The 269,861-nt window shown below is 61.5% G+C and overlaps 13 protein-coding genes across 24 annotated transcripts in view; 7 read left to right on the plus strand and 6 right to left on the minus strand.

The window, feature by feature from the left end:
- The window catches only part of WDR87 (WD repeat domain 87), a 12,850-nt gene extending 6,509 nt beyond the window's left edge, over positions 1 to 6,341 (minus strand). The window contains exons 1-4 of the mRNA XM_029065177.2: positions 6,218 to 6,341; positions 5,594 to 5,699; positions 4,797 to 4,970; positions 231 to 3,196 (exon numbers count right to left, since the gene is read on the minus strand). Of these exons, the coding sequence (XP_028921010.1) occupies positions 231 to 3,196; positions 4,797 to 4,970; positions 5,594 to 5,671 (3,218 nt within the window). The 5' untranslated portion in view covers positions 5,672 to 5,699; positions 6,218 to 6,341. The remainder of the gene's footprint in view (positions 1 to 230; positions 3,197 to 4,796; positions 4,971 to 5,593; positions 5,700 to 6,217) is intronic.
- A 6,280-nt stretch (positions 6,342 to 12,621) lies between these two features.
- Positions 12,622 to 116,179, plus strand: SIPA1L3 (signal induced proliferation associated 1 like 3). Of its 4 annotated transcripts, none has more exons than XM_039912241.1 (22): positions 12,622 to 12,690; positions 58,304 to 58,374; positions 70,299 to 72,087; positions 73,880 to 74,010; positions 77,951 to 78,139; positions 78,984 to 79,158; positions 79,755 to 79,858; positions 81,659 to 81,816; positions 83,271 to 83,847; positions 86,277 to 86,551; positions 90,025 to 90,273; positions 90,371 to 90,529; positions 95,562 to 95,692; positions 96,136 to 96,254; positions 96,780 to 97,189; positions 99,614 to 99,835; positions 103,189 to 103,354; positions 104,131 to 104,338; positions 107,489 to 107,632; positions 112,145 to 112,280; positions 114,918 to 114,999; positions 115,130 to 116,179. In XM_039912241.1, the coding sequence occupies exons 3-22, from the start codon at positions 70,563 to 70,565 to the stop codon at positions 115,277 to 115,279; spliced, it is 5,310 nt and encodes a 1,769-aa protein (XP_039768175.1). In that variant the 5' UTR covers positions 12,622 to 12,690; positions 58,304 to 58,374; positions 70,299 to 70,562; the 3' UTR covers positions 115,280 to 116,179. The 4 variants fall into 4 exon arrangements, with proteins under 4 accessions (XP_039768175.1, XP_039768176.1, XP_028921020.1 ...); XM_039912242.1 differs by lacking the exon at positions 12,622 to 12,690 and adding an exon at positions 13,308 to 13,379; XM_029065187.2 differs by lacking the exon at positions 12,622 to 12,690 and adding an exon at positions 39,381 to 39,508.
- Positions 116,180 to 119,924: 3,745 nt separating this feature from the next.
- DPF1 (double PHD fingers 1) lies at positions 119,925 to 133,719 on the minus strand. 6 transcript variants are annotated; one of them, XM_029064455.2, is made up of 12 exons: positions 133,611 to 133,718; positions 128,719 to 128,879; positions 128,329 to 128,436; positions 127,411 to 127,538; positions 126,923 to 127,012; positions 126,382 to 126,460; positions 126,125 to 126,256; positions 124,219 to 124,269; positions 123,540 to 123,659; positions 121,535 to 121,647; positions 121,136 to 121,238; positions 119,925 to 120,559 (listed from the first exon to the last, which is right to left on the minus strand). In XM_029064455.2, exons 1-12 carry the CDS (start codon positions 133,640 to 133,642, stop codon positions 120,489 to 120,491), a joined length of 1,188 nt encoding a protein of 395 aa, XP_028920288.1. In that variant the 5' UTR covers positions 133,643 to 133,718; the 3' UTR covers positions 119,925 to 120,488. The 6 variants fall into 6 exon arrangements, with proteins under 6 accessions (XP_028920288.1, XP_028920292.1, XP_028920293.1 ...); XM_029064459.2 differs by having other exon boundaries at positions 121,136 to 121,217; positions 133,611 to 133,716; XM_029064456.2 differs by having other exon boundaries at positions 120,475 to 120,559; positions 121,136 to 121,321; positions 133,611 to 133,719.
- Positions 133,720 to 138,374: 4,655 nt separating this feature from the next.
- On the plus strand, positions 138,375 to 144,113 carry LOC100081199 (zinc finger FYVE domain-containing protein 1-like). The gene is made up of 11 exons (XM_039912243.1): positions 138,375 to 138,566; positions 138,756 to 139,269; positions 140,953 to 141,167; positions 141,307 to 141,410; positions 141,546 to 141,654; positions 141,751 to 141,848; positions 142,004 to 142,121; positions 142,253 to 142,423; positions 142,896 to 143,067; positions 143,231 to 143,356; positions 143,806 to 144,113. The coding sequence occupies exons 1-11, from the start codon at positions 138,375 to 138,377 to the stop codon at positions 144,036 to 144,038; spliced, it is 2,052 nt and encodes a 683-aa protein (XP_039768177.1). The 3' UTR covers positions 144,039 to 144,113.
- A 778-nt stretch (positions 144,114 to 144,891) lies between these two features.
- On the minus strand, positions 144,892 to 153,381 carry NUMBL (NUMB like endocytic adaptor protein). 2 transcript variants are annotated; one of them, XM_029066525.2, is made up of 10 exons: positions 153,298 to 153,381; positions 149,656 to 149,776; positions 149,340 to 149,479; positions 148,347 to 148,421; positions 148,167 to 148,241; positions 147,766 to 147,906; positions 147,116 to 147,323; positions 146,682 to 147,005; positions 145,985 to 146,095; positions 144,892 to 145,831 (listed from the first exon to the last, which is right to left on the minus strand). In XM_029066525.2, the coding sequence occupies exons 3-10, from the start codon at positions 149,463 to 149,465 to the stop codon at positions 145,167 to 145,169; spliced, it is 1,725 nt and encodes a 574-aa protein (XP_028922358.1). In that variant the 5' UTR covers positions 149,466 to 149,479; positions 149,656 to 149,776; positions 153,298 to 153,381; the 3' UTR covers positions 144,892 to 145,166. The 2 variants fall into 2 exon arrangements, with proteins under 2 accessions (XP_028922358.1, XP_028922360.1); XM_029066527.2 differs by having other exon boundaries at positions 146,682 to 147,008.
- A 2,603-nt stretch (positions 153,382 to 155,984) lies between these two features.
- On the minus strand, positions 155,985 to 164,266 carry COQ8B (coenzyme Q8B). Its single transcript, XM_029065431.2, has 15 exons — positions 164,057 to 164,266; positions 163,062 to 163,178; positions 162,137 to 162,319; positions 161,081 to 161,147; positions 160,870 to 160,947; positions 160,636 to 160,758; positions 159,791 to 159,876; positions 159,477 to 159,617; positions 159,240 to 159,321; positions 159,042 to 159,135; positions 158,801 to 158,942; positions 158,301 to 158,408; positions 157,737 to 157,802; positions 157,555 to 157,641; positions 155,985 to 156,593 (listed from the first exon to the last, which is right to left on the minus strand). Exons 2-15 carry the CDS (start codon positions 163,173 to 163,175, stop codon positions 156,279 to 156,281), a joined length of 1,686 nt encoding a protein of 561 aa, XP_028921264.1. The 5' UTR covers positions 163,176 to 163,178; positions 164,057 to 164,266; the 3' UTR covers positions 155,985 to 156,278.
- Positions 164,267 to 175,554: 11,288 nt separating this feature from the next.
- Positions 175,555 to 187,709, plus strand: ITPKC (inositol-trisphosphate 3-kinase C). Its single transcript, XM_029064995.1, has 9 exons — positions 175,555 to 175,560; positions 176,344 to 177,621; positions 180,192 to 180,296; positions 181,326 to 181,425; positions 182,704 to 182,917; positions 183,008 to 183,212; positions 183,330 to 183,431; positions 184,001 to 184,072; positions 186,343 to 187,709. Exons 1-9 carry the CDS (start codon positions 175,555 to 175,557, stop codon positions 186,544 to 186,546), a joined length of 2,286 nt encoding a protein of 761 aa, XP_028920828.1. The 3' UTR covers positions 186,547 to 187,709.
- C5H19orf54 (chromosome 5 C19orf54 homolog) lies at positions 187,611 to 193,097 on the minus strand. Of its 3 annotated transcripts, none has more exons than XM_029065432.2 (6): positions 192,676 to 193,097; positions 189,753 to 189,821; positions 188,772 to 188,896; positions 188,496 to 188,625; positions 188,343 to 188,413; positions 187,611 to 188,119 (listed from the first exon to the last, which is right to left on the minus strand). In XM_029065432.2, exons 1-6 carry the CDS (start codon positions 192,936 to 192,938, stop codon positions 187,779 to 187,781), a joined length of 999 nt encoding a protein of 332 aa, XP_028921265.1. In that variant the 5' UTR covers positions 192,939 to 193,097; the 3' UTR covers positions 187,611 to 187,778. The 3 variants fall into 3 exon arrangements, with proteins under 3 accessions (XP_028921265.1, XP_028921266.1, XP_039768178.1); XM_029065433.2 differs by lacking the exon at positions 192,676 to 193,097 and adding an exon at positions 189,912 to 190,632; XM_039912244.1 differs by lacking the exons at positions 189,753 to 189,821; positions 192,676 to 193,097 and adding an exon at positions 189,350 to 189,664.
- A 195-nt stretch (positions 193,098 to 193,292) lies between these two features.
- SNRPA (small nuclear ribonucleoprotein polypeptide A) lies at positions 193,293 to 201,839 on the plus strand. The gene is made up of 7 exons (XM_029064365.2): positions 193,293 to 193,399; positions 195,110 to 195,202; positions 199,423 to 199,595; positions 200,368 to 200,544; positions 200,850 to 201,023; positions 201,133 to 201,221; positions 201,365 to 201,839. The coding sequence occupies exons 2-7, from the start codon at positions 195,130 to 195,132 to the stop codon at positions 201,522 to 201,524; spliced, it is 846 nt and encodes a 281-aa protein (XP_028920198.1). The 5' UTR covers positions 193,293 to 193,399; positions 195,110 to 195,129; the 3' UTR covers positions 201,525 to 201,839.
- Positions 201,840 to 208,552: 6,713 nt separating this feature from the next.
- On the plus strand, positions 208,553 to 210,205 carry MIA (MIA SH3 domain containing). The gene is made up of 4 exons (XM_029066206.2): positions 208,553 to 208,725; positions 208,934 to 209,067; positions 209,665 to 209,775; positions 210,064 to 210,205. Exons 1-4 carry the CDS (start codon positions 208,602 to 208,604, stop codon positions 210,082 to 210,084), a joined length of 390 nt encoding a protein of 129 aa, XP_028922039.1. The 5' UTR covers positions 208,553 to 208,601; the 3' UTR covers positions 210,085 to 210,205.
- Positions 210,206 to 212,995: 2,790 nt separating this feature from the next.
- Positions 212,996 to 221,401, plus strand: RAB4B (RAB4B, member RAS oncogene family). Its single transcript, XM_029064520.2, has 8 exons — positions 212,996 to 213,051; positions 216,826 to 216,906; positions 218,522 to 218,636; positions 218,768 to 218,830; positions 219,046 to 219,200; positions 220,229 to 220,324; positions 220,477 to 220,603; positions 221,312 to 221,401. The coding sequence occupies exons 1-7, from the start codon at positions 213,036 to 213,038 to the stop codon at positions 220,590 to 220,592; spliced, it is 642 nt and encodes a 213-aa protein (XP_028920353.1). The 5' UTR covers positions 212,996 to 213,035; the 3' UTR covers positions 220,593 to 220,603; positions 221,312 to 221,401.
- A 5,971-nt stretch (positions 221,402 to 227,372) lies between these two features.
- On the plus strand, positions 227,373 to 248,339 carry EGLN2 (egl-9 family hypoxia inducible factor 2). Its single transcript, XM_029064371.2, has 6 exons — positions 227,373 to 227,425; positions 227,584 to 228,109; positions 244,476 to 244,595; positions 246,626 to 246,762; positions 247,587 to 247,654; positions 247,781 to 248,339. Exons 1-6 carry the CDS (start codon positions 227,373 to 227,375, stop codon positions 247,834 to 247,836), a joined length of 960 nt encoding a protein of 319 aa, XP_028920204.2. The 3' UTR covers positions 247,837 to 248,339.
- An 84-nt stretch (positions 248,340 to 248,423) lies between these two features.
- LOC114812084 (cytochrome P450 2F2-like) lies at positions 248,424 to 258,957 on the minus strand. The gene is made up of 9 exons (XM_029064996.2): positions 258,790 to 258,957; positions 257,575 to 257,737; positions 255,566 to 255,715; positions 255,110 to 255,270; positions 253,277 to 253,453; positions 251,597 to 251,738; positions 251,317 to 251,504; positions 249,755 to 249,896; positions 248,424 to 248,773 (listed from the first exon to the last, which is right to left on the minus strand). Exons 1-9 carry the CDS (start codon positions 258,955 to 258,957, stop codon positions 248,592 to 248,594), a joined length of 1,473 nt encoding a protein of 490 aa, XP_028920829.1. The 3' UTR covers positions 248,424 to 248,591.
- Positions 258,958 to 269,861: the final 10,904 nt, after the last annotated feature.

Here is a 269,861-nt window from a genome sequence, read left to right on the forward strand (position 1 = left end):
TTCTAAGCATTTAGTAGAGCGCTCTGCCCCAAATAGGCCCTCAGCCACTCTCATGGAGTGACAGATTGGTGGACCGATGGGAGGGATCCCCGGCGACCGGCTAGAGTCCGGCAGAGGGATGGAGCGGGAAGGCTGGGGCCCGGAGAGAGAGGGCAAGCACCGAGCCACGGGGGGGCGGTGGGACGGACGGAAGGGCGGAGGGACGGGGCCCGGGGCCTTGCAGGACTCACTGCATATCCCGGAAGGTTTCGCGCTTCTCCAGCAGCTGCTGCAGGGCCTGGCGGTTGCGGATGCCGGTGGTCGAGGCCATGATCTCCCGGGCCTTGAGGCGCACCTGCAGGTCGCCGTCCAGCAGCCCTCGGGTCAGCGGGACGGCAAAGAGGAGGCTCATGAGGCCCAGCCGCTCCAGCCCCTCCCAGGCAGCCACGCGGATGAGGGGCTTGGGGTGGCCCGTGTCCTCCAGCAGGCGACGGGCCGTCTCGGAGCGCAGCCGCGGCGGCACCTGGTGGACGGCGAAGATCTGGGCCAGCGTGCTGACGCACTGGACGTAGCGATCGTCGGAGCTCTGCCTCATGAGGCGGAGGAGCGTGGGCACCAGGCTGTCCAGGTTCACCTGGCCCAGCTTGGCCTCCAGCCAGCAGCTCCCCGCCCCGGCCAACTTCAGCAGGATGTCGCGGGCTGGGTCCTGGGGTACCTGGGGGGCGGCCCGCTCCTCGTCGCCGCTCGGGCCCCCCACAGCCTCCGCCAACGCGAATAACGCCCCCTCCTCCGCCTCGTCCATCTGGTCGGTGGCCTTGGCCGTGCCGTAGGGGAAGGGCCACTCGCCCACCTTCAAGTCGGGGTCCCTATGGGAGCAGTGCAGGCCACAGTGCAGGAAGACCGGGGTGCCCTCGGGCCAGAGCCGGGCCCGAATGACCGAGTTGGGGATGTAGCCGTCGGGGGCGATGAGCCAGGAGCGGCCCTGGCCGAAGAAGAGGCGGAGCTGCGGGCCCCGCTCCAGCTGGCCCTGCTCGAGCTGGGGCTGGGCCAGGGCCGGGCGCCGACGGCGGTCCGGAGGAGCATCGGCGGCCTGGGAGCCGAGGGCCTGGCTGGCCCGCCGGACCGACTGCGGGGACCTGAGCCGGGGCTTCAGCGTCCCCTGGAAGCCGCCCCCACCTTCCTCCTCCTCCTCCGCCCCCTCCTCCACGACGTAGGGCACGGCCTGGTCGAAGGCGATGGCCCGCCGGTTGGTCAGGGTCACCAGCCCCTGGTAGTGCTGCAGCTGGCGGGCCCGGTAGGCGTACTTGGGCACGAAGATGGTGTCGAAGGAGAGCAGGAAGCCGGGCAGGAAGGACCGCGGGGCCTCTTGTTCCTCATCCCAGAGTCCCAGGCTGGCCAGCCGCTCCAGAAAGGAGTCGGGGAGCAGCTGTAGGCAGGAGACCAGGTAGAGGCTCTGGTTGAAGGTGAGCAGCAGGTCGCCGCGGACGTTGGCGAAGCAGAGCGGCCCGAAGTGCATCTCCGAGTCCAGCTCGGCCAGCTGGGTGCCCTGGGCGTCCCAGAGGCGGATGATCCCGTCGGCCCCCCCCGTGGCCAGGATGCCCAGGGCCGGGCAGAAGTCGAAGGAGATGACGGGCCCGTCGTGCAGGGGCTCCGTCTCCAGGAAGCCCGAGCTCTGGCTCGGCTCCAAGGCCAACAGGAAGTCGCGGTAGCGCCAGAGGCGCAGGCGGCTGCTCTCGGTCACGGCCCCGACGGAGCCGGGCAGCAGGAGCAGGTGCTGCAGGTGGCAGCTGCTCAGGATGCTGGTGAGGGGCCGCAGGGCCAGGCTGCCCTCCAGGAGCACGGCCTCGGACAGGTGCACGTAGTCGTCGGCGCCGTAGGAGCAGAGCAGGGCGTCCTCGCGCGAGGGCTGCGGCTGGTTGCCCACCAGGGTCGACAGGGCCAGCACCGGCGCCGAGTGCATGTGCTTCTCCACGCGGGCGCAGCTGTGCTGGGACAGGACCTTGATCACCCCGCTCCAGTGGCCACAGTAGACCAGGCCGGTCAGCCCCCGGCCCAGCTCCGGCCGCCCGTAGGCCAGGCAGAGCACCCGGTCCTCCTGTTTGGCGGACGTCTGCAGCAGGTACTTGGCCGGGAAGGGGCAGCGGCCGGCGTCCAGCACCAGCACGTCGGTGGTGCCCGTGGCCACGAAGAGCTCCTCCCGGTCGGGGGCGTAGACCCAGTCGATGGCCCGGTCCAGGGCGGCGAAGGGCCAGCTGAGGGCCAGGAGCTCCCCGGTGACCGGGGACAGGAAGCGGAGCAGCCCGTTCTCAGTGGAGGCCAGGATGCGGGCCCGCCCGGCCCCGCAGGGCATCCGCCGCAGCCGCCGGGGGGCCGACCCGCAGACGCTGAACAGGTGATAGAAGCTGGGCAGAAGGCGCAGGGAGAAGCCGCAGCGCGTGTGGCAGAAGAAGGTGGAGGCGTCCAGGAAGGAGAGCTGCTTCAGCTCCTCGCCCAGGTCCAGCCGGCGCAGCAGTCGACTGGAGCTCAGGTTCCACTCCTTGACCGTGCCGTCGCTGCTGGCCGTCAGCAGGGTGTAGGCCTCGGGCCGGCTGCGCACGCACACCAAGGCCGCTCTGTGGGCCCGGAAGCGCTGCGGCCGCTGGCCGCGGCTCAGGGGCCAGGCCTGCACCAGCCCGGCCCGGTTGCCCGTGTACAGGTAGCCTCGGGCGGTGCAGGTGTAGCAGCAGGTCAGGGAGGCCCCGCAGGCCGGGTCGGCGAAACTCTGGACCTCCTCTAGCCGGCCCTGGCTCCGTCGGGCGAAGACCCGGGCCACGCTCTCACACAGGGCCACCAGGGCCCCCGGGGGCCCGTCCGAGCTCAGGCCCTGCACCGACTCCCGGCCGGACACGGGCACCGTGTGGGCCACGTGCAGGCCCCGGCCATCCGGCTCGATGGCCCAGCACACCAGCGCCCCGTGGATGCCCGACAGCAGCATGCCGCTCTGTGGGTCGTAGCACAGGCTGCTGATGGCGAAGGGGCAGGGCACGGTGCCCAGGGACTTGAGCGCCCGGGTGTGGTCCCCGAAGAGGCGCAGGCAGAAGTCGCCGCAGTAGGCGACCAGCAGACGGTGGGGGCCCGTGTGCACCAGGGTCTGGACCGGGGGCGGCCGCTCCGTCACGGGGAAAGTCTTCTCCTCCAACTGCCGCTTCTCTTCTTTGTTCTGCACCCACACCACCGCCTGGGAGGGGAGAGGAGGGCGGCGGAGGGAGCGGCGTGGGCGGCGGCCCTCGGTGAGGGCGAGAGCGGCGCCAACCTCCCAGGGCCCCCGTGCCCATCCGGCTCCTCCGGAGATGGGCCCACCGGGGTGTGTGGCCCGATCCCTGTCCGGGTGGGGCTCCCACCGCCCGCGGTAGTGGCCGACATGGAGATTTTTTCAGTTGGAATTATTGAGCGCTTACTGTGTGCGGAGCACTGTACTGAGCTCTTAGGAGCAGCATGGCCTAGTGGCAAGAGCACGGGCTTGGGAGTCAGAGGCTGTGGGTTCTAATCCCGGCTCCGCCACTTGTCTGCTGTGTGACCTTGGGCAAGTCACTTCACTTCTCTGGGCCTCAGTTCCCACGTCTCTAAAGTGGGGATTAGGAGTGTGAGTCTCACATGGGTCGGGGACCGTGTCCAACCTGATTACCTGGTTTATGCCCCAGTGCTTAGAACAGAGCTTGGGACATAGTATGTGTTTAACAAATACCATAATAATAATAATAATAGTAATTACAGCATAACAATAAACTGAAACATTCTTTGCCCACAAAGCGCTTACAGTCTAGAGATGGTCGTTCACCCACAGTGGAAGCTGGATGACTGCCACACGGGGCTGCCGGCTACTTTGGTGTCTTCTTCCCCTTTAGGCTGCAAGTTCCCCGAGGGCAGGCATCGAGTTGACTGCCTCTTTTTGTTTTCAAGGTATCTGTTAAGCACCTACTATGTTCCAGGCACTGTACTGAGTGCTGGGGTAGGTACAAATCAATCGGTGTGGGCACAGTCCACGTCCCGCTTTCGGCTCACAGTCTTAATCCCCACTTTACAGACGAGGTAACTGAGGCCCAGAGAAGGGAAATGACTTGCCCGAGGTCGCCTGGCCGATGAGTGGTGGAGCCGTCATCAGAACCCAGGTCCTTCTGATTCCCAGTCCCTCTTTCCTCTAGGTCACGCTGCTTCTCTGGATGGCGCTCGCCCGAGCGTTCGGTACGGAGTAAGCCCCCGGTAATACGTGGACACGTGTCCTGAGGGTGGTTAAGATAAGCCCATATGCCTTCTGGGGTGGCTGATGGATGGATACCACTCTGGGCGTTGGGAGCTAATCGGGGAAGACTTATTGGGGGAGGTGGGATGTGGGAGTCCGAGAGGGGCTAGGGCCTCCGGGGGCCGATGGGGAGTGGATGGGGGTGGGGGAGGGCTGGCACTCTCTTCGTATCTCAACAGCGGGGACGGGGTCCAGTTGGACGGGGAGAGCGCCAGGGCCGGAGGACTCGGTGGCTGGAGACGAGGGTGGAGCGGACCCCAGGGCCCTAATGGATCGGGCAATGGGGAGGGCACTCGCGCTTGGGTTTGTACCCCACGTTCACCCCACTCTCTGCCCCACAGCACTTAACATCCATATCCGTAATCGATTCTAACATCTGTCTCCCCCCCAGACTGTAACGTCCTTTTGGGCAGGGAACGTCGTCACCCAACTCTCCCAAGCGCTTAATACGGCACTCTGCACACCAGGAGTGCTCAGTAAACACCGTGGCGGGAAGAGGGGCAGGTGAGGGGCGGGCAGAGAAAGCGGGCCGCCGTACCTGGATTTCCCTGCGTCCTGGCCGCACCCACGAGACGCACACGACGTAGAAGGTGTCGGAGTAGTAGAAGCAGAGGGGGGGCATGGGCTGGGGGAAGCGGTTCTCCTGGAAGACCACTTGGGGCCGGTCATTCAGCACCACCTTACCGCTTTCCCGTCTCTCTCCTGGGATCACCTGTCGGTGGGGAGCGTGGGGCAGGGAGAGCCAGAGTCAGGGAAAAGGGGGTAGGGCAGGAACAGCCAGGGCCCGATCACAGCCCTCACCGGCTCCCGCACCCACCCCTGATCACGTCTGGGTCACGCACACCCCAGGGGCAGGCTCTCCCCCACCCCACACTTGCCAAAAGTCCACTCGTTAGCGCCGGTGCCGCTTAACGCCCGTCTTGCCGAGGGATAACAATAATAATGGTATTTGTTAAGTGCTTACTGTGTGCCCGGCACTCCCCAGGCCCAGGGATGATACAAGCAAATTGGTATGGAGAGAGTCCCTGTCCCACATCGGGCTCACAGTCTTAATCCCCATTATTTTACAGATGAGGGAACTGAGGCACAGAGAAGTGAAATGACTGGCACAGGATCGCACAGCAGTCAAGGGGAGGAGCAGGGATTAGAACCCATGACCTTCCGACTCCCAGCCCCGTGCTCTATCCACTACGTCAGGCTGCTTCCCCCTCACCCCCACGTATCCCTACATCCGGTTTCGGCCTCCCGCCCCCTCGCGCGGACCCTTTCGACACGTCCGTCGCGGGTCACCCCCGCCTCATCCGGGTCCCGTCCCACCCGCCCTCTCTCGTTTACCGTCCTCTGCTCCAGTTTCTCATGGATGAGGCGTTTCAGAGTCTTCCAGTCAGGAACAATATTGCTGGCCGTCGACATCTTGGTGGTCCCTCGGGGTCTGCAGGGCCTAAGGAAAGCGGGCCAGGAGGCAGGGATGACTCTGGGATGCAGGGATGACAGGGACCCCGTGCTCATTCCATCGGCGGGAGCTGGGGAGTGCTCTGAATCCCCGAGGCCTCCTCTCTCCCGGCCCTGACAACCTCGAAGTTCACTCTCATCTTTCTCCTCAAGCCCTCCTGTTGCCCCACAGAACAGTCAATCGAGCCATCAACCACATCGACTCCTTTCCTCTTGCCCTCCCCCCCAGTCGATCAATCAAGGAAGACTCCTTGAGCGCTTACTGTGTTCAGGACCCTTTGCTAAGCGCTTGGGAAAGTACGATAAAATAGACTTGGCAGACATGATCCCTGCCCAAGAGGAATTTACAGTCTCCGGTCAGGGTAGCAGAAGGATTATGGCTGTTCTGTCTCTGCCAACCACCGACTCACCAAGGCGACTCTTGCCCCTTCTGACCTTTCCTACCCGACTCCTCTCCTTCTCCCTAGTTCTGGGGGGGGTCTGCCTGGGAGAGGTGGGATTACTCACCCTGCCCCTGGGCCCGCCCTTTGGGGAACACGCTGTGGGAGCGGGGAAGAGGTGCCTCAGCGGGAGGGAGACTGGTGGCATCTGTGGGGTTGCTGGTCTCTTGGGAACTGTAACATCACAGTGCCTCAGCACGCAAGGCCTGGACATTCCGAGAGATCCCTTCACCAGGGCAAAGAGTCCCCTCCTCATCCTGTTCCTTTTTCTTCCCCCTTCCTTGCCCCCGTCCACCGCCTTTTGAGGAGCAGTGGGAGGATGGGAAGCAGGGGTTGGAGAGTTGGGGTGGGGGTGGGGTGATTCTAGTGTCCCTGGATGAGCCTAGAATCTGGGCCTGAAAAGTTCAGAGGTGAGGGCGGAGCGGGTGCTTGACAGTTGGGCTGGAGCCTATTGGGATGAAGGGGGGGCAGTGGGGTGGGGTCCTGTTCCCAGAGAATCTGCGCTGGTGGTAATAAGACCAGAAGGGGACAGTTTGGCTCCCATCATCATCAATCAGTGGTATTTATTGAGTGCTTACTGTGCGCAGAGCACTAAGTTCACTCATTTATTCATTGTCATATTTATTGAGCGCTCGCCGTGGGCAGAACACTGAACTAACCGCTCGGGAGAGTGCAAAATAACAATGAACAGACACACTCCCTGCCCACAACGAGCTTACAGTCTAGAAGGGGAGACAGACAATATAAATAGATTACAGATATGGGCATAAGTGCTGTGGGGCTGCTTGGGTGAGTAAAGGGAGCAAGTCAAGGTGACGCAGAAGGGAGTGGGAGAAGAGGAAAGGGGGGCTCAGTCAGGGAAGGCCTCTTGGAGGAGGTGGATCTTCAATAACGCTTTGAATAATTGTCGGATTTGAGGAGGGAGGGCGTTCCGGGACAGAGACAGAACATGGGCGCAGGGTCGGTGGTGACATAGAAGAGATGGAGGTCCAATGAGAAGGTGAGTATTGACAGATCAAGCAATCACCCACATTTATTGAGCACTTATTGTTTGCAGTGCACTGTACTAAGCACTTGGGAGAGCACAATATAACAGTTAATAGACAAGTTCCTTGCCTACAGTGAGAGGACAGTCTCCGACCTGTCCCCAGACCGGTGGTCCCCTGGCCTTCTGCTGGGTGGGCAGAGGAGGGCTTCCCCATCCATCTCTAGACCATAAGGTGGCTGTGGGCAGGAAATTTGTCTGTTCATTGTTATATTGTACTTTCCCCAGTGCTTTGCACAAAGTAAGTGCTCAGTAGATACAATTGAATGAACAAATGAATGAATAAATGAACCCGCCCGTCCCCACCCCGCCTCCTATTCGCAGCTAGAGGGATCCAAACCTTTGGGGTTTTTTTAAATTGTGTTTGCTAAGCGCTTACTATGTGCCAGGCACTATACTAAGCACTGAGGTGGATACAAGCTAATTAGGTTGGACACAGTCCCTGTCCCACATGGGGCTCGCTGTCTTAATCCCCATTTTACAGATGGGGGTGAGGCACAGGGAAGAGAAGTGATTTGTCCAAGGTCGCACAGCAGGCAGGTTGCGGAGCCGGGATTAGAACCCAGGTCCTTCTGCCTCCTAGGTCCCGGACTCTAGCCACTGGGTCACGCTGCTTCTCCAGCTTCTCAGGTGACTGTCCCAAGGCCACCCAGCAGCAGAGTTGGGGCTAGAACTTCTCTCTACAGTCAGTCCACTCTCTTCATTCATCCATTCAATCTCATTTATTAAGCATTTCCTGTGGGCAGAAGAAGTGCTTAGTACAATGTTCTACACTCAGTATGTGCTCAAGAAATATGATTTAGTGAATGCAGAGCACTGTACTAAGCACTTGGGAAAATGCCACTCTGGCTGTGGGCGGGGGAACTGATGGGATTTTTTGGCAAGAGAATTTACCCTAGCAAAGCCTGCTCCGATTAAGCACATCTCCTCCAAGAGGCCTTCCCAGATTTCCCCGATTTCCTCTTCTCCCACTCCCTCCTGCATCGTCCTTGCACTTGGATTTTTACCCTTTATTCACCCCTCCCTCAACCCCACGGCACTTGTATCCATATCTGTAATTTATATTAATGTCTGTCTCCCCCTCTAGACTGCAAGTTCATTGCGGGCAGGGAATGTGTTTACCAACTGGGTTATATTGTAATAATAATAATGATGTTGGTATTTGTTAAGCGCTTACTATGTGCAGAGCACTGTTCTAAGCGCTGGGGTAGACACAAGGGAATCAGGTTGTCCCACGTGGGGCTCACAGTCTTAATCCCCATTTTACAGATGAGGTAACTGAGGCCAGAGAAGTTAAGCGACTTGCCCAAAGTCACACAGCTGACAAGTGGCAGAGCCGGGATTCGAATCCATGATCTCTGACTCCAAAGCCCGTGCTCTTTCCACTGAGCCTCGATTGTACTCTCCCAAGTGCTTAGTTCGGGGTTCTGCACACAGTAAGTGCTCAGTAAATACAGATGATCGATCGATCGATTGACTCTCTCAGAGAAGGACACGGGGATCGGTTGTTCAGCTGGAAGAGCATGGGGAGGTTCTTGAGGAGTGTGGCCGAGGGGGCGTGTCCACCATGTAGTGGGATGAGTGGGATTAAGCGCTCAGTACAGTGCTCTGCCCACAGTAAGCGCTCGGTAAATACGATTGAATGAATGAATGAGGTAGGCAGGCCGGCTGCTGGCCTCCTTCCCGTCTTCCCCTACGAGGGACTAGAGGCAGGAGACGGACCTCCATCTGAAAATGATTTCGGTCCTGTCTCCGCCACCAGATGGAAGCTCCTTGAAGGCAGGAATCGTGTCTTCTACCAATCAATCTAATTGAGTGGTTACTGGGTGCAGAGCACTGTACTAAGCGCCTGGGAGAGTACAGTGGAACAGAGTTGGTAGACATGCTCCCTGCTCAGAAGGAGCTTACAGTCTTCAGGGAGGAGTTTAGAGTCTAGAGGGACCTAGTCTACAGTCTTTGACCTTTGTTATACACTCCCGTGTGCTAAGCCCAGTGCTCTGCACACCGTAGGGGCTCAGCTGCCACGATCCATCGATCGATCGATTGATCCAGTGTCCTGAACATCAGCAGAATTGGGATTTATCTGTTTTGATGGTATTGATGCCTGGCTACTTGTTTTGCGTTGTCTGTCTCCCCGCCTTCTAGACTGTGAGCCCGTGCTTGCGTAGGAATTGTCACCATCTGTTGCCGAGTGGTACTTTCCAAGCGCCTAGTACACAGTAAGCGCTCAATAAATACGCATGAGTGAATGAAAGTTGGGGAGATGTGCTGGGCGTCTTTGGGCAAGTGGTTTAACCTCTCTGGACCTCATTTTTCCCACCTGGAACATGGGTATAATTATTTCTGCTCCTCCCTGCCTTGCAGGGACCCTAGGGAAGATCAAATGAGATTGTAGATGAGGATGAGACAGAGGAGGAGGAAAACCCAAGTGCTCTTCGCACCACCGGGCCGTCCCGTCCCGGGGGGCGGGGGGGGCCCTCTCCTTGACCTGGGGAGATGGGGTCTGGGGTGGGGGGGATTCTCCTATTTGGGCAGAGGAGATGGACTCCGCTAGCGGGGCCCGTGGGATACACACCTCCTCTGCCAACCCGCCCATGCTGGGAAAGCTGGGAAAGCTGGGAAGACCTGTCATTATCAGCAACAACAACATGGGTAATGACAGCCCTGGGCACCCTCCCGGCCCCGTCTATCTCTTCATCTCTCTGCAGCCTGGCAAACTCTCACCACCACCACCCAGCTGCTGCTCCCCACCCCGCGGCCAGCCGTCACGCCCCTCCCACGCCCTGGAGGGGGGAAACTGAGGCAGCCTCCAGAAGCGGGTGCTGGGTCGAACCGAAGATCCTTCCTCACGGTGGCGGGGGGGAAGAGAGGAGCTGGACGAGGGGTTGTCGGAGGGGCAGGGCGGTCCGGGGGGGAACCTCAGGGCTGGGGGCCCGAATTCTCCGAATTAGGGGAGGTGTGGTCAAAGGTGGGCAGGGTGCGGAACACCTTGGACTGAAATAATAATTGTGGAATTTGTCAAGTGCTTACTATGTGACAGGTGCTGTACTAAGCGCTGGGGCGGATATAAGCAAGTAGGGTTGGACGCAGTCCCTGTCCCTCACGGGGCTCACAGTGACAGATGAGGTCACTGAGGCTCAGCGAACAATAATAATAATAATTGTGGTGTCTTGTAAGCACTTACTATACTAAGCGCTGGGGTGCAAACATGCAAATCGGGCCGGACACAGTCCCCGTCCCACGTGGAGCTCACAGTTTCAATTCCCATTCTACAGATGAGGTCACTGAGGCTCAGAGAAGTGAAGCGACTTGCCCCAGGCCACCCAGCAGCCAAGTGGCAGAGTCGGAATTAGAACACAGGTCCTTCTGACTCCCAGGCCAGGGCTCTAGCTACTAGATCTGGCTCTTAAAGCAGGGAGGGGCGCTTGCCTGTGGATTAGGAAGGGAGGGATTCCATCCTGGGTGATGGGATTATGCAGGGATAGTGCTATTTGGGGGGGAGGGGGCGGAATGTGTGTGTGTGTGTGTGTGTGTGTGTGTGTCCCCCTCCTTCCAGCCCCACAGCACTGAAGTCCATATTCAATAGTATTTATTTATTTATTCAATAGTATTTATTGAGCGCTTACTATGTGCAGAGCACTGTACTAAACGCTTGGAATGTACAAATCGGTAACAGATACAGTCCCTGCCCTTTGACGGGTTTACAGTCTAATCCGGGGAGACGGACAGACAAGAACAATAGCAACGATTTGTATTGATGTCTGTCTTCCCCCCTCTAGACTGAGCTCATCATGGGCAGGGAATGTCACTCTTTATGGTATTGATAATAATGATGGTATTTCTTAAGCGCTTACTATTTGCCAAGCACTGTTCTAAGCGCTGGGGTAGATACAGGGTCATCATGTTGTCCCATGTGCTACTCACAGTCTTCATCCCCATTTTACAGGTGAGGGAGCTGAGGCACGGAGACGTTAAGTGACTTCTCCAAAGTCACCCAGCTGACAAGTGGCGGAAGCAGGATTAGAGCCCACGACCTCTGAGTCCCAAGCCCGTGCTCTTTCCCCTAAGCCACGCTGCTTCCTACTTAGGAAAGTATTGTACTTTCCTGAGTGCTTAGTACAGTACTCTGCACACAGTAAGCGCTTAATAAATACAACTGAATGAATGATGAATGAATGGTGCAAAGCGGGGAGTCTCTACTGAAAGCTCACCTCCTCCAGGAGGCCTTCCCAGACTAAGCCCCCCTTTTCCTCAGCTCCCTCTCCTCTCTCCATCGCCCCAACTCGCTCCCTTTCCTCTACCCCTCCCCCCCACCAGCACTTGTGTATGTAGGGACATATTTATAATTCCATTTATTTACATTAATGATGTGTACGTAGCTACAATTCTATTTATTTATAATGATGCTACTGATGCCTGTTTACTTGTTTTGATGTCTGTCTCCTCCCTTCTAGACTGGGAGCCCATGGTGGGCAGGGATCGTCTCTTTTCGTTGCTGAATTGTGCTTCCCAAGAAGCAGCGTGGCTCAGTGGAAAGGGCCCGGGCTTGGGACTCAGAGGTCGTGGGTTCTAATCTCAGCTCCTCTACTTGTCAGGTGTGTGACCTTGGCCGAGTCACTTCACTTCTCTGTGCCTCAGTCACCTCATCTGTAAGAGCCCGGGCGTGGGTGTCAGAGATTGTGGGTTCTAATCCCGGATCCACCGCTGTGTCAGCTGTGTGACTTCGGGCACGTCACTTCTCTAAGCCTCAGTGACCTCATCCGTAAAATGGGGATGAAGATTGTGAGCCCCACGTGGGACAACCCGATCGCCTTGTATCCCCCCTCCCCACCCCCAGCACTTAGAACAGTGCTGTGCTCTTAGGAAGCGCTTAAGAAGGGGATTATCTCTATCTGTTGCTGAATTGTATATTCCAAGCGCCTAGTAGAGTGCTCTGAACATAGGAAGCGCTCAATAAATACTGTTGAATGAATCAAGTGACTGACCCACAGTCACCCAGCTGCCAAGAGCCGGGATTCGAACCCATGACCTCCAACTCCCAAGCCCGGGCTCTTTCCACTGAGCCAAGCTGCTCCTCTCCAGTGCTCTGCACACCGAAGCAGCGCTCAATAAATACGAGTGCGTGAATGAATGGAACGACTGTGGTAGCGATGAGGGTGCGGGGCGTCTGGCCCTTTAAGGCGGCGGCGGCCGGCTCCCCCTAGCGGCGGAGGGGAGGGAGGCGCGAGCCCGCGAGCGCGTGAGGGAGAGGAGCCCGCGCGCCGCCCCTCCCCCCCCAGCGCTCGCGCTGCCGGCGCGCGCCCGCCCGCCCCCTGGAGGAGCCTCCGCGCGGGTCCGCCCAAGTTGGCGGAGTTCGGTCCGCGCGCCCGGGCGCCCTCGCGGCTCCTCCGGCGCGCGCGCGCTCTCCCTCCTCCCTCTCTGGCTGCCCCCTCCCCCGCCGCCCGGCTCCTCTCGCGCTCAGCCTGCTCCGAGGCGCCTCGTCCTCGCGCCCGGGGGTAAGTGCCTCGCGCCCGCTTCCTGAGGCGGGAGGGAGGGGGGGGCTCTGCGAGGAGAGGGGGGCGCGCGCGGGGCTCCTCGCGCCGCGGCCGTTGCTGGGCAGAGGGGAGCCCCCCCCCCCCACTTTCCCCTCTTCCGCGCGGGTTCGAGTCCCCCCGGCGGGGCCGCTCCTGCCCACCCGGGACGGGGTTGGGGTGGTGGGGGACGACGCGAAGCTACCGCCGTGGCTTTGGGGTGCCCCGAGGCGACGAGGGAGCCCGCTCCTGGGAGCAGCCGCTGGGATTTCTGCCCCCCCTCGCCCGGCCCGCCGCCCTCGGGGGTGTGAGGCTGGAGGGGCGCCCGCCCGGGGCTCCCTCTTCCTCCTTCCTCACGGCGGACCCCCCCCCCCTTCTGCCCCCGAGGCTTCTGGGACTTGTAGTGTCCCCGCGCACCGTCCCCCTTCCCGGGTGGGCGACAGCTGGACTACAATTCCCAGGAGGCAGCGCGCCAGCGGTGGGAGAGACTACAGTTCCCGGCAGCACCCGCGCGCCCGCTGTCTTGCCTTCCACCCCCCCCCCCCCCCCAGGGAGCGAAACTTCAATTCCCAGAACACCCCGCGCGGGGCGCCCAGTGTTGGGGGGCAGCTGAGAACCCATCCTGCCCCCCGCCTCAGCCTTGGCCTCCTGGGCCTTGAGGCGTCGTTCTTCAGGTAATAATAATAATAATGAGTGTGGAACTTAATAATAATAATAATAATGTTGGTATTTGTTAAGCGCTTACTATGTGCAGAGCTCTGTGCTATGCCCTGGGGGAGATACAGGGACATCAGGTTGGCCCACGTGAGGCTCCCAGTCTTCATCCCCATTTTCCAGATGAGGTCACTGAGGCCCAGAGAAGTTGTAATAATGTTGGTATTTTGTTAAGCGCTTACTATGTGCAGAGCACTGTTCTAAGCGCTGGGGTAAACACAGGGGAATCAGGTTGTCCCACGTGGGGCTCCCAGTCTTAATCCCCATTTTCCAGATGAGGGAACTGAGGCACAGAGAAGTTAAGTGACTTGCCCACAGTCACCCAGCTGCCAAGTGGCAGAGCCGGGATTCGAACCCATGACCTCTGACTCCCAAGCCCGGGCTCTTTCCACCGAGCCACGCTCCTTCCCCATAATAATACCGTAATAATTATGGTATTTGTTAAGCACTTACTATGTGCTGAGCACTGTTCTAAGTGCTAAGGTAGGTACAGGGTCATGATATTGTCCCACGAGGGGCTCACATTTTTTAATCCTCATTTTTACAGATGAGGTCACTGAGGCCCAGAGATGTGAAGTGACTTGCCCAAGTTCACACCGCTGACAAGTGGCGGAGGCGGGATTTGTTATTTGGGATTTGTTAAGCACCTACCCTGTGCCAGGCACTGTGCTAAGCGTTGGGGTGGATGCAAGCAAATGGGGTTGGACACAGTCCCTGCCCCACGTGGGGCTCACAGTCTCAATCCCCATTTGACAGATGAGGCTACTGAGGCACGGAGAAGCGAAGTGACTTGCCCACGGTCACCCGGCAGAACGAGTGGGATTAGAACCCGTGACCTTCTGACACCCAGGCTCGGGGTCTATCGCTACACCCCGCTGCCTCTCTAGCATAGTAAGGCAGGAGTCCTGTGGGCATTGGCCTTTGTGGGTAGACCCCGGGTGCCCACTTGGGTATTGGTGGGAGAGGGTCGCAGCACTTCCTAGGAAATGGTGATTTTATAGAGCTTCCCCCCCCGCCAGAAGGGACCCCTAATGAGAGCCTTTTCAGAGAAACAGCATGGTGTAGTGGATAGAGCATGGGTCTGGGAGTCAGAAGGTCGTGGGTTCTCATCCTGGCTCCGCCACTCGTCTGCTGGGTGACTTTGAGCCAGTCACTTCACTTCTCTGTGCCTCAGTTCCCTCATCTGTAAAATGGGGATTGAAATTGTGGAACAGGGGCCGTGTCCCACCCGATCTGCTTTGTATCCACCCCGGCGCTGGGGATTGTGCACATAGTAGGCGCTTAGCAAATATCACATTTTTATTTTCCCATTGCGGCCGGCCCGTGGCGTAAGACTGGGCATCATATATGCTGCCGTGAGGTGTTTTGACCCCTGCTCCACGGGTGACAGTGGCTGTGCCCAAGGAGATGCTTCGAATGTTGGTGCTGGGTGGCTCCTGGCCGGCTGTTGGTGCCGCCTTTCATGACACACTGTAGTTGGCCTGGAGAGTAAGGTGGTGTTTTGTGCGGCGGGATGGGGGTGGTGCCAGCTTCCCTTCTTCCAACTGGGCATTGGCAGAGACCTATAATAATAATGCTAATTGTGGTATTAAGTTTTTGTTTACTAAGTGCTGGGCTAGGCGATCGGGTCCCACCTGGGGCTCACAGACTAAGGAGGAAGGAGAACAGTTAATGAATCCCCGTTTTGCCGACGAAGGGATCTGAGTCCCAGTGAAGTGACCGCGCGGCAGGTACGTGGCAGAGCTGGGATTAGAGCCCGTCTCCTCTGACTCCCAGGACTCTGCTCTGTCCACTGGGTCAAGCTGCTTTCCTGTCATAAGTGACATTTATCTTGGCCTCCGGTCACCCGAGCCCAGCTACTGCACCGAGTGGTGAGAGTGTATGTTTGTTACCGTTCGGATTTCGAAGGAACCTTCTGCAAAGAAATAATATGACTCATATTTTGGTCTTTGGAGACGGTCGTGTTGCCCCCGGAAGACTGGGTGAGAAGTCCCTTTAGCTTGCGGATTCGTTGTTTGGCCCCCGACTCTGAAGCGGCGACTGGTTATAAATGAGGTGATTATCGGCAGATCACATTTCTCGTCGGTCTTGGAGTCCTTGGCCCAGGCAGGTGGCCGTCTCTCTCCCAGGGCCGGATCGGTCTTTGGACTCCCAAAAGGCTAATTTATGTAAAATATTGCAGCACGGGGAGCAGGAGGAGCGAGGCAGTTGGCAACACCTACACGCTCTGCAAGCCTGTCATCGAGCCAGCGGGTCCAGGAGACCAAGCGCCGTGCTTCCGGAGGCCCGCAGACAACCGGGCTGAGCTCGTGGCTTTCAATCAATCAGTCGATCAGTCTGTCAGTGGTATTTATTGAGCGCTTACTCTGCGCGGAGCGCTGTACCGAGCACTTGGGAGAGTTCCTCTCAGAGTTCTCCGAGGCTGGGAACGTCAGAGGGTCTTGACTTGGACACGGTGCAGGCTTGGCGAGCGGGAGGGCTGAACGAAAGCCACATCCGCAGAACGATAGGGGCAGCGTGGTCTTATCAGTTAGTCGATGGTATTTATTGAGTGCTACTTTGCTCAGAGCTCCGTCCTAAACGCTTGGGAGAGTACCATACGGCAGAATTAGCAGACGTGTTCTCTGCCCATAACGAGCTGACAGACTAGAGGAAAGCGGAAAAAGAGGACCTGGATTCTAATCTTGGCTCCGCCAATGGCCCGCTGGGCGATCGTGGACAGGTCGCTTCGCTTCTCTGGGCCTCAGTTTCCTCATCTGAAAATAGGGGATTCAGTGCCTGCTCTCTCTCCTACTTAGGTTGAGAATCCCTTGTGGGACAGGGACCGTGTCCAACCTGAGGAGCTCGTAATGAGCCCAGCGCTCAGAACGGTGTCTGATCAGAAGTAAGCGCTGAACAGATATCGTCGTCATAATAGTAGTGATCGGGTCATGGTTTGCCCCAGTGACCGTGAAGTTTGTAGTCTCTTTGTGTGAGAAACCTGAGGCCTAAATGTAACCAGAGACAGGCTGCTGAATTTAGCAACTGGTGTATGTTTTGGTTTTTTGAATGGTATCTGTTAAGTGATTAATATGTGCCAAGCGTTGTTCTAAGGTCTGGGGTAATAATAATAATAATAATGTTGGTATTTGTTAAGCGCTTACTGTGTGCAGAGCACTGTTCTAAGCGCTGGGGTAGACACAGGGGAATCAGGATGTCCCACGTGGGGCTCACAGTCTTAATCCCCATTTTACAGATGAGGTCACTGAGGCACAGAGAAGTTAAGTGACTTGCCCACAGTCACACGACTGACTAGTGGCAGAGCTGGGATTCGAACTCATGACCTCTGACTCGGGTTGTCCCACACGGGCACTCGGTCTAAATCCCCATTTTACAGATGAGATAACTGAGGTACAGAGAAGTGAAATGACTTGCCCAAGGTCTCACAGCAGATCAGTGGCGGAGCTGGCATTAGAACCCAGGTCCTTCTGACTCCCAGACCCCGGGCTCTAACCACTACACCACCCGGCATCCGTCCCGGTGGTTCCCGACTTTGGCCGAAGTTTGCTGCGATAGTCCTGCGGGAATGCGTTTCCACGAGTCCAGTTTGGTTCTGCTCGACAAGCATTGCGGTTAAGTGGAAAATTGATGCTGACTGGTGACTTCTCCTTGCTGGGAAAACAAATTCGGCTTGTGGGCAGAGACTGTGTCTATCAACTCTGCTGTATTGTACTCTCCCAAGTGCTAAGTAAGGTGCTCTGCCCACAGTAAACGCTCAATAAATACGATCGATTGATTGTTTAAAAGAGTCCAGACCGAAGGAACCATAGATGGGCAGTTTATGGTACCAGGTTCCCCTCGTTCTGTGAACAACTTTAGAAGCCCAAATCAAATGGACCCGTATTCATCGTAGAAACCAGTAGCATTAACTTCGGATTCAGTGTCTTTATTTCAGCCTAGTAATAATAATAATAATTATAGTATTTCCTTAGCGCTTACTATGTGCCAGGCATCGTTCGAAGTGCTGGGGTAGCTATAAGGTGATCAAGTCGGACGCAGTCCCTATTCCACGTGGGGCTCACGGTCTTAATCCCCATTTTCCAGAAGAGGGAACTGGGATCCAGAGAAGTGAAGAGACTTACACAAGGTCACAGAGCACACCAGAGGCGGAGCCGGGATTAGAACCCACGTCCTCAGGCTCCCAAGCCCGTGGTCTATGCACTAGGCCGTGTTGGAAAAATCTCTCCGTCTCTTAGAGTGAGTTTTTGAAATAATAATAATTTTGGGATTTGTTAAGCGCTTACTAGGTGCCAGGTACTGTACTAAGCGCAGGGGTGAAGACAAGCAAATCGGGTTGGACACAATCCTTGTCCCACGTGGGGCTCACAGTCTCCATCCCTGTGTGACAGAGGAGGGAACCGAGACCCAGAGAAGTGAAGTGCCTTTTTTCTGGAGGGGGGCGGCTCTCCCTCTCACCTTCTGTATTTCGAGGAGGTCCACGGCCCCTCCCGGGGTAACTTCCCTGACGAGACCGAGTGTGGCAGAAATCAAACTTCGAGCTGATTCAGCGGAATGAGGGCAGAGCGGCCAACTAATGCGTTTAACGCACCACTTGTGCCCGGAGGCGTCGCCGGCCGGCTGGTCGGCCCGGCTGCTGGACGGCGGCGGCGGAGCAGCTGTGTCCTGATTAGATGCGACTGAGCAGCCTAAGCCAGCTGGGGGGTTTATGGGATTAGGGTAGGGGGGCTGTCAGTCGGAATCTCGACTCCCTTCCTCGTCCCCGGCCGGTCATTCATTCATTCGGTCGCATTTGTTGAGCGCGTACCGTGTGCAGGGCACTGGACTGAGCGCTTGGGAGAGACGCGGATAATTGCTCCCCCCCCCCCCCCCTTCAGAGTTTACTGAAGGCACATCTCATCCAAAAAGCCTCTCCTCTTCTCCCACTCCCTTCTCTGTCCTCCCTTCACTCATCCTCCCATCCCCACAGGGTGTGCGTTGTAGCGGATCGAACACGGGCCTGGGAGTCAGAAGGTCATGGGTTCTAATCCCAGCTCCGCCACTTGTCTGCCGCGCGTGACCTTGGACAAGTCTCTTGGCTTCTCTGTGCCTCGGTGACCTCATCTGTAAAATGGGGGTTGATATTGTGAGCCCCACGTAGGACGTAGATTGTGTCCAACCTGATCTGCTTATTTCCAGTACTGTGCCTGGCACATAGTAAGCGCTTAACAAACACCATAGTTATTATCCATTCATTCAAACGTATTTATGGAACGCTTACTGTGTGCAGGACACTGTACTAAGCGCTGGGGAGAGGACGATACAACAATAAACAGACACATTCCCAGCCCACAGCGAGCTTTCAGTCTAGAGGGGACTAGGCAGACATCAATACAAATAGATAAATTACAGATACGTACGTAAGTGCTGTTATGATTATTTACTGAGCGCTTACTTTGTGCAGATCACTGTACGAAGCGCTTGGGGGAGGACAGTAGAACAATAAACAGACACATCCCCTGCCCACAACGAGCAGGCTCCCGGCCTCTTTGATTGGCCCCCTTTGAGGGCCGCTGAGCTGGGCTGGCCTTCTTTCTTTTCTTTTTGGTTATTTTAAGTGGTGTTCGTTAAGCGCTTACTACGTGGCAGGCACTGCGCTAAGCGCTGGGGTACCTACAAGGTCAGACACTGTCCCTGTCCCACATGGGGTTCACAGTCTTAATCCCCGTTGTACAGATGAGGGAACTGAGGCTCAGAGAAGTGAATAAAAGCAATAATAACTGTGATATTTGTTGAGCGCTTACTATCTGCCAGGTATTGTATTGGGGCAGCTACAAGATGAGACACGGTCCCTGTCCCACGTGGGGCTCACCAACTTAACCCCCAGTGTATCGATGAGGTAACCGAGGCACAGGTGAATAATAGTAATTGTGGTATTTGTGAAGAGCTTACTATAGTCCGGGCACTGTACTGTGCGCTGGGGTGGCGGCAAGATTAGACACTGTCGCCGTCCCACGTCGGGTTTAGTCTTACAGATGAGGTGGCGGGGGCAGAGAAGTCAAGTGACTTGCCCAAGGTCACACAGCAGACAAGTGGCGGAGCCGGAATTAGAACCCAGGTCCTCCGACTTCCAGGCCAATGCTCTACCCACTAGATCGTGCTGCTTCTCTTTCCCAGCACTTAAAACAGTGCCTCGCACACCGGGGGCGCTCACTAAATACCGTCACTCCCTCTTGGACATTAGGGGGTATTCAGCCCACCCTCAGCCCCACAGCACTGTACGTGTTCGTAATTTATTTATATTAATGTCTGTCTAAACTATAAATTCGTTGTGGGCAGGAACCGTGTCTACAGCTCTGTTGCGTTGAACTCTCCCACATGCTTAGTACAGTGCTCTGCGCTCAGTAAGCACTTAATAAATATCACTGGTCCTAAAAGAAATGTAATGGTGATTCACCAAGTTTGCCCTGCGGAAGACCCCGGGGGGGTTGGTTCTGTGCTGTTTTTTCTGACCTCCTCCCCGCCACAAAAGATGGGTTTCCTCTGGGCTGATTTTGGTGTTACCCCCACCCCCGTCCAGTTCCTCAGAGGTGGCTCTCGTATCAAGCGTCCAAAACAGCCAGATTGAGTGGCAGCAGAACCCCTCCCCCGCCGACCGGGATGACCCCAGGTGGCCTTTGGATCTTTTCAATCTGCCTTATTTTAATTTTTTTAATTAACTTCGGATGGTATTTATTAAGCACTTACTACGTGCCGGGCTCGGTTCTGAGCAGTGGGGTAGGTAGATGCTAATCGGGTTGGACACAGTCCACGTCCCACCTGAGGTTCACACTCTTCATCCCCATTTTACAGAGGAGGGAACTGACGCACAGAGAAGTGAAGTGATACACCCTAGGACACACAGCAGACAAGGGGCGGAGCCGGAATTAGAACCCAGGCCCTTATGACTCCCACCGTTGGGCTCTGTCCAGTCAGTCACATTTATTGAGCTCGTACTGTGTGCAGAGCGTTGTACTGAACGCTTGGGAGAATACAACAGAACAACAGACACATTCCATGCCCACAACGAGCTCACAGTCTGGAAGATGAGCTTAGGCCGCTCCGCTTCTCCGCAATTTGGCCTTGTTTGACTGGAGGCCCCGTGGGGCAGGGCGAGGGCTCCCGATCCGGCCTCTCTTTCCAGGCCTCCGGCCTTTTGGAATGCCCATCTCCGGAGGCTGGAGGTTAGAGGGAGACGCCCTCCCGCCCCTATGAATGGCAGGGGTCAGGGAGCACGAAGATGGCAAAATAGGGGCATAGAGCTGCCCGGAAAAGTGTGGTCCAGCAGAGAGGGAGCGAGAAAGAGAAAAGCAGCGTGGCGTAGTGGTTAGAGCACAGGCCTGGGAGTCAGAACGTCATGGGTTCCGATCCCGGCTCCGCCACTTGTCTGCTTTGTGACCTTGGGCAAGTGACTTTACTTCTCTGGGCCTCAGTTCCCCCATCTGTAAAATGGGTATTGTTCCCACGTAGGAACGAGGACTGTGTCCAACCCGATTTGCTTGTATCCACCCCAGTGCTTGGTACAGTGCCCGGCGCATAGTAAGCGCTTAAAAAATACCAGCATTATTATTATTACTTTTATGTGTGCGTATATGAATGTGTTGTGTCTACATGTGTGTCTACTAGAGAAGCAGCGTGGCTCAGTGGAAAGAGCACGGGCTTTGGAGTCAGAGGTCATGGGTTCGAATCCCAGCTCGGTCACTTGTCAACTGTGTGACTTTGGGCAAGTCACTTCACTTCTCGGTGCCTCAGTGACCTCATCTGTAAAATGGGGATGCGGACTGTGAGCCCCACGTGGGACAGCCTGATTCCCCTGTGTCTACCCCAGCGCTTAGAACAGTGCTCGGCACATAGTAAGCGCTTATCAAATACCGACATTATTTATTATTATTTACGTGTGTCCACGTGTGTGTGGTGGGGGGGAAGCAGGTGCTGGCCCACGTTGACGGGGGCCAGAAAAGTGGCCCCCTCTGTATTATCTTGGGCAGACATGCGAGAGAGCCTCTCTGCAAAACTCCCCCTTCAAAACGAAGGCCAATGTCACAGTCAGTCGGGGAGATGGATGCGTGCCCGTCGCCTAAAGGAAATTGGGCAGCGGGGCTGAAAAGGGAAGCTCCGCCCAGCCTCCCCATCTCCAGCGCGGGAGGTTGGCGTGTGGGAGTGCGTGCCGGTGGCCGCGCAGATGCCTGTGTTCTCCGAGCCTGTTGATCCGGAGAGAAGCCGGAGGCGGCGGCAGGTGGCGGTGGCCCGGAGGGCTCTCTGGCAGGGGCGAGCGGGCCCGGGACCGGCCAGAATCCAGGTGGGGCCGGGAGCCCGCGAGTGGGCGTCGCTCCTCCGGCTCCCGGGGCCGGGGTGGGGGTTCGGAGCGGGGCACCCCCGGCGGAGACGGATCGCCGGGCACGGTGCCCGGCGGGTCCCCGGTCGGGGCCGGTGGTCCCTCCGCGGGCCGGGACGCGGGTTGGGGTGGGAGGCCGGCGGTCCGTGCCCGGAAACTTCGAGGGGGGTGGGTGGGTCAGGTCCAAAAGGCGGCGGGAGTAACGGGCGTCATGCAGCTGGAGAGGTCGTGTCCAGGGGCCCGTGGAAGACCCCCACCCTTCCGAGGGAGGCTCGGGCTTTTGGCCGCGGTCCCCCCGCTCCCAATCCCCCGCCGCTTTCGGACTGGGAGTCCCGGCATCCCGGCTGAGGCCGCTTCCGGCGGATCGGCTCCCTAAATCCAACCCCCTCCCGCCCCCACAGTGGCCTTCCGAGCACGGTCAACCCTCAGCGGAGCAGGCGAGCCGTCTCCGGCTGGCCGGACCCCCGGCCCGGGAGGCAGAGGACCAGGCTTCTGTCCCCGGCTCCGCTACTTGTGCGCCGTGTGACTTCGGGCAAGTCCCTTCGCTTCTCTGGGCCTCAATTACCTCATCTGTAAAATGGGGATCAAGACTCTGAGCCCCGTCTGGGACCCCGATTATCTCGGATCCAACTCAGCGCTTAGCAGGGTGCTTGGCACGAAGTAAGCGCTTAACAAATAGCACGATCATTAGGGAGACCAGTCACCGGGCTCCAACCGTCCCCGCTTCTGTCGGTCCCCCTCCGGTTTGCCCCCCGGTGCCGCCTCCCCACCCCGGTTGGCCGGGGGGGGGGGGCCCTTGGCTCCTCCCCCGCCCCCCACCCGGGTTTTGTTCCCCGGCTGCCACACTGGTAGGAAATGTCTGCTTTCTCTGGGAACTGTTTGTTCAGACACCAAATAGAACGGGCCCGCCCAATGCTCTCCTTAACTCCTTGGGCCCGGGCTGGGGTCGCCGAAAGGGAAAAGAATCCGCCCTCCGCCTCCTGAAAAGAGAGAGGAGGGGATTAATGATCGATCCGGACCTTAATTCCCTCTGTAGGGTTTAGCCGAAAAGGAGAAGAGGAAGAGCGTGGTTTGGGAGTTGGCAGGATGTGTAATGAAGTGGGAAATAATCCTCAGACCCAGCTTTTCTAAACATTGGGAATAATGAGAGTGGAATGTATCGAGCACCGCCTGGGGGCCAAGCGCTGTGCTGAGCGTTGGGGTGGGGGCCGGATAATCGTAATAATAATAATAACTGTGGTGTTTAAGGGCTTACTTGGTGCCAGTCACTGTGCTAAGCGCTGGAGTGGATTCAAGCAAATGAGGTCGGACACAGTCCCCGTCCCATGTGGCGCGCACGATCTCAATTCCCATTACACAGAAGTGGTAATTGAAGCACAGAGGAAGTGAAGTGACTTACCCGAGGCCGTACGGTAGATGAGTGGTGGTGCTGGGATTAGAACCCACGACCTTCTGACTCCCGGGCCCGGGGTCTATCCACAACACCGTGACGTAATCCCTGTCCCACCCAGCACTCCCGGTCTCAGTCAATCAATGGTATTTATTGAGCGCTTACTATATGCCGAGCACTGTACTGAGCACTTGGGGAGTACGGTACAACAGAGTTGGCAATCAGTGGCATTTACTGAGTGCTTCCTATATGTAGAACACCGTATTAAGGGCTGGGGAGAGTAGACTATGAGTCCCTGCCCATACCCACCTTCCAGTCTAGAGGGGGAGACGGACATTAATATAAATATTTTAGTATATTTTAATTAAAGAGATATACAGAAATGTAACGGCGCTGGGGGCGGATCGACTGTCAGACGTCAGAGGGAGAGCGGACTTCTTATCCCCATTTTACAGATGTGGAGCCTGAGGCCCAGACTGGTTAAACGACGGTCCCGAGGGTCACACCGCAGCCCAGACTCCTGGCTTCTCCAGTTCTGTGACATGGCGGCAGGAGTCCTCCTGGGATGTCCGAGCGTCACGAGGCCCCCATCCCCTCTCTGTTCCTGAAGCCCCTAAGCTCGTCGTGGGCAGGCAGTGCATCTCCACTCTGTTCTGTCGTCCTCTCCCAAGCACTCAGTACGGTGCTCCGCACACAGTAAGCTCAGTAAATACGACTGACTGACTATCTGTTCCCAGAGGGACGGGTGGCCGAAGCGGCCACCTCCTGCCCTCTCGGAGTCCGGCTCCTTCCGGGACGAGGCGGGATCCCGCTGGCTTGCTGGCGGCTCACCTGGGCCATCTTGTCTGTTCGATCTGAGAGGGAGGCGGCCCGTGCCCGCCCGACACCTGCGGGCCGCGCTATGCCCGGGGGCGGGAGCCCTGGCAGTGCCGCCTCCCCACCTGCACCTCCAGCCCTTGAGTTTCCCCCACATCCCGGGGGAGGGAGACACCCCCACCCCGAACGCCCCGGCCACCCCAAACCGGGCAGGGGTCGGCCGGGGGAATCTCGTGACCGAGATGGGCTCTCGCTCCTTCGCCGGTCACGTCATGAGTCTGCTTCACTTGCTCGGCGGGCGGAGGGGAGGGTGGGGGGCATGGGGTGGGGAGAGGGCTGCCCCTGGGGTTGGGGCGGTGCCGAGCACCGGCTCCTTACGGAAGCAGCGCTCGCCCGGGGACACGGCCTGGAATGCTGGAATGTTTGTTAATGGAATAAGCGCACCGCCCCGTCCTCGACTCCTGACTTCAGAAGAGGGGCGGCATTTTCCTGGTGCGCGCCGGATGCCCGGGGAGGAACCCGATCTCGGGGAGAGGCGTTCTGGTTTCATCCTGGATCCCAGGAGAGGCACGGAGGGATTCGTTCTGGGTCCCGGGAGAGGCGTTGGGGATTCTTTCAATCCGTTCATTCGTTCAGTCGTATTTATTGAGCACTTACTAAGCGCTTGGGAGAGTACAATGCAATAATGAACAGGCACATTCACACTGTCTGCCCACAGCGGGTTTACAGTCTAGAGGGCCATTCATCCCGGATCCCGGGAGAGGCACTGGGGATTCATTCAGGGTCCGGGGAGAGGTGTAGAGGGTTCATTCTGGATCTGTAGAGAGGTGTTGAAGATTCATTCAGGATCTGGTGAGAGGTGTTGGGGAATCATTCTGGAGCTGGCTAGAGGTGGTGGGGATTCTTCCTGGATCCCAGGAGAGGCGTTGGGGATTCATCCTGGATCTGGCAAGAGACACTGGGGATTCATTCTGGATCCGGCGAGAGGCACTGGAGATTCCTCCTGGATCCCCGGATCCCAGGGGAGGCACTGGGGATTCATCCTGGATCCGCGGAGAGGTGCTGAGGATTCATTCTGGGTCTGGCGAGAAGTGTTGAGGATTCATTTTGGATCTGTCAAGAGACTCTGGGAATTCATCCTGGATCCCAGGAGAGGCATTGGGGATTCATTCTGAATCTGGGGAGAGGTGCTGAGGATTCATTCTGGATCTGGCGAGAGGTGTTGGGGATTCATCTTGGATCTGGCTAAAGGCAATGGGGATTCTTCCTGGATCCCGGGAGAGGCATTGGGGATTCATTCCGGATCCCAGGAGAGGCACTGGATCTGGCGAGAGGTGTTGAGGATTCATCCTGGATCCGGCAAGAGGCACTAGGCACTCATTCTGGATCCTGGAGGAACTTGGCTTGAGGGGAGGGGTGCTTGGGGTTCATGTTGGAAAAGGAGTTGATCCCTAGGGAACACATTCCCGGGCCCTCAAGATTCTCTCCCAAGAAGCCGGCCACCGGGGCTGAGCCCACGGCTTTCTCCCGAATCTGCCTCAGTCTCCGCGGCGAGGACTCTCCCCGGCCCCAACCGATCAGTCTGTCCATCGGCAATGTTTATTGAGTGCTCACCAGCTACAGGGCACTGTACTAAACTGTTGGGAGAGTAGAAGGCGACGGAGTTGGCAGACGTGTTCCCAGCCCACAAGTAACTTCCTCCGAGATCTGGGCCCGGCCCCCTAAGAGAGCAGGGGTCACCACTGGGGGGTTGTTTTCAGCAGGGACGTCCTCTCCCGGAGAGCAGTTGGGGAGAGGGCTTTGTCCTGGGGGCCACGTCTGTCTGGCCGGAGCTATGGCCGAGCCCCAGATTCATGATTACGAGGAAAGCAGAGTGGCCTAGTGGGTAGAGCCCAGGCCCGGGGGTTAGAAGGACCCGAGTTCTAATCCCGGTTGTCTGCTGCCTGACTGTGGGTAAGTCACTTCACTTCTCTGGGGCCTCAGTTCCCTCATTCGTAAAATGGGGCTTGAGACTGTGAGACTGTCCCATGTGGGACAGGGACAGTCTCCTGCATGATAAGCTTGTACCTACCCCTACGCTTAGTATAGTGCCCAACACATAGGAAGTGCTTAACAAATACCATTTCAAAAAAAGAGAGAGAGGGAGGACTGGACTGAGACTCCTCCAACGGGGCAGGCTGACACAATTCCAGCCACGTGTTCACCTCTCTGTGCCTCAGTTCCCTCATCTGTAAAATGGGGATTGAGATTGTGAGCCCCACGTGGGACAACCTGATTCCCCTGTGTCTACCCCAGCGCTTAGAACAGTGCTCGGCACAGAGTAAGCGCTTAACGAATACCAAAATTATTATTATTATTAACCCTGGGGCCCCCTCAGCCTATCTGTCGATATCAGCAGTGTCATTCAGTCAATCAGTGGTATTTATTGAGCACTCACTGTGTGCAGAGCACCGTACTAAGTGCTTGGGAAAGTATAATGCAACAATAAACAGTGACATTCCCTGCCCACAACGAATTTACAGTCTGGGGGTCGTGGGGGGAGACATACATCAATACAAATAAATAAAATGACAGATTTGGACATGAGCGCTGTGGGGCTGGGGCGGGGAGAGCAAAGGGAGCGAGTCAGGACGACGCAGAGGGCAGTGGGAGATGAGGAAAAGTGGGGTTTAGTCTGGGAAGTCCTCTGGGAAGAGGCGGGCCTACAGTAAGGCTTTGAAGCCGGGGGGAGAGTCATTGTCAGATTTGAGAAACGAGAGCGTCCCAGGCCAGAGGTGGGACGTGGACCAGGGGAGACCGAGGCACGGTGAGAAGGTTCAGTCTCAATCAGTGGTATTTATTGAGCGCCTACTGTGTGCAGAGCACAGTTCTGAGCGTCCGGGAGAGTACAACACAGCAATAGAACAGACACATTCCCCGCCCACAGCAAGTGTCGGCAGTCAATCGGCAGTGTTTATCGAGCGCTTACTCTCTGCGGATCACCGTCTGAGGCACTTGGGAGAGTGCGGTCCAGTCAGTAGCCCCAATCCTTGTCCTCAAGGAGCTTAGCAGGGCATGTGGCTCCTCCCAGCCTCGTAGGCCTGTCTCCCAAGAGCTCAGCCAATACCGGCTCCACCGCTTGACTGCTGTGTGACCTTAGGCAAGTCACTTCCCTTCTCTGGGCCTCATCTGTAAAAAATGGGGATTAAGAGTGTGAGCCCAGCTTGGGACACTGACTGTGTCCAACTTGATTAACTTGTATCTACACCGGGACTTAAAACAGTGTGTGGCACATAGTAAGCGCTGAACAAGTACCGTAATTATTATCATTATGTGGCTCGGTGGAAAGAGCCTGGGCTTGGGAGTCAGAGGTCACGGGTTCGAATCCTGACTCTGCCACTTGTCAGCTGCGTGACTGTGGGCAAGTCACTTAACTTCTCTGTTCCTCAATTACCTCATCTGTAAAATGGGGATTAAGACTGTGACCCTCACGTGGGCCAACTTCATTACCCTGTATCTACCCCAGCGCTTAGAACAGTGCTCTGCACATAGTAAGCACTTAACAAATACCAACATTATTATTATTATTAGCAGCTCCACGTCTGTTTCCATCTCCCGGGGGGCTGGGGGCCCAGAAAGTGAGACTTTACCCCTCCTTATCGACTCCCCGGTGTCGCTATTCCAGGAATGTTGAGTGGAGGCCACAGCCTCTCCAGGTGAGAGGAGTCCCGGGAGAGTCCCCAGGCAGCCTGGCCTGAAGGGGACAGGATGGGGTGGGAGCCAGAAGACCCACATCCTGATCCCAGATGTAATAATGATGATGATGATGATGATGATATCTGTGTATAAACGCCGGGGTAGATGCAAGCTAATCAGGTTGGACACAGTCCCTCTTCCACGTGGGGCTCCCGGTCTTTATCCCCATTTTACAGATGAGGGAGCTGAAACCCAGAGAAGTGAAATGACTTGATCAAGGTCACACAAGAACAAGTGGCCGAGCCGGGATTAGAAGCCAGGTCCTTCTGACTCCCAGGCCTGGGCTCTAGCCACTAGGCCATGCTGCTTCCGTAGCCTTCGCTGACCGAGCCCTTGTTTTTCCTCCCTGCCCTCCCGTCTGCGTTGGGATCCGTCCCCTTTAAGCCATCGATATTCAGCCTACCCTCAGCCCCGCAGCACTTATGTCCGTGTCAAGCCCCCTCTAGACTGGAAGCTCGTTGTGGGCAGGGAATCGATATTTATTGAGCACTTGCTGAATTAGGGGGTTGGGTCTTGTCTTATGAAGTCGAGCCGTTTCCGACCCAGAGCGACGCCATGGGCGCATCTCTCTGCGATGGTTCTGGTAGTGTAGCCATAGAGTTTTCTTGGTAAAAATCTGGTCGAGGTTTACCATCGCCGCCTTCAGCGCAGTAAACTCGAGTCTCCGCCCTCGACTCTCTCCCATGCTGCTGCTGCCCAGCACGGGTGAGTTTTGACTTGGAGCAGATGGCCTGCCACTCGCTAACCGCTGCCCAAGCTAGGGTTGGAACGGGTAGACCTCCGCCTGACTCTCCCTCCCGTAGCCCAGACTGGTAGAGGACTGGAAACTCTCCAGTTGCGACCCTGAGAGGGGAAGGGGTTGGGAGAGTAAAAGAAAAGCAGAGTGGCTGATGGTTAGAGCGTGGGCCTGGGAGTCAGAAGGACTGTAATCCCAGCTCTGCCACTTGTCTGTTCTGTGACTCTCGTCGAGTCACTTCTCTGGGCCTCAGTTCCCTCATCTGTAAAATGAGATTGAGACTGTAACCTTTCTGTGGGACGGGGACTGTGCTCAACCCGATTAGCTTGTATCTACCCCAGTGTGTAGTACGGTGCCTGGAACATAGTAGGTGCTTCACCAATACCATAAAAAGATAACCGAGTTGGTAGGTATGTTCCCTACCCACAATGAGCTTACAGCCTAGAGGGGGAGATGGACATTAATGGAAATAAGTGATTTATTTGTCGCCGGGAGTTTGTCAGCCAACCCTGTCGTATTGTACTCTCCCAAGTGCTTAGTACAGTGCTCTGCACACAAGCGCTCAATAAGTACCGTTGTTTGAGTGATGCGAAGACTGTGAACTCTTATGTGGGAGAGGCGCTGATTTGATTGTATCCATGCCAGCACCAGTAGAGTGCCTGGCACAAAGTAAGCACCATCACCATTATCCTCGCATTCTGCCATTTCCCCTGCCTGTAATTGAGTTTAATTCCGTCTCCCCGTCTAGTCCGGAAGCTCGTTGCGGGCAGCGATCGTGTCTCCCAGCCCCGTCATTTTGGGCTTTCCCAAGCGCTCGGTACAGTGCCCTGCATATAGTAAGCACCCCATCGACGGTGAGGACTTAAATGTCCGGGCGTCAATCGATCCGCCGGCCTGCCTCCCCGAGGGTCCGGGGCCCCCCGCCAGCCATCGCTGCCGGGTCTGGAGCCCCCCCCGGGGCGGGGTGGGGGGGTGAGGGATGGAGCTGAACGAGTCACGTGGCCCACCGGGGCCATGACGACGACGTCCCCTCAGCCCAGCCAGGAAGCGCACGTTGGGGCCTGTGTTCCCGGGCTTGCCCGACGTCGCCCCAGTTCACCCGCTAATTGCTCAACTCTTCCGTTCGCTGCAACCCAAGAGTTGCTGCAGGGACCCCGGCCGACCTCTCCACTCCCCCTCCTCCCGGACCCCCGCCGCTCTGCCCACCTGAGTCGGGGCTGGATCTCCTGCAGCTGCTTCCCTGACACATTAGCACCTGACCGGAGCCGGAGGGAAAGAGCACTGTAGGGAGTGGGCAAGTCGCTTCACTTCTCTGGGGCCTCAGTCCCCTCATCTGTAAAATGGGGATTCATTCACCCAGCCATATTTATTGAGCGCTTTCCGTGTGCAGAGCACTGTACTAGGCGCTTGAGAGAGGACACTACAGCAATAAACACAGTCCCCGCACCTATGAGCGTTATGTGAGAGGAAGCTGATTAGCTTGCTTGGTACAGTGCCTGGCACAAGGTAAGCGCTCAGCAAACCTTAAACTCGAGCATCAATTTGAACCTGAGGGAGCATGGAGAGTTGGATACTCTCCCGGCTTTGAAGAGAGGAGATCCCCCCTTCACCTCCCCCATCCCCCCACCCCATGAATGCCTAGAGACAGGGAATGGGCCTCCGTGGCCAAATTATTTGGGGCCTGTTGCCCCTGTTCGACGGAAGCGCCTTCAGCGCAAGAAACCTGTGATGATGATGATAATTAATAATTGCAGTATTTGTTAAGCACTTACTATGTGCCAGGCACTGTACTGAGCGCTGGGGTGGATACAGTCCTCTAGACTGTGAGCTTGTTGTGGGCAGGGAAAGTGTCTGTTTATCGTTCTGTTATACTCTCCCAAGCACTTAGTACAGTGCTCTGCACTGTACTGTTGAGTTTATTGACTTTATATATTTGATTTGAGATACCGATTTTATATAAATATTGAGTTTGATTTATTGAGTAAGCACTCAATAAATACGATTGAATGGATGAATGAAGGCAAGCAAATGGGGTTGAACACAGTCCCCGTCCCCCACCGCCTCAATCCCCATTTTAAAGATGAGGTAACTGAGGGATGGAGAAGTGAAGTGATCTGCCCAGGGTCATACAGCCCACAAGTGGCAGAGCCGGGATTAGAACTCATCTCCTTCCGACTTCCAGACTCGGGTTCTTTCCACCAGGCCACGCCGCTTCTCACCGATTCCCCATCCAGAGCCCGATGCCCAGTTGGGTGTAGAGTAAATGTCTCTTCTCCCGTTTGACCCTTTCCCACGTGACCTCTCGGACCTCCTTCTGTCCCCCGATTAGACCGCGAGCCCGTCATTGGGCAGGGATTGTCTCTATGTGGCCGAATTGTACATTCCAAGCGCTCGGTACAGTGCTGTGCACATAGTAAGCGCTCAATAAGTACTATCGAATGAATCGAATGAATGAATACCACCCTGGACCACCCTCTCCCCGAACAAATTTGAGGCGGCCACAGGTTCGGTGCTCCGTCCTCCTCAACTCCGGCCGGGGAATGAGAGAGGATGGATCAGTCAGTAGTACTTATTGAGCACCTCCTGGGCACAGCACCGAACCAAACTCTTGGAAGAGTTCAGTAGGGTTAGTAGATGCTTTCCTTGCCTTCGGGGAGCTCGGAGTCTAGTCGAGGGAACGAATACTAAAGAAAATCTACACGTTGGAGGAAGCAAAAGGAGGGTAATATGTGTATTTAAATATGTGTATATAATATATATTAATATATAGGCTTATACAATGAAAAGGGGCCCCATTTGGGTCAGGGCCTACGTCCAGCCTGACTATCGTGTATCTTAGTAGAGCGCCTGGCACAGAGTAAGCGCTTGACGGGTACCGTAAAAAAATCACCATCATTTTCATCATCCTCATCTGAGTGATTTGGCCCATGTGAGTTTTGGGAAGTGATGAAGAGGTAGGTGGCGAGAGGAGAGGTGAATCCCTCTAGAACGTAAGCTCACCGTGGGCAGAGAGCGTGTCTACCACCTCCATTCTACTGTACTCCCCCAAGGGCCTAGTACAGTGCTCTGCACACGGGAAGCGCTCGAGAAGTACCTTTGATGGATTGATTCAATCAGGGAAGGGCTCGAAGAGGAGGTGGGCTTTCCGAAAGGTTTTGAAGGTAGTTCTCCCTCCCTCTCCCTTCCCCCTGTCACCGTCCCTGATAGAGGAGGTTACTCCCAGTGACAGGAATGCAGATTTAGCCATGGCAGTCCGAGCTTCTACTATCTGGAATCAGAGAAGCGGTTGGCAGAGGAGCTGGGGCGTAGGCACCGTTTTAGACTCCGTGGAGACCCTATCGTGGGGAGGTGAAATGGATCCCCCTTTCCCATTAAAGGCCCCTCCGGTTCTCTTCCCTCATATTTCTCTCTCCCTCTTTCTTTCTCTCCCACTTTCTCCCTCCCTCTTTCTCTCTCCCTCTTTCTTTCCTTTTCTCTTTTCCTCTCTTTCTCTCCCTTTTCCTCTCACTCTTTCTCTCCCTCCCATGGCTCAGTGGAAAGAGCCCGGGCTTGGGAATCGGAGGTCATGGGTTCTGATCCCGGCTCCGCTGCTTGTCAGGTGTGTGACCTTGGGCAAGTCCCTTAACTTCTCTGTGCCTTAGGTCCCTCATCTGTAAAATGGGGGTGAAGACTGTGAGCCCTACGTGGGACAACCTGATTCCCTTGTATCTACTCCAGCGCTTAGAACGGTGCTCGGCACATAGTAAGCGCTTAACAAAGACCAATATTATTATTGTTATTTCTCTCTCCCTCCGTCCTCTCTTTTTCTCTCCCTCCCTTCCTTTCTTTATCTCCCTCCTTTTTCTCTCCCTCCCTCCTCTCCCCGCCCCCCCTTCTCCCTCTTATGTGTCTCCTCCACAGTCGGGGGCCCTTTTGAATCCAAATACAGGTGTGTCATTCATTTGCTTTGTAAATGAGGTCAAAAGAAATATGCCCCCACCACCCGCCGCCGCACCCCTCGTTGGGTGCTTCTAGCTGTTTAAACTTGCGCAGGGATTATTGACCCAGGTCTTGGCCTTGGCCAGATGGGTCCCCAAGAGGCTTATCAGTTGGTCGTGTGAGGAAGAGAATGCCGAGTTGGTCAGAGGATTAGAAAATCATTCTCCCTTCCCAGCCGGGCAGGCCGGGCCGGGCGAGCCTAACGCATTCGCTTCCCTGTTCCCCGGGCACATCGGAGTGCAAACCTCTTCCCGCCGCCTGCATGGTGACCATTTGAGAACCCGGCTCCCCCAACCAGACGGTAAGCTCCCCGAGGGCAGGGGTGGCCTCTCCTGGCTCTAGTCTCTTTCCCAGCGCTCGCTTTGGTGCATTCTGTTGTAGCGTATTCACCCAAGCACTTAATGCAGTGCTCTGCACGTAGTGAGCGCTCCATGAATACCGTTGATTGATTGCGCCCAGGGTGTGTGGAGTAGAGAGGATGGATTGATTGATGGATGATTGATTGGGCCGTTCGGTAGCTGGGGAGGGACTGGCCTGACCTCTGAGGATCTCAGGGTCACAGGCCCCCCCAGGTCCTCAGATGCTTCCCCGGGGCCCCTGGAGAACGGGGGAAAGACGCGGAAAAGCGGATTCTGCAGGTCTGAGTGGACCCCCAGAGGGGCGCTGGGTTGGGCAGATCTGGCAGCTCAGTGCTGGGCGTGTGCGCACATGACTGTGTGTGTGCGTTTGTGTGTGTACACACGCGTCCGTGCGTGCTTGCAAGTGTGTGCCCGCTCCCCCTGCCTCCTGGCAGACCCCAAGGGAGGGAAAGGCCACCTGGAAGTAGTTTGTGAGGAAAGAGGTTTCGGGGGGAATCCATCTCTGGTGGCTTTGAAATCAGTCAATCGGTGGTATCCATTGAGCGCTTGCTGGGTGCGGAGCACTGTTCTAAGATCTGGGGAGAATACGGCACCCTAGAGTCCGTAGACTGGGAAGCAGCGTGGCCGAGGGGATAGAGCCCGGGCCCGGGAGTCAGAGGACCTGGGTTCTAATGCAGGCTCCGCCTCTCGTCTGCCGCGTGACTTCGGGCAAGTCACTCTATTCCTACTCCCTCCTGCTTAGACTGTGAGCTCCCCGTGGGACGGAGACTGTGTCCAACCCGATTGTCTTGTAACTACCCCAGCGCTTAGAATAGTGCTGGGCACATAGTAAGCGCTGAACAAATATCACAAGGAGCTGACGGGGGCTGAGCGTACCCTCCCCCGTTACCGTTAACCCAGCTCCTCTACCGAAGAGCGCGGAGGGCGGGCCTCGCCCCCGATCCGCGCCCTCTCGGAAGAATCGAGTGGCGAAAGTCAGGACACTTGTAAATCCCCGTCCTCGGTGGGGAGACGAGGCCTCCTCGGCCGTGATCTTTGAACTCCCGGTGCGCCGGGCCACTCCAGTCGGAGGCCAGCCCGTCCACCAAGTGGCTCCGGAGGCGAGGTTGTAGTGAGAGGCCCCCCTCACCCTCGTGATCAAGCCCGACTCCCCTCTCCCCCCATCCCGGGTCCGTCTACACTAGTGGGAGGGTGAGGAGTGCTGCTTCATAATACCACTGACATTTGTTAAGCGCTCACTATGTGCCAAGTACTGTTCTAAGCACTGGGGTAGCTACAAGGTAGGTCGGACGCAGTCCCTGTCCCACACAGTGCTCGCAGTCTCGTTTTCCCCGTTTTACAGACGAAGTAACCGAGGCCCAGAGAAGCGTAGTGACTTGCCCGAGGTCCCCAGCAGATGCGCGGCCGAACCGGGGTTAGAGCCCACGACCCGTGACTCCCAGGCCCGGGCTCTTTCCGCTAGGCCACGCTGCCTCAGGGACCGGAAAGGCCCCAGCCACCCACCCGGCCAGCTCAGCTGTCTCGTGCCGGGGGTCCGTGGGGCAGATCGGAGCTGCTGGCGGGTGGCCCAGAGGGTCATCCGTGGGAGCATCCCAGGCTGGCCGCCTACTGACCACACGTACATATATATATATGAAGCAGCGTGGCTCGGTGGAACGAGCCCGGGCTTGGGAGTCAGAGGTCACGGGTTCGAATCCCGGATCTGCCACTTGTCAGCTGCGTGACCGTAGGCAAGTCACTTAACTTCTCTGTGCCTCAGTTACCTCGTCTGTAAAATGGGGATGAAGACTGTGAGCCCCACGTGGGACAACCTGATTATCCTGTGTCTACCCCAGCGCTTAGAACAGTGCTTTGCACATAGTAAGCGCATAACAACTACCAACATTATTATTATTATATATATGTAGACTATAGATATCTGTAATTTATTTATCTGTTGCATTCATTCGTTCAATTGTATTTATTAAGCATTTACTATGTGCAGAAAACCATACTAAGCGCTGGGAAAAGTCCAACACAGCAATACAAGGTGACGTTCCTTGCCCACAACAAGTTCAGTCTAGAGAGGGAGAGACGGACATCAGTAGAAATAAATAAAATGACAGATAGGTAAAATAAGTGCTGTGGGGCTGGTGGGGCAGGGGGAGTGTAAAGGGAGCAAGTCAGGACGACTCAGAGAGGAATAATAATAATAATGATGGTATTTGTTAAGCGCTTACTGTGTGCCGAGCACTCTTCTAAGCACTAGGGTAGACACAAGGTTATCAGGGCGTCCCACGTGAGGCTCACGGTCTTAATCCCCATTTTACAGATGGGGTCACTGAGGCACAGAGAAGTTAAGGGGCTGGCCCAAGGTCACACAGCAGACAAGTGGCGGACCTGCGATCGGAACCCACGTCCTTCGACTCCCAAGCCCGGGCTCTTTCCATTGAGTCCCCCGCTTCCCGTAATATATTAATGTCTGCCTCCCTGTCTAGACTGTGAGCTCGTTGTGGGTGGGAATGAGTCTGTTGTTCTGTTGTAGTCTCCCAAGCGCTTAGTACGGTGCTCTGCAGGCAGTGAGCGCTCAGTAAAGACGATGGAAAGCATGAATGAATGATGCTGGAGGGTGGGGTTGTGCAGAGGCATTCCTACGCCCTTAGTTATTTCCCTCCAAAAAACCCCCACCGGAAGGAGGAGCCGGGCTGCCGCAGCCGGGCGGGAGAAGGGGGGAAGGGGCCGAGGGGAACCCGTCCCGGACCAGGGAGGTGGTGGGATGGGGGGCCGGGCGGGGGGCCGGCGGAGCCTGTCTCAGACGCCCGGGGCGGGCATGCTTGTGGATGCAGAGCTCCCCAGCCGGGCCCCTGCTTACAGTTCCCACTTGCCTGGCCCTTTCCATCAATTGTATTTATTGAGCGCTTACTCTGTGCAGAGCACTGGATTAAGCGCTTTGGATTTAGGAGAGCCTTGATTTTGCCTACAACCAACTTACAGTCTAGAGGACTTTCTCAGGCGCGGTCATCCACGCGTCCCTCCCTGTGTGGAGAGAACCCTGCCTTTTTTTTTTTTATGGTATTTGTAAAGAGCTTATTAGGTGCCAGGAGCTGTACTAAGCGCTGGGATAGATCCAAGGTAATCAGGTTGGACACAGTCCTTGCCCCAAGTGGGGCTCATAGTCTCAATCCCCATTTTCCAGACGAGGGAGCTGAAGCTCAGAGAAGTAGAGTGACTTGTCCAGGGTCACACGGCAGAGCCGGAATTAGAACCTGCGTCCTTCTGACTCCCGGGCCCCGGGCAGGAAGGGGAGGGGAAGGTTTGTCTTGGCCCCGGTGGTTTTCGCAGGGCTGAGAGTTTGTTTAACCAGCGGGTGACCTCCCCCACCCTCTGCCGTTCTGGAAGCAGTCCTTTCGCCGAAGCGACCAATCACTCCGGGGGAAGAGAGAGAAGCAGCGTGGCCTAGTGGATAGAGCCCGGGCCCGGGAGTCGGAAGGACCCGGGTTCTACTCCCGGCTCCTCCGCTTGCCCGCTGTGTGACCTCGGTCAGGTCACTTCACTTTTCTGGGCCTCAGTTACCTCATCTATAAAATGGTGGTTAAGACTGCGAGCCCTCCGTGGTTACAGACCGCGTCCAACCTGACTGACTTGTTTCTACACTACCGCTCAGTACGGTGCCTGGCACACGGTAAGTGCTCAAATGCCCTAAAAAACAAGAAACCCCAACAGACTATGAGGTTTTCTGCAGGAAGTTGGGGTGGTAAGGCCGGGGTCTGCTGTCCATCAATCAATCAGTGGTATTTAGTGAGCGCTGACTACGTGCGGAACACTGTACTAAGCACTTGGGAGAGTATAATAATAATGGTGATATTTGTTAAGCGCTTACTATGTGCCAAGCGCTGTTCTAAGCGCTGGGGTAGATAGAAGGTAATCAGGGTGTCCCACGTGAGGCTCACGGTCGTAATCCCCATTTTCTAGAAGAGGTGACCGAGGCACAGAGAAGTTGTGACTTGCCCAGATCACACAGCTGAAAAGTGTGGCATCTCCCTGCGAGGTGTCGGCCGGTTCTGCGCCGTGCCTCGGTTTGCCCTTGAAGTGCGGCCCCTGTCCTACGCCCCTCCCCACCCCACCCCCGGGTGCCGTGTTTGAGACCTCCTGGTTTGCCCCAGCCGCCCGGGAAGCCTTCCGTTCGGATGCTTGGAATTGGGAGTGGATGACTTCCATTGGATTGGCCTTGGTGGGTTGCGATCTTCCCCCCGCCCGGCTCCCCCCCCAACCCCTTTATGCCATCCTCCCAGGGTCGGGGGCCATTTCATTCATTCGATGGCATTAATTGAGCGCTTACCGCCTGCAGAGCATTCTACTGAGCGCTTGAGAGAGTAATTTCTCCCTTTGGCCCTCGGATGTCTCTGGCAGAAGGTGCCCAATGCGCCGCCCCGTTTCGACGGAGCCGTTGGGTACCCGCGGGGCGGAAGCGCTAATTAGGATTTCGATCCATTTGGAAGTAAATGCCACTGAGGCGGCTTCGGTAGTCCAGAAATTTGAGTCAGCTGGGAAATCTGTTGCCACAAGAGAAGCGGCGTGGTGTTGTGGATAGAGCATGGGCCTGGGAGTCAGAAGGTTATGGGTTCTAATCCTGGCACTGCCACTCGTCTGCTGTGACCTTGGGCAAGTCACTTCACTTCTCTCTGCCTCAGTTACCTCATCTGCAAAATGGGGATGGAGACTGAGAGCCCTATGTGGGGATAGGGACCGTGTCCATCCCGCTTCGCTTGTATCCACCCCAGTGCTTAGAACAGTGCCTGGCATTGTAATTAATTATTACAATTTAATTATTAATATTTAATCATATAATACAGTGTGTGCAATATGCAATATTAATATTATTAATATAGTAATGTAATAATAATGCTTCCTTCATTCTCTGCCTTCCCCCATCCCCATCAGAGAAGCGGTATGGCCAGGTGGAAGGAGCCTAGGCCTGGGAGTCAGAGGACCTGGCTTCTGTCACGTGTCTGCTATGTGACCTCAGGCAACTCACGTCACTTCTCTGGGCTTTGGTTTCCAAAGCTGTGAAATGGGGTTTCAATATCGGTTCTCCCTCCCCCTTAGATTGTGAGCCCCAAGTGGGACAGGGACTGCATCCGACCTGATTACCTTGCATTTACCCCAGCGCTTGGAACAGTGCTTTACATGTAACGATCGCTCAGCAAACACCATGATAATAATAGAGCAGAAGCTACTGTGGCAGGGAACGGGATTCAAGCATGGTGACTGTACTTCCTGTGCGTAACGTGTCCCGTTCTCCTTCACCGTAGACAGGGAACATGTCTACTAACTCCACTGCATTGTACTCTCCTGAGCGTTTAGTCCAGAGAAGCAGAGTGACCTAGTGGCTCGAACACAGGCCTGGGAGTCAGAAGGACTTGGGTTCTAATCCAGGGTCCGCCATTTGTCTGCTGTGTGACCTTGGGTAAGTCACTTCACTTCACTTCCCTCATCTGTAAAATAGGGATTAAGGCTGGGAGCCTCGTGGAGGTCAGGGACTGCGTCCAACCCGATTACCTCGTATCCATCTCAGCGCTTAGTACAATGCTCGGCGCATAATAAGCGCTAAACAAACGGCACCGTTATTACCATTAGTGTTCTGCGCACGGTACGGGCTCAGAAAATACCGTGGACCGATTGGTTGCTTCGGCCCGCTGCATTCAGGCGCCGCTCGGCCGTCGAGGAGGGAGCGGCTCTTTTTGAGCAAGAGCTCCGTCGGCCATCGGGGACGAGGAGGAAGAAGAGAAAATGGCAGCCCAATCCATCACGGGACCCGACCGAAACGGGGGCTGTACGGGGCTCGGGACTTGGGGGCCGCTCTGGCCTCTTCAGGCTCACGCGGGCATTTCAGCTTCAGGGGGCTGTGGGGGCGATGGGGAGGTCTCCGAATGCCGCTCCTTGGCCCGTCCCGGCCGGCTCTGTGGGACCACCCACCATGCTTCCATCTCGGGGGAGAGTCCGACCGCTCCTGGCAGTCAGTCACTCGTACTTATTGAGCACTTACCCTGTGCACAGCACTGTACTAAGCACTTGGGGGCCGGGACGGACACTAGAACGGGATCCACTGAGCTCGGCTCCGTCGGATTTGTCATCTGTCCCCCGAGAGGCCGGGGCCTCGTCCTCCTCGGACGGATCGGATTTATCGCACTTTATCGGGGAGGAGAGAGGCGATAGAGCTGGTTTCTGCCCTCCGGGAAATTCAGGTCAGGTGCCTTCCGGCCATTGGCTTAAGGGAGTTCCCAACTGGCAGGTTCCTTCTATTGTTTCCGAGGGGAGCAGTAAAGATGGATTCCTTGACCCAGGCCCCCTCCCCCTCCCGGTTCTCCACCTCCCCCCCCCCCCCACCCACCAGCCGGTTCTGCCACCTGCCGCGGTGGGAGATCGAGTCACGGGCCCAGCGACCGTTGGAGCGTTGAGGGCGCCCCGGGAGCCGTCAGGTGATCGAGCCTCCCCCCTCCGTCCAGCCCCCTCTCCGGCCCGGGCTGGGGCAGGCGTGTGCACCCGCCACCGAACCGCGCCCGGCCCTCGCGTGTCCGCCCGCCTCCGAGCTGTGGCACCGCGAGCCCGCCGGCCGGGAGGAAGGAGGGCGAGCGGCTCCCCCGACTCCATTTCGGGAGCTCGTGCCCGCGTGCGTCGGAGCATACGACGGCGGCGCCTTAGCCGCCCACCTGTTCCCCGCGGACTTTGAGATCGGATAACGCCCGGTACGAGGCCGGGAATGCGGCCCCGGCGGGGGATCGAGTGTGGGGTCCGGTCGGGGCGGGGAGCGGGCCGCCCGGGTGGACCCCCCGCAGGCCGCAAAGCCTAAGGTCGGGCGGGGCCGGGCTGCGCGGACGGGGAAGGTGACGGAACGGGGGGGGCACCGCCGTACCCGGCTGAGGGGGGCGGAGGGGGCGGCCTCCCCACCAGAAGGACCAGCGAGGGAAGAGAGGGATGCAGAAATGAGGCCACCTGTTTGTTCCGCCTCCTTTGAGCCGTGGCTGGGGCTCCCCCCGCTCCCACCGCTGCGCCGCCCCCTTGGAGAGCCAGCCTGGTCCCCACGGCCTGCAGACCCCAGCCGGAGCTGAGGGGCCGGCAGTGGGACCCTCCCCGTGCTCAGGAGCGGCTGCTCCGGAAGAGCCCCCGACCCAGGAGAACTTCAGCCTCCTTAATAATAATCGTATTTGTTAAGCTCTTACTATGTGCCAGGCACTGTACTAAGCGCTGGGATGGATACAGGCAAATCAGGTTGGACACAGTCCCTGTCCCGCTTAGGGCTCACAGTCTTAATCCCCATTTTACAGATGTGGTGACCGAGGCACAGAGAAGTGAAGTGCCTCGCCCAAGGTCACACAGCAGACAAGTGGCGGAGCCCTTGGGTCCCAACCCCATCCCGACACCAGCTTCGTTCTTCCCTAGTGTCACCGGCCCCGGGTCGCTTAGCCACTCCCTCCCCCGCTGCTGGCGTCAAGGAATGTGTCTGTTTATTGTTCTGTTGTACTCTCCCAAGCGCTTAGTACAGTGCTCTGCGCACAGTAAGCGCTCAATAAATACGATAGAATGAATGAATGGCAAGAGACCTGGGCTTCCAGCTCAGGGTGGGGACTCCCGCTCCCCACAGGTAAATAATAATAATAGTAATAATGGTATTTTTTAAGCGCTTACTATGTGTCCGAGCACTGTTTTAAGCACCGGGGAAGATACAAGCTAATCAGGTTGGACGCAGTCCGTGTCCCACGTAGGGCTCCCAGTCTTAATTCCCATTTTAGAGACGAGGGAGCTAAGGCCCAGAGAAGTGAATCGATCGATTAATGGTTTTTATTGAGCCTTAGTGTGTGCAGAGGACAGTGCAATCGAGTCGGTAGACACGTTTCCTGCCCGCAGCGATTTCCCCGGCTTAGAGGGGGAGACGGACGTTAATATAAATAAGCGACAGATACGTACCTAAGTGCTGTGGGGCTGAGAAGTGAAGTGACTTACCCAAGGTCACCTAGCAGACGGGGGGGGGGGGTGGGGGTTGGAGCTGGGATGTGAATGGGTTGGTGTGTGCCCTCGCTCTCTGTCTCACGCTGTCACACAAACACGCTCACTCTCTCGCACTCTCCCGCCGTCTCACACACTCACACAAACACACTCTCGCACTCTTGACCCCACACGTTCTCACACACACAAACACGCTCTGTCAGACACTCTCATTAACACACACATTCTGTCACACACCCATTTTCTCACACATAGTCTCTTTCACTCACCTCTCACACACACCCTGTCACGAGCACATGCTCGCTCACACACATACGTTCTCACACACATTCTCTCTCACACACATACTCTCACATACACAATCACACCTAGACTCCCTCTCTGTCTCTCTCTCACACACACACACACACACACAAAAGCATCCCGGAGGCCGAGCATAACAGTCAGTAAGTTGGCCGTAATTTCCATCGTTGAAAACGGGAAACGCAGCCTCCAGGCCGTATCTCTCCTCCACGGCGGCGTGACTGCTCACCCAAAGGAGCGCCTGCTTGGGTACAATGGGCGTATTGTGCCGTGGGAGACGGATGACTGGATCCGGGCCGGGCCGACCTGACGGGAAACCGACCCGCTGCGGCCGGACCTCCCGACTTGGCCGCTGACGCGCTTGGCCTTCTGGGACGGGGATGGATTTTTCCACCCAACGGGGACCCCAGACCCTATTTTTTTATGGTGTTGGATCAGCACTTACTTAGTGCCAGGCACTGTACTAAGCCCCGGGGTCCACGCGGGCTGGACCCGGTCCATGTCGCAAGTGGGCCTCACCGTCTTAACACCCATTTTACGGATGAGGGAACTGAGGCCCGGAGAAGTGAAGCGCCCAAGGTCACCCAGCAGACAAGGGGAGGAGCCAGGATTAGAACCCAGGTCCTTCTGACTTCCGGGCGCGGTCTCTACCCACCGGGCCACGCTGCTTCTCGTGGAGCCGAGAGCGGGTTGCAGGGGGCGGAGGTGGGGGCGGCGGCCCGCCCCCGGCCGATTCTTCTCTCTTCCTCCCAGCCGTTCCCCCGCTGCAGGCGTGGCGGGGCGGCCGGCGGGTCACGCGGGTGCGGTGCCGTCGCGTGAGGAGGCGAGGGGCGCCCCGTCTTCCGCCGTCATCCGGCCCCCATCCCCTCACTCCCACCCCACGGACCGGAGGCTTGGTCGGGAGTTCCCGCCGGCCGCTTGGGAGCAGGTGAGAGATTGGTAACGACAGGTCCAGGGAGATGTCTCCCTCTCCTCCGGGCCCCCAGCTTGGGCGGGACGCCCCTGTGCCTCGGGCACCCAGAGCGGGATCTCCCTGTGCCTCCGAGCCCTCGGTGCGGGCGGGAGCCCCCATCGCGAGACCTCCCCCGTGCCCCCAGCCCCTTAGCGCGGGAGGGACCACCTCCGCCTCTGGGCCCCCAGCGTAGGACCCCTGTGCCTCAAGGTCCCCGGTAAGGGCGGGATCCTCCCTCCCCCAAGCCTCTGAGCCCCCAGGGTGGGTCCCCCGTGCCCCCAGGGTGGGTCCCCAGACTGGGACCCCCTGTGTCTCTGGGTCTCCAGCGTGGGTCCCCCTCCAAGCCCGAAGTGCCCGCGGGCGGGACCCCGTGGTTCTGTGCCCCCAGCTCTGGCTGGAGCCCAAGGTCAGGAGAGGTTAATGATTAAGCACCTTTCCTCCTCAGCCAGCCTTCTGCACACAATGCTTTTCCTCCAGGGGAAGGTTTTGTGCTGTTCCAAAAGGAGGGGCCCGGTCCCTTGTTTTTCTGGCTACTGGTCCCTTCCCCTGGCAGGGCCCCTCTGGACCCCAGCCGCCTCGTGCCCTGGCCGGCCGGTGCCGGAGGAAGGGGCCGACGGGCGCTCTTGTGGGCAGAGGTGTTCTCTGGTCAGGGGACTTGACCGTCCCGTAGTAGAAACCCAGACTTGAGCGGGCCCTTGGGGTCGGAGCCGAGCCCGTGGAAGGGATCCGTGAGGGGAGAGGAAGGGGGGGCAATCTTGCCATCGGGGGTTGGGGTCCTCGAAAGCTGTCGGTATTATATGGGAATGTGTGAAAATGTCTTCCAACTTGGCACTCTTGGCTGTTCGTCTCCCTCCCCACCCTCGCCCCACCCATCCCACCTCCCTCCAGGCCAGAGAGGTTCCCGGGGTACCCAGCCTTGGCAGGGACTGGGGAGGGACTCTTTTATGGTATCGTTAAACCCTTATTATGTGTCAAACACTGTCCTGGGGTAGGTACAAGTTAATGAGGTTGAACACAGTACCCTTCCTGCATGAGGTTCACAGTCTAAGTGGGAGGGAGGAGGGAGGCGACTCGCCCGAGCTCACACAGCAAGCAGTTGGCAGGGCTGGGATTAGCACCCAGGGCCTCTGACTCCCAGGCCCGGGCTCCTTCCGCTACGTCACGCCGCTTCTGTAACGGCTGGGCCCTGGGCTGCCGGGGATAACGATAAAATTAATAATACTAATGGTGGTATATGTCAAGCACTTACTATGTGCCAGGCACTGTACTAAGCACTGGGGTGGATACAAGCGAATTGGGTTGGACACCGTCCCTGTCCCATTTGGGGCTCGCTGTCTCGATCCCCGTTTTTCAGCTGAGGTAACTGAGGCCCAGAAAATGAATTGACTTGCCCAAGGTCACACAGCAGACAAGCGGCAGAGCTGGGATTAGAACCCATGACCTTCTGATCTTCTGACTCCCAGGCCCGTTCTCTATCTACTACTCCAAGCCGCTTCTCGTGATGGTGGCGAGGTGGGCGCAGTGGCCAAGGGGAGGGTGAGGGGGCCGGGCGGAGGTGGAGCTCCTAGTAGTGTCTTTTCCGGGTTCTAGAGGAGGCTGCCGGGCTCTCATCCGGCCACCCCCCGTGGGTTCCCCGACCCCGTTGGACTTGCCGTCCTTCTGTAACGGCTCCGAGCGGACTCGGTCTTCTTGCCCCGGGGGGCACCTGTTGCCCATCCCGGGAGGACCTCTCCCGCCGACCCCAGGGGCAGCGCCTTGTGGCCCGGTCATTCCGCGCCCGGGCCGGGGTCAACGTTTCCGCCCACTGACCCTCTAGTTGCCGGGGGGGCCGGGATGACAGTTGTGTGGAACGGGGAACCACTGATTCTCTCTCGGGGGCGGAGAGGAGGCGGTGGAGGATCAGGGAGGGAGCCCAGTCCATCCCAGCGACCCTGGGGGCCTCACTGGGTGGAGGTGGCGACGATGGCCGTTCTCTCCTGCCGTTATTCAAAAGGGCTGCAACCCAGCCCTCACACCGACCTCCTCTAATGCCAACCGCCGTGCCTCCATCTGGTCTATCTCGCCGCCGCCGACCTCTAGCCCTTGTCCTGCCTCTGGCCCGGATCGTCCTCCCTCTGAGCTCTTCGTGGGCCGTGAGTGTGTCTGTGATAATGTGCTCTCCCAAAAGCTCTGTGCATCCCTCTCTGCACAGTAAGCGCTCAATAAATACCGTCGATTGGTATCCGGCGGACGGTTGCTCTCCCCCCCTTCAAAGCCTTATTGAAGATACATCCCTCTCCCAAGAGGCCTTCCCTGACTAAATCCCTCATTTCCTCTCCTCCTACTCCCTTTTGTGTCACCCTGATTAGCTCCCTTTATTGGCCACCCCCAGCCCCACACCACTTATGTCCCTATCCATAATTTCTTTATTCATAGTAATGTCTGTCTCCCCGTCTGGACCCTAAGCTCGCTGTGGGCTGGGGATGTGTCAGTTTACTGATTTATTGTCCTCTTCCAAGCGCTCAGTTCAGTCCTCTGCATACAATAAGCACTCGGTGAATCCCACTCCTGATGGATTGCTTGGTTTCCGTGGGCGGGGTTGGCTGGCTGCAGAACTAAGAAGCAGCCCTGCCTAGGGGGTAGAACACGGGCAAGGGAGTCAGAGGACCTGGGTTCTAATCCCGACTCCGCCACTTGTCTCCTGTGGGACCCTGGGCAAACCGCTGTACTTCTCTGGGCCTCCGTTACCTCATCTGTAAAACGGGGGTGAAGGCTGAACCCTATGCGGGACAGGGACTGTGTCCAACCCAGTTTGCTTGTATCCACCCCAGTGGTTAATACAGTGCCTGGCACATAGTAAGCGCTTAACAAATGCCATTATTGTTATTGTCATTATGTGGGATGTGAACTGTGTCCAACCTGATTAGCTTATGTCCACCCCCGCGCTTAGACGCCTAGTAAGCGCCTACCAAATATCATTATTACTATTATCATTATTCTCTGTGCCTCAGTTCCCTCATCTGAAAAATGGGGATTAAGACTGCGAACCCCGAGTGGAACCGGGACTGGGTCCAACCCGGTTGTCTTGCGCCTACCCCGGGGCTTAGTACAGTGCCCGGCACATAGTAAGCGCTTAACAAATGCCATGAAAAGGAAAAAAAATAAATAAAAGGCCGTTCGAAAAACCTCTCCTTCAGCCAGCCTGGAGGCGTAGAAGAGAAAGAGGAAGCTGGACAGCTGGCTATCGTCCATCCACTGGGTCCCCAGGTTCATTTCCCCCAACCTCAGACTTCCCTCCCAGGCGGTTCTTCAAGCAGGCTTCCTCCCTGGGTCCTAGCAGTTAGTCAATCAGTGTGTGCAGAACATTGTACTAAGCGCTTCGGGGAGTCCAGTACCGCAGAATTATCACCAAGCCACTCTGCTTCAATGATGATGAAGATGATGACAGTAAATGGTGGTTTTTTTAAGCGCTCATTGCGTGTCAGGCACCATTCAAAGGACCGGGGTAGATAGGATTAATCGTGTTGGACGCAGCCTCCCCCCGTCCCACGTGGGGCTTCCAGTCTAAGTAGGAAGGAGGACAGGTATTTACAGGTGAGCCGCACGGCCTCGTGGATAGAGCCCAAGCCCGGAAGTCAGAAGGACCTGCGTTCTAATCCCGACTCCGCCACTTGTCTGCCGTGTCACCTTGGACAAGTCACTCTGCTTCTCTGAGCCTCAGTCCCCTCATCTGGAAAATGGGGATTAAGACTGAGAGCCCGGTGAGGGAGAGATCGAGTCCAACTTGATTAGCCTGTATCTACCCCAGCGCTTAATCCAAAGCCCGTCACTGGGCGGGGATTGTCTCTATCTGTTGCCGAATTGTACATTCCAAGCGCTTAGTACAGTGCTCTGCACATGGTAAGCGCTCACTAAATACTATTGAATGAATACAATGCCTGGCACACAGTAAGCGCTTAGCAAAGACCGAAGGAAAAAGAGGAAGCCAAGGCAAGGAGAAGTTATGTGACTTGCCCCAGGTCACAAAGCAGGCAGGTAACAGAGGCCCGGCCCCAAGATCTTTCCACTAGGACAAGCTGCTTCGGTATCATGGCAGTAAACGCTCACTATGTGCCAGGCACTGTACTAAGCCCAGGGGTAGATACCAGATAATCAGGTTGGACATTGTCCCTGTCTCATGTAGAGTTCACAGTCTAAGTAGGAGGGAGTGGGATCGAATCCCCATTTGCCAGATAAGAAAACCAAGGCCGAGTGAAGTGAGTTTGCCCAAGGTGCCACAGCAGGCAAGTGGCAAAGGCAGGATTCGAACCTGGGTCCTCCTGAGGATTTTTTTTTTTTCCCAATAGGCCTTGCTGCTCTCTTTCCAGAAGTGTCCACTAGGCACTTAAGTTTGGGAGAGGTGGCTAGGTAGTAGACTCTTCCTGGTCAAAGCGTGTGTATGCACACACCCACCTCCACCCCCAAAGAGAAAAACAACAACTCCATGCTGGCTTTCAGCAGGAAAAAAGTATTCCTTGGGTCTGGCTTGGCTCCCAGAGGAGACCAAAGCCCAGAAGGCTTTGCTTTCCGAAACCGGCGATGCCCCAAGAGCTGACGAGGGCCTCCAGGCCAGCCGTGCCGGCGAGCCCGGACTCGCGCGGGGAAAGTTCGTTGGGCTGCCGAAAATTCCGGGCCGCCGCAGGGAGAATCCTCCTCCTCCCAGTCAGGCCCCCTCGGCGGGCCTCCGGCTACTGCCGGAAAGGCCGAGTCCAGCCGGCCAGGCGGGACCAGCTCTGGGCAGCGGCAGTTGCCAAGTTCAGCTTCCCGACTCCGGGTTTGGGGGTGGAGGAGGAGGAGGAGGAGAAGGAGGGGGCAGCGTCGGCGGATTCTCTCAGAGAGCTTTGCGCTACGTCACGTTACTTAGATCCGGGTAGAGGAGGCACCGAGCCTCTTAAAGAAGCAGCATGGCCTAGTGGATAGAGCAGGGGCCTGGGAGTGAGAAGGTCACGGGTTCTAATCCCGGCCCCGCTACTTGTCTGCTGTGTGACCTTGGGCAAGTCACTTGACTACTCTGGGCCTCAGTTCCCTCATCTGTAAAATGGGGATTGAGAGCCTGAGCCCCATATGGGGCAGGGACTGTGTCCAACCCGATTAACTCGTATCTACCCCAGCGCTTAGAACAGTGTTTGGCACATAATAAGCACTTAACAAGTACCATTATTATTAACGAAGAGCCCAGCTGGGCACGGCCCCTCCAGGGGATGGTTTCCGAGGGAGAATTTGGAGGGAGAAGGTGTGGGGGGCCTGGGTTTTTGGTGGATGTGGCTTTGGGAAGAGGGATGGTCCATCCCCCTCAACCCCAGTTCCTACTTCTCTTCGTTCAAGTGGCTAGTGGACTGGCCTCCGGCCACTCTGCCTGGGACAGCTTCGCCACCAGACAGCGTAACGACTGGCGCCCCTGCCGTGCGCCGCCTCCTCCGAGAAGCCTTCCCTGACTAAGCCCTCCTCTCCTCTCGGCCAGTTTCCTTCTGCGCAGCTCTTACTTGCTCCTTCAATCATCTTCCCTCCCATCCCCACAGCACATATGGACATAGCTGTCATTTATTTATTTATTTATATTAATGTCTGTCTCCCCCTCTAGACTGTGAGCTTGTTGTGGGCAGGAATGTATCGGTTGCTCTGCTGTACTCTCCCGAGTGCTTTGCACACGGTAAGCGCTCAATACATCCAATCGAAGTGCCCACCCCCCTCCACCGCTTGCAAGTGGCAGCCGGGTTCACGGGGGCCTGGTGGGGAGGTGGGCACGGGTCCGAGGGTCCCTCCCAGAACAACGCTCCAGGTACTCACTGTTGCCAAAAGGGGTGTATGATGTTGTTTTGTTGCCCTTGTGCGTGCCCGCCGCAACCCAAGTTATATCCCTTGTGGCCCCGGGGCTGGCATCCGCAACGGCCGCCCCAGCTGTTGCCCACCTGGCGTACTGGCGGGCAAGTTTCTCACTCTGCCACATTTCTGCCCGGAGACAAGGCAGAATCAATCAATCGGTCGTATTTATTGAACACTTATTGTGTGCAGAGCACTGAACTAGGCGCTTGGGAGGGTATAGTATAATAGATATTCCCTGCCCACAACTAGTTCACATCCAGCTATCAAGCGGCCTTGGCCTAGTAGAAAGAGCCTGGGCCTGGGAATCAGAGGACCTGGGTTCTAATCCCGGCTCTGCCATGTGTCTGCTGTGTGACTTTGGTCAAGTCATTTCTCTGGACCTCAGTTACCTCATCTGTAAAATGGGGATTAAGACTGTGAGGCCCATGTGGGAGAGGGACTGTGTCCAGCCTGATTAACTTGTATCCACCCCAGCGCTTAGGACAGTGCCTGGCACATAGTAAGCGCTTAACAAATACCATGATTATTGTTGCTGTTAGCTTCTCGATCATGCCTTCGCCCCCACGCAGCTCAGGGCTCCACACACAGTGCTTAATCAGTACCATCAATAAATCAGTCATATTCACTGAGCTCTTACTGTGTGCAGACCACTGTACTAAGCACTGGGGAGAGTAATGCAATAGAGTTGGAAGACGCGTTCCCTGCCCACAAGGAGCTCATGTTCTGGAGGAGAAACTTGCAGGAGGGAGTGGGAGAGAAGGAGAGGAGGGTTTAGTCAGGGAAGGCTTCTTGGAGGAGATATGCCTTAGCAGGGAGGTAGACACTCCAGTGACGTAGAGATGGGAGGAAGGGGGAAAGAAGGTTCTGGACGGGAGTTTGCCGTCCGGCCTGTTGGCGGGCAGGCCGCTTTTCGGCCCGTCCACTTGGAATCGAGAGTTGCGGGGCCAAGTTGTCGAACCCGAACCGCGGCGGGATTGAGCCGGAGCCTCAGCGCCCCTCAGTTCCGCAGGAGATTCCCCACACTTCAGTCGCCGTCGGAACCCCAGGTTGTCCGATTGCCCTTCTAGGACGGGAGGGGAGGCGGGGGGGACGGCCGGAGAGGGGGCCTCCAGAAGAGGTGGGCGCTCCACAGCCGGAACGCTCACCTGTGGTGGGGGCTGGAGGTGGGAGGCAGCGGGGAGGGCACGTTGGCGGCGGGTCGACGAAGGGGGAATTTTGAAGTCACGCTCCTCTCGGCTCTCTGGGGACTTTCTCTAACCCAAAGGGGAGGGGATCTCCTATCTTCCGATTTGAATTTTGGCCGGGAACCAGAGCCGTTCGGAGCAGGCCGGCGGGGGCCGGGGGGTGGGGCGGGAGGGGAAGCTTTACTTTCCTCTTGTTTGTTTCCCGACCACGGTGGGGCCAATGCAGGTGCGACTCAGGCCCAGTCATTGATTCGTTCGTTCATTTAATCGTATTGAGCGCTTACTCTGAGCAGAGCACTGTAGAGACAGCTTGGGAAAGTACGATACAACAATAAACTTGTTGTGGACAGGGATCGTGCCCGTTCTGTTGTTATACTGCACTCTCCCAAGCACTTAGTACAGTGCACTGCACACAGTAGGTGTTCAATAAATACGATGGATGGATTGATTGGAGGGCTCTGTGCGTGGAGCCCCCCCATCAGGAATTCGTTCATTCATTCAATGGTATTTATTGAGCGCTTATTATGTGCAGAGCACTGTACTGAGCCCTTGGAATGTACAGTTCGGCAACAGAGACAATCTCTGCTCATCCACGGGCTTACGATCTGATCTGGGATGAGTCTGGGGCCGGAGACTTCCGTCACCCGATCGTCAGTCCGTCCACGGTATTTACCGAGGCCACGTTGCCTTGTTTTTTCATGGAAAGGAACTCTTCCTCCAGTTGTCACTCGGGCTTAATCCCTTCTAGTCCGGAAGACCTGTTCCCCGTCTACAGACTCTTGTGGTCTTGAACTCCCCCGAGCACTTACTGCTCAGAGTAAGCGCCCAATGAATATCATCTAGGGATCATTTTCGACGGTCCGAGCGGGTGCTCGGTGTGGCCGGAGAGGTTGCTTGTGGGAGGGCCAGGGGCGGCGACAACGGGGAGAGGATGTTTGGTTGGGGGTGGGAGAGATCGGTGAAATGGGAATTCCAAAATCACGCCCCTTTCGGCTCCCTGGAAACTTTCTCCAACCCAAAGGGGAGGGAAGTGGGGTCGGAGAGTCATGGGAAGAGGGGACGGGGCACGCGCATCTTTCCCTCCCGGATCGAGGAGCGGAACTGGCTGGCCGTCTCGCCCGCCAAGGGGACCAGGCTTCAAGCGTCGGCCCCGTCCAGCTGCTTCCTGGGGGATGAACTCCCGAGACAGGCACGGCAGCCGTTCCTCCGGGCGGGGCGTGCTGGGCATCGCCGTCTGCCCCTCGGACCCTCCCGGGTGTCCGAGACCCTGGCCGCATCCAGCCGGCGCGGTGACCCCTGCGGTCCGGGCGGGAGGGCCGCGCCGAGGCCGAGCTGGGCCTCCAGACGCCGGTCAGCATGGAGGAATGCTGCCCCGGAGCCCCCCCCCGGGCCGGCTGTGTCCCCCGCCGATTTCCCCGCTCCCAAATCCCGGGCATCCTCCCTTTCTGGCCGGAAGCGCAGCCATCACGGGAATGGCCGAGGGACTTAGCCCTCGTCCTGTGAGTGTGGGGGGAGCTGGGGGAGGGGGAGCATTCACCATGAAGGGCATTCCTTGAGCCCGCTGGCTGGAGAGCACTGTCCCAGTGCCTGGGGAGCGTGCCAGAGAGGCCTGGCAGAATCAATCGACCGAGTGCCTACTTTGCTCAGAGCGGCACGCAGAGTCCCCAGGAGGGTAGCGGGCAGCAAGCAGACCCGATCTCCGCCGGTCCCCAGCTGATTGTCTTCGTCCGTCCCAAGCCAACCTTCTAACCACTGGGCCTCACGAGCCCGGGCCTGGGAGTCAGAAGGTCATGGGTTCTAATCCCGGCTCCACCGCTTGTCAGCTGAGTGACCTCGGGCAAGTCACTTCACTTCTCTGGGCCTCAGTTCCCTCATCTGGACAATGGGGATTGAGACTGGGAGCCCCACGTGGGACAACCTGATCACCCTGTATCTCCCCCAGCGCTTAGAACAGTGCTTGGCACATAGTAAGCGCTTAAACAAATACTATTATTATTATTGTTATTATTAATCGCGGCTCCGCCACTTGTCTGTTGTGTGACCTTGGGCAGATCACTTCACTCCTCCGTGCCTCAGCTACCTCAACTGTAAAATGGGGATTGAGACTGTGAACCCCATTTGAGGCGGGGACTGTGTCCATCCTAGAGAAGCAGCGTGGCACAGTGGAAAGAGCCCGGGCTTGGGAGTCAGAGTTCATGGGTTCGAATCCCGGCTCTGCCGCTTGCCAGCTGTGTGACTTTGGGCAAGTCACTTAACTTCTCTGTGCCTCAGTCACCTCATCTGTAAAATGGGGATTAAAACTGTGAGCCCCACGTGGGACAACCTGATCTCCTTGTATCCACCAGCGCTTAGAACAGTGCTTTGCACAGAGTAAGCGCTTGACGAATGCCGCCATTTTTTTTTATCCTGATTGGCTTGTATCCATCCACCCCAGCGCTTAGTACGGCGCTCGGCACATAGTAAGCCCTTAACGGATACCACAGTTCTGCTGCCTCCGGCCCCTCGCTCGTGCTGTGCCCCCGCTTCCGACCTTCCCCGCTCCCTAAATTCAGACGAAATGCAGCCTGGCCTCTCTGGAATGGAAGCTCGCTGTGGGCAGGGAAAGTGTCTGCCAACTCTGTTGTATTGGACTCTCCCAAGCGTTCAGTGCTCTGCACACAGTAAGCGATGAATAAATGCCCCTGATTGTTTAATAAGGAAAGAGCCCGAGTTCTCTAAGGAATCCAGAAGTTGAGGGTGGTGGGTGTGGGGCTTTATTCGGTGGGTGGCCGGTGGCGGCCGGGCCCGGAGAGGCTTTCTTTCCAAGGAACCTTGGAGAAATACTGATTGTGTAAATATCCTGTTGGGTTGGATCCCCTGGGCCCAATCTGTTGCTCTGTAATTACAGCCCGCCCTGCTCTGCGGGTGTTAAAAATCACTACCTGCCGCTTGGATTTAGGCGTGATTGGGGAGCCGGCTTCAGATCGGTCATTTCCTCGCCCTCCCCTTCCCCTGCCCCAACCAGCGTGGCCCCCTCTGCCCTGAAATTGAGTCAGTTCATTCGATTGTATTTATTGAGCGCTTTCTGTGTGCAGAGCTCTGTACTAAGTGCTTGGGAGAGCACCGTATAGCAGCAGACAGATTCCCTGCCCACAATAGGCTTACGGTCTAACGTAGGCCGCCCTCATCACCTGCGCCCCTACCCTCCTTTTTCCCTCCCTCCCCCCGTCCCTCCCACCCCCCCCCCTTCGTGCCAGGGCCTGGGCGGGGAACGACGACAACGCCGCCTCACTCTCCTCCCGCACCAGCTGCCGCGTGGGGAATGGCCCGCCGCTACCCGGCCCCGATCCCTGGCCCCGTTTGTTTCCGGCTCAGGAGAGGCAGTGAGGACTAGTGGGAAGAACCTGGGCCTTGGAGTCCGATGGCTTGGGTTCTAATCCTAACTCTGGTCGTTGCTGGCTTTGTGACCTGGGGTGGGTCGCTTGTCTTCTCTGCGCCTCGGTTTCCTCAGCTGTAAAGAGGGGATTACGTACCTGTTCTCCCTCCTACTTAATAATCATAATATCAATTATTATTGTTATGGTCATTAAGTGCTTACTCTGCCAGACACTGTACCAAGCAACAAGATACGAGCGGATACAAGCAACGTAAGTTGGACACGGTCCTTGTCCCACATGGGGATACAGTCTTAATCCCCATTTTACAGGTGAGGTGACTGAGGCACAGAGAAGTGAAATGACTCGCCCGAGGGCACGCAGCAGAAAAGCGGCAGAGCCGAGATTAGAACCCATGACCTTCTGACTCCCAGGTCCATGCTCTCTCCACTCTGCCGTGCCACTCTACTCAGTCTGTGAGCCCCACGTGGGACAGGGATTGTGTCCGACCCAAATGATCCAGGCCTACCCTCGTGCTTAGAACGGTGTCTGACCCTCCTGTTACCCTTGAGGGGATGCCCCTTCACGGAAGAGAGCGGGAGGGAGAGGTTTGGCTAATCAAGAGCATGAGAAATAGTGTGGCCTAGTGGGAAGAGCCCAGCTCTAGGAGCCAGATGACCTGGGTTCAAATCCCTGCTCCGCCACTTGTCTGCTGGATGACCTAGGGCAAGTCACTTCGCTTCTCTGGCGCTCAGTTCCCCCATCTGTAAATGGAGGATTAAGTTTCTGAGCCCCTTGCGAGACCAGGACTGTGTCCAACTTGTTTATCTCATATGTACCCCAGGGCTTAATACAGTGCCCGGCACATAGTAACCACTTAACAAACACCATAAATAGAAAATAGCATCGTCCTTACTCCTTGCGTCTTGGCTGCAGAGCCCGAAAGATCGGCTGGGTAATTTATGCCAGTATCTGCCTTGCCATCTGTTGCTCTCCTGTGAGCGGTGGTTTGAGTGACCCTTGTTCGGGATAATTATTTGGCTGTAAATCTTCCTCTCGGATCAAAGGCGAGGGCAGCCTCCTTCCCAACCCCTTCCTCCCGGGGATTCCTCTCCATCTCCGAATGGCGGAGAGGGGTCGTCCGGAGGAGGAGCTTCACCTTCTCGGTCGAACGAGGAGCTTCATCTTCTCGGCCGGCCCCGGGCGGGAAGGAGCACACCCTCCTCGTATGGGTTTTTGGTGTTTCCTGGGGTCGACGGGGTATTTTGGACCACGTCGGGGTGAGGCGTCAACCGCCGGGAGCCTCTTCCCTCAGGCTTTGAATCCGGCAAGCTGCCGGGCGGAACTTCCTGGTGCCGCCCATCCCGCCCGTTCCCGTCCCCGTTCTCGGGCCACCGAGGAAGATCCTTTGCCAGCCCTCTCGGCGTGAGCCCTCGGGCGCCTGAAGCAACTGCTGCCCCCGACGCTCTGCTCTGTAAAAGGCCGGTCGGCCCGGACCGTGGTCCAGGCGAGGCCCTGTGGTCACCTTGCCGGGAGCCGGCCCTTGGCCACCGAGAGGTCCCGCGGACACCTTACCCGCTTCCGGGCCACCAGTCCCTCCGGACCTCGGGAAGATTGAGTTCGGCCGGTGTGGTGTCGGGAGAGGAGACCTGACCTAATGAGGTCTCTGGCAATCAATTAATCAGTGGTCTTTGTTGATGGGCAGAGCACTGTACTAAGCACTTGGGAGAGTACATTATGGCAGTTGGCAGACACTGTGGCGGGCTGGGCCTCACCCCAGGGGTCTCTGGGAACGGACTCCAGGAGACCGGGCACAGGCCCGGTCTCCGTCCGGTAGGCGGGCCCGGTGATTGGGATCGGCGGGATGATGATGATTACGGTACGTGGGACAACCTGATTACCTTGTATCTACTCCGGCACTTAGAACAGCGCTCGGCACGTAGTAAGCGCTTAACAAATACCAATATTATTATTATCTGGTAAGCGCTTACTGTGTGCCGGCCACTGTACGAAGCACTGGGGTAGATCCGAGCTAATCAGGTTGGACACAGTCCGTATCCCGCATGGGGCTCCTGTCTTCCTCCCCATTTTACAGATGAGGGAACTGAGCGTGCTCGGTGCTCCTCCCCAAGCCCACGTCCGCCGCTGCTGCCGCGTCCTCTTCCTCCTCCTCCTCTTTCTTTTCTTGGTCCTCTTCCTTCACTTTCTTCTCTTTCTCTTCATCCTCTTTGTCCTGCCTCTTCCTCATCTTCCTCCTCTTCATCTTCCTTCTCTTTCTTTTGCTCCTCCTCGTGCTCTTCATCCTCTTCTTTCTCCCCCTTCTCCTCTTCTTTGTCCTCCTCTTCCTCCTCCTCTTCCTCCATGTTAATTCTCCTCCCTTAGCTCGATTTCCTTCTCCCAGCTTTCAAAGGCCATCTGGAGGAGGCCGAGAGGGCCAGACAGGAGGGCCCGCTGGGCCCAAAGCTTCGGCTCCCGCGGCAGCCGCCGCCGTGCCGGAGCATGAGAGGTGCACGCCCAGGGAGGTCGGCTTTGGCCTTGGGGAAAACGGTTGGGCCGGAGTGTGATTCAGCAGACTGCACACCCTGGCTCCCCCCCTCCCCCAGCCCGTCCCCGGCTCCCGGCTCAGCTAGAGGGTTACCCCGAGCGGGGTCAGGCCAGAGACCGGGACGGTCAGGCCCTCACGGCCTGCTCTCCGGGGCCACGGGGAGGCAGGCCGCCTTCCGACCGTCGGGGCGCCTACTACGGAGGAGCGCCCGGTCCTCAGAGGGCGGCACTAGGGTTCCGGCTCGGTTCCGGCGACGAGCCGGGGACGCCTGGCAGAGCCCTGAATAAGAAACCCGACCCGGAGGCTCTGGAGGCGAGAGGGGGGCCGGCGGCAATGAGACGGTAACGTCTTGGCGTGGGGACCACTGGGTGAGACCAGTCTAGCCGGAGGAGCGGGGTTTGCCGTACGTAGCCATCTTCATCCTCCCCCTCAGTTACCTCAGGATCTGCTCCCCACTCCACGGGAGCGGCTCAGAGGCCCAGAAGGGCGGGTGAGGGGCCGGGGGGTACCGTTCGGCTAGGTCTCCGGGGGCCTGGGGCCTCGCCGGTAGCCAGGGCCCGCACCCAGACAGGCCCCCGGAGGGAACCGGAAAGACCTGTTGGTCGAGAGTGGGCCGACCCGTAGCCAATCGACGGCGGGGGGGGGGCCCCGGTCGCGGCAGGGTGAGGGGGCGTTCTGTGCAGCTGGTGGGCCCGGCAGGGCGGGGCTTGGCACCCTGGGCAGAAACACCGGGCATCCGGCACCACCGTCCAAGCCAGGGAAGCGATCCGGGCTGCGGAAGTCGGCCTCCGGGGCCGGGTTCAACATGGCGCTAATCCTTCTGCCCGGCCGCTTCGGCTCTGCGTCGGCCTGGGGGTGAGGCGGGGCAGCGCGGCCTAGTGGAAGGAGCAAGGGTGTGGGAGTCAGAAGGTGTGGGTTCTAATCCCGGCTCCGCCACGTGTCCGCTTGTGTGACCTCGGACGAGTCACTTCACTTCTCGGGGCCTCCGTTCCCCCCTCTTTAAAATGGGGATCACGACTGCGAGCCCCATGTGGGACGGGGACTGTGTCCGACCCGGTTACCTTGCGTCTGCCCCTCACATGTCTGCTGCGTTACCCTGGGCAAGTCTCTTGAAGTCTCTGGGCCTCAGTTACCTCATCTGGGAAATGGGGATTCAACCTGTGAGCGCTCTGTGTGACCGTATGTGTTAGTGAAAAGGCACTGTGGGGAACAGGTGGGCCGGGAAGAGGAGGGCACACTCTTCTCTGAGCTGGAAGAAGAGGTTTTCACTTTTCGTCCCCTTTTCCTTTAGGACATGTGGTAAGCGTTTAGTGGGTGCTAAGGATTTGAGCCCCGTACGGGACCTGATTACCTTGTAATATTAATAATTGTGGTATTTGTTAAGCACTTACTCTGTACCGTTTTAAGTGCTGGAGTGGAAACAAGCAAATAGGGTTGGACACAGTCCCTGCCCGACATGGGGCCGCCAGTCTCAATCCCCATTTGACAGATGAGGGGGCTGAGGCCTAGAGAAGTGAAGTGACTTGCCCAAGGCCCAGGTGGCAGAACTGGGATTAGAACCATGACCTTCTGACTCCCAGACCCGTGTCCATCCACTCTGCCAGGCTGCCGGGCCACACTGCCCCTCTTGACTGGAAGCTCGTAAGTGGGCAGAGAGTGTGTCTGCTGGTTCTGTTGTATTGTTCTGCACAGCGTAAGCACTTGATAAATAACACCGTCTGGTTAAAGCTGGCCTCGAAACTCCAGAGGTTGTGGGGGCGTCCACGACACTTCCTGCCTGTGCCCCGCGTGTCTTCTCCCCCAGCCCCCCGCCGGCTCCTTGAGCAGGTTTGTGAGCCCATCTTGACCCAGCTGGCGGACTCCGGATCCGCCCTGAGGCGAGCTGCTGTCCGTGGGCCGGTCTCTGACCCCGGGTGACTGCGCCCAGGGTGAGCTCATGAGCCTGGAGGAGACATCGGCCTCCTTCCGGACCACACCCACGGGCCGCTGGCCATCGGGAACCAAATCCCGCACCTCCGGAGCGCGCCCGTTGGTCCCGCCCCATCCGGAGCCGGGGGCGCGGCTTCTCCCGCAGCTGGGTCCCCCGGGCACGCTGCCCCGGGCCGGTGAGGCCGGGGGACCCCTGCCACCACTCCGGGCAAAGCGGACCCACGCGGGTGACCTTTCGTGGCCCCGCCGCCTCGGGTCCTTCCACGCGGGGAGCACGGCGCTCCATCGGGGAGGATCAGCTCCTGAGACACATCTGGAGGACGTCCTCTGAGGGTCCAGAGAGACCGAGAGCCCCACGGCCCCGCCGGTCCGCCCTCGGGCTGCCCCGCGTGTCCCTCCAAAGCGAGCGCGGCCCATTTCCGGGCAGATACCGTAGGCCGTTCTAACTGGACGAGCGCGCGGTTGACTGCAGAGGCTTCCCTGTCGTCTCGGGACGTCCTATACCGACCGGAGGGCGGCTCGATGACACCCCAGCCGGGGCTCTGGACCTCACGGTTTCTGATGGCTCCCCATCGATCGATCGATCGATCAGTTATATTTGTGGAGTGTTTAGTGTGTGCAGAACACTACCGAGCGCTTGGGAAAGTACAATACAACAATAAACAGGGACGGTGCCTGCCCACAACGAGCTCACAGTCTAGAGCGGGGGAAACAGACGTCGGTACAAATAAACATCAATACAAATAAATAAGGTGACAGATATGGGCATAAGTGCTGTGGGGCTGGGGAGGTAGGGAGAGCAAAGGGAGCAAGTTAGGGTGACGCAGAAGGGAGTGGGAGATTTTGTAAGCGTCCAGGTTGAAAGACTTCTTGGATTTGTCCATTCCCAGATGGGGGCGGCCCCTGGGGCCCCAAATGTACACCTGTACACAAATACGCACCCCCGGCCACCGCCGCTCTGGACCAGTTGGGTGCCTGCTGGGATCTGGGCCGCTTATCTGCTGTGTGACCTTGAGCAAGTCACTTCACTTCTCTGGGTGTCAGGCACCTCATCTGTAAAATGGGCATTAAGACCGGGAGCCCCATGTGGGACAGAGACAGTGTCCGACCCGATTAGTTCGTATCTACCCCAGCGCTTAGAACAGTGCCTGGCACATAGCGCTTAAGAAATACCACAGTTACTAAAAAACCTGAGACGCGGGCATGGAGAGTCACCCCATGGATGGCCCGTTCTGATTCGATGCCCGTCTGGTCCCGTTTGGGGCAGGCCACCTCCCCGATTTCCTCCTGCCCCGGCCCGAGGGCACAGGCTGAGGTGGGAGTAGGCCGCGGACAGGCCCCCTTCTTCCGTCCCTCCCTCCCCCCGCCTTCCCCTCCGGGAACAGGCGGCAGCAAGGACTAACCCACGGGCCTTCTCCCTTCCTCCGCAGGTCCGGCCCCGGGACGTCTTAACCGCCCCACCCCCAGAGGAGAGCCGTGCCTGGACGTGCTGCGTCGGAAGGTACGGCGTGGCATTCCCCCCTCGTCAGGGCCGGGCACCGGGCTTCCCCGGACGGCCGGGAGGCAGCGTCATTGATCAGAGAGGGCCCGGGCCCGGAGCGGCAAAGCTTGTCCTCAGTCCCGAGGACCACCCACTGGCGGGTTTGCCAAGGGCTGGGATGCTCCGTGGGCATGCTCAGGAGCACCCAGCTCTGGGCGTGGCTGGGGGCTGCGAAGGAGGGGACCCCTGGGAGAGGTGGGGCTCAGCGCCATCCCTAATCCGTCTGTCATATTTATTGAGCGCTTATTGTGTCCAGAGCACTGTATCAAGCGTCGAATACAGTACTAAGTGCTTCCCTTAGTGGAGCTCTTGGGACTAACTGTTCACCACCTGCCGCTGGAGGGTGGCCTCAGGGAGAGGGACCATGCCCGCTCTTTATGATTGGCAGGGGCAAAAATCCAGGCGCGTGGTTTCGCTCCTGACAAAGACCCGACACCTCCATGTCCTCACTGAAGATGGAGCAAGCAGGCAGAACATTCATTCAGTTACGTTTGTTAAGCGCTTACTGTGTGCAGAGCACTGTTCTAAGCGTTTGGGACAGTACAAAGCATCAACAAAAGGTGACATTCCCCGCCACGACAAGCTTATAGTCTAAACGGGGCGGGGGGGGGGGGAGATACAGTCATCAGTACAAATAAATAAAATTACAGATATGGACATAAGTGCTGTGGGGCTGGAGGTGGGTGAGGAGAGCAAAGGGAGCAAGTCAGGGCAACGCAGAAGGGAGTGGGAGATGAGGAGAAGTGGGCTTAGTCTGGGAAGGCCTCGTGGAAGAGTTGTGCCTTCAGTAAGTGTTCGAAAGGGGGGAGAGAAATAGTCCGTCGAATTTAAAGAGGGAGGGTGTTCCGGGCCGGAGGCGGGACGTGGGCCAGGGATCGGCGGCCAGACAGGTGAGATCGAGGCACGGTGAGATGCTTAGCGCTAAAGGATCGAAGCGTGTGGGCTGGGTTCTGTGATTCCGGCTCGGGTCGTTCCGGTGAACTGAGGCACCGAGAAGTTAAGTGACTTGCCTACCGCCGCACTGCAAGCAGTTGGCAAAGCTGGGATTGCAGCCCGGGTCCTCTGACTCCCAGGCCCGTGCTCTTTCCACTAGGCTGTGATTTGTACATGAGTCAGTGAAACCATCAAGGTTTTCAAGCCCCTCCTCCTGGGTCTTTTTTCTATTAATGGTATTTGTTAAGCACCAACTGTGTGTCGAGCACAGTTCTGAGCACTGGGGTAGCTACAAGTCAATCAGGCCAGATACAGTCCCTGTCCCACACAGGGCTCAGTCTTGGTAGGAGGGAGAACAGGTACCGAATCCCCCGTTTTGCAGTCGGGGTAACAGGCCCAGAGAAGCGAAGAGACTGCCCGAGGTCGCCCAGCAGGCAAACAGCGAAGCCGGGATTAGAACCGGGTCCTCCGGCTCCCAAGCCGGGCCTTTATCCACCAGGCCACGCTGCTCCTCACGCTGTTTCTGACCTCCCCCTACCTCCCCTACCGAACGGCTGGCTCTACCGGGCGTGGATCGGGGTGGTTCTCGTAAAACGGAACGCTCTGCGTTCTCCCTGGCACTTTGATAAACCGCAAGAGCGTCCTTTTCTGGATGAGGAAGTCTGTCCCCGGACCCCGGATCGGTTGATGAGCCAACTCCGGAAGAAATTAGAAGTGGAAAGCACCTTTGAGTCCCACGAGCCAGTCTCGAGAGATGGGTGTCTTCTTGTTTGGAGTTCGGGCGGTCCGAAGCCAAAGCCCCCCAAAACTCAAATCAGTCGGTCCTTTACCAGGTAACGCAGGAGAAGAGGAAAGGAGGGCTTAGTCAGGGAAGACCTCTCGGGGGAGAAATGCCTTCAGTGAGGCTTTGAAGCCGGGGAGAGTCATCGTCCGTCGGATATGAAGAGGGACGGAGGGCATGCCAGACCGGAGGTGGGATGTGGGCGAGAAGTTGGCGACGAGATAGATGAGATCGGAAAACAGAGAGTAGGTTGGCATTAGAGTGAAGTGTGCGGGCCGGGTTGGAGTAGGAGAGTAGCGAGGTGAGGTAAGGGGGCGAGCTGATGGACTGCTTTAAAGCTGATGGTCAGTTTCTGTTGGATGCGGAGGTGGATGAGCAACCGCTGGAGGTTCTTGAGGAGTGGGGAAACGTGGACCGGAACGTTTTTGTAGAAAAATCACCGGGGCAGCAGAGTGAAGTGTGGGCTGGAGTGGGGAGAGACAGGAGGCCGGGAGGTCAGCGAGGAGGCCGATAGAGTAATTAAGGCGGACTAGGATAAGTGCTTGGATTGACACGGCAGCGGTTTGGATGGAAAGGAAAGGGCGGATTTTAACAGTATCGTGAGGGTTAGACCGACAGGATTTAATGACAGATCGAATATGTGGGTTGAATGAGAAAGATGAGTCAGAGATAACACCCAGGTTAGGGGCTTGTGGGACGGGGAGGATGGTGGTGCTGTCTACAGCGACGGGAAAATCAGGGCGGGGATAGAGTTTGGGTGGGAAGATAAGGTGTTCTGTTTTGGATATGTTAAATTTGAGGTGTTGGCGGGAAATCCAAGTAGAGATGTCTTGGAGGCAGGAGGCGATGCCAGACTTCAGAAGGGGAGAGAGATCAGGGCCGAAAATGTAGATCTGGGAATCATCCGCAGAGAAGTGATAGTTGAAGCCACGGGAGAGAATGCCTTCTCCGCGGGAGTGAGTGTCGCTGGAGAAATAGAAGGGGATCCAGAACTGAATCTTGAAGGACTCCCGCAGTTCGGGCAAGTCACTTCACTGCTGTGTGCCTCAGTTACCTTATCTGTAAAATGGGGATTAAGACTGTGAGACCCCTGTGAGACCCCTGTGAGACCCGTGTCCAACCTGAATAGCCGGGATCCACTCCAGCGCTGAGTAAAGTGCCTGGCACCTAGTAGGCGTTTGAGAGAGAAAGAGATGCCCTGATACCCAGGCTCCGACCTCGTTGATCACTCAGAAATAGACGGTTAATAAACTGTGTGTGTGCATTCACCCGGGCGTGCGCACACACGCGCTTTTCCCTCCCCGAGCCGCTGGTCGGGGGCTGCCCAGCTTTCCCAGGGGTGCCAAACCTCGGCCAGGCCCCAAGCGGGAGGGCCCGGGGCCCGTTCACGTCAGAACGTCGGCCCCTCCGACTTCCCCTTCCTGCTCGGGCAGTGAGCGTGTCCTCTCGGTTCCTTCTCGGCAGCGGGGCCCGGAGCCGGGCGGCCGGACCGGGTTTTTCCGAGGCGCGGGCGTCTCTGCTATCTTGTCAGCGGGATGTGGGCACCCGGGTGAGGGGGCGTGCGGTGGAGGATCTTTTCCCGTCGGTATCCCCGCGATGGCCAGGTCCAGCTGACGGGGGGCGGGGGGGGCTGGCCCAGTCCCCCGGATGGCTTCCCCGGCCCCTGTTTTTCCGGGGCGTTTACTGGGCGCTTATCATGGACTCAGCACCTAGGTGGACCCAGGACGATCACATCGGGCCCGGCCCCCGCCCTCTCTGGTTCTCACAGCTGAAGAGACCCGGAATCGCATCCCCGTTTGACGGATGAGGAAACGGAGGCCCCGAGAGGTTACGTGACTTGCCCGGGATCACACGGCAGACAGGTGGCGGAGCCTGAATCGGAACCCAGGTCCTTCTAATCCCAGCCCCGTGCTCTATCCGTGAGGCCACGCTACCTGGGACCGCCAGCCCTCTTCTCTTTCCACCAGGCCTCATCCTCCCCTTTCACCGTGACCTCGTCCTTTTCCCGCCTCTTCCCGGGCCTTCCCTCGAAGCGGGTCCTGCCCCAGAGGTTTTCAGTCAGTCACCTGCTGGGTCGGCAACTCCTCCAGGGCAGGGATTGGTTCCACTTCCTGCGTGAGCCTCCGCCGAGGGCTCAGAGGGCCGTACCCCGCATGAGATGCCCCGTCAATGGAATGGGTCGATTTCTTCTGAAACAGCGGCGTCTGTCACCTGATTCCCGCCTCTGCCTGTTCTGGGGGTGCCCGGCGGTGGCCCCGTTTGCGGGTTCTCCCCTGGGCGGGGCCGGGGACGCTGGGGTTTCGCGGGAGGTGAGCGGAAGTTGCAGCCGATCCTACCTGGGGCCTGTTTTCACTTTCTGAAGTCTGGTCGTCTCCTCATTTATTCATTTATTTCTTTGTCTTTTAAGGCTTTCGTTAAGCTCTCACTATGTGCCGGGCACGGTCCTAAGTGCTGGGGGAGATATAGTCGTTCATTTAGTCGTTCGGTCGTATTTACTGAGCTCTTACTGTGTGCAGAGAGCTGAACTAAGCAATCAGAAAGTACAGTTCAGCAACGAAGAGAGACAGTCCCCGCCCACAACGGGCTCACAGTCTAGAAGCGGGGAATCAGTCAATCAGTGGGATCTATTGAGCACTCAGTATGGGCAGAATACTGTACTAAGCGGTTGCGAGGGTATAATGCAAGATACCAGGTTGGACACAGTCCATGTGGACTCACGGCCGTAATCCCTTTACACTTTACCGGTGAGGGAACCGAGTCACAGAGAAGTGAAATGACTTGTCTAAGGTTACAACAGGGAGCCCGGGCCTGAGAGTCAGAAGGACCTGGGTTCTAATCCTGGCTCTGCCTCTTGCCCGCCGTGTGACCCTGGGCCAGTCACTTCACTTCTCGGGGCCTCAGTCATCTCATCGGTAAAATGGGGATTGAGACCGGAAGCCCCTTGGGGGACATGGACCGTATCCAACCTGATTAGCTTGTATCTACCCCAGTGCTTAGTACGGTACCCGGTACCTAATAAGCCCTTAACAGATACATAGTAAGCGCTTAACAGATGCCATTAAAATTTTTAAAAAGCCTGTGAGATGGCGATGGGGTTGCCCCAGGTCAGAAGACCTTTTTTTAGTATTATTATCAGCAATAATAGTAATGATGATGGTATGTGTTAAGTGCTTATTACGTGCAAAGTACTGTTCTAAACACTGGGGTAGATACAAGGTAATCAGGTTGGACACAGTCCCTGTCCCACATGGGGCGCTCCGTCTTAATCCCCGTATTAAGGAAGAGGGTACCGAGGCCCCGAGAAGTGAAGTGACTTGCCCAGGGTCACGCAACAGACGAGTGATGGAGCCAGGATTAGGCCCAGCGACCTGGTGACTCCGAGGCCCGGGGTCCACCTACTGTGTCACGCTGCTTCCCGTTTAAGCGATTTCTTCCATGCGGCTGCCTTGAGGGTGGGGTCTGGACGGTGCAGGCCTCCAGTCGGCCACCTCTCTCTCTTTCTCTCTTCCTTTCTCTGCCTAGAACCACTGTGAGTCCAGGGCTCCCAGCCTCCAGCCCTACTAGAAACACGCCCAACCCCTCCCCCCCCCGGGCCCACTCGCCCGACGGAGACATCGCGCCCGTGGCGACAAGCGTCCTCCTCCCCCGATTTTGGCAGGTCCCCGGACGAAGCCCTCCCATGCGGAGCGCTTTGCAGGGGAGAAGTCGCATCACTCTTCCTGAACTTTTAAAGTCATTTCATAGCTTTGCTCTTTCGCAGGAGGAGGGAGAGATGGGACAACCGATCTCCCCCCGACCCCTCCCACAGCTCAGACCCCAGAACCCGGACCGACATTTCCGCAGGGGCCTCCGGTCACGGAGAAGTTTACCTCGGGTCGGGGTGAGAGTCAATCAGTCGATCTTTTTTTTTTTTTTTCCTAATGGTATTATTATTATTAAGTGCTTACTATGTGCCAGCCACTGTTCTAAGTATATTTATTGAGCACTTACCATGGGCGGAGCCCTGTACTAAGCGCTCGGGAGAGCCCGGTAGACCGGAATTGGTAAAAACGGTCCCTGCCCGCAAAGAACTTACAGTCTAGAGAGGAAGACAGACATTGATATAAATAGATAAGTGAGGAAGATGGACATAAGTGGGGTTGAGGGAGGGGGGAGTAAAGGGTGCAAATCCAAGAGTGAGGGTGGCGCAGAAGGGAGCGGGGAAGAGAAAATGAGGGTTTAGTCGGGGAGGGCCTCTTGGAGGAGATGTGCCTTCGGTGAGGTTTGGAGTTGCCTAAAAGTCGTTCAGGCCGCTCAGCCCCGGACCCTCGAAGCGTTTCCCCCCCGCTCCCTCCCTTTCTCCATCCCCCCCTGCCAGCTCTCAGCCGGCCCGTGGCTCCCAGCTCGGGACCTGGGTTCTGTCACGTGTCTGCTGTGTGACCTCGGGCAAGTCCCTTCACTTCTCTGGGCCTTGGTTTCCAAAACTTTGAAATGGGGATTCAATACCTGTTCTCCCGCCCCATTAGACTGTGATCCCCAAGCGGGACAGGAACCGCATCCAACCCGAGTACCCTGTATCTACCCCGGCGCTTCGAACGGCGCTTGACCCGGAGCGAGTGAGCGCTTGGCAGATACCACAGTGATGATGATGAGTGGAGTGACATCACCGCGGGGCCGCGGACCGTCCGGGGAACCGGCCGGAAAGACGAGCTCCACGCCCGGTTCCCAGACCCCCTGTCGGTCGGCCCGCTCGTCCGCCCGCCCGCTTCCAGGAGGCGGGGGCCCGGGGGCCGCAGCTGGGCGGGAGGGTTGGGGCCTGACGCGCCTTCCGTCAGCGGGGGGGAGATGGGGCCACGAGGAGGAGGAAGAAGCATCTGTGGGCTGGCTGACCCCTCTCTCCATCTTGCCTATCTGCCTCCGTCTCGCCTATCTCGCCATCTACCCTCAGCCCACATCCTGTCTCGGGCCGGACCGCCCTCCCTCCCCAAATCGGACAGCTAATTACTCTCCCCTCCGTCAAAGCCTTATTGAAGGCACGTCTCCTCTCAGAGGCCTTCCCTGACTAAGCCCTCCCTTTCCTCTTTTCCCACTCCTTTCTGCATCCCCCTCCCGGCCCCACAGCACTTACCAATATTATTATGTCCATATTTGTCGTTTATTTGTACTGACGTCTGGCTCCCCCCCACCCCCAGACTGTAAGCTCATCGTGGGCAGGGAATGTGTCCGCTCGTTGTTATATCGTACTCTCCCAAGTGCTCAGTACAGTGCTCGGCACACAGTAAGTGCTCATTAAATACCACCGAATCAATGTCCCGCTGGGGAGCAGCCCCGATGGATAGAGGTAGGACAGGGAGCCTCCCGGCCGGAGTAAAAAAAAAAAACTGACAACCCCGAGAAAAATTCCTCCCTTTTCCCCGGCCTCTGCTCAGAGAAGCGGTGTAACCTAGTGATTAGAGCCCGGGCCTGGGAGTCGGAAGGACCCGGGTTCTAAGGCCGGCTCCACCCTTTGTCTGCTGTGGGACTAAGGGCAAGTCAGTTCATTTCTCTGGGTCTCAGCTCCCTCATCTGGAAAACGGGGGATTAAGACCGTGAGCCCCACGTGGGACGGGAACTGGGTCCGACCCAATTATCCCGTATCTACTCCGGCGCTTGGTACAGTGCCTGGCACATAGTAAGTGCTTAACGGATGAACGAACGAACGAACGAACAAATGCCATTAAAAAAACGAAACGAAAGGTGAACCTCATGTGGGACGGGAAATGCGTGCAGAGCCGAGGGCGATCAGTGATAGCGGTCAGTGGTATTTTATCGAGCGCTTACTGTGTGCAGTGCCCTGTACCAGTGTCGTATGTGGGTGGAATTCCTGTGCTGAGAGAGGGGGATACCCCCCGCTCACCCTGGAGAGTCCTACGGAGAGATGGCGGCCCACTTTCCCCACCCCAGCCTTGGCTCGCTGACTGTATATGGTGCGGGGTAGAAGGCGGGGTCTTCCCAGCCACCGGGGAGCTCCTTGCCCATGGCCATAAGGGTAGGCGCCGGCCACGTGAGGGGGCCTCATGACAGGAGCGGCGGGCGGGCCTTGGCCCCGAGATATCAGGGTGGGAACGATAATAATAATAATGACTGTGGTATTTGTCAAGTGCTTACTATGTGCCAGGCGCTGTTCTTAAGAGCTGGGGTAGATCCAAGTTAGTCAAGTTGGGCACAGGTGGGTTGAGCGGAGCTAGCCACTTACGCACCGTCGGCGCTCTCGTTCTTTCTGGTCATCTTCCTGGGGCCTAGAGGGGAACAGTGGGCGAGTAGATTGCCGGCACATTTTTTTTCCTTAATGGTATTTGTTAAGCACTAATTGTGTGTCAAACCCTGTTCTGGGCGCCGGGGTAGGTACAGGTCGATAAAGTCGGACACGGTCCCTGTCCCGCATGGGGCTCACGGTCTGAGCGGGAGGGAGAACGGGTATTGAGTCCCCATTTTACAGCTGAGGAGACTGTAAGTGACTTGCCCAAGGTCCCACGACAAGGAATTGGCCGGGCTGGGATTAGAACCCAGGTCCTCCGACTGCAAGGCCTGGGCTGTATCCACTAGGCCACTCTGTTTCTCCTGTACCCTCCCAACCCAGCCAGGTGGACCCAAGCATTACCCCCGATCGCAGTGGGCCACCCGGAACTCTTCCTCCTTGCCCCAGCAAGCCCCCCACCGGGACCCCGCCCTGAGAGGGTGGCCGGGGGAGCTCCCCGGGGGAGTCTGGGACTGGGGGCGGGCAGTTTCTGGACAGATGCCCCGGGTCGGGCCCACTGGTCTCCCGGCTAATCAGACTTGTCGAATATCGATTCGATCTCCGGGCGGAAGCAGCCGCAAAGCCAGCAGATTCCAGCTGGAACCGGCCGGGCTGAGTCTCCCTCCGAGGAACCGGGCCGACAGGCCCGGCGCGTCGGAAAACACACGCTGGCCCGGCTCAGAGAGAACGGACGGGAAGGCAGGGGGCAGAAACCCACATAAACCAACCATCTCGGGGCCCCTCAGGTGGACGGCGGGGGATGTGGGCAGGGCGCTCCTTTTTCTTTCTCCTTTTTCTTCTTTTTCTCTGCCTCCCTCCCACCCTCTTCCCCTCCTTCCTTCCTCCCTGCCACTCTCCACCACTCATTCATGCAACTGTATTTATTGAGCGCTTCCTGTGTGCAAAGTACTGTACTGAGTGCTCTCTCCCTCCCTCCCTCTCTTCACCCTCTTCCCCCGCCCCGGGCTCACATGCATCCATCAGTTGTATTTATCGTGCACTTACCGTGCACGGCACAGTGTACTAAGCGATTGGGAGAAACCAGTGTAACGGTGTGACGGAGACATCCCCCCGCCAACACCGAACTTACGGTCTAGAGGGACTGTGATGTCCTGTGTGGCCAGGTGGCTCCGAGAACCAGGTCGGTGGTCGTGCCGCTCCCACCCACCCACCCACCCACGATGGCATCGTCGCTCTTCCTCTCTCTGGACCGAGCGTCCCCCCGGGTAGGAGAAAACGGCCTCCCAGTGGGCTGGAGGAGCCCCAGGAGAACAGCCGTTGGCGTCGGTAGGATGGGTCGGCGGGCCCAAAGTAGACCGGTGCGTGGCTAGAGAAGCGGCGTGGCTCAGCGGAAAGAGCCCGCCCTGGGAGTCAGAGATCGTGGGTTTGAATCCCGGCTCTGCCCCTCGTCAGCTGTGGGACTGTGGGCAAGTCACTTAACTTCTCTGTGCCTCAGTGACCTCATCTGTAAAATGGGGATTAACTGTGAGCCTCACGTGGGACAACCTGGTCACCCTGCATCTACCCAGCACTTAGAACAGTGCTCTGCACAAAGTGAGCCCTTAACGAATACCAACATTATTATCATTACCCTTTCCTCTTTCTCTTCCTTGCCCCGCTTTCCCTGTCTTCCTCTTCCCCTCTCCCTCTCTCTTCCTCTCTCCCTCTCCCCCTCCTTCTCTCCTCCCCTTTCCCCATTTCTCTTTCCCCCTCTCTTTCTCGTTCTCCCTCACTCTATTTCCTGCTCTCGCTCTCCCAACATTTTCTCGCTCTCCATCTTTCTTTCTCCCCTTTTCTCCCTTTCTCTTTCTTTCTCTCTCTCCCACCCCCCATTGCTTTCTTCCTCCTCCACCCAGGGCCGGGCCTCCCGTCTCCAGAACCCCTGCAGCTCTGCCTTTTTAGCGACCCAGAGTTGCCAAAATTGCGGCTTCCCTTCCGTTGGAAGGTGCGGATTCCCCGGCCGTTGAGGGCTCTCGTCCCCGGGCCCCGAGCCGGTGGGGCAGCCGGGGGAAGAAGCCACGATTTCAATTCTCAGGAGACCAACGATAAGGTCAGTCAATAAATGGTATTTATTGAGCACATGCTGTGTGCAGAGCACCGTACTAAGCGGTTGAGAGAGTACGGTACAACTGAGTTGGTAGACAGGTTCCCGCGGCCCGCGGTGAGACTGACAATAAGATAAAGTGACTCCTCGGAGGCGGGGGGCGGGGGCAGAGCTCTGACCCGGCCGGGCTGGAGTGCACGGGCTGGTAGAGCCCGGCCCGGGGACCCCCACGGGGGTACAGGACGAGCCCCTGAGCGCCACCGGGCCTCCGGCGAGCCTCGGACCCATTCCCTTTGAGGGGCCGCAGGGAACCCGGCGTTCTCCACGAACCGGTCCGGGCCCCGCCGCCAACTCGATGACCGGGCCGGGGACCCGCCGGCCCGGGTGGCTCCCCGGCAGCCACTCGGGAAGGGCCCCTCGGGGCCCCGTCCTGTGACCGCCCCATCCCGGCAGGAAGCGTTGGCCAGTGGCAAAGCTGCAGAGCGGTCCGCCCCGGGCCCGCTGGCGATCCTCCTCCCCGGGCCCGACATACATCGCGGGGACCCGGTTTCAGGGGACCGATTCGCTGGCCGCACACCCTGGCCCGCCCTTCCCAAGCCTGGCTTCTCCCGCTCCCCGGGCCAGAGCCTTGCGGCTCTCTGGAATTTACAGCTGGCCCGTCCTGTCCGCTCTTCAGTCACGGCGAGGAATCGGCCGAGATGTCGGGGGGCAGCTGGAGGTAAAAATGGCCGACAGCCTCCATCCGTCGAAGCACGCGGTGCTAGCACTTACTGTGGCCAGAGCAATCTCAGCTAGGTGGGGTGAGCGTGTTGGCTCCTGGAAAACGAGGCGCGCGTCTGTCCGGGCCCGGGCCCCGGGGGGCGGGACTCTCCGTGGGTTCTGAGGGCGAGCCCTGGGCAAACGATCTCCTTTCGTGGGCCCCAGAAGAGCTCTGGACCCTAAGCTCGTTGTGGGCGGGAATGTGTCGTCATATTGTACTCTCCCAAGCGCTTAGTAAAGTGCTTTGCACGCAGTAAGCACTCAGTAAATACGATTGAATGAATGCAGGGCCGCGGTCCTCCGGGCAGAGCCCTCCTGTGCCACGCTCAACGGGGGCCAGGCTCCGGCTGCACCCCGGGCCCACTTCTGAGCACCCCAGTTTCGGAGGCCAAAGGTGCGGGCTGTAGAGGGGACGATCGGGAGAGGGGGATCGCGCGTCCCGGAAAAGAGGAGGCCGAGGGCTCCCCTGGTCATCCACACGTGCGGGGAGCGTCTCTAGAGAGGGTGCCGCGTGTGTGGGTCTCTTTCCCTGTCTCTCTGTCTTTCTCTCCCCCCTCTTCCCTCTCTTTTCTCTCTCTGCGTCTTCCTCTTTCTGTGTCTTCCTCCCGTTCCACCCCCGCCTTCTCCATGTCTTTTCGCTCTCTGTATCTCTCTCTCTGAGTACGGAAGAAGAGGACAAGGGCTTCCGCTGCCACCGGAGGGATTTAGAGAAACAGCGTGGCTCAGGGGAAGGAGCCCGGGCTTGGGAGTCAGAGGTCGTGGGTTCGGATCCCGGCTCAGCCACTTGTCAGCTGTGTGCCCGGGCAGGTCACTTAACTTACCTATGCCTCAGTTCCCCCATCCGTAAAATGGGGGTGAAGACTGCGAGCCCCACGTGGGACAACCTGATCACCTCGTGTCCTCCCCAGCGCTTAGAACAGTGCTCTGCACACAGTAAGCGCTCAACAGATGCCATCGTCACTATCATTTGAGTTAGGTTCCGGGAAGCACCTCCCGGTGCCGGTTGTCCTTAGTGAAATGAGTCGTCGAGGGGAAGCGACCGACGTTCCGTTCCCCGAGCGCTCCCTGGAGTCCCTCACTTCTCCCTTTCTTTTCTCCCTCCCTCCCCACAGGATGGCATGGAAGGCGCCGCCCCTCGCCCCCGCCGCCCGGCCGGCCCCGCCCTCCCCGGAGTAGAGCCCGCGAAGGAGACCCGGAGGCCTGACCCGGCCGCCCGGGGCCCCCGCGATGGTGGCGACCCGGCCGGCCGGCGCCACCCACTGCGCACGCCGGGCCTCGGTGGCCCGTCCCCCGCGGCGGCCGAGGGCCGAGGGCCCGCGGCGGCGATGAACGAGACCCTCCGGGGGTCGAGGCAGACGTAGCGCGGTTCTGGGGCGATGACCACTTATCGGGCGAGCGAGGGCGTGGACACGGGCGGCGGGAAAGGGAGCGACCCGTCGCCGGGCCCGCGCCCGGGCGATTACTACCCGCCGGGATTTTGGGTTCCCAATGGCGGCTCCCCTCAGCCCGGCGGGGAGGGCACGGGCGCCCCCCGGCCCAACGCCGCGACGCCCGCCGTGCCCAAGATGGGGGTGCGCGCCCGGGTGGCCGACTGGCCACCGAAGCGGGAGGCGCTTAAGGACCCGGCGGGGCCCAGCCCGGGCCACGAGGCGGCGGCGGCCAAGACCGGGCGGACGGGCCGGCTGCCCCGGACCCCAGCGGACGGGCAGCCCCCGGCCGGCCCCCGCGGGCCCGCGGGGGCCCGGGCCTTTCACCACCGGCCGTCCCGGAGGAGATCGAAGGACGTGGAGTTCCAGGACGGGTGGCCCCGGTCCCCGGGCCGCGGCCTGGCCCCGCTGCGGAACCGAAGCAACAGCGAGATGACGCTGAGCGAGTGCGACGCGGAGGAGGCGTGGGAGACGCGGGGGGCCCGCGCGGTCGGCGGCCCGCCGCTCTTCCGGGAGTACGGCAGCACCTCGTCCATCGACGTCCAGGGCCTTTCGGAGCAGAACTTCTACGACATCCTCGACGGGTTCCGCAGCCAGCGGCCCGGCCAGCGACGCGAGGCGGCGGCCAAGCCGAGCGAGCGGCTCCGGCCCGACCCCGGCCCCGCGGCCCCCGGCCCGCACCCGGCCGGCGGCGCCAAGGCGGACGCCCGCCTCGGGACGCCCCGCCGGGACGACTTCCCGCCGCCGACCCGGGAGAAGGAGAAGGCCCGGAAGAAGGCGGGCCGGGTGGAGGCCGGGATGGGCGGCGGGGGCGGGGGAGGGGGGCCCGGCGACTCGTCCATCTTCCGGAAGCTGCGCAGCGCCAGGGGCGACGGGGACGCGGGCGGGCGTCCGGGCGCGGAGGCCGAGGACGGCGGGGGCGGGGGCCAGGAGGGCGGCCGCCCGTGGGTCTGCCGGAGGAGCTTCGCTCACTTCGACGTGCAGAGCCTGCTCTTCGACCTCAACGAGGTGGCGGCCAAGCGGCTGTCGGTGGCCCAGCGGCGCAACACCACCACGGGCGCCTCGGCCGCCTCGGCCCTCCCGGGCCCCCCGCCCCGGGCCGGGGGCCCGCCCGGCGGCCCGGACCCGGCCTCCGCCAGCGCCGAGGACCTGAACTGTAAGGAGAACCTGGAGCGGGACCAGGGCGACGACAACAGCAACGACCTGCTGCTCAGCTGCCCGCACTTCCGCAACGAGCTGGGCGGCATGCGCGAACGCAGCGTCAGCTTCTCCAGGGCCTCGGCGGGCTCCCCGGGCGGCGCCGGCGAGGGGGGGCCCCCGGAGCCCTCCCTCGGCGGCTTCTGTACCAACGCCAGCATCTCGGTGCTGGAGGTGCCCAAGGAGATGCGGCGCGGTCCCGGCCGGCTGAAGCACTACAGCATCGAGCACGTGGACCTCGGGGCCCGCTACTTCCAGGATTACTTCCTGGGCAAAGGTGATTCCGGGGGCACCGGGAGGAGCCGGGGGGGGGGGGGGACGGGGGCGTCGGGCGGGAGAGCGGGCGCTCCGGCCCCGCCCTCGGGGACCCCTCGGGCCGGCGGGGGGAGGCGGGCGCCGAGGTGCCTTTCGGAGACGGGGAGTACCCCGGAGGCGGCGTGACCTGGTGGATCGGGTCCTGATCCCGGCTCCGCCGCTTGTCTGCCGCGTGACCTTGGTCAAGTCCCTGCACTTCTAGGCCTCGGTTCCCTCAGCTGCAGAACGGGGATGAAGACTGTGAGCCCCACCCGGGACGGGGCCCGTCCCCAACGCGATTTGGCTCGCGCACCCCCCCCCCAGCACGTAGTTCAGTGTCTGGCACATGGGAAGTGCTGAACAGATAATCACAGTCACTATTCTCTTTACTGGAAGGAAGGCGGCAGAGTGCTGCGGAACGTTGCGGGGCTTCGGGAGAGGAGAAATTCCTCGGAGAAGGGCCCTGGGAAGGGGAGGGGGCCGTCGGCCAGGGCTACCGGCTGTCCGTGCCGAGGGCCGCGCCGAGCGTGTGGGAGAGGGCGATGGAGGCAGCGGGCACCGTCTCCGCCCCCGGGGAGCTCGCGGGGAGACCGGCGCTCCAGTCGTTTACGGAGAGGAGGGTAGCGGAGCAGCGCGGGTGGAAGCATCCTGGCCTAGCGGAAAGAGTCGGGGCCCGGGAGTCAGAGGACTCGGTTTCTCGTCCCGGCCCCGGCCCCCGGCTCCCGTGTGACCTTGGGCACTCCTCTGGGCCTCAGTTCTTTCATCTGCAGAAACGGGGACTCGCTACCTGGTCTCCGTCCTACCGAGACTGTGAGCCCCACGGGGGACCCGGTTATCTTGTAGCGATCCCGGCGTTTAGTAGAGTATCTGGCGCATAAGTAAGCGCTTAACAAACACCACGGCCGTCCTCCTCCTCCTCCTTCTTATTGAGCTCTCCGGGGCCAAACGGGAGTTTTTGCCCCTCCTCGCCGGCACGGTCTTTCTCAGTCTCCCGCCCTCCCAACCCCTCCTATAAAAGAAAGTCACTTCTTCCGGGAGGCATTCCCTAATCTCCCCTCCGGCCCCCGCCACCAACTTGCTGGTGGGGCCGTCCCTTCAGCCGCCTCGGCCCATGGGGCTGTATAATAATAACGTTGGTATCCGTTAAGCGCTCACTGTGTGCGGGGCACTGTCCTAAGCGCCGGGGGAGAGACGGGGTCACGGGTTGTCCCGCGTGAGGCTCGCCGTTAATCCCCATTTTACGGGTGAGGTCGCCGAGGCCCAGAGGAGCGAAGTGACCCGCCCGCGGTCACGCGGCTGACGAGTGGCAGGGCCGGGATTCGAACCCACGACCTCTGACTCCCGAGCCCGGGCCCTTTCCGCTGAGCCACGCTGCTTCTCATGACGACGTGGTGTCGGCTGAGCACGTACTACGTGCCAAGCGCTGTACTGAGCGCCGGGGAAGATACAAGGGCGTCAGGTCCCGACGCCGCCCCCGCGGTATTCGTTAGGCGCCCGCTGCGTGCCGAGCACCGAGGTAGATACAGGATCGTCAGGTTCCACGCAGGGGCTCACGGTCCGAGTCGGCCGGGAGACCGGGTGTTGAATCCCCGGCTCGTAGGCGTGGGAACCGAGGCCCAGAGAAGCGAAGCGACTTGCCGCAGGTAGGTGGCGGGGCCGGGATTAGAACCCAGGTCCGCTGCGCTAGACCACGCTGCCAAACCCTGCCCCCAGAGTCGCCCCAGCAGGGCCCTCCGCTGGCCTGGGCCTCACCCGGGGCCGGGGTCTCTTCGCAGAGCACTCCAATTACTTCGGGGTGGACGAGAAGCTGGGACCGGTGGCCGTGAGCATCAAGCGTGAGAAGCTAGAGGACCACAAGGACCACGGACCCCAGTACCAGTACCGGATCATCTTCAGGACCAGCGAGGTGGGTGGCCTCGCTCGCCCTCGGGGTCTCCGGCCCCCGGCGGGCCCGGGAGACGGAGCCCGGTCGCTCCCCTGGGGACCCGGGACTCCGTCCTCCCCGAGAACGGTCGGGCTCCGAGCAGAAGGAGCCTTGGCGCCCTCCGTGTGGGTGTGAGGTGACAGTTGAGCGGTCCCCGGTGGGTAAATTCACCCTCGTGGAAGAGGAGATGGGGAGGGGGCGAAAAATGCCAGCGCCGGACGACTCCCCGCCGGGGCGCGGGAAGATGGGAGGGCGGGCCGGCTCACGGCGGCGGGTGGAAGCGGAGCGGCCCGCGGTAGGTGTATCGATCGATCGGGGGCGGGTCTTCTTTAAGCGCTTACCACGGAGCGGACGAGCCCCCCGTCCCCCGGGGATCTGGCGGTTGGCCCCGTTTGCTGGGATTTGAATCGTCGCGGGCTTCCCCTGACCGGTGGCCACCGGCACAGGGGGACGGCGCGACCCTCATCTCCGCACCTCAGTCCGGTCTGCGGGCGGCGGGGGAGGCGGGGAAGTTCGCTCTCCTCCGGTTTCCTTTGGCCCGGCGAAGCGGGGGCAGGACGGCGCCGTTCCCCACCCCCGTTGGCGTCCGCGCCCGGGTCGGTCGCTCGGTGGTATCCGTTGCGGCCGGTGGCCCGAGCCCACCTCGGGGGGCCCGTAGTCCTCGTCGACGGGGTCTGTGCCGTCGCGGGGGTCGACTCGTAGCCTGGAGCGGGAGGGCCCCTCTCCCCCGCCCTCCCCCACCGGGCTACACCCTCCCTCCCCTCCGGGCCGCCGGGAGCCGGGCCGCCTCCCGAGGAGGCGGGCGCTGGCAGAGGCAACAACCTCGGGTACACCCAGATGGCCCGGTGCCCGGGCCCGTCGGCAAGCAGCTGTGAGTGGGCCCCGTACCCTGGAAGCAGATGGGACCGGAGCGTCGGGAACGAGGAGTGCAGGGGAAACATCCGATCGGCCCCCGGCCGCGCCGAACCGCCGGGCGGGAAGCGGGGCCGGGCGGGGGGCCGTCGGTTCGGCGGAGCGGCCGTCCGGCCTCCCCCGACGCGGGCTCCCGTTGGCCCCCGATGGCTTCGGAAACCCCCGGGATAGGACGGGCGGGCCCCGGGGCCGCCCCGTCCCGCGCACCGGGCGTCAAGCCGGTTGAATCCCACCGGGCGGAGGGGAGGCCCCGTGGTGAGCGGGGGCTGCCTCCTCCAGTCGGGGCCCCCCCGGCTCGCCCCCTCCCCCCCCCCCCCCAGCTCACTGGGAGCGGGTCCGCGGGGAGGGACCGTGCGGGCAGACCGCCTCTCGTGGGGCCTCGCTGAAGACGGAAGTGGAAATCGAAGACCCTCGCCAGGGTCCCCATTAGGTCCGGCGCACACCCTTTCGGCCCAGCGGACCGCGGGCTTGGGGAAGGGGAAGGCAGCATCAGATGAGCCAGAGGATCTCCTCCCCTCGGCCGCCCCCTCCCTCCGGCCCCCCAGACGCCTCCGGGAAGAACCGCGAGGGCCGGGCCGGTGGAAGGGGAGCGGAGGGCCGGGATGGAAGATCCCAGACCGGCCGCCCGGCGGAGGCTTGGGCCTGTGTGGCCACCTCCGGCCCGGCCCTTCCCCAGCCTCGAGTCCCGGGCCCGGGCCCGTGGCGGGCGGGGGGCTCAGCCAGCCCCGGGTCCGCTGCCGGGCCTCGCCACGGTCCCCTGGGCGTGGACGGTTCACGTGGCGGCCCGGGAACGCCCGGGGGTCTCGGAGACCTCGAGGAGCCAGGCCCCTCGGGGGGCCACCCCGGGAGTGGGGCCGGTGGCCCGGATGGGCCTCTGCATCGCCCAGCAGAGGGCGCTGTCCGGCATCGGATTTGCGGTTCCGCCACGGGCGCGCATGCGTCCGGTGCCACCCGGGCCTACGCGGGAACCCTCTCCCCGAGCCGCGGCGTCGCTCCTCCAGGCCCGGCCCCGGCCGGGCGAGGAGAAGACTCCCCCAGCGCTGACTCTCGAGAGCCTGACTCTCGCCTCTTCCCGTGACTCCGCCTCCGCCTGGCCGCCGTCGCGGGCAGCGGACGGCGACGGCCGGATCGGCCCGGGGCTCCCGCGGGCGGCGTGACCCCCGTCCGACGGCGCGCCGAGAGGGGCGGGCGTCGGGTGCGCGGGGCTATCTCGGGTCCTCTCCCTTTCATCCGTTGCCGCGTTGTACATTCCAAGCGCTTGGTACAGTGCTCTGCGCGTAGCGAGCGCTCAATATAATACTGTCGAGTGAACGACTGACCCGGGCGCCCCCGGTCCCAGAGCAACGGTGGTCGGCCATCCCGACGCGGCCCCGAGCCCTAACGGCTCAGCCGGCCCAGTGACCACAGGGGGATCCGTTAGATGCCTCTGTGTGCCTGGCGCCGTGCTGAGCGCTGGGAGAGATCACCGGGGGAGACGGGAGATAGAGGATCATCGGGGCAGCGAAGAGTCCCGTTCTCCAGCATTGGCGAGAGCAGGCTTTCTCTCCGACCGTCCCTCACGGTTGTCGGAATTCATCGTACTAAGATGTTACTCCAAACACCGCACTGAGCACTCGGGAAAGGAGCCCGAAGCCCGCTCCCTGCCCTCAGGGAGTTTCCCCTCCAATGACCGTAAGCTCATCCTCCAGACCGTAAACCCGTTATGGGCACGGGACTTCTCTGCCGATCCTGCCGTGCTGTCCTCTCCCGAGCTCTTAGAACGGTGCTCTGCACCTAGTAAGTGCTCAGTAAATGCCATCGATTGAGTGATTAATGGAAGCGGCGTGGCACAGTGGATGGAGCCGGGGCCTGGGAGTCAGAAGGTCACGGGGTCCTGATCCCCGCTCCGCCGCTTGTCCGCCGGGCGACCTCGGGCGAGTCACTTCGCTTCTCTGGGCCTCGGTTCCCTCATCTGGAAAACGGGGATTGAGACCGTGAGCCTTTCAGGGGGCGGGGACTGTGCCCAACCCAATTTGCTTGTATCCACCCCAGCGCTTAGTACAGGGCCTCGCGCACGGTGAACGTTTAACAGATGCGCTGTCACTGTTCTTAATGGGGGAGACAGATGTGAAAGTATTTACAGGCAACGGAATCAGGGTCGATTCTTCCATCTTCGGACGGAAGACACCGACCTCCGCAAGAGTTAACCGTGAGCGTAAGAGGAGATCCATCAGCGCTAGGGGCAGGCGGCTCTCTGGTCGAGGCCGTCAGACGCCCTGTGCAACCCCGGGAGCTGGGAACTCCTGCCCGAGCCTCTGGCGACGATAATGGGATATTAAATAAGCACCTCCCGGGTCCACACCCGGGATTGAATGCCCCGGGTGGATTCAGATAATCGGATCAGACACGGTCCCTGCCCCAGTCGGGGCTCGAGGTCTAGAGCACAGGCTCGGGAGTCAGAAGGACCTCGGTTCGGATCCCGGCTCCGCCACCCGTCTGCTGTGTGACCTTGGACGAGTCACTTCACTTCCCTGGGCCTCAGGTACCTCATCTGGAAAATGGGGATCAGGAGCGTCGGCCCCAGGTGGGACGGGGACTGTGTCCGACCTGATTAACCTGTATCTTCCTCGGTGCTTAGAACGGTGCCTGGCACGTAGTAGGCCCTTAACGGGTACCGTAATCATTACTAGCACGTTAATGCCCGGCTCCCCGTTGTGGGCGAGGAATGCGTCTGCTCTTCGTTAATTGTGCCGTCCCAGTACAGTACTCCGCACGCGGTAAGTGCTCAATAAAGACAGTTGACTGAGAGGCGGAGGGCGAGCTAGAATCTCACCCCCGTTGTACAGACGAGGAAACCGAGGCCCGGAGAGGTTGTGACGGGGCCCAGGTCTCTCCCAGCTCTGCCCGGTTTTCCCCCGGGGCCGGGGCGAGTTGGCGGGGGGTGGGGGTCGTATGGGCAGCGCCCGGGAGCCTTTCGTTCTTGCCCTCCCCGCCGCCACCGCTCACACCCCCTCCTTCCTGCCGTCCCCAGCTCGTCACCCTCCGCGGGTCCATCCTGGAAGACGCGACGCCGACGGCCACCAAGGCCGGGACGGTGCGCGGCCTGCCGCTGAAGGACGCCCTGGAGTACGTCATCCCGGAGCTGAACATCCACTGCCTCCGGCTGGCCCTCAACACCGCCAAGGTGACGGAGCAGCTGCTCAAGCTGGACGAGCAGGGGGTGAGAGTCGGGCCGCCGCCTGTCGGGGGCGGGGCGGGAGGGAGGGCTCCCCGCGGGGACCCCGCTGCCCACTCCGCTCGCCAACGGGTTTGTCGGGCGCCTGCCACGTCCCCGGCCCTGGGGTCGTGACGGGACCGTCTGGTCAGGCCTGGTCCCTGTCCCTTGAAGGCCTCGCAGTCTGAGGGGCAAGGAGAAGAGGTGTGAGCCCCCTCACTTGACAGATGAGGAAACTGAGACCCAGAGCTGTTAAGGGGCTAGCTCAACGGCGAGCAGGTTGGAGGAGCCGGGTTTAGAACTCGGGACCCCCGAGCCCCGGGCCCGTGCTCTAGCCACTGGGCCGCAGGCGCCGGTCGGTTCACCCCACTTGGCTGGGGTGGCTCGAGAATGACCCGGTGAGCCCCGGAGTGACCGGGGCCGGCCTCGGTCTCGGATGAGCGTGGAATAATAATAATGATAATTGCGGTCGTTATTAAGCGCTTCCTGGGTGCCAAGCACCGTGTTAAGCGCCGGGGCGGACACAGGCGAATCGGGTTGGACACGGTCCCTGGACCTCATAGAGCCCTCCGTCTCATCCCCATTTTACAAACGTGGTAACCGGGGCCCGGAGAAGTGAAGTAACCTGCCCAAGGTCACGCAGCAGAAAAGTGACAGGTCCGGGATCAGGACTCGTGACCTTCTAACACCCAGGCCCGTGCTTATCCGCCCGCCCGGAGGAGTTGGACTGTCAGGCCCTCGGAGGGTGGGGCGGGGGTCCGCGTGGGGCCCCCCACCAAAGACACGGGCCGGGGGGCCTGCGTCCCGGGTCCCGTCGCCCGCCCGCCGTGACCCGCCCTGCTCTCTTCAGCTCTGCAGGAAGCACAAAGTGGGAATCCTCTACTGCAGAGGGGGCCAGAGCTCCGAGGAGGAGATGTACAACAACGAGGAGGCCGGGCCTGCCTTCGAGGAGTTCCTCTCCCTCGTCGGGGACAAGGTCTGCCTCCGGGGCTTCAACAAGTACGCCGCGCAGCTGGACGTGAAAAGTAAGTCCCCGGCCTCTCCCTCGGAGCGGGGACACCGGGGCGAGTCGCCGGGCTCGGGATCGTTGGACAGCCGTTTCCGGGGAGGATCGGGGCGCCGCATCCGAGACGGGGGCCTCCCGGCTTTGGTCTGACCTCCTCGGGCTTCGCTCTGCCCCGTTTGGGGCTCTGCCCCGTCAGGGATGCCCCTTGTGCCGTACTCCTGGGGCGGGTGGGTCAAAGATCCCGCCGGCTGGCTGGGCCGGGACGGCGCCAGACCCCGGAGAGGCAACGCGGCTTAGTGCGTCGGGCCCGGGCCCGTCAGAGAGACCTGGCTTCCAAGCCCGGCTCCGCCGCCCGTGGGCTTGGTGACCTCGGGCAGGTCGCTTCGCCTCTCTGCGCCTCAGTTTCCCCATCTGGAAAATGGGGATCGAGCCCGTCGGCCCCACGTGGGACGGGGACCGTGTCCAACCCGATTAACTTGTATCTACCCCGGTGCTTAGAACGGTGCCCGGCGCATAAAAAGCGCTCGACGGGTACCGAAATCACCGACGTCGTCATCGCCCCGAGCGAGCCGGGGGTCCCCCCCGGGCCCGGGTCCGATGGGCTCTGTCTTTCAGCGGACTCCACCGGGACCCACTCGCTCTACACCACCTACCAGGACTACGAGATCATGTTCCACGTCTCCACGATGCTTCCCTACACCCCGAACAACCGGCAGCAGGTGAGCTCCGCTCCCCCTTCCCAGAGAGAGGAGGGGGCGGCCCCTGCGGCCCCTCTCCCTTCCCACCCAGCCGCAGGGCCCGGGCTGGGGGTCCAGAGAAGCCGACCCATTCCTGCCTCGGGGCACCTTTCAGTCAGTCAGTCGACGATATTTATTGAGCGCTCTCCGTAGGCAGGGCACTGTACTCGGTGCTTGGGAGAGTACAAGGCGGCAGCGTAGCAGGTACATTCCTTGCCCGCAACGAGCTCACGTTCACCGGTCAGTCGATCCGTCAACGTTATTTATTGAGCGATTGAATGTGAAGCCCCTGGGAGAGTCCGGTGCAGCACGGTCAGTAGGCAGCCAGGCTGTGGTCGCTAGCCCCGGCGGCTGACCCGTTGACCCCGCCTTTTGGCCAGCCGGATCCCTTGAGGAGGCTGGATCCCCATCCCACTACAGATGGTCCCTTAGAGAGACCGTGCCCGGGACTCCAGAGAATCAGCGCGGCTTAGTGGATGGAGCCTGGGCCCGGGAGTCCGAGGGCCTGGGTTCTAATCCCGGCTCCGACGCACGTCCGCTGTGGGACCTCGGGCAAGTCACTTCACCTCTCAGTTCCCTCATCTGGAAAATGGGGATTAAGACTGTAATCCCCATCTGGGGCGTGGACTGTGTCCCATCTGGGTGGGTTGTATCTACCTCGGTGTTCAGTACAGTGCCCGGCACGTAGAAGGTGCTTTACGGATACCATTTAAAGTTAAAAAAACAAAAAACAAAAAAACCGGTCGTCTCTGCTGGGAGACTTTCCGTTCACCGGTCCGGGAGTTGGCTGGGAAGCGCCCGGCTTGGGAGAGGGTGGGATGATGGAGGCGGGACCCCGTGCCCCGTGGAGGATGCCGGGGAGGGTTAGGGTCTGGCTCACCCGGGCCCCGGAGCCCCACTCAGGGTCCGGAGGTGGGAACGCGGCCCCCGAGTCGGGGAGAGAGGCCCCGGCCGGGAGCCGTGCCCGCGGCCCCAGCTCGTCACCCACCGGTGGGGCAGATGCGGCCCCTGACAGGCCAGGAGCCCGGACGATTGGCACATGCCACTGCTCGGAGCCCCCCAGGATGACGGCGAGGTCGGGTGGCGGAGCTGGATCGGGGTGGCGAAGGTCCCCGGGCTCTCCCTCGCTCGCGGCCACCCTGGCCTCTCGTCTGTCCAGCTTGCTCTCTGGGAGTCGGCTCCGCCCGGTGCCCGGTTTGCTGGGGGCAGAACGCTCTCTGGGCAGAATCCTTTCCTCACCGCAGGTCAGCGGCGGCCGAGGGTGGGCACCGCCAGGTTTTTCCCGGGCTGCATTTGCCACGATCCGGTAACCGGGCTCGGGAGCCGGCCCAGCCGAACGCCCCTTGCTGTGCCCGTCGCTCGGGGGGCTTTGGTGTGGCCGAGGGCGGCCGGTCCTTCTGGCGAGTGCTGCCTCGGCTTCCCCCGGGGCACGGGGACCCCTCGGCCGGGACCCCCCCGGGTCAGATTCCGGCCACGGCGGGGGCTCTTCGAGGGTGGGCGGTTGGGAGGGCCGGGGCCGCTCCCGCCGGGAAGACCGTCCGCCCGGAGGCGGCCCCCCAGCGCGGCCCGCTCCGGAGACCGGGGAGGTGGCCAGATCGTCCCGGCCCGGGCGTCGGCCCCTCCGCCCGGCTTCCGCACGAAACGGGTTCACCTCTCCCCTTGGGCCCAGGGCAGGGAGGAACCAGACCGGGCCCCCGGTTGTCCTTTCTGGCATCCCCTTCCGGGCCCAGCCTCCCCTGGACGATCCCGGCGCTCCTGACGCCTCTCGCCTCCTGTTGCCAGTTACTCAGGAAGAGGCACATAGGAAACGACATAGTGACCATCATCTTCCAAGAGCCCGGGGCCCTGCCTTTCACCCCGCAGAACATCCGCTCGCATTTCCAGCACGTCTTTATCATCGTCAGGGTCCACAACCCTTGCACTGAAAACGTCTGCTACAGGTAAGCCCCCGCCTCCCCGCTTCGGCTTGGGCGAAAGCGGGCCGGCCCTTCCCCTGAACTCCAAGCCCCGAATTTCGAAGCTCCCGCTGGGCCAGCCGCCGGCTCCCTCCCACCCTCCCTTCCTCCTTCAGATTTCCTCCGGTGGGGTTAGAGCCGCCCTGCCTCACCCCGCCCTTCCTCGCCTCTGGGCTGTGAGTTGCAGGTATCTTGGGGGTCATTCATTCGAGATGGTTGTATTTAGCGAGCACTTCCCGCGTGCGGAGCACTGTCTTAAGCGCTTGAGGTCATCAAGCGTCCTGCAGAGGGACGGGTTGACGGTCCGGGGGCCAACCACAAGAAGTGCCATCCGGCCAGCCGCCCCTTCCCCTCTGAGGACGTGTGTCGCGTGCCCTCCTCCCCCTGCCTCCCCCACCCCGCCGATTACCTCTGTGGAGGTTTATTCGTTCGTTCGATCGTATCTACTGAGCCCTGACCGTGTGCAGGGCGCTGCTCTGAGCGCTTGGGAGAGTATACGGTACAGTGAACGGGCACATTCTTTGCCCACAGTGAACCTGGTGGCCCAGCAGGGGAAGCTCTGAGGAGCTCTTCCGGCTGTCCACCCACCCCGGAGAGCGAGAGTTCTTCGCCCGGCCCGGTCCTGCCCGGCCGACGGGAACCCTGCCTTGTTCTCGAGGATCAAGGGGAGGGGAAGGGACAGGGAGAAGAGCAGTAACAGTGGTGGCCGAACATCCCCTCAGCCAGGAGACGCAGCCTGGCCTAATGGATGGAGCACGAGCCTGGCAGGCACGGGGACCTGGGTTCCAATCCCGGATCTGCCGTTCATCGGCTGCGGCCTGGGCAAGTCGCTTCACGGCTCTGGGCCTCGGTTTCCTCATCTGAAAAATGGGGGTCGAGACTGCGAGCCCCGTGTGGACGGGGACTGGGTCCGGCCTGATCTACTTGTATCCATCCCAGCGCTTAGCACGGCGCCCGGCGCGTAGTAGTCGCCAAATACCACAGTCATTACTCTTATTCACTCTGCCTAATAATGAGAGCAACAGCTAGACGCAGGGGTGGATACAGGCAAATCGGGTTGGACGCAGTCCCGTCCCGCTTGGGGCTCGGTCTGAATCCCCATTTTCCAGATGAGGCAGTTGAGGCCCAGAGAGGTGAAGTGACTTGCCCAAGGTCACACAGGAGACAAGCGGCGAAGCCGGGTTTAGAAGCTAGGTCCTTCGGCCTCCCGGGCCCGTGCTCTATCCACCGGGCCACGCTGCTGCCCGGCGACGTGCCGGGGGGCGGGCTTGGGACCGAGAAGTGACCACGAAGGACCCGGGGGTCCCCCGGCCCGACCTCCTACGGCGGGAGGAGCCACGCCGCCGCGGGCCGGGGCCGTCCCCCGCGGCCGTGGGGCGATCCCGGCCCACGGCGGGGCGGCCCCGCCTCACCCCGCCGGCCGTGCCTCTCTCCCCCAGCGTGGCCGTGAGCCGATCCAAAGACGCCCCTCCGTTCGGGCCGCCCATCCCCCACGGGGTCACCTTCCGCAAGTCGGACGTCTTCCGAGACTTCCTGCTGGCCAAGGCCATCAACGCGGAGCACGCGGCCCACAAGTCAGACAAGTTCCACACCATGGCCACGCGCACCCGGCAGGAGTACCTCAAGGACCTGGCGGAGCACTGCGTCACCAACACGCCTCTCGACTCCACGGGCAAGTTCCACCTGATCTCGCTGGCCTCCAAGAGGAAGGAGAAGACCAAGGCCCGGGCCGGGGCCGAGCAGCTCAGCGCCGGGGCCATCGCCTGGCGGGTGCTGGCCCAGGACTTCGCCCGGGGGGCCGAGATCGAGTGCACCCTGGCCATCTCCAACGAGTTCGTCGTGCTGCTCGACCTACGCACCAAGGAGGTGGTGTTCAACTGCTTCTGCGGCGACGTCGTCGGCTGGACCCCCGACGCCCACGCCCTCAAGATCTTCTACGGCCGAGGGGACCACGTCCTCCTCCGGTCCCCCGAGGGGGCCGCGGAAGACGTCGCCGAGATCGTGCAGAGGCTCAAGGCGAGGGGCGCCGGTCGGGGCCCCCGGTCCGCCCGCGGGGGCGGGTTCGGGGGGGGACCGGATCCCGGGGCGCCCAACTCCCGGCCCCGCGCCCTCTCCCCTGGCCGTGCTGCTTCTCGGAGAGACGGGGTCCGGGCTGAAATCCGTCTAGGGGGCGGGGGTGGGGGGGAGGGGACCAGAGTCTCTCGGCAGCGTGCTCTCCGGCCTGCTGGGTGACCCCGGGCCAGTCGTTCGACCTCTCTGGGCCTTGGAGGGCAAGGGCGCTCCCGTGGAGGTGGCCTGCCCCAGCGGGCCCACGTGGTTCCTCCGACAGCAGATTTGGTGGAGGCCACTCTGTTCAACCCAGATTTCCGGCCCAGAGCGCTCACTCTGTGCGGAGCACTGTACTGAGCGCTTGGGAGAGTACAGTACGAGAATCCAACAGACCCGTTCCCTTCCCGAAGCGAGCTTACAGTCTAGAGCGGAGAGACAGATATTAATATGCATAAATAAAATACGGAAATGCACATCGGCGCCGAGGGGGCGGGGGATGAATAAAGGGAGCAAGTCAAGGCGACGCGGAAGGGAGTGGGAGAAGAGGAGAGGAGGGCTTAGTCGGGGAAGGCCTCTTGGAGGAGGTGGACCTTCGATAAGGCTTTGAAAGAGGGGCGAGTCACCGTCGGATACGAGGAGAGAGAGGGCGTTCCGGGCTGAAGGCGGGACGCGGGCGAGAGGTCGACGGCGAGATAGATCGAGGTACAGCGAGGAGGTTGGCATTTGTGTGAACCTCGTTTGCGCCTTGGCCGTCCGGGGGCGGGGACCGGGAGCCAGGCAGGTGAGCAGGGAGCGGCGAGGCTCATGGCGGCTCTCGCCCCGACCCTCCGGGGGCCGTCAGAGCAGCAGCTTGGTCAACGGGCACGAGACCCTGGCCACAGAAGCCGGTGGGGTGGCCAGCTTTCGCGGAAGCTTCCCGGCCGGAGGCCTCCTTTGCCGTCTCCTTGCCCGAAGGCCCAAGCGGGGCCTTTGTACGTTTTCTTTAAATGGGCACGCGGGGCATCCGGGCCAGGACCAGGCATGCTGAGATACAGCCCGCTAGCCCAGGTCGACGGCTGGAAAGCTCTCCGCCCAGCCGGGCACTTGGGTGGGCTAAAGACCGGGTGGACGCAGCAGGCACCTCTCCCAAACGGGCGGCGAACGGACGGAGATGGAACTCCAGATAATCGCGATTACTGGTCCCGTGGCATCTTTTAAGCTCCTACCGTGTGCTAAACACCGGACCCGGTCGCGTCCCGCCCGCAGCTCCCAATGGGAGAGGGAGGGAGAGCAGGGACAGTCTCCCCGTTCGGCGGATAAGGGACCCGAGGCCCAGAGAGGCGAGGCGGCCGGCCCGCGGTCTCAGAGCCGGGACCGGAACCCAGATCGCCCGGCTCCCGGCCCCGGGCTCTTTCCCCTTGGCCCTCTGTGGCCCCGGCCACGCTTCCCCAAACGGGCTGGCACCGCTGCTCCCAAACTGCTGGCTCGGGCTGGCCGGAGGCGGAGGGGAGAAGGCGGTGGAGCCGAGGGGCCCGTGGGCACGGAGGGCAGGCGGCCCCCCCCCCCATCGTGGATTCGGTTTCCGTCCCGCGGGGGGGGGGGTCCGTCCGAGGGCAACCCGGCCACCTTTCCTTCCGAGGTGGCGCTGACCCAGGCCGGGGGGGTCCCAACCCCGAGGGGAAGTGAGCTCTGGAGGCGGCGAAGGTGGCTCAGCCCATCCCCGCCCCACCCTCCCTCCGATCGGCCGCCCGGTCTGTAGACCGTAAGCTCATCGTTGTACCGTGCTCTCCCAAGCGCTTAGTACCGGCACTCGATAAATACCACCGACGACGGCAGCGAACAGTCGGTCTCCTCTTACGCCCCCGGGCCGTCTCCGACCCGTAGCGACGCCACGGACCCCTCTCTCCCCGAATGCCCCGCCTCCACCTGCAGTCGTTCTAGCAGCGTAGAGTCTTGTCGGTAAAAATCCGGAAGCGGTTCTCCGTTGCCTCCTTCCGTGCGATAGACTCGAGTCTCCGCCCCCGACTCGCTCCCCCCGCCGCCCCGCACGGGTGACTTTTGACTTGTAGCTTGTTGCCTTCCACTTGCCAGCCACTGGCCGAGCTAGGAATGGAATGGCCCTGCCTCGGCCTTGACCCTTCCTCCCATTGTCGAGACCGGTAGAGGAGCGGGAGCTCTCCAGGTCCCATCCCGAGAGGGGAGATCGAACGGTACTATTTCCGATTTACCGGAGGGAGCGGATTCCATCTTCTCCCTCACCCGCCACGGCCGGCGATCACCGTCCCTCGGGACGGTCTCCTCGGGTCTCCCCTCGATCCGTCCCGCCGCATCTTCCGAGGTCGGGGCGGGCCGACCCCGTGCGCCTCCGTGGCGGGGACCCGCCTGGAATCGACGCCCCTTCTATCCCGCCCCGTCAGGTTATGACCAACGGCTGCGAGAGCGTGGACATGACCCTGCGGCGGAACGGGCTGGGGCAGCTGGGCTTCCACGTGAAGTACGACGGGACGGTGGCCGAGGTGGAGGACTACGGGTTCGCCTGGCAGGCCGGCCTGAGGCAGGGCAGCCGGCTGGTGGAGATCTGCAAGGTGGCCGTGGTGACCCTGACCCACGACCAGATGATCGACCTGCTGCGCACCTCCGTCACCGTCAAGGTGGTCATCATCCCGCCTTTCGAAGACGGGACCCCTCGGAGGTAAAGCCGGTCGAGCCCCCCGGGCCCCCGAGCGCCGCCTCGCCAGCCGGAAGCCGCCGGCCCGCCCCCGGCCCGCCCCCGGCCCGCCCCCGGGTTGCTGGGAAGGGGGGGAGGTGAAGCCGCCCCCGGGAAAGGGCTCCGAACCCTGGGCGGGAAGCAGAGGTGGCGACCCGGGGAAGGTGGGCCCCGAACGTCATCTCGCTGTGCCCGGCCCCCGGGGCCCCGGGTCAGGAGCGCGGGGAGAGGACGGGTTCCGGCGGCCGAGGCGGGGGCGGAGCGGAGCTCCGGCGGGAAAGGTTGCCCGGCGGAGAGGGTCGGGGCTCGGTGGGTGCGGGCCGGCGGCCGGGCTGCTGCTGCTCCCCGGCCTTCCGGGGCCCGAATCGCTGGCCTGGGTAGGTGGAGATGCGCCCGGCGGGCCTCTCTAGGACTTTTCCACCGGCCCGAATAGTCGCGAAGTATTTCGCACCCTCCCGCGGGGCCCTCCAAGCGATGCCGGCTCGGGCTCGGGGCCGAGCCAGCGGGGCGAGATTGGACGGGGACTCTGGGGGAGGGACCTCTCCGGGGGCCTCGGGGAAGCGAAGCCCGGCCGGCCGCCACGCCGGCAGCCTCTGGCTGCCGGTCGTCGCCGGCTCTTCTCCCCCGCTGGGCTTCCTGCCCGGTGCCAGCGGGCGCGGGGGCCCCGTGAGAGCCGGAGCCCTGGCTTCCTCCCCCCGGGACCTCCGCTAGGGATCTCGGCAGACGGGAAGCGGGGCCGGGATCGCCCCCCGTCCGTCAGGCTGCTCGTCCCTCCCTGCCCCTCGGGTTCCCGCCCCGTGCCCTCTGCCGGAGCGGTGGCTCGCTCGAGGCCCCGGGGACCCAGGGGCGGAGCCTGCCTGGGGAGGCCGAGGGAGGCTCGGGAGACGAAGTCTGTCCCCGCCGCCCCGGCCTCCCGCCGGCTCGGCCCCGTCCTCATCGACGGGAGAGGAGCGGGGCGTCGCCGGGTAGCGCTTACCACGGCCCGGCCCGCCGACCGAGGCCCTCCGCCTGAGGATCGGAGGGCCCGGCCCCGCCGCGGCTCCGTCCGGGGGGGCCGTTGGCGAGAGGGGCCCCTCCCGCGGACCCTCCCGGGGCCTCCGGTCCCGGGGTGTCCGACGTCCGGGGGCCGAGCCCGGCCCGACTGGCCGAGGCGTCGTCGGGTCGGTGGCGTCGATGGGGCACTCGCCGTGCTCTCACCGCACCCCCGACGGACCGCGGTAGCGTCGGCCTCCCCCGCCGCCCCCTAAGACCCCCGGGGGCTGGGCTCCAGCGGACCGTCACCGGTCCCGGACTGGCTCCCCGGTGGCCGGTCGGTAGATCCTGCCGTCCGGCGGAGGATTGATCGGCACGGGTGGGCGGGTCTCCGCGCCCGGGCCCAAACGTCCCCGATGACGGCCAGCTGTCAGCCTCCCGGCCCCCGGCCCGGGCCACACCTGCTCTGGCTCCTCCAAGGGGCGGGTCTCGTCACCGATAAACCGGTGGGCGGGTTGGAGATGTTTGCCTCCCCGAGCGCCGGGCCGCGGCGGCCGGCCCCCGCGTGCCCCGGGCGGCCGGGGGGGCGGGAGGGCGGGCGGGAGGGCGGGCCGTCGTCCCGCACCCGCGGGCCCCCGGCCCGGGCCCGGAGCCAGGCCGCCGCTCCTCAGGCCGACCGAGCCGGGGTCGGGAAACGGAGGAGAGCGGGGCCCGACGGGCCGCGCCTGGGGGCCGGCCTCGGAGCCGGGAGGAGGGGAAGGAGACCGCGAGTCACGGGTGGCGACCGGCGGGACGGGTTCCGCGCCGGGCGCTCCGCGGGAAAAAGATGGCACCCTACCACCGGGAGAAGGGATCGGACGGAGCGTAGGGGTCCGCGTGGGCCGCCCCCTTTCTCGAGCGGGCGGGCCCGGCGACCCGGGGGTGGGGAGGGGCTCAGCCGCGGGGGGGCTGGCGCAGTTGGGTTTGTGTGGCGGTGGCGGGGCGGGGTCCGGTAGCTCGGGGCGGACCCGTCCTTAACAAGATTTTCCAATTTCCGAGAGGGCAGTGAGGGCGGGTCTGCAGGGGACCTGGGGCCCAGGGGATCGCCCCCGTGTGCTGACGGGGACTGCTGGTGTTTTATCGCTCGTTCCTCTCAGTTTCTGCGGAGCGGGGGCTCTCCCCGGCGGCCACGGGGCCGCCGGAGGAAGAGGGGAGTCTGGCATCCAGCCGGGAGCTCCCCGATCGAATCGGCCCAGAGGGCCGGACCCGGGCTTTTACCGGGAAGGGGTCAGCTGCAGAACGGGAGGGGAGATCCTCGTCCGGCCTCCGGGGAGAGCCGGGGGAAGGGGGCCGGGAGTCCGCCGAGCCCCGACGGCGAACCCGTCCGGAAGAGCCCTCCGCCCTCGGCCGGGAGCCCCCGCGGCCGCAGCGGTGACGTTTCCCAACAAGCCCGGGCCGTCGGCCCGGATCGGCGCGTCCTCTTCTTCCCCCGTGCCCTTCTGGGTTGGCGCCGGGCTTCCCGGGCACCCCCCGGCCGCCGGGCACCTCCCGGAGACAGAGGCCCGGGGACCGCGGCGGATCCCCGTCGCCGCCGCCGATTCCCGTCTCGCCGTCCCATCCGCGGGGTCGAGGGCGAGGGTCGGCACCGACCCGGGCCGGGGAAACGCGGCGGGGGGCGCTCCCCTCCCCCACCCCCCCCCTTCACCGGAGTTCGGCCAGCCGGGACGAGGAGCCCTGGGGCGCGGACGGACGAGCGGGCGGGGAGGAGGAGGGGGACGTGGGCCCGGGAGCCACGGGCCCGGATCTTCGAGAGGTGCCCCAGCTGCCGGCCCGGGGGTGCGGACGATCCGGATCCGCCGCCGACCTCCCCCCGCCCGCCTGGGGCTGGGGACCGGGGCCTTGCCTCCGGGAGTCCGAGGGCCCCGGGGCCCCCCCCCGCGAGGGGCCCCGACAGAGCCACCGGGTCCCGGCGGCCTCGGGAGAGAGCGAGGGGAGCGCGGCGCCCCCGTCGGTCGGATCGCCGGGCGAGGCCCGGGCCCCGTCCCCGTCCGGGAGCGGCGTGACCGGGGCCCCGGGAGGGCGCCGCCCCGGCCCCCCAGCGGAGCCGGCCGGGCCCCGGGTGTCGCCCCGGTCTCCCCGCGGGGCTCGTGGGCTTCTATTTTTAGGATCGGCGTTTTGCTTTTTACCACCCGGAAAAGTAGGTCACCTGATCCCCTCTGGAAGCCTCCGTGCGTCGCCCGCCGGCGGGCGGCGGGCCGGCGGCTCGGAGCGAGAGCGAAAGGGGCCGACGCTCCGCCGGAGGGGGGAGGCTTCGCCTGCCGGGCTCTCCGCGCTTTTTAACGATCTTAGTCACCCCGGGAGTTTGGCGACTCTTCTTCCTCCCCCCGCCCCCCCCCCCCCGCCCCCCCCACCCCCCCCCAACGCATCCGCACGCCCCCGACCTCCCCGGGGCGAGGCGGCGAGAGGGGTGGCCGGCGGCGGCGGCGCGACCCGGGCTTCTCTCCTAGGGGATGGCCCGAGACCTGTGACATGAACCCCCCCGAGCACAAGGCGGAGCCGGACGGCGTGGCGGCGGGCTGCCGGCCCCCGTACCGGACCAACTCGGCGTGGCAGTGGAGCGGGCCGGCGTCGCACAACTCCGCGCCGGCCCCCAGGCGGCCCGGGCCGGGGACCCCCGGCCACGCCCGGTCCCTCAGCCGGCCCCCCAAGCCGGCCCCCGTCCCGTTCCGGGAGTCCCAGCCGCCGCACGGCAAGAGGTAAGCCGCCCCCCCCCCCGGCCGCGCCGCCCCGGCCCCGGCCCGGGGCGGAGACCCCCGGGCCCACCTCGGCCGCCCCGGCTCCTTCCCGTTGCAGCCGGCCCGTCAGCTTCCCCGAGACGCCGTACGTGGCAGCGCCAGCAGGGGGCGAGCGAGCCCAGCCCTATCGCCAGCCTTCGGGGAGCTTCTCCGCGCCGGGGTCGGGCACCGCCAACGCCGCCGCGCCTTACGGCCGCCACAAGCCCGCCCCCGAGAGGTACGACCGGCGGCCCCGCGGGCGGGCGGGCCGGGGGCCGGGGGGGGGGGGGAGCCCCCGGAGGACGGCCGGGCGGCCCGCGGCGGCGGGCGGGGGCCGCCGGTCCTCCTCTCGCCGATGGGCCGGGCCCGGCCGGTCTCCCCCTCGGTGGCGTCTCGTAGCCCGAGCGAGGCCGGCGGCGCGCGGCGAGCGCCCGCTACGCGCCGGGCGCCCTGCCGAGCGCCGGAGCGGATCCGAGCGGGTGGGGTCGGACGCGGTCCCCGCCGCGCCCCCCCCCCCCGGGGGACTCGCTCGCTCCCCATCCCCGTTTTCCGGATGAGGGAACCGGGGCCCGGAGAAGGGAAGCGACTCGCCCGAGGGCGCGCCGGGGTCGGAACCCACCGCCCCGTAGGCTCCCGGGCCCGGGCTCTATCCTACGCCGCCCTGCTTCCGGCGGCCACTGGGAGACCGTGGGCGGCCGCCCCGCCCGCCGGCGAGTCCGTGCGGGGCTGGCGGCCAGCGAGCGTGTTCGTCGAGCCCTCGCTGTGTGCAGAACACCCTACTGAGCGCTCGGGGCGTGAGCTGGGACGGTAAACGGACACGCCCCCGGGCCGTAAGGAGCTCTCGGCCCAGACGGGGAGACGGGCGTAAATACAAATGAAGGGACACACCGCGGATACGGGCACGGGCGCCGCGGGACCGGGAGGGACGACGAACGAAGGGAGCGGGTCGAGGCGACGCCCAAGGGGACGGGAGAAGAGGACGGGGGGGGGGCTCAGTCGGGGAAGGCCTCTCGGAGGAGATGGGACTTCGAGAAGGCTTTGAAGACGGGGAGAGTAATCGTCTGTCAGAGACGAAGAGGGAAGGGCGTTCCGGGCCGGAGGCGGGACGTGGGCGAGGGGTCGGCGGCGAGATAGACGAGATGGTACGGCGAGAGGGTTGGCGTTAGAGCAGACAGGCGTGTGGGCCGGGTTGGAGTAGGAGAGGAGCGAGGCGAGGCGGGCGGGGGCGTAGACGACTGACCGCTGTAAAACCGACGGCGAGGAGTTCCGGTTCGCGGCCGCGGACGGGCGGCCCCCGGAGGCTCTCGGGGGGTGGGGAGACGCGGGCGGACCGGCCACGGTTAGCTTCCGCAACCCGGATGCCCGAGAGGGACCTCGGGCCATCGATCGATCGGGAACGTGGATCGAGAGCCTACCGCGTGAAGTACGGCGTCGACCGCGGCCGGCCGCGATCCCCGCCCTCGGGGAGCTTGCAGTCCAGCCGAGGCTCAGGGTTGTTTCCGGTGGCCTCTCCGGGGCCCGAGGGATCCGCCTCCGGCCCGGCTACCCCCGGCCCGGGGTCGAAGAGGTATTAACAATAATGATAATGTTGGTATCTGTTAAACGCTTACTGTGTGCAGAGCACCGTTGTAAGCGCTGGGGTAGATACAGGGTCATCGGGCCGTCCCACGTGAGGCTCACGGCCCTCATCCCCATTTTCCAGATGAGGTAACTGAGGCACAGAGAAGTTGAGTGACTTGCCCGCAGTCACCCAGCTGACAAGTGGCGGAGCCGGGATTCGAACCCATGACCTCTGACTCCCGAGCCCGTGCCCTTTCCACTGAGCCGCGCTGCTTCCCCGGCTCAGCCAGCGACGAGGGACGGCAGCCAGAGGGGCAGGCCGCCATCCCGTCCGCGGGCCCGCCTCTGGCCGGGCGGCAAGCGGGCCCTTCCCGGTCCCATCCCGGCCTGCCCCCCCCCGTCCGTCCTCTTCGGCTGCGGTCCGTGTGGCGGCGTTTTCTGTTCTCGTCGTCTCGTCGTCGTCGTCGTCTGTTGTCGTCGGTTTGTTTTCGGGACGTTTGTTAAGCGCTCGACACGTATCGGATCCCGCGCCGGGGTCGAAACGAGGCAGTTGGGTCGGACGCGGTCCCTGTCCCACGTGGGGCCGTGGTCTAAGCAGGAGGGAGAACGGGGTACCTCGTCGCCGTCTTACGGTCGAGGGAACGGAGGCACAGAAGAAGTGGAATGACTTGGCCGGGGGCACGCGGCAAGCGGTCGGCGGAGCCGGGATTAGAACCCGGGTGCTCCGACGCCCGGGCTCCTCCCGCCGGGCCGCGCTGCTGCCGCGGGGTTCACCGGGTCGTCTCCGCCCGGGCCGTGCAGACCTCCCTGGGACACCGGTGACGGCCCCGGCGAGCTTCCCGGGCTGCTGGATTCAGGCTGTTGCAGAGAGGCCGGGCTTCTTCCCTGCAGATTTCCTCACCCGGCAGCCGGAGAGCTATAAATGGAACTTGGAGGTTGGCGGCGAGAGAGGGGAAGACGGGAAGGAGACGGGTTTGATTTCGAGGGGCCCGCGGAGCTACCGAGGCACCAGCCCTGGCACCGGGGCCGGGCTTCGGCTGAGGCGTGCGGGGCCCTCGGCCGAAAGGGCCCCGCGGGCGTCGCCCGGGCCGTCACCCCGTCGCCTTACCGGTTGAACCCCGGCCCTTCAGCGGGGCTCCGGTGACTCCCCGGCCACTGGAGCCACGAGAGGCGGCGTGGCTCGGTGGAAAAAGAGCCCGGGCTTGGGAGTCGGAGGTCGTGGATTCGAACCCCGGCTCTGCCGCTCGTCGGCTGGGTGACCGCGGGCCGGTCGCTTCACTTCTCTGGGCCTCAGTCACTTCATCTGTAAAATGGGTTATTAACCGCGAGCCTCACGTGGGACGACCTGAGTACCCCGCATCTGCCCCGGCGCTTAGAACAGCGCTCTGCGCTCAGTAAGCGCTTAACAAATACCGACACTGTCACGACGGCGACGATCCCCAGAGCTGCAGGTGGGTCGGAGGGGAGGGTCGTTCCCTCCTTGGAAAAGCCGGGACCCTCGGCGAGCGCGGGGAACCCGCCGGGCCCGGGGAGGAGGGCCAGAGGCGAGGGGCCCCGCGAGGAGCCGGGGGCGGGCTGGGGAGCGGGGGGCTTAACCGGACGGAGGCGGTGGCCCCGGGCCCCTTCTCCCCCCGGCCTCGCTCCGCCCGCCCCCCCCCCCCCCCCCCCCCCCCCCCCCGTCCCCCCGATCCCCGCTCACCCGCCCGGCTGTTGGTCCGCAACTCAGGGCCCCAGAACGGGTCCGTGCTCCTCCCGGCCCGTCCGGGCAGGAAGCGGAGCCCACGGCGAGCGGCCTCCGCCCCCGGGGTCCCGGGCTCCCCTTCCCCCGGGGCCGCTGCCCCGACCGGTCCGGGCCCCCGGGGGGGCCGAGCCGCTCTCCGCTTCCCTTCGTCCGCCCGGCCCGCCCACGCCTCCCCCGGGACCGCCGGGAGTCGGAGAGATGAAAGCGCCCGGCGCTGGGGGAAGCGCAGGGGAGAGGTATGATTACGATCTTCCCCGCCGCGGGGCCGGCCTCTGTCCGCTGCTCGGCGGCGGCTCCCTCAACCTCCGGTCGCGCCGGTGTGCTTCCCCCAGCTGGCCCGGGTCGGGGCCGGGGCTGAGCGCGCCGGACGGTTTGGGTGAGGGCGGGGGGAGGAGGACGCTGAGGCCCCGCGGGAGCAGCCGCGAGGAAGGGGCTTCCCCGGGGAGGTCACTGGGGGCCCGAGGGTGAAGCCGAGGGGCCCGGGTTCTAACACCCGCCCTGCCACTCACCTGCTGTGTGACCGTGGGCGAGCCATTTCACTCTGGGCCTCAGTTCCCACATCTGTCGAATGGGGGCGAAAACCGGGAGCCCCGCGTGGGACAGGAACTCTGTCCAGTCTTTTCGCCTGTGTCCATCCCCGCATTTGGTACAGTGCCTGGCACGTAGTAAGCACTCAACAAATGCCACGGTGATTATTACTGTCGTTATTCTCTGCGCCTCAGGTAACCTCATCTGTAAAATGGGGCGTGCGGGCAGGGTCTCTGTCCAATCCGATTACCTTGTATCTATACCAGCGTTCAGTACAGTGTCTGGCACCCAGTAAGCGCTTGATGCGTTTCGTAAAAAGAAATAGCCCACCGAGAGGCCGGGGGCTGGACCTGTCGCGCAGGGGGCAACACAGCAGGTCCTTTCCTGCTCAGTGGTTCGAGGTCAGGGTGGGGGAGAGGGCGGGGGTGCCCCCCGAGGGGCCAGATGCCTCGCCGAGGGGACGGGGAGACTCCGCAGCTGGGGGATCCCCGTGGCCATCCAGCCGTGCCCCCTCCTCTCCCACCTTCCGGGCCCCGGACTCTCAACCCGCCCCTTCTTGGAGGGCACGAAGCCGGGTGGAGCGGCCCCCTCCCGGCCCGCCCACCCCCAGCCCCTCGCCCCCACCGTCCTGGGTTTTTCGGCCGTGATGCCGGGCCTGGGGGCTCTGGGTGAGGATCGGGCCCCCTCGACCTTTCTGGGTTCCGGATCCGACTCTTGGCCCAGGGGCGTCCGGCGGGTGGATCCTAGATTGGGGGCTGGCTCCTCGGTGGGGGGGCAGGGGGTGACGCTTCGGGAACGGGTGGCTTCCGGATCGAGGGCTCGGGAAGGGAGCTCCGGGAGCAGGTGGACTCTAGATAGGGAGTGGGGCCGGGGGGGGGGTCCTGGGTCAGGCAGGTTGTAGATGGAGGGGGTGCTGGATTGAGCAGGTTCTGGATCGGGGGTGGGGCCGGGGGGGCCCCGGATCAGAGGGGTCACAGATCGAGGGGTTCGGGAGTGAGCAGTTCTAGACCGGGGCTGAGCCTTGGGGACCCTAGGTGGGGAAGGTCGTAGGTGGAGGGAGCTCTGAGCACGAGGCGCTCTGGGGCGGAGGGGACTTAGGCCCCCCGGGCGGGACAGAGGAAAGAGACCGAAGTGAAGCCGGTCCCCCGGCGGATCCTTCTCCGACGCGTCGCCTCGCCGGAGACGAGGACGGTTCATGAGCTCCGCTGGCTTCTTCCGGGGCCACCTCTTTCAAAGGCCACGATTCCCGAGCAGGCCCCGGCCCCCGGGGTCGGTCCGCCAGCGGGCCCGAGCTCCGGGGGTCCTCCCGGGGTCCCTCCCCGGAGCGGACGGAGGGCGGGTGCCTCCCCGGGGGCCGGGCCCTCCGCCCCGTCGCGCCGATCGGGGAGGGCTGCGTCGTTGACCTCCCGTCACGTCCCTCTCCCCTCCCCCGGCCCCACAGGTATGTGTCTACCGCACAGCACGCTCCGTCGCCATTCGACGCACACTACGGCCCAGAGCCGCTGTCCAGCGGGGAGTCTTCGTCCGGGGGCCCCGCGAGCCAGGAGAGCACTTTGGAGAGACACAAGTCCGGTAAGGGAGGGGGCTCCCGAAGCCTCTCCGTCGCCTCTGGGGGTGGGACTTGGTCCCGTAAGCCCGTCCCTCCTCTGCCCTCGCCGGTTCCCATCTCCGACTCTTTGCGCCCCGGGTCCCGAGCGACGTCCGGCTGCGCCGGGCCAAGGGGCCGCCGCGCTCTGTCCCCGTCGGGGTGACGGGCGAGAAGCCTCGGGCTCCTTGGAAGTTTCCAGCCCGGCTTGGGGCGGGACCCCGGCCTGACCCCAGCCCGCCTCTGCCTCGCCCTGGGGTTGGCAGGCGGGCAACCAGCCGACGGGGTCGGGGAGGGATGGGTGGATGGACGGATGGCCAGTGGGGAGGGCCCGCGGCGGGCCGACGGACCGTCTCAGTCCCCGGGCGGGGGAGCGCGTGTGGGTCAAGCGCTGCCGTCCGGGCCGTTAACCCCGCCGTCCCTGTCGCAGAACCGCCGTGGCACGTGCCCGCGCAGGGCAGGCTATCCTCGGCACCCGGAAATCCCGGGAGTAAGCATCTTGGCCGGCAAGACCTCGCGGGCAAGGATTCGCCCAACAGACATTCCAGAGTGAGTCCCAGAGACCGCCCGCCCGTGCCCCGCCAGCCCGGGACGGCACCGCCGTGGCCACGCCCCCCGACGTGGGCCCGGGTCCGTCCTCCAGGCCGGGGAATGGTGGGGCCCGTCGCCGCCCCGGGTGACGCGGGTGGCCTCGGGCAGGCCCGCCCGACCTCTGCGGGCCTCAGTTTCCCTAGAAGGATGAGCTGCGGCCCCGCCTCCCCGGGCACCTCCAGAAGGTGCGGGAGATGTTAGGGGGTCGTCGCTCATCGGCAAGGAGGCGCGGGTTGGGGGCAGGGGGAGGCACGAGTCCGGGCACCCGAGCAGAACCCCTGCTGTCCGGCGGAGGGGAGAGGGAGGGGCGGAACGATGGAGTCCGGAGGCGTGACGGCGGCGGGACCTGCTGGGGTTCTCCCTTGGTCCGGAAAGACGGACCGTCCCCTCCCCCCCCCCCCCCCCCCCCCCCCCAGGGGCGCCGGGGCGGGTGGGGCAGGGGGCGGGCCGTCCCACGGCTCACGGGCCGCTACGGCGTTGCAGGGCGAGCTGCAGTACTCCAGCCACTCCAGCAGCAACACGCTGTCCAGCAACGCGTCCAGCAGCCACAGCGACGAGCGCTGGTTCGACACGCTGGACCCGGCCGAGGCAGAGCAGGACCCCCCGTCCAAGGGCGGCTCCAGCGACAGCGGCATCGACACCACCGTATACGCCTCCGGCCCCGGCTGCCCGCCCGCCCCTAAGCCCTCTCGGCCCACCAAGCCGCAGAAGCCCCCGCCCGCTTACGCCGGCGGCCGTGGGGAGAAGGGCCTCTATCCTCCGGACAAGCGGCGGGAGTCCTCGCCCGGCACGGGGAGCCAGGGCAAAGGCTACCGGGCCGAGGGGTGCCCGCCGGGGGCCGGCACCCCGCCGGGGCCCACCGGGAGCGGCCAAGCCCTCTTCAAACGGAGCAGGTATCTGGGGGCGGGAGGGGGCCCGAGCCCCCCGCCGCGGCCGGGGAACGGACGGGCAGGGTGTTGGTGCGAATTTGGTGACCCTTACGGGGTGAGGGTCGTCGCCGTCGCCCCCCCCCCCCCCAGCACCCAGTACAGGAGGGAGGGAGGTCAAGCCTGCCGCTCTTTTCCACTCCGCAGCCGTGCCCTAGCGGTTGGAGCCCAGGCCCGGGAGTCTCAAAGACCTGGGTTTCGATGCCGGCTCCGCCACCTGCCTGCTTGTAACCTCGGGCGGGTGGCTTCGTTTCTGTGCCTCGGTTCCCTCATCTGTAAAATGGGGATCAAGACACCGGGTCCCGTGCCGGGTAGGGACCGCGGCCAACCCGATGACCTTGTATCCACCCCAGCGCACAGAACAGTGCTTCGCGCATAGTAAGCGCTTGATGAGTACCGTCGCCGTCACGGCGCCCAGCAGAGGAACGGCCAGGGCGCCCCCCGGTGGTGTAAATATTAAAACACAGGCCGGGCCCCGCGTCTCCCTGAAACTGGTGCTTGGAGATCCCCGGCAGGAAGAAAAGAGCGCCGTGTCCCACTCGGGGGCCCTGTGCGGAGCGGACTGGTGGGCTGAGGTGGCCCCGGGCCCCAGACGCCGACATAGATAATAAAGTTGGTGTTCGTTAAGCGTTTACTACGTGCAGAGCACTGTTCTGAGCGCTGGGGGAGATACAGGTAGTCAGGTGGTCCCACGTGAGGCTCACAGTCAATCCCCATTCGACAGACGAGGTAACCGAGGCACAGAGAAGCGAAGCGACTCGCCCACAGTCACCCAGCTGACAGGTGGCAGAGCCGGGAGTCGAACCCATGACCTCCGACTCCGAAGCCCGGGCTCTTTCCACCGAGCCACGTTATCGACGGCGTTTATTGAGTGCTTACTATGGGCGGAGCACTGTACTAAGCGCTTAGGAGAATGCAACAATCAGTCGTATTTACTGAGTCCTTACTGTTTGCTTACTAAACGCTTGGGAGAGTCGGCGGTACAACAGAAGTGGCGGGCACATTCCCTGCCCACGGCGAGCTTCGAGTGTAGAGAGGAAGACAGAAAGTCATTTTTCTGGACAGGAGAAGAAAGCCGTCCGGAGCCAGAATTCCCTGCCCTCTCTGCACGGCCCAGTCAGTCGCTCAGCCGCAGGAGCCGAGCCTGCCGTGGGGCCAGCCTGGTCTTGAGCGCCGGGCGGAGAACCCCGGCTGGGACGGCCCGTGGACGCTGGGGCTGAGGGGAGCCCGAGACCCTCCCTCCAGCTGCCGTGCGCTTCGCCCTAGAGGGCCTGGCCTGAGTGAGGGTCCAAGGGGGGCTCGCCTCCCTTCCCCGGAGGGTTCAGTGGCCCTCGGGCTTTGGGGGCCCGGTACCCCCTGCCCCCCGGAGCCTCCGGGCTCTTTGGTTCAGGGTCCTGACCCCGAAGCCCAAAGTTTGGTGAGGGAGTAAGGGCCGAAGACGGGAAGTAATAACAATAATTATAGTATCTGTTAAGCGCTTACTCTGTGCTAGGCACTGTACTCAGTGTTAGGGTGGATTCAAGCAAATCAGGTGGGACACAGTCCCTGCCCCCTTGGGGCTCACAGTCTCAATCCCCATTTTATAGATGAGGCCCAGAGAAATGAAATGACTTGCCCAAGGCCGCACAGCAGACAAGTGGCAGAGCTGGGATTAGAACCCATGACCTTCTGACTTCCGGGCCCGTGCCCTATCCGTTACATCACGCATCTTTCCGAAATGGGGGGAGCGCAACCCCAAGACGGGAGCCCGGGTCCGTCAGCGTCTCGTGTCTCCAGCCCCAGTCCGTATGGCTTCCAGGTGAAATGGCCACCCACGAGCCCAGCTCTCTGAGGGCTCATGCTGTGAAGGGGGCACGGGGCAGGCCCGCTGCCGTTAAACAACGATAATGATGACGACGACGACGATAGAACTTGTTAAGCCCTTACTGTGTGCCAACCGCTGCTCGAAGCACTGGGGTAGATACAGGGTAATGGGGTTGGACACGGTCCCTCTCCCACTTGGGGCTCACAGTCTCAGTCCCCGTTTTACAGACGAGGTATCTGAGGCCCAGGGTCACACAGCAGACAAGCGGTGGAGCCGGGATCAGAACCCACGACCCTCTGACTCCCAGGCCTGTGCTTTATCCGCCACGCCACGCTGCTTCTCTAACGCCCTGGGGAGACCGAACCTAGGGGCACCCACCGGGCACAGCAGCCGGCCGCCAAGGCCTATCACCCCCCCCCCCCCCACCGCCGGGCACCGTACCGCTTCCTCATTTCCGAGATTAACGCGTGGAGGGTTCCGCTCGTCACCCAGTTCCCCGGCCTCGGGCCTCCTGGCACCCGGTCCCCCCCCCCCCCGCTTTCCCGCTGCCTCACCCGCTCGCCCGCTCTCTGTTTGGTGTCTTTTAGCGCCGTGAGCTCCAGGGCCACCTACCCCGTCCAGGGGTACAAAACCCCGGGAGCCGAGAACCCCCGCCCCTCCCACCTGACCCAGTCCAGCTCCTTCCAGCTGTCGGCCTCGGTCCCCAAATCCTTCTTCTCCAAGCAGGCCGGGCGGAGCAAGCACCCGGCCGGCTGGGAGCGAACGGACCGGTCCCCGGCCCGGCCTGGGCCGTTCTCCGACCCAAAGAAGTAAGTCGTGCTCCTCCTCCTCCTCCTCCTCCTCCTCCTCCTCCTCCTCGTCATTCCTCTCCTGAGGGTTGGGGAAGGGGGCATGGGGGTCGAGCCGAACTGGGGGCCGGGTTGGGGGGCCACGTTGAGACGTGCCACCTGGGGGTTCCCGAGGCCGGAGTCTTTACCTCTGGTGATCAGGGAGAGCGGGAGGGGACGCGGGAGGCAGGAGAGGATTAGCCGAGCTCCCTGGAGCTGCGATTCTGCTCCACTCCGTGCCCTCAGTCGATCCATCAGTCGGTCAGCGGTATCTTCGGAGCACCTAATATGAGCCGGACACCGTACTGAGTATTTGGAAGGGTATCGGTGCGACGGAGTTGGTAGATATGATCCCTGCCCACCGGGAGCGTACAGACTAGCTGAGGAGAGAAGACGTTAAAGTAAACCGCGGACGGCTGTCCACATAAGTGCTGCGGGGCTGGGGGTGGGGTGAGCATCCGGAGTGCTTAAGAGGTATGGACCCAAGTGCCCAGATGCAGATACAGAAGGGAAGGAGAAGAGGGTGAGGAAGTGAGAGGTGAGTCGGGGAAGGCCTCTCGGAGGAGGTGTGATCTGAGAAGGCCTTCGATGGTGGGGAGAGTGTCTGTCGGATACTAAGGGGGAGGGAGTTCCAGGTCAGAGGGAGGGCGCAGGCAAGGGGACGGAGCCAAGACGGACGAGATCGAGGTACGGCGAGGAGGTGGGCGTTGGGAGAACGAGGTGTGTGTGGGCCGGGTTACAGTGGGAGGTCGGCAAGGTGAGGTGGGAGCGGGCGAGATGATCGAGTGCTTCAAAGCCTATGGCGAGGGGTTTCCGCGTGATGGGGAGGTGGATGGGCGACCACTGGTTCTCGAGTGGGGAAAGGTGGACCGAACGTCCTCGTAGAAAAAGGATCCGGCAGCAGAGTGAAGTACCGAAGGGAGGTGGGAGACGGGGAGGTCAGTGAGGAGGCCGATGCAGTAATGAAGGCGGGGTAGGATAAGTGCTTGGATCAGCACGGAAGCAGTTTGGGTAGAGAGGGAAGGGCGGATTTTAGCGATGTCGCGAAGGTCGATCCGACGGGATCCGGGGATGAACTGAACGTGTGCGGCGAATGAGAGGAGTTGAGGAAAATGCCAAGGCTGCAGGCTTGGGAGACGGGAGGGGTGGTGGGGTTTTCTGCGGTGACGGGAGACGGGGTCCGCGTGGGGAGATGAGGAGTTCCGCTTTGGACACGTTAAGTCAGCCGCCAGCCAGCACCCACTCGGGTCTGCTCCCCTTCGCCTCCTCGCCCTGCTAGAAGTAGGGGTCGGCGGCCCCCCGTCGGCTCAGTCCCGGCATTGGCCCGAGCCAAAAGAAACCAGACCGAGCTTAGGAGAAACCGGGCTCCGGGGAGGCGGGCCAAGTTGAAGCTGGACGGGCCCGGGCCGCGCCCTCCCGTGGCTGCACGCTGGGGCGTCTTTTTTCTTTCTGTCTTTAATGGTATCGGTTAAGCGCTTACTATACGCCAGGCGCTGTACCGAGCGCCGAAACGAATACACCGAGAACGGGATGGGGCTTCGGGCGAGCTCCCCCCGCAGCGCCGGGTCAGGCCTTCGCTGCGAGACCACAGGGGCCGAGGAGTAACGCCCCCCCGCTCGCCCCCACGCAACAGGGGACTTCTCCCCGAGTTCCCGGGTCCGGCGGTGGCCTGGAGGCGGCCGGTCGTAGCTCGGTGCCGCCTCCGTCGATCCCTCAGTAGCCCCGAGCCGCCGGAGGACCGCCGGAGGCCCGCAGGCCAGCCGGCCACCACGTGCTGAAGCTACGGGGGGTGGGGCGGCGCTGGGCGGACGCGCTCCGGCCCGGCTAATTACCCCGGCGGCCCCGGGGAGCTCCGTCCAAGCCGTGCCCCTCCTGGCCGGCCCTTTGTCGTCTCTCCCGGCCCAGATGGCAGCCGGTCGGACGAGCCCCTCGCTGCCGCCCGATCGCCACATGGTGGCTTCGCCCAAGCGTTTGGCGGCTCTCCTTCCTCCCCGGCTCGGCCGGCCGGGGCCCCAAGACGAGCGGGGGGTCGGCGCCGCTCGTTAGCCTAATTAACCCGGCCCGGGGCCGCCGCCTCTCGGTAGCCGTCGGGCCGGACTGCGGCCGACCCCCCGCGGCCCCCGGACGGTCAGGGGACGTTACGGTCGCGGAGGAGCCGGCTGCCGGCGGGGCAGCTTGGCCCGGTGGGGCTATCGGAGCTCTCGTGCGGGGGGCGAGGGGGCGGCACGGGGACCCGCGAGCCCCTTCTGTAAGGGGTCGGCTCGGGACCCCGTGGCGGGCGGGGGCCCCGGAGAACATCGTGCTCGGCCCTGCCTCCCGGCCGGAGCGTCCCGATGCTGTCCGTGCCGGCCGAGTCCCCAGAGAAGGCGCCGCCCCTCCCCCCGACGTTAAATCGGGATCTCCTACCACCTCCGACCTCCCTGTCCGCACCTGGATGGGATCGGGGGGGGGGGGGGGGGGGGAGACGAGGCCGGGGGCTCTTCACTCTTAACCTAAATCTCTCCCACCTTCGGCAGATCGGAAGAGCAGATTTAAAGGCCAGGATGAAACCTCTCCCTTTTCCTCGGCCTACGGCTTGGAAGGAATTCTGGGAAACGTTGAGACAAAGGCCAGGGGCCAACATTAAAGAGTTGGGGGGAGGCGGGGGGGAGCGGGGAGAGGTGGCGGCACCGTCGCGGCCTCCCGCCAGCCGAGCCCGGGGAATCGGGGGGTCGCTCCTCTGTTCTTCCCTTTCATCCCCAGACAGATACGGCTCTGCGCCTCAAGCGGGCTCCTCTTCACGGGGCCAAAGCCTTTCATTTGCCGAAGGGAGAGATCTCTGCCCATTACCCGCCTCGGCCGGTAACGACCGAGCTGAGGGGAGGGAGGGAGGGGCCGGACGGAAGAGCCGGGGGCCTTTGAAGATGCCGGGGCCCGAGTTGAAAGACGAGCGGGGCCGCCGCGGCTTCCGGGGCAGCCCTTCTCCTCGTCCTTCCCCTGCGGCGCCGGGCCGGGGCCGACGTCGGCCGGTCCGGCGTCCCTTTCTCACCCCCCGGCCACGGGCCTCTCTCCCTCCTATCCTTTCCCCCGAGCCCCCGCCCCGGTGGGGACAGTCAGGCCTGGGACGGGCTGGAGAGCGTCCGGCCGGCCGAAGTGCGGCGGCCCGTTCCGCCCTCGTTCCGGTCCGTTTGCCGACTCCGTGTGGGCAGCGGGCGGTGCCGCCGCCCGCGAGGGCATCCGGGCCCGGCGGTCCCCTGGGTTAAGACGGGCGGGATCTCGTGTCCACTTCCGCCGATCTGGGGCACCCGCCCGGCGGGGAGGGAGAGGGCCCTGAGCCTGCCATTTCTCGGTTGCAGGCAGGTGGACGTGACCACCAAGAACGTCTTTGGGCAGCCCCGGCTCAGGGCGTCGCTGCGTGACCTCCGGTCCCCGCGCAAGAACTATAAGTCGACCATCGAGGACGACCTGAAGAAGCTGATCATCATGGACAACTTCACCCCCGAGCAGGAGAGGGACTCCATGGTGAGGGGACAAACACACCCTCCAGTCATCGCGAGCTCTGTGCTTACCCTCCTCCCCGGCCCCCGGGCTTAGGTATGGGGGGTGAGCGAGAGCAGGGATAGGCGGAAGGAAGGGAGAGGGCGCCCGAGTGGTGGGGGCCGAAGGGCAGGGCAGAGTAGGAGAGGGATACCACCCGTCCAAGGCTCACCCCGAAGCAGGAAGAGGTCGAGGCTGTTACTGGACCTCCCGGGCCCGGGGCCACGAGTTCCAGTTGAGCGGCGAGGTCGGGGTGCTCACGTCAGCTCCCTCACTGGGCCTCCCACGCCCTCTCCTTCTGCCGGCCAAGAAACCCAGGAAAGGGGACGTGGAGGCGGCCCCTGCCCGCTGGGGTCACCGCCACCCGGCGGGGGAGGCCGAGGGGCCCGATGGAAAGAGGCCGGGGCTGGGTCCTGGGAGACCCAGGTTCTACTCCCAGATCTGCCCTGATCTGCGGGGTGACCTGGAGCAAAGTCACTCGGCCCCTCTGGGCCTCGGTTTTTCCCCATCTGTGAAATGGGGATAAGATTGAAATGGGGATAAGGTCCTGGTTCTCCCCAGCCCCGCGTGGGAAAGGGACCGTGTCCGGTCTGACCCCCTAGCGTCGGCCCAGGCGTTGGGCACAGGGCTCGGCGCTCGGGAGACGGCGGAGCCCTCCGCCGCTGGTGGAGGTGAGCGCGCTCGGGCGGATCCCGTTTCTCCGAGACCGCGGGGACCCCATGTCTCTGACGCTCCCTCTCCCCTCCCCCCGTGCCTCCCAGCAGCCGTCGCCCCAGAAAACCCTCCAGCGGACCCTGTCGGACGAGAGCCTTTGCAGCGGGAGGAGAGACTCCAGTTTCGCCAGCCCGACCTGCTTTGAGCCCGTCCTGGCCAGCGACGTCCTGTTCACCAGCACCTACCCCTCCAGCACGCTCCCCTCCCGCCGCCAACACCAGCACCCGGCCAACGGCAGCCTCCCCGAAAAGAAAGGTGAGCCGCGCTTCGGCGGGGTGCCCGCCCGGGGACCGGGGAGCGTCCCTTCCTCCGGCCGACGGCGGGCTGTCCCGGGGCAGTCCGTCCCTCGGCTGGGCGGTGGATTGGCGGTCCTCCCCTCCCGCGTGGCAAGTCCCCTTGCCCCACTCCCTCCCCGCCCGCAGGCCCTAAGCCTGCCTTGGTCTGCTGCTGCCCAGGTACGGAGTGGGGGGGGGTCCTAGGTGCCGCCCCCCCCCCCCCCATCCTCTCTCATGGTATTTGTTAAGCACTCACTCCGTGACTTCGTGAGAAGTAACGGTGGCCTAGCGGACAGAGCCTGCTTGGGAGGCCGAAGGATGGGGTTCTAATCCCAGCTCTGCCGCTTATCTGCCGTGTGACCTCGGACAAGTCGCTTCACTTCTCTGCTTCTCAGTTTCCTCATCTGTAAAATGGGGATTAAGAGTGAGCCCCATGAGGGACGTGGACTATGTCCAACCTGACAAATCTGGGTCCGCCCCGGTCCTCAGTACAGTTCCTGGCACGGAGTAAATGCTTAGCAGGTACCATAAAATCAAAATTTGAAAGAAGTAAATGAATTGCCTCGCATCTACCCCAGCTCTTAGAAGAGTGCTTGGCACATAGTAAAGGGCTTAACAGATAGGATGAAAATAAGTAAATAAATTCCCTTGTCTCTACCCCAGCTCTTAGAACAATGCCTGGCACGTAGTGAGTGCTTAACCAGTACCGTAAAATAAAAATAAATAAATTCCCTTGTCTCTACCCCAGCTCTTAGAACAATGCCTGGCACGTAGTGAGTGCTTAACCAGTACCGTAAAATAAAAATAAATAAATTACCTTGCATCTACCCCAGCTCTTAGGAGTTCTCAGTCCGGCGCACTGCAGGCGGTAAGTGCTCAATAAACTGGCGGCCTGGCGGCGTTAAAGGTTGGGTTCCCTCACCAGATTCAGTCAGTCAGTTGTATTTATTGAGCGCTTACCGTTTGCGGAGCACTGGACTGAGCGCTTGGGGGCGTCCAAACTGACGATGTAACAGGCCCGTCCCCTGCCCGCGGTGAGCTTACGGTCAAGAGGGGGAAATAGGCATCGATAGAGATAGATTACAGATACGTTCACAAGTCCTGTGGGGCTGGGAGGGAGGGATGAATAAAGGGAGCAATTTAAGGCAACGGCAGAAGGGAGCGGGGGAAGAAGGAAGGAGGGCTTAGTCGGGGAAGCCCCCTTGGAGGAGATGGGCCTTCGATAAGGCTTTGAGCCCAGGCTCCTCAACTCCCAGAGGGAAACAGTCCCGCATCTTGAGAAACCACTGGTCGACGGACATGATCGACTCCTCCCCACGCAGCCTGTCGTGGCAGCTCCCCGGCCCTAGGCCGAGAGGGATCCTGTGCATTCAGGCCTCAATCCCCTCTAGATCGTGAGCTTGTCGTGGGCGGGGAATTCATTCATTCACTCATTCAATAGTATTTATTGAGCGCTTACTATGTGCAGAGCACCGTACTAAGCGCTTGGAATGAGCAAGTCGGCAACAGGTAGAGACGGTCCCTGCCGTTGGACGGGCTTACGGTCTGATCGGGGGAGACGGACGGACGAGAACGATGGCAGTAAAAGGGAACGTGTCCGTTGTATTGTTCTATTAGACTTTCCCGAGCTCTGCACACAGCAAGCTCTCGATACATCTGACTGACTGACTTAGCCCTTCTCTGTGCCTCGGTTACCTCATCTGTAAAATGGGCATTAAGACTGTGAGCCTCACGTGGGACAACCCGATGACCCTGTATCTACCCCGGCGCTTAGAACAGTGCCCTGCACGTAGGAAGCGCTTAACAAATGCCAACATTATTAAGATGGGCGTTTGGCCCGGCAGCCCGAGGGGGTGGGGAGACGGGGTGAAGGTGGGAGGAGGGAGGAAGGCGGAAACCCCCAGTGGTCCAAGTGATCTGTGGCAGAGATGCAAACGAAATGCAGAGACGCCCACCCGTGTCCTCTGCCACCCGGGCACAGCCGTGCCGCACCCCTGGCCCTGGCGGATATGCACCCCCCCCCCCAGGAGGTAGACGGGCAGACGGTCGGGGCCAGCCCGCCCCTCCGCCTCCTCCCCCTCCCTCGGGAGGATACTCCGGATCGCCGCCGGCCACCCAAAGCCCTCCCCACCCCCGCCCCGGGTTCCCGGCTGGGTTCCGACCCAATCCCCGGCCTTAGGCGGCAGTGGGTCTTCCCTCCCCGCGGGAGGGGCCGCTCTTCCGAGGGTTAGAGAGTGGCCCCTGAGGGCCTGCGCACCCGCCCCTCCCCACTGATGATGATAACAGTTGGTATTTGTTAAGCGCTCACCCCGGGGCCGAGCACCGTTCTAAGTGCCAGGGTAGATACAAGGTGATCAGGTTGTCCCACGTGAGGCTCCCGGTCTTAATCCTCATCTTGCAGACGAGGTAACCGGGGCACCGAGAAGTTAAGCGACTTGCCCAAAGTCACCCGGCTGACGTGGCGGAGCCGGGATCAGAACCCATGACCTCTGACCCCTAAACCCGTGCTCTTTCCACTGAGCCCCGCTGCTGCTTCTCTGGATCACGCCGATCCGATCCGTGTAGGCGGCCGGGCCGAACCCCCTCCGGGACCGGCATGGGGGAGCCGTCGGGGGCTGGCCATTCTTTGGGCCTGTGCCCCAGGCTGTCTACACACCTCCGCTCCCCACATTGACGCTCCCTCCTCCCTACAATCCCCCCACGATGACCCTCTCTTCTCCCTCTGCCTCCCCCGCAACAGTGCTCCCTCTACCCTCTGCCTCCCCCAAAAACGGGGCTCCCTCCTCCCCCCTGCCTCCCCGCCATTGTCTTTCCTTCCTCCCTGCTCTCCCCCTCGACGATGCTCCCTCCTCCCTCTCCCTCCCCCTCAGTGACTCTCCCTCCTCCTCCTCCTCCTGCCTCCCCCAGGATGCCCCCTCCTCCCCGCGCTCTCCCCCACCCCGCCCGTAGCATCTGGCCCTCCTCCCTGCGCTCCCCCACAGCCGCGTTGCCTCCGTCCTGCGCTCCCCCTACAAAGATGCTCCCTCCGCCCCCTCCCGACAACGCTCCCCGGCCCCGCCGCCCCCCCCCTTCCCCTCCCTCCCGCCCCCTCCCCACTCCCAGCTGAGCCGTGTCCCGTCTGCGTACACAGCCACCATCTCGGCCTCGCAGCTGTCGCTCACAGACGTTCGGGACAAGGCCCTGAGGCGCCTGGACCCGGGCATGATGCCCCTGCCCGACACGGCCACCGGCCTCGAATGGTCCAGTCTGGTCAACGCCGCTAAAGCCTACGAAGGTACGTTCCGCAGGGGCAGGGGCCCGACCGCCTCCCCCCCCCTTGGGCTTTAACCCCGCCGCCGCCCGCCACGGGTCAGGTGTACGGCCGGCGACGCGTCGCCTCGCCTCCGGTCCCCCGCGGTTCAACGGTAAAGGGGAGAGGCTCGTTTCCGGCCCTCCCCGCCTCCCGGCCCAGTGTGAGGACAGATGCTTCCTCGGCGCACCCGCTCTGGGCAGGACGCTGCGCTGGGTGCCTACTCCGAGAGGGGCGCTGTCCTGGGTGCCCGCTGCCGGGGGAGGGTGCCGGGGCAGGGGCCCGCTGTGCGGGGACGAGGGCGTCGTGCCGGGTGCCTCCTTGGGCAGGGGCCCTGGACTGGGCACCCATCGAGCGCCCGCTGTGCCGGGAATCTCTCTACGCAGGGGTACCGTGCCGGGCACGTGCTGAGCGCCGTGCCGGAAGCCCGCCGCTGCGGGGGGGGGGCGCTGTGCCGGGCACCTGCCGTGCCGAGCACCTGTGCGGGGGGCGCTGTGCCGGGCGCCCGTTGAGTTGAGGGCACCGTTCCGGTAGTCCGTCGCGCGGGAGCACCGGACTGGACGTCTGCCGCGGGGGAGCACTGAGCCGGCATCTCCTGTGGCAGGGGCGTGGCGCCTGGCATCTGCTCCGGTGGGGGCCCTGTGCCCGGCGTCTGCTGTGACGGGGGGATCCGTGCCAGGCGTGTCCCGTGGCAGCGGCGCTGCGCTGGGCGTCTGCCGTGCTGAGCACTTGTGAGGGGTGCCGTGCCGGGCGTCTGCTGGGGCGGGGGATCCGAGCTGGGCGTCTGCTTCGGAGGCGGCGCTGTGCTCGGGCATCTGCCACGAGGGGGGGCGCTGTGCAGGGGCACTGAGAACACGCAGCGGAGGCAGAAGGCCCCGCCGTCCCGGGGGCCGGGCCGGGCTCCGGCTGTGGGGGGAGAGGGGCACGCGTGCAGCCTGACTGAGCCAGGAGGGGACCGCCGGCTTTAAAATCCAGGATTCCCGTCCCTGCCCCGCCGCCCTCCCCTCCCCCGGGGGTTCCCCTCCGCAGGGGGAGGCCCCGATTCCGCGCGCTCGCCGGGCTCTGCGGGGACGGACGGACGGACGGGCGGGTGCTGCAGCGCGGGGCCGCCGGCGAATCGCGGGCGGCGCAGGCGCCAGCGGGGGGGGTGGGCCCAGGGCGCCGGGACTCGTCAATCACGTCTCTGCCTGGGCTCAGCCCGCCCGGAGAGCCCGGCCCTCCGCCCCCGGCCCGGCCCGGCCCGGCCACCCCCCGGGGTTCGGTGTCTAGTCACTAAAATTAGCGCCCGGTGAACTATCGCTGCTAGCGGTGGGGGGACGGCAGAGAGGCCAGTGGTTCACGGGGGTGTCCGAGCTGGCCCGGTTCAGGGAGTGTGGAGTGCCCCGGCCTAGGCTCAGTGGGATGGTCGGGGGCAGGGGGAGAAGCGTCGGGCCTCTGCCCCCTCGCCAACGGTGACCAAGAGAAGGTGCCCGTTCCCCTCCGGTGACTTGGCGGCAGTGGCCGGGGATCGGAGCCCAGGGAGTCGATGGGGCCGCTGGGCTTTCTTCCCCTTTCTGCCTTCTCTTCCCTCTCTGAACTCCCCGATATTGACCGACTCCCTTCCCGGAGCAGCGGGCGGTGCGGAGGACCCAGAATCCGTTGCCCTGCCGGTCCGGGATCCCGGACCGGTAGCCCCCGTTGCTGTGTGGGGCCCGGGCAGGGAGCGGCCCTCCTCCCCGCCCCCGAGAGTGAGCAGCAGCCCATTGGTTAGCTCCCGGCAACCCCTCCCCGCCCCCCCCCCCCCCGCCCTCCTGGCTGCCCGGCAGAAGTGCCCGTTCCCGTTTGGCGGAGACGGGGGTGCGGGGGTCTGTCCGGACCTGCCCGGGCCATCTGCCTACGTCAGGCTCGCCCATCCGGAAACCGCACCCGGCCTCCTCCGGGCAGACGTCGGGACGCGGGCGGGACCGGGGTGAGACGGGCACTCGCTCCCGCAGAGAGAGCCGGGGCCCCATCCTGGTCCTGCCCGGCCCCTGCCCGGTACTGGGCCGCTCCGGGTGCAGGTAGGGGGGGATTTACATGTTGCGGCGGGGGGGGGGGGGTCCCGGAGGGGCTGTGTGATGCTGGCATCCTTCATGTCCTGGCTGGGATCCGGATCTTTTTCTGGTAGCTGCCGTGGGAGAGAGGAGAGAGAGGGTTGGGGGTGGGGTTCAGGCCGGGGCTTCCCCCCAGCTCACCCGCTTCCCCTAAGGGAAGGACCCGGTGGCCGGACGGGCCTGGACACGGAGGGCCAGGGAGGTAAGGTGTCAAATCCTACCACACACGTACGGGTCCTGGAAGAGGGACCCGGGTCTGAGGCCACCGGGCTCCCCTGAGGCTCTCCGGAGGTTCCCGTGCCTGCTGTCCGGGTGCGGATGGGCTCCCAACCCGGTCGCCCCTGGGCCGGCGGTGCCCTGTGTGATCGCAACCGTTCCCGCGCCTGGTCCGGCCGGCCAAGACGCCAGCCTGACGGGGAGAGAAGCCGTGAGGGGACTGTGTGCCCCCAGGGATGAGGCCTTCAGTCACCTCGCCCAAGGACCCTGGCGGAGCCAGGAGAGGAGTTGAGGCTGGAGAGACCTCGGGGAAAGAGGTGGTCTGCGCTCGGGAGTGCCGGGGGATAGAGGTGGCCCGTATCTGGGAGGACCGGTGGGTGGAGGTGGCCTGTGCCCGGGAGAGCCGGAGGGGGAGGGGTGGGGGGAGAGCCGGGCTGTGCCTGGATGGGGCAGGCTGGGCCCGGGAGAGCCAGGGAGGGGGAGATAAGCTGGGTCCTGGGAGAGAGATGGGCTGCGCTCACGAGAGCGGGCATTTTGGCTTCGGTGGGGAGATTTCTCAGGGTGGCGGGATTCCGTTGGCCCCGGCCACGGGGTCAGGGCTTTCCCGGGAATAGCCGGCCACCCCTCTTAGGCACGGACAGACGGCGCCAAGCGCGTTTCAGCCGAACGGTATTTGCCGGGTCACGCGACCCTCCCTACCTCGGGGCCGGGCCGGTTCGCTCTCGGGCAGGAAGCTGGCTCACCGAACCCAGAGGAGTGAGGCGGGTGAGGGGAGGAAGCCCGGGGAGCCCCTCCCCCCGCGATTTTCTGTTAGCACCGATTTGGATCGGTTCTCTTGTCTCGCCCAAGCGCTGTCACCTCAGTGGCCTCCCTCCGCCCTCCCCACCCCTGGCAGTTTGCCTCGGTTGGCGTGCGGGGAGTCCGGTCGATCTCCCCCTTTTACAGAGGAGGAAACCGAGGTCCAGAGAGCTTTAAGCGAGTGGTCTGCGGCCACCCGGCGGGGTCTCGATCCGGGTTCTCCCGGCTACCATCCCTGGGCTCTGTCCACCGACCCACGCCTCCTAGTAAAACGGGGCTAAGTGACGGACTCACATGGACGGTTTCACTTCACCCGCTGGGACCGGGCGACCCGTACGGAGACTCTGCCCCGGGGTCCTATATAAGCCAGAGGGGCAGGAGCACCGGTCAGATTATAGATCGTACACACAGGCACGCACAGACACGTACGTGAGTAAGTAGGGGTGCACACGTGTGCCCGGGGAGAAAACAGGAAGCCCCCAGAGCGCTCCAGATGGATGAGTCCGGGAACGTCCGCCAGCCTCCAAGAACGGGATGTGGGCGGCAGTGAGTGGGGTGGGTGGACCGGGGCCTCTCTCCGTGGATCGGGCCGGGCGCCGGTTTCCACACAGATGTGCGGGCCCCCCCAACTCCGGCCCTCAAGGGCGGCCGGGACCCCGCAGAGACGGAGAGGGTGGCCAAGCGGCCGGGGCCGGGGTGTCGTGCCGCCCGAGGACTCCGTCGCCGGCGGAGTTGCCCCCCTGGGGTGCGGGCGCCAGCCCCTCCGGGCTCAAGACCGTCTCCCTGGCCCAGCTCGGTGCCGCCACATAGCCCAACAGCCAGGTGGAGAGTGCTGGGGGCTGGACCCTCAAGAGCGGGGTTCGGGGAGGGCAGCCCCGAGGGAAACCACCAGCCAGAAAAACCTCCTCTCCAGAGGGCTAGCCCCAGCCTGCAGTCCGAGCCGCTGCCCCGAGCTCTCCCCTCCAGGGATCCCCCCGCGGGACGGAAGCCTCGGGGACCGCAGCGCGCCAGCACTCGGGCCTTTCACCCTTGTGTCTTGGCCACATTCAGTCATTCGTATTTATTGAGTGCTTACTTTGTGCGGAGCACTGTACTAAGGGCTTGGGAAAGTACAATATAACAATAGACACATTACCCGCCCACAGTGAGCTTACAGTCTAGAAGTGTCTGGGGCGTGCGGGTCCCCAGGGTTAAGGGTCCGGGTCTGTGTGTCTTTGTGGACGTGAATGTCCATCCCCCGGGTGCCCTCTTTGGCACAGGGCCTGGGTCTTCTTCCTCCTCGCCACCCCTCGAGGCCCCCGCGAGGCTCCAAGGGCCGGTATCGGGTATCGCTCCCACCCCGCAGGCCGGCTCAGCGCCCCTGGGGATTCCGGGATTGCTCCCCCCAACACCCGATCTCCTTGCCTTGCAGTGCAGAGAGCCGTGTCCCTGTTCTCTCTCAACGAGCCCGGGCTGAGCCCCGACCTCCCGCCGGCCCACAGCCCCGTCCACGGCCACCTGAGCCTGGAGAGGCCGCCGCCCACGCCCCGGACCACCCCCACCATGAGGTGAGTCTGGCTGGCTCCCACCCGGGGGTCCGGCCCGCCAGCCCGGACCTGCTGTCGCTCCAACCCTGAACCGGGCCCCGGGCCCCGCCCTCCCAGGCCTCGGAAGAACGGGAGACCCTTTGTCCTGACCCGCCGGGGCGGCCCTCCGCTGGGACCCCTCCCGGGAAGGCCGGGCCGGAGGGCCGAGCTGCCCAGGTGGGAACGGACCCTGGCCACCCCACCCGTCTTCCGGGGAGCTCTGACCGTGAGCCTGACTCCCCCCGGGGCCCGGCCTCCGCCCGTGATGGCGACGCCGTGGCACTTGGAGGACCCGGGATGGCGCACCCCGGGGGCTTCTGGGGGGGGTCCCGTGGGTTGTCGGGCCCCACGGGCGCCCCACCCCTCCGATTCGGGAACCCCGTCGGGCCAGCCGAGCGCACACCGGTCACACCCCAATCCGCGCGGGCCCAAGCCCGCGGTTCTCTCCGCCCTCTCGGGCGAGGTAGCGACCTGGGCCCGGCCTCACGCCTCCGACGCGGCGGGCCGGGCGGACCGGGGGCTCGGGGTCCTGGATTCCCCGGGCCGGGGAACCGGCATCACGCGAGGAATGCCGAGTCGGCTGGCGGGCGGCTCGGCTGAGTACTGTCCCGGCGGGGCAGGCCCCGTGGCGGGGCCGGCCCCGCGGCGGGGTTGGCGGGGCGGGTGGGCGGGCCGCCTGGCCGTGCGCCCGGTGGGCCGGCCAGCTCTGCACGGAGAAGGACATCTAGTGGGGAAAGGGGACCGCCGCTGGCTCCCGCACCGGAGGAGGAGGAGGAGGAGGAGGAGGAAGAAAACGGGGGGGATTCCTGTGGATTCATGTGGCTCCTCCCCACACCAGCCCCACCCGTCTCTCCGCCCTCCTCTCCCCCAGTGGCCCGGACAGGGTCGTAGATGGAAATCTCCACCCTGAGCCTCTCTCCGTCTCTGGGGCCGAGAGACCGCCGGGCCAGCTTCTGCCGGACTGGGGGTGGCTCCCAGAGATGGGGGCGAGGCACGGTGATGCCCGCTGGCACCCGAGGAGGGGTCGGGCCGGTGGGCATCCTCAGCCCGGCGGGGAGGGCTCTTGTAGTTGCCTCCCGGTCATCCTCCTGTGGGAGGATACCCACCGAGGGGGACACCGGGGACCCAGAGAGGGTGAGGCTCTGGCTGGAGGCCACACGGCACCCGCCGGCCAGACCGGAGTCGGAAGCGGGAAGGGCCCTGCTCGGACCGGCTTCTCACGCCGGCCCGGGGCGGGGCTGCCGGGATTTCCGGACCGGGTGGTTCACTGACCTCCCTGACACCCGGCCCTCCCGGCTCCGGTCCATACTTCACTCCGCCGCCCGGATCATTCTTCTAAAAAGGTCCGGTCCTCGTCTCCCCACTCAGGAACCTCCGGCGGGTTACCCGTCCACCTCCGGGTCGAAGAGGGGCTCCTTAACGTCCGCTTTAAAGCGCTCGATCGGCTTGTCCCCTCCTAACTCACCTTGCTGCTTTCCCGCCACAACCCGGCCCGCGCACGTTGCTCCTCCAATGCCAGCCTACTCACTGGACCTCAGTCTCGTCTGGCTTACTGCCGGACCCTTGCCCGCGTCCTCCTTTTGACCTGAAATCCCCTCTCCCTCCACATACGGCAGACCGCCACTCTCCCCAGTTCGAAGTCTTATTAACATCACATCTCCTCCAAGGAGCCTTCCCCGATTAAGCCTTCATTCCTCCCCCACTCCCTCTCCCTTCTTCGTCACCTATGCCCGTTAACGTCCGTCTCCGCGTCTTGACTGACGGCTCCTTGCGGACAGAAAACGTGTCGGCCGGCTCTGTCAACGTCTCTCTCCCGAGCGCTCGGGACAGTGCCCTGCACATCGTCTGTGCTCAGTGTATATCATCGATCGATTCGTACTTATCATCATCAGTAGTATTTACTGAGCGACTACTGTGTGCTCAGCCCTCGGGCGAGTACTCTAGAGTGAGAAGGCCCCGGGGCCTCCCCGAAGGAGCTGACAGTCTAAGCAGAGGGACGGGCACTTCAAAAATCTAGAGAGCGGGGGAGTAATTGAGTATAGAGGTTGCGATCACGGGGGCCGCAGGGGCCGTGGAAATGGAAGGGCTCTGGTCCACACGAGGGGCTCTGGTTCCCCTCGGCCCCTCTGGGCCTGGCCGTCTGGCTTCTCGAGCTCTCCCTGGCCTGCCCGGACCGTCCCCCCGGGCTCCAGGCGGAGACCCCAGTGGGGCAGGTCGCTGCGTTCCGCGGTGGCCTCTCTGTCCTCCCTGACCCCCGGGGCCCCGTCTCGTGCCCCGAGCCACAGCGCCCCTCGGCCTCTCCCCGTCTCGTGGTCCGAAACTACGCCGGTGGGCCCGTCCTTTGGGTCTCCGGCCGGGCGCCAGAGCCACGGTTAGGAGAGTGGGGGCGTGTGTTTCCCCGGCCTCCGACGGCCCTGTCCCGAGCTCCTTCCCCGGGCCAGGCCGGCCCGGGTCCGGTGCCCTTCCCCTCTCCGCCGGCCGCGGGCCTTAGCGTCGTCGGGATCCGGGCCGCTGGCCGGTCGGAGCCTGCCTTATCCCGGACGGCTGCCCCTTGCGGCCCCCGCCGCCGTCTCCCTCGGGGCTGACCGGGCGCCGCCTTTCCCCACCCCCGTCTTTCAGTGAGGAACCGCCCGTGGACCTGACCGGGAAGGTGTACCAGCTGGAGGTGATGCTGAAGCAGCTCCACAACGACCTCCAGAAGGTGAGACCGCCCCCCCGCCCCGCCCTCGGCTCCATCCCGCCCCGCCCAGAGGGGTCGGCCGGTCCCCCGCCGGGGTCCCGGCCCCCCGGTGACCACCCGTCCCCCGCGGGTGTGCCCCCTCCCTCCCCAGGAGAAGCAGGATAAGGTGGTGCTGCAGGCCGAGGTAGCCAATTTGAGGCAGAACAACCAGCGGCTACAGGAGGAGTCGCAGACGGCCACGGAGCAGCTGCGCAAGTTTGCCCAGATCTTCTCCAGTGCCGTGGAGAAGAAGGAGCTCTGAAGGCGGCCGGGCGGCCGCGCTCAGACGCCGCGCCCAGCTCCGACCCCCCCCCCGCGGCCCCCCACCCGTCCCTCTCTCGGCCTGGGGAAGGGCCGGGTCGCTGCCCCTCCCCGCCGGCTCTGTAGCTCAAGGACTCGGAGGGGCTGCAGCCTGGGCCGGGGGTGAGGGCTGGGGCCTGCAGCATCCGGGAGAGACCACCCAGGGCGGGAGACCTCTTCCCCCCTCGTCCCCACACCGCCCTTTCACGGTTCCCCGCGGCTCTGTGTGCGCGCGCGCGCGCGTGAGACGCGGTCTGCGTCCCCCAGAGTCGATCGGGGTCGCCCCCCGCCCCCCCCCCCCATCGGTACATTCCACCGCACGGTCGGCTCTCCCGTCCCGCGGCCCGAAACGTCAGGCGGAGGTGAGGAAGACCGGGCGCGGGAAGAAGGCCGAGGCCGGGGCAGTCGCGAACCCGGGGCCGGCACGCAGAGGGAGGGTTGGCGAGGGACCAAATGGGGAATCCCTTCCCCTTGTGCTTCCTACCCGAGGTGGGGGTCTGCCGCTGTCCCGGATCCCCCGCCCCCGCGGGACACCCTCGGTCGGGGCAGGGTCACTGTGGCATCTCGACGCCTCGCTGCCCGAAGCCTGGCTTCCGGGGGCTGGGAAAGGCGGAGGTGCGGCCGCCCTGCGGCGGGGACCGGGCAGCGGGACCGGCGCCGCTTTCTCCCTCCCCCCGCCCCCCCCCCCCCCCCCGGGTCGATGTCAAGGGCCACGGCGGCCCTGAGGGGCCCCCTCGGGCTTCGGTCGCCCCCGCCGCCTCATCGACCCCTCCCCAGAACCCAGGCTCGGCCTGCGGGAAACGGGAAACGGCCACAGGGCCGTGTAAATGTTCTTTATAAAACGGGATATTTGTATAAACGGCACCGTCTGTAATCTTTTCTACGGCTCCCAGAGCCAGCACAGAGCCCGGATCCCGAGCAGGACGGAGCCGCCGCCCCGGCCCACCCGCCGGAGCGGGGCCGGGGGCCGGGGGGCACGGGGAATTCCGGCAAGGTTTTGTTCCTTTGACTTTTCGGGGGTGGGGGGGAGGTGGGGGGGGGGGGGTGCGACCGTATCGTCTCTACCCGGGCCCCGGCCGCTCCCCGGGGCGGGGGCCGCCCCGGGGGGCCGGACCGGGCCGCAGAGCCGGCGGGGCGGCACATTCGATTCTCAAAAGGCAATAAGAAAGGTTTGCAGGGGGCTCGTACCTCGCAGGCCGAACCCGGTACTATGCTGTTAACTTAGGAAAATAGGTCGATTATTTCTTTAAAAATATATTATATAAATATTTATTTTTTCACGCAAGGCAGCCACCCAACACCGCGAGGTGGCCGGCCGTGGATGTCCCGACGCCGGGCCGAGGCGGAGGGCGGGGAGGGGGCCGTGGGACGGACGGGCGGCCCCGGCCCCCGCCTGCCGTCCGGACCCATTAGGCGGCCCCGCCGTCGACGGCGGGGGGAGTCCGAGGGAGAAGCCCCGCGGGCCGTGCCCGGCGCTCCCCCGCGGGGGCTCGGCCCGGCCAGCCGGCGTGGGGAATCCGCCCCGTTCCTCTGGCTCTGGCGCCGATAGCCCTTGTGGACGTTTTCTCCGCAAAGAGGCGGAGTCTCGCCTTCTCCGCCAGGGCGCCCTGCCCCGTGCCCACACACACACACACACACTTGCCGGAGACCAAACCCCACGCCACCCTCGGGGCGGACGGCGACTCTCCCCCGTCCCTCCCGCCACCCTCCGTCCGGGCCCGGCGGATCGGGCCGCGGGGCCCGGCCTCCAGCGGCCCGGTCCGGGCTCCTCCGCCACTCCCGGAGGGGACCGCTCCCGGGAACGCCGCCGGGGCTCTAGGCTGGGCCCCGGGGGACCGGTGGCCGTCCACGGCCCCTTCCCCAAACCCCGGCCCCGTGGATCCCCGGTCCCCACCGGCACCGGGCGGCCGAGAGTCGGATGAGCCGAACCTGCCCTGCCGCTCATTTTCCCCGAGGAGACGATCTCTCTCTCTCTCCCCCCCTCTCTCCCCTCTGCCTGCCCCCCCGGCAGATCCCCGTCGAGTCCGCCCGAGAAGTGATCGTGTCCGTCGACTCGTGTAAATGATGGGTTTCGTTATTATTTTACAAGACTCTTTACAGATCAGATCCGTCTCTCCAACTCGCGTCCGGTCCGCCTCGGGCGGCTCGCGACCGCCCCTTCGGACGACGGCTTCGTTACTTTCCCCGGGCTCGAGTTTCCAGGCGCGTACGCGGGGAGGGGTTTCGGAGGAAATAAACGTTTCGTAGAAATGGCCGCGCGTGGCTGGCTTCCCTGGAGCGGGAGGGCCCGGGGCCGCGGCGGGCCCCGGGGTGGGGAGGACCATCTCCATCCCCCCCGCGGCCTCCGGCCCGCACGCGTCCCCTAACGGATCGGCGACCGCGGGCGGGAGGACCCCGTCGTCCCCCCCCCCCCCCCGTCGGTTTCCGTCAGCTCAAGACGGTGGCCGCCCGAGGCGCGAGGGCGAGGCGGGACGCCCCCCGCCCTCCCGCCGGCGCGGGGAGGCAGAGACCCCCTCGTTTCCCGCCCGCTCCATCCTCCCGGCCCTTCCCGCCCGAGAAGCGGGCCGGGGTCGGGAGGCGGGCGGGGAGGAGGGTGGTCCGACCCCAGACCGGAACGCCAACCCGAAGCGATTCCTCGGGCTTCGAAACGGACACCCGCGGGGCCGGCCCCCACGGCCGGCCGAACCCTTCGACGGACTCTTTCTCGCGTCATTCCCAGAATCGGACCCCGAAGGGTCGGGGCCGTCTCGCCTCTCCCCCTCCTTCCGGGCACCTTCCAGCCGCCCGGGCACGGACGGCCGCGCCGGGCAGGGGCGCGCCCCGGCGCCTCTCCCCTTCCCCGCCCGCCGCCTCAACTGGGCCGGGGATGGATTTCTCCCGGTCTCACTCGAATCCTTCCCGCTGCGGTTCCGGCCCGCCGGCGGGATGGCCCGGCCCAAGAAGGCAGGGGGTGGGGCGGACGGCCCCTCTCCTACCCCGAGCCCCACGGAGGACCACGTCCCGTGGGCCCCGGGCCCCTCCGGCTGGCCGTCGCCGGCCTTCCCGCCCCTCCCCGGGGGAGCCACCCTGTCGCGGCCTGGCCGGGTCCCCTGGGGACGGAGGAGGGGGCGGAGGGGAAGGGCGGCTCGCGGGGGGGGGGGGGGGGGGGCGGTCGGGGGCGTCGCTTTACTAAAAGAAGGTGTAAAGGATGCAGGAGCAGCAGCGAGCAAGCTGTTCTCACCTTCTGGAGCTGGCTCGGGGGGCTGTGAGATTCACCGGGAACTTTCAACACCCCGCCGGCTCCCTCCCCTCCCCTCCCCTCCCCTCCCTTCCTCCCGACTCTCCGTGCCCGGCCGGTGCCCGGCTCCCTCCGCCTCGCCCTCTCTCGGTCCGCGGGCCCCCCCGCCCCCGGGGGGTGGCGGATGCCCCCGGCCTTCACTCCTGCCCCTCCGGTGCCTCCGGGCTGCGTGGGGGAGGTAGATCGGGGGAAGGGGAGGGGGGATGCCAGGCGGTGCCCGCAGGCGGCTGGGGGGCGGGGGGGAGGGGGGCGCAGGGTCCCCTTGCCGCGCCAAAGAGGGTCGAAGCCCCCGGGACCGGGGGAGGCCGGCGGCCGGGCTGGACACCCTCCCCCTCCCGATCTCTTCCCTTCGCTCCCCCTCCCCCGTCGCCCCTTCCCCAGCCTCCCGCGCAGCGGCAGCCGGTTGCCAAGGCGACCACAGCTGGTCGGGGGCGGAGCCGGAGCCCCCCACCGTCACCCCCCCCCCCCACCGGGCCCGGCCAGGTGGGGGGGCGGCCGAGGCGGAGGCCCCGGGCCTAAAAGAGGTGGGGGCGGGGAAGCCCCCAGACCCCCCCCCCCACCGGCTTCCAGCCATCGACGGGGGGTGGGGGGGGGGTCCCGTCTCCCGGGAGAGGCGGGCGCGGGCCGGCGCGGGAAGGAGCGGGCGAGGCCGGGGCTGGGTCTCTGCCCACGTTTAATACACAGACCAAGTCAATCCACGGACGAGGCAGGCAACAGAAAGGACACGCTGTACACGGGGGGGGTGGGGGGAGGGGGGGAGAAGGGGAGGGGGCGCGGCCTGGACCCCCACCCCTCCCCACCGCAGCCCCCCCGCGGCCCCGGGATGGGGGGAGGGGGGCTTTCTCCCCCGCCGGCCCGTCTTCCCTCTGAACCCGAACGGTAAAACACGAACAACCACGAGAAACGGCCCCCGGGGACGGGCGGGGAGCAGGACCCGGGGGCACGGGAGAGGGGGAGGGGGCGGGCCCCGGGCGCTGCGCCCCCCTCCCCCGGGGCGGGGGCGGGGAGATAAGAAACCCGGTGCGGGCGCCGGCTGTGTGCTTCTCGGTCAGGGGCGGGGCGGCGCGGGGAACCGAATTTTAAAAACGTGGATCACATCATGCAATGCCCACGGCGGGCACCGTGCCCGCCGGCCCCACCCCCGGGCGCGGAGGAGGGGAGGGGGACGGGGGCGGGGGGCGTGACGCCAGCAAGCCCCGGGGGCCGGGGGGGTCGGGGGAGGACGGCGCGGGGAGGGAGGGGACGGGCCACCGGGCAGGGGGTTGGCACGGGCTGGGGCCCGGCGGGCGCTGCCGGGGGGGTGGGGGGAGGCCCCCACCCCCCCCCCCCATCCGGGCCCTATAGATCTTTCTCTGAATATATTACTTTTCTTTCTTTTTTCTGTTTTTCTTTTTTTTTTCTTTTTTTGGTCTTTTTGTCTAGAAAATGGCCCCGGCCCTTGCCCCGGCCCCCTCCCTGTGCCCGCTCCGAGGCGGGTATGGCTTTGAGGAGGGCGAGCCCCCGAAGGGGATGGGTAGCGGGGGGGAGGGGGGCCGGGGGGGGACGGTGTCAGGGAAGCCGCCCCCTCCGATGCCGGGTAGCTGGGGGGCTCCCCCCCTCTTGGGAGGCTGGTCGGGAGAGGGGAGTCCCCAGGCCCGGCACGGGGCACTCGGGTGCCCCGAGCCCCCGGGGGGGAGGCCGTGGGTCCTAGGGGTCCATCTGTGCTCCCTCGGGGTCGGAGGGGACGGGGCGGGGGGCGGGGGGGGCTGGAGTCGGGAGGGTGGGGGCTGATCCCTTAGGCACCGGTGCCCACCCGGCCTCCCCCTGGGTATTCTTGGCTCCGATGAAAGGGGGGGGGGGGGGGAGGCTGGGCGGTGCCAGGCAGACGGGGGGCACCGCACCCCCGGGGCCAGCTCTAGGTGAGAGTGATGTAGGCTGACGCCTTCTCCTTCAGCTGCCGCAAACAGAGGTGGCAACTCCAGCTTCCTGCAGTCCGGGGGGGGGCGGGGAGGGGAGAAGAGGAGGAGGAGGAGGAGGAGGAGGAGGAGGAGGAGGAGGGGAAGGGCGTCACTCCGGGTCCCGGGACCACCCGGAGACTCATCCCAGTTCGGGAGAAGGGGCAAGGCGGGGGTTCCTCCAATGCCCACTCCCCTCTGCCCGCCACCCGGACCGGCTCTCTGCCCCCCCGTAATGATGACGATGATGTTGGTATTTGTTAAGCGCTTTCTATGTGCCGAGCACTGTCCTAAGCGCTGGGGTAGACCCAGGGGAATCAGGTCGTCCCACGTGGGGCTCACGGTCTGCATCCCCATTTTACAGATGAGGGAACTGAGGCACCGAGAAGTGAAGGGACTTGCCCAAAGTCACGCAGCTGACGAGTGACCGATGCCGGGATTCGAACCCATGACCTCTGACTCCAAAGCCCGTGCTAGGGGTGGGGGCCTGGGAGGGGCCGAGGGCCGGTCCCGGAGGCCTGGATCCGGGGCGGGGTGGGGAGGGGGGTCTTCGCAGCCCCGCTCGGGGGGGGGGGGGGGGGTCCCGGGCCCGGCTCTGCCCGCTCACCTTCGGGGGGCTCCGCCATGGGGGGGCTCAGGCAGTACATATGGTAACCCCGGTCACAGTCGTCGCAGAACAGCAGCTGGTCCTGGGGGCAGAGACCGCCCGGCTGGCACCCAAAGGGCAGGCACAGGTGGACACGAGAGAAGAGGGCAGGGGCCGGGTAGGCTCACGGTAGGTGTTGGATAGAGACTGTTGATGAGGATGACGACGACAGCGACGAGGATGAGGATGAGGATGGTGAAGGTGAGGGCGGGGCCCAAACCAGCCCGCCGGCCTTGCCCTGGGGATGTGGGGAGGGGGCGGGGGAGGGGGGGGAGGGAAGGGAGGCGCCCGGCGGGGGAGAGCCAGGGGTGGGCACGGTGTGGGGTGGGCACCGCGGAGGGCCGGGGGCCGGGCACTCACATCGTTCTCGGAGGTGCCGCAGAGGCTGCAGGATTTGCACTCGATGCACTGCCAGCGGTAAGTCCGGACGGCGGCCGTCATGTTCACGGTGAACTGTAAACAGGAGGGGTGGCCTGCAAGAGGCGCGGGAGGGACGGGGGGGGGGGGGGGGGGGGGGGGGGGAGGGGGCAGCCGTCAGGAGCGGGGCCCCCCCCCCCCCGCCACCTCCCCTCGCCCCTTCCCGGCCCGGCGCCCCCGGCCCGGCCGGGCAGAGGAGCCTCCCGGCTTGTCCCGGTCGGGGCTCTTCCCCTCCCCCCACCGGGGCCCCGCTCTCCGCCCCTCCCCCCCCCCCCCCCCCCCGCCACCACCTCAGGGCCCCGCTCCGGAGAGCCGGGGCCTCGTTTGCATAACGGTAAATATTCATGGGCAGCTGGGAGAGGCCGGGAGGGGGAGGGGGATCGGCGGGAAGGGGGAGGGCTGGGAGGCCCCCTAACAGATAGGCCTCCCTGGTCGGCTGGTCCCGCGGCCCCCCACGTGGCCCCGGGGAACGGCGCCCCGGGGGCCCCTGGCCCACGAGGCGGCGGGCCCGGCCCAGCGCCTGGCCCCCGCGGCGCCCCAAGGGCCCCGTCCGTCGTCCCCCGCCCCCGGCGTCCGCGGCGTCCCGGCGAGCGGGGGCGACCCAGCCCTCTAGCCCACCGCGCCCTAACGGCGACGGTCCGTCCCCCGCGCCGCCCCGGGCTCCGGACCCCGTGTAAGCCGTCCCCCGCGCGGCGACCGAGCTCCGTGACCCGCGCCGCCTCGGCGGCCGAGCAGCTCCGGGGGGGGGGGGGGGACCCGCGGCGCCCCGGTGGCGCCGCGCCGTCCCCCGCGCCCGGCCCCCGCGGCGTCCCGGAGACCCCGCGCCGCGCCCGCGCCGTCTCGGCGGCCGGGCTCCCGTCACCCACGGCGCCCCGGCGGCCGGTCCCCGGTCGCCCTCGCTTTCGGCCGGACGCCCCGGCGGCCCCGCTCCGGTTTGCCCGACGCCCCGGGGGGACGCGCCCCGGGCCCCCCGGTGCTTCGGGGGCTCCGGCCGTACCCGCGGGGCCTCGGGGGGCCCGGGCGTCTTCCCCCGTGGCGTCTCGGGGACTCCGTCGTCGTCCGCGACGCCTCGGGGGACCGGGCTCGGTCTCCCTCGTCGCCGGTAGCCACGCGGTAACCCGGGACGTCTCGGGGACCGCGCTCTACGGTAACGGCGCCGTTACCCACGGTGCCTCGGCGCCCCCGTCCCCGCTCTCCTCCCCCAGCGTCGTCCCGGGGGCCGCCGTCTGACCCGGTCCCCGGGCCGCTCACCCACGATGGCGGAGCGCCGAACGTCCCGTGCCCCGTTACCCGCGAGGCCCCCGCGATCCTCCCGCTTCACACCTGTTACCCGCGGTGACTCCGAACCGTGCCCGGACTCCCACGGCGACCCGGGCCCCGCCCCCCACGCTGTCGATCCGCGATCCCTCGGCCCGGGGTCCCAAGGACCACCCCCCCCCCCCCCCCCGGTCCCCCGGTCCCGCGTTTCCGGGCCCACGAGTCCCTCGGCCCCGGGTTCCGTGGACACCCCCCCCCCCGCCCCGCCCCGCGCCCAACTAGCCGGTCCCACGCTCCACGGGTCCCTCCGCCGCGCGTCCCGTGGCCCACGCTCCCTCGGTCCCCGGGCCCCGGTCGGTCACCCGCCGTCCCCCGGCCCCGCGGTCCGGGCCCCGCCGTCCCCCGGCACCACGCTCCATTTCCCAGTGTCATCGCCGCGCTCCGTTACCCGAAATCGCTCGGCCCTGCTCTTTTAGCCTCGATGCGTTTCAAGCCCCGCTCGGTTTCCTGCCATCCCTCGGCCCTGCCCTCCTCGACCTCTCTTCGCCCCTGGTTCTGCTCCCACGCTGGCTCGGCTCCACCCCTGGGCCATCCCTGGGTGTTCGGAGGGAGAGGCGAGGGTTTTGGGGGGGGGGGGGGGGGGGGGCCGGGGAGGGAGACGGGGGGGATTCGGGGGCGGGGGCGGGGTTACCGGAGCGTCCGCAGTCGGCACAGGAGATGAGGTCCTCGGGACAGCCCGTCTTCTTGGAGCCGCCCAGACAGAAGTCGCAGTAGCCATTGGGGATGACCGTCCCATCTGGGGCCTTCTTGGCTGTAAGACAGTGGGTGGAGGGGAGGGGCCCCGGGACAGGGCAAGGGCAGGGGCCGGGGGCATCGGGGAGACGGGCGGGGCCGGCCGGACGCAGCGGGGAGAGGGGCGGGTGCCAGAGGTGCCGGGGGAATGGGTGGGGGCGGGGATCGGGGAGAGCCGGGCCGGGGGCGGGGGAGGGGGGGGGCCGGGACTCGGGGCCCTGGGGGAGAAGGGCGGACGCTGGGGCGGGGGGGTCCCTCTCTACTGGATGGGGGGAATCTGCCATCGGCACCCCTCACGGACTCCTCCCACCGTCCTCCCTGCCACCAGAGCCAACCTCACTCTCGCACGAGCCCCGTCCGTGTCCCTCTCTCTCTCTCTCTCTCTCTCCCCTTCCCTCTCGCTCCCCTGCTCTCTCTCTCAGCCTTGGGTCCCCTCCCCAAGACACCCTGGGGCTATATTCCTGAGAAATCGGGAGAGCAGGGGTGGAGCTGTAGCGGAGCCGCGGGGCAGTAGCAACGGCAGACCCTGATCTGAGGAGCAGCCTGGGGGTTCCCCGAGGAGCCCCCTGGGCCATTACCTGTGTGTCTGCGCTGGGCCTCGGGCACCCAATTCAATTCTTTGTAAAACTCTGGGAGGAATGGCCAAAAAAAAAAAAAAAAAAAGGATAAAATCCGCCCCCCCCCTCCAATCTACTGCACCCCGAGGTCCCTCCCTGGCACTGGGACGGCCCTGTCGGCTTGCCCCGATACCCCCGGACTGGGCGCCCCGGGTGACGTGAGGCCCTTCGCCGAGGGGAAACGCTGGGCGGAGGACGGGCGGGGTGCCAGCCTCTCGGGGCCGAGCCCCGTCCCCCGGTCCCGGGGAGGTCGGGAGAGAGTCGGAGAGAGACGGGGAGGAGCCTGGGCTTGGGGCCGGACTGCCGTGCCCGGGCAGCCGTGGTTGGATGCCAAGGGCGCGAGCACCGTCGAGTGGTGCCCGCAGGGAGGATGGGCCCGCCTAGGAGTTTCTGGGGATTCCTACAGAGGCCCTGATTGCCGCGCCCCACCTCGGCCTCCCCCCGCCCCGGCCCGGCATCATCTTCCCAAGGGGGCGGCCGACGTGGGTACGGAGACGCCGTCCCCTCGCACCGCTTCCCTCGCCATCTGTGCCAACTGCCCTCCCCCCCCCCCAGCCGGGGAGCCGACGGGGCCCCGGGACACCCTTGCCCGAGTGACACCGAAACGTTACTGAGACGGGTCCAAGCACCGCCCCCCCCCCCCCCGCCTTCCCCCGTCCACCTTGTCCACGGTACGGCCTGAGCCCCTTCCCCCTCCTCCCGCCGGGGGCCGGGGGCGAGGCGGCCCGGCCCGGCAGCTCCTTCCTCGGATGCCCGGGTCGCCCTCCGTCCCGACCCCCGCAGAGCCCGAGGGAGGAAGCCGGGGAGGGGGACGGGGGGGGGCGGGGGGGCGCGGGGAGGGCACAGGAGGCGGAGGGGGAGGGGGAGGGGGAAGAGGAGGAGGGGGAGCCATCCATCAGCCCTCCCCCCCGCCCCCCACCGGTCCCCCACCCCCAGCTCTAATTGAAACAATAAATCAGACCGCGAAATATTAAACCCGCAGCTCCCACCCCGGCCGGGAGACGGCTCGTCACCATGGCAACCCCCTGCGCCAGCCTGCCGCAGTCAGCACGGCGGGCCGAGGGGGATGGGCGGTCAGGTGTGAGGGCTCCTCCGAGAGGCCCCCGGCCCGCCCTTCGACCCCCGACCCCGACCCCCCGCCCGGGGCCCAGCCTCTCTGCCCCCGGCCCGCCCCGGCCTCTCCCCCGACCCCCGCCCGCGGCCCGGGACCGCCCCCGCCCCCCCCCCCCCCCCCCCCGGCGGCCCAGCCTCACCCCACCACGGCCCAACCTGCGCCCCCCGGGCCCACGCCCCCGACCGCGGCCCAGCCTGTCCCTACCGCCGCCCAACCTGTGCCGCCCCCCCCCCCGGGCCCGGCGCCCCCCACCACGGCCCAGCCTGTCCCCCCGGGCCTCGGCCTCCCGTCCGTCTTCACACCTCCTGCGGCCGGCCCGGTGGCGCGCCCGCCCCACCCCCGCCCCTCGTCACCACGGGAGGGGCCAGAGGGGAGCAGAAGGGCACCCCGCGACGAGAAGAGCCGGGCCGGCCTGGGCCGCGGCGGTGGCCGCCTGCCCGCGCCCGGCCCCCCGCCCCCCGAGCGGCGCTCCGGCCCGCTCGCCCACCCCATGGGGCCCGGCCGCCGGGCTCCCTCACGGGCACGGCACGTTGGCCCAGGTGTTTCCCCGCGGAATGTCCCCCCCACACACACACACACCCCCCTCAAGGTGCCAGAGGCCCGGCCTAGGGTCACCCCGACGCCGGCCAGACACCCAGCTGCCCACCGCCGCGCCAACCACCGGGACGCCCCCCCCGGCCTGCCTCCTGCCCGCCGCGCCCCCAACCCCCCGCGGGGTGCCCGCCCGGTGCCCGCCCGGTGCCAGCCCCTTACGCTTGTGGTTGTTTTTCCGGTGGAAGGCCAACGTGTGGCGCTCGGCGTTCTCCTCGCCCTCCTCCTCCGCCAGGTGGGTATGCGTGTAGTGGTAGCTCAGGCCCGGGCGATTCTTATAGCGCTTCCCGCAGACTGGAGGGGGGCACGGGGGGGGGGGGACCGGGGACGGGAGAGGGTCCGTCAGGGCTCCTCCCCGGCCCGGACCCCCGGGCCGCCCCTTCGACCCCCGCCCCGCACCCCACGGCCGCCCGACTCACTGTCACAGACGTAGGGCTTGTCTCGGTCCTCCAGAGAGGCCGGGTCCTGTCTCTTCCGCAATCCCCCGATCCCGTACGCCTGGGTGGAAGCGGGGGAGACAGAGAACGGGGTCGCCGAGGTACGGGGGGGATAACGACGATAATAATAATAACGATCGGGCTATCCGGTAAGCGTTGACCACGTGCCGGGCACCGTACGAAGCGCCGGGGCGGACACGGGCAGGTCGGACGCAGGCCCCACGTGGGACTCGCAGACTTCATCCCCACTTTTCAGATGAGGTGACCGAGGCACGGGGAAGTTAAGGGTCCCGCGCAGCAGACAGGTTTAGAACCCACGACCTCCTGGATTCGCAGGCCCGGGCTCCGGCCACCAGGCGGGAGGGGGGCGAGGGAACGGGGGCGGGTCGCCGAGGCGTAGGAGGAGGGCGAGGGGCGAGGGGGAAGGGAGAGGAGGGGGACAGAGTGGGCGGCGGGAGAGGGAGGGAGAGCCCGGAGCCCAGGGGAGGAGGGAGGAAGGGCTGGGCGGGCGGGGGGACGTTACCTTCCCTTTCGCCTTGTTCTTGCGCCTCGGGATATCGTCCTCCAGGTCCTCGACTTCCAGGTCGTGGGGGAAGTCGGCCAGCTGCGGCTTCTGAGGAGGAGCGGGAGGGGGTGGGGAGGGGGTCAGACTGGGTGGGGAGGGGGGCAGAGCCAGCAGTGGGAGGGGGTGGGCACCAGACAGAAACCATCAACGTGGAGGCGGGGAAGACACCCGAGGTGTCTCCAGCCCCAGGAATGGGGAGGGACCGGGCGACCGGGCGACCGGGCGAGGGGAGGGGTCCGGGCTCTGGGCGGCGGGGGGCGGGGGGGGCGGGGGAGGGGCGGGCATTCGGGGCCCTGCCGGGGGGGGGGGGGGGCCGGGGGAAGGTCTCGGGGCTGGCACCGGCAGGCCCCACCACCCCGGCCCCGTGGCGCCGTCCACGGGGCTCCCGGGCGGTTCCGGGGGAGGGCGAGCCGGGCCGGGGTCGCACCGGGGGGCGGAGACCCCACCTGGCAGTCCAGGACCGTCTCCTCCTCCTTGAGCTCCATCTTCTTCTCGCCCGTCTCGGCGCAGAGCAGCGCCTCCAGCACGGGCCCCTCGGGCAGACCCCCTTCCTTCTTCAGGGAAGCCTCGCAATCTGGGGGAGGGGGAGGTCGGCTGGGGGCACGGCGGGGTCGCGGGCCCCCTCCCCCAGCAGCCCCGGACGGGGAAAGGCGGGGGAGGTCCCGGGACCGAAGTTGACTCGGGGGCCCGGCCCTCCCCTCCCAAATCGCTAGGCCCGTCTCGGGGGAGTGGTACCCACCGTGTCCCAGGGAAACGAGCTCCCGTTTCCATGGAAACCAAAGTAACAGCCCCCAAGGAAACGGAGACAGAAACAAAATGAGACCGAGGAGGGAGGAGGGAGGGAGGGAGGGAGGGAGGGAGGGAGGGAGGGAGGGAGGGAGGGAGGGAGGGAGGGAGGGGAGCCGGTCGGGCCAGCGGCGGGGCGCCAGGGAGGGAGGAAGGAGGCGACGGGAGCAAGATCCGGGGAGCGGGTGGGGATGGGGACCCCAGAGAGGGGGCATGGAGGTGGCACGTGGGGAGGATTGGGGTGCTGAGCAGTGGGGAGCGGCGGAAGGGGGGAGGGGAGCGAGGGATGGAGGCCGGGGGGGGGGGAGGATTCGACCGAAGGACGGATGGGGGCGGAGGGGGGAGGCCGGCGGTGGGGGCGAGCAGAAGGGCAGAGCCACGTTAACGGGGCTGCGGGCCAAGGAATCCACCGGCCTGGGGCGAGACTCGAACCCGGGCCAGCAGGAGGGTCGCAGGGACACCCTCCCTCCAAGTGTCCCCCCCCCCCCGCCAACCGTCCGGCCCCGCCCAAAGCCACTCCCGGCCCCCGCCCGCAGGTGTCCAACCTGGCCCCGGGTGGCCCTCGGGGGGACACTGACCGATCTTATACTCGCAAGGCCGCAGCCGGGGGTCCTCCAAGATGTTCAGTCTCCTCTTCTTCCGCCAGCAGCGGGCGGGGTAGGTATAGATCTGCCCAGGGGCCAGACCTGGGGTGGGGGGGGGGGCACGAATGGAGGGGAAGGGCCGGAGGGCCAGGCGTGACCCTCAGCTCTTCCACCGGCGGCCCCGGGCTCTCCCTCCCCCACCCGGTACCGTGGCACGGAGGGGCGGGGGACGCGACGGCCGGGACGGGAGGAGGGGGTAGACCGGGGGGCCCGGCCCAACCGGGGGGAGGGGAGTCTGGAGACGGGGGGCCCTGCGGATGGGGAGGGGACGGGCGGGCCTGAAGCCGGGGCTCGGGGGGCGGGGAGGACGGGCGGGGGCCTCACCGGGGCCGCGGTGGGTCTTCTCCATCCAGATGTAGCAGTTGTTCTGGGCCACGCCGGTCTGCGAGTCGAGGAAAGGGAGCCTCATGCTGCGCTCGGCGCACAGGCGGGCATTGTAGCTGCGGCAGTGCTCGATGGCCTCGCGGTAGAAATCCTCGCCCAGGCTGGCGGGGGCAGGCGGGGGAAGGAGGCCGCGTCAGCGCGGGGACCCCCGATCCGCCGCCCCTGCTCCGCCCGAGCCCCGACCCCGACGCCCCCAGAACGCCCCCGGCCTTCTCCTCCCCACCTGGCTCCCGGCTCTCCCTCTCCACCCTCCCTTCCCTTCTCTCTCTCTCTCTCTCTCTCGTGGTATCTGGTGAGTGCTTACTGTGTGCCAGGCACCATACCAAGCGCCGGGGTAGACGCAGGTAAAACGCACCCGGACTTCCCTTCCCCATCTGGCTCCCGGGTCTCCCTCTCCATCCTCCCCTCCCTTCTCTCTCTCTCTCTCTCTCTCTCATGGTATTTTTAAGTGCTTATTGTGCCGGGCACTCTACGAAGCACTGGGGTAGACGCGAGCAAATCAGGTAAAACACACCCAGCCTTCCCCTCCCCACCCGGCTCCCGGGTCTCCCTCTCCATCCTCTCCTCCCTTCTCGCTCTCTCTCCCTTACGGTATTTTTGAAGTGCTCACTGTGCGCGAGGTACTATACTAAGCGCCGGGGTAGACGCAAGCCGATCGGGTAAAACACACCCGGACTTCCCGCCCCACCGGGCTCCCGGGGCCCCCCTCTCCATCCTCCGCTCCCTTCTCTCTCATGGCATCTGTTAAGCACTTACCGCCTGCCAGGGACTATACTAAGCGTTGGGATAGACGGGAGTCGATCGGGTAAAAATACACCCGGCCTTCCCGTCCGTGGCTCCCGGGTCTCCCTCTCCACCCTCCCCTCCCTTCTCTCTCTCTCTCTCTCTCTCATGGCGTTGGTTAAGCGCTTACTGTGTGCCCGGCACTATACCAAGCACAGGGGTAGACGCGAGCTAATCAGGTCGGACACGGTCCACGTCCCACGTGGGGCTCACCGTCTCGATCCCCGTTTTGCAGATGAGGTCACCGAGAGACCGAGAGGTGAAGGGACTTGCCCAAGGTCACCCAGCGGAAAGGCGGCGGAGCTGGGATTAAAACCCGGGTCCTTCTGACTCCCAGGCCCAGGCCCAGGCTCTATCCACCAGGCTACGCCACTTCTCTTGGGGGCTGGGGGCGACACGGCCGGAAGGGGAGTGAGAGGGACATCCATTCCAGGGGCCTCCCAGGTGGGAGACGGGCCCCGCAGCCTTCCGTGGGGCAGTCGGTCAATCGTATTTATTGAGCGCTTATTGTGTGCGGAGCACCGGACTAAGCACTCGGGAGACTACAACGATAAACAGACGCATTCCCTGCCCCCAGCAGGCGCACGGCTTTGGGGGGGGGGGGGGACAGCCAGTGCCCCCAAGCAGAGAGAGGGCGATGCCAAGCTCAGACTAGGCCAGGCCCCTCCCCCTGCCTCCGGCCTCGCCAGATCCATCTGTGGAGTCCGCGGTGCTCCCCTCACCTCCCCCCACGCCCCTCCAGCCAGCGCCCCAAACCTCCGCCGCCGAATCCTTCTGCCACGAGGCTGGGCGTTCTCGTGGACTTCGCTTCTGGTGCGCCGGGCACAGTGCCAGCTTCGGGATTGCCCCACACCTGACTGATGTGACCCTGGGGCTTCAGGTCCCGGGAGCCAGGTCCCGTGCCCTACCGTTCCTCAACACCCCCCCCGTCTGATCTTCCGTCACCCCCTGACCCGACCCCTCCGTGGCCTGCTCCCACCCCCAGTGATGGGATTAACTGTGCCTACTGGGTGTCTACTGGGTGTGGAGTGCTGTGTGGGGCATCTACCGTGTGCGAAGCACCGTGCCACACGCTCAGTGTCCGGAAGCTTGCAAGGAGATAACTCTCTATCCACTCTGTCCCTCGTTCCGGGCCGGCCGGTCCCAATTCTGCCCGTGGCCGTCGCAGAAGCCCTCTGTCTCCGGCCCCGTTCTAAGCCAGAGCTGGCTGGGGAGGGGGTGGGGCAGAGACTCTGGAGCCTGGGCCACTTACAGAGGGGGGCTGCTCAAAAGACCCCACCCCCACCGGACCCCGGAAGGTCCGGAAAAGGTCTGGGCCGGGGGGGCCCTGGGTTACGGCCCGTGGGATTCTGGGCAGGATGAGGATGACGGACCCTTAGGGTCCCTAAGCTTAGAATGCGCTCGGCCCCCTCCTCGCCACCCAGGGATGCCCTTGCCCAGGCCGACGGGGGGAGATGATCTACACCCTCAGGTGACTGTGGAGGAGACAAGTCCAAGCTCCAGGGCAAGGCCGGTGTAAACTCTCTCTCTCCACAGACGGAGACCAATCCGATGACACGATCGCCCAGATCCCCCAGCGCCCAATCTCGGCGTTCTTAGATGGTGAGTCTCTCGAAGGCCAGGGAATGAGTCTTTACTCCCACCCAGATCTTTTTTTGCCCAGCACTAGACACAGTGCTTTTCACATAGATGGGGGCTTAATAGATCCGACTACTACGACTAGCTGCTGCTGCTGCTACTCATCCATCCACACACACACACACACACACACACACACACACCCCCCGCAACATATACTATGGCAGACCCACACGGTGACACAGAGTCTATGACAGACAAACCCGGTGCGGGACCCAAACAGACCTAAACCCAAATAAATACACACACTCTGACCGGACACCCGTCACGCAGACCCGCACGGTGTGACGGGCAGACGCCCGTTCGCACGCAGTGACAGGCGGACACACACTGTGACGGGCAGACACCCGTACACACACTGACAGTCACATACCCACACGGTGACAGGCAGACACACGCAGTGACAGGCAGCCACACTCACACCCGCGCGCGCGCGCGCTCCACCTAACACACGACTGAGCCCAACACACGCTCTGCAGCCGGAAGGAAAGTCGGGGGTCCCCGGGGATGGGGCCGGGGAGCTGGGTGACCCCGGGACTCACCATCTGAGGGGGCCGGGGGCGCCCCGGCCCATCTCGCCGCCGCCCCCGCCTCGGCCCCGGCCCCGGCACTCGGCTCCGCAGCGGGCCGGGGTCGCTCCTCTGACTACGGGGAGGTGGGGGTCCGGGCGGCCCATCAGAGACCGGAGAGCAGAACCGGGGGAGGGGGGCGATGGGAGGGAAGGACCCCCCCCACCCCAATTTCCTGATGCTTGCGGGGAGAGTGGTCCAGTTTGGGGGGGGCGATGGGAGACTTCGGGTCCGGGAGCGGGCGCTGCCCCTTCCGCTCTCCCCCACCCTCTACCCCGCCGCTCCGCGGGGCTGACGGGAGGGTAGGTGTGCCCTCTCCACCTCCAGCGAGGGGGGGAAACTGAGGCACGGAAGGAGGCCGGAAAAAAGAAAGAAAGAAGACCCCGCACGCCCACCCGTGGGGGCCACGGTGCCCAGCCCCGCACCCCGCGGGCCCACTCTGGGACTTCCCCGACGCGGGCGGACCGCAGAGCGCGCGGGAGCGCGCGCGCGCGCGCGCACACACACACGCACGCACGCGCCCCCCCGGGGGTCGGCACGTGCCGGCGCGTGCACGAAGCGGCGCCCCCCGCCGTCAAACAATTCCCTCCGGGAGTGGGGGGGGGGAGGGCGCGCGCCCCCTCGCGGCCGGCGCGGGCCTCCGCCGGGCGCGCCCCCGACTCTCCAGGTGGGGCGGCGCGCGCGCGTGCGCGGGGGGCGGGGGGGGGGGGGAGCCCCGGGGTCCTTTGTGCGGTGCCCCGCGCCCGCGCCTCGGCGGCCTCGCTTCCCGCCGCCCCCTCCCCCTCCATCCCCCTCCCGGGGACGGGCGGGGAAACTGAGGCAGGAGGCAGGGGGAGGGAGGGAAGGCGGGCCGGCAGCGCGGGGGCGCGCTTGGGGAGGGGCGGGCTGGCGCCAGGTGCGCGCCTGTCACTGGGCCCGGGCCCTCCCCCGCCTCGGGAAACCAACCCCTGCCGCCCGAGGAGCGCGGGGTGGGGACGAGGGTGGGCACGAGCCAAGGGGGACGGGGGAAAAACGGAAAACAAAAAAGCCCACCGCCCGCCAGGGCTGCGGGGCTCCCCGCGCCCCGCCCGGGAGGGAGGAAACTGAGGCAGGTGGCGGGCGGGCGGGCCCCGGCCCCCCGCTCCGCCCTGGCACCGAGCCCCGCTGCGGCCCCGCCCCCGGGGGCACCCGGGCCCCGGCCACCCGCTGGCGGCTGGGGAGGGCGAGGCTGGGGCGGGAGGGGGGGGGGGATGGCACGGAGGAGCCCACCCCGGCTCCCGCCGCCGGGGCAGTCCCCGCTCGCCGCCGCACCTCCCTCCCCCCCCCCCCGGGCAGTGCCCACGGCAGTGCCCACCCCCCGCCCCCGGGCATGGCCCCGGCCCAGTGGATGTGGGTCCACTTCGTCGTCCCGTGCCCCCGCCCCCCCCCCCCCAAAGGGATTGTCTGGAAATTCCTCCACTAAGCGCAACAATGGAGCCGGGTGGGGGGCGGGGAGGGGTTGCCGGCAGCGGTGCCCAACCTGGGAGCGCCGGGCACCCCCGCCCGCCTCGGTGTCACCCGCCCCACCCCCTCCGCACCCTTCTCCGCCCGGGGAGGGACCCCCCGGGGAGCGGGGAGCCCTTCGCTGGGGGGGGGGGGGGCGGAGGGATGGAGGAGGGGGGCAGGGCTGCATCCCCGGATGCCAGCTCCCGTGCCCTCTCCCCCGTCCCCTCCCCCGATGCCCCGCAGCGTGGCATCGCCGCCCCTGGGCGCCCCTTCCGTCCCTTCCCCTCCGCCCACCCCCTGTGCCCACCATCCCCCCGACCCGTGCCCACCGCCCCGCCGTGCCCGGTAAAAGGAGGGAGGCGGGGGGCCGTCACTCACGATTTGAGGGGGTTTTGGATGGCCGTGGCCATGGCCGGCTGGCTGCTGGCTCCCCGGAGCCCGGCTCCTGCCCGGGCCACCTCCTGGCGCTGCTGCTGCTGCTGCTGCTGCTGCTGCTGCTGCTGTTGCTGCTGCTGCTGCTGGCCGGCCTTCTTCTTCTTCTCCTCTTCCTCCTCCTCCTCCTCTTCCTCCTCCTCCTCCTCCTCCTCCTCCTCCTCCTCCTCCTCCTCCTCCACCGCCCAGCGCTCTACAATTTCATTCATTCTCTAGCAGGCTGCGGTGAGGGGAGGGGGGGGAGGAGGGGAGGGGGAGAGGGCGGAGAGGAGGGCGAGCACCCGGCCGCCGCCTCAGCCAATCCTGGGCCGCCGGACCCCTCCCCGCTCGCCCGGGCCCTCTGGGACTTGTAGTTTTTGCGCCCCGAGTCCTCCGGGGGCCCGGAGGGGGGAGGACGGGGACACCGGACTACGACTCCCGACGTGCCCCGGGGGGGTCCGTCCCCCCCGACCCCCCGCTGATTGGCTGCTGGGGACACCGGCCGGGGAATTGGGAGGGTGGGCGAGGGAGCATCCCCTCTCCTCCACACCCCTAACCTCCCCCCCTCCGGGCCCGGAGGAAGCAATCGAGTTGGGCAGGAGGGCGGGGGAGCGAAGGGCCCTGGTTTCTGGGGGATGCGGGACCCCGGGCCGAGGAGCCTCCCCCCACCCCCTTGGGCGCTACCCCGGACCCTCGGTTGGGACTCTAAAGAGCCAGGCGTGTGTCTGAAGTCCTTTCACTCATTCGTACTTACCGAGCGCTTGCTGCCCTGTCCTGAGCGCTTGGGAGAGTGCAGTACGACAATAAACATCCCCTGCCCACAACCGGCAGATAGCCGTCCGGAGGTACGTCTGTGTATTTGTGTGAAAGTGGGAGTTTGTGTGTCCACCTGTCTTGTCGGGGGGGTGTGGGTGTGGTGTGTGTTAGGGGCTTAATATCCGCTTATACTGCTAGGTGTCTGTTGGTCAATATGCGTGTCTGTTTATGCTCATTTGTGACTGTGAATGTTGAGTTGCATGTTAGTGTGGGAACTTATCTTTGGCGGTTTAGGTGAGAGTGTGTATCTGTCGGTGTGTGCCTGTACAAATGAGATCTCCTGAGCCGACGCGTGCACGGATCGGTGTTTCGCTGTGGGTCAGGAGGTGCCTAGGACGGTGGGCTAGCGTGAGTACGACCCTGTATGTGTGTTAGGGAGGATGCAGGTCCTTCCCCTGACGACTAATTCATGCCTGCCTCCCCTGCTAGACTAAACTCCTTGAGAACCGGATTCTAATCTACTTACTCTATTGTAAGCACTTAGTACGGGGCTCGGCACGCAGTAAGCGTTCACCAAATACCATGGATGTGTGTGAGGGTTGCGTGTCGGGTTCACCCTCTTTCGAAGCCAACCGTTCGGACTTTTGATCTTCTCCCGTGCGTGCAGAGGGTCCAGTCGCAGCCGCTTTAGGGGGCGAGACGGGGGGGGGGGGTCCCCCTCCCCTCGCGTTACTTCCATCGGGGGCCACCTGTCTCCTGGGCCCGGCAAGGAGGGGGAAACTGAGGCCTGGAGCTGGGGGTGGGGCGGGAAACCCGGCATCTTGGCCCCCGGGCGGGGGCCTGGCGGTGGGCCCCCACTGCCATCTAGTGGCGTCGAGGAGAACTGCCCAGCCGGGCACGGGGGCACAGGGGCGGGGGGCACGGCGGGCACAGGGGGCACAGGGGCAGGGGGAACAGGGGCAAGGGGGCCCAGGGGCAGGGGCAACAGGGGCAAGGGGGCCCAGGGGCAGGGGCACCTGGGGCCCAGGGGCAAGGGGGCCCAGGGGCAGGGGGCACCTGGGGCCCAGGGGCAGGGGGACCCAGGGGCAGGGGGTACAGGGGCAGGGGGGCAAGGGGGCAGGGGGACCCAGGGGCAGGGGGGCCCAGCGGCACCGGGCCACGGGCCTGCCCCAGCTCACCCCGGCCAAGACGATGATGGAGAGGGAGAGAAAGAGAGAGAGAGAGCCACCTCGGGCGGCGGGGTGGGATCCCCGGAGCTGCGACGTCACTCCCAGGACCCGGGTTCCAATCCCATCTCCGCCGTGGCCTAGTAATAATCGTAATAATGTTGGTATCTGTTAAGCGCTTACTAGGGGCAGAGCACTGTTCTAATTATAATAATGTTGGTATTTGTTAAGCACTTGCTAGGGGCAGAGCACTGTTCTAAGCGCTGAGGGAGATAGAGGGTCATCAGGTTGCCCCACGTGAGACTCCCAGTCTTCATCCCCATTTTCCAGATGAGGGAACTGAGGCACAGAGAAGTGACGTGACTTGCCCACAGTCACACGGTTGACAAGGGGCAGAGTCGGGGTTAGAACCCATGACCTCTGACTCCCAAGCCCGGGCTCTTTCCCCTGAGCCACGCCGCTTCTCTAGTGCCACCAGCCTGGGCTTGGGAGTCGAAGGTCGCGGCTTCTAACCCCGACTCTGTCACCTGTCTGCTGTGTGACCTTGGACAGATCACTTAACTTCTCTGTACCTCAGTTACCTCATTTTATGGGGATTAAGTCTGTGACCCCCAACGTGGGACAATCTGATTACCCTGTATCTTCCCTAGCGCTTAGAACAGTGCTGGTACCTAGTAAGCGCATAATAGATACCTTCATTATTGTTATTACTATTATTATTTGTCTTCTGGATGACTTTGAGCAAGTCACTTCACTTCTCAGTTCCCTCGTCTATAAAATGGGGATGAAGACTGTGAACCCCGTGTGGGACAGAGACTGTATCCAACCCGACTATTCTGTAGTTACCGCAGCGCTCTCAGTTCAGTTCAGTGCCTGGCCCAAAATAACGAGAAGCGGCGTGGCTCAGTGGAAAGAGCCCGGGTTTGGGAGTCAGAGGTCATGGGTTCGAATCCCGGCTCCGCCCCTTGTCAGCTGGGTGACTTGGTGCCAGTCACTTCACTTCTCTGGGCCTCAGTGACCTCGGTGTAAAATGGGGATGAAGACTGTCCTACGTGGGACAACCTGATTTCCTTGTATTAATAATAACATTGGTATCTGTTAAGCGCTTACTTTGTGCCGAGCACTGTTCTAAGCGCTGGGGTAGATACAGGGTAATTAGGCTATCCCACGGTGGGGGGGTTGTACCCCGCCCCGAGCGCTTAGAACAGTGTTTGGCACATAGTAAGTGCTTAACACATGCCATCACTATTATTATTAATAACAAATACCATCATTATTATTATTCTCTGTGCCTCAGTCCACTTATCTGTAGGGATTAAGACTCTGGGCCCCGTGTGGGACAGGGACTGCGTCCAACCCGATTACCTTGCATCCACCCCAGCGCTTAGTTCAGTGCTTGGCACACGGTAAGCGCTTGACGGAGGCCCCAGTGATCGAAACAGAAGCAGTGTGGCTCAGTGGAAAGAGCACGGGCTTGGGAGTCAGAGGTCATGAGTTCGAATGCAGGCTCTGCCACTCGTCAGCTGTGTGACTGTGGGCAAGTCACTTAACTTCTCTGTGCTTCAGTCACCTCATCTGTAAAATGGGGATTCCCTGTGAGCCTCACGTGGGACAACCTGATTACCCTGTATCTACCCCAGCGCTTAGAACAGTGCTTGGCACTTAGTAAGCGCTTAACAAATACCGACATTATTAAAATAGATGACTCTTAGCTAGAAGGATGGGCGCAGGCTCCTCCTGAAAAGCAGCGTGCTAGAGAAGCAGTGTGGCTCAGTGGAAAGAGCCCGGGCTTGGGAGTCAGAGGTCCTGGGTTCGAATCCTGGCTGCACCACTCGTCGGCCGGGTGACTTGGGGCAAGTTCATTCATTCAGTAGTATTTATTGAGCGCTCACTCTGTGCAGAGCACTGTACTAAGCGCTTGGAATGTACAATTCGGCAACAGATAGAGACAATCCCTGCCCGATGACGGGCTTACAGTCTGATCGGGCAAGTCACTTCACTTCTCTGTGCCTCAGTTCCCTCATCTGGAAAACGGGGATGAGGACTGTGAGCCTCACATGGGACAATCTGATCACCCAGTATCTCCCCCAGCGCTTAGAACAGTGCTCTGCACAGAGTAAGCGCTTAACAAATACCAACATTATGATTATGATTATTGAAAGGGGGATGAAGATTGGGAGCCTCACGTGGGACAAGCTGATTACCCTGTATCTCCCCCAGTGCTTAGAACAGCGCTCTGCACAGAGTAAGCGCTTAAGAGAAGGAGCGTGGCCCCGTGGAAGGAGCCCCGGCTTGGGAGTCAGAGGTCACGGGTTCTAATCCCGGCTCCGCCGCTTGTCAGCTGTGTGACTGTGGGCCAGTCACTTCACTTCTCTGGGCCTCAGTTCCCTCATCTGTAAAATGGGGATGAAGACCGTGATTCCCCACATGGGACAACCTGATCACCTTGTATCCTCCCCAGCGCTCAGAACAGTGCTTGGCACATAGTCAAGCGCTTAACCAATCCCAACCTTTTTTTTTTTTTTCAAGAAATACCAGCGTAATTTAGCTGCGGAGCCGCCGCTGGAGAAGGGGCGGGAGGGGACCGGGGGAGGGGGCCGGTTACCATGGCGACGGCCCAAGCGCTTCGCCCCGCCCCTCTCTCGCCTGGGTTTCCTCCCGCCCCATTGGATGGCGGCCGGCGCGCGTGACGTCACCGGGTCGGGGGAGGGGCCTGCTCCCGGCCCCGCCCCCCGCCCTTCCCCCGGGCGGCCGCTGGGTGGCGCTGCGGCCGGCGGCGCCCCGCCCCGCCCCGCCCCGCCGGTCCAACATGGAGGAGGCCGAGCCAGGCGAGGCCCGGGACCCGGGACCCAGCGGCGGGGGCTTCTCCCCCGGGCCCGCGCCCTCCCGGGACCCCCCGACCGCCCCCGACCAAGACGACCCTTCCCAGGGCGGCCCGGCCCCGTCCGGGGAGGCTCCGGGGAGGAGCTTCCTGCTCTTGGATCAGAAAGAAGCGCTGCAGGTAAGGGAAAGGGATGGGCGGGGTATGCAGCAGCAGCAGCAGCAGCAGCAGCAGCATCCTCCTCCTCCTCCTCCTCCTCCTCCTCCTCCTCCTCCTCCGCACGTGGGTATGGGGTGAGCGCTCACTATGTGCGGAGCTTGGGGGGCGGGGGCCGCAGGCCGGCAGCCACCCGTGCCCGTGCCCCGGCAGGTGTGCGGCGCCGAGGCCCTGGGCGACCTCCTGGGCTGCGACCCCGCCCGGCGCGTCAAGGTGCTGTCGGTCTTCGGGAAGACGGGCGACGGCAAGTCCCACTGCCTCAACGAGGCCCTGTGCGGGGGCCGGCCGGTCTTCCCCACCGGTCGGGGCCAGGCCCCGGCCACCCTGGGCGTGCGGGCCGCCCTGGCTCCGGGCGGCCACCTGCTGCTCCTCGACACCGAGGGCCTGCTGGGCCCCACCGCCCACCCGGCCCGCCGCCGCCGGCTGCTGCTAAGGGTCCTGGCGCTGTCGGACGTGGCCGTCTACCGCACCCGCGCCGAGCGGCTGCCCCGGGACCTCTTCCAGTTCGTCGGAGGGGCCTCCGGGGCCTACGGCCGCTTCTTCGCCGGGGAGCTGCGGGCCCTGGCCGCCCGCCTCGGCCGGCCGGGGGAGGAGACCCCCGCCGCCCGCCTGGGACCCGCCGTCCTCGTCTTCCACGAGACCACCCGGACCCGGCTGCTGGGGCACGGTACGGGGGCACCGACGGGACCGGGACCCCGGGGTGCCCCTCCCCGGCCGGTGGCACTTGTCATCGCACCCGTTACGGTGGTATTGGCCGAGCGCTTCCTCTGTGCAAAGCGCTGGCCGCGGCCCCGGGCGGAGACGAGGTGATCAGCTTGTCCCACGTGCGGCTCGCGGTTGTAAGCCCCCTTTTAATAATTACAACGTCGGTATCTGTTAAGCGCTTACTACGTGCCGAGCACCGTTCTAAGCGCCGGGGTAGACGCAGGGGGATCCGGTTGGCCCGCGTGGGGCTCACGGTCTTAATCCCCATGTCACAGATGAGGGAACTGAGGCTCGGAGAAGCGGAGGGACGCTTGCCCACAGTCACACGGCTGACGGGTGGCAGAGCCGAGAGTCGAACCCATGACTTCCGACCCCAGAGCCCGGGCTCTTTCCACTGGGCCACGCTGCTTCCCCAGATGAGGTCACCCAGGCGCAGAGAAGTGAAGCGATTTGCCCAGTCACACAGCTGGCAAGCGGCGGGGGCGGGACCAGAACCCGTGACCTCCGAGCCCAAGCCCCGGCTCTTTTCACTGAGCTACGCTGCTTCTCTTGGCATCCCCGCCCCCCACCCCTTGCTCTGGGCCTGCGCCCACGAGAGGCCCTCCTTGCCTATCCTCCCGAGACCCCTCTGCCCGGCCGTCACCCCCCGTGCCCCGGGCAGATGCCCACAAGATGCCCCTTTGGTTTATCCGTTATCCACGAGAAGCAGCGTTGGCTCAGTGGAAAGAGCCCGGGCTTGGGAGTCAGAGGTCGTGGGTTCTAATCCCCGTTCGCCCCTTGTCTGCTGTGTGACCTTGGGCCGGTCACTTCACTCCTCTGGACCTCAGTTACCTCCTCTGTAAAAATGGGGTTTAAAAAATGTGAGCCTCACGAGGGACAACCCTGATTACCCTGTATCTACCCCAGCGCTTAGAACAGTGCTCTGCACATAGGAAGCGCTTAACAAACACCGTGATAATTATTATCATCATCTTCCCGAGACCCCTCTGTCCGGTTGTCACCACCCCCCCGCGTGCCTTGGGCGTATACTCATGAGGTGCCCTCCTTGCCTATCCTCCCTTAACCTCCCCCCCCCCGCCACGTTGTCACCTCCAATGCCCTGAGCGTATACCCGTGACATGCCTCCCTTGCCTGTTCCCCCGAGATCCCTCCTCCCGGTTGTCACTCTCCGTGCCCTGGACGTATTCCTAATAGATGTCCTCCCGCCCTATCCCCTCAAGACCCCTCTGCCCGACAGTAATAATAGGAATAGCGATGATGGTATTTGTTGAGAAATTATGGGCCAGGTACTACTGTTCTAAGTGCCGGGGTAGATACGGGATAATGGGGTTGGACCCGGTCCTTGTCCCTCATAGGGCTCACGGTCTTAATCCCCATTTTACAGATGAGGGAACCGAGGCACAGAGAAGTGAAGTGACTTGCCCGCGGTCACACGGCCGACACGTGGCAGAGCCGGGATTAGAACCCGTGAACCTCTGCCCGGTCGTTACCCCTCTGGGCCCCCGGGCATATGCCCACGAGATGCCCTTGCCTAGCCTCCCAAGAACCCTCTGCCCAGTTCCCCGGGGACCTACGGTGCCAACTCAAGCGACCGGCAGGGAGCGGGGGTGGTGGCCGCAGAGCTCTGACCCGGGCGTGCCCGCAGGCGGGGACCCCGGGGAGGCAGATCGGCTGCTCCAGCGGCGGCTGCGGAGCCTGGACCTGGACACGGCCTGGTTCAGCTGCCTGCGCTACGTCGGCACCCACACGCCCCGCCCGCCCACCGACTTCTCCGCCTTCCGTGCCGCTGCGCTGGACCTGCTGCGTGACACGGGCACCCGCGCCCCCCGGCCCCTCCACGTGGTCTACGGGGCCCTGAAGGTGCCTCGGCCGCGGGTGGGCGGTGGGCGGGGCGGAGGGGCCGCCGTTCCCCCTCCCGCCCGGACCCCGGAACCGTTCCCGGCCTCGGGTGGCACGCGCGGGGGTGCCCGCTCCTCCAGGCCCGCTCTCTCTGCCCCAGGCCCTGACGGAGAAGTTCAACGGGGAACTCTCCGGGGACCCCAACCCCAGCTCGTTTTTCCCGGACGCCTATTTCACCTGCAACGCTCTCTGCCTAAGCTGCGGGTAACACCCGGACCCCGGGGAGGGGCGCCAGCCAGGGCACGGGGAGGATCTTTGACCCCCGGGGGGGAAGGGGTTGGAGTCGGCGGGGGAGAGAGGGAGGGCGAGACCGGGACACCCGGGGTGCCTCCCTGCCAGGTGTCGCTGCGTGAACGGGATGAACCACGAGCGGGACGGGGAACCCCACGGGGCCCAGGGGCTGTGCCGCTTCTCCCACCGGTATGGAAACCGAGTGCTGCTGTGCAAGGTGAAGGGCGCCGGTGGGCACAGAGGTTGGAGGGCGGAGCGGGCCCGTGCCACCCCCGCCTCCCAGCCCCTGACCCCCGACTCCCTCCCCTGGCAGCGATGCTACGAGCGCGGGAGAGAGGAGGTGCTGCAGCCCCGGGCCGCGGCTTCCACCGACAGCACCTTGCTGGGCATCGCCAAGTTCGCCTGGTCCGGGTGAGTGGGCGTGGGGTTAGGGCGCTGGGGGACGGGGGCAGGTCTAAGAGCGGGTAGGCCCAAGGGCCCGGGAGGCGGCTGGGTAGTGCCCGGGGAGGTGGGGCCCACTCCTGTCGCTCACCCGACCCCCGTGCCACCTCTTACCGCTCCCCCAGGTGGGTCCTCGAGTGCCCGCGCTGCGGCGTCGTCTACCGCAGCCGCCGGTTCTGGTACGGGAACCCGGAACCCGAGGGCAGCGCCGCCCGTACCCAGGTCCGCCACGTGTGGCCCGGGGTGAGTCGGGGCGCCCGGAGGGGTCGGAGGAAGGAAGGAGGAGGGTCTCGGGGCCCGGGGGGCGGTGGGTGTGGGGGATGAAGAGCCCCCGGTGGTGCCCCTTGCCTCACCCTCATCCCCGCCCCGTGCAGACCCTGGCCCTGGGCACGGAGCAGCCCCACACCGGCAGGCGGGTGCTAGACGGGGTGGGGGAAGCCCTGGAACTGGTGAGCGGGTACGGGGCGCCCCCCGCCCGCGCCGCGGCAGCCTGGCTCGCCGACCTCGTGGCCCCTGCCTACTGGAGACCCAACGGTGACATCACGGTAAGCACCCCGCGCCCCTCTCGGCCCACCCCCCTCGCCCGGAACTCCTCCCCCTGCCTCCCCAGCTGCCCGCCAGGCCACACCCATCGGCACCAGGCCCCCCCTTCACCCCGCACACACCCGAAACCTGGTCCCCGCCCTCTCCCCGGGCCCTGCCCCTGCCAGATTGTCCCTATCTGTTGCCGAATTGTCCGTTCCAAGCGCTCAGTACAGTGCTCTGCACACAGTAAGCGCTCAGTAAATACGATTGAAAGAGTGAATGCCCATCCCACCAGGCCCCGCCCACACCCACCTCTCCCAGGCCCCACCCCCAGCTTGACTTCCATCTAAGTCTCACCCCCTTTTTGGCGGCGCCCCCCCGGCTCGAGGGGCGAGGCTGCCTGGCACAGGCCGGGCGGTTCGTACTGCCCCCGAGGGTGTATCCCGGGGGCCGGAAGGGCCTGTGAGTGCCATCGTCGGAGGTCCCTTGCAGATGTGTGCCAGCTGCCGGCTGCCCTTCGCGCCGGGGGAACAGAAGCATCACTGCCGGGCGTGTGGCGAGGGCTTCTGCCACAGCTGCTCCGGGCAGAGGATGCCCGTGCCTGCCCGCGGCTGGGGTCTCACCCCCGTGCGGGTCTGCAGGTCCTGCTTCCGGGCCCGACAGGGTGAGCCCCGCAGGCCCAAGTCTGGGATTGCCCCGGGTTGGGGGCTGGAGACTTGGCATGCCCACGTGCCTCCCTTTGGGGGGTGGTCTCCCCGGGACCAGCTGCCCGACCTCGAGGGCACCGGGGCCTCACCCCCCCCCCCACTCTTCCCTCCTCCTCGCAGCCAAGTCCCTCGCCGAGGAAGCGGAGCCGGCACCGGAGGCCGAGAGGGCACCGTTGGCTCGCAGGGTGACCGAGGCCACCCAGACTGCTTTGGAGCTGGTGTCGGCAGCTGTGGAGTACCCGCTGGGTGAGGGACGGTGCGGGTGGGGAACGGTCGAGGGGGCAAATACCCTGGGGCCCCTCCCGGTGCCCACACCTCAATACCGACCTGGGCATCCCACATCCCTGGCTCTCTCTTCATAATGATAGTAATGATGGCATTTGTCAAGCGCTTACTATGTGCCAGGCACTGTTCTAAGCGCTGGGGTAGGTACGAGGTCATCAGATGGTGGTCCCACGTAGGGCTCACAGTCTTCATCCCCATTTTACAGATGAGGGAACTGAGTCCCAGTGAAGTGACTTGCCCAGAGTCACACAGCTGACAAGCGGCGGAGTTGGGATTAGAACCCATGACCTCTGACTCCCAAGCCCCGGGCTCTTTGGGGACCCGCTCAAGGCCTCTTGGGACCTTGTACCCACTGAGTGTCCTATGCTTTCCTGGGCACCCCTAACCCTTCCCTCTTGGGCACCCCCCAGGTTTGGTGACCGAAGCCGTCCGGCCCAGCTACTGGACTTCGGACCGGGACCTGGCCCGGTGCCAGCTGTGCCAAAGCAGCTTCACCGCCCACCTGCGGCGGCACCACTGTCGGGCCTGCGGGCGCGGCGTGTGCCAGGACTGTTCTCCCGAGCAGCGCCCTGTGCCCTCGCGGGGCTGGCCTCTCCCCGTCCGCGTCTGCCTCGAGTGCGCCCGGCGGCGGGGCCGGCTGTGAGCCTGGCAGCCGCTCGGGAAAAGACTGCCCAACTCACACCGCACTTTTTGTAATAAAAGGGGTTTTCCAAAGCTGCGGGCGGGTGGTGCTCGTGCCCTGCAGTCAGCCCTCCCCGGCCCCAGCGTCCCCGATTCCCTCCCCTTGCCTGGCACCAGCCCGCGTGCCCCCCACTCCCCGAGGCGGCACCCCGCTGCCAGCGTCGCGCTATTCCTCCTTTATTGACTGTGACCATATAATACAAATCTGCAGATTCAGATACAAAAAAACACCTGGAAACGAAAGTTAGAAAAGTGCGGACAGGCGGCTCGGGCCGCCGCCCTGTGCCCGCCTCCCTCCCCGCTGCTGGCGGGCACAGACGTGAGGTAACGGAGTGTCTGCTCATCCCGGACGCCAACGCCTCCCCTCTCCCCCTCACACCCCACTCCGGCCCTCCGAGCCACGGGGCTTTGGTCCTGGCCCGGACCGCCCCCTACGGTGCTGCCTGGCCTGAGCCCAGACAGGTGGGCGGGGGTCAGCGGGGAACCGGGCAACAGGAGGGGCCGAGATGGCAACCACCCCACCCCCCACCCCCGGGGCCGGGCGCAGATTGGCAGTGAGAAGGCGGGCCCGGGGCCAAGCCCTCGACTTGTGCTGTGGAGGGCCCCCAGTGGGGGCTGGGCTTGGCGGGCATGGGTGACGCCCCCTTTCCTCTGCCAGCTGCCCCTCCCTCGGGCCGCGCCGCCCAGAGGGAAGAGGAGAGAGGCGCCCCCGATCCAGCGCCTGGCCGAGCGGAGACCGGAGCGGAGGCTGGAACGCAGGCGGCAGGGAGATCCAGGGTGGGTGGGGCCCATTTGGCTTTTAAATCGGAAAGATCAAAATGGAGAGAGGATCGGGTATCGGGATGGGCAGACGGAAGGAAAGACGACTGGGGCGAGGGGAAGGGCAGATAGCAAAGACCCTGCCCTTCCCGCCCAGGGGCGGGGCCGGGCTATGCCCGCCCCCCGCCGCACCGGTGCCCCCCAACCCGCAGACTCTGCATCCTGGCACGGCTGGCCCCACGGGAGCCGGGGCCACCGAGGGAGTCTCTGTGGAGTCGGGGGGGCGGGGTGGGGGGCGGGCAGGGGGAGGGGAGCGTGCCGGCCCCGGAGGCTACAGTTTGATCTCGAAGGTCTTGTGCAGGTCTCCGGAGAACGGGTTGGGGGCCCGCTCGGGGGCTTTGGCTTCTAACGCCGCCCACTGGGCCTCGAACGGGTCGGGGGCCGGGGCCGGGGCGGGACCCGGCTCGGGAGGCCAGGGGGCTCCGCCGGGCCGGGGCCGGGCGACGGCGGGGAGGGCGGGGGCGGCGGCGGGAGCCGCGGCGCTGCCTGCCAGGGCCGGGGCTGGCGGCGGGGGGAAGGGGCTGGCCTTGCCTCCCAGGTTCGCAGGCTGAAGCGGAGCGGCCGAGCAGAAGGCGTTGGTGACCATCTGCGAAGGGGTGATGCCTACCACGGGCACCCGGGGCATGGGGAAGCCCAGGCCCGGGTAGGCGGGCACGAAGGCGGGCGGCAGGCGGGGTGGCAGAAAGAGGCCCGCGGGGGCGGGCGCCGCGTCATAGGACAGGGCCGGGAAGGGCGGCAGGGCCATCGGCATGCTTCCGGGCATCGCCCCGGGCATCGCCGCGGGCGGCAGCTGCTGCTGCTGCTGCTGCTGGGCTTTCGCCACCTGGGCCACCTCCTCCAACCAGCGCTCGGCCTCCGACGGTGTCCGCTTGTGCCCGGGCTGAAAGGTGGGTGTGGCGGGGGTCGGGCTGGAAGGCTCCCCCCAGGCCGAGGAACCTGCGGGACGAGACAAGTCGGGGGCGGTCGGGGGACGCGAGGACGGCGGGAGCCGGCGTCCGCGGGCGGGGACTGAGGTAACGCTCGGCCCCGGCGCAGGGAGGACGGGGTGGCGGCGTGGCCCTGGGGGGTGACAGCAGAGGCGGCAGGTACCTGCAGGCGTCGGGGTGGGCAGGGGCCCCCCCCCGCTGGCGAAGGACGAGCTGATCTGGGTGCAGAGGGCATTGATGCCATCGCTGTCGCTGGGCGGCTCCACCTCCAGCACTGCCCGGGAAGGGGGTAAGGGGACAAGAGGGTCGGGGGAAATCTGGGTCCCCGTGCCCCAGAGCCTCCCCGCCAGGCCTCCTCCCCCTCATCCCTCCAGCCGACCCGGGGCGTGGGGGACTCTGTGCCCTCCCTAGAGGGTCCAGCGACCACTGTCACCGTGCCGCCCCCAGGCCCCGGGTTGCCCTGCTCCCCACCCTCCCTGATGCCCCGTCACCAGTCCAGGGCCCAAGCCAGGGATCCTTTTTTTTTGGGGGGGGGGGGGGTACTTGTTAAGCGCTTACTCTGTTAAGGGCCGGGATGGATACGAGCTGATGAGGACGGACACAGTCCCTGCCCACAGTCTTAAGGCTCACAGTCTTAATCCCCATTTTCCAGGTGACGTAACTGAGGCCCACAGAAGTGAAGCGACTTGCCCAAGGTCACACGGCAGACAAGCGGCGGAGCCGGCATTACAACCCGGGTCCTCTTTCCACTAGGCCCCGCTGTCCGACGCCGCCTCGGCTAGCGGGCCTCCCCCAGGTCCAGCCGGGCGGTCCCCGGGGCCCCCTCGGGGCCGGCCCGGCCCGGGGCGCCCGCCGCTCACCTGTGCCCTTCACCTGGAAGTCGGTGCGGCGCTGCAGGGTGGACGGCAGCTCGTTGAGGCGGAGGGACAGCTGGCGCTTGAAGGGCGAGTTCTTCTGACTGAGGGCGGGGAAGCCGCGGAAGGAACCCTGGCGCACCAGCTGCTCCAGCGGTGCGTGGCGCCGGGGGATGGCGGCCCCTCCCGCCCCGGGAGGGGGCCCGGCCTCCCCCTTCTCCACGGGCGAGGTGGCCGCCGGCGTCGGAGACACGTTGCCCGGCTGGGCGGGGCCCGGGGACGTAGCGGGCGCCGCGGCGGGACCCGCCGCCCCGGCCACAGCCGCCTCCGCTGCTGGGGACACGGGCGGGTGAGGTTTGCGGCCCCCAGCCCTCCCCCCCCCCCGTGGCCCCCCGCCTCGCCCCCGTGCCCGCCAGGGTCCCCCGGACATCCCCGCCCACCTTTCTTCTTGTCCTGCAGCTGGCGGGGGGCGTCCTGGCGCTCGGCTGGTTGCTGTGCGCTGCCCGCAAGGCGGAAGGAGCCCTGGCGGGCGAAGCTGGTGCGGGAGGCGTCGAAGGCGGCCGTGACGCCGCACTCCTTCTCCCGCCGCTGCTTCCGCTCCAGGCAGGCGGCAAAAGCACAGCCCACGGCGTGGCTCAGCCGCTCACCCTGTGGGCCCGGGCGGGCGGGGGAATAATAATAATGCTAACGGTATCTGTTGAGCGTTTACTGCGTGCCAAGCACCGTTCTAAGCGCTGGGGTAGATACAAGATCGTCGGGTCGGACACGGTCCCTTCCCCACATAGGGCTCACAGCCTCAACCCCCCCTTTTTACATATGAGAGAAGTGAGGCACAGAGAAATCAAGTGACTGGCCCTCGGTCACCGAGCGGGCAAGTGGCAGGATTAGCCCCCAGGACCTTCTGACTCCCAGGCCCGGGCGCTATCCGCTAAGCCGTGCTGCTTCTCCAAGGGTCACGGGGCGGGCACGCTGGAGGGGCGAGGGGCTCCGCGGGTCAGGAGGTGGGGTGCCGTGGGGAGGGGGCTCTCAGAGGGAGCGCCTGGGGAGCCGGGATCCCAGGGGACTCGGGGGGACCTGGGCCCGGCCTCACCGAGTCCTTGAGTGCCATGAAGCAGTGGCAGATCCAGCGGCGGGTGGTGCCATCCCGGCATATGTAGGAAAAGGCCTTGTCGAAGTTGCGGTCGGGGGCACAGAACGACACCTTCTCGATGGTCTGGTCCACGATCAGGTCCTGGGGGCGGGTGGGGCAGGCCCGGGTACCGGGTGGGTCAGAGGGGAGACTGGGGGGACGCGCTCGGGGGAAGAGAGAAGGAGGGCCGAGGGGGGCTCTGACGAGGGGAAGTCAGGAGGTGGGGAATGTGGTCGGGTGAAGGGGGGGGGTGTCTCAGAGGAAGAGTGGGGGAGGTGCGAGATGCGTTCGAGGGGAGATCGGGGTGCCCCGAGGAAGGGGTGGGGGGAGGGGATCCTCTGCCCCCCCCCCGCCCCCGATACCTTAGTCTTGTCGTCCACCACGCGCAGCCCGTCCGCCGACACCCACAGCACGGACTTCACCGACTTCCGTCCCGTCTGGAGGGCAGGAGGGTCAGCGGGACCTGCCCTCCCGCCCTCGGGCCAGGCCTCGACCCTCCCCCATCCCGGACCCCCGCCTCCCGCCCCGGCCTGGGCCCTCACCGCCTTCAGCTTCTTGACGGCGTCCTCGCAGACGTGCATGCCCCGTGACTCCTCCACCTCCACGTGGCCCAGGTACTGGCGGGAAGAGGGCACCGCGGAGGGCACAGGGGCATGAGAGTTGCTTTCCCCAATCCCCTCTGCCCCCCGACCTTGTTTCCCCCCGACCCCAGCCTCGCTGCCTGCTCATCTTTCCTCCCCTCTCTTTACCCCTGCTCCTTCCCTAGGCCACCCTCGACTCCCCTCCTTGGGTGCCTACAGGTTTCCTCCCTGTGTCCCTTAGATCCCTCCTCTGACCCCCCCACCCCCATTCCCCTTCCTGTGCCCCCCTACTCCCCTGCCTCCCCAGCTCCCCTCTCCATGCCCCCTGGATCCTCTCCCCTACCTCCTTATAACAATTATAATGTTTGCGGCATTTAAGTCCTTACTCTGTGTCAGGCACTGTACTAAGCGCTGGGGTGGGTACCGGCAAATCGGGCTGGACGCAGTCCCTGTCCCACGTGGGGCTCATAATCTTAATCCCCATTTTACAGATGAGGTCACTGAGGCCCAGAGAAGCGAAGTGACTTGCCCAAAGTCACCCAGCAGGCAAGTGGCAGAAACAGGACTGGAACCCTGGACCCTGATGATGATGATGGTATTTGTTAAGCACTTACTATGTGCCAGGCACTGTTCTAAGCACTGAGATGGATACAAGCAAATCGAGTTGGACATAGTCCCTGTCCCACGTGGGGCTCACGGTCTCAATCCCCATTTTACAGATGAGGTAAGGGAGGCCCAGAGAAGTGAAGTGACTGGTCCAAGGTCAAACAGCAGACCAGTGGTGGAGTCGGGATTAGAACCCACGACCTTCTGACTTCCAGGCCTGTGTTCTATCCACTTCACCATGCTGCTTCTCCTAAATCCCGTTCCTAAGTCCCCTGGATCCCCTGCCGCCATCCGCCCCCACCCCACCGGCTTCCCTCCCCGCTCCCCCCGGCTGCCTCGGGGGCTCACCCTGACAGGGAAGCTGCACTTGCCCTTCCGCACGGCCTCCTCGTCTGCCTGCCACTGGTGGGGCCGGCTCGCCTCGGGCACGTAGGCCGGTTTCCGGCGCCGCAGGCTCTGCCGCAGCTTGTTCATGGTGCCAGCGCCGTCTGGGGGGCCCCGGGCGGGCACGGGGGTCACGGCCGGTGGCGCCCAAGGGCCCGGCCCAGCCCGACCCCACCACCGGCGGAGGCGAGTGTGTGCGTGTCCGGTCGCGCCCACGGGGTCTACCCGACCTCTGCTCCCCGCCCGGTACCCCCCGGGGGGCAGCCCCACGCCCACTCACCCTGCTCCGTCCTGGAGGTTGGCGGGGGCACCCGCGTGAGGTGCGGGGCTTGGGTGGGACGCTGGGGCTGGCCAGGCCCTCCTCGGCCGCTTCCCCCTCCTCCTCCTCTCCCTCTTCCTCCCTGGACAGAGGACCGGGGGTCAGGATCTGGGGTCCTGGAGTCCGCCCCCACCCCAGGCCAAGAAGATGGCATACCTTGGCTCCAGGCCTCCCCTTCCCCCCCGCCCACCAGGTAGGCTGCGACCAGACTCTGGGTGGGAGGGAGGGAAGGTTCCCCCATCCAGGGCAGCTCCGGACCCCTCTGACCCCTGGCCCCACCCTGCTTCCTGCCCACCCTACCCCCGGTTGCCTCGGTGATGGTAACAGGGGAAACGAATCACATGGTTCTGAGGTAACCAGCACAAAGGGGGGCGGGGGGGGGGGGGGGGCTGAGGAGGATCTCTCCCCTCCAGTCCCTCCCGCTCCGAGAATCGCAGAGCTGGAGCGTTGGCTAAGGGGTCTCCTGGTCCAGCCCCCGGCCTCCAATCCCAGCAGGCGGGTGTGACGGCCCCTCGCCCGGCTGGGCAGACGCTACATCCTCCCTCGTTTCTGAGTCCGCCGGCTCTTGGGAGTTCTCCCGGTGTCCAAATGGACTCTCCCCTGCCTTTGCTTAAACCCACCTCCCGGGCCAGCCCCCAACGGGAACGGCCCTGCCCCATTCCACCCCCAGGCTCTCTAATCCCCTAAAATTTCCAGTCCCTCCTAATATCCCACTCATTCCCAGCCTCCCCAGTCCCCCGCCAATCAATCAATCAATCTACTGAATTTGTCGAGGGCTTTCTGCTTGTGAAGCACCTTCCTAAATGCTTGGGAGAGTACAGTATAACAGAGTTGGTAGACGCGTTCCCTGCCCACAGCAAGTTTACAGTCCGGAGTCGTTCGGCTCCTCTTCCTCAGCCCCAGGGCTCAGAAGTCCGTAACGTTAATAATAATAATAAATCATAATAGTATTTGTTAGGTGTTTACTATGTGTCAAGCACTGTTCTAAGCCCTGTGGTAGATAGAAGCTAATCACATGAAGCTCACAGTCTTAATCCCCATTTTACAGATGAGGTAACAGGCCCGGAGCAGTCCAAGTGACTTGCCCAAGGGTCACACAGAACACGTGCGGTGGAGTCCGGATCAGAACCCAGGTCCTTCCGACTCCCAAGCCCGGGCTCTATCCGCTAGGCCACGCTGCTTCCCGTGCTAGAAAAGATGGACCGGCCCATCCCCAAAGGCAGATGGCCAGGACCGCTGCTCTCTTGGGTGGGGGACCCCGGTCTTGCGGGGGGCACCAGCCACAGCCATATGACTACGGATACAAGTGCTGTGGGGCTGAATGCCCTGGTTCCCTATCATTCCCAGTCTTCCCAGTTCCCTAATCATTCCCAGTCCTCCCAGTTCTGTAATCATTCCCAGCCCCTCCTGGTCCCACAATAATCATCGTAATTCTGGTATTTCTTTAAGCGCTCACCGTGTGCCAGGCACCGTTCTAAGCGCTGGGGTGGATACAGGCAAATCAGGTTGAACACGGCCCCTGTGGGGCTCACAGTCTCAAGCCCCCTTTTACAGATGAGGTGACCGAGGCCCAGAGAAGTGAAGCGACTTGCCCGAGGTGACACAGCAGACAAGCGGCAGAGCCGGAATTGGAACCCGTGACCTTCCGACTCCCAGGCCCGTGCCCCGTCCACTGAGCCACGCTGCTGCTCAACTGGCCGGCGATTCCCGGGCCCCTCCTGTCCCCCAGTACCAGACTCATCCCCAGCCCCCCGAGTCCCCCAGTGCCCTAGTTCCCTAATCACTCCCAGTCTTCCCATTTCCCTCCAACCCCACAACCCCCCAGCCTTTCCTCGACCCTTCGTATCTCCCCAGACGCCACCCGTTCCCATTCCCCTGGGTCCCGTCGCTCCCAGTACGCCCTTCCCTAGCTCGGCCGGAGCCGCGTGACGGTGAAGGCCGAGGGTCTCCCCCCTCCGCGCTCCCCCTGCCCCTCGGGGGCCAGAAGCGACGGGGACCCAGATCGGGGCAGGGGCATCGCCTCCAACCTCCGGCCCTGCAGCAGGCCGGCCGCCCGCCCCAGATGCGGGCCGCAAAATGCCCGGCCACGCAACGCCTCGACAGCGGCGTGCGCAAATAGAGGCCCCCCCACGCCGAGGCGGTGACGCAACACCGCCGGAGATCTCTCTCTCTCTCCGGAGAGACCCAGAGATGCCCCCCAAGCCCCCAGACTCACGGTGGGACAAAGGGAGGCCCGAAGCCCGACCGACCCCGACGTACAAAAACACGCACCCGGATTCGCACTCCGCTCAAACACACGTGGCGGTGACAGGTGGCACAAAGGCGACGCAGACGCCTGCCCCACCCCGTCCCCTCTCTGGGGACCCCCCCCCCATCCTCCCCGGCAGATTGAGCGTGGGGCTGGGGGCGGGCCGGGGCGCGGCGGTATTGTCAGGGGCGGGGGCCGGGGAGAGGCAAACTCCGCGACAGCTGCGGCCGAGCGGACTGGACAATAGGGGGAGGGGGCGGGGAAGGGTCCGCACAGCTGCCCCCCCCCCCCCCAGTCACCACGCCAGCTGTGCCCACCCGGACCCCAGCGGGGAGGGAGGAAGGACCGGGGGCCCAGACGCCTCCTGCCCGGGCTGCCCCCTTCCGAAACCCCTCCCGGAGCCGGAGCCTTCGGGTCCCTCGGATGCTTCTCCTCCTCCTCCTCCCCGGGCTGCCAGGGAAACGCGGGGGCAGAAGGCAGGCAAGTGCCCCCCGGGCCCCCTCCGCCTCGCCAAGGCTGCTGCCGCCATCTGCTGGGCAGGATTCGCCCCCGGGGGAGGGGTCCCCGGGTGGGTGCCAACTACTCCGCTCTACCCTACTTAGGGAAGACTTCGCCCGCCGCCGTCCGGGGAGGGGGCGGCGGAAGGGAAAAGCCTGGGGCGAGGGCGGGGGGGGGGGGGGCTCTCTGGCCAGCTGGCACCCCGCAGACTCTCCCGGAGGGGGCATCCAACGCCCCGGCTCCCCTTCACTTCAGGTGGGCACGGGGGGGGGGGGCTGCGTCCCGTGGGCAGCAACAGGGACGAGGATCCGAGGCTCGCCGTCCTCAGACCAACCCGGGGGGGGGGGGGCACAGACTCCCCCGTCCGTCCCCCCACCCCCCCCCCGAGGCCGGGGCTGGAAGAAGGCCCGGGACACCGATGCCCTACCTGGCACCGCTTTGCGATCCCAACCCCGCGGGGCACCGAATCGGGGGAGATGGGGTAGGGTGGAGAAGAGGTGCAGGTCCTTCTCCTCGAGGACCCGGATAACGCCGCCCCCGCCGGCTGGACGATCCAAGGCTGGACGATCCACGCCCGGAGCCCGGGGATGGGGAGGGACGGAGGGACGGAGGGAGGGAAGGGGCGCAGCCCCCGGGAAGGGCTCGGCGCCCCTAAATCCTGGAATGGGGGCAATGAACTGTCCTTCCTCTTCTTCCTCCTCCTCTCCTCCGCCCCCCGCCCCCCCCCCCCAGCCGGTCCACATCAGCAGCCGGCGCCGCGCTCCCCCTCCCCCCGAGCTGGGCCTCCGCTGGCCCCCTCTGCCCCGTCTCCCCGGACCCCCCCAAAACAGAAGAGAGCCCCTCCGCGGCGTCCTTACGTTAGGTCCTCCGGGCTGGAGGGCGGCGGCGGCGGTCCGGTGCCTCCAGGGTCCCGGCCGTCCCCGGTTCCCCTCCCCCCGCCGCCCCCCGGCCCGGTGCAGTTTCGCAGCAGCGGCGGCGGCGGCGGCCCCGACTGGCGGAGTTGGGGGGCGGGGGGCTGCACGCACGCGCCTGCTCCGTCCCCGGGAGGATGCCGTTCGGGACCCCCCTCCCCTTCCCGAGCCCCGCCCACCCTCGACGCCCATTGGCCCCCCCCTCCTCTTTAACATGCAAAGACCCCTCCCCTGTCTCTGCTCCTAGGCCCGGCCCCTTCCCCGGGCCTCGACCCCCCCCCCCTCCCCCATCTGATCTCTGACCTCTCGCCCCCTCCCTCCTCTCCGGCGGCCCCCACCAACGCCCCCTCCCCGCCCCCCCAGCAGACTAGGGGAGCTTCCCCCCTCCCTCCGCCCACCGCCCACCTCCAGCCCGGAGCGGGGAGGGGAAGAAATGATAAAGCAGATTTTAGGGCCTGGAGTGGAAGGGCTGTCCGGGCTCCTCTTCCTAGGCCCCAGGACGCGGGGGCCCCGAGGGTGGCACGAAGGCCGAGGCCGCCCTCTCCCTCCCCCGCCGTCTCGGGCGGGGGACGCCCGGTCGGGAGGGCACCAGCTGCGGGCGAAGGGGGGCTCGAGGGCCGCTGCCGGGGTGGGCACCGGGGGGTCACGGGGAGAGGGGTGGGCGGGAGAGGGAACTTTGCTCCCGGGCCCTACCTGGCTGCGCCTTCCGGGCCCGCTCCTCCCTGTGCCGCCTCCGGCGCCGGGCAGGGGGGCCCAGGAGGGGCACGATGCCAAGCGGGGCGGCCTCGACTCCTCGGGCGGGCCGGGGAACCGGAGGAGGGGTGGAGGGGGAGGAAAGGTGGGCGAGAGCGGCCCCCGGGGCTCCCCCGGGGCGCCGAGGAGCAGGGAGGTGGGCATCGGCTCTGCCCGAGGGCGTGGCCCCCTCTGGCCTCCCAGCCTGCCGCAACCCCCCTCCCCTCTTTCAGCCCGGGGGCCGGTTCCCCCCGGGCTCCCCCGCCCACGCCCCCGTGGCTTTGGCAGAGACGCCCGAGAGGGCATTAATGCGCATTAATGGCACCGGCGAGCTCAGCTTAATGGGAGGCCGCCCTGCCCTGCCAGCTTCTTGCGGTGGGGGCGGGGGAGACGGGTAGATGGCCGGGAAGCCTCGGGGTGGCTGGCTGCTGCCCCCCCGACCGGTGCCCGGCGGGCCACTGGCACCCTTGCGCCAGAAGAGAGGGGGCGGGCCGGGCGGAGGGTGGGGGGCCCGGGATGGGGGGGCCGGCTGCGTCCCCCCTCCCCAGAGCGGGTGCCCAGCATCTTGGGGAGCCGCCCGCCCTCCGTTAAGGCCGGCGCCGAGGAGCAGATGGCCCCAACCCGCCAACACGCTTGGCTATTCAGGGGGCGGGAAGGGGAAGGAAAAGCAGAGGGGGAGAGAAATGGAAGCGGGGAGGGGCGGGGGAGGGGGGTCGGGGCAGCCACATCTGCAGGCTCGAGTCCTCCCACCCGCTGGTAATTAGGGTACGGCGCGACCTCGTTACCCCGTATCCACCCCGGCGCTTAGGACACCGCTTGGCACGCAGTAAGCGCTCCACAGATGCCACCGTGATCACTAAACGCTATGTGCCCGGCACTCTTCTAAGCGCTAGGAGATTTATTGCCCGTTGACGACGACAACTACTAATAATGGCATTCGTCAAGTGCTCACGTCAAGTGCTCGCTACGTGCCAAGCACTGTTCTAAGCCCTAGAGGGGATACGAGGTGAGAGCAGGTCGTCCCACGTGGGGCTCACAGTCTTCGTCCCCATTTTACAGATGAGGTCGCTGAGGCCCAGCGAAGTGACTCGCCCCAAGTCACACGGCTGACAGGCGGCGGAGTGGGCATTAGAACCCGTGACCTCTGACTCCCCAGCCCGGGCTCTTTCCGCTGAGCCACGCCGCTGCTTCTCGCTACTGCTGATAGCAATTGTGGCATCTGTTAAGCGCTTACTATGTGTTGGGCACTGTATTAAGCGCTGGGGTGGATGCAAGCAAATGGGATTGGCCACAGCCTCTGTCCCAGGTGGGGCTCACAGTCTTAATCCCCATTTTACAGATGAGGTGACAGGCACAGAGGAAGGGACCCGACTAACCCGAGGTCACGGGGCAGATGAGTGACGGAGCCCGGGTTAGAATTAAGCTCCTTCTGACTCTCGGGCTCACGCTCTGTCCACTGGGCCACTGTGTGCGCAGCACTGTACTAAGCGCCTGGGAGAGTACGACAGAGTTGGTAGGCACATTCCATGCCCACAGCGAGCTCACAGTCAAGAGGGATTGAGAAGCGGTGTGGCTGAGGAGACAGAGCCTGGGCCTGGGAGTCGGGAGGACCTGGATTCTAATCCTGACTCTGCCACCTAGTCTGCTGTGTGACCTCGGGCAAGTCGCTTCGCTTCTCTGGGCCTCGGCGGCCTCATCTGTAACGTGGGCCTTGAGACTGTGAACCCCACGTGGGACAGGGACTGTGTCCAACCCGACTGGTTTGTATTCGCCCCAGCGCTTAGTACAGTGCCTGGCGCAAAGTAGTCGCTTAAAAAATGCCATAATTATTATTTTTATTATCTGGAAAATGGGGATTGACAGTGAGCCCCATATGGGGCAGGGACCGTGTCCAACCTAATTAGTCTGTATCTATCCCAGCGCTTAGTTCTGTGCCTGGCACAGAGTAAACACCTAAAAAACAAAAAAAGAAAACACCATCTCAGTAGAAGCCCCTAGCTGCAGGAAAAAACAGAGTGAGGGTGGGGTGACCAGAGGCCTTCACCCCCTTTGATTCTACTCCACCCACAGGCCTCCCAGCCCTATCCCCAGCCCCACAGATCACGGGGGTGATCTTCCACTGAGTCAGGATGGCAACGTGGGCTGGGGGACAACCCCGGTCCCCCTTCGCCAGGAGGCCGGACGCAACGGGGGTCTCAAGCAGGCTGGGGGACGTCGGAGGGGAGACTGGTGGTAGGGCGATGGGCCCAGTAGCTCTGGTAGATGGACCGGAACAGGTCCCGGCAGGGGATGGCAGCGCGGAGGCGGGAGCACGCCAGGAAGGTGCCCGCCAGCTTGCGATGCAGGGAGTAGGTCTCCTCGGGCGGCGGGCACAGGCGGTGCCGGAGCATCACGGGCACCAAGGCCTGGATCCGCCGGGTCGTCTCCTGTTCCCCGAAGTCGAAGGGCCCGGGGGCCGCAAACGCCTCTCCCAGGATCATCACCGCCTCCACGTGAGCTTCGGCGAAGGCCTGGGGCAGAGGGGTAGAGGGCCGGGAGTGCCAGGGAGGAGGGGCAGGGGACGGAAAAGGTGGAGGGGTACCCCCGGACCCTTCTCCATGGTGGGGAGGGAGGGAAGGAGGGAGGGAGGTCCTGGCCGTGGGTGCTGAGAGGGCAGTGGCCGACCACACTAGCGGGAGGCCCGCTCCCTCGCTGATTAATCCCACCAAACTGAACGCTTAATAATAAGAATTGTGATATTTATGAGGCACTCTCTATGTCCCAGGTACTATATTAGGAGCTGGGGTAATAATAAAAATAATAATTATGGTATTTGTTAAGCGCTCACTATGTGCCAAAAGCACCGTTCTAAGCACAGGGGTAGATATAAGGCTTTCCCCCTGCTCCTCCCCCTCCCCCTCCCCTCAGCACTGTGCTCATTTGTATATATTATTTATTACCCTATTTATTTTGCTAATGAGGTGTACATCCCCTTGATTCTATTTATCATGATCACGTTGTCTTGTTTTTGTTTCGTTCTGTTTTGCTCTGCCGTCTATCTCCCCCGATTAGACTGTGAGCCCGTCGTTGGGCAGGGATGGTCTCTGTTGCCGAATTGTCCATTCCAAGCGCTTAGTACAGTGCTCTGCACATAGCAAGCGCTCAATAAATACTACTGAATGAATGAAAGGCTGTCCCACTTGGGGCTCACAGTCTTAATCCCCATTTTACAGATGAGGCTGAAGTGACTTGCCCAGTTGGACACAGTCCCTGTGCCCCAGTCTTCGGCCCTGTTTTCCAGCTGAGAGAACTAAGGCACAGAGAGGGGAAGTGACTTACCCAAGGTCACACAGCAGAGAAGGGGCAGAGCCTGGCTCAGAACCCAGGTCTTTCCGATTCCCAGGCCCATGCTCTATCCACTAGGCCCCACAACATACATCACTGACCTCCCCTTGCCTCCCTCGCGCTCAATCAGCCCCCCTTCTCTCTCACCTTCGTCTCATAGCCTGTCAGGAACTTGAGGTCTTGGGATTTCTGCAGGACTCGTTCACGGTCCCCGTCCGCGGCGGCTTTCACTACCTAGGGGTGGGGAGTGGGGCCGGGTGAGTGGGCAGAGATGGGCCGGGGGCGGGCGGAGAGAGTGTGGGGGAAGGGGTGGCGGAGGCGAGACCCACCTCAATGTAATGGTCGGTGAACTCTCTGCCAAATGTCCGGCTTGCCCCGAAGTCCAGCAGGGCTAGCTGAAATGGTCGCACGTTTGGGTGGGGGGATGGAGGGGAGAGCAGAGCACATCCATGTACCAGGCCCCGGGGGGCAGAGCCAGCTCCGGGGACTCCACCCCTCACCCAAAAGGGAGGCAGGCAGGTGGATCCCTCTCAGCCCTTCCAGTGGGCCCAAGGGGGACGGCTCCAGTAACAATAATAATAATTACGGTATTTAAGCGCTTACTATGGACCAAGCACTATTCTAAGCAGTGGGGTAGACACCAGGAAATCAGGTTGTCCCACGTGGGGCTCACAGTCTGAATCCCCATTTTACGGACGAGGTAACGGAGGTCCAAAGGAGTGAAGTGACTTGTCCAAGGTCACAAAGCAGACAAGCGGGGGAGCCGGGATACAAGTGGCGGAGCCAGCACCAGCCCGATTCTGGCTCTTCCTCCCCCAGCTCGCCCCAACCCCCATCCCGACGTCCCATGCCGGTGCCCCCGTCCCGGCTCCTGCGGGGGGGTCCCGTCCCACCTGATGCCTCTGGGCGTCGTAGAGGAAGTTGGCCCAGTTGGGGTCGGTCTGCATGAAGCGGAACTCGAACAGTTCACGGAGACAGAGCCGGAGCAGGTGGGAGCAGATCTGGGGGGATGGAGCGGACCCCCCAGGTATGTAATTACAATAACAATAATAAAAGTGGTATCTGAGGAGCGCTTACTATGTGCCAAGCACTGTTTAAGGATAGATACAAAGTTGGACACAGGTTGGACAAAGTCCACATGGGGCTCACAATCTCAATCCCTGTTTTACAGATGAGGGAACTGAGGCCCAGAGGAGTGAAGCGGCTTGCCCAGGGTCCCACGGCAGACGAGCGGCAGAGCCGGGAGGACAACCCAGGTCCTCTGACTCCCAGGCCCGGGCTCTTTCCACTAGACCACGCTGCTTCTCCAGGCGCCCGGTCTTCCCACCCTAGAGAACCCGCCACTGCCCGGTCGCCCCGTTGACCTGGGGAAGAGGCGCAGGTGCACCCTCACCTCGTTGCGGACCTCCTGGTCCAGCCCCTGGCACTGGTCCAGGGGGACCCCGCCGACCAGCTCCATCGCCAACACCCGGCCCGTGCTCAGCTCCTCGATCACCTCGGGCACACGGAAGAAGGGGTCGCCCGCCAGGAGCTGCCTGGGCGAGGTCGGAGTCGGGGGAGGGAGGCCGGGGTCTCGGGAGGCTGGGCCCCGTCCCCGTGCGCCCGTTCCCCTGCCCGCCCGGCTCGGCCCTCACCTGAAATTGCGGGCACAGGCGGCCTCTCGCAGGTAATCACACTCCCAGGCCAGCTCCCGCTGCAGCGCCCGGAGGCTCTGGTCCGCAAAGAGACCTGGGAGGGGAGCGGGGCAGTCGGCTGATCCCCAACCCGGCCACCGAGGGACGGGGAGGGGGGTCCGTCCGCCCCAGCCGCAGGCCACGAGCCCCGGGACTCACCCTCGGGCAGGGCCACGCTCATCTTCAAAATGGCCAGCAGATTGTCCACGTCGCTCTGGATGCTCTGAGCCACCCCTGGGTACTGGAGGGCGGCAGGGGTGAGCATCGCGTCCAGATGGCAGGGGGGCAGGGGCGGGACAGGGAGGTGCAGGGCTCCCCACCCCTTGCCCGGGTTGATCCCACTCTCCCGGGCACGGGCGCCCCGCCGCCCCCCGCGCCTCTCTTCCGCCCACTTACCTGGATCTTGAGTGCCACCTCGGTCCCGTCCCTGAGGACCCCCTGGTGAACCTGTCCGATGGAGGCGGCGGCAAAGGGCACCTCCTCAAACTCTGCCACCTTCGCCCTCCAGTCGGGGCCCAGCTCCTCCTCCAGGACTCGCTACCCGAGGGGCAGAGGAAGGACAGCCTTCGATGCCTTTTCTCCCCCGGGGACCTCCGGGCTGGGCAACCTCCAGCAACGTCCCCCGGGGAAGCCGACCGTGGGCGGAACGCCCGGCTCGTGCCCGCCTCGGCACCCGACCCGCTCTCCCCCGCCCCCGGCATCCGACTCACTGCCATCTGCCAGGGTGGCATGAAGTCTGCGCTCTGCCGCACCCGCTCAAAGATGCGCTGCAGCTGGGGGCTGATGAAGCTGTTGTCTGAGAGGGGACGGAGCAAGGGGGTGAGCTTGGATCGGGAGGGGGGACTCTGTCAATCGTATTTATTGAGCACCTGGGAGCGCTTCTCCTCCAAGTGATCTTCCCCGACTAAGCCCTCCTTTCCTCTTCTCCAACTCCCTTCTACGTTGCCCTGACTTGCTCCCTTTATTCATCCTCCCCGCCCCCAGCCCCATAGCATTTAGGTCCCTATCTGTCATTTATTTATTTATTTATATCATGTCTGTCTCCCCCCTCTAGAATGTAAGCTTGTTGTGGGCAGGGAATGTGTCTGTCATACTGTACTCTCCCAACTGCTTAGTTCAGAGCTTAAGCTTAAAAGTCTAGAAGGGGAGACTGACATTTATATAAATAAAATTACAGATAAGTATATAAGTGATTATTATTATTACTACTAATATATTGGTGCTTGTTAAGCGCTTAGTATGTGCCAAGCACTGTTCTAAGCACTGGGCTAGACACAAGTTAATCAGGTTGGACAAAGTCCCTGTCCCACATGGGCTGAGAGTCTTCATCCCCATTTTCCAGATGAGGTATCTGAGGCCCAGAGAAGTGAAGCGACTTGCCGAAGGTCACACACAGGAGACATGTGGTGAAGCTGGGATCAGAACCCAGGTCCTTCTGGCTCCTTGGCCTGCGCGCTATCCGCTAAGCGGGGCTGCTTCACGTACGTGCTGTGGGCCCTGTCCCCCACGACCGTGCCTGGCCCGGAATGCCCCGGAGGCCCCCCCCGGACCTCACCCTGGATGCTCAGCATCTGGCCGATCTTGAGGGCGGCACCCCTCACCGTGCACAGCGTCTCCACAATCCGCTCCGCGTTGGCCTCCGACAGGAAGGCGCTGCCGCTCAGCAGGGAGCCGGCTTCTGGGGAGAGGCGGAGGGGTGGCGTGGCTCGGTGGGGCAGCGGGGGAGTAGGTGGTCCCTAGATCCCCTCCCCCACGTGCCCAGAGCCCACCCTTTGCTGCCTGTGCTTACCCGCAGGCGGCTGCCGCCCGGACAAACCCTTCTTGGCCACCTCTGCCAGTGCGCCGAGGCCCAGGCCCACTGCCAGGCCTACGGAGAGAGAATAAGCAGCCACCCCAGGGCCGCGCCCCTTCGGGTCTCTGCCCGGCGCCCCGAGGCCCAGGGCCAGCCTCCCCCTGCCTCGTACCCAGCCTCCTCCACGCCCGCCCGAGGCGGCACCTACCCCCGAAGTTGGCAAGCCGACTGAGGCGTGATGCGGGCACCCTCCGCTCCCGGGCCCGCTCGCTCAGCTGGAGAATGAGGGGGCGGTGGCTCAGAGTGGCGGACGGGGGAGGGGAGGAGCCGGGGGTCTCTGCGGCCCCGGGGACGGGGGAGATGGTGGAAAGGGACCGAGGGCGTGAGACGAGAGAGGTGCAGGCGGGGGGAGCCCGGTGGAGAAGGAGAGGGGATGAAACTCAGCGTCTTTGGATGGTACATGCAAACCAGATGCAAATTGGGTTGTTGGCATCCTAGGGCCTGGCACTTGGATTAACAGACTCTGGTGGGCAGGACCCGTTGGATCCCCTAGTGACAGGGCAGTGCCGGAGGGGGACGGGGAAGGAGTCGGTCAGTCAATCGTATTTATTGAGAGCATACTGGGGGCAGAACACTGTACCCAGCGCTGGGGCGAGTACAATAGCACAATACAACAGACGCATTCCCTGCCCACAGTGACCTTACAGGCTCGAGAGGGAGATGGACATCAACATAAAATTAGAGATCTGTACATAAGTGCTGAGGCTGGGAGGGGGGCGTGAATAAAGGGAGCAAGTCAAGGAGGCATAGAAGGGAGTGGGAGAAGAGGAAAGGAGGGTTTAGTCAGGGAAGGCTGCTTGGAGGAGATGGGCCTTCAATAAGGCTTTGAAGGGGGCGAGAATAATCGTCTGTTGCATTGGAGGAGGGAAGGACCTGGGCGAGGGGTCGGTGGCGAGATAGGCGAGAACGAGGTACGGTGAGTAGGGTGGCATTAGAGGAGCGAAGTGTGTGGGCTGGGTTGTAGCAGGAGAGCAGCTAAGTGAGGTAGGAAGGGGCGAAGGGATTGACCGCTTTAAAGCCGACGGTGAGGAGTTTCTGCTTGATGCGGAGGTGGAGTCCTCCTCTGGACTGTAAGCTCATTGTGGGGGGGGAATGTGTCTGTTTTATTGTTATATCGTACTCTCCCAAGTGCTTAATGCTCTGCGCGTAGGAAGCGCTCAATAAATAAGACTGACCGGCTGGCTGGAGGGGAAGGCGGGCCTACCTTCTGGCGAGGGGGCCGGACTCTGTCCTCCAGCCCTTTCCTGGTCTTGGCCTCACGGGCTCGGCGGATCTCCTCCTGTCCCGGGCCCCGGCCGGGTCCGTCCCGGTGCACGGTCCTGGGGTGTCCCCGGGATTCCCAGCTGCCCCGGCTGGGGGACTCTTGCTGTCGAGAGACCCAGGGCCGCTGAGAGGCCCCCTGATCATCATCATTATGGCTTTTTTTTATATGGCATTTGTTAAGGGCTTACGATGTGCCGGGGACTGTACCGAGCCCTGGGGTAGATACAAGTTAATCAGGTTGGACGCGGCCCCTGTCCCACATTGGGCTCGCTGACTTACTTCCCATTTTACAGATGAGGTATTTGTTAAGCACTTACTATGTGTCTAACACTGTTCCAAGCGCTGGGGTAGACTCAAGGAAATCAGATTGGACACAGCCCCTGTCCCACAAGAGGCTAAATTAGAGGGAGGGGGATTTAATACTCATTTGACAGATGAGTATCTGTTGAGTGCTTACTGTGTATCCAACACTCTACCGAGTGCTGGGGCAGACACAAGATAATCAAGATTAAACACAGTCCCCATCCTACATGGGGCTAAATTGGGTGGTGGGGGATTTAGTCCCCATTTGACGGATGAGGTAACTGAGGGGGGGAGAAACGAACTGACTTGCTCAAGATCACACAGGAGATAAGTGGAGGAGCTGAGATTAGAACCCAGCTCCTCTGTCTCCCAGGCCCGTGCCCTTTTTGGGTCAAGCGACGAGGCCACGTAGAAAGATCGCTTGGGCTCCATGTGTAAAGACCTCCCCCACTCCCCCCGGGCCACCACCACCCAACTTCCCACCCCCCCTCCGGCTGCTCTGTCTCGGCCCTTCCCTCTTCCCATCTCCCCTGGGGGTCCCGCACCCCTCATGGGGGTCTTACCCGTCCGCGCGTCCCCTCGCCAGAGCCGCTAAACGCGCGAAGACCCCGGCCCAGCGCCAGGGCCTTGGTCGCCCCCGCGCTCCCTCGGAGAACGGACGGTGCCTTCGGCCACATGGTCTGAGGGTCAAGGTCAGGGTCAGCCTTCTCTCCTGTCTCCCCCTTCCCCGAAGGCCCCTTGGTCCCTATTCCGACCCCACCCCCTTCTGCCCCCCACGATCTCCTTTTCCTTCCCCACCCTACCTCCTCCCCATTTAATGCCCAATCTCCACCGTGCTCCCCTCAATTAAAGAGCCAGCGCTGACCCCAGGCCCTAATTAAAGGGCCAGGCCCCCACCAAATCCTAGTAAAGGGCCCGCCCCCCACCAACTCCTATTTAAAGGGCCAGCCCCCAGACTCTCTTTCCCCACGACACACACACCCACGTGCCCCCAGACCCTCTTTCCCCCCGTGCACAGGTGCCCCCAGACCCTCTTCCCCCACAAACACACACACGCCCCCAGGCCCTCTTTTTCCCCCACACACCCACGTGCCCCCAGGCTCTTTTTTCCCTCACCCACGTGTCCCCAGACCCTCTTTCCCCACAAATGCACACACGTCCCCCAGACCCTCTTTCCCACAAACACACGCACGCCCCCAGATCCTTTTTTCCCACACCCACGTGCCCCCAGACCCCTTTTTCCCACACCCACGTGTCCCCAGACCCTCTTCCCCCACAAACACACACAAGCCCCCAGACCCTCTTCCCCCCCCCCACTCACCCACGTGCCCCCAAGCCCTTTTTTCCCACACCCACGTGCCCCCAGACCCTCTTTCCCCACAAACACACACCCGTGCCCCCCGACCCTCTTTTTCCCCCACACACTCACACACGTGCCCCCAGATCCTCTTTCCCCAAAACACACACCCGCCCCCAGACCCTCTTTTCCCACTCACGCACACACATACATACATGCAAGTATACATACATACATGCAGACTACATACACACCCCCTACCTCCACACCCTGCTGGACGTCCCGAATTTCCGGGAGGGCAAAAGCCCGCCCCCGGGCCTGAGCTCCAGCCAATAGCGCCCTGGGAAAGAGGTGATTGACGGCTCCGGCAGCCGCTCGTAGCGCGGGAGAGGGCCGAGAGGGGCGAGGTCTCCCGGGCTCGGGGTCCCACGGTGCAGGGAAAAAGGGGTTAGGGCAGGGGGCGGGAGCCGGAGCCCCTCCACGGTCTTCCCGGTCACTAATAATATTTATTCTTCATTCAATCGTATTTATTGAGGGCCTACTGTATGCAAAGCCTGTACTAAGCGCTGGGAAACAATTCCCCGGGCTGGAATTAGAGAGGTTCCTGGCTCGCGAGAGGCTCTCCATCTTAATAATTGTGGTATTTGTTAAGCGTTTACTATGTGCCAAGCACTGTACTAAGTACTGGGGTGGACGCGAGCAAGTTGGGTTGGACACAGTCCTTGTCCCTCATAGGGCTCAGGGTCTCAATCCCCACTTTATAAATGAGGGAACTCAGGCAAAGGAAAGTGAAGTAACTTGCCCAAGGTCACAGAGCTGACGTGGTGGAGGCAAGATTAGAACCCATGACCTTCCGGCTCCCAGGCCCGGACGTTGTCCACTTCACCATGTTGCTTTCCGGGAGCTCCTTTGCCCTTCTCCCCCTCTAGACTGTAAGCTCCTTATGGACAGGGAACTTTCCTACCAATTCTGTGATATTGTGTTCTCCCAAGCGCTTAGTGCAATGTTCTGCACAAAGAAAGCACTCAGTGAATACCATCGATTGCTTGCTTGATTGACAGACAGCAGCGATGGAGTGAGATGAATGGGGGGAGAGGAAAATGAATCAATCAATCCATGTGCAGGGAAGCCCTCTTTTCCCTAATAATAATTAATAATTATAATAATTGTATTTGGTAAGCATATACTGTGTGGCAGGCATACTTCCTCTCCCTTCTGCATCACTTATGCACTAAGATCTGTACCCTTTGAGCAGTTAGAACTCATCCGATCTTCAGCCCCACAGCACCTATCTATACCCCTCTAGACTATCCCTCTAAGCTCTTTGACAACAGGGAGTATCTCTACCAACTTTATTGTACTATATTCTCCCAAGCGCTTAGTACAGTGGTCTGCAGACAGTAAAGGCTCAGTGAGTATCACCGATTGGTAGCGGAGCACTTTACTAATCGCTTGGAGTGTACAATACAACAGAGTCAGTAGACATTTTCCATACCCACAGAGAAAGAAGTCAGGACTGGGGCCTGTAGATTTGGGAATCGTCCACGTAGAGATGGGAGTTGAAGCCCGTGGGAGGGAACAAGTTCTCCAAGAGAGTAGGTGTAGATGGAGAATAGAAAGGGACATAGAACTGAGCCTTGAGGGACCCCCACAGTTAGCGGGTGGGAGACAGAGGAGGAGCCCGCAAAAGAGACGGAGAACGAGTGGCCAGAGAGACAGGAGGAGAACCGGGAGAGGACAGTGTCGGTGAAGCCGAGGTTGGATCACGTTCCCAGGAGCAGGGGTGGTCCACACTGTCAAAGGCATCTGAGAGGTCAAGGAGGATTAGGATGGAGCTGAGGCTGTTGGATTTGGCAAGAAGGAGATCACTGGTGACCTTAAAGAGGGCGGTTTCTGTGAAGCAAAGGGGCCAGAAGCCAGATGGGGGGGGTGGAAGGGTCAAGGAGAGAATTGGAGGAGATGAACTTGAGACAGTGGGTGTAAATGGTTTACACAGGGAGTTTGGAGAGGAGTGATCAGAGGGAGATGGGGTGATAACTGAAGGGACCAGTGGGGTCAAGGGAGAGATTTTTTAGGATATGGGAGACATGAGCAGGTTTGAAAGCAATGGGGAAGAAGCCTTTGGAAAGTGAATGGTCAAAGGTGGCGGTGAGGGAGGGAAGAAGGGAGGAGGAAAATGTTTCGATAAGGTGTGAAGGGATGGGTATCAGAGGAGCAGGTGGAGAGGGTAGAATTTGAACTGAGGTAGGAGATCTCCTCTTCAGATACTGCTGGGAAGTAATTGTGTTAATTGTGGCATTTATTAAGCGCTTACTATGTGTCAAGCACTGTACTAAGCACTGGGGTGAGTATGAGATAATCAGGTTAGACACAGCGCCTATCCCAAATGGGACTCACAGCCTAAGTAGGGAAAGAGAACGGGTATTGAATCCCCATTTAAGAGATGAGGAAAATGAGACACATTCATTCATTCATTCAATAGTATTTATTGAGCACTTACTATTGGCAGAGCACTGTACTAAGCGCTTGGAATGTACAAATCGGTAACAGAGACAGACGCTGCCCTTTGACGGGCTTACAGTCTAATCAGGGGAGACGGACAGACAAGAACGATGGCAATAAATAGAATCGAGGGGAAGAACATCTCATTAAAACAATAGCAAATAAATAGAATCGAGGTGATGTACATCTCATTAACAAAATAAATAGGGTAATGAAAATATATACAGTCGAGCGGATGAGTACAGTGCTGAGGGGATGGGACGGGAGAGGGGGAGGAGCAGAGGGAAAGGGGGGAGAAGAGGGTTTAGCTGTGGAGAGGTGAAGGGTGGGAGTAGAGGGAGCAGAGGGAAAAGAGGAGCTCCGTCGGGGAAGGCCTCTTGGAGGAGGTGAGCTTTAAGTAGGGTTTTGAAGAGGGGGAGAGAATTAGTTTGGCGGAGGTGAGGAGGGAGGGCGTTCCAGGACCGTGGCCCCAGGGGTCGACGGCGGGATAGGTGAGAACGGGGGACGGTGAGGAGGTGAGTGGCAGAGGAGCGGAGCGTGCGGGCTAGACAGTGGAAAGAGAGAAGGGAGGAGAGGTAGGAAGGGGCAAGGTGACGGAGAGCCTCGAAGCCTAGAGTGAGGAGTTTTTGTTTCGTGAGGAGGTCGATGGGCAACCACTGGAGGTTTTTAAGAAGGGGAGTGACAGGCCCAGAGCGTTTCTGCAGGAAGATGAGCCGGGCAGCGGAGTGAAGAATAGACTGGAGCGGGGCGACAGAGGAGGAAGGGAGATCAGAGAGAAGGCTGACACAGGGAAACCATCGGGCCGGCACAGAGAAGTCAAGTGAGTTGCCCAAGGTCACAGAGCAGATATGTAGGGTCAGCACTCAGCAGAGTCACTGGAGAGGAGCAGGGGAGATTTAAGGATGATCCCCTTGGCTGACCATATCCAGCTGGCTGGGCCCTCTCCCCTTCTAACCACCCCCCTCTGATCCCACAGACCTGTTGCCCTCCGGGGGCAAAGCCAGAGGGAGAAGGGAAAAGAGGGGATGGGGGAAGACAAGTACGCCCATGCCCCATTGGGTGTTTGTGGTTTTTTTTTAATAGTATTTGTTAAGTGCTTACTATGTGACAGGCGCAGTAGCTAACTGGGGTAGATACATGCTAATCAGGTTGGGTTCAATCCCTGTCCCACAGGGGTTCCCAGTCTTAATCCCCGTTTTACAGATGAGCGAACTGAGGCACAGTGAAGTAAAGTGGCTTGCCTAAAGTCACACAGTAAACACATAGTGGAACCAGGATTAAAACCCAGGTCCTTTAATCCCCAGCTCCTTGCTCTTTTTACTAGACCACGATTCTTCTCATTATCACTTTATTTTTTTAATAGTATTTGTTAAATACTATGTGCCAGGCACTGTATTATTCCCTGGGGTAGGTACAAGACAATCAGGCTGGGCACAGCCCATGTCCAATGTGCGTCTCACAGCTGCTCCGTGACCTTGGGTAAGTCACTTCCCTGCTGTGGGCCTCAGTTCCCTCATTTGGAAAATGGGATTAAGACTGTGAGCCCCTGTGGGACAGGGAATATGTCCAGCGTGATTAACTTGTACAGAGAAACACAAGGCATTGTGGATAGAGCACAGACCTGGGAGTCAGAAGGTTGTGGATTCTAATCCCGGCTCTGCCACTTGTCTGCCATGTGACCTTGGGCAAGTCACTTCACTTCTCTATGCCTCAGTTACCTCTTCTGTAAAATGAGGATCGAGACTGGGAGCCCCTGTGGGGCAGGGACTGTGCTTGTATTCACCCCAGCACTCCCAGTACAGTGCCCGGCACACAGTAAGTGCTTAACAAATACCATAATTATTAGTATTAGAGTATTAGAGAGGCAGCGTGGCTCAGTGGAAAGAGCATGGGCTTTGGAGTCAGAGATCAGGGGTTCGAATCCTGGCTCTGCCACCTGTCAGCTGTGTGACTTTGGGCAAGTCACTTAACTTCTCTGTGCCTCAGTTACCTCATCTGTAAAATGGGGATTAAGACTGTGAGCCCCACGTGGGACAACCTGATTCCCTTGTGTCTACCCCAGCGCTTAGAACAGTGTTCTGAACATAGTAAGTGCTTAACAAATACCAACATTATTATTAGTAGTAGTATTATCTACCCCAGCGCTTAGATCAGTGCTTAGCACATACTAGGCGCTTAACGAGTACCATAATAATAATAATAATAATAATAATTTTATAGATGAGGTAGCTGAGGTAAGGGGAGGGAAGTGGCTTGCCCAAGATCACACAGCAATCGTTCCAATCCTCCAGAATTAGATCTGGCTTAACACCTTGTTCGAGCCATTCCAGACGGGAAAGAGACGGACCCCAAGGGAGGAGCAGGAGTCCGGGCTTGCCCCGGCTGCTGAGTGGTGTGAGTCTTCCTGCTCACCAGACACATTCATTCAATAGTATTTATTGAGCGCTTATTATGTGCAGAGCACTGTACTATGCGCTTGTAGGCTGGCGTCACTAGAGACCCGTTGGAAGTGCTCACCTGACCCTCCTCCACGCCGGAATCCAGGGAGGCACCTGGGCCGTGGGAAGGGAGAAGCAGCATCGCATAGAGGCTAGAGCACAGGCCTGGGAGTCAGAAGGATCTGAGTTCTAATCCCAACTCTGCCACCTGACTCCTGTGTGACCTTGGTGTGTGGCTTAGTGGATAGAGCCTGGGCTGGGAGTCGGAAGGACCTAATAGTTACGGCATTTGTTCAGCACTTACTATATGCGAGGCACTGTACTAAGCGCTGGGGTGGGTACAAGCAAATCGGGTTAGACCCGGTCCCTGTCCTGCATAGGGCGCACAGTCTTCATCCCCCTTTTACAGATGAGGTAATTGAGGCCCAGAGAAGCAAAGTAGCTTGCCCAAAGTCACCCGGCAAACCTGTGTTCTAATCCCGGCTCTGCCACGTGCCTGCTGGGGGCAAGTCACTTCATTTCTCTGAGTCTCAATTCCCTCATCTATAAAATGGGGAGTAAGAACATGAGCCCCATGTGGGTCAGGACAGTGATTAACTTGGATCTACCCCAGTGCTTAGAACAGTGCTTGGCCCAGAGTAAGCACTTAACGAGTACTATCATTATTATTACTTCACTTCTCTGCACCTCAGTCCCCTCGTCTATAAAACGGGGATTAAGACTGCGAGCACTGTGTGGGACAGGGGCTGGGTCTCACCCGATCTCTTTGTATCTATCCCGGTGTTTAAAACGGTGCCTGGCACATAGTAAGCGTTTAACAAATACCATAAAAAAAAAAAGAGGGAGTGGGCCTTCCCTCCTCCTCCCACCCCTCTCCTTCCTCCCACCAGTTCTGAGCCCAGGCGCTGACGAGGAGTGAGGCAATGTTGGCATCTGCTCAGGCATCACCAGCTGCCTTCACAGAAGTTGCCAGTAAGGACTGCCCAAGGCCAAGGGAAGGAGCCGGGAAGTGGGTGACTCAGAGGGATGTGGTAGGGGGCGGGGGAGGTGCCAGCTCCGGCTCCCGCCCTCCCCCCAATCCAACCTCTCCATTTTGGGGGTCAAGAAGCCCTCCTGAGCTAGCGGTTTCAAGGCCTCAGGGGTTCATTTGTATATTGATGTGCATATTACTTTAGTCGAGCGTAAATACCCAGACTGGTCCAGTGTGCTCTGTCTCTTTCTCTCTCTTTCCCCCTCACGATATTTGTTAAGCACTCACTATGTGCCAGGCACTGGACTAAGTGCTGTGGTAGATACAAGCGAATCAGGTTGGACACAGTCCCTGTCCCAGTGCGGGGCTCCCAGTCTTCACCCCCATTTTACAGATGAGGTAACTGAGGCCCAGAGAAACGAAGCGACTTGCCCCAGGTCACACAGCAGACGCGGCAGAGCTGGGATTGGGAATGACCACAGCGGTGACACTGGGAAAATCATGTGGCAGGGGCCAGTTTCCTGGGAACAGGGTTCAGCGAAACACTGTCTCGCCTGAGCCCCTCTCCTCCCCTTCCCCCCTCCAGGTGACTTAGTTTCTGAACTGCACAGTCTGATGTTTCCACGATGTGGGGGAGGAAAGTGAAGTGATGCAGGGAAAGGAGACAATGAGGTGAGGTGAGGATTAAGGCCCATAGGTTTCTTCTGCCAATTCCCAACTGTTTATGCCCCCAAGAGCTAGCCCCAGTGTTGGGCCCAGACCCCCAACTCCCCATCCCCCGATGAGAAGCAGCGTGGCCTAGTGGAAAGAGCCGGGGCTTGGGAGTCAGAGGTCGTCGGTTTTAATCCCGGCTCTGCCACTTGTCAGCTGTGTGACTTTGGGCAAGTCACTTCGCTTCTCTGTGCCTCGGTTACCTCATCTGTAAAACGGGGATGAAGACCGTGAACTCCACGTGGGACAACCTGATACCTTGTAGCTACCCCGGCACTCAGAACAGTGCTTGGCACATACTAAGCGCTTAACTTATGCCATCATTATTATTATTATTATTATTCTGGGCCACGGGGGAGGGGCCTGCCCCAAACTGGGAGAGGGCACGGTGCCAGGGACTGAGTCGGAGGCAGGTGCAGGGGGCGGTGGGTGGAGTGGGAGAGACGCTTACTCATCGGCGCTGAAGCAAGGTGTGATTGCCCAAGCCTCTTCCCGAGGGCTGCAAGGCAGTGCCAAGGAACTGTGTGTGCCCACCCAAGGGGCAAAGCGGGGCCCAAGGGCCTAGGATTCTAGAGCCAACCGGGAGGGTGGTAGAGGTCACTGCTAAAATAAACAGCGTAACGCGTGGTTCCTTGGCTCCCTAGCCTGGAGTCGAGAGAGACGGCAAAGCGTAGCGAGAAACGGTGTGGTTCAGTGGCTAGAGCCCGGGCCTAGGAGTCAGAAGGACCTGGGTTCTAATCCCAGCCCTGCCACATGTCTGCTGGGTGGCCTTGGGCCAGGCACTTTGCCTCGCTGTGCCTCAGTTCCCTCATCTGTCAAATGGGGATGAAGACTGTGAGCCTCACGTGGGACACCCTGATTACTCTCTATCTACCCCAGCGCTTAGAACAGTGCTCTGCACATAGTAAGCGCTTAACAAATACCAACATTATTATTATTATTCTCTGGGCTTCAGGTACCTCCCCTGGAAAATGGGGACTAAAATGGGACTGGGACCGTGTCTGACCTCTTTAAGTTGTATATATCCCAGTGCTTAGAACAGTGCTTGGAACATAGTAAGTGCTTAACAAATACCATTATCGTTATTATTATTATTATAGTGGGGGAGAAGGGAGAGGAAAAGGGGGAGGGAAGGGGAAGGCCCATCTGGGCCATAGCCTGAGCTCGTGCTAGGAAAAAAATCCTAAAACGAGGGCAGCATCCCGAAGCCAACTCTCCCAACCCCAACTCTTCCCAATCAATCGGTCACATTTATTCATTCAGTTGTATTTAATGAGCGCTTACTGTGTGCAGACCACTAAGCACTTGGAAAGTACAATAGATTAGGTGAGACAGGATCCCTGCCTTCGAAAAAATAACAATGGTGATTTTACAATCTAGCAGTAATTGCGGTATTGGTCAAACACTTACCATACCCTAAGCGCTGGGATAGAAATCATTCATTCATTCATTCAATAGTATTTATTGAGCGGTTACTATGTGCAGAGCACTGTACTAAGCTCTTGGAATGGACAAATCGGCAACAGATAGAGACAGTCCCTGCCCTTTGACGGGCTTACAGTCTAATCGGGGGAGACAGGCAGACAAGAACAATGGCAATGGAGTCAAGGGGAAGAACATCTCATTAAAACAATGGCAAATAAATAGAATCAGGGTGATATTCATCTCATTAAACAAAATAAATAGGGTGATGAAGATATATACAGTAGAGCGGATGAGTACAGTGCTGAGGGGATGGGACAGGGGAGGAGGAGGAGCAGAGGAAAAGGGGGGAGAAGAGGGCTTAGCTGCGGAGAGGTGAAGGGGGGGGTAGAGGGAGCAGAGGGAAAAGGGGGGAGCTCAGTCTGGGAAGGCCTCTTGGAGGAGGTGAGCTTTAAGTAGGGATTTGAAGAGGGGAAGAGAATTCGATTGTCGGAGGTGAGGAGGGAGGGCGTTCCGGGACCGCGGGAGGACGTGGCCCGGGGGTCGACGGCGGGATAGGCGAGACCGGGGGACGGTGAGGAGGTGGGCGGCAGAGGAGCGGAGCGTGCCGGGTGGGCGGTAGAAAGAGAGAAGGGAGGAGAGGTAGGAGGGGCAAGCCTCTCCATCAGTCTGCATCAAATAATGCAGTCAGGTTGGCCACAGTCTCTCTGTCCCTTATGCGACTCATTGCCTAAGGGAGAGGAGGCACAGGTATTGAATCCCCATTTTACAGATGAGGAAATAGAGGCACCAAGAAAGTAAGTGGTTTGCCAAGGCCACGCGGTTGGAAAGTAGTGGAACCAGGATTAGAACCCAGAGAAGCAGAGTGGTTTAGTGTCTAGAGCTGGAGCCTAGAGGTCAGAAGGACCTGGTTTCTAATCCCAGCTCTGCTGCATGTCTGCTGTGTGACCTTGGAATAGTCACTTCACTTCTCTGGGCCTCAGTTCCCTCATCTATAAAATGGAAATGAAGAGTACGAGCCCCTTGTGGGACAGGGATTGAGACCCACCTGATTCATTTTGACCCCCCCCCCCCCCCCCAGAGCTTAGAACAGTGCTTGGCACACTGTAACCACGTAACAAATACCATCATTATTATTATTAGGTCTCCTAACTTCCAGTCCCGTGCTCTTTCCACTAGGCCATGCTCTTTGAGAGCTACCCATCAGTCAGTTGTATGTATTGAGTGCTCACCGTGGGCACAGCACTTTGCTAAGCGCATGGGAGAGTAAACTATAACAGAGTCGGTAAATATATTCCCGGTCTACAAGGAGTTTACAGTCTAGGAGAGATAGACGTTAAAATCAACTTCACATTTAGACAAAAGGGTAGACAGAAGCAGCGTGGCTCGGTGGAAAGAGCCCGGGCTTGGGAGTCAGAGGTCGTGGGTTCTAATTCCGACTCCGCCACTTGTCAACTGTGTGACTTTGGGCAAGTCGCTTCACTTCTCTGTGCCTCAGTGACCTCATCTGTAAAATGGGGGTGAAGACTGTGAGCCCCACGTGGGACAACCTGATGACCTTGGATCTCCCCCAGCGCTTAGAACAGTGATCGGCACATAATAACGCTTAACAAATACCATTATTATTATTAAAAAGGTTTTAGGGCTGAGGATGAGGTGAATAAAAGGTGTGAAATCCAAGAGCAAGGGTGATGCAGAAAGGAGAGGGAGTAGAGAAAATGAGGTCAGTCTCCTCCCACTGCTCCAATTGACGATAATGATGGTATTTGTTAGGTGCTTACTGTGTGCTGAGCACTGTTCTAAGTGCTGGGGTAGATCCAAGGTAATCAGGTTGTCCTATGTGGGGCTCACAGTCTTCATCCCCATTTTACAGATGAGGTAACCGAGGCCCAGAGAAGTGACGTGACTTACTCGAAGTTACACAGCTCACAAGTGGCAAAGTTGGGATTAGAACCCGTGACCTTTGATTCCTAAACCCGTGCTCTTTCCACTAAGCCACACTGCTTCTCTAGTTGGAGTCCTGTAACTGGGGCACTGTCCTTCTGATCAGTTCTCCCGCTCCCAGTCTGCTTGTTTTTTAGGGTATTTAAGCGCTACGTGCCAGTCACTGTACTACTACTACTACTAATAATGTTAGTATTTGTTAAGCGCTTCCTATGTGCAGAGCACTGTTCTAAGCGCTGGGGTAGATACAGGGTCATCAGGTTGTCCCACGTGAGGCTCACAGTTAATCCCCATTTGACAGATGAGGTCACTGAGGCCCAGAGAAGTGAAGTGACTTGCCCACAGTCACACAGCTGACAAGTGGCAGAGCCGGAATTCGAACCCATGACCTCTGACTCCCAAGGCCGGGCTTTTTCCACCGAGCCACGCTGCTTCTCTTACTAAGCACTGGGATGGATACAAGATAATCGGGATGGACACAGTTCCTGTCGCCCAGTGGGCTCCCAATCTGAATCTCCATTTAACAGATGAGGTCAATGAGGCGCAGAGAAGTGAATACGAATAGTGGCATTTATTAAGCGCTTACTACGTGCCAGGCACTGTACTACGCACTGAGGTGACTTGCCCCAGATCACACAGCAAAGGTGTGGCACAGAACTGGGATTAAAGCCCAGGTCCTGTGACTCATGCTCCTTCCTCTAACCCACGCTGCTTCTCGGTTACCTCAGTGTCCCCTGTGTCTCAGCGAGGGGGGAGGGGACCCTCACCCAGGTGACCCCTTCACGATGAGAATGGGAGGGGGCCGCAGCTGGCTAACACAGCCATCCTGACTGTGAGTTCCTTCTAGGTAGGGAATGTGTCTCTTCTTCTTTTGTACTCTCCCGAGTGTCTCGCACATAGTAAGCGCTCAATAAATATGATCGATTGAACGAATAACTATGACTCACCACCTCTCCAGACTCTCCCGGGAGGGGCCCAAGAAGACGAGTCCCATGTGGGATGGTGTCAAACCCTATTTGCTTGTCTCCACTCCGGCGCTTAATAATAATAATAATAATTTTGGTATTTACTAAGCACCAACTATGTGCCACGTGGCTCAGTGGAAAGAGCCCGGGCTTGGGAGTCAGAAGTCATGGATTCAAATCCCGGCTCTGCCACTTCTCAGCTGGGGGACTGTGGACAGGTCACTTCACTTCTCATTATTATTATTATTACTATTATTATTAGAACCCCAGACCTTCTGACTCCCAGGCCCATACTCTATCCACTATGCCATGGTGCTTCTCCTGATTACCTTGTACGTACCCCAGCGCTTAGAACAGTGTTTGGCACCTAGTATGCGCTGAACAAATACCACGACTATTATTATTATTAATAATAATGTTGGTATTTGTTCAGCGCTTACTATGTTCTAAGCACTGGGGTAGATACAGGGTAATCAGATCGTCCCCCATGAGGCTCAGAGTCTTCACCCCCATTTTCCAGATGAGGTCACTCAGGCCCAGAGAAGCGAAGTGACTTGCCCACAGTCACCCGGCTGCCAAGCGGCAGAGCCGGGATTCGAACCCAGACCTCCGCCTCCCAAGCCCGGGCTCTTTCCACTGAGCCACGCTGCTTCCCGGCACAGTCCCCCCCGACCTTCCAGACTGCGAGCCCGTTGTCGGGTAGGGATGGTCTCTGTTACCGAGTTGTGCCTTCCAAGCGCTCTGCACACAGCAGGCGTTCAATAAATATGATCGAATGAATGAAGTAAGCGCTTAGTGGCCGCGACGATGGAGGTGCGTGGCTCAGTGGAAAGAGCATGCGCTTTGGAGTCTGAAATCATGGGTTCGAATCCCGGCTCCGCCACTTGTCAGCTGGGTGACTTTGGGCGAGTCACTTCACTTCTCTGGGCCTCCGTTCCCTCATCTGTAAAATGGGGATGGAGACTGTGAGCCTCACGTGGGACAACCTGATTCCCCCGTGTCCACCCCAGCGCTTAGAACAGTGCTCTGCACATAGTAAGCGCTTAACAAATACCAACATTGGGAAGCAGCGTGGCTCAGGGGAAAGAGCCCGGGCTTTGGAGTCAGAGGTCATGGGTTCGAAGCCCGGATCGGCCACTTGTCAGCTGGGTGACTGGGGGCAAGCCACTTCACTGCGCGGTGCCTCAGTGACCTCATCCGTAAAATGGGGATGAAGACCGTGAGCCCCACGTGGGACAACCTGATTCCCCCGTGTCTCCCCCAGCGCTTAGAACAGAGCTCGGCACATAGCAAGCGCTTAACAGATACCAACATTATTAAGGGGGGAGCAGGAGGGTGCCCCGGCCCGTGGGAGAAAGGGAATTTCCCCCAGCCCATCCCAGGCGGGTCCGGTGGGCGGGGATTCGTTGGGGTATCGGTTAACCCTTCCCCGCCCCCTCCGGGCTTTGGGAGAACCCGGAACCCAGGCGTCCCGGGCCCGTCCTTCCCCTCCTCCGGGCCCCGCCCCCTCCCCCTTCCTTCCCTCCCCCCGGGGGGCCGGGGGCCGGGGGCCGGGGACTCCGGACTCCTCCTCCTCTTTCTCCTCCCGGGAAGCAGGACTGGCCGTTTAAAGGGTCTGGAGGCGGGGCCCGGGCCGGAGCCAGCCGCGAGGCGCCCGGGATGAGACGCCGCTCCGGCCGGGAGCCGCCGCCGCCGCCGGAGACCCCGTGCGACCCCCGGCCCGACCCCCCGCCCCACCCCCGGCCCGAGGGCATGAAGCTGGAGGGCCCGAGGGGCGGGGGGCGGCAGCAGCCGCTGCTCAAAGGCCGGCCCCGGGATCCGGGCCGGGACCGACCCCGGGACCCTCCCCGGAATCCAGGCCGGGACCGGTCCCGGGCCCCATCCCCGCCGCTGCCGGACAAAGAAGGCCCTCGGGCTCAGGCCGGGCCTGCTGGGCCCGGACCGGGACCGGGAGCGGCCGCGGACCTCCCCCGCTCGGGCCGACGCGGCTCCCGCAGGCCGAGGGGCAGAGGAGACCCCCGCCCCGGCCCGGGGGAGCCGGCGGACAAAGACGACCACACCCCGGGAGACCTGGCGGACAAAGACGACCACCCTCCGGAGGAGCCGGTGGACAGAAACGACCCCCCCCCGGGAGAGCCGGAGGACGGAAACCACCACCCCCCGGGAGAGCCGGTGGACGGAAACGACCACCCCCCGGGAGAGTCGGACCACAAAAGGGACCACCCCCCGAGGGAGCCGGTGGACAGAAACGACCACCCCCCGGGAGAGCCGGTGGACGGAAACGACCACCCCCCGGGGGAGCCGGACCCCAAAAGTGACCGCCCCCCGGGGGAGCCGGTGGGCAGAGACGACCACCCCCCGGGCGAGCCGGTGGACGGAAACGACCACCCCCCGGGAGAGCCGGACCACAAGAATGACCGCCCCCCGGGGGAGCCGGCGGCCAGAAAGGAGCACCCCCCGGGGGAGGCGGCGGCCAGTCCCGGAGAGGGTCCCTTTTCCCCGGGGGAGCGGGCCGGCCCCCTGATGGGCCCGGAGGAGCTGGCGGCGCTGGAGGAGCGCTGCCGGTCCCTGCTGTTGTCGGCCTCCGGCCCCCGGGGTCCCATCCCGCGGCTCATCGTCACCCCGGAGCCCGAGCCCGAGCCGGGGGGCGGCGGCGGGGGCGGCTGGACGTCGTCTCCGGGCTCCGCGGACAGCGGCCGGGGCGGCTCGGCCTCGCCCGCCCCGTCGCTGCTGCTCCGACGCCTGTCGGGGTCGTCGGGGGGCGGCGGCGGCGGCGGGGGAGGGGGAGCCGGGGGCTTCTCGTCCGCCTCCTCCTTCGACGAGTCCGAGGATGACCTGGTCGGGGCCGCCAGCGACCCCGAGGACTGCTCCGGAGTAAGTGACCCCGGACCTCGGGGTGGGGGGAGAGAGGCCGGGCCTGAGCCCACCCGGGGGTCCCCTCGCCTCTCCCCTAGGGTCTCGGTAATAATGTTGGTATTTGTTAAACGCTTACTGTGTGCAGAGCACTGTTCTAAGCGCTGGGGGAGATCCAGGGGAATCGGGTCGTCCCACGTGAGTCTCACGGTTAATCCCCATTTTCCAGATGAGGGAACTGAGGCCCAGAGAAGTGAAGTGACTTGCCCACGGTCACACAGCCGAGCCCCGGGGGGCCGGTACGCGCCGGGGGAAGGGGGAAGGGGCAGCAGGCGGGCTGGGACCCCTCCCCGGGCCAGACGAGAGGCAGCCGGGCCTAGCGGCCACAGGCCGAGCCCGGACCCGGCTTCCAATCCCCGCTCCTGGCGACCCTGGGCCAGTCGCTTCGCTTCTCTGGGCCTCAGTGACCTCATCTGGAACATGGGGATTGATGGTGAGCCCCAGGTGGGACGCGGACCTGGCTCCGGCTACCTGGTCTCTATCCACCCCGGCGCTTAGGACCGTGCCGGACGCACAGTCGGCGCCTGACAGGTACCGTTCACGTTCCCATCTAGGCCGGGGGAGGGAAGGAGCGGAGGCCCGTGGGAGAGGTGTGAGGGAGGTGGCCGGCTGGCTCCGTGGCCTATCTTCCCTCCCTCTCCCGAAACTCGGGGTGTGCTCCCTCTTCTCCCCCACCCCCCACCTGTGACTCACGGGCCCCTCCCCGGGACCCGGCCGACCTGGCGGCCCCACTCGTCAAGCTGGTTTGGAGAGATTCGGGGAGGCCGGGGTGGAGGGGGAGGTCTCCGGGGTGGAGCCGGAGGTGGTCTCCGGGCTAGCGAGGGGGATCGCCTCCGGTCCGGAACTCTGCCCTCCTTCCCCGACCCGCCCTCACCTGGGAGAGGCGGGGGGAGCCCAGGGCCCGATCCCTCCGGCTCTTCTGGGCCGTGGGACACCCCTGCCGTTGAGCCCTAACGTGGGGGTCGTCCCCTCCCGTCCCCGTCCCCAGGCAACTGCCTGGGGAGTGGGGGGGGGACCGTCCCGAGGTCCCCAAGCCCGGGTGACCGGCAAAAGGAGGAGGGCTGCGGCTCCCTCACCCCCATCCCATTGCTGCACCGAGGCGGCCCCGTGCCGACCTCCACACTCAAAACTGTCGTCACGCCCCTGCCGTCCCGTAAGTCAAAATATGCCCACGGAGGTGAGTTTCCCTTTAAACCGGGGGCGGGGCCCCTGGCATTCATCCCCTCGTGAAGGGAGGAAGGGGCCAAAGCATTTCCACCCCTAGCCCCATCTTGCCCGCCCCACCGAGGACCCTTGACCCGGGCCTCAGTTTCTCACCTTCTCCCGCCCCACCAGCTTCTCTCCCCAGCCCTGGGTGAGCACAAACCTGCTTCTTACCACCGGTGGGTGCCCAGGCCACCAGGGGAACGGGAAGCTCCTGTCCGCTGAGCGGGGAAGGGGCGACGCAGGCTAGAGTCCAGGTGGCCGGCCCCAGCCTGGAGGGGGCCGGTAGGCAGCTGGGGCCCCTCCAGGGGCCTGACCTGCCCCCGACCCACCCGAGGTTCGCGGAAACGCCTCCAGCGCCGGCTCTGGCGGGCCTCCCCCACCGGCCCCAGCCGCAAGGCAGAGTGGGCTGCTGTGGCTCTCGCCTTTTGGGGGTGCGGCCTACCCCGGCTGCTGGCCTCTTCAGAGGCCAACGGACCCACGGGCACCCAGGCGGGGCATCGCTACCTGCCCAAAGGGAGAGGCACACGCACAGGTGCGTAAGTAGAGAGGCGTGCACCTCGGACACTGCTCTCATGGGCCCCGTGCCTCCCTCTCTCCCCATCTGCCTGCCTCTCCCCGTCTGCCTTTCTCGCACAGAGTGCGCGCTGTCCCTGCTGTGTCATGGAAAATTATTTGCAAGGCAGCCCCGTCGCTAAGCAACCCCCTGACGTCACCTCCCTCCCTTTCTGCTCTGCCCCCTTCCCCCCCCCCCCAACCCTTCTGGTTTGGGCAGTGACACTCGGCCCCACGGTCGCAGGGAAAGGGGAAGCTCAGCCGCCAGCCGGGTGCCTGGCCGGGCGCCTGGCCGGGCACGCTCCGGGAGGTGGGCACGGCTGGGCCAAAGCTAGTGTGAGTACCATCTGCCTCTGGGCTGGGGAGGGGGCGTGAGATGCCCCGGGCATCCCCAGGAGCGGGGAGGCTGGGGCCTGGTCGAGGCTTGGGACGGGGCAGGTGTCTTTCTGTCTTCTCCCTACCGTGCCCGGCCTGGGGCGCCCCTCTTCCCTCTCCCCTAGTAGAGAGGTGAGGGGTTGGAAGCTGATGGAAGAGGAAATCAGTCCAGATCCAGTGCCCGTGGGGGAGGGAGGGAGCCCAGGCCCGCAGAGGTTGAACCACTTTTCCAAGCTCACACCCAGAGGAGCCTTTCGGCCCAGCCTGGGACCCTCCCGGGGCAGAGATGGACATCCCCGTGGCCTCTCCCCGGGGCGAGGCCGGAGACCCCCCCCCAGACCCTCCGATGGGAGGCATCCCGGCACAATACCCACTTCCCCCCTGCCCCCTGTGTGCAGAGCGGACCCCGGGGAGGAAGAGCAGGCGAAGACAGGCTGGGATCCGGGCCACCAGGCTTCCCGGGCCCGTTGTCCCCGGAGTCGTCTGGTGACGGCTGCCCGCAGGTACCCGCTTTGGAGGGCGGGGAGGAAGTGGGGAGCAGGCGGGGCGTCCGAGTGAGGCTGGGGAGGGGGGATGCCGGGGTCCCCCGAGACCGGGGGACCGGCGGAAGCTCTGTGGGTTTTGCTGGGTTTAGCTTGAGTTGGGGGTGTAGGGGCAGGCTCCGCGCACAGCTATGCAGTCGGGCGAGTTTCAAGGAGCGGGGCCCGCCCGGGGGTGCGGGGTGACACCTCTCGGTGACAGCCGGGGAGGTGGGGAGGGTCCCGGGACCTGCCATTTCATCGCCCCCTCCTCCGCTCGCCCCTCCGTGCTTTCCCCCTCCCATCTCTCCCGAAGGGGAGGTGCGCAAGCTCGCTGCTTGGCTGGGGCTCGGGGTTGGCCTATCATTCGTTCCATCGTATTTATTGAATGCTTACCGTGTGCAGAGCACTGTCTTAAGCGCTTGAAAAGTACAATTCGGCAACAGAGACGATCCCTACCTGACAACGGTCTAACAGTCTAGAAGCGGGGAGGCAGGCAACAAAACCAAACCAACAGGGCCAGGAGTACTGGCTTGAGGGAGGTGGAGACACCGCGCCCACCCCAGGGTGGCGGAGAGGTGAGGTCCGGGGGCTGCCCGAGAGGGACTCCCGGCCAGCCGGCACCGGGCGGCCTGGATTCATTCAATAGTATTTATTGAGCGCTTACTATGTGCAGAGCACTGTACTAAGCGCTTGGAGTGAACAAGTCGGCAACAGATAGAGACAGTCCCTGTCGTTTGACGGGCTTACTTGATGCCAGAGGCCTCCAGTTTCCATGCCTTTCCCCAGTCCAGGTCGGAGTACGTGTGTTTGGTCTTTCTGCCTGTCCACCGCGGACGCCGTCGCTCTCTTCTCCCATCTCATCACCCCGCCCTCGGTACAGAGAGTCTGACCTCGATCCCTCTTGCTCCATCAAGCCTTTCCCCTCCCTCCCCCTACCCCCCCCAAAAAATCCCCTCGCCCTCGTGCTCCTCCTCTAACCCATCCCCCTCTTTCTCCTCCTCTCTGGGACAGAACAAATCTTGGAAGAAGCTGAAGACCATGGTGCAGTGGTCTCCTTTCGTCGTGTCCTTCCGCAAGCTTTACCCCTGGATCCAGCTGGCGGGCCATGCGGGTAGGAGGAATTGCGGGGACGGGGGGTGGGGATGGGGGTGGAGGGCACCCCGGCCCCCTCTCCAAGGTCCCGGCCCCAAACTCTGGAAAAAATACAAAGCGCTCTACCCCTTCGTGGGTCTGTTTATCAGCGGGCGCCACCCACTTCTTCCCCCCTCACCCCGCGCTTTGGCGCATCGGATCGGTCAGCTTAGGGTCCCAGGACCGTCCCGTCCCTCCCCATCTCCTCCAAATGGATTGGCCCGTCTCCCTCGATGTGAGGGGCCTGAGGAGGGACACTCGGAGGGGTGGCCGGTGGGAGAGCCCGAGAGGGATAATCACGGGGTTCATTAATAATAACAGTAATAATGATGATAGCGACGACGGTATTCGTTAAGCACTTACTGTTCTAAGCCCTGGGGTCGATGCAGAGTCATCAGGTTGTCCCACGTGGGGCTCACAGCCTTAATCCCCATTTTACTGCTGAGGTAACTGAGGCCCAGAGACGTGAAGTGAACTGCCCAAAGTCACACAGCTGACAAGCGGCGGAGCCGGGATGAGAACCCATGACCTCTGACTCCCGAGCCCGTGCTCTTTCCGCGAAGCCACGCTGCTTCTGGTATTTAAGCGCTTACTATGTGCCAGGCCCCGAACTAAGCGCTGAGGTGGATACCAGCGAATGGGGTTGGACACAGTCCCTGTCATTCATTCCTTTCAGTCGTATTTATCGAGCGCTTACTGTGTGCAGAGCACTGTGGGACTCACGGTCTCAATCCCCATTTTACAGCTGAGGGAACCGAGGCCCCGAGGAGTTAAGTGATTTGCCCGAGGTCAAACGGCAGATCTCATTCAGTCATATTTATTGAGCACTTACTGTGTGCAGAGCACTGTACTAAGCGCTTGGGACAGTGCAAAACATAACGATTTAGCAGATGCGTTCCCTGCCCGCGATGAGCTTACAGTCTAGAGGGGGAGACAGACATAAACAGAAATAAATGACAGATATGGACATGAGTGGCTCTACCGGATCTAATCCCGGCTCCGCCACTTGTCTGCCGTGTGACCTCGGGCGAGTCTCTTTACTTCTCTGGGCCTCAGTTGGCACATCTGTAAAATGGGGATCGAGACTGTGAGCCCCATGTGGGCCAGGAACTGTGTCCAACCCAATTTGCTGGCATCCACCCCAGCGCTTAGTACAGCGCCTGGCAGATAGTGAGTGCTTAGTACAGTGCCCCGTACCCAATAAGCGCTCAACGCGATGGATTGATCACCCTCTGCCACCCTCCCGTTTCACCCGCAGGGAACTTCCAGGCGGGGGAGGAGGGGCGCATCCTGAAGCGGTTTTGTAGCTGGGAGCAGCAGAGCCTGGAGCAGCTGATGGGGGACGCCTTGCGCCCCTTCGTGCCCGCCTACTACGGAGTGGTGGAGCGGGACGGCGAGGTCTTCAACCAGATGGAGGATCTGCTGGCGGCCTTCGACGGCCCCTCCATCATGGACTGCAAGATGGGCAGCAGGTGGGCGCCGGCTCCCCTCCCCCTCGGGCGGCCCCCTCGCCGAGGGTCCCGGGGGACCCCCCCCTCCCTGACCGGCTCCCCCGCCTGTAGGACGTACTTGGAGGAGGAGCTGGAGAAGGCGCGGGAGAAGCCGCGGCTGCGACGCGACATGTACGAGAAGATGGTGGCCGTGGACCCCGGCGCCCCCACCGCCCAGGAGCACGCCCAGGGGGCCGTCACCAAGCCCCGCTACATGCAGTGGCGTGAGACCCTCAGCTCCACCGCCACCTTGGGCTTCCGGATCGAGGGCGTCAGGGTGAGAGGGGCAGAGCGAGGGTGGGCCGGGCCGACGGGCGGGCGGGAGGGCTCTGCTCCGGTCGGGGGGGCCGGGAGAGCCGCCTCCTGACGTCTCCCACCCCCAACGCCCACCCAGAAAGCCGACGGGACCTGCAACACCAATTTTAAAACGACTCGGGGGACGGAGCAGGTGACCAGGGTCCTGGAGGATTTTGCCGACGGGGACCGGACCGTCCTGGTGAGAATTCCCTCTTCCTCCTCGATCAATCCGGGATGTTTTATTGAGCGCCGATTACGTGCAGGGCACTATTTCGGTGCGGAGCACGGGAAGCAGCGTGGCTCAGTGGAAAGAACCCGGGCTTGGGAGTCGGAGGTCAGGGGTTCTAAACCCACCTCTGCCACTGGTCAGCACGTGACCCCGGGCAAGTCGCTTACCTTCTCTGGGCCTCAGTTACCTCATCTGTAAAATGGGGATAAAGACCGTGCCCCCCCCCCCCCCCCCCACGTGAGACAACCTAATTCCCTCGAATCTACCCCCGCGCTTAGAACAGTGCTTGGCACATAGTAAGCGCTTAACGAACGCCAACATTATTGTTATTATTTGAGGCGCTTGGGAGAGTATGATACAATGAAGTTAGAAGACACGTTCCCTGCCTATAATGAATTGACAGTCTAGGGGTCCTCCTCACCTTAACCCAGTCCTGGGGGCCTGGGAGGGGGTTGGGGTCGGAAAGGGGGGGCGCTAGCGCTGGTCCCCGAGTCCCGTGGCCTCCCTGTCTCTGATTTTCTGTGCCGCTCTCTCCTCAGAGGAAGTACCTGGTGTGCCTGAAGGAGCTGCAGGCTGCCTTGGAGAGATCACACTTCTTCAAGACCCATGAGGTGAGGGCCCCCCGCACCCCCAAATCCGCTCCGGCTCTTGCGGGGCCGACACATCCTGCCCTTCAGAGGAGGGTCTGCGTTGCTCTCCCGCCCGGTCTCCGAGCCCCCCCCCAGCCCTGCTTTTCGGCTTCCCCATCTCGCAACCGGTGGGCAGGGGTCCTGAGGGAGGCGGGGTGGCGCGGGGGGAGTAGGGGATTGTGCAGCCCCCGGCCCCGGGGGATGCAGGTTTTGACGAGAAGCAGCGCGAGCCGATGGAAAGAACAGGGGCCTGGGAGCTAGAGCTGGGTCCCCGTCCCAGCTCCGCCGCCGCTTGCCTGCTCCCGTGCCCTTGGGCAAGTCGGTTCGGCTGCCTGTGCCTCAGTTCCCTCATCTGTAAAACGGGGACTCGATCCCTCCGACTTAGCGTGGCTTAGTGGAAAGAGCCCGGGCTTGGGAGTCAGAGGTCGTGGGTTCTAATTCCATCTCCATCAATTGCTGTGTGACCTGGGGCAAGTCACTTAACTTCTCTGGGCCTCAGTTACCTCATCTGTAAAAATGGGGATTAAAAAATGTGAGCCCCACGTGGGACAATCTGATTACCCTGTATCGACCCCACGACTGCTTAGAACAGTGCTCGGCACATAGTAAGCGCTTAACAAATACCATTATTGTTATTATTAGAGAAGCAGCCTGACGTCGTGGCTAGAGCACCGTCATCTGCTGGGTGACCTTGGACAAGTCACTTAACTTCTCTGGGCCTCAGTTACCTCATCGGTAAAATGGGGATTGAGCCTGTGTGCCCTGTGTGGGACAGGGATTGTATCCAACCCAATCCGCTTGTATCTTCCCCAGCGCTTAGTACAGTGCTTGGCACATAGTAAGCACTTAACAAATACCACAATTATTATTAGATGGTAAGTCTCCAAATTGGGAAGGGACCGTGTTTGACCTGATTATCTTCTATCTGCTCTAGAGCTTAGTACAGTACCCAGAGGTCATGGCTTCGAATCCCAGCTCTGCCACTTGTCAGCTGTGTGACTGTGGGCGAGTCACTTCACTTCTCTGTGCCTCAGTTCCCTCATCTGTAAAATGGGGATTAACTGTGAGCCTCATGTGGGACAACCTGATTATCCTGTATCTACCCCAGCGCTTAGAACAGTGCTCTGCACATAGTAAACGCTTACCAAATACCAACATTATTATTATTATCACTGTTATGTAGTGGCCCAGCCCACGCTAGTCCTGTCTCTTTCCTGGATCCGCCCAGTGCCCCCAGGGTGCTGCCCCACCCATCTCTCAATCAATCAATCAATCAGTCAATCCGTGGAATTTAACAAGTGCTTCCTGTGTGCAAAGCAGCCTGGGAGAGTGCGGTCAGTCGGTGATGAGGATGATGGTTTTTGTTAAGCGCTTACTAGGTGCCAAGCACTGTTCTAAGCGCTGGGGGAGATACAAGGTAACCAGGTTGTCCCACGTGGGGCTCCCAGTCGTAATCTCCATTTTACAGATGAGGGAACTGAGGCACAGAGAAGTTAATTGGCTTGCCCAAGGTCACACAGCAGACAGGTGGCAGAGCCGGGATTAGAACCCACGTCCTCTGACTCCCAAGCCCGGCCTCTATCCACCTGGCCATACTGCTCCTCCGGTCAATCCTATTTATTGAGCGCATACTCTGTGCAGGGCACTGTACTTGGGAGACTACAGTAGAACAATAAACAGTCATTCATTCATTCATTCAATAGTATTTATTGAGCGCTTACTATGTGCAGAGCACTGTACTAAGCGCTTGGGATGAACAAGTCGGCAACAGATAGAGACAGTCCCTGCCGTTTGCCGGGCTTACAGTCTAATCGGGGGAGACGGACAGACGAGAACAATGGCAGTAAACAGCGTCAAGGGGAAGAACATCTCGTAAAAACAATGGCAACTAAATAGAATCGAGGCGATGTACAATTCATTAACAAAATAAATAGGGTAACGAAAATATATACAGTTGAGCGGACGAGTACAGTGCTGTGGGGATGGGAAGGGAGAGGTGGAGGAGCAGAGGGAGTCACATTCCCTGCCCTCACCGAGATTACAGTCTAGAGAGGGTGCTCTGAAATTTAAGTTTACCCTGCCTTTAGAGGGCACGGGATGAACCCCCGGCACCCATCTCTGTCGCCGCGCCAGACGAAAGCCATGATCGACGTCCGGCGCGCCCCGGCCCTCGTAGCCAGTGAGGCCCGGCGGCCCGGCCGGGCTCCGGCCGCCGTCCCGTCACTCCGTCCCACCGTCCCGTCCCCCTCCAGGTCGTCGGCAGCTCGCTGCTCTTCGTCCACGACCGCACGGGCCTGGCCAGGGTTTGGATGATCGACTTCGGCAAGACGGTGCCGCTTCCCGCCCCTCAGACGCTGAGCCACCGTCTGCCCTGGACTGAGGGGAACCGTGAGGATGGCTACCTGTGGGGACTGGACAACATTATCGGCATCCTGGGGGGGCTGGCTCGGGCCTGAGTCCCCGTCCGTCCCCCCGCCCCGCGGCCCCCCTCCCCACGCGCCCCGCCCCCAGGAGCCGCTCCCCCTCACGCTCCAGATTTATTTATTGGCCGGGATGCGGGCCGCGGCCTACCCCGCCGTCGGCGAAGGGCCGGCCTCGACCCTACCCTCTGTGAAGAGGAGGTCGAGGGGGCGTGGATCGAGGTATCTCTGCCCCTGAGGGATTGGGGGGCCTGGGAGCGGGAAGCCGGGCGACGGGACTGTGCGCTCCCTTCCCGTCATCCCCCGAGGGGGCACAGGCGCGGAGCGGCTGCCGGCAGGGTGGGGTTGTGCGTTTCCATATCCAGCTGGATGTGAACGTGACCACGACGGCCGAGCCGCCGGGAGCCCACCTCTTCCCTGGTGCTCCCTCTGCCCCCTCCTCCTCCTCAGGACAGATCTGGGCCCGGTGCCGCGTCCAGGGGCAGGGGCTCAGCACGGGCTCCCTCGCGGCTGGCCAGCGGCCAAAGTCCTGGCTTCCCCTGACCCCGCGGGGGGCACGGCCAGGGCCCACCTCCTCTGCCGTTGGCCCGGCCTTGCCCTCCGAGAGTCACTGGGCTTGGGCCGGTGCCACCACTGTGAGTCTCTTCCTTCCGCTCGGGGGGCGTCCCGCAAGCACCCCTGTGCCCCAATTTGGGGGCCAGGCTCCCCTCCGCAGATGCCCCCGGATCGAGCCGGGGAGGGGCGCGGTGCCGGGGGGAGTCCTGTGAGCCACTGCCCCCAGCTGTCTTTTCACCGGGCGCTCCGGGGAACTGACTCAGGGAAGGGGGGTGGGCCAGGCCCAGCCCCCCACAACCCAGCCGTTACCAAAGCTGCCAGAATACCTGGGGCCCTAACCCTGGTAGAGCCCAGCCCGGACAGCCCCTCCCTTGCTCCGGCCCGCACCTCCTCGGTCCCCGGCCGCTGAGGAGACGGCCTTTTATTAGTGGGTGGGGGGGGGGTTGGCGGCTTAAAGGGGTGGGATTGGGATGCCGCCCCTCCCTCTCCCTGCCTGGGGCAGGCCGGGGCCCAGCCCCCGCACAAAGCAGCCACGGAGCCTTTTCTATTCCAAACCTTTTTACTTATTTATAAACACGGACAGAGACTGGAAAGGGGCGCCGGGGCTTCCTCCCCCGGCCCCAATAAAAGCCCCGTGAGGCGGACCGCGTGTCTCTGTGTCGATTGCCCTCCCGGGCCGGCTGCGGTGGAGCTGCACTCCCCCGGGCCCAACTTCACACGGCCCCGACGTCTCCTGGGGCGGGGGGGCCCGGGCGCAGCAGCAGCACCCGGCCACACAGCCCTGCCCTCACACCCCCGGCGGGCACCACGTAGGTCTTGCCGTCGGCCGCCCGGGCCGGGGAGAGGTCTGTGAGCTGCAGGTTGCTCTGGCACAGCTGCTCGTAGTCCCACAGTTGGTAGCGGCAGCTCTTGCCCTGCTTGGCCAGGAGGCGGACGGCCACGGGCGCCTCGGGGTAGGCGGCCGACGGGTGGCGCGGGTGGAAGAGGCCGGCGAGGTCTGGGTCCTCGTGGTAGGCGTTGGGCGGGAGGGGGCCCTGCACCCCCAGCAGGACACCTGGGGCGGAAGTTGGGGGCTGCAGGTTGGCACGGGGTGGGGGGGCGAGGGGAGGTGAGTCTGGGGGTTGGGAGGGGAAATGTGGAGCGGGCTCCTTCCCTGGCAGCCTTCCCGGCCTGAGCCTGAAGCCCTGGTTGGAGATCGGGGCAGAGTCCGAACCCACCAAGCTTTCCCGGGAGCTGGAGAGTGTCCAGGTGCCCAGGGTGATGCCCCCCGGACCTACCTGCGCTGACCGCCCAGTGGGCTTTGTGCCCCTGCCGCCGGCAGGGCTCGTGGTTACAGTCCTCATCGTAGCTGGAGGGTGGAAGTTAAGGCTCCTGACGGAATGAAGCGGCCCTCCCTCCGCCCCCTCCCCTCGTGGTGCGGTCAAGGACACGGGACGAGCAGGGGGTGCCCGGCAGTGACGTGCCGGAGGACGCGCTGGCGGTTGTGCCCACCCATGCCGCCCACGAGGAGCTCTGCCCGGCAGCCGTACACTTCCTGGGCCAGCTTCGCCATGTCAGCAGCTGCAAGGGGAGGAACCGGGGTGGGGTGGCGGCCATCCCGGGACGCCAGACCTACCGGTCACCCCCACCCTTCCCCGTCGGCCAGAGCCGGGGGCTGGGGGCAGCCGGCCGGTTGACGGTCACCACCCCCTCTCCCCTCCCCTGACCTGAGAACATCTCGCCCTGCGCCGTGTAGCCCCGCTCCATGGCCGTGGCCACGATCCTCTCCAGAGGCACGCCGGGGTGAGGGGTCAGCAAGGACCCTGCCATCCACAGGGCCACCAATCCGCACCTGGGGGTCGGGGAGGAAAGACCGAGGTCAGGGCAGATACCGCGGCCTTCCTCTGTCCCGGGGGCGGATGTTCTCACGTCTGGACTGCAACCCGGCTGCCCAGAGCGCGGAGCAAATCCCAGACACAGAAAAGGGACGGACCTGAGGCAGGGGAGGGAGCCGGGCCCTGGGATGGGGCTTCCCCCGTTGGGGGACTTATTCTGGGCCCTCACAGCTGGCCAGGAGGCCAAGCGGGTGGCCCAGGCTGCGACTGCCTGCTCTTCCCACTGCAGTTAGGGTTCCCCGCCTGCCTCTCCCTTTCCCCGTGGCTCCGCTCCCAGTCTTCTTCCCCCCGTGGGTGGGTGGGTAGGCCCGGGGAACCGACCCAGTTACGGGCCCAGGGGCTGGGGGAGGGAGAGCAGATTTTGCTCCTGAATCAGACTGTTCCCTCCGCCTCGCCCCCACCCCACGCACCATCTGCCACGTGCAGTCCCTGGGCGGCGAAGGCGCAGACAGTCTCCTAAGCCCCCGTGCGGGGAAGCCTCGGAACGAGTTCCCCCCGCCGAGCCCGGACAGATGGGGGGGCTCCCGGGGGGGTGCCCTGCTCCCTCCTGAATCCCGGCCCTGACCTGGAGACCCATAAAATCTGAGATTCCTCCCCCCGCCCGCCACTCCTCTTCAGATGGCCTGTTCCCTCCTGCTCTGTGTCTGGGGGTGAAGGAAGGGAGGCTCACTGCTTTGACCCCGCTTGAACCCAGAACTGGCAGGCCGCCCTGGCTTCAGGCTGGGCCGCCCGTCCAATCCGGAGGGCTTCCCTCTGTCCCGAGGGGAGGAGAAGGGCGGGACGGGAGAGGAAGGGAAGTCAGGCTCAACTCACTGGGGTCCTTCCTGGATGAGGGAAGGCAGGTCTGCACAGAAGAGAAGCCACTGCAGGTCACTCCTGAAACTGAAACAGAACAGCGTCGGGTTTCTGCCCTCTCCTCCCGTGTCTTTCCCGAGAAGTACAGCGGCATCCTCGAACGGGCGAGGTTCTCACCGGGTCACAGAGTCCAGCCCCCTATCGATCGGTGGAGTTTTTTGAGCGCTTACTATGTGCAGGGCCCTGTACTGAGTGCTTGGGAGGGCCCGACAGAGGTGGTGAACGCGTCCCCCGCCCACAGGGAGCTCAGGGCGGGTGACGGACATCGAGATCGATTACGGTTACGTTCGTTAAGGGCCGAGGGTGGGGTGGATATCGAGCGCCGAGAGGGAACCGATCCAAGTTCAAGCGGTGCTCTTAGAGAGGCGGAGTACGTTTCTGTCCTTTCTTCAGATTTCCTGGTCAGTCACGTCCAGTGAAGCTCAGCAGGGGCCCAACATCTGGGACCCATAAGGTCTGGACTCATTCCCAGGCTGGGGGAAGACCAGAGGGAGGAGACATACTGTCTGCTGGGGCCAGTGGATTTTACTGAACATTCTCCAAATAACAAGAATGTCCTAACTTTGTACAAAAATAATAAAAAAAACCCCTTACTGTTCATTTTCAAAGGACATCTTCTCATATTTCCTATTAAAATGATTTATTTTCCTTTACTCCCCGGTGCCTGCAGCCTTGCCCTGACTCTGTACCGTCCCCGGGGCAGAGGATAGAGTACGGGCCTGGGAGCCAAGAGGACCTGGATCTGCCGCTGGCCTGCTGTGCGACCTTGGGCAAGTCCACCTCCAAAGTGATTTAAATGCCCTGCAAAGAAACTACAGGTCCGTTTGAGGCCCCGGCCACCAGAGTGCCCCGGCTGGCAAATCCAGGGACAGATTTCTGGGAGCCACGTGCCAGAATGGCCTAATGGAAAGAGCGTAGGTGCGGGAGTCAGAAGACCTGGGTTCTAAACTCACCCCTGCCATCTACCTGCTGTGTGACCTACGGCAAGTCATTTCACTTCTCTGTTCCTCGGTTTCCTCGGCTGTAAAATGGGAATTTTATACCTAGCTTCCCTCCTACTTAGTCTCCTGGTAGGCCAGTAACCGTGTCTTACCTTATCATGCACCTATGCCCGACCTCTCCACCTTCAAAAGAGGTCAGATCATCTCCAAAAGGCCTTCCCCGATTAAGCCCTTTATCCCCCCAGCTCGGTCTCCCTTCTGCGTCACCTATGCGCTTGGATCTGTGACTTTTGGGCGTTTGATATTCACCCCAACCTCACAGTATTTTTGTATATCTCTTTAAAATTACTTATTTATAGTAATGTCTGTCTTCCCCTCTAGACAGTAAGCTTGCTATGGGCAGGGAATGTGTCTGCTACTACTCTTATACTGTGCTCTTCCAAGCATTTAGTACAGTGCTCTGCGCATAGTAAGCCCTCCGTATATACCATTGATTATCTCAGCGCTAAATTCAGTGCTTGGCACAGTGTAAGCACTTAATTCCTACTGTTATCACCTCCCTCACTGTCCCCTCAACTTGCTCCTTCCCCTCCTTGGTAAAAGAGCCGGCAGGCAGGGGTGGGTGACGCAGTGCCCGCCGGTAAGCTCGTCACGGGAGGGGAATGTGTCTTTTTATTGTTATGTTGTATTCTCCCAAGCGCCTGGCATAGCGCTCTGCACGCAGTAAGCGCACAATAAATACGACTGAATGGAGTGAGTAAACGAGGAGAGAGGGAATGCAGTTGCGGAACTGTTGATTTTCTTTTAAAAATCCAGAAGAGCGCGCGTTCCGCACTGATTTCTCGCCTGCTAGACGGTAAGCTCTTAGTACAAGTGCTTAGTACAGTGCTCTCCATTAAAATCGCTTGGGCATAGCGGATAGGGCACAAGACTGAGAGTCAGAAGGACTTGGGTTCTAATCCAAGCGCTCAATAAATACTATTGAAAGAATAATCCCCCCTCTGCCACTTAATAATAATAATTATGGTATTTGTTAAGCGCTTACTATGTGCCGAGCACTGTTCTAAGCGCTGGGGGAGATATAGGGTAATCAGTTTGTCCCACGCGGGGCTCACATTGTTTGATCCCCATTTTTACAGATGAGGTAACTGAGGCCCAGAGAAGTGAAGTGACTTGGCCAAAGTCACACAGCTGACAGGTGGCGGAGGCGGGATTAGAACCCACGACCTCTGACTCCCAAGCCCGGGCTCTTTCCACTGGGCCACGCTGCTTCACTTGTCTGCTCTGTGACCTCGGGCGGGTCACTTCACTTCTTTGCGCTTCAGTTATCCCGGGCTTGGCAGTCAGAGGTCATGGGTTCGAATCCCGGTTCTGCCACTGGTCAGCTGTGTGACTGTGGGCCAGTCACTTCACTTCTCTGGGCCTCAGTTCCCTCATCTGTAAAATGGGGATGAAGACCGAGCCTCACGTGGGACCATCTGATGACCCTGTATCTCCCCCAACGCTTAGAACAGTGCTCGGCACATAGTAAGCGCTTAAAAAAATTACATTATTAAAAAAATACCAACATTCTCTGGGCCTCAGTTATCTCATCTGTAAAATGGGGATTAATAATAATAATAATAATAATAATAATGTTGGTATTTATGAGCTTACTCTGTGCAGAGCACTGTTCTAAGCGCTGGGGGAGATACAGGGTCATCAGGTGGTCCCACGGGAGGCTCACAGTCTTCATCCCCATTTTACAGATGAGGTTAACTGAGATGAGGACTGCGAGCCTCCCGCGGGGCCACCTGATGACCCTGTATTCCCCCCCGGCGCTTAGAACAGTGCTCTGCACATAATAAGCGCTTAAATCCCAACATTATTATGTGTCGGAAACCCCGGGCCCGGCCTCCCTCGCCCTGGGCCGGACGGGGAGCGTGGTGGCGGGACCCTACCGGTCCTTGTGGAGGACGAGGAGCCGCTTGACGTCGTCGCGGGCCCCGGGGGTCGGGCCCGCCCTCTTCAGGGCCTCCTGCAGGACCCGGCTCTTCGCCAACCCGAAGACCAGGGGGGCAACTGGTGGTCCAGGTGGAGGAGGAGGAGGAGGGGATGGGGGTCCTGGAGGGGCATCCTGGGGGGCTGAGGGCGGGACCGGTGGAGGGGGAACCTGAGAACTTGGGAGTGGACAAGGGGAGGTGAGGGCAGGAGGGGCCACCATCCCTGGGGGAACGATGGGCACGCCAAAAGCTCTGAGGGGGCAAGGTTAGGAGAAGTCAAAGGTCAAGGGTGGGGCGGTGGGAGGGGAGCATGAGCCACCTTCCCACCCCTCGGGCTCTCAAAATGGCGGCGCCTTTGCCAAGTCCCCAGGTCGCCTGCCGATCACGTGACGCTAGCGTCGGCGCCCTCCCTTTCTAAACCACGTGACCCGGGCCCCCTCCCCGGGCTGTAGTCACGTGTCGCGGGAGGCGGGAGGACGATCTGCGCTCTGATTGGTGAAAGGAGAAGGGGGGCGGCGGGGCTCCGCCGCCATTGGGCCCGGCCGGAGGGGGCGGGGCCAAGACCGGAAGCGGCCCTGGAGCAGCGCGTCGAAGGCGTCGGCGGGCCCGGCGGAGATTACCGGCGGCCATCATCGGCGCGCATCGGGGGTCATCCGCTGCCATCCGCGGTCATCCGTTGGAGGTGAGGTCTGCCGGCCCGCGGCGGCCGCTCCGCTGGACTCCGCGGGGTCCGGCCTTTCCCGCGGGCTGGGGATTTTCAAGCTGGCCGCCTCCTTCTCGCGGGGGGACGCCGGACATCCCACGGGTGGGAGGGTACCCCCGGCGGCGGCATGGATGGCGACCCCAAAAAGGAGAGGGGCTAAAGGATAATAATAAATAATAATCACTATGTGCCGAGCACTGTTCTAAGCGCTGGGGGGAGATACAAGGTCATCAGATGGTCCCCCGTGGGGCTCACCGTCATTCAATAGTATTTATTGAGCGCTTACTATGTGCAGAGCACTGTACTAAGCGCTTGGAATGAACAAGTGGGCAACAGATAGAGACAGTCCCTGCCTTTTGACGGGCTTACGGTCTAATCGGGGGAGACGGACAGACGAGAACGATGGCAATAAATAGAGTCAAGGGGAAGAACGTCTCGTAAAAACAATGGCAACTAAATTGCCACTAACAATGGCACCGTCTTCATCCCCATTTTCCAGATGTGATCACTGAGGCCCAGAGAAGTGAATAATAATAATGTTGGTATTTGTTAAGCGCTCACTATGTGCGGAGCACTGTTCTAAGCACTAGGGTAATAATAATGTTGGTGTTTGTTAAGCGCTTACTATGTGCGGAGCACTGTTCTAGGCGCTGGGGTAATAGTAATAATGTTGGTATTTGTCAAACGCTTACTATGTGCGGAGCACTGTTCTAAGCGCTGGGGGAGATACAGGGTCATCGGGTTGTCCCACGTGAGGCTCACAGTTAATCCCCATTTTGCAGATGAGGTCACAGAGGCACAGAGAATAATAATGTTGGTATTTGTTAAGCGCTTACTATGTGCCGAGCACAGTTCTAAGCGCTGGGGTAGATACAGGGTGATCAGGTTGTCCCAGGTGAGGCTCACAGTCTTCATCCCCATTTTACAGATGAGGTCACTGAGGCACAGAGAAGTGAAGTGACTTGCCCACAGTCATACAGCTGACAAGTGGCAGATCCAGGATTCGAACCCGTGACTGACTCCCAAGCCCAGGCTCTTTCCACTGAGCCACACTGCTTCTCTGCTTTGCATGTAGGGCTTAACAAATACCACCAATATTCATTATTATTATTAACAAAGAACAGACACATTCCCTGCAAGCTTACAGGGCGGAGGAGGAGACGGGTTTTCATTTCACTTTTACCACTTGCCTGCTGTGTGACCTTGGGCAAGTTAATGTCATGAGTTCAAATCCCGGCTCTGCCACTTGTCAGCTGTGTGACTGTGGGCAAGTCACTTCACTTCTCTGTGCCTCAGTGACCTCATCTGTAAAATGGGAATTAACTGTGAGCCCCACGTGGGACAACCTGATGACCCTGTATCTGCCCCAGCGCTTAGAACGGTGCTCGGCACATAGTAAGCGCTTAACAAATACCAACATTATTAATTCACTTCTCTAGGCCTCAGGTCCCTCATCTGTAAAAGGGGGATTACGACTGAGCCCCACGCGGGACGGGGACTTTATCCATCCCGATTGGCTTGTATTCACCCCGGTGTTTAGTACATTGTCACGTAGGAAGCGCCTAAGTACCACACTTGGAAAATACAAGTTGGCACACTCCCTCGGGTCTGGAGGTTTGCAGTGGCGGCTGGGGAGGCTGGGCGTCGAAGGGGATTTGGGAGCGAACTTTGTCACCTTGTTCTTGACAGGTTCTCAACTCGGTTCGGCCATGGCCGTGCCGGAGACCCGTCCCAATCACACCATCTACATCAACAACCTCAATGAGAAGATCAAGAAAGATGGTGAGTCGGTTGCTCTCCGAGGGGTCCCGAGGCCCGGGAACCAGCATGGCTTTGGAGGGAAGCGGTGTGGCCTAATGGAAAGAACCAGTATTGCCGAATTGTACTTTCCAAGCGCTTAGTACAGTGCTCTGCGCACAGTGAGCGCTCAATAAATACGATTGAACGAATGAATTCTCTGGGCCTCGGTTCCCTCATCTGGAAAATGGGGATTGAGACTGTGAACCCCGTGTGGGACAGGGACTGTGTCCAACCTGATCACCTTAATAATAATAATAATGATAATGATGGAATTTGTTAGCGCTTGCTGTGTGTGAAACACTGTTCTAAGCGCTGTGGGGGATACAAGGTGATCAGGTTGTCCCACGTGGGCCCACGTTCTTAATTCCCGTTTTACAGATGAAGTAACTGAGGCACAGAGAAGTTAAATGACCTGCCCAGAGTCACACAGCTGACAGGCGGCGGAGCCGGGATTAGAACCCGTGACCTCTGATTCCCAAGCCCTTGTTCTTTCCATTGAGCCGCGCTGTTTCTCTGGACCTTGGATCTGCTCCAGTGCTTGGCACATAATAAGTGCTTAGCAAGTACCAGAATTATTATTATCATTAAAGCGTTTGGGCCTGGGAGTCAGAGGACCTGGGTTCTAATCTCGTCCCCGCCATTTGTCTGCTGTGTGACCTTTCTCTGTGACTCAGTTCCCTCCTCTGTAAAATGGGGGTTAAGATTGAGTCCCTTGTGGGACATGGATTGGATCCAACCTGATTAGCTTATTTCTAACCCCGGCGTATAGTACAGTGCTTGGGTAGACAGTAAACTTGTGAGCAGAGAATGTCTATCACATTATACTCTCCCAAGCGCTTAGTGCAGTGCTCTGTGTGCAGTAATCGCTCAGTAAATGAAGCAGCTTGGCTCAGTGGAAAGAGCACGAGATTGGGAGTCAGAGGTCAAGCGTTCGAATCCCGGTTCTGCCACTTGTCAGCTGTGTGACTGTGGGCAAGTCACTTAACTTCTCTGTGCCTCAGTTACCTCGTCTGTAAAATGGGGATTAAGACTGTGAGCCTCATGTGGGACAACCTAATTACCCTGTATACCCCAGTGCTTAGAACATTGCACATAGTAAGTGCTTAATAAGTACCAACATTATTATTATTATTAAATACTATTGATTGGCTCGTGATAGACATTTAGCAAATTCCATAAAAAAAAAATAATCCGGGCCTAGATCTCCCTCCCTGAGGCTTGAGCAGCACCTCATTTCATTCAATCGTATTGAGCGCTTACTATGTGCAGAACACTGTACTAAGCGCTTGGAAAGTACAAAATGGTGGAAAGCACAATTCGGGAAGTACAAGCCTCCTAGCGAGTAGCGGCTCTCCATGTAGTCTGGCTACTGATATCGGGGTACGCTAGCTAGCTAGACCGATGATAATTGTGGTATTTAAGTGCTGGAGTAGATGCAAGATCATCAGGTCCCTCGTGGGGTTCATATTCTGAGTAGGAGGGAGAACAGGTATCGAATCCCCATTCTGCAGATGGGAGGAGCGAGGCGCAGAGAAGGGAAGTGACTTGACCAAGGTCGCAGAGCAGGTACGTGGCAGAGCCGGGATTAGATCCCGGGGCCTCGGCAGCATTTGGGGATTTTTAGTTCCAGATGTTGAGCTAATTAACCCCCATGCCTCTCCCTCCTCGTCGGCGGCTGAGGAAGACGCGGGGTTGGCGTCCCAAGCAAAGTCCCGTTTGCCTTACTTGAAAGAGCCGCTGGTGGCTTCCCGTAGGCATTCCCGGCTCCGGCCTGGGCAGGGATCCCGTAATTCCTTATGGTTTATAACTTCTGCCCCTAGCTTGCAAGCTCCTCGAGGGCGGGATCACGCGTTGGAGCTCTCAAACGTTGAGAACGGTGTTCCGCGTACAGTGGACGCTCCGTAAATACTACCGATCGATGCCGATGTTGCTGGTATCCTGGTTATGTTGTCCTTTCCTCATGGGGCCGCTTAACCAAATGACCCGACCCGCGATATTCGTCAAGTGCCAGCAGCTTGACTTAGCGGAACGAGCCCGGGCTTGGGAGTCCGAGGACGTGGGTTCTGATCCCGGCCCCGCCACTCGTCTCCTGGATGACGGTGGGCAAGTCACTTCACTTCTCGGTGCCTCAGTTACCTCGGCTGTAAAATGAAGATCGAAAGTGTGAGCCCCACGTGGGACAACCTGATTACGCTGTATCCACCCCAGCGCTTAGAGAAGTGCTTGGCACAAGTAAGTGTTTAACAACTAGCATCATTATTATTATTATTACTATTACACTGTATTAAGCAGTAGGGAGAGTACAAGAGGAGGCATGATTTCTCTCCTCCCCCCCGAAAAAAACAACAAACCACACACACGCGCAGAGAGAAAGGAGTTCTTCTAGAGTATTCAATCAATCCGTTGCATCTGAGTGCCCGGGTGAGTTCAGTACAACCGAGTTGGTAGGCGCATCCCTTTCCCGCAGTGAATTCACAGTCTAGACGTGGGGGAGACAGACAGCGATACAAATAAACGACAGATACGTGTGTGGCCGGGAGCGGGGAAGAGCAAAGGGAGCACATCAGGGTGACGCGGAAGAGGGGAGGAGGGCTTAATCAGGGCAGGCCTCCTTCCCGGAGGAGACTTCGAAGGGGAGGAGCGTAATTGTCTGTCGGATCTGAGGAGGGAGGGCATTCCGGGCCAGGGGCAGGACGTAGGCAAGAGGTTGGCGGCGAGATAGACGAGATCGAGGTACCGTGAGCCGGTTATCATTAGAGGAGCAAAGCGTGCGGGCCGGGTTGTCGTAAGAGAGCAGCGAGGTGAGGTAGGAGGGGGCAAGGTGAGTGAGTGCTTTAGAGTCCCAACCCTCCACCCAGATGGAAAAGGAAACGGCACCCATAGCCTGAGGTTTCCAGAAAACCTAGGGAAGACCTCCAGCTATAGGGGTGCCTTGGCCTCTGAGCCCCAGGGAGCCTGAAATTCTGCTCCTCTAGCCACAGCATCCTACTGATGGTTTGTATTTCGGGTGGTTGTCCTTTTAAATAATAATAAAATGCATTCATTCAGTGGTAGTTACTGAGCGCTTACTATGTGCAGAGCACTGTCCTAAGCGCTTGGAATGGACAGATCGGCAACAGATAGAGACAATCCCTGCCCGTCGACGGGCTCACGGGCTAATCGGGAGAGACGGACAGAAACAGTAGCAATAAATAGAATCAAGGGGGTGTACGTCTCATTAAAACAATAGCAATAAGTAGAATCAAGGGAACGTACGTCTTATTAACAAAATAAATAGGGTAATAAAAATGTATACGAATGAGTGGACGAGCACAGTCCTGAGGGGAAGGGAGGAGGGGGGCAGAGAGGCAGCAGAGGGAAAAGGGGATATATAATATATATATAATTATATATATGTTATATAATGTATAATATGATATATAAGCGCTTACCTTGTGCCGGACACTGTACTAAACCCAGAGATGGTTACCACCAAATTGGATCGGGCATGATCCCTTGTCCCACGTGGGGCTCACAGTCTCTCTCCCCATTGTACAGATGAGGTCACTGAGGGCCAGAGAAGTGAAGTGACTTGGGCAAGGTCACACAGCAGACACGTGGCAGAGCCAGGATCGCGACTCTCAGGCCCGGGCTCTGTCCGCTGCACCGTCCTGCTTAGTGTCGTGTAGCGTCATCACTCCTCGTGTGACCGGCTCCAGTCCTCCCGCTTCTGATGAAATTTTCAGACGCTCTTCTTCTCGAGGGTCAGGGACCATGACTCAGTCCCCGCATGTAGTAAACACTTAATGTTGTTAGAGCTATTCTTAGAGGGTGCCGGAGCCTTAAGGGAGGATGAGGTCTATTCTGTTGGTGCCTGAAACCCGTGGAAAACCCTCCTCCAGTTTCACGAGTCTGGGCGGGAAAGGACGCCTTTGCAAGTGTGTTTTGCCGAGCAGGGAGGAGAGGGAGGGTTATTAATCAGAACGGCATCGTGCCGGTGGTTAAGCACGATCAGTTCAGGCGCGGACTCCGTCCCCCGAGGGGCTCACGGGTTCCTCATCTGTCAGAAGGGGATTCAAAATCCGTTCTCCCTCCTACCCAGACGGGCCCAGAGAAGTCAAGCGATGTAACCGCGGTCATGCAGCGGGCAGGCGATGGAGCCGGAATTAGCCAGACGCTCTGTCCTTCACACTTCCTGTTTCCCCTTCTCCCCGCTCTTCCAGAGTTGAAGAAATCTCTGTACGCCATCTTCTCCCAGTTCGGCCAGATCCTGGACATCCTGGTGTCCCGGAGCCTGAAGATGCGGGGCCAGGCCTTTGTCATCTTCAAGGAAGTCAACAGCGCCACGAACGCCTTGCGCTCGATGCAGGGCTTCCCCTTCTACGATAAGCCCATGGTAAGTGGCCGGGCTGGGGAAAGATCGGAGGGGTCTGCACATTCCCACCGGCCTGGGGAATGTGTTCATGATGATGATGGTATTTAAGTATTTATGTGCCAAGCACTGTTCTAAGCCCTGGGGAGGGGATGCAAGATAATCAATTGTCCCATGTGGGGCTCAGAGTCTTCATCCCCATTTTACAGATGAAGAAAGTGAAGTTACTTGCCCAAAGTCACACAGCTGACAAGTGGCGGAGCCGGGATTAGAACCCATGACCTCTGGCTCCCAATCCCGTGCTCTTTCCACTGAGCCACGCTGCTTCATTTAAACTCTTGCCGCTGCCCCTTTTCCCCCCGGGGTACAGGAGAAGGTCTGGGGGCTGGTCTCCCCTGGCTTCTCCCTCTGATCCTTCCCTTGAAGGGTCACCTGGCGACTTAGGGGAGGGGGCGAGGAGACCCCCACCAGGCTGGACTGAGGACCTTTGGGTCGTGCGGACTTCTCGTCCGAACCAAGGTTCGGCCCCCTCTACTGTAAGCCTGTTGTGGGCGAGGAAATGTGTCTGTCCTGTTGTTATGGCATCCTCTCCTAAGCGTTGAGTCCAGTGCTCCGCACGCAGTAAGCACTCAGTAAATACGATGGACTGACGGTTGGTTCGGGTGGCGCTGGCTGGGTGGGATGGGGTCCCGGCCGTGGTTCCAGGCATCCCCCGAGGCCCGCTCCGCCCGCGGGCCAACCGGCGAGGAGGGGCCGGGAGGCCGGGCAGGTGTCGACCTGTTCCCTTCGCCCGCAGAGGATCCAGTACGCCAAGTCGGACTCGGACATCATCTCCAAGATGAAGGGCACGTACGTGGAGCGGGACCGCAAGCGGGAGAAGCGGAAGCCCAAGAGCCAGGAGGCTCCGGCCACCAAGAAGGCGGCGGCCGGGGCGGCTACCCCCGTGGTGCCCGCCGTGCAGGGACCCGTCCCGGTGAGTGCCTCCCTGCCATCCCCGCCCCGGGCAGGCGAGACCCCGCTCGGGATCCGCGCGTGCGTGTCCGCGTCTGCCCCGTCGCGGTCGCACCCCATTCTTCCCCTCCTGCCCTGCCTCCGGGGGAAGGGAGATGGTGCCAGGATCCCCCTCCCTTCCGATGACTTTTCCGCCCCGAGAGCTGGGGGGGCGGAGCCCACTGGATGGGGCTGAGGCCAGGTGGAGATCGCGAAGCCCTGGCATGGCAAGAGGGGCAACTGAATCTCTCTCCTCCCTCCCCCACCGCCTCTCTTCTCTGCGCGCAGGGGATGCCCCCCATGAGCCAGGCCCCTCGCATGATGCATCACCTGCCAGGCCAGCCACCGTACATGCCGCCTCCGGGCATGATCCCGCCCCCTGGCATGACCCCCGGCCAGATCCCCCCAGGAGCCATGCCCCCGCAGCAGATGATGGCCGGCCAGATGCCGCCTGCCCAGCCGGTGAGTACCCTCTCCCCGCGTCCCTCGGGCGGCGGGGGCGGCGGTGGCCGGGTTGGCGGCGGAGGGCGCGGCCGGGGCTGCCCTCACCCCCGCCCCTCTTTGTTCCCAGCTGTCGGAGAACCCGCCCAACCACATCCTCTTCCTCACCAACCTACCCGAGGAGACCAACGAGCTCATGCTGTCCATGCTGTTCAACCAGTGAGTCCTCCGTCCCCCCCCCCCCCCCGCTCTGTGGGTCGCGGCGGGTTGGGGTCGGGGGGAAACGGGGACGAGCACCCCGGGTCAGCTTGTGGCTGCCGTCGAGACGCCCCCTCACCCGGCCTCCCCTCCGCCCCGTCCAGGTTCCCCGGCTTCAAGGAAGTCCGCCTGGTCCCCGGCCGCCACGACATCGCCTTCGTGGAGTTTGACAACGAGGTGCAGGCCGGGGCCGCTCGGGACGCCCTGCAGGGCTTCAAGATCACCCAGAACAATGCCATGAAGATCTCTTTCGCCAAGAAATAGTCCTTCCCTCCCTCCCTCCTTCCCCCACCTCCTCCCCCCTTCCTGGCCTGCCCCCCATCCTCAGCTTGGGGCCACCAGACCCCGAAGGTAAGTCCCATCTGGGGGTGGGGGCCAGGCCTCGAGTGTCCCCTCTTCCCTCCCCTCTTGCCTCTGTAACTCCCGGTGGTTTGGGGGTGGGGGTTCTTTGGTGTGTGTGAGTGGGTGCGTGCCGTGCGTGGATGTGCGCTGCCGGTCCCCAGCCTTGTACCCAGGGTCTGCGTGGCAGGCATTGCACCTGGGGCTGAGGAGCCTAATAAAATGTCCGTCGTCGTCTCCCCCGCTGTGTCTCCTTGAGGCGTCGGGCCTCCCCCCGCCGCCCGCCGCCCTCCCAGGTTCGGGGGAGGATCCTGGCCCGGACCCTTGGAGCGGCCCACGGGGCGGAAGTCCGCAGCAGACCCGGCCGCTGCGGGCGGAGGGCGAAGCCAGGCTGAGGCTTGATTCCGCTTCCTCGACCGGCCCGGGCCTTCCCTCCTGCCCCATCCTCGCTCCTCGCCGCCGCGTCGGCTCGGTCGAACCCAACTCCGGCCCCCTCTCATTTAGCCACCGGGGACCCTTTCTCTGACACCCCCACCCCCCGTCTTCATCGCTCACCCAGACCCTCTCTCTTGGCAGTTGGAGGAGGGGGAGGGTGGCCGGCGTCGAGGGGGCTTTGAGAGAGCTCGGAGGTCATCGAGCCACCATTTTGGGATACCCAGGTCTTCTCGGAGACCTGGGCCGAGCACACCTGGACCTCTAGCCTTGAAAGCCGCGGGGGCCGCCGTCCTCGTTTTCGTCCGGATCGCGGGCGACGGTCTCGCCGCTCCGGCCGGGACTTCTTTTTGCCCCCCGTCTCGGAACCTCGTCCTGGCTTGGCGTGAGCTGGGTGAGGCCTGCCAGGCGCTGACCCGTTTTGCGGTCCGGATAAGAGCGGGCCTAACCCGGCCAGATAGACGGAAACACACGGTGGCGTGTGCAGGCTGATTACCCCGCGGCATTCTGGAATTTGGAGTCCAACAAAGGCCAGCCTTAGTCCTCATCACTTGAGCCCCTGTGGTGCCGAGGACTTGGGATCGTACGACAAGTGGGAGAAAGAATACTGCCGTCAAGGATAGAACACGGGCCTTGGGAGTCAGAAAGTTAGGGGTTTTAATCCCGGTTCTGCCGCTGCTGTGTGACCTGAGGGCAAGTCACTTCTCTGGTCTCAGTTACCTCATCTGGAAAATGGGGATTGAGACTGTGGGGTCTGTGTCCAACCCGATTCGCTTGTATTCGCCCCGGTGCCTGGCACACGGTAAGCGCTTAACGAACATCATAATTATTAAAAAGAGAAGAACGGCTGGAGAAGGGGATGAAGGGCATCTCAGTTGGGGGGGGGGGGAGGATGTCGGGGTTCAGCCTAAGCCTCCAACTGGGGGCCTCTCACTTTCTGTTTCCTGGCTGGAGAAGTCCCAGTGTGCTTCCACTTCAAATCCTCTACAGCCCTGCTTGCGTGGGGCGGGTCTGTGTCCCGCGGACGAGTGGGGCTGGGGGCGGTGCAGCGGAAAGGCGGCGGGGAATCCTCCCCTTGGCCGGGAAAGAGGTCGTCGAGCATGGAGGGGACTTACTGAGTGCTCGCTCTGGGCAGGGCGCCCCACTGAACCCTCGAGTGAGTAGACACAGTCACTGCAGGAGCCCCCAATCCACCTAGGGAGCCCTGACGAATCGGTTAATCCCCGTAGCGGGTGGCCAGGTCGCTTCGGCCTTCTCCTTAAACACCCTCTGCCATCTGCTTTACCAAACGGACGGAACACGGCCCTGCGAGTCTGAAGGTCGTGGGTTCTAATCCCCGCTCCACCGCTTGTCTGCAGTGTGATGTTGGGCAAATCCCTTGACTGTGCCTCAGTTACCTCAGCTGGAAAATGGGGATTGAGGCAGCCCTACGTGGGACAGGGTCTGCGTCCAGCTGATGTGTTTCTGTTCACCCCAGCTCTTAGTACCGTTTCTGGCACGGTAAGCTTTTAACAATTACCAGAATTATTTCCCCTCCCTCTCTGGCCCATTCTCTTGGCTATGGGAAGGAGAAGAGGGAGAGGGTGGCTAATCGGGGTGGCCCTACCCAATCCTACCACAGTCAATTCATCCCCCATTTAGGGAACGTAGTGGGCTGTATGTCCCCCTTAGGGCTTCACCGAATGAACGAACAAACCGCAGGGCTTTCAGCGGGGAGGGATCGGCCTCCCCCCAGAAGACGAAAGGACTCCAGATCTGGTCCTCTCCACGATCAGTCATTCGACTCCTGGTATTCGGTGCTAACTGCAAGCAGAGGACAATTCTAAGTGCTCGGGAAGTGACAGGGAAGTCGGTTGACGACATCCATCAGGAAGCGGTCACACCAGGAACGAGCCAACCTCTAATCCTTAGTGCCAGGGCCGGGTTGGTGACACCGGGGCGAGGACCAGCAGAACCTGTGCCCTTAGGCAGGGGGAGGAGGGCAGAGCGGTGTAGTGAGTACCCTTCCCTCCCATCCTGGCCTAATGATGGTGGTATTTAAGTGCTTACTAGGTGCCAGGCCCTGTTCGAAGCACTGGGGTAGATACAAGATAATCAAGTTGGACACAGTCCCTGACCCACATAAGGGCTCGCGGTCTTTAATCCCCATTTTACAGATATAGGGAAGGGAAGTGACCGCTCAAGGTCACCCGGCAGGCAAGTGACGGAGCGGTGATTAGAACCCAGATCCTTCCGACTCCCAGGCCCGGGTTCTATCCAACTGGGCCAAGCTGCTTCTCCGGAGCTCGGACTTGGAGATCCCCCTGCTCTGGGCCAACCTGGGTAGGGCAGGGCCCCGGGAGGGTGCGGCGTCTTCCTGCCCCGAGAGCTGCCCGTCAGAGGGTGCGGCGGCAGGCCAGCGCCGAAGAGACGGGCCCTCTACGGTGGAGGAAGCGGCTGCAGCGGGATGAGGAGGTTGCCCCGGCCCCCAGGGGCTCCCGTTAGCCCCTTTCTATTACAACCCAGCCCTCACACTTCACTCCTCTAATGCCAACCCACTCGCTGTGCCCAAAATTCACCTTTCTCGCCTCTCATCCTCCCCCACGTTCTGCCTCTGGCCTGGAACTTCCTCCCCCTTCACATCAGACAGACCACCACTCTTCCCACCTTCAAAGCCTAGCTAAAATTACGTCCCCCAAAGGCCTTCCCTGACCAAGCCCCTTCCTTTTCTTTGCTGGTTTTAATCACTTCCTATGCACCAGGCACTGTACTAAGAGCTGGGGTAATAATAATAATAAATAATAACGTTGGTATTTGTTAAGCGCTTACTAGGTGCCGAGCACCGTTCTAAGCGCTGGGGAATCGGGTTGTCCCACGTGGGGCTCACAGTCCCCATATTACAGATGAGGTAACTGAGGCACCGAGAAGTGAAGTGACTTGCCCAAAGTCACACAGCTGACAGGTGGCGGAGCTGGGATTCGAACCCATGACCCGTGACTCCCAAGCCCGGGCTCTTTCCACTGAGCCATGCTGCTTCTCTGTAGGGACAGATAGGTAGGTACAGATTAATCAGGTTGGACACAGTCCCTGTCCCACGTAGGGTTCACGGCCTTTAATCTCGATTTTAGAGATGAGGGAACTGAGAAGTGAAGTGAGTTGCCCAAGGTCACACAGCAGACAAGTGGCGGAGCTGGGATTAGAACCCATGACCTTCTGACTCCCAGGCCTGTGCTTTATCCACTAGGCTACACCGCTTCCAGAGAAGCAGCATGGCTCAGTGGAAAGAGCACGGGCTTTGGAGTCAGGGCTCGTGAGTTCGAATCCCAGCTCTGCCACCTGTCGGCTGTGTGACTGTGGGCAAGTCACTTAACTTCTCTGTGCCTCAGTTCCCTCATCTGTAAAATGGGGATTAAGACTGTGAGCCCCACGTGGGACGACCTGACTCCCCTATGTCTACCCCAGCGCTTAGAACAGTGCTCGGCACATAGTAAGCGCTTAACAAATACCAACATTATTATTATTATTATTATTATTCCATAGGGGCTCTCCACTGTAAAAAGGGGATTAAGACTGTGAGCCCCACTCGGGACAACCTCATCACCTTGTATCCCCCCCAGCGCTTAGAACAGTGCTTGGCACATAGTAAGCGCTTAACAAATACCATCATTATCATTATTTTTCCTCCTCCCTCCCACCTACGTCACCTGAATCCGTCCTCTTTAAACACTTGCTATTCAATCCACCCCCCAGGTCCGCAGCACTTGTGTTCATATGCGTGATTTATTTTACTATTATTATGGTATTTGTTAAGCGCTTACTCTGTGCCAAGCACTGTACTAAACGCTGGGTGGATCCAAGCAAATCGGGTCGGATGCAGTCCCACGTGGGGCTCCCGGTCTCAATCCCCATTTTACAGATGCGGCAACTGAGGCACGGAGAAGCGAAGTGATTTTAACGTCCGTCTTCCCTCCCAGACTGTAAATTCCTCGTGGGCAGATAACAGATCTATCAACTCTGTTGCTCTGTCCCGAGTACAGTGCTCTGCACACAGTAGGCAGTCAATAAATACCACTGATTAATCGATCATTCCCCAGCCGGGAGGATGAGGAGGCAGGGGTGGCGTGAAGAGGTCTCAGCTTTCAGAATTACGGAAGGCGGCGGCTGCCGCTCCGACCGATGGATCCATCGATCGGTGGCATTTATTGAGCACTTACTGTGCCGGGCACTGTACTGGGCACTGGGGAATGCAGAGTAGAGTTGACGGATCGGTTCGCTTGCAGTCTAGAGGCCGGGACAGACTGATGAACTCCCCCTCTGGACTGTAAGCTCGTTGTGGACAGGGAATGTGTCTTTATATGAGAAGCAGCGTGGCTCAGTGGAAAGAGCGTGGGCTCTGGAGTCAGAGGTCATGGGTTCGAATCCCCGCTCAGCCACTCGTCAGCTGTGTGACTTTGGGCAAGTCACTTCACTTCTCGGGGCCTCAGTGACCTCATCTGTAAAATGGGGATGAAGACTGTGAGCCCCACGTGGGACAACCTGATTCCCCCTGTGTCTACCCCAGCGCTTAGGACAGTGCTCGGCACCTAGTAAGCGCTTAACAAATACCAACATTATTATTATTATTATACTGTACTCTCCGAAGCCCTTACCACAGTGCTCTGCACTCAGTAAGCGCTCAGTAAATACAGTTGACTGACTGATGAACTCTGTCTGAGCCATGAAGAAACAATCAGTCGATGGTATTTATTGAGCACTTCCTATGTGCAGAGCACTGTACATCGCTTCTCATTCATTCGATTATATTTATTGAGCGCTTAGCTCGTCCCCTCGGCTCTTCCTCATTCGCAGGTTGGGAACCCCTTGAGGGCCAGCGCCGGGTCTAATTTTCACCCGTGTATTTTTTCCCGCACTTAATAGGGGCTTGGACAAGCAGCGTGGCCTCGTGCGGGCCCGGGAGTCAGAAGGAGCTACGTTCTAATCCCGGCTCGGCCTTTTGCTATGTGACCTCGGGTAAGTCGCTTCACTTCTCTGGTCCTCAGTTCCCTCATCTGTAAAACGGGGATTAAAGACGGCGAGCCCCACGTGGGCCGTGGACTGGGTCCAGCCTGATTAGTTTGAACCTACCTCAGCACCCAGTACAGTGCCTGGCACCTAGTAAGCGCTTAATAAATACAAGAAAAAGAAAGTCACCACTTTTACAACTCGGGCCGGTGGCTCGGGTCAGCGGCGAGCCAGGTGGATGATGGGGCGGGTGGGCTCCCGGCGGTGGTCTTCCCTTTCCCCGGCCCCTGCCCCCACCCTCAGCCCGAGCCACCCCTCTCCCTCCGCCGAGGGCCCCTCCGCGCAGGAAATGCTCCGCATAATTTCGGCTCCCTCCCTGGACCTGGCCGGACGCTCTTCTGGTTGTGGGGTCCGCGGCGAGGCCGGGAAGCCAGGCGGGAGGGTAAAATTGGGATCTGGGCAGCCGGGCCCCTCCTTCCCCACCCTCCCCCGCCCCCCGTGAGGGGACGCGGACGCCGGGCCCACCTCGGCAAGGAGAGGTCTAGGGTCACCTCCCCTTAAAAGGGATGGGGGCACCTCATTCATTGATTCATTCGTTCATTCAGTAGTATTTATTGAGCGCTTACCATGTGCGAAGCAGCGTACTAAGTGCCTGGAATGTACAATCCAGCAACAGATAGAGACCATCCCTGCCCGATGACGGGCTCGCGGTCTAAATGGGGGAGACAGCAAAGCAGCCAACACCCAAGCGGGCTAGTTACCATGCAAAGTCCTTGGGCCCGCACGACGTCGGTAGCCCGCTGGCCCTGCTCTCCTTCGTCCGTCGGGTCCGGGGCTTGAAGGCGTCCGGCGGCCGAACGAGACGGGGCCGGGGGCTTCCCCGTCCCCCCCCATGAGAAGCGGCGTGGCTTAGCGGGAAGAACCCGGGTTTGGGAGTCGGAGGATGTGGGCTCTAATCCCGGCTCCGCCACTCGTCTGCCGTGTGACCTTGGGCAAGCCGCTTCACTTCTCTGGGCCTAAATGACCTCATCTCTAAGATGGGGATCAAGACCGTGAGGCCCCACGTGGGTCGGGGACCGTGTCCGACCTGATTACCTCGTATTCACCCCAGCGCTCAGAACGGTGCTCGGCACGTAGTAAGCGCTTTACAAATACCATCGTCGTTATTAGTTTTATCCTCTCCGAGGCCCGGCCGGGCGGTCAGGGAACCCGGAGGTCCGTGACTCCCTGGCCATCCCTTCCCGGTCTTCGGCGGCTTGGCCCCCCCTAGTTATTTCTATCGACGTCTCCCCGTCTAAGATTGTAAGCTCGTTGTGGGCAGGGAATGTGTCTGTCTATTGTACTCTCCCATGCGCTTACTACATAAGTACTCAATAATTAGATCGACTGACTGACATCTCTTGGCAGGCCGCGGAAGACCCCTCCGTGCTCCTGCCCCTTCTGCCCGAGAAAGACGCAGAGCGGTCACCGGAACCGCAGAAGTGTGAGGAGGAGGAGGAGGAGGAGGAGCGGCCGGGGGTTCCCCCCGCCCGCCCCCCACCCTGACGCCACACTCCCCGGCCGGAGCCGCGCCGCCGTCAGCCTCCCGAGATGGGCCGGGCCCAGCTGCTCCTCGCCGTGGCCCTGCTCTGCGGCCTCCCGCGGCCCGGCCCCGCCGCCCGCCCCATGCCCACTCTGGCGGACAGGAAGCTGTGCGCGGACGAGGAGTGCAGCTGTGAGATCGGGGGGGGCGGGGGGACGGCCTGGGGGCCGGGCGGGGGGCATTCTGTCCGCGGGGGCTCCTGGGGCGGGGTGGGATTCGGGCGCGGCGGACCCCGTAGGCGAGCCGCTGGCAGCCGGGGAAACGGCAGGCCCGCTGTGCCCGGAGTCGGGGGTGGGCAGCGGTCCCGGGCAGCCCAGACGAGCCCTCGCCTCCTCCCCAGACCCCATCTCCGTGGCCGTGGCTCTCCAGGACTACGTGGGGCCCGACTGCCGCTTCCTGTCCATCCAACAGGGACAGGTCATCTACGTCTTCTCCAAGCTCCGGGGCCGGGGGCGGCTCTTCTGGGGGGGCAGCGTAAGTCCGTCAAGGGTGGGCGGGGGTGGAGGGGCATCCCGGCTCCGCCACTTCTCTGCTGTGTGACCTTGGGCAAGTCGCTTAACTCCTCTGTGCCTCAGTGACCTCGTCTGTGAAGTGGGGATTGAGGCTGCCGGCCCCACACGGGACAGGGACCGGGTCCAACCCCGTTTGCTCGCATCCACCCCAGTGCTTGGCTTAGTACAGTGCCTGGCACGTAGTAAGCGCTTGACAAGTGCCGTAATTATTATCACGATGACGATTACAGTGCCCGGCACCTAATAAGTGCTTAGCAAACACCCCAGTTGCTGAACTCGTCCGCTCGACTCTATACATCTTCATTACCCTATTTATTTTGTTAACGAGAGGTACGTCACCTTGATTCTGTTTATTTGCTATTGTTTTAATGAGACGTTCATCCCCTCGACTCTATCTATCGCCATCGTTCTCGTCCGTCCGTCTCCCCCGATTAGACCGTGAGCCCGTCGGAGGGCGGGGACCGTCTCTATCTGTTACCGATTCGTCCATTCCAAGCGCTCAGTACAGTGCTCCGCACATAGTAAGCGCTCACTAAATACTATTGAATATCATTATTAGGCGCAAGGGGCCTACTACGGAGACCAGGCCGCCCGGCTCGGCTACTTCCCCAGCAGCGTCGTGCGGGAGACCCGGCCTCTCAAGCCGGGGAAAGTCGCCGTGAAAACGGACGTGAGTCTCGTGGAGGCGGGGTGCGGGGGGAGGTCCTGGGGGGGGGTGTCTGAGGGTCACCGCCCCTCTCCTCAAATCCCCTGGGCTCGGGTGCCGATTCCCCTCTCGCCCTCTGGAAATAACGTTTTCAGTTTGCATGCGATTTGCTTCTAATTCACCAGCCACTCCCTGCTACGGTTAAAAACCACCCGGTCCGATCCCGTTCCGTCCCAGGGACGCTGGCCGGGGTCAGCCTGGAAAAGCCAAGGTTTGGGGCCTTGCTATCTCCCGTTTCCGTCTCCCTTTCAGCAATGGGACTTCTTCTGCTAGCGAGACCGGCCCCAGCTCCGGCAGCCGCCGACCGGCCCGCCGACCTCTCCTCCTGCCCTCCTGGGGCCTGGGGACCCGAGGATTGACGCTTCGCAAACATCAAAGCGCTTGTGTCACTGAACTGCGTGGTGTTTTGCGGGGCCAGGGTGGATGGTGAGGAGGAACGCTAATGCGGAGGCTCGCCGTGGGCAGGGAATGTATCTTCTCATCGTTCCGTTGCACTCTCCCAAGCGCTCAGTTCAGTGCTCTGCACACCGTAAGCGCTCAATAAATGCGATTGAATGAACGAATGAAATGAATGAATGAAACCCAGGGATCGGGGCCCCGCGTTTACCTCTCCCCTTCTGACCGTCCCCTCTGAAGCTGTTTTGCTTCTAGACCCACCCGACTGCCTCATTACCGTCTTACTTAAGTGAACGAGAGTATTCATTCAGTAGTATTGATTGAGCGCGCTTACCGTGAGCAGAGCACTGTACCAAGCGCCTGGAATGTACAATTCGGGAACAGATAGAGACGATCCCTGCCCAACGACGGGCTCACGGTCCAAACGGGTAATAACTCCGGCGCCTAGAATCTCTAGGAGTGGTAAGAGACCGGAGGGTGGAGCGTGACGGGCCTCTAAGCTCCGACCGCCATTTTGTCCGGCCAAGCCGCCGTCTACTCAAGACGAGCACCTCACGCATCCTGTTGCTCCTGATGCCCGTCTACGCCTTTCCTTTTGCTTTGCTGTCTCCCCCGCTTCTGCTGACGATGGTATTTCTTAAGCGCTTACTATGTGCAAAGCACTGTTCTAAGCGCTGGGGGGGGATACAAGGTGATCAGGTTGTCCACGTGGGGCTCACGTCTTCATCCCCATCTTACAGAGGAGGCACAGAGACGTGAAGTGACTTGCCCGAAGTCACACAGCTGACAAGCGGCGGAGGCGGGATTAGAACCCATGACCTCTGACTCCCAAGCCCGGCCTCTTGCCACTGAGCCGCGCCGTTTCTGGACTGTGAGCCCGTTGTTGGGTAGGGATCGTCTCTCTCTGTCGCCGCATTGTGCTTTCCAATCACTCGGTACCGTGATCTGCCCACAGTAAGTGCACAATAAATATGATTTAATGAATGAGTATCCTCCCCTCCCTGGGTTCATCCCGTCCGCGTGTCTGTCTAGAGAAGCAGCGTGGCTCAGTGCCCGGGCTTGGGAGTCAGAGGTCGCGGGTTCGAACCCCGCCTCCGCCACTTGGCAGCTGGGTGACTGTGGGCAAGTCACTTCACTCCTCTGGGCCTCAGTTCCCTCATCTGTCAAATGGGGATGAAGACTGTGAGCCTCATGGGGGACCACCTGATGACCCTGTATATCCCGGCGCTTCGAACAGTGCTCTGCACAGAGTAAGCGCTTAACAAATGCCAACATTATTATTATTATCGGAGCGCTTGGCATGTTAAGGTCTCGGGACGCGATGGGGCCGGTCCTCCCTTAGCGAAGTCGGGACCCGTGGCCGGCCTATCGATGGCATTTGCCCATCCGATGCTCTATAATGAGGAGAACCAGGCAGGGCCGAGCAATCGCCCCGAGTAGAGATTTCCAGCCGCCTGTCTGAAATTCGATATAAGAATAATAATAATGATGATGATGTTGGCATTTGTTAAGCGCCTACTATGTGCAAAGCACTGTTTTTCCAGCCACCTGTCTGAAATTCTATATAATAATAATAATAATGTTGGCATTTGTTAAGCGCTTACTATGTGCAAAGCACTGTTCTAAGCGCTGGGGAGGATACAGAGTGATCAGGTTGTCCCACGTGGGGCTCACAGTCCTCATCCCCGTTTTCCAGATGGGGTCACTGAGGCCCAGAGTTCCCCTGCTAGCCACGCCCCTTCACTGACGTCACACCCTGACCCCCCCCACCCACACCTGACGTCACTCCCATCTGAAAGGCCCCGCCTTCAACCCTGCCCCAATCAGGAGCCCGGGTTTCGGCCACGCCCCCTTCCATCCGCCGCGGCTCCTGCTCCGATCCCGGCTCTTGCCTCGGCTCCGCCCCCGCCGTATCGGGCCCTGCACCAATCGGAAGCCTAGATCTAGGCCACGCCCCCAGAGCCCCATCCCTGGCCCAATCGCAGGGCGGGCTTCCAGCCCCGCCTGCCCGCCCCTCGACAGGAGAGGCCCCGCCCCTATTCAAATTTCCGTCCCTGCACCAATGGCAGGGCGGGCCTCCGGCCCCCGGCCCAATCACAGGGGGGGCCTCCATCTTGGGGCGGGTCATTGGACCAATCAGAGGGAGCGGCCACGCCCCTATTCAAATTCCCGTCCCTGCACCAATGGCCGGGCGGGCCTCCGGCTCCTGGTCCAATCACAGGCCTCCAGCCCCTCTCCCCTTCCCCCCTCCCCTCCGTTATGCCCGACGACCCCTGCCTCGGTCTGGATTCCGGCTCCAGGCCCCGCCCCCGGTGGAAGCCCCTCCCCTCCGGGGGCGTGTCACCGGGACGATCAACTGGAGCGGCCACGCCCCTATTCAAATTCCCGTCCCTGCACCAATGGCAGGGCGGGCCTCCGGCCCCCGGGCCAATCACAGGGCGGGCCTCCAGCCTGGGCGCTTGTCTTTGGACCAATCGGCGGGAGCGGCCCCGCCCCTATTCAAATTTCCGTCCCTGCACCAATGGCAGGGCGGGCCTCCGGCCCCCGGCCCAATCACAGGGCGGGCCTCCAGCCTGGGGGCGTGTCCTCGGACCAATCGGCGGGAGCGGCCCCGCCCCTATTCAAATCCGCGGGCGCGGCGCCATGTCCGGGCGGGCCCTCCCGCCCCCCGGCCAATGGCAGGGCGCGCCTCCGGGCCCCGCCCCCGGGTGGGCGTGTCCTCGGGCCCCGCAGCGGGAGCGGCGGAAGTGTCGGCGCCGGGGCCCGGGCAGGAGGAAACGGCCGGTGGAGCCGCAGCCCCCCCCCCCCCCCCGGACCCCCCCCCAGACATGGCTGAGACTTACGGTAAACCGGGTGGGGGGGGGAGGGGGCGGGGGAGGGGCTTCCGGCGGTGGGAGGGGGAGACCGGCTCCCCCCTCCCCCCGCGGCTGCAGTTGGTACGGCCCAGCGGCCGGCGGGGGGAGGGGCCCTTCCGGACACCTGGTCCCCTCCCCCCCCCCAGCACTTAATCCATCCAGATGTCACTTTATTTATTCCTATTAATGTCCCTTTTATTCCTATCGACGCCCCCCCCCCACTGATTGAGCGCTGACTTGCGTGCGGAGCACTGCACTAAGCGCTTGGAATGGACAATGGGGCAACGGAGAGGGACCCTCCCCGCCCCTCCTCTAGACTGTCAGCTCGTTAATCATAATAATGATGGTATTTGTTAAGCGCTTCCTAGGTGCCAAGCACTGTCCTAAGCGCCGGGGTAGGCACAGGGTACTGAGGGCGCCCCACCTGGGGCTCATCACTTTTCAGCCCCATTTTGCAGAGGAGGGAACTGAGGCCCAGAGAATAATAATAATAATAATAATAATGTTGGTGTTGGTTAAGCGCTTACTACGTGCAGAGCGCCGTTCTAAGCGCTGGGGGAGATACAGGGGAATGAGGTGGTCCCACGTGGGGCTCACAGGCTTCATCCCCCTTTTACAGATGAGGGAATTGAGGCACGGAGAGGTGAGGTGGCTTGCCCAAGGTCACCCAGCAGACAGGTGGCGGGATTCGAACCCAAGACCTCTGACTCCCCAGCCCGGGCTCTTTCCACCGAGCCGCGCTGCTTCTCTCATCGTGGGCCGGGATTAGCCCTCCCAGTAATAATAACGATGGCATTTGTTAAGCGCTTACTATGCGCCAAGCGCCGGGGCAGATACAGGGTCATCGGGTGGTCCCACGTGGGGCTCACAGTCTTCATCTCCGTTTTACCGATGAGGTCACTGAGGCCCGGAGAAGTGAAGCGACCCGCCCGAAGTCACCCAACCGAAAGGCGGCGGAGCGGGATTCGATCCCATGACCTCCGACTCTTTCCACCGAGCCGAGCTGCCGTAGTGTCATGATGATGCTGATAGTAGTCATCGTTCAGTCGGTCGTATTTATCGAGCGCTTACTGTGTGCCGAGCACTGGACTAAGCGCCTGGAAAGTACAGTTCAGCAACAAGCAGAGCGTTAAGCGCCTACTATGTGCCGAGCACTGTTCCAAGCACTGAGGTAGAGCCAAGGTAATCGGGCTGTCCCACCTGGGGCTCACGGTCCTAATCGGGCGGCCGGCAGGTCACTTCACTGGGCCTCAGTTCCCTCATCTGTAGAATGGGGATTAAGACCGGGAGTCCTAAAAGGGACAGAGACTGAGTCCTAGACTGGGAGCCCACTGCGGGCGGGGATGGTCTCCCCTTGTTGCTCAACTGTACTTTCCAAGCGCTTGGTACGGTGCTCTGCACGCAGCAAGTGCTCCGTAAATACGACTGAATAATAATAATGTTGGCGTTCGTGAAGCGCCTACTCTGGGCGGAGCACTGTTCTAAGCACTAGGGTGGACACAGGGGAATCGGGTGGTCCCACGTGGGGCTCCCAGTCTTCATCCCCATCTTCCAGATGAGGGAACTGAGGCCCAGAGAAGTTAGCATGGCTCGGTGGAAAGAGCCCGGGCGTGGGAGTCAGAGGTCATGGGTTCGAATGCCGGCCCTGCCGCTTGGCAGCTGGGCGACTGTGGGCGAGTCACTTCGCGTCTCTGGGCCTCAGTGACCTCATCGGTAAAATGGGGATTAACCGTGAGGCTCACGTGGGCCGACCCGATTCCCCCGTATCTCCCCCGGCGCTTAGAACGGTGCTCCGCACATAGTAAGCGCTTAACCAACACCGGCATTGTGAAGTGACTTGCCCGCAGTCACGCAGCTGACAGGCGGCAGAGCTGGGATTCGAGCCCATGACCTCCGACTCCAAAGCCCGGGCTCTTCCCACTGAGCCACGCTTTCCCAAGCGCTTATTACAGTGCTGCGCACACAGCGAGCGCTCAATAAATACGATCGAATGAATGAATGAATCACCCCCCCAGCCTGGCTGTCCCGGGCCCCGTGCCCTCTCCCCAGTGGGCACGAGGTTTTTGTCCCTTGGTGGTGACCCGGGTGGAAACCACCCTGCCCTCCCTCTGGACCCGGAAATCGAATCACAGCTCTTTCTGCCCCGCCCCTTTTATTCACTCCCAGCCCCACGCCGCTTCCGTCCGTAACCGTCGTCGACTTCTTTATCGTAACGTCTGTCTCCCCGTCTAGACCGTAAGCCCGTCGAGGGAACGGCAGCGCCCGTCTCCATCCGTTGCCGACTTGTCCGTTCCGAGCGCTTAGTACGGCGCTCTGCACGTAGCGAGCGCTCAGTAAATACTATCGAACGAGCGAATGTTTACGGTTCTGGTCTGTCAGTCGATCGTCAGAGGTCGTGGGTTCGAATGCCGCCTCTGCCACTCGTCAGCTGTGTGACTGTGGGCGAGTCACTTGGCTTCTCTGGGCCTCAGTTGCCTCATCTGGAAAATGGGGATTAACTGTGGGACAACCCGATCACCTTGTGTCTCCCCCAGCGCTTACGCAGAGTGAGCGCTTAACAGATACCCCCATTAGTAGTAGTATTTATTGAACGCTCACTCTACGCAAGCCCTGTGCTAACTGCTTGAGAGAGAACCGCGCGCAGTGGATAGAGCACAGGCCCGGGAGTCAGAAGGTCACGGGTTCTAATTCCGGCCCTGCCGCCTGTCTGCTGCGACCTTAGGCAGATCACTTGACTTCTCTGTGCCTCGGTGACCTCATCTGTAAAACGGGGATCGAGACCGTGAGCCCCGCGTGGGACAGGAACTGTGTTCGACCTGATTTGCTCGAATTCATTCATCCGTTCCGTAGTATTTATTGAGCGCCTACTATGTGCAGAGCACTGGACTAAGCGCCTGGAATGGACAAATCGGCAACAGGTACAGTCCCTGCCCTCTGACGAGCTTAGAGATGAATCCACCCCGGCGCTTAGTACGGTGCCTGACCCGATAGTAAGTGCGTAACAGATACCGCAGTTGTTATTATAACAATACACGGGCGCGGTCCCTGCCCACAGCGAGGTTATTGTACTCTCCCAAGCGCTTAGTACAGTGCTGTGCACACAGTACGTGCTCAATACTGAGCCTCTGAGGGAGGGGTGGTGCCCACCGAAGACCCCAGGCAACCCCTGGCCGGGGGAGAAAGAGCTGGAAAGGAACCATCAGGCCTTAGAGAAGCAGCGCGGCTCAGTGGAAAGAGCCCGGGCTGGGGAGTCAGAGGTCGTGGGTTCGAATTCCACCTCTGCCACTTGTCAGCTGGGTGACTGGGGGCAAGTCACTTCTCCGGGCCTCTCAGTTCCCTCATCTGTCAAATGGGGATGAAGACCGGGAGCCTCACGTGGGACCACCCGATGACCCTGGATCTCCCCCGGCGCTCAGGACGCTGCTGTGCACGTAGTAAGCGCTTCGCAAATACCAACAGCGTTATTATCGTTCAGGGAGAACGAGAGGCGAAGGGGCACAGTGTTGGGAAGTAGGATCCGAGCCTGGGCTTGGGAGTCACAGGTCATGGGTTCAAATCCCGCCTCTGCCCCTTGTCAGCTGGGTGACCGTGGGCAAGTCACTTCTCTGGGCCTCGGTGACCTCATCTGGAAAATGGGGATGAAGACCGTGAGCCTCACGTGGGACAACCTGATGTGTATCAGAGGACGGCGCTCCGCACACAGTAAGTGCTTCACAAATACCAACATTATTATTATCACTATTACTTCTCTCTCTCCCTCTAGATTTCCTCTTCAAATTCCTGGTTATTGGCAGTGCCGGCACGGGAAAATCTTGTCTGCTGCATCAATTCATCGAGAACAAATGTGAGTCCCTGAGGGTGGCGTGTCGTCGGGGGGGGGGGGGGGGGGGGGGGCGGGGAAATCGGGGACGAAGCTCCAACCAGGGGGAGGGACCAGAGCCCCGGGGGCTCCTTCCGCTGCGTGACCTTAGCGGTGCTGGACAACCACTCTGGGCCTCCGGAGACCCACCTGGGACCGGGGCAGCTCGTCCTCGGTATTGAGCTCGTCTCTAGACTCTGAGCCCGTTCCGGGCAGGGAACGAGTCTGCTACTTTTGTTGTACTCTGCCAAGTGCTCAGGACAGCGCTTAGAACAGTGCTCTGCACATAGTAAGCGCTTAACAAATACCGCCATTATTATTATTATTATTACAGCGTTCTGCACCTCGTCCTCCATACCATTGACTGAGGAAAGGCACCTCACTTCTCTGGGCCTCAGTTCCCTCATCTGTAAAATGGGGATTAAGACTGTGAGCCCCGTGGGGGACGGGGGCTGTGTCCAACCTGTTTAGTTTGTATCTGCTCCTGGGCCTGGATCATCATAATAATAATGTTGGTATTTGTTAAGCGCTTACTATGTGCAGAGCACTGTTCTAAGCGCTGGGGGAGATACAGGGTCATCAGGTCGCCCCACGTGAGGCTCACCGTATCAATCCCCATTTTACAGATGAGGGAACTTAGGCACCGAGAAGTGAAGTGACTCGCTCACCGTCACCCAGCTGCCAAGTGGCGGAGCCGGGATTCGAATCCATGACGTCTGACTCCCAAGCCCGGGCTCTTTCCACTGAGCCACGCTTAACAAGTACCCAAAGTAAAAGAGAAAAGAAGGGCATTCTACCGAGCACTTGGGAGAGTTCAGTAGAGTGGGTAATAATAATGTTGGTATTTGTTAAGCGCTTGCTGTGTGCAGAGCACCGTTCTAAGCGCTGGGGGAGATACGGGGTCATCGGGTGGTCCCCCGTGAGGCTCCCGGTCTTCACCCCCATTTTCCAGATGAGGGAACTGAGGCCCAGAGAAGTGAAGTGACTTGCCCACAGTCACCCAGCTGACAGGTGGCACAGGTGGGATTCAAACCCGTGGCCTCGGACTCCCAGGCCCGGGCTCGTTCCACTGAGCCGCGCCGCTTCACTAGATAGGGCGGGTAGGCAGGACCCCTGCTCTCAAGGAGCTTACCAGCTAACGGGGGAAACAGACATCAAATTAAATCACAGGTAATAAAGCAGCAGGATACGACTGTTATTATTATTAATGATGTGAATATATCTAGAATTCTGTCTATTTTGATGCTGTCGATGCCCGTCTACCGTCTCGTTGTCCGTCTCCCCCTTCCAGACTGTGAGCCCGTCGCTGGGCAGGGATCCTCTCCGTCTGTTGCCGAACCGTCCTTTCCGAGCGCTCAGTCCAGTGCCGGGCACACGGGAGGCGCTCAATAAATACGATCGAATGAATGACTACGTGCCGGCCGGTCGATTGTACGTGTCGAGCGCCTACCGAGTGCGGAGCACTGGACTAAAGAGCTCGGGAGAGCGCAGTCACCTTCCCGGAGACCAAAGCGCCGCAGGGAGGTGGGAAAGGCGGGGACGCGGTGAGGTGCGGGGGGGGGGCCTCGAGCCCCTTCCTCACCCCGTCCCTTCCCCGCAGTCAAACAAGACTCCAATCACACGATCGGCGTCGAGTTCGGCTCGAAGGTGGTCAACGTCGGCGGCAAGACGGTGAAGCTGCAGATCTGGGACACGGCCGGGCAGGAGCGGTTCAGGTAGGGGTTGGGCCCCGGGGCGGGGGAGGGCGGCCGGTCCGGGCCGGGAGAGCCCCTCCGCCCCGCGGCCCGGCGAGGGGGGGTCCGGCAGACGGCCCTGACCCGCCCCCGTCCCCTCGCCCTCCCCGCAGGTCGGTGACGAGGAGCTATTACCGGGGAGCGGCCGGGGCCTTGCTGGTGTATGACATCACCAGGTGGGTGCTGGCAGCCGGAGGCGGGGAGGGCGAGGGTCCCGACGGCCACCGAGGCCCGGGTGACCCCGGTGCCCGCCTTAGCCCGGCGGCTCTCTCCCCACCCTCCCCCGGGGCTCCCTGCCCCCCTCCGCCGCGGACGGGGGCGACGGCGAGAGGGCGCGGGCGGACCCCGGGGTCCCGGCCCCCCACCCGCTCTCGACGCCTCCCCTCCGCAGCCGAGAGACGTACAACGCCCTCGCCCACTGGCTGACGGACGCCCGCACCCTCGCCAGCCTCAATATCGTCGTCATCCTCTGCGGGAACAAGAAGGATCTGGATGCCGACCGGGAGGTCACCTTCCTGGAGGCCTCACGCTTCGCCCAGGAGAACGGTGAGGGCCCCCCACGGCCCCCTCGCCCCCAGCCCAGTACCAGTCGGGGACAGGCGATCAGATACAAGTTAATCAGGTTGGATTAACCGTGGGGCTCCCCGTTCTGGTCACCATTGGACAGGTGAGGTGACCGAGGCACGGAGAAGTGACTTGCCCGAGGTCACCCAGCAGACGGGAGTGGGATTTTGGTGTCCTACCTTGGCTCAGTGGCAAGAGCCCGGGCTTGGGCGTCAGAGGTCATGGGTTCTAATCCCGGCTCCGCCCCTTGTCAGCTGGGTGACTTTAGGCAAGTCACTTCACTTCTCTGGGCCTCAGTGACCTCATCTGGAAAATGGGGATGAAGACTGCGAGCCCCATGAGGGACCACCTGATGACCCTGTATCTCCCCCAGCGCTTAGAACAGTGCTTTACACACAGTAAGCGCTTAACAAATACCAACATTATCATTAGAGAAGCAGCGTGGCCCAGTGGAAAGAGCACGGGCTTTGGAGTCAGAGTTCATGGGTTCGAATCTCCGCTCGGCCACTCGTCAGCTGTGTGACTTTGGGCGAGTCACTTCACTTCTCGGGGCCTCAGTGACCTCATCTGTAAAAGGGGGATGAAGACCGCGAGCCCCCCGTGGGACAACCTGATTCCCCTGTGTCTACCCCAGCGCTTAGAACGGTGCTCGGCACATAGTAAGCGCTTAACAAATACCAACGTTATTATTATTAGGTCCTTGTGACTCCCAGGCCTGTGCTTTTCCCGGTAGCGAGGTGGAAGGCTAATTCCCTGCCTTGGGGGGCGGGGGGGGGGGGGGTCGTCCCGCCTCCGGCCCGTCCTCCTCCCCGCCAGATGGGAAGTTGGGCCGGTGCCAGTCCGGGACGGAGCCGGCCCGAGCCGGGCTGCCCGTGGCCACGTGGGGGAGCCTGGGAACCACCGCCGACCTTTCCCGGCCAGGATGCGGCTCAGGCAGGCCCGCCGGCCGGGCCCGCCCCCTCCCCGCCCACTTTGGTGCCACCCTCTGCCCTCTCCTCCCGCCCGCCCAGAGTTGATGTTCCTGGAGACCAGCGCCCTGACGGGGGAGAACGTGGAGGAGGCGTTCCTCAAGTGCGCCCGCACCATCCTCAACAAGATCGACTCGGGTGAGCCCCCGGTGCCCGGCGGGCACGGCTCCCCCGGGGGGGGGGGGGCCTTGTGGAGGCGGGGGCGGTTTGGAAGCTGAGGGTCGGGGGCGTGGGGGGACGCTGCCCGCCGAAGGGCTCCAGCCCCTCCCCGCTTCCTCCCCCCCCACCAGGAGAGCTGGATCCGGAGAGGATGGGTTCGGGGATCCAGTACGGCGATGCCTCCCTGCGCCAGCTGCGCCAGCCTCGAGGAGCCCAGGCCGAGACCAGGCAGCAGTGCAACTGCTGAGGACGGAGCGGGTACGGGGAGCGGGTACCGCGCGAGGAGCGGCGCGGCGTAGCGGATGGACCCCGGGCCTGGGGGGCGGAAGGTCGCGGGTACCGACGCCGGGTCTGCCGCCTGTCTGCTGTGTGACCGTGGCCAAGTCGCCTCCTCTGTGCCTCGGTTACCTCATCTGTAAAATGGGGATCGAGACCGTGAGCCCCAGGCGGGAGAAGGGAGTGGGTCCGACCCGATTTGCTCGTATCCGCGCCAACGCTTAGTACAGCGCTTAGCACGTAGGAAGCGCTTAAATACCACCGTCGTCATTATAATAAAAGGGAGCGGGTACCAGGAGCAGGCGGGCCGGCGGCGGCCGAGACCGGCTGGGCCACCTCAGGCCCCCCGGCTAGGGTTGGGGGGGAGGTGCGGGCACTGAGGGAGTTTCAGGAGGGTTTGGGGGGGGTGGCCTTTGGGGGTGAATTGGTTCAGGGATGTGAGCCCCTCACTTCCCCCACCTCATTTAAAAAAAAAAAAAAAAAAGCACTCGTCAAGCGCTAACTGCGTGCCAGGCGCCGGACCGGGCGCTGGGGTAGATACAAGCCGATCGGGTTGGGCGCCGCCCCCCGTCCCACAGAGGGGTCACCGTCTCGGTCTCCGTTTTACAGGGGAGGGAACTGAGGCGCGGAGGAAGTTCCGTGACTTGCCCAAGGTCACACCTCATCCTCCCCTTTCTCCTTTCTCTTCAGAGTCCAGACTCCAGCAGCCCCGTGGACCAGCCTCTCGGCCCCCCCCCAAAACCCTACTTCCTCCCTCCCCGTCCCGGACATCCCCCCCCCCCCCCCCCCCCTTCCAACTCACTCTCATGGAGATGGCACAACGGTTCGGGGCCACCGGGAGGGGGTCTGCCCCGATCTCGTCCCAGACCCTTCCCCTCCCCTCCCACCCCCATCCTCTCGAGATGTCGCGTGCCACGATCTGGGACTTAACGTCGGGTCTGGGGGCGAGGGGGTGGAAGAGGGCCCTCCTCCCCGCTCCCGGAAGGGCAGCTGGTACGAGCCCTTCCCCCGGGCACCGTCTCCCCTACCCCCGTCCCCCCCGGCCCGCTGCAGCGGGCGTTATGTGTACGGACGGTCTCTTTTCACTGCAGTGAGGAGGGGCTGGCACCCCCACGCCCCGCCCCCATCGCCTGCCTCCGGGCAACCCGCCCTCGTTGCCCTCGCTCTCCAGCCCGGGCATCAGTTGCTGCTGCTTTCGGTGTCTCGGCCTCGCCCTTCCGCGGCCCGGGCCCGGCGATCCCTCCGGGCCCGGGGAGGGGCCCGGGCCCACCCGGCGCCGGGGTTGGCGTCGGTCGACCGTCCCTCGGTATCAGGCGTCCTGGCGGTCGAGGGGATGGGTCGGGGGGGGGAGGGGGGCGCCCCTCCCTGAGGTCGACCCCTTCTCCGGCTCTCCCGCCCCTTTGCCCCCTGTGGTCTGTATATGTTATTTATTATGTCGCAGGGCCGGCGCTCTGCCCCCCCCGGGGGCTTGGTGGGGGGGAGGGGGCTTCGAGGGGCGCCGAGGCCCATTAGCCCCCCCCGCCCCCCACCGCCCCTCCGCTGTACGCACATCCCCCCACACCACCCCTCTCCCCATAAAGCAGTTTTGTTTTCCAGCCCCGACTCCAGCTCCTCTTCATTCGGGGGGGGGGCCCCGATTCTCTGCCCCCACCCCATTCTGGGGACAGAGGGAGGGCCGGGACGGGCGGAGCTTGGCTTTCCGCTAAACAAAAGCCGTGGGGCGGGTGGAACGGGCGGGGCCGCCCCCCTGGGGCGGAGGGCCCGGCCCGGCTTCCTCTCCTTCCGGAGCGGACGAGGGGGGACGAGGGGAGCCCGGCGCCCGGCCCGCCCCCCCCCGCCCCCCGGTTCTCACGCAAAGGGCCCATCGGCCTCTCGTTGGGGAAAACACGTGGCGGGGCCGGGGGAGGGGAGACACGTGTCCCGCCGGGGGCGCGGGGGTGTCCGTGGCTGCTCCGCGACGGGGGGGACGAGGCCTCGTCCTTGGCCTCTCCAACCCGTCGAGCGCGGGCACGGCCCGCGGGGTGGACGTGGGGTGTCCGTCCGGGGGCCGCCCGGTTCCTGGAAACCCCGGCCTCTCACACCTGCTGCGGGGCCGAGGGGGCGGGGGCGGCCGCCGGGTCCGCCAGCCGGGGAACACGCCGTCCTGGGTCACGGGCCGAGCGGCGAACCTCCACCGAGGCGGCCCCGGGCCCCGCAGCTGCCGCCGGGGCGGCGCAGGCACCTCTGCCCTGCTCCCCGGAGCGCCACCCTCTCCTCGCCCAGCGGCCCTAGGAGGGCGGCCCCCGCCCCCCAGACCCTATGCCACCGGCCCCTCCCCCCGACAAGGAGCGGCGGGGCCTGGTGGAAAGAGCCCGGGCCTAGAGTCAGAGGTCGTGGATTCTTATCCCAGCTCTGCCTCGTGTCTGCTGTGTGACCTCGGCCACGTCGCTTCCCTTCTCTGGGCCTCGGTTACCTCGTCGGAAAAACGGGGATCAAGAGGGCGAGCCCCATGAGGGACGACCCGCGGCGTGGCTCGGGGGAAAGAGGCCGGGCTTGGGAGTCAGAGCTCGTGGGTTCGGATCCCGGCTCTGTGTGACCGTGGGCGAGTCATTTCACTTCCCCGGGCCTCAGCGACCTCATCTGTAAGATGGGGATGAAGACTGTGAGCCTCACGTGGGACGACCTGATTCCCCTGTATCTCCCCCAGCGCTTCGAACAGTGCTCTGCACATAGTAAGCGCTTAACAAATACCAACATCATTATCATTATTACAAGGGCTGTGTCCAGCCCAATTACCTCCTATCTACCCCAGCGCTTAGAACGGTGCTTGGCACACAGAATAATAACAACAATACTGTTGGTATTTGTTAAGCACTTACTATGCGCCAAGCCCTGTACTAAGCCCCGGGGCGGGGGGATACAAGGTGATCAGGTTGTCCCACGGGGGCTCGCAGTCTTCACCCCCTTTTTACGGATGAGGTCGCTGAGGCCCGGAGAAGTGAAACGGAGAAGTGAAAGGACTCTTCCAAAGTCACAGAGCTGCCAAGCGGCGGAGCGGGGATTAGAACCCGTGACCTCTGACTCGCAAGCCCGGGCTCTCTCCACGGAGCCCCGCTGCTTCTCTAGTAAGCGCTTGACAAATAGCGCGATTATTAGTATTATCACCTCTGCTCCTAATAGCCCCCTGGCTCCTGGCCTCGTCCCGCACGGCCGACCTCGTCGGCCCCCCACCCCCCGGCCCCGCCACCTGTCCCTCCTACGTGCCTTGTGGCACTCGCTACTATCTAGAATATGCCCGGGGCGGGCAGGGAGGGGGACCCGAACTTGTAGGTGGGGCCACGGGTGGCGAATGGAGGGACCTCTCCCACCCCCCCCCCCCCCCCCCCGATAGCCAGCTCACTGCCGTGTCCTCTCCCCCCGGCCCCCTCCACCCCTTCCCTCCGGATCTGGCTGCAGGGCCCCGGTTCCTTACAAAAGTCATCACCCCTCGCCCTCCGCCGCCCTCCCCGGCCGATGCCCGGGGCCCCATCGGGCCAAGCTGGGCCCACGAGGGAGCCGCGTGGAGCCTCGATCCCGCTCTGCCACCCGTCTGCTGTGTGACCTTGGGCAAGTCCCTTAACCTCTCTGTGCCTCAGTCATCTCATCTGTAAAAAAAATGGGTTTCAATAATAATTATGGCATCTGTTGAGCACTTAGGAGGTGCGAAGCACTCTTTTAAGCGCTGGGGAGGATACACTAATAATAAGAATTTCGGCGTTTAAGTGCTTTGAGAAGCAGCGTGACTCAGTGGACAGAGCCCGGGCTTGGGAGTCGGTGGTCATGAGTTCGAATTCCGGCTCTGCCCCTTGTCAGCTGTGTGACTGTGGGCGAGTCACTTCACTTCTCTGGGCCTCAGTTCCCTCGTCTGTCAAATGGGGATTAAGTGTGAGCCTGACGTGGGACAACCGGATGACCCTGTATCTACCCCAGCGCTTAGAACAGTGCTCGGCACATGGTAAGCGCTAAACAAATACCAACATTATCATCACTACGTGCCGGGCACTGTTCTAAGCGCTGGGAAGATACAAGGTCATTAGGTTGTCCCTCCTGGGGCGGGCAGTCTTTGTCCCCATTTTACAGATGGGGGAACCGAGGCCCAGAGAAGTGACTTGCCCAGAGTCACACAGCTGATAGGTGGCAGAGCCGGGATTAGAACCCACGACCTCTGACTCCCAAGCCCGGGCTCTATCCGCCGAGCCACACCGCTTCTCAAGGGGATCGGGTTGTCCCACGTGGGACCCGCGGTCTTCATGCCCATTTTCCGGATGAGGGAACCGAGGCCCAGAGAAGCCAAGCGACTCGCCCGAAGTCTGGCAAGCGACAGAGCGGGGATTTGAACCGTGACCTCTGACTCCTCAGCCCCTGCCCCTTCCACTGCGCCACGTTGCTTCTCTAAGACGGCGAGCCCCATGTGGGGCAGGGACTGGGTCCAACCTGATTAACTTGGATCTACCCCGGCGCTTAATACGGTGCCTGGCACATAGTAAGCGCTTAAGACATACCATAATTATTATGGTCATAATTAACCCCTTGCCACCCAGCCCTCCCTACCCCCCGCCGACGTCCACCGAGTCCCCGACGGGTCAGTCTGGGCTCCCCCGGCCCTCGCCCCCGGCCCGGCGGGGGCCCATCGTCCTCAGCTCACCCGCCTGGGCCTTCGGCAGCCGCCCCGTCTCCTATTTTTAGCTTGGCGGGACCGGCTCTTGGAAAGAGACTTCCTCTCAAACCCGCCTCCTCCTCCTCTTCCTCCTCCGGGAGCGGCTGTCCCCTCCCTTTCGCCCCATCCCCATTATCAAGAGGGCCCGGGGCGGGTTCTGCCACCACGAATCGTCCATTCCAGGCGCTTAGTCCAGTGCTCTGCACAGAGTAAGCGCTCAATAAATACTCTCGAATGAATGAATACTAATGTTGGTATTATAAGTAAGTAAGTATTATAAGTTGGTATATAAGTAAGCGCTTACTCTGTGCAGAGCACTGTTCTAAGCGCCGGGGGAGATACAGGGTCATCAGGTGGTCCCACGGGAGGCTCACAGTTTGAGGAGGGGGCTGAGCTTGGGGGGGGTCTTCCGGGCTGGTTCGCCCCCGGCCCCTGCCCGCTCTGCGGGCCCCGGGCCCGGTGGTGGTGATGGTGGTGGGAGGGGAGGATGTCCCGGAGACTGGGGGGCGGTGGGGCGGCTTTCGGCCCCCGGCTTGTCCTCACGGTCCCCCGGGGTGCAGGGGTCACCCCCGGCGGCCGAGGGAGCCCCCCCGTCCGGGGTGAGGGCACGGCGCCAGGCCGCCGTAGGTCCCGTTGGCGCCGCCGAGCGTGCTCCCCTCGAGGCCTGCCCCAGCCGGCGCCGGGCTGGCAGCCCTCCGGGGTCGTGGGTTCGAGTCCCGTGTGACAGCGGGCAGGTCGCCTCACTTCTCGGTGCCTCGGTTCCCTCATCTGTCAAAGGGGGATTAACTGTGAGCCTCACGTGGGACAACCCGACGACCCCGTATCTCCCCCAGCGCTTAGAACAGTGCTCTGCGCCTAGTAAGCGCTTGACAAATACCAACGTTATTATTATTCCCGGTGCCTCGGCTCCCTCATCTGTAAAATGGGGGACGAAGACTGGGAGCCTCACGTGGGACAAGCTGATCTCCCCCAGCGCTGAGAACAGAGTGAGCGCTCAACAGATACCAACGTTATTATTCCTATTACGCCCTGGGTCCTGCGACCCCCGCCCGCCCGCCTCCCCCCCTCTCGCTACGCTACCCTGTGCCAGGGGAATCCCCGTGCCCGTGCGAGCAGGGCAGCTGGGCTGGGGGTTTCCTTTTAAGGGTTTGGAAAGAAGTTTGCCAAGGTGGGGAGGGGGCGGGTTCTCTCCCTCCTCGGGCCCCCTTCCCTTCCCCTCCCCCTCCAGCTGAGGCCCGGCGTCGAGCATCTCGGTGGGTGGGCGGATGGGGGGCTACCCACCCGCGCCTTCCTCTGGCCTGGCACCGTCCGGGGCCCTCGGCGGTCGCCCCTCCCCCGGCCCGTCGGTCGGTGGGCGTGTCCCGGGTGGGGGGGGAGGGCGGTCCCCGGTGCGGGGGCGGGGTCCCGGGTGATGGACGGCGGTGGGCGGGGGGGGAGGGGGATGGCCGTCGGCCCGGCGCGGGGCGGGGGGCGCCAGCGGCGGCCCCGGGGCCGGAGGAAAACCCCCAGCGGGTGAGGGGCTGGGGAGGGACTGGGGAGGGGGCGGGGGGCGGCTTCTCCTCGCACCCCGGGGACCGTCCCGGCTGGGCCTGGCCCGCACACCGAGGGGGTGGAAAGGAGGGCCTTCGGGTGGGCAGGACCGGCCCGGGGCGACGGGGGTGGGGGGGGTCCCGCAGGGGAGGGGGGCGAGCAAAGACTAAATCCCCTCCCTCCCCCGCCATTCCCTCTCCTTCCTTTCCTCTTCCCACTTCCCCTTTCCTCCTCTCCCCTCCCCCCCCCCCCCCCCCCCCCCGGGTCCGGTCCGGTCCGGTCCTTTCCTCTCGCCTCGTGCCCAGGCCTGTCCCCGCCGTGCCCCCCGCCTCGCCCTCCTCCCTCCCTCCCTCCCTCTTTGGCTTTTCCTCCTTCTTTTTGCAGGTGATCCCGTTTCCCCCCGGCCCCCCGCCGGCCGGGCCAGGGCGGAGGGGAGGGAGCCGAGGCCATGCCACGCTCTCCCGGGCCCGCGTAGCTCCCCCTGCCCGCTGCCGCCCCCGAGGAGGAGGAGAGGAGGAGGAGGAGGAGGAGGGGCAGGCTGGCACCATGGGCCCGGGCGGCGGCGCCCTCCGTGCCCGGGGGCTGAGCCCGTCGCCATGGCCGGCCCGGCCCGGCCCGACCCCCTGAGCCGGGACCGGCCCGGGCCGCCCGGCGGGGCCGGGATGGGGGTGGACGGCTGCGCCCCTCGCCCCCCGCGGCCCGCCTCCCGCCCGCCCGGGCCCCGCCGGGGGTCGGCGGGCCCCGGCGGGGGCGGCTCGGTGCCCCCCGGGCCCGGGGCCTCGTCGTCGTCGTCCGCCGCCAGCCCCAGGCGGGAAGCGGGCCGCGGCGGGCAGGGCGGAGGGCACCTGTGCCCGCTGCGCGGCGAGGGAGCCTTGGCGCTCATCACCAAGGACCGGACGCAGACCCCCAAGCGGCCCTGGCCGCCCCCCGCGCCCCCGGAGGCCGGGCCCCCCACCCCGGCCGAGCGGCTGGCCGCCGACTACGTGGTGCCCTGCATGAGCTGCTACGGCATCTGCGTGAAGGAGGGCTTCCTGGGGGCGGCCCTGGGCACGCGGGTCCTGCGCGAGGTGGAGGCCCTCGACCGCCAAGGCCGCTTCCGAGACGGCCAGCTGGTCAGCCAGCGGGCCGTCCCCTCCCGGAGCATCCGCGGGGACCGGATCGCCTGGGTGGACGGACGCGAACCCGGCTGCCAGGGCATCGGCGCCCTCATGGCCCGGCTGGACCAGCTCATCCTGCACTGCGCCGGACGCCTCGGAGGCTATGTCATCAACGGCAGGACCAAGGTCAGCCTCCGCTCACCGCCCCTGCCCGCCTCCTCCTCGGCGCCGGGCCCCGGCCTCGGACCGCCGGGGGACGGTGCCCCTTCGCCGCTCGATGGTGGTGTTGGGATCTGGCGGGGATACGGGGTCACCGGCTGGTCCCCCGTGAGGCTCCCGGCCTTCATCCCCATCCGGCAGAGGAGGTCACCGAGGCCCAGGGAAGTTGATAATACCGTCGGTAGTTGTTAAGCCCTTACTCTCAGCGCTGGGGGAGATACGGGGTCACCGGCTGGTCCCGCCTGAGGCTCCCGGCCTTCATCCCCATCTGACGGAGGAGGTCACTGAGGCCCAGAGAAGTTGGTAATAATGTCGGTAGTTGTTAAGCGCTTACTCTCAGCGCTGGGGGAGATACGGGGTCACCGGGTGGTGCCCCGTGAGGCTCCCGGCCTTCATCCCCATCTGACGGAGGAGGTCACTGAGGCCCAGAGAAGTTGGTAATAATGTCGGTAGTTGTTAAGCGCTTACTCTCAGCGCTGGGGGAGATACGGGGTCACCGGGTGGTCCCCCGTGAGGCTCCCGGCCTTCATCCCCATCTGACAGGGGAGGTCACTGAGGCCCAGAGAAGTTGGTAATAATGTCGGTAGTTGTTAAGCGCTTACTCTCAGCGCTGGGGGAGATACGGGGTCACCGGGTGGTCCCCCGTGAGGCTCCCGGCCTTCATCCCCATCTGACAGGGGAGGTCACTGAGGCCCAGAGAAGTTGGTAATAATGTCGGTAGTTGTTAAGCGCTTACTCTCAGCGCTGGGGGAGATACGGGGTCACCGGGTGGTCCCCCGTGAGGCTCCCGGCCTTCATCCCCATCTGACAGGGGAGGTCACTGAGGCCCAGAGAAGTTGGTAATAATGTCGGTAGTTGTTAAGCGCTTACTCTCAGCGCTGGGGGAGATACGGGGTCACCGGGTGGTGCCCCGTGAGGCTCCCGGCCTTCATCCCCATCTGACAGGGGAGGTCACTGAGGCCCAGAGAAGTTGGTAATAATGTCGGTAGTTGTTAAGCGCTTACTCTCAGCGCTGGGGGAGATACGGGGTCACCGGGTGGTCCCGCCTGAGGCTCCCGGCCTTCATCCCCATCTGACGGAGGAGGTCACTGAGGCCCAGAGAAGTTGGTAATAATGTCGGTAGTTGTTAAGCGCTTACTCTCAGCGCTGGGGGAGATACGGGGTCACCGGGTGGTCCCCCGTGAGGCTCCCGGCCTTCATCCCCATCTGACAGGGGAGGTCACTGAGGCCCAGAGAAGTTGGTAATAATGTCGGTAGTTGTTAAGCGCTTACTCTCAGCGCTGGGGGAGATACGGGGTCACCGGGTGGTCCCCCGTGAGGCTCCCGGCCTTCATCCCCATCTGACAGGGGAGGTCACTGAGGCCCAGAGAAGTTGGTAATAATGTCGGTAGTTGTTAAGCGCTTACTCTCAGCGCTGAGGGAGATACGGGGTCACCGGGTGGTCCCCCGTGAGGCTCCCGGTCTTCATCCCCATCTGACAGAAGAGGTCACAGGCACAGAGAAGTTAATAATGTTGGTACTGGTTAAGCGCTTACTCTGTGCAGAGCGCTGTTCTCGGCGCTGGGGGAGTTACAGGGTCACCAGGTGGTCCCACGTGAAGCTCACGGTCTTCATCCCCATTTGACAGAGGAGGTCACTGAGGCACAGAGAAGTTAATGTCGGTATTGGTTAAGCGCTTACTCTCAGCGCTGGGGGAGATACGGGGCCACCGGATGGTCCCACATGAGGCTCACGGTCTTCATCCCCATTTTACAGAGGAGGTCACTGAGGCCCAGAGAAGTTAATAGTAATAATGTTGGTATTTGTTAAGCGCTTACTCTGTGCAGAACGCTGTTCTCGGCGCTGGGAGAGATACAGGGTCATCAGGTTGTCCCACGTGAGGCTCACAGTCTTCATCCCCATTTTACAGAGGAGGGAACTGAGGTCCAGTGAAGTGACTTGCCCACAGTCACACAGCTGACAAGGGGCAGAGTCGGGATTCGAACCCATGACCTCTGACTCCCAAGCCCGGGCTCTTTCCACTGAGCCACGCGGCTTACTATGGGCTCAGAGGCCCGTTGATAATCACGGTGGTATTTGCGAAGCGCTCCATATGTGTCGAGCACTCCTCTGAGCGCTGGCGGGGGATACAAGGTCATCGGGTCGTCCCACGTGGGGCTCACGGTCTTCATCCCCGTTTTACAGATGGGGTAACTGAGGCCCAAGGAAGTGACTTGCCCAAAGTCACACAGCTGACGAGTGGCTGAGCCGGGATTAGAACCCACGACTTCTGACTCCCAAGCCCAGGCTCTTTCCACTGAGTCACGACACAGTCCCTGCCCTCACCACCCCCCCATAGGGCTCCGGGTCTTAATCCCCATTTTATAAGAGGAGGGATCCGAGACCCAGTGAAGCGAATAATAATAATAATAATTCATAATACCTGTCGTATTTGTTAAGCACTTACTGTGGGCCGGGCACTGTAGTGAGCGCTGGGGTCGAGAGGAGCAAATCAGGTTGGACCCAATCCCTGTCCCCATAGGGCTCCGGGGCTTAATCCCCATTTTACAGAGGAGGAATCCGAGGCCCAGAGAAGCGAATAATAATAATTCATAATACTTGTGGTATTCGTTAAGCACTTACTATGGGCCGGGCACTGTACTGAGGGCTGGGATCGAGACGAGCAAATCAGGTTGGACCCAATCCCTCTCCCCCATAGGGCTCCGGGTCTTAATCCCCATTTTACAGAGGAGGGACCCGAGGCCCAGAAAAGAGAATAATGATAATTCGTAATAATTGCGGCATTTGTTAAGCACTTACAGCGTGCCGGACACTCTACTGAGCGCTGGGGTCGAGACGAGCAAATCGGGTTGGGCAGAGTCCCTGTCCCCTACAGGGCTCCCGGTCTTCGTCTCCATTTTACAGATGAGGAAACTGAGGTCCCGAGAAGCGAAGTGATTTGCCCAAGGCCACACATTCATTCAGTAGTATTTATTGAGCGCTTACCATGTGCAGAGCACTGTACTAAGCGCTTGGAATGTACAAATCGGTAACAGATAGAGACAGTCCCTGCCCTTTGACGGGCTTACAGTCTAATCAGGGGAGACGGACAGACAAGAACGATAGCAATAAATAGAATCAAAGACAAGTGGTGGAGTGGAATTAGAACCCATGACCTTCTGACTCCCAGGCCTGTGCGCAATCCACTGTCGCAGCAATGTCTTGGAGGCCTGAGTCAATCAATCGTATTTATTCAGACAATCAGATCATTGACCCATGGTATGTATTGAGCACTTACCTTTTGCGGAGCACTGAACTGGGCGCTTGGGAGAGCACAACACAGAGTCGGAGGACACATTTCCTGCCTACAACGATTTGGCGAGTTGACCGTCTAGAGGGGAGACGGGAATTAATATAAATGAATAAATTATGGATATGGACATAAGTGCTGTGAGGAGAGGTGGGAGGGTGTCAATAAAGGGTGCACAGAGTAAGTGCCTAACAAATATTCACTCAGTGGCATTTATGGAGCCCAAATTGCGTGCAGAGCGCTGTACTGAGCGCTTGGGAGACTACAACGTAACAGCGTTGGTAGACACGTTCCCTGCCCACACGAGCTCTTGGGAGAGGGCATCACAACAGTGAAACAGACACATTCCCTGCCCCCAACGATCTTAGGGTCTAGAGGAGCTGGGTTCTAATCCCGGCTCCACCACCCGTCTGCTGTGTAACCTTGGCCGAGTCACTTCACTTCTCTGTGCCTCAGTAAAATGGGGATTAAGACTGTGAGCCCCAGAGGGGACATGGACTATATCCAACCTGAGTAGCTTGTATCTACCCCACCGCTTAGGACAGTGCTTGGCACGTAGTAAATGCTTAACAAATGCTATTTTAAAAAAATAGGTTGGAGATGGGCTTCTCCCATGCCCCTCTTGCTCTCTAGTACCGGTTAGCAGGACCACTGACCTCTTCACTACATCATCAGTGGTATTTATTAATAATAATAATAACTGTGGTATTTGTGTCAAGCACTGTACTAAACCCTGGGGTGGATACAAGCAACTCGGGTTGGACCCAGCCCCTGTCCCATGTGGGGCTCACAGTCTCAATCCCTATAAAGATGAGGTAACTGAGGCACAGAGAAGTAAAGCAACTTGCCCAAGGTCACCCAGCAGACAGGTGGCGGAGCCGGGATCAGAACCCATGACCCCCTGACTCCCAGGCCCGGCCTCTATCCACTAGGCCATTCATTCATTCATTCAGTAGTATTTATTGAGCGCTTACTATGTGCAGAGCACTGTACTAAGCGCTTGGAATGTACAAATCGGTAACAGAGACAGTCCCTGCCCTTTGACGGGCTTACGGTCTAATTGGGGGAGATTTAGTGGGTGCTTACTGTGAGCAGAGCACTATACTAATGGCTAGGATTCATTCAATCTTCAGGCGTGTTTATCGAGCGCTTCCTGTGTGCCGAGCAGTGTACTGAGTGCTTGGGAGAGTACAGTTTAACAGTAAACAGGCACAAACCCCTGTCCGCAACGAACTTACAGCCTAGAGGAGGGGTGCGATACAACAGAGTCGGTGGGCGCGTTCCCTGCCCCCAACGAGCTTCCAGTTTAGGGGGCGAGTGAGCTCCTGTGGCCCCGGAGCCCAGCATCCCTTCAGCGTGGCTCAGTGGAAAGAGCACGGGCTTTGGAGTCAGAGGTCACGGGTTCGAATCCCGATCGGCCACTTGGCAGCTGTGTGACTTTGGGCAAGTCACTTCACTTCTCGGTGCCTCAGTGACCTCATCTGTAAAATGGGGATTCAGACCGTGAGCCCCACGTGGGACAACCTGATTCCCCTGTGTCTACCCCAGTGCTTAGAACGGTGCTCGGCACATAGTAAGCGCTTAACAAATACTAACACTATTATCCCTTCCTCCCACCTGGCTGGGGTGTCCTGTAGGGTTTCCCTCCCCGTCCCTGCCCCTGCCGGGAGAAGGAAGTGGGGGATTAGCGGGGCCTCACCCTCCCCTCCGAGGAAGGGCAGGTTGGAGCCAGCACCCAGCGGGCCGGGTCACACCTTGGCTCTGCCCTGACCCGGCCGCGGCCTGGAGTCCCCTTGAAACGTCCAGATTCTCCCCTCCTCGGCCCGTCCGGGGGGGAGGTGGGGGCACGGAGGGCCATCCCCGGCAACCAAGCAGCCCGGAAACCGGGAAATGCAGAGAGGGAGGTACTCGGCTTTGGCTGAGGGAAGGGGACGGGGCGGGGAATGGGGGGGCAGCTGGGCGTGCTTTCCGGTGGCCCCAGTTTCTCACCCATCCCACAGCCCCTCTCCCTGCTTTCCGGTCTGCCGGACCTTGGGTCCCCCCCCCGGGGACCGGGGCCTCGGGCCAAGCGGGAACGGGCAGGCGGAGCCGGGATCTCGGATCTCCACCGCCCCGCCGGCGGGGAGGGGGATCTAGGGGGGGCAGATGTGCGGGGGGCTTCTCGTCACCGACTCCCCCAGGAGACGGAGGGAGAAGTAGAGGCAGGGGCCGGGGTGACATCCCAAATTGGCGCCTCACCGGAAGGGTTTGAGCGGCCCAAGCCTGGAGGCAATCAATCTATCGTATTTAATAATAGCCGTAATAATTAGGGAACTTCTTAAGCGCTTACTGTGTGCCAAGCACCGATCTAATCGCTGGGGTAGATACCAGCTACTCGGGTTGGACCCAGTCCCCGATCCCCCATGGGGCTCACAGCCTTAAATCCCCATTTTACGGGCGAGGGAATTGAGGCCCAGAGAAGCCCAAGGTCGCACAGCAGACGTGGCGGAGCTGGGATTAGAACCCAGATCCTTCTGACTCCCGGGCCCGTGCTCTATCCACTGTGTGCGGGGCACCTCTTCTAAACGCTTGGGAGTGGACGGCATAGAAATGTAACACAAAAATATTCCCTGCCCACCGCGAGTTTACAGTCTATTCCCTTCTCCCACTCTCCTCTGTCTTGAGAGCTCTGCACATAGTAAGCGCTCAGTAAGTTTGATCGAGTGGCTGATTGACTAGAGAGAGGCTTGCCGGCTCCCGTGGCCTCAGTTGCCCTCGGTTCTTGCTGGGCTGACTGAAGTCTGAAGCAGCGGGCCGGGGAGGGGTAACACCTGGGGTGGGGAGGGGGGGTAGAAGAGTGTGTGTGTGTTGGGGGGGGGCCTCCGGGACCCCCCCCCCCAGGAGGCGGCCCTCCCCCCACTCCCATGAAACAGCAATTCGGTCTTCCAGCCTGGCTTAAAAGGGCAACAGCTGGCTGGAGGGGGCAGGAGGCTGAAGGCAGCGGGCGGCAGCGTGGCCTAATGGATAGAGCCCGGGCCTGGGAGTCCGAGGACCTGGGTTCTAATCCCCGGCTCTGCCTCCGGTCTGCTGGGTGACCGGCAAGACGGTTCACTTCTCTGGGCCTCAGTCTCTTCATTTGCAAAATGGGGATTCAATACCTGTGCTCCTCCTACTTAGATTGGGAGCCCCGTGTGGGAGCTGATGATCTGGTGTCTACCCCAGCGGTTAGTACAGTGTTTGGCACCCAGTAAACGCTTAACGAATACAATTATTAAGTGGGGAGCGCTCTCCCCATTTACTCTCCCGTGTGTGGCATCCCCTAAATGGGGAGAGAGGGCAGTAGGCCCAAAGACCAGCGTCTGTTTCCTGCGTTTTGTTGGTGGGGGAGAGGCACATGCAGAAAGCAATAATAATAATGATAATTCTGGTATTAAGCTTTTACTAGGTGCCAGGCAGTGTACTAAGCACTGGGGAGGACACAAGTAAATTGGGTGGACACAGTCCCTGCCTACATGAGGCTCCCAGTCTCAATCCCCATTTTCTAGATGAGGTAACTGAGGCACAGGAAAGTGAAGTGACTTGCCCAGGGTCACACAGCAGAAAAGTGACAGAGCGGGGATTAGAACCTTCTGACTCCCAGGCCCGGGCTCTATACGCTACGCCACGCAAGGAACAGTGGGGCAGTATGGATGGAGCCCAGCTCTGGGAGTCAGAAGGTCTGGGTTCTAATCCCCGCCCCTCGTCTGCTGTGTGACCTTGGGCTACTCACGTCTCTATGCCTCGGTTCCCGCTTCTGTAAAATGGGGATTAAGTCTGTGAGCCCCATGTGGGACTTGGACTCTGCCCAAATTGATTAGCTTGATTTTACCCCGGCACTTAGTGCCTGGCACATAGTAAGCACTTATTAATAAATGCGATAGTAAAAAAGAGAGGGCAGCTGGGAGAGACAGGCTAGGTTTGGTGCGGGCGATCTTCCCTCCTACCTGGCCTGCTTCCCTGCACGTTTGCTGGGAACCCGCCGCCGACCGCGAAACCCAAGCCGCAGAGGGCTCCGTGACCCGACCCGGCCCCGAACTGGGCCTGGCTGGCACCCTCCTCCGGCCCCTCTCGGGGTCCCCGGCCGTCCGAGACAACTGCCCTGCCTGGGCATCGCTTCGGGAGGGGGTGCCATGGCAGGGAGAGGCCGGCTCTAGGCACTGCCCGGGTGCTGAGTCATTCGCCCGAGATCCGGGGCTCAGTGTCCAGGCCGCCTCCTGACTGAATTCTGCTAATCCTGCTGTATTGTCCTCTCCCAAGCTTTTAGAACAGTGCTCTGCACCTAGTAAGTGCTCAGTAAATACCACAGATTGAGTGCTTAATGGAAGCGGCATGACAGAGTGGATAGAGCCCGGGCCCCGGAGTCAGAAGGACCTGGGTTCTAATCCCGGCTCTGCCACTTGTCTGCAGGGTGTCCTTGGGCGAGACACTTCGCTGGGCCTCGATTTCCTCATCTGGAATATGGGGATTAAGACTGTGAGCCCCACGTGGGACATTGTGCCCGCCCCAGCGCTTAAAACAGTGCTTGACACATAGTAAGCGCTTAACAAATGCCATTGTTATTATTATGACCCCTCCACACACACTCCTACCCCCAGAAGGAGGAGGAGAGGTGAGGGTCAGCGTTAGGAGCCGAGGGCCCTGCGTGTTGCCCATTTAAGAGCGGCCGTCCTGCCGTGGCCGCTGTCATTGGCCATGACCCGGCCTTGGCCTCTGACGCATTTTGGTTTGTGCTCTGTGGGGCTCCCGGGGAGAGCCTATAACTGCCTGCAGTTTTTTTCTCCAAGAAGTCTTTAACTCCTTTCTGCCAGTGAGGGACCCTTGGGTCCTCTGTTTGGTTTGGGGATGGGGGCGGGATTTGTTTTCTTGGACAGGTTTGAGTTGGTTGAGCGGTGAAAGGCCCTGCAGCCCGGCCTGGGGAAATAATAATTATGTAGGTGCTCTCTCTCTTCTCTCTCCTCTCTTCTCTTTCTATCCTGGTCATCATAGGATGGCTCGCTGTGCCTCTCTGCCTCCATCTCGCGTATCTCACCGCAGACTCCTCGCCCACATCCTGCCTGGAACACCCTCCCTCCTCAAATCCGACAGACGATCACTCTCCCCACCTTCGAAGCCTTATTGAAGGCACATCTCCTCCAGGAGGCCTTCCCTGACTAAGCCTCCCACTTTTCCTCTTCTCCCACTCCCTTCCGCATCACTGACTTGCTCCCTCTGTTCTTCCCCCCTCCCAGCCCCATAGCGCTCATGTCCCTGTCTGTCATCTATTTATTTGTATTGCTGTTTGTCTCTAGACTCCCACTTCTAATAATAATAATGTTGGTATTCGTTAAGCGCTTACTATGTGCCGAGCACTGTTCTAAGCGCTGGGGTAGACACAAGGTAATTAGGTTGTACCACATGAGGCTCACAGTCTTTTACAGATGAGGTCACAGGCACCGAGAAGTGAAGTGACTTGCCCAAAGTCACCCAGCTGACGAGTGGCGGAGCCGGGATTAGAACCCATGACCTCTGACTCCTAAGCCCGTGCTCTTTCCACTGAGCCACCCTGCTTCTCTAGACTGTAGCTAGGCTGTAAGATCGTGGGCAGGGATTGTGTCTGTTTATTGTTGTTTTGTACTCTCCCAAGTGCTTAGTACAGTCCTCTGCCCCTTGTAAGTACTCAATAAATACACTTGAATGAATGAATGAGGCCTGTGGCTCTCTCCTCATACTCTCCCATCCCCCCTTCTGGGGAATGGGAATGAGAGCCAAACGGGAGGAAGGCCAGGGTGAAGCGAGAATCAGTCACTCGTATTTATTAATACTATTACTACTACTAATAAGAGTATTTGCTAAGCCCTTACTATGGGCCAGGCACTGTACTGAGCACTGGGAGGAATAAAACCAAATCAGGTTGGACACAGCCCCTTACCCACCTGGGGCTCACAGTCTCAAACCCCATTGAGACCCAGAGAAGTGAAGTGACTTACCCAAGGCACTTACTGTGTGACTGATTGGGAGAGTAGAATATAACAGTAAACAGACCCATTCCCTGCCCACAAGGAGCTTACGGTCTAGAGGACGAGACAGACAATAATTCAAATAAATAAAATGACAGATGTGGACATAAATGCTTCGGGGCTGGGAATGAAGGGAGCAAGTCGGGGCGATGCAGAACGGAGAGGGAGAAGAGGAAAGGAGGGCTTAGTCAGGGAAGGCCTGGAGGAGATTGGGCCTTTAATAAGGCTTTGAAGGTGGAGAGAGGAATCGCCTGTGGGATTTGAGGAGGGAGGGCGTTCCAGGTCAGAGGCAGGACGTGGGCGAGCGGTTGGCAGCGAGATAAAAAAGATCCGAGGTACAGTGAGAAGGTTAGAGCTAGAGGAATGAAGTACGCAGGCTGGGTTGTAGGAGAACAGCCAGGTGAGGTAGGAGGGGGCAAGGTGATTGACTGCTTTAAAGCCAAGGATATGGCATAGGGGCGACAGAGTGCGGGACTGCCTGTAGATTTTTTTTTTTTAAATGATATTTATAAAGCGCTTACCAAGTGCCAGATACTGTACTAAGCCTTGGGGTATATACTAGATAATAGGGTTGGACACGGTCCACGTCCCACGTGGGGCTCGCAGTCGCAATCTGCATTTGACAAATGAGGTAACTCGGCCAGAGTCAGTCAATTGTATTTATTAAACACTTACTCTGTATAGAGCACTGTATTAAGTGCTTGGGAGAGAGAAGCGGCGTGGCTCAGTGGAAAGAGCCCGGGCTTGGGAGCCAGAGGTCATGGGTTCGAATCTCGGCTCTGCCACCTGTCAGCCGGGTGACTGTGGGCAAGTCACTTCGCTTCTCTGGGCCTCAGTTCCCTCATCTGGAAAATGGGGAGGAAGACTGTGAGCCTCATGTGGGACAACCTGATTCCCCTGTATCTACCCCAGCGCTTAAAACGGTGCTCGGCACATAGTAAGCGCTTAACGAATACCAACATTATTATGAGATGGAGGGACATTAGAGGAGCGAAGTGGGAAGGCTGAGTTGGAGGAGGAGAATAGCAAGGTGAGGTAGGAGGGGGCAAGGGGGTTGAGTGAAGGCCACACTGCTTCTCTAGTTCCCCCTCCTTGGCATTAAAGAGACCCCAACGGATCTTACTTGGCCAGTGCCCATCCCCTACCAACTCTGTTATATCATCCTCTCCCAAGTGCTCAGTACAGTGCTCCATAAATATAGGCCCGGCGGCAGGAGGGGCTGGTTGTGGGCTGAGGTGGGGGGGCAGGGAGGGGGCCTCTTTCTCCACTCCCCGGGGGGAGGGTTGGGTTGTGGAGATTAAGCGTGGGGATGAAGGGCCCTTCCCGTCCCCTGCAGGCAGAGTGGAATGGCCGCCCCCACCCCTCCCGAAGGTCTTGGCAGGAAACAAGGCGGCGGGGAGAATGTGGCGGGAATGTGGTGGGCGGCTTGGCTGCCAAGCCCCATTTTGGGGTAGATTCTCAGTGAGATCTCAATAAACCTCTGCATGAGTGTGACACAGGGCACCCCTCTCTTCATATTCATTCATTCAATCATATTTATTAGGCGCTTACCGTGTGCAGAGCTCTGTATTGAGCGCTTGGGAAAGAACAATGAACCACGACAATCCCCGTCCACAAGGAGCTCAGAGTCTAGAGCGGGGGAGGCAGACATCAATATAAATAAATAGTATTACAGATATATATATATATATATATATATATATATATATATATATATATGTGCTTTGGGGCTGGAAGTGGGAAAGAGCAAAGGGAGCAAATCAGGGCGACGCAGAAGGGAGTGGGAGAGGAGGGAAAGTGAGGCTTAGGCTGGGAAGGCCTCTTGGAGGAGATGGGGCATCAGTAAGGCTTTGAAGGAGGGGAGAGTGGTTGTCTGGTGGATTTGAGGAGGGAGGGCATTCCAGGCCAGAGGCAGGACGCGGGCCAGGGGTCGATGGCGGGACAGGCGAGGGGATGAGGCCCAGTGAGAAGGTGAGCGGCACCAGAGGAGCGGAGTGTGCGGGCTGCGATGGAGAAGGAGAGAAGGGAGATGAGGTAGGAGGGGCCAAGGGGATGGAGGCCTTTAAAGGCAGTGGTGAGGAGTTTTTGTTTGATATGGAGGTCCAGGCAACCCCTGGAGATTTTTGAGAAGGGGGCAGGGCCATGTCCTGAACGTTTTTGTAGAAAGATGATCTGGGCGGCGGACAGATTCTCTCACACAATCAATAGTACTTATGAAAACAGTGTGGCTTAGTGGAAAGAGCACAGGCCTGGGAGTCACGGGACCTGGTTGCTGATCCCGGCTCCACCGTTTGGCTGCTGGGTGACCTGGGGCAAGTCACTTCTGAGCCTCAGTTCCTTCATCTGCAAAATGGGGATTCAATACCTGTGCCCCCTCCTACTTAGAATGTGAGCTCCAAGTGGGTCCTGATTATCTCGTATCTACCCCAGTGCTTAGTACATTGCTTGGCACATAGCGAGCACGTAACCAATACCACAATTATTAATGAGTGCTTTCTGTGTGGAGAGGACCGAACAAAGTGCTTGGGAGGGTACAGAATAGCAGAACCGATCGATACGTTCCCTGCCCACAGTGAGCTTCCAGCCTGGCGGGTGAGACGGATATTAATAGTAACATAAATTGTGGTTATGTTCATAAGTGGTGAGTGGCTGAGGAAGGGGATCAATAAAGGTGCATATCCTAGTGCAAGAGCGCTTCAAAGCCTTATCAGCACATCTCCAAGAGGTCTTTCCCGACCAAACCCTCATTTCCTCCTCTCCCACTCCATTCTGTGTCATCTCTCTGGGCTTGGATTTATGAGCAAAGCCATCATTGATTTATTTCTATTCGTGTCTGTCTCCCCCTCTAAACTGCGAGCGGAAGATGTCTACCAACTCTGTTGTGCTGTGCTCTCCCACGGGCTCAGGACAGTGCGCTGCACAGAGTAAGCGCTCAATAAATGCAAGTGATTGAAACCCAGCCCAGCCCTTTCTCCCCTTCCCTCCTGGAGCTCTGGGAGGCAACAATCTCCCATTTCCTCCCTCTTCCCCCTTTGGGGGGCTATGCATTTCCCTGACTGGCTCCTCTTATTCGATCAGTGGTATTTGAGTGCTTACTGTGTGCAGAGCACTGTACTAAACACTTGGGAGAGTACAGTGCAACAATTTAAGAGGCACATTCCCTCCTCGCAGTGAACTGACCGTCTAGAGGGGGAGACAGACATTAATAGACATTAAAAGAAATGACAGATATGGACCTAAGCGCTGTGGGGCTGCGGGGGTGGGGATGAATAAAGGGAGCAAATCGGGGAGATGCAGAAGGGAGTGGGAGAAGAGGAAAACGAGGGCTTAGGATGTCAGCTGTGTGACTGTAAGCAAGTCACTTAACTTCTCTGTGTGTCAGTTACCTCATCTGTAAAATGGGGCTGAAGACTGTGAGCCTCACATGGGACAACCTGAATACCCTGTATCTACCCCAGCGCTTAGAACGGTGCTCTGCACATAGTAAGCGCTTAAATACCAACATTATTATTATTTGGCAAATGGGAATTAAGATGGTGAGCCCCATGTGGGATCGGGACTGTGTACAGCCCAATTACTTGTATCTACTCCAGCGCTTAGTGTCCGGCATATGGTAAGCGCTTAACAGATACCACAGTTATTGTATGGGGTATGAATTCCCTGTCGCGGAGTTCTGAGGGAGTTTGCTCTTCAGATGGGGTGGAAAAGACACATCAGGCAATCAAACATCAGTCCAGTCTTGGAGGTGAATGGCACAGTGAATAATGAATGCATTGAATGAATGAATAAATGAATGAATGCTTAATAGGCACCTGCAGAGAGTGGGGGTGGGGGTGAGTGCATGCCAGCCTTGATGGCTGAGGGAATTCTGTAGTTCCATTAGACTGTAAGCCCGTCAGAGGGCAGGGACTGTCTCTAGCTGTTGCCGATTTGTACATTCCAAGCGCTTAGTTCAGTGCTCTGCACATAGTAAGCGCTCAATACATACTATTGAATGAATGAATTCCAACGGCCTAGCTGGAAAAGGCCAGGGAGGGGATGGGCCCCAGGAAATGGAAAAGAAGGAGAAGGCAGCTCTGTAGGCATGGGGGTGGGGATAAAGGTTGTGAGAGAAGCAGCGTGGCATAGTGGCTAGAACACGGGCCTGGGAGCCAGAAGGTCATGGGTTCTAATTCCGGCTCCACTTGTCTGCTGTGTGACCTTGGGCAGGTCACTTCTCTGGGCCTCAGTTCCCTCATCTGTAAAATGAGGAGTGAGACTCTGAGCATACCCAGAGATGTTAATTAAATCAATGGTATTTATTGAGTGCTTACTATGTGCAGAGCACTGTACTAAGCACTTGGGAAAGTACAGTACAACAGAATTAGCATAAGCATTCTCTGCCCCTAATGAGCTTAGTCTAGAGGAAAGTACCTCGCCCAAGATCACACAGTAGATAGGTGGCGAAGCTGGAATTAGAACCCAGGTCCTCGACTCCCAGGCCCCTGCTCTTTCCACTAGGCCACGCTGCTTCCCAAATTATAATAATTATGGTATTTGTTAAGCATTCACTGTGTTCCAGACACTGTACGAAGCACCAGGGTAGAAACGAGCTAATGAGATTGGCCACAGTCCATGTCCCACATGGGGCTCACAGTCTCATTCCCCATTTTGCAGATGAGGGAACTGAGACACAGAGAAATGAAGTGACTTTCCCGGGGTCACACAGCAGACAAAGGGTTGGAGCTGGGTTTAGGACCGACTCCCAGCCCTGTTCTCTATCCACTAAGCCGTCTGAAATATGAGGATTCCATACTTGTTCTCCCTCCTACTTAGACTATGAGCCCCAAGTGGGACCTGATTATCTTGTATCTACCCCGGCACTCAGTACAGTGCTTTTCACATAGTAATAATAATGATAATCGTGGTATTTATTAAGCGCTTACTATGTGCCAAGCCCTGTTCTAAGCGCTGGGGTAGATACAAGGTTATCGGGTTGTCCCACGTGGGGCTCGCACTTTTAATCCCCAGTTTGCAGATGGGTAACTGAGGCACAGAGAAGTTAAGTGACTTGCCCAAAGTCACAAAGTTGACAAGTGGCAGAACCAGGATTAGAACCCACGACCTCTGACTCCCAAGCCGGGGCTTTTTCCACTAAGCCACGCTGCTTAGTAAGCACTTAACAGATACAACAATTACTGAACTAAGAATGAGACCCATTCCCTGCCCCGAAGGAAGAGAGTAATAATACTAATGCTGGTATTTGTTAAGCGCTTGCTATGTGCCAAGCACTGTTCTAAGTGCTGGGGTAGAAACGAGCCAATCAGGTGTCCCACGTGGGGCTCACAGTCTTAATCCCCATTTTACAGATGAGGGAACTGAGGCACAGAGAAGTTAAGCGACTTGCCCAAAGTCACACAGCTGACAAGTGGAGGAGCCAGGGTTAGAACCCACGACCTCGGACTCCCAGGCCTGCGCTCTTATCACTTCCCTGGAGAAGCAGTGTGGCCCGGTGGATAGAGCACGAGCCTGGGAGTCAGAAAGTCCTGAGTTCTAATCTAGATCTGTCACTTGTCTGTTGTGTGACCCCCGACAAGTCACTTAACTTCTGGGCCTCGGTTATCTCATCTGTAAAATGGGGATTAAGATCGTGAGCCCCATGTGGGACAGCGACGGTGTCCGTCTTGATTAGCTTATATCTACCCTGGTGCTTAGTACAGTGCCTGATGTAGTAAATGCTTAAGAAATACAATTAAAAAATAAAAGTGTCACTCTGATGGGGTGGGAGCTCCGGAAGGGAGCCATGCAGCCTGGCTCAGACCTGGATATCAGCAGGGAGAATGTGGAAAGCTGTGTGGTCTATTAATAATAATAATGTTGGTATTTGTTAAGCGCTTACTATGTGCAGAGCACCGTTCTAAGCGCTGGGGTAGACACAAGGGAATCAGGTTGTCCCACGTGGGGCTCACGGTCTTAGTCCCCATTTTACAGATGAGGTCACCGAGGCACAGAGAAGTGAAGTGACTTGCCCACAGTCACACAGCTGACAGGTGGCAGAGCCGGGATTCGGACCCACGACCTCTGATTCCAAAGCCCGTGCTCTTCCCACTGAGCCACGCTGCTTCACAGTGGTCTAGTGGATGGAGCCCGGGCCCGGGAGTCAGAAGGACCTGGGTTCTAATCCCGCCTCCACCACGAGGAGTGGTGACCTTGGGCAAGTCACTTCACTTCCTCTGTGTCTCAGTTCTCTCATCTGTAAAAGGGGAATAAAGACTAACGAGCCCCCTGTGGGGACGGGGACTCTGTCCAACCTGATTATCTTGTATCCACCCCAGTGTTTAGAACAGTGCCTGGCACATAGTAAGCATTTAACAAATGCCATCCCCCCGAAAAGGCGGGTGGCCTCCAGAAGGGAACCTGGCTGTCGGCAGGGAGATCTCCCCTAAGGAGAGAGTTCTTTGAAAGAGGGCTAGCAGAGGAAGCCAATCAATCAATCAATCAATCAATCAATTAATTACTCACACCCGGGGAGGGGGGATGCCAATGATTGAAGATTGATAAAATCTCAGGAGATGGGCAGGCGAGGCGGGGATGATCTGCTCGTCTCCTTTCTACCCCAGCGCTCGGAACAGTGCCCGGCACCTAGTAAGCGCTGAACGAACGCCCTCGTTACTGTCATGAAAAGACGGGAGGGGGCAGGTGAAGGGGCCCCGGACGGAGTTGTCCGCCAGTGACGGGTAATAATAATGGTATTTGTTAAGCACCTACTATGTGCAGAGCACTGTTCTAAGCGCTGGGGGAGATACAGGGGAATCAGGTTGTCCCACGTGAGGCTCCCAGTTAATCCCCATTTGGCAGATGAGGGAACTGAGGCCCAGAGAAGTGAAGTGACTCGCCCACAGTCACCCAGCTGACAAGGGGCAGAGCCGGGAATCGAACCCATGACCTCTGACTCCGAAGCCCAGGCTCTTGTCTCCGAGCCACGCTGCTTCCCCTGGGTACAGGCGGTGGGCACCCTGCTGACCCTCCTCTCCTCCTCTGCCGCCCACAGGCCATGGTGGCGTGTTACCCGGGCAACGGACGGGGCTACGTGCGGCACGTGGACAACCCGCATGGGGACGGGCGCTGCATCACCTGTATTTATTACCTGAACCAGAACTGGGACATTAAGGTAAGGGGGCAGTGGGAGGGTGATCTCCGGAGGGGGTGGGTTGGGCAGCCTCCTGCCTTCTCAGGGCTCACCGTCTTAAAGCAGCGTGGCTCAGTGGAGAGAGCCCGGGCTTGGGAGTCAGAGGTCACGGGTTCTAATCCCGCCTCCGCCACTTGGCAGCTGGGTGACTGTGGGCAAGTCATTCACTTCTCTGCGCCCCAGTTACCTCATCTGGAAAATGGGGATTGAGACTGTGAGCCCCACGTGGGACAGGGACAGTGTCCAATCCGATCTGCTTGTATCCACCCCAGCGCCTGGTACAGTGCCTGGCTCATAGTTAAGCGCTTAAATGCGTGGCTCAGTGGAAAGAGCGTGGGCTTGGCAGTCAGAGGTCGTGGGTTCGAATTCCGGCTCTGCCACTTGCCAGCTGGGTGACTGTGGGCAAGTCACTTCACTGGGCCTCAGTTCCCTCATCTGTCAAATGGGGATTAACTGGGAGCCTCACGTGGGACAACCGGATGACCCCGTATCTCCCCCAGCGCTTAGAACAGTGCTCTGCACATAGTAAGCGCTTAACAAATACCAACATTATTATTATTATTCTCCCCCTCCAGCTCTGCCCAGGGGACAGTGGGCACAGCTAGAGTGCCAGCAGAAGGGGATTCCAGTCTGGAGGGAACAGCTCCTTGGAGCCCCCCTGCCATGGGCCCCCGATTCCCCTCCCCTCAGAATGCGGGAGGGGAGGGAGATAGTAATAATAATGTTGGTATTTGTAAGAGAATCAGGGGTCGTGGGTTCAAATCCTGGCTCCGCCACTCGTCAGCTGGGTGACTATGGGCAAAGTCACTTCACTTCTCTGGGCCTCAGTAAAATGGGGACTAACTGTGAGCCTCACGAGGGACAACCCGATTACCCTGTAACCAGCGCTTAGAACAGTGCTTGCACATAGTAAGCGCCAAACAAAGGCCAACATTATTATTAAGCACTGACTATGGGCCCCGGACGGAGGCTCCCGGCTTTGCCCCTTGTCAGCTGTGTGACTGTGGGCAAGTCACTTCACTTCTCTGTGCCTCAGCGACCTCTTCTGTAAAATGGGGATTAACCTCACTGTTAGCCTGTCAGCACTCTTCTAAGCGCCGGGGGATACAAGGTGCTCAGGTTGCCCCACGTGGGGCTCACAGTTTGAATCCCCATTTTCCAGATGAGGTCACTGAGGCCCAGCGAAGTGCCCGAAGTCACCCAGCCGACGAGTGGCGGAGCGGGGATTGGAACCCACGACCCCCGACTCCCAAGCCCGGGCTCTTTCCACTGAGCCACGCTGCTTCTCGTCAGCCCCCACGGGTGACAGTGGCAGGGAGGGGGGTTTCCCACGGGCCCTGCTGGAAAAATGGCCCATTCCATCCCTCTCCCCCCGCCTTGGAGAGAATGGTACGGTCTCCCTCCCCTTGTCTCGGGAATAAACATCTCCCCCCCCCCCCCGCACTTCCTGCCTTGTGGAGCTTCCTGGACGTCTCCATGGCAACGCTCTAAGATGACATCCCCGAGGGGGCGCCGTCCCGGGAGGGGGCGTGGCGGGTGGGGGATGGGAGGGAGGGGGCGGGGTGGCCGCAGCGTAGGTGGGAGTGTGGGGCTCATGCCGGGAGCCGGCGCGCCCCCTGGCGGCCGCCCCGGGTAGACCCGGAGGCGCCGCGCCCCCTGGCGGCCGCCCCGGGTAGACCCGGAGAGGCCGCGCCCCCTGGCGGCCGCCCCGGGCCGCCTCCCGCTGGCGACGTCCCCGGCCCGAGCCATAATAATAATGTTGGTATTCGTTAAGCGCTTCCTATGTGCAGAGCACCGTTCTAAGAGCTGGGGGAGATACAGGGTCATCGGGTCGTCCCACGTGAGGCTCGCAGTTAACCCCCCTTTTCCAGAGGAGGGAACTGAGGCCCAGAGAAGCGAAGTGACTCGCCCACAGTCACACGGCTGCGAAGCCGGGAGTCGAACCCGTGACCTCGGACTCCGAAGCCCGGGCTCTTTCCAGTCTGACCGAGTCTCTCCCCTGTCTCCCGCAGGCCCACGGAGGTTTGCTGCAGATCTTCCCGGAAGGGCGGCCGGTGGTCGCTAACATTGAGCCGTTGTTTGACAGGTTGCTCATCTTCTGGTCCGACAGGCGCAACCCACACGAGGTCAAGCCCGCCTACGCCACCAGGTACCCCCTTCCCCACCACCGGGCCGGGTCGCCCCGGTTTGGCCCCGGCCGACCCGACCTCGGCCCCTCCGGGTCTTCTTTTTTTAAAACGATAGGGTCAGACGCCCAGGTTCTCGAGCCCTTTCTTAACCTCCCCCCCCCCCCCCGAGACCCACATCCACAGCCGTCGATTCCTCAAACCACCCAGCGGAGTCGATTTTGCAAGTGTCGAGTTAGCGGTAAATACCTCCGGTGTGGTCCGTGGAATCGAGCGGCTGGAAGGTTTGGTCATCACAAATGCATCGTAAACACTTTTTTCCCCTCGGCGTGGGCGGGGGGGGGGGGATTCCCCTCTCAATGCTGGAAAGAGCCTGGAGTTTCCGAGGCGCCCTGGCAGGCGCCTCTGGTTGTCATCCTGATCGATGCGCGCCGCTCTTGTGGGTTCCTTGTTCACAGTCTCCTCGCTCCAGTCAGACCCCTCCTTCACCAAACCCGCATTGGAGATCGCAAGGGTGGGGCCGGGGTCGTCACCCCCCCAATCAATCAGCGGTCTCAGCGTCGCCGGGTGGTCCCGGGGCTGTGAGCGTTTCTTCCGCCCTTGTCCACCAGCGACTACCGGAAGGCGGGGGCAGGACCGGAGAAAACACCCCTCCTGCCCCACTCCGGTCCCATGGGCACCCGAAGGGGAAAAGCTACAATCTACGTCCCCCCCGGCCCACCGCTTTTTGACATTTCGACCCGCTTTCCACCCCGCCTTCCTCCCCCACGCGCCAGGCAGTAATAGACCGTCGTTCCGACGCTCCCCCCCCGAAATCCAGGCGCCGTCTTTTCTCCCCCCGCCACAGGTACGCCATCACCGTCTGGTATTTCGATGCCAAGGAGCGGGCCGCAGCCAAAGACAAGTACCAGCTAGGTAGCGCCGCCGCCGGCTCCGGGTCGGGACGGGAGGGAAGGGGCCGATGGGGCTGCTGGGCCTGGGGACGGCGGCGGGGAGGTCTTCCCTCCTGGATTCACCCGCTTTCTCCCCGGCCCCCTCCAGCCTCGGGCCAGAAGGGCGTGCAGGTGGCGGTGTCCCAGCCCAGCCAGCCCACCTAACGTAGAGCCGTCGGCGCTGGACGGGCGGACGGCCGTCGCCCCCTTCTTCCTCGTCCCCGCCCCTCCCGGGAACGGCCTCTGCCCCCCGGGCCGCCGCTCTCGCCGCCGCCGCCTCCTCCCTCGGCCCGGCCCCGCACCCCTCTGCTCGCGACGGAGAGACGGGCCAGCAGGAGCGGGAGCCAGCGGGGAGGGGACCCCAACCCTTTTTGGAACCGAGGGGAGCGGGAGGATGGCGGGGACAGGCACCTAGGGGCCCCGGGGGGTCCCCCTCCATCCCCTCGGGCCGGGGGCGAGGCCGGCGCCTCTCCCCGGGCAGGACCGGAAGCCTCGGGGTCGGGCGGGTCACGGCCTCTTGCTGGCAAAGTGGGGGGCGGCTCCCCCACTCCCCCAGCCCGGAATGTGAAGCGACCCGTCGCCCCGACCGAACCGTGCCACCCGCCGGGGGTAGGCGGGCACGAAACGTGCATGGACGGCCTGCCGTGGAATAAAGTTTACCTCATGGAGTGACGTGGCCTCTCTGCCCCCCCCCCCCAACCCTGGCACTGATCCCCCACCCCGGCTCGGAGGTGGGCACCCTGGACTCCGGCTGCGTTCCGGTGGGTTTATTAGGGCCGGGAGGCGCGATGCCCGTCCCGGCACGGGTACGGCAAGTAGCGGCAGGGGAGGACGGGGGCCGTCGGGGGAATCGATGCTGAATCTGGGGGAGGGGGGTGTGGGTTGGAAGCGAGGGCAGGCAGGTGGCGCGGGCCGAGGGTTCAGCGGGCCACCATGCGCAGCTTGTAGGGCGGGGGCACGTTGCCCAGCCCCGTGTACTGCGGGGTGACGTCGATGGCTTCCGGGGGCACCAGAGGGCACAGGCGGAAACGCTGCAGGATGCTGGTGAAGAAGAGAAAAATCTCCATGCGGGCCAGGCCTGCCCCGAGACAGATGCGCTTCCCTGGGGGCCAGAGAGCGGGGGTTCAGGTGTGGTGCGGCTCGTCCTCCCCCAGCCTCGCCCCGCATCTTCCCCCCGGGGGACCCCAGTAAACAGCCCTGCCTCCCTCGGGCTGGTCGAGGCGAGGGCAAGGGATGGGCTCCGGGCGTATAATGAAGCAGTTTAATAATAATGTTGGTATTTGTTCAGCGCTTAGTATGTGCAGAGCCCTGTTCTAAGCGCTGGGGGAGATGCAGGGTCATCCGGTTGTCCCACGTGAGGCTCACAGTTAAATCCCCATTTTACAGAGGAGGGAACTGAGGCCCAGAGAAGTGAAGTGACTGGCCCACAGTCACACAGCTGACAAGTGGCAGAGCCGGGAGTCGAACCCATGACCTCGGACTCCGAAGCCCGGGCTCTTTCCACTGAGCCACGCTGCGGCGTAATGAACGGAGCCCGGGCCCGGGAGTCAGAAGGTCGTGGGTTTTAATCCCGCCTCCGACACTTGTCTGCTGTGTGACTGTGGGCGAGTCGCTTCACTTCTCCGGCCCTCAGTTACCTCCTCTGTAAAATGGGGATGGAGACTGCGAGCCCCGTGGGGCAGGGAGACTGTCCCACCTGGTTTAGCCGTATCCACCCCAGGGCTTAGAATAGCGCCTGGCCCATCGTAAGCGCTTAACAGACACCACGATTATTACGTGGCAAGAGCCCGGGCTCGGGAGTCAGAGGTCGTGGGTTCTAATCCCGGCTCTGCCATTTATCAGCCGTGTGACTTTGGGCAAGTCACTTCTCAGTGCCTCAGTTACCTCATCTGAAAAATGGGGATCATGACTGTGAGCCCTACCTGGGACACGCCGATGACCCTGTATCTCCCCCAGCGCTTAGAACAGTGCTCGGCACAGAGTAAGCGCTTAACGAGTACCAACGTTATTATGATTGTTTGGCCCCCACCGCTTGGATCAACCGAAGGCCCCCGACCCTCCCCCTCGCCTCCCCCAGGGCCACCTGGAGCGAAGGGCATGAAGGCGTCGCTGTTGCGGAAGGCGCCCTTCTCGTCCAGGAAGTTGCCCGGGTTGAACGTCTCGGGGTCCTTGAACTGGGTCGGATCCCGATGGACGGAGACCAGCAGCGGGATCACGTTGGTGCCCTGAGGATGGGGGGGGCAGGGGAGGGCATCCCCAGGCCGTTATAAGAATGATGGTATTTGTTAAGCGCCTACTATGTGCCAAGCACTGTTCTAAGCGCTGGGGTCGATCCAAGCTGATCGGGTTGTCCCACGTGGGGCTCCCGGTCTTCATCCCCATTTCCCAGATGAGGGAACCGAGGCCCAGAGCAGGGAAGTGACTTGCCCACAGTCGCACAGCTGACTAGTGGTGGAGTCGGCATTAGAACCCATGACCTCGGACTCCCCAGCCCGGGCTCTTTCCACTGAGCTACCTCTCTGGGCCTCAGTTCCCTCATCTGGAAAATGGGGATGAAAATGGGGAGCCCCTCGAGGGACAGGGCTGGGGTCCAACCTGATTAACTTGTATCTACCTCAGTGCTCAGAACAGCGCTGGGCACAGAGTAAACACTTAACAAGTACCATTAAAAACAAGAGAAGCAGCGTGGCTCAGTGGAAAGAGCCCGGGCTTTGGAGCCAGAGGTCATGGGTTCGAATCCTGGCTCCGCCACTTGTCAGCTGTGTGACTGTGGGCAAGTCACTTCACTTCTCTGTGCCTCAGTTCCCTCATCTGTAAAATGGGGATGAAGACTGTGAGCCCCACGTGGGACAACCTGATTCTACCCCAGCAAGTAGAGCACTTAGAACAGTGCTCTGCACATAGTAAGCGCTTAACAAATACCAACATTAATTAATTAATTAGTGAATTCATTATTATTATTATTAATTAAAGCCCCCGGCAGCGTCGCAGCCAATCAAAGCCGCAGTCAATCGGCACGCTAGAGCATTAGCCAATCAGAGCCCGCTGGCGCGTTAGCGAATCGGAGCCGCAGCCAATCAGAGCCCGCTAGAGTTGTAGCCAATCAGAGTCGGCTAGCGTATTAGCTAATCGGGGCCGCGGCCAATCAGAGCCCGCCAGAGTTCCCCGGAGTCGGTGCCGGAGCCCGCCACGGTCGCAGCCAATCAGAGCGGCGGTCCCTCAGGGCCCGCCGGAGCATTAGCCGATGGGAGCCTCGGCCAATGAGAGCTCGCTACCGCCGCCGCCAGAGCCGCCGCCAATCAGAGCCCGCCGGAGTTCCCCGGAGTCGCAGCCGGAGCCCGCCAGCGCCACAGCCAATCAGAGCGGCAGTCCATCGAGCCCGCCGGAGCATTAGCCAATGAGCGCTCGCTCAAGCCCCCGGCGGAATCGAGCCAATGGGAGCGGCCGCCCCTCCGAGCCCGCCGGAGCGTTAGCCGAGGGGAGCCTCGGCCAACGAGCGCTCGCTGAAGCCCCCGGCCGAGTCGCAGCCCATGGGAGCGGCCGCCCCTCCGAAGCGTTAGCCAATGGGAGCCCGGCCGGCCGGCGCCGCGGCCAATGGGAGCCGCGGGGCGTCGGAGCTTCAGCCAATGAGGGGGCCCCGGGCACCTTGGGTAGAAAGTAGCCTCGGAAGCGGGTGTGGCGGGTGAGGGCGCGGGGCAGGCCCGTGGGCAGGACGCTGACGAAGCGCTGGGCCTCGTGCAGGACGGCGTGGGTGTAGGGCATCCGGTCGCGGTGGTCCAGGCGGGGCGCCCCCGTGCGGCCCATCACCTCGTCGATCTCCGCGTAGACCCGCTCTGCCCCCGCCGCGGCAGCGCGTCACGGCCGGGCGCGCGCCCCCGCCGCCCCTTCCCCCCCCCCTCCCGCCCCTCCCCCCCCCCCCCAGCACCTGCCACATCCGGGTACTTGAGGAGGAGCAGCAAGCTGGAGCGCAGGGTGGTGCTCGTCGTCTCGGTGCCCCCGAAGAACAGGTTGTGCGTCGTCATCACCAGCGTCTCCCGGTGGAAGTGGGTCAGCGGGTCCTGCTTCTCCTGCAGGGACAACGCCCCCCCCCCCCCCACCCTCGGGAGGGTGATAGCCTTCTTTAAGGAGGTGGTGCTCAGTACCAGGCCCCGCACCTAGCGCTCAGTAAGTACTCTTGAAGTGTTTGGGCAAGGGGCAGGCGTGGGCCTTAAGGGTCCCATGCAAGATGAGCAGGTCCTCCCCCTCCCCTTGAGGCTCCCAGAAGGGGTAGTATGATGATGGGATTTGTTAATAGTAATAATGTCGGTATTTGTTAAGGGCTTACTCTAATAATGTTGGTATTTGTTAAAGCGCTTACTACGATAACCATTATGTTGGTATTGGTTAAGCGCTTACTATAATGACGATAATGTTGGTATTGGCTAAGCGCTTACTATGATGATAATGTTGGTATTGGTTAAGCGCTTACTATAATGACGATAATGTTGGTATTGGCTAAGCGCTTACTATGATGATAATGTTGGTATTGGTTAAGCGCTAATGTTGGTATTTGTTAAACGCTTACTATAATGACGATAATGTTGGTATTGGCTAAGCGCTTACTATGATGATAATGTTGGTATTGGTTAAGCGCTAATGTTGGTATTTGTTAAACGCTTACTATAATGACGATAATGTTGGTATTTGCTAAGCGCTTACTACGATGATAATGTCGGTATTTGTTAAGCGCTTACTATGATGATAACGTTGGTATTTGTTAAGCGCTTACTAGGTGCAGAGCACTGTTCTGAGCGCTGGGGGAGATACAGGGTGTTCAGGTCGGCCCACGTGAGGCTCCCAGTTAATCCCCATTTGACGGATGAGGGAACCGAGGCACCGAGAAGGGAAGTGACTTGCCCACGGTCACACAGCTGACACGCGGCAGAGCCGGGATTTGAACCCATGACCTCTGACTCCCAAACCCGAGCTCTTTCCACTGAGCCCCGCTGCTTGTATAATAATAATAATGATGATGATGTTGATATTCGTTAAGCGCATACTATGTGCAGAGCACCGTTCTGAGCGCTGGGGGAGATACAGGGTCATCGGGTCGGCCCACGGGAGGCTCACAGTTAATCCCCATTTTACAGAGGAGGGAACTGAGGCGCAGAGGAGTGAAGTGACTGGCCCACAGTCGGCTGCGTTTACTCCGTTCATTCATTCATTCGATAGTATTTATTGAGCACTTACTATGTGCAGAGCGCTGGACTGAGCGCCCGGAATGGACAAATCGGTAACGTGCAAATACGTGCCGGGCCCCGTACCCCGAGCGCTAGGGCGGATCCGGGCGGGTCGGTCCCCGTTCCACCTGGGGCGCACGGTCTCAATCCCCGTTTTACAGATGAGGTAACTGAGGCCCAGAGAGGTGACTTACCCAAGGTCCCACAGCAGATAAGCGGCGGGAGGAGCGGGGGCGTCGACCCGGCCTGTGCCCCCCCGAGGGTGGAGGGAAGGGGGGTGGGACTCCCAGGGACCCCTTTAGCCGCCCGTCTGCACCCCGGGGAGGCGGGCTGTGGTGGATGAGGAGGTCAGAGGTCGCCGCCCCCCCCCCCCCCCCAAGCCAGACCTTGTCCATCTGGTCGAGGAAGCAGTCGATGAAGTCGCGGGGTTGGCCGGGCCGCCGGGTCTCCTGGTGCCAGCGGATCCGCTCCGAGATGAAGACCCGCAACTTCTCGAAGTTGGAGAAGATGCGCTGGTGGGGCCCGGGGAGCAGCCGCATCAGGTCCGGGAAGATGTTGTACAGCTGGAGAGTGACCGGGGGAGGGGGGGGAAGGGGCGTCTCTTCCAGGGGTGGGCCGTGGCGGAGGGAGCGCCCGGGGGCACGACTCCCTCTAATGCCGCCCTTGCCCTGGGCAACTATCCTGTGTCCCTAGCAACCTGCCTGCCCTCTCTGGGCCCTGGAACGCTCTGATAATAATGCTGGTATTTAAGCGCTTACTGTGTTCCAGGCACCGTACTAAGCGCTGATCCCCGGAGCCCTCGCGCCGCCTCAGACACAAGCAGATGGGGTCGGACACGGTCCCCGTCCCACGTAGGGCTCTCCGTCTCGAGCCCCATTTTCCGGATGAGGTCACCGAGGGACAGAGAGGTCAAGTGACTCGTCCGAGGTCGCTCAGCAGACAGTGACAGAGCTGGGATGTGAACCCATTCTTCTGAGTCCCGGTCCCGCGGGCTACCCGCTAGAGAAGCAGCGTGGCTCGGTGGCAAGGCCCCGGGCTTGGGAGTCCGAGGTCGTGGGTTCGAATGCCGGCTCGGCCACTCGGCAGCCGGGTGACTGTGGGCAAGTCACTTCGCTGCTCTGGGCCTCGGTTCCCTCATCTGCAAAATGGGGATGAAGACCGGGAGCCTCCCGTGGGCCAACCCGATGACCCTGTATCTCCCCCAGCGCTCAGAACGGTGCTCAGCACATAGTAAGCGCTTAACGCGTACCAACATCATCGTCATCGTCGCTACGCCAGGCTACCTCCGCTCCGTCTTCACGTCTGACAGACCGACCACTCTCCCACCCCACAGCATTTACGTCTGTATCTCTGATTTATTTCTGTTAATGTCTGCCTTCCCCTCCAGACTAAGCGCCACGTGGGGAGGGACTGCGTCCGTTACACTCGCTATAGTACACGCTCCCAAGCGTTTGGTACAGTGCTCGGCGCACAGTAAGCGCTCACTAAGTCCGTGGCCCCGACTGCTCCTTCTACCCCCAGGGAAGCTGGGGGTGTTTTGTTCTGTTTTTTAAAATGGTAGTTGTTAAGTGCTTACTATGTGCCAAGCCCTGAACTAAGTACCGGGGTAGATGCAAGCTAATCGAGTTGTGCTAAGCGCTTAGTACGGTGCTCTGCACGTAGTAAGCGCTCAATATATACTACTGAATGACTGACTGAAGTTGGACACGGTCCGTGTCCCAAGTGGGGCTCCCGCATTCTTAATCCCCGTTTTCCAGGTGAGGGAACTGAGGCCCCGAGAAGTGAAGTGATTTATTGCGACTTGTTCATTCCAAGCGCTTAGTACAGTGCTCTGCACCTAGTAAGCGCTCAATAAATTCTATTGAATGAATGCATTTATTTTGTTAATGAGGCGTCCGTCCCCTCGATTCGATTTATCGCGATTGCGTTGTCTCGTTTTCGTCCGTCCGTCTCCCCCGATTAGACCGCGAGCCCGTCATCGGGCAGGGATGGTCTCTATCTGTTGCCGAATGGTCCGTTCCAGGCGCTTAGTCCAGTGCTCTGCACATAGTAAGCGCTCACTAAATAGCACTGAATGAATGAATTCGCCCAAGGCCACGCAGCGGACGAGAAGCGGAGCGGGGATCGGAACCGCGGTCCTTCCGACTCCCGGGCCGGGACCCTCTCCTCTAGGCCACGACGCTTCTTTGGCATCCCCCACCCCCCCGTGCCCACCTCACCTCTCCGCAGCGGGAGCTCATGAGGCGAAAGTTGTCATTGAACAAGCCCAGGAGGGTGAGGAAGTCGCCGTCGTCGTAGCCGTAGCGCTGACCGAACACCACGGCGCAGATGACGTTGGAGACGGCGTTGCAGATCAGGTTCAGGGGGTCGAAGGGGGCGCCTGGGTCGGGGGGTGGGAATCGGGGGGGACGGAGGGAGGCGGCGTGAGGCCCCGAGGGTCCCGGGGATCAGCCGGGAGGTGGTGGCCGGGCCCGGTTGTTGGCGGCAAGCGACAGCGGGCGCCTCGAGGGCCCGAGTGGGAGGGCGGGAGGCCGGGCCGGGGAGCCGGCGGGCGTGTCCGGGGTGGGCTGTGAGGCTGGCGGGGGCCGCGTGTCCGGGTGGAACCGTGAGGCGGGGTTGCGCGTGTCCGGGGTGAGCCGGGGGGCGGGTGGGGGAGGCGGGTGGGCCCCGCTCACCGTCCGTCTTGGCCAGCTCGCGCCCGAGGTAACGGGCCTCCTCTTGGATCCGGGCCTCGATGCTCCGCCGGCCGACCCCGAAGTTCTTCAGCGACGTCAGGGCGAAGGAGCGCAGCACCCGCCACTTCTCCCCGTTGGAAAAGGCGATGCCTGGCGTGGGCGAGGAGGGCGGGGAAGGGGAAATCAGGGGCCGGGTGCGGGTGGGAAACCCGGAGAAGGCGGCGGGGGAAGGGGAGAGGGGACTGAGGTGGCACCCCATGGGGGGACATGGAGGGAGACAGCGGAGAAGCGCCAGGACGGGACCAGTGCCAACTGAGCTGACCCCAGCGGCTGCCAACCTGAGAGTGGCACAGTGGGTCCATGGGAAGACTGGGATCGGGGCTGGGGAGGTGGGAGAGGGAAGAGAGGAGGGGCAGCCTAGAGACTTTATTTCCACAGACAAGCGGCGTGGCTCAGTGGCAAGAGCCCGGGCTTGGGAGTCAGGGGTCATGGGTTCGAATCCCAGCTCTGCCCCTTGTCAACTGTGTGACTGTGGGCAAGTCACTTCACTTCTCTGAGCCTCAGTTCCCTCATCTGTAAAGTGGGGATTAACTGTGAGCCTCACGTGGGACAACCTGATGACCCCGTTATCTCCCCCAGTGCTTAGAACAGTGCTCCGCACATAGCGCTTAACAAATACCAACATTATTATTATGATTAAAATGGGGATTAACTGTGAGCCTCACGTGGGACAACCTGATGACCCTGTATCTCCCCCAGCGCTTAGAACGGTGCTCTGCACATAGTAAGCACCTAACAGATACCAACATATATTTATTACTGTCCATCTCCCCTGTAGACAGTAAGCTCGTTGCGGGCTAGGAATGTGTCCATTATATCGCGTTGGCCCAGACGCTTAGTGCAGCGCTCTGCACACAGTAAGCGCTCGATAAATACGGCTGACCGACCACGGGGCGGAGGGGGGAGTGGCAGGAAGCATCAAGATTGTTCTTACTCCAAACAATCGATCAATTAATGGGACTTACTAAGTGCTTACTGCTTGAAGAGCGCCGTATTAAGCACTTGGGCGAGTACAGTGTAAAAGGTTGGTAGGTATGTTCCCTGCTCTCAATCAATCAGTCGATGGGATTTTCTGAGTGCTTACTATGTGCAGAGCACTGAACTAAGCACTTGGGAGAGTACAATACTTAGTACGGTGCTCTGCACACAGTCAGCGCTCAATGAATACTATTGAATGAATTTAACAGTATTTATTGAGCGCTGACTGTGTGCAGAGCACTAAGTGGATGCAGCAGAATTATCAGACGTGTCCCCGGCCCATGACGAGTCTATAATCTAGAGAGGGAGACGGACATGAATATAAATATGTAAATACTTGTATTTATTTCTATGTCTGCATCCCCCGGTAGAGGATAAGCAACTTCTGAGAAGGAGACATGGAGTCCCACGTGGGGCTCAGAGTCGTAGTCCCCATTTTCCAGATGAGGAAACTGAGGCCCAGACAAGTGAAGTGACTTACCCAAAGTCACACAGCTGCCAAGCGGCCGAGCCGGGATTCGAACCCCCGCCCTCTGACTTCCACGCCCGGGCTCGTTCCGCCGAGCCAGGCTACTTCTCAGGCCGTTGTTCCGTCGTACTCTCCTCAGAACTTAGCACAGCGCTCTGCGCGCAGTCGGTGCTCGGTAAATAATGACGATTATGGGATTTGTGAAGCGCTTACTGTGTGCCAAGCGCTGTTCTAAGCCCCGGGGTAGATACCGGGTCGTCAGGGTGTCCCACGTGGGGCTCGCGGGCTTAGTCCGACTGAATGGATTTGGCATCGTCCTAGGGGGTTGGAGGCTGGCGACGGGTCAGCCTGTCAGTGGTATTTATTGAGCTCTTGGTGTGCGGAGCCCTGTGCTAAGCGCTGGGGAGAGTCCAGTATAACCACAGACACGTTCCTGAAGGGGGGAGACGGGCACAGGATCGGAGGGAGGGGGAGCGGGCCCGCGGTAGCCGCCGCCGCTCACCGTTGCCCCGGGTGAAGCGGTGGAAGACGGGCAGGTCCCCGCGGCCGCTGAACCGGTCGCCCTGCAGCACCAGGGCGTCTCTCACGGCCTCGTAACCGTTCAGTACGACGCAAGGCCGGGTCCCCAGGTACACTGTGAACACCGGCCCGTATCGGCTGCTCAGCTGGGCCGGCGCCAAGCCGGGGAGAAGCAGTCAATTAGTCAATCGGTCGATCGATCAGATTCATTCGTTCATCCGGTCCTATTTATTAGGTGTTGACTGTGCTTAGGTGCTTAGTATAGTGCTTTGCACACAGTACGCACTCAATAAACAAGACTGAATGAATGACTGTGTCCAGCACATTGGACTAAGAGCTTGGACGAGTACAACAGACGCATTCCCTCCCTTATTGAGCGCTCAATAATAATAATAATAATAATAATTTTGGTATTTGGTAAGCGCTTCTATGTGCTAGGCACTGTACTAAGGGCTGGGCTGAATATAAGCCAATTGGGTTGGACGCAGTCCCTGCCTCACAGTCTTAATCCCCATTTTACAGGTGAGGGAACTGAGGCCCAGAGAAGCGAAGTGACTTGCCCGAGGTCGCACAGCAGACGGAGCACTGGATGAAGAATCAAAGTCAGGCGGCAGCCCCTGCCTCCTGCCCTCCAGCCCCTCTAGGCAGCTCGACCTAGTGGCTAGAAGCTGGGAGTCAGAAGGGCCTGGGTTCTAATCCTGCCTCCGCCCCTCGTCTGTTGTGTGACCCTTCGCTAAGTCACTTGTTTGCGCCTCAGTTCTTTCATCTGTTAAATGGGGATAAGACGGTGAGCCCCGTGCGGGACAGGGACTGTGTCCAACCCGATTATCTTCTATCCACCCCAGCGCTCAGAACGGTGCTTGGCAGATAGTAAGCACTTACCAAGTGCTCTTTTTATTTTTATTTTTATAAAGCACAGGCCTGGAGTCAGAGGGACCTGGGTTCTAACCCCGGCTCCGCCCCTTGTCTGCCGTGTGACCGTTGGGGGAGTCGCTTCACTTTCTCTAGGCCTCAGTTCCCTCCTCTGGAAAATGAGGATTAAGACTGGGAGCCCCCCCCCCCCCCCCATTTGCTTGGATGCACCCCAGCGCTTAGTACAGCGCCTGGCACACAGTAAGCGCTCAACGGACACCGTCGCCGCCACTGTCAGGCAGAGCCAGGCCTGCGGACCCCCTTCCCCCACCCCCTCCCTCCTCACCTTAATGAGAGATTGGTAGAGGCGGGTGGGGTCGAGCTGCAGCAGATTCCCCAGGAGGGGCAGGGGCAGCGGGCCCGGGGGCAGGCCATCGGGCCCCCCTCGGCCCCGCAGCCCCCAACCCAGGAGGGCCACCAGCAGCAGCAGAAGCAGCACGGCTGCAGGCTCCATCTCTGTCCGGTCCTTCTGGCTCCGATGCCCGCCGGGCACTGGCCGGGCACCTTTTATGGCAGTGGGGGGGAGATGGGTGTTTTGGGATCTAAGCAGGGAGGGCCCCCGGAGGGGCTGGGCAGGGCAGGGGGGCGTTTTTCCCATTCCTGGAATTTCAGGGGCCCTGCCTCCTCCTCCTCTTCCTCCACCACATACCCGGGGACCCCACCCGGCCTGGAGCTGAGGGGGTGACTCCCCCTTCTGCCCCCCTGAACTCCCGGCTCTTCGCATCCCCCCCTTTTTTTTTTTTTAAAAAAAAAAGAGTCTCCACCCTCATCTCCTGGCGTTAAACCGTGAGCTCCTCGAGAGCGGGGATCCTAATAATAATAATGTCGGTATTTGTTAAGCGCTTACTATGTGCGGAGCACCGTTCTGAGCGCTGGGATAGATACAGGGTCATCAGGTCGTCCCACGTGAGGCTCGCAGTTAATCCCCATTTTACAGTTGAGGTAACTGAGGCGCAGAGAAGTGAAGCGACTCGCCCACAGTCACCCAGCTGCCGAGGGGCAGAGCCGGGATTCGAACCCGTGACCCGTGACGCCCAAGCCCGGGCTCTTTCCGCTGAGCCACGCTGCTTCTCTATCATCATTGCCGTCGTCGTAATAATAATGACCGTGGTATGTGTTAGGCACTTACTATGGGCACTGTACTAAGCGCTGGGGTGGATACGAGCTGACCAGGTTGGACCCAGCCCCCGTCCCACGTGAGGCTCGCAGTCTTCACCGCCATTTTAGAGATGAGGGAACGGAGGCCCAGAGGAGTGAAGCGACCCGCCCGGGGTCTCTCAGCAGACAGACGGCGGAGCCGGGATGAGAACCCGAGTCCCTCTGAGTCCCAGGCCCAGGCTCTACCCACTAGGCCACGCTGCTTTTCGGGCCACATGCACGTCTTTTTCCCCTTTCCATCTCCAAGTCGAACCCTCTGACATCCTATGACCTCCCTTTCCTTGACCTCCTCGCACCCGAGCCCCTGACTCTCCGATGCCTGCTAGCAGCGTGGCCTAAATGGAAAGAACCCCCCCGTCGGGGAGGCAGGGGACCCGGGTTCTAATCCCGCCTCTGCCGCTTGTGCGCCGCGTGACCTTGGCCAAGACACTTCACTCTTCCCTCCTCTGCAAAATGGGGATTCGGTACCTGTTCTTCCTACTCACGGTGGAAACGCCCTATGGGACCCGAGTATTTTGTACTCACTCCGGAACTCAGTACAGTGCTTAACACATTTTAAGCGATTAATTAACAATGCCAATTAATCACTGATATTCACTGAGCGCTTACTGTGTGCCGAGCACTGCGCTAAGTGCGTGGGAGTTGGTAGTCACGTTCCCTGCTGCAGTTATTACAGTTATTGCCCTTGTCCTGGCCCAGGGAAGAAACTAATAATAGCAGTAATTATTATTTTGGTATAGGTTAAGCGCTTACTCTCCTGAGCACTTAGTACAGTGCTCTGCACCTAGCGCTCAGTAAATACCATTGACTGAGGACTAGGAGCAGGACTGAGGGCAGGCCGCAAGATGAAAGGAAGGGTCATTGTGAGCAGGGAGCGTGTTCCCAAGCGCTCAGTACAGTGCTCTGCACGCAGTAAGCGCTCCATAAATACAGTTGGTTGGAACGGCCCCGGCTCTGGGAGATGATAATAATGAATAATTATGGTACTTGTTAAGCGCTTACCTTGTGCCAAGCACCGTTCTAACCACTGGGGTAGACACAGGTTAATCGGGTTGGACGCGATCCCTGTCCAGGTGGGGCTCCGTCCCCATTTTACAGATGAGGTCACTGAGGCCCGGCGACTTGTCCGAGGTCACCCGGCAGACAAGTGGCGGAGCCGGGATTAGAACCCATGACCTTCTGACTCCCCGACCCGGGCTCTAGCCACTGGTAGGGCTGCCTCTCCCTCCCTCTGCCCCCTGCCCCTGCAGCAGGGCTGGAGGAGGGAAGGAGGGAGGGAGGAAGGGAAGGTTGGGGTCAGGCTCCATCCGTCACCCTGACGGACGCCCACGGCTGCGCCCTGGACAGCGGAATGCACCTGCCTCCTCCCCCAGGCAGCGGGAGCGGGGCCGGGCTGGACGCCAGGGGCCCGGCCCACCGGGCACCCTGTGGGGGGGAGCGTGCTCGGGGTGGAGGAGTCTCCCTCTCCCTGTGGCATTTGGGTAGCGCTCACTATGTGCCGGGCACTCCGTCCGAGGTCTGGGGCAGGTAGACGGTCGTCAGCTCGGACAAAGGTCACGTCCCACGTGGGGCTCTCGTTCCTCGTCCCCGTTTTACAGGTGAGGGAACCGAGGCCCGGAGAAGCAGAGTGACTTGCCCAAGATCCCGGAGCAGAAAAGTGGTGGAGCCGCGATTAGAACTCAGGTCCTACAGACTCCCAGGCCCGGGCTCTAGCCACTAGGCCACACTGTTTCTCTAGACCATGCTGCTTCCCTCTTTGTGTCTCTTTCTCTCTAGATCATGCTGCTTCTCTCTCTCTCTGTATCCGTCTCTCTTTTCCTCTCTTTCTCTGTCTTTCTTCTCCTTCTCTGTATCTCTCTTCCTCTCTTTGTCTTTCCCCGCCTCAGTCTTTCTCTCTAGACCGCGCTGCTCCTCTCTCTCCGTTTCTGTCTTTCTCTCTAGACTATGCTGCTTTTTTTCCTCTCTCTCTCTGTGTGTCTCTAGCAGCGGAGCTCGGTGAAAACAGCCCGGGCTTGGGACTCAGAGGTCAGGGGTTCGAATGCCGGCTCTGCCACTTGGCGGCTGTGTGACTGTGGGCAAGTCACTTCCCTTCTCTGCGCCTCAGTTCCCTCGTCTGTGAAAACGGGGATGAGGACTGTGAGCCTCACGTGGGGCAACCCGATGACCCTGTATCTACCCCAGCGCTTAGCACGGTGCTCTGCACAGAGTAAGCGCTTAACACATACCAACGTTTTTATTATTTCTTTCTAGACTATGCCGCTTATCTCTCTGTATCTGTCTCTCTTTTCCTCTCTCTGTCTCTGTCTTTCTCTCTAGACCATGCTGCTTCCCTCTCTCTCTTTATCGGCCTTTCTTTTCCTCTCTGTCTTTCTCTCTAGACCATGCTGCTTCTCTTTCTCTGTCTCTGATTTCTTCTTTCTCTCCCCCCTCTCTCTTTTCCTCCCTTTCTGTCTCTCTGTCCATCTCTGCCTTCCTCCCTCTAAGTCCATCGGCTCATCCCCGTGAGCCACTGGGCTCGGGATGCGTGTCTGAAGACCGCACCGGGACCCTCCTAGGAACTATGTGCTGGTCGCCCTCCTGGACCGTCTTCAGTCAATCGGCCGAGAAGGGGTGAGGCCTAGTGGAAAGAGGCTGAGCCTGGGAGTCAGAGGGCCTGGGTTCAAATCCCGGCTCGGCCACATTCCACAGCACCTGGCACATATCAAGGACTTAAAAGATACCACTGGACAAGCAAACAAACAAAAACTTCACTTGCCTGTACCGGTTCCCTCATCTGGAAAATGGGGATTAACACTGTGAGCTCCATGTGGGACAGGGGCTGCGTCCAACCCGAATATCTTGTGTCTACCCCAGCGCTTAGTACAGTGCCCGGCACACGGGAAGCGCTTAAAAAATACCATAACAACCAGACCAAAAGCAACCTTTCGGTTGGGTGGTAAATTCAGTTCACTCTCCTGAGGGATTTCGCTCGGGGCTGGCAAGTGGCGCTGCTGGGCTGGCTCGGGACCATCTAATAATATCAACAATAATAATCAGAATAATAATAGTTGTGGTATCTGTTGGGCCCTTACTACCTTGCAGGCACTGTACTAAGCGCTGGGGTGGATACCAGCAAATCAGGTTGGACCCAGTCCCCGTCCCATGTGGGGCTCGCAGTCTCAATCCCATTTTCCAGATGAGGTCACCGAGGCCCAGGGAATAATAATAATAATGTTGGTATTTGTTAAGCGCTTACTTTGTGCAGAGCACTGCTCTGAGCGCTGGGGGAGATTCAGGGTAATCAGGTTGTCCCACATGAGGCTCACAGTTTATCCCCATTTTACAGATGAGGTAACAGGCACTGAGAAGTGAAGCGACTTGCCCACAGTCACACAGCTGACAAGTGGCAGAGCTGGGATGTTCATTCATTCATTCATTCAATAGTATTTATTGAGCGCTTACTATGTGCGGAGCACTGGACCAAGCGCTTGGAATGAACAAGTCGGCAACAGAGACGGTCCCCGCCGTTCGACGGGCTCACGGTCTAATCGGGGGAGACGGACGAGAACGACGGCGATAAATAGAGTCGAGGGGAAGAACGTCTCGTAAAAACCGATGGCGACTAAATAGAATCGAGGCGATGTACATCCCATTAACGAAATAAATAGGGTGATGGAAATATATACGGTCGAGCGGACGAGTACGGTGCCGAGGGGATGGGAAGGGAGAGGGGGAGGAGCGGAGGGAGATGGGGGGAAAAGAGGGTTAGGCTGCGGAGAGGTGAAGGGGGGGCGGTAGAAGGAGCAGAGGGAGAAGGGGAGCTCAGTCTGGGAAGGCCTCTCGGAGGAGGTGAGTTTTAAGTAGGGTTTCGAAGAGGGGAAGAGCATCAGTCTGGCGGAGGTGAGGAGGGAGGGCGTTCCGGGACCGCGGGAGGACGCGGCCCGGGGGTCGACGGCGGGACGGGCGAGACCGAGGGACGGCGAGGAGGTGGGCGGCGGAGGAGCGGAGCGTGCGGGGTGGGCGGTAGAAAGAGAGAAGGGAGGAGAGGTAGGAAGGGGCGAGGGGACGGAGAGCCTCGAAGCCTAGAGTGAGGTGTTTTTGTTTGACGCGGAGGTCGATGGGCAACCACTGGAGCTGTTTAAGAAGGGGAGTGACAGGCCCAGATCGTTTCTGCGGGAAGATGAGCCGGGCGGCGCAGCGAAGAATAGACCGGAGCGGGGCGAGAGAGGAGGAAGGGAGATCGGAGAGAAGGCTGACACGGTAGTCTAGCCGGGATATAACGAGAGCCCAAGTGACTTGTCCAAGGTCCCACAGCAGACAAGTGGCGGAGCCGGGATTCGAACCCAAGACCTTCGGACTCCCAGGCCCCTGCTGGAGCCATCACACCATGCTGCTTCCCTAACAAAAAGAATAACAACCACAACAATCGTAACTGCATAATTGTGGTGTTCGTTGGGGTCCAAACTCCCCATCTCCCGTGAGCCACTGAGTGGGCAAAACCTTGGGGTCCCCAGGAGGGGATCTGAGGGTCTGGGCTGGACTTAATAATGTCGGTATTTGTTAAGCGCTTACTAGGTGCCGAGCACTGTTCTAAACGCTGGGGGAGATACAAGGTAATCAGGTTGCCCCACGGGGGGCTCACGCCCTTTTAATCCCCATTTTACAGATGAGGGAACTGAGGCACAGAGAAGTTAAGCGACTGCCCCTGTGGCGAGGGGCGGGGGCACTCGGGAGTTGGCATGAGTGGCAGAGGGCACGGGGCATCGGGCCTCTTCCCGCCCTGCCCGTCCCGCTGGAGGAATGCCGTGGGGGTGGAGGACGGGAGGTCGTTGAGCCACTCCCGGCCCTGCCTGTTATCTGGACCCTACCACCTCCCTCCCCGGCCTGGCCAGGTGGGCCTTGGCATCCTGCCCTGGGTGCAATAGCCGCTATTAATCCCCAGTTCTCAGCCTCCCCCGGCCCCGGCCCGCTCCGGCCTCTGCCTCGCTGATCCCAGGCCCCGGACTCTCCGGTCTCTCCCCGGCCCGCACGGGCCCAGGTCTTGCCTGAACCTGGACCTCGGCCTTCCCGGTCTCCCCGAGCCTCTACCGGCCCCGGTCTTGCCCGAATCTGCCTCAGTCTCCCCCGGCCTGCACCGGCCCCTGCCTTAACTGACCCTCGGCCTGCTTTGTCTCCCGCCAGCCTGCGACGACCCTGGCCTTGCCCGAACCTGGACCCCGGCCTTCCCCGATCTCCCCCGACCCGCCCGGGCCCCAGCTTTGCCTGAGCCCAGATTTCAGCCTCTCGGCCTCCCTCCCCCTGCACTGGCCCTCGCCTTGCCCGAACCCGAGTCTCGGCCTGCCCCGTTCTCCCCCGGCCTGCGCGGGCTCCGGCCTTTCCTGAACCTGGACCCCGGCCTGTCCCCGCTTCCTCCGGCCCGAACTGGCCCCCGCCTTATCTGAACCCGGTCCCCATCCCGACCCCGGACTCCCCCGGCCCCAGGCCGAGCTCAGTCAGCCTCAGCTGGAGCCGGGGCGGGAGGGCAGGTTGGAGTGATGGGAGCGAGGGGCAGGAGGGAAGGTCCGCTTAGGCCCGGGTGGCTCCGTGAGCTTACATTTTGAGCCTTCGGGTTTCGCACTTGCCCATGCGGGCAGGACTCAAAGAGTGGAGTCTACCGGGGTCGTCGAGTCCCTCCCTCTGCCTCTGTGCTAGGGGGGAACCCTCCCTCTCCCTGACCTTCCTCACTTCCAGGGGCTCCTGAGACTAGGAATTCTTCCCACTCTTTATTCACCCCTCCCTCAGCTCCACAGCACCTATGTCCGTATCCACAATTTATTAATGTTATTATCTGTCTCCCTCTTTAGACTGTAAGCTCGTTGTGGGCAGGGAACGTGTCAACCCACTCTGCCGTACTCTCCCAAGTGCCGAGTACAGTGCTTTGCACTCAGTAAACGCTCAAAAATTACGATCGATCAATTCCCACAGTCTAACTCCCATCCCTCCTGCTGCAGTCCCAGCATCTTCCTCTAGACTGTAGGCAACTTGTGGCTTAGGAATATGTCTATTGTACTGTATTCTCCCAAGAGCTTAGTACAGCACTCTGCACACAGTGCTCAATAAATACAGTTGAATGAATGAATTCCCCTAGACTGGGGGCGTCTAGAGGATGGAGGGGAGAAGAGGCGGCAGAACAGGAAGAGAAGAGTGAGGGAGGGGTTGCCATGGGAGTGGGAGGGATGGAGTTTGTTGGTTTTTTTATGGCATTTCTCAAGCGCTTACTATGTGCCAGGCACTGTACTAAGCGCTGGAGTAGATACAGATTAATCAGGCTGGTCTTAATCCTTGTCCCACTTGAGGCTCAGTCTTAATCCCCATTTTACAGATGAGGGAACTGAGGCACAGAGAAGTGAAGTGACTTGTTCAAGGTCACCCAGCGGACAAGTGGCTGACCTGGGATTAGAATCCAAGTCCTTCTGACTCCCGGGCCCAGGCTCTATCCATGAGGCCATGCTGCTTCTCATTATTATTCTATATCTAACCTGGTACAGATCACAGTGTTTAGCATAGTAAGCGCTTATTATTTCAATGGTATTTATTGAGCACTTACTATGTGCAGAAGACTGTACTAAGTGCTTGGGAGAATGAAATACAACAGAATTAGCCGACAAGTTCCCTGCCCATAACAAGCTTAGTCTTCTTCTCCTCCTCCTCCTCTTCTTCTTTTCCTTCTCCTCCTGCTTTTCTTCTCCTCCTGCTCCTCCTCCTCTTCCTCTTCTTTACCTCCTTCTCCTCTTCTCTTCTTCTTCCTCTTCTTTTCCTCTTCCACCTGCTCCTCCTCTTCTTCTTTTCCTCCTCCCCCTGCTTCTCCTCCTCTTCCTCCTCCTCTTATTTTCCTCCACCTCTTCTTCTTCCTCTTCTTTTCCTCCTCTTCTTCTTCCTCTTTTCCTCCTCCTTTTCCTCTCCTTCTTTTCCTCCTCCTTTTCCTCTCCTCCTTCTTCCTCTTCTTCCTCCTTCTCCTTCTCCTCCTTCTTTTCCTCCTCCTTCTTCCTTTTTCTTCTTTTCCTCCTCCTCCTCTCCTTCTTCCTCCTTTTCTTCCTCCTTCTCCTCCTTCTTTTCCTCCTCCTCCTTCCTTTTTTTCTTCTTTTCCTCCTCCTCCTCTCCTTCTTCTTCCTCTTCTTTTCTTCCTCCTTCTCCTCCTCCTCCTCCTCCTCCTTCCTTTTTCTCTTCCTCTTCCTCTCCTTGTCCTTGTTATTATTATTGGACCAACAGCCGGGCTGATGGATGCAAGCAGCTAAATGCCAAGAGGGGTGGAGAGCTCGTTTGGACTGACAAAGATATATGATGTTGGGAATCGATGGGGAATGGTGCGGATGATGGTTGAGATGACCCTCATAGTCCTCCAAAGGAAGCTGCAGTGTCTCTGCGGAGAGAGTATAGGCTTATCACAGAGTGGGTGCAGCTCCCTGCCATCGTATGGGTACCAGGGCCAAGTTCACCCCATTGTACGGTGGATTTAAGCGCTGGGATAGATACAAGCCGATCAGGTTGGACACAGTCCCTGCCCCACCTGGAACTCGCAGTCTTAATCCGCATTTTATAGATGAGGGAACTGAGGCACAGAGGAAGCCAAGTGATTGCCCAAGGTCCCCGAGCAGACAAGTGGCAGAGCCGGGATTAGGACTCAGGTCCTTCTGATTGCCAGGCCCGTGTTCTTCCCACTAGGCCACTGAGTATTAGACGATATAGAAAGGAGAGAAATAGGGCGGGGAGAGGCTTCTTGGAGGAGATGTGATTTTATTAGGGATTTGAAGATGGAGAAAGTGCTGGTCTGCCTAGTGGATAGAGCACGGGCCTTGGACTCCAAAGAATCTCTGTTCTAATCCTGGCTCCACCGTGTGTCCGCTCGGTGACCTTGGGTAAGTCACTTCTCTGTGCCTCGTCTGTAAAATGGGGATTAACTGTGAGCTTCACGTGGGACAACCTGATTAGCCTGTATCTCCCCCGGTGCTTAGAACAGTGCTCTGCACATAGTAAGCATTTCACAAATACCAACATTATTATTATTATTCAGTTACCTCATCTGTAAATTGGGGATTGAAAATGTAAGCCCCATGTGGGACAGGGACTGGGTCCATCTCGATTTGCTTGTATCCACCCCGGTGCTTAGAACGGTGTCTGGAACATAGTAAACGCCTAACAAATACCACAGTTATTATACAGATGGCCTAGCGGAAAGAGCCCAGGCCTGGGGGTCGGAGGAGTCGCAGGAGCTAGGTTCTAATCCTGACTCCTCTCCTTGTCTGTCGTGTGACCTTGGGTAAGTCACTTAACCTCTCCGCGCCTCATTCAATCGTTCAATCGTGTTTATTGAGCACTTACTGCGTTAGAGCACTGTTTTAAGCGCTTGGGAGAGTACCTCAGTTACCTGATCTGTAAAATGGGATTAATAAAATGAGCCCCACATGGGAGGGGGACCGTGTCCAACCTGATTAGCACGTATCTACCTACCCCAGCGCTTAGTACAGTGACTGGCACGTAGCAAAAGCTTAACAAATACCAGGAAAAAAGGGGAGGAGTATATAGGGTAGTCTCTGAAGCGCTAACTACCGCACTCTACGCACAGTAAGTGCTCAGTAAATAGGATTGACTGACATTGAGTGATTGAGTAGGGGGTGGAACCGGGGAATTGTACGGGGCATGAGGGAAAGGGGCGAAGCGTCACCCGGTCCATCTTGAGGAGGAAATAGTCGAAATAGTCGAAATAGTCCCGGGGCTGGCTGGGGACCTGTGAGGCCCGGTTGAGGGCCACGCGGGTGGCCACGAAGGCCTCCAGCTGCAGGTAGTTCCTGAAGATCTGACGGTGTGGGCCCGGTACGTGACGCATGATTTTGGGGAAGGTGAAGAGGAGCTGGGGAGAGATGCGGGAGGGGGCCACCGGCTAGGACGCCGGGGCTGGCCGGGACCGGCCCCCCAAATCCCCGCTCCCTCCCCCACCCAGCCCCGAGGCCACCGGCTCCTTCCCCCTCCTGCATCATCTACGGACCTGGAACTGTGACCTTTGGACACTGGCTATTAGGCCCAGCCGCGTCGCATTTATGGACATATCTTTAAATTATGTATCAATTATCGTATTCAAACGATATTACAGTACATATAATTCATTCCAGTATAGAGCATGTATTATTACTCGATTTTGTTAATAAGGTGTACATCTCCTTGATTCTAATTATTTTGATGATGCTGTCTTGTTTTTGTTTTGCTCTGTTTTGCTTTGCTGTCCGTCTCCCCCGTTTAGACTGTGAGCCCGTCACTGGGCAGGGATTGTCTAGCTGTTGCCGAATTGTCCATTCCAAGTGCTTAGTACAGTGTTCTGCACATAATAAGCGTTCAATAAATACTATTGAATGAATATTATATTCTGAGATATCAATCATATAATTTATACGTTTAAGTTATACATTATTTATCGGATTATACATATATCACACACCTATTAGGTAGATATTATATCACATTACATCACAGTCACATTATATTATATAATAATTATAATTATGGTACTTAAGTGCTTACTAGGTGCCAAGCATTGTTCTAAGTACCGGGACAGATACGTGTTAATCAGGTTGGACTCAGGCCCCTTCCCATGTGGGGCTCCCACTCTTAATCCCCATTTTACAGATGAGGTAACTGAGGCCCAGAGAAGTGAAGTGACTCGGCCAAGGTCACACTGAAGACCTGTGACGGAGTAGGGATGAGAACCCAGGCTTTTCTGACTCCCGGACCCATGCTCTAACCACCAAGCCACGCTGCTTCTCGTATTATTACACACAGCGAGCCGCAAGTGGGACATGGACTGTGTCCAACCTGGTTAGCTTGTATCTACCCCAGGGTTTAGGACAGTGCCTGGCACACAGTAAGCCCTTAGGAATACCATTAAAAAATTATTATTTATATTAATGCCTGCCTCCCCCTCTAGACCGAAAGCTCCTTATGGGCGGGGATTGGATCTGTTAATCCTGTTGTGCCGTATTGGTCTGTGAGCCCGATGTTGGGTAGGAATTATCTCTATCAGTTGCCGGATTGTGCTTTCCAAGCGTTTAGTATTCATTCAATAGTATTTATTGAGCGCTTACTATGTGCAGAGCGCTGTACCAAGCGCTTAGAATGAACAAGTCGGCAACAGAGACAGTCCCTGCCGTTTGACGGGCTTACGGTCTAATCGGGGGAGACGGGCAGACGAGA

This window comes from Ornithorhynchus anatinus, chromosome 5 (assembly GCF_004115215.2).
Source record: "Ornithorhynchus anatinus isolate Pmale09 chromosome 5, mOrnAna1.pri.v4, whole genome shotgun sequence".
NCBI classification, from domain to species: Eukaryota; Metazoa; Chordata; class Mammalia; order Monotremata; family Ornithorhynchidae; genus Ornithorhynchus; species Ornithorhynchus anatinus.

Excerpts from the sequence above, each read along its gene's own strand:
- LOC100081199 (XM_039912243.1), top strand. The coding sequence starts at position 138,375 with ATGGAGGAGGCCGAGCCAGGCGAGGCCCGGGACCCGGGACCCAGCGGC. Across the intron at positions 141,168-141,306 it reads TGGTCTACGGGGCCCTGAAG|GCCCTGACGGAGAAGTTCAA; the intron begins GTGCCTCGGCCG and ends TCTCTGCCCCAG. Across the intron at positions 142,122-142,252 it reads TCCGCCACGTGTGGCCCGGG|ACCCTGGCCCTGGGCACGGA; the intron begins GTGAGTCGGGGC and ends CGCCCCGTGCAG.
- MIA (XM_029066206.2), top strand. The coding sequence starts at position 208,602 with ATGGGCCGGGCCCAGCTGCTCCTCGCCGTGGCCCTGCTCTGCGGCCTC. Across the intron at positions 208,726-208,933 it reads CGCGGACGAGGAGTGCAGCT|ACCCCATCTCCGTGGCCGTG; the intron begins GTGAGATCGGGG and ends CCTCCTCCCCAG. Across the intron at positions 209,068-209,664 it reads GGCTCTTCTGGGGGGGCAGC|GCGCAAGGGGCCTACTACGG; the intron begins GTAAGTCCGTCA and ends TATCATTATTAG.
- DPF1 (XM_029064455.2), bottom strand. The coding sequence starts at position 133,642 with ATGGCCACGGCCATCCAAAACCCCCTCAAATC. Across the intron at positions 128,880-133,610 it reads ATCCAAAACCCCCTCAAATC|CCTGGGCGAGGATTTCTACC; the intron begins GTGAGTGACGGC and ends TGCCCCCGCCAG. Across the intron at positions 126,461-126,922 it reads AGAACAAGGCGAAAGGGAAG|GCGTACGGGATCGGGGGATT; the intron begins GTAACGTCCCCC and ends GCTTCCACCCAG.
- SNRPA (XM_029064365.2), top strand. The coding sequence starts at position 195,130 with ATGGCCGTGCCGGAGACCCGTCCCAATCACACCATCTACATCAACAAC. Across the intron at positions 195,203-199,422 it reads TGAGAAGATCAAGAAAGATG|AGTTGAAGAAATCTCTGTAC; the intron begins GTGAGTCGGTTG and ends CCGCTCTTCCAG. Across the intron at positions 201,024-201,132 it reads AGATGCCGCCTGCCCAGCCG|CTGTCGGAGAACCCGCCCAA; the intron begins GTGAGTACCCTC and ends CTTTGTTCCCAG.
- LOC114812084 (XM_029064996.2), bottom strand. The coding sequence starts at position 258,957 with ATGGAGCCTGCAGCCGTGCTGCTTCTGCTGCTGCTGGTGGCCCTCCTG. Across the intron at positions 255,716-257,574 it reads CCGCTTCACCCGGGGCAACG|GCATCGCCTTTTCCAACGGG; the intron begins GTGAGCGGCGGC and ends CGCCCACGCCAG. Across the intron at positions 253,454-255,109 it reads TGAGCTCCCGCTGCGGAGAG|CTGTACAACATCTTCCCGGA; the intron begins GTGAGGTGGGCA and ends GTCACTCTCCAG.
- NUMBL (XM_029066527.2), bottom strand. The coding sequence starts at position 149,465 with ATGAACAAGCTGCGGCAGAGCCTGCGGCGCCGGAAACCGGCCTACGTG. Across the intron at positions 147,907-148,166 it reads TGGTGGACGACAAGACTAAG|GACCTGATCGTGGACCAGAC; the intron begins GTATCGGGGGCG and ends ACCCGCCCCCAG. Across the intron at positions 146,096-146,681 it reads CTTCCAGGTGAAGGGCACAG|TGCTGGAGGTGGAGCCGCCC; the intron begins GTGAGCGGCGGG and ends CTTCCCGGGCAG.
- C5H19orf54 (XM_029065432.2), bottom strand. The coding sequence starts at position 192,938 with ATGGTGGCCCCTCCTGCCCTCACCTCCCCTTGTCCACTCCCAAGTTCT. Across the intron at positions 189,822-192,675 it reads CTCGTCCTCCACAAGGACCG|TTTCAGGAGTGACCTGCAGT; the intron begins GTAGGGTCCCGC and ends GTTCTGTTTCAG. Across the intron at positions 188,414-188,495 it reads GGGCACCCCCTGCTCGTCCC|CTACGATGAGGACTGTAACC; the intron begins GTGTCCTTGACC and ends TCCACCCTCCAG.
- COQ8B (XM_029065431.2), bottom strand. The coding sequence starts at position 163,175 with ATGTGGCCGAAGGCACCGTCCGTTCTCCGAGGGAGCGCGGGGGCGACC. Across the intron at positions 159,322-159,476 it reads AGGTGGCACTCAAGATCCAG|TACCCAGGGGTGGCTCAGAG; the intron begins GTAAGTGGGCGG and ends GCCGCCCTCCAG. Across the intron at positions 158,409-158,800 it reads ACCAGGAGGTCCGCAACGAG|ATCTGCTCCCACCTGCTCCG; the intron begins GTGAGGGTGCAC and ends CCATCCCCCCAG.
- EGLN2 (XM_029064371.2), top strand. The coding sequence starts at position 227,373 with ATGGGCCCGGGCGGCGGCGCCCTCCGTGCCCGGGGGCTGAGCCCGTCG. Across the intron at positions 228,110-244,475 it reads TCATCAACGGCAGGACCAAG|GCCATGGTGGCGTGTTACCC; the intron begins GTCAGCCTCCGC and ends TGCCGCCCACAG. Across the intron at positions 246,763-247,586 it reads AAGCCCGCCTACGCCACCAG|GTACGCCATCACCGTCTGGT; the intron begins GTACCCCCTTCC and ends CCCCCGCCACAG.
- ITPKC (XM_029064995.1), top strand. Across the intron at positions 177,622-180,191 it reads ACCCCGAGGACTGCTCCGGA|AGCGGACCCCGGGGAGGAAG; the intron begins GTAAGTGACCCC and ends CCCTGTGTGCAG. Across the intron at positions 183,432-184,000 it reads ACGGGGACCGGACCGTCCTG|AGGAAGTACCTGGTGTGCCT; the intron begins GTGAGAATTCCC and ends CTCTCTCCTCAG.
- SIPA1L3 (XM_039912241.1), top strand. The coding sequence starts at position 70,563 with ATGACCACTTATCGGGCGAGCGAGGGCGTGGACACGGGCGGCGGGAAA. Across the intron at positions 97,190-99,613 it reads GCCCTCTTCAAACGGAGCAG|CGCCGTGAGCTCCAGGGCCA; the intron begins GTATCTGGGGGC and ends GGTGTCTTTTAG. Across the intron at positions 107,633-112,144 it reads CGCCGCTAAAGCCTACGAAG|TGCAGAGAGCCGTGTCCCTG; the intron begins GTACGTTCCGCA and ends CTTGCCTTGCAG.
- RAB4B (XM_029064520.2), top strand. Across the intron at positions 216,907-218,521 it reads TCAATTCATCGAGAACAAAT|TCAAACAAGACTCCAATCAC; the intron begins GTGAGTCCCTGA and ends CCTTCCCCGCAG. Across the intron at positions 219,201-220,228 it reads ACGCTTCGCCCAGGAGAACG|AGTTGATGTTCCTGGAGACC; the intron begins GTGAGGGCCCCC and ends CCGCCCGCCCAG.